This window comes from Elgaria multicarinata, chromosome 22 (genome assembly GCF_023053635.1).
Source record: "Elgaria multicarinata webbii isolate HBS135686 ecotype San Diego chromosome 22, rElgMul1.1.pri, whole genome shotgun sequence".
Classification (NCBI taxonomy): domain Eukaryota; kingdom Metazoa; phylum Chordata; class Lepidosauria; order Squamata; family Anguidae; genus Elgaria; species Elgaria multicarinata.
Window position 1 is genome coordinate 14,140,215 of NC_086192.1, and position 286,081 is coordinate 14,426,295.

At 48.2% G+C, this 286,081-nt stretch overlaps 1 protein-coding gene across 1 annotated transcript; it reads left to right on the forward strand.

The window, feature by feature from the left end:
- Positions 1–20,156: 20,156 nt before the first annotated feature.
- On the forward strand, positions 20,157–126,061 carry TMEM132E (transmembrane protein 132E). Its single transcript, XM_063146464.1, has 9 exons — positions 20,157–20,271; positions 94,641–95,547; positions 96,255–96,395; positions 109,672–109,864; positions 112,693–112,836; positions 118,398–118,603; positions 120,886–121,165; positions 123,316–123,507; positions 124,753–126,061. The coding sequence occupies exons 1-9, from the start codon at positions 20,196–20,198 to the stop codon at positions 125,785–125,787; spliced, it is 3,174 nt and encodes a 1,057-aa protein (XP_063002534.1). The 5' UTR covers positions 20,157–20,195; the 3' UTR covers positions 125,788–126,061.
- Positions 126,062–286,081: the final 160,020 nt, after the last annotated feature.

The following is a 286,081-nucleotide window of genomic DNA, read 5'->3' on the forward strand; positions in this document are numbered from 1 at the left end:
GTGGGTCTACCAAGAGACTTTGGACCAGGCTACCTGAAATGGAGCCTTCTCCTGCATGAGTCTACAGGAGTTTTAAGAATCGTAGAATCATAGAATTTTAGAATAGCAGAGTTGGAAGGGGCCTATAAGGCCATTGAGTCCAACCCCCTGCTCAATGCAGGACTCCACCCTAAGGCATACCTGACAGATGGAGCTTCTGCACTGAAAATCTGGGGGTCTGACGGACCTCTGAAATCACAGTGTGGTTAGGGGTGAGTTTAAAAAACCGCTGGTTTTTTAGGTGACGCGAGGGCTCGTTTCACGTTGATGGATGGCTAACTGAACACTTCCGTATTAGGAAAGATGCTGACAGCGAGGGAGGGGTAGTTTCAAGATTGACATCGGTGGCTAACCATTTGTGGCCTGCCTCTGGGTGAGGGGGGCAGGAGCTTTGCCCACACCACTGCTGCTGCCAGCCTGAGACTGACCACTAGCATACCTGGGATCCTCTGCCCCCAAAGAAAAAGGACCCCAGGTGTGAGACTTGCACTTCTTCTCTAGAACTTCAGAAGGACCAGCAGTGGTAGAGAAAAGTGTGTGCCTAATTTTGGGTGGGGGTGGGGAACTAGGCCTCATCTGGAGTATTGCGTCCAGTTCTGGGCTCCACAATTCAAGAAGGACGCAGACAAGCTGGAGCGGGTTCAGAGGAGGGCAACCAGGATGATCATGGGTCTGGAAGCAAAGCCCTATGAAGAGAGACTGAAAGAACTGGGCATGTTTAGCCTGGAGAAGAGAAGATTGAGGGGAGACATGAGAGCACTCTTCAAATACTTAAAAGGTTGTCACACAGAGGAGGGCCAGGATCTCTTATTGATCAGCCCAGAGTGCAGGACACGGAATAACAGGCTTAATTACAGGAAGCCAGATTCCGGCTGAACATCAGGAAAAACGTCCTGACTGTTAGAGCAGTACGACAATAGAACCAGTTACCTAGGGAGGTTGTGGGCTCTCCCACACGAGAGGCCTTGAAGAGGCAGCTGGACAACCCTCTGTCAGGGATGCTTTAGGGTGGATTCCTGCATTGAGCAGGGGGTTGGACTCGATGGCCTTTTAGGCCCCTTCCAAATCTGCTATTCTATGATTCTATAAGAAATGCCTCCCCCTTTCCCAACATGGCCAAAGCCAGCTTTCTTCGCTGGGTTTTCTTTTCTCTGTGTGTGTCTGCCTGCTTTTATTTGCTTCTTGTAGTACCATCCCAGGTTCCCCTTTGTGCATCTTTTTTATTTTACATGTTCTTTTTCTACGACTAAATTTGCATAAAATTCTGGAAAGTAAACAAACAAACAGGTCCACAAGTCCATGGAATCCACGGGATTCGTGTAAGGCCAGTCCGTGGGTCGGGTTTCTAGAAATCCAAGTTCACTGGATTCTGTTACGGATTTCTTCAACGTCATTACTTGTCTCCTCCCTGTTGTTTTGGACTGTACCTCCCATCAGCCACTGACCAGGGATGATGGATATTGTAGTTCAAAACATCCAGAGGGCACCGGGTGGCCAACCTCTGCTCCACGGTCTGGAGATACAGGTACGTTTGCTGGGTTTGAGATTCTGATCCTCCCAACGATAATAAACAAATACGGTCCTGTGCCTTGAGGCTGCATGCTGAGCAGGGCATCCGTCCATGACTGATGGAGTTGACACCCAGCACTGGCTCAGTGCTGCTTCCATTGCCCTGCGGGGATCCTCGCCTTGTGTGACTAATGCCTTTTCCTTGCCACGAGCTGCCTGGTGCCGGGGAGCCTGTTCTATTTGCAAGATGCCACTGGAACAGCAGGCACTTCCTCACCATGGCAGCTCGTGCGAGGGGGTCGTGGCACGTTATTTTATATCAAACGAAGTTGGGCTAAGCACCCTTCAGCCACAAGCAAGAAAAACAATATAGTCACCAAAAACTGCTTAAATAAATGTATATATCTTGTTCTCATTGGCAAATTCTTTACACTGCCCCAATTCTATTTCACAAATCTGTAAGTACGTATATATACATGTAAGTGTTCTATATATGTTCTATAGAGTGTTTCCGAGGAAGCAGTCCCTGGCGAAACAGGCTAATGTACCGGACTCCTGTTGCTATTGAATTTTTCATGCTGCAAAATTGTTTCGTTATTGAATAATTGCACACTGCAAAACGGTTGTTATCGAATTGTCTCATGTTACAAAACTGTTTTTGTTATTGAATGATTACCAAACGTTGTATAATTGGTTTCAACGTACTTTATTGTTAGCTCTGTTTACGCACATGCTACACGCCACTTATATGTATATATATGTACTTACAGATTTGTGAAATAGAATTGGGGCAATGTAACGTAACTTGCCAATGAGAACAAGATATATAGATTTATTTAAACAGTTTTTGTGACTCTTTGTTTTTCTTGCTTGTGGCTGGAGGGTGTTTATGACACATTTTGAAATGCTAAATTGAAAAGATACACCTTTACATGCTTTCTAAAGGCCGTGTGTGGGGCCCAATCTTAGTTCACGAGTGGGTGTGTTCCTTAGCTTGGGGGGTAACAGACGAGAAATCTCTTCTCTCCCATCTCACAATAGGATACTTACAGTTGCTTGCTTGCTCCGACCACTATACCACCCTGCCCGCACAGAATGGTCACCAAATGGGGAGGATAAGTATAGAATAGTTATGCAGATTGCCATTCAATTCTGCATGCTCATTCTTTGTTTCTAGACATTGGGGCAGTTACTGCCCCTCATCATAGGTTGAGGCACGTTGGTTGCTAGGCATGGAAATAGGTCTGAGATGAAAAATGGCTGCTGATATAGAAAGGAACAGATGGCTCCTCAAAGCAGGGGAAAGCTGTGATATTCTCTTGTGTAATTCATAGGGAGGGGAGTGCATTCTGGGTGACACTTTTCTATTAAAAGTTTGTAGGTTTGCGTCCTTTTCCTCTGAGGTTTTTAATGGGCTATGCTGGCAAAGTGATTTAATGGGCTATGCTGGCAAAGTGACTTTCAAACACTTGAGTGGGTGTTAGATCACTGTTTGGAACCATGAAAGGTCCTGGATGCTGCCACCGATATGTTCCGCTCGTAGCTACACTGCATCACAGGCTTTGTAGTCTTTAAGCTGAATAAACAGTGACCTATTTTCACACTTGGACGTTTTGCTTGGAAGAATAAAGCCAGCTTGGCATGGGAGGATTAACTTATACCGAGGAAGAGTTTAAACGTTGAAAGAATAAAGATAGTTCAATGGAGAACATTGGATACTTGAAAGCGTGGTGGTGAAGTTCTGCATGGCTTGAACCAGAATCCATTTTTCCTTTTAAAAAAGCACACACACACAGACATCAATGATGAGTCTGTTTTAAAGCTGCCCAGAATTTAGACTTGTTTGTCATGGTTGGCTTTTGATATCCCTTAAGTCTTGTTGACTCCCCAGTGGTCCCAGTTCAGCTGTGATCTTTTATTTACTGCCTTTTAGCTCCGTTCCAGGCTCTGCAGAGACTTTTGAGACGCATGGCGCTTTCAGAGTGTCATTCGTATCACAGACGCCTGTGAACATCTCTGCAGCCGTATTGCCAAATACCCCTGCATTTATCACATGGGCCTTGTGTTGCCAGCGTGTCCCACCACGGAGTCACAGCGGGGTACAGATGGTGCCATGCTTCTCAGCATGGCACGGTGGCAAATATTTTGCAACTTTTTACCTCTGCAGTTATCGCTCAGCAGGGAACTGTTGAATACAGATGTGAGGATTTGGGTTCTATATGCATTTCCTGGAGATAGATTGCTGTGTTGTGGTTAATTTCTGATGAGAGGTTAGGGTAACTGTGTGACCTGGAAACTCTCGCCCTTGGCCTCTGATGTGTGTGGCTAATCTGGGCCAAAGAAAGGTCTTTTGGACATGCTCAAAGGCACTGTCTTTGTCGTGACCTACAGCCCTTGAGCCTTGCAGTGTGCAGTGGAGAATTCTAATGAGGGTGAGGCACAGACTCTCTCTCTCTCTGTGTGTGTGTGTGTTAGTCACTGCCTTATTCAGGGCCGCCTTGGCCATTGGACACAGCTCTGCCATTGCCCTGGGGCTCAAAATCTCCATCTTCTCAGCCTCACAGACACCTCAGGTGAGGGTCCTTTAACAATCCACTCAGGGATAGAACTGATCACACTCAATTGGCTTTGGCTCCATGCTGAGACAACATCCTCCTATCGTCTTAGTAGAAGAGAGTTCCAGACAGCAAGATGTATTGGAGCTGTTCAGTGTCCTGCTTCTTCCTGCCTTGATCTTGCTACCAGCTTCCCCAGTGAGCTTCAAGGAACTACAGAGGTGGGGGGAAGTCACCTTTGCTATTTCTTTTCTTCTTAGAGGGATGTGTCCTGGATTTTGAAACAGGTTTATGGGAGGTAATGTCTAGTGAGACTGCATCCCATGTGCGAGGTATGACATTTCCATGGTGCACGAACACTATAGGAACGTGCTGTGGGAAAACTACATTTCCCCCACTCCTGGATGCCAGGGAGGGCACTGTTTTCAGTGCTGCCCTGTTACAGAAGAATTTTCTTGTGCCCCTCCCCCCCCCGAAAAAGTATGCTATAATGAAAGCTACCTCCCCCACCCCACATCTTAGGTGTGGTGTGAGAGATGGCTTCCTTAACGGAGAGGATCTAAGTTAGCTCTGATGGCTGTTCAAAGCTAGGAAATGTTACTGACCAGGTTCACTGCAGTGTCTGCCTGCTTTCTGTTGCCAGAGAGGGTTTTTTCTTAATCTTGAGTGCTGCTGTTTTGGGGATTACTGGGGCTCAGGGACTGAACACAGGTGAATGACAGGGCAGGAGGTCACGGGTCTGGAGTGCGTCCGTGAGCTTTGTGGATAAACTCCAGGACATTTTGTCTTTGAGGCTGAAGTACATCGCTTTGCATTGGGGTGTGTGTGTGTGTGTGTGTGTGTGAGAGAGAGAGAGAGAGAGAGAGAGAAATGGTGTTTGCTTGGTGGGTGTCTGATGCTGTTTCCTGCAGAGAGAGATTACTGCTCATCTTTCTCTTTCACCTTCCCCTGAAATCCATTCGTTGGAGCTCACTTTGAAAGATCTGTGATACGAATCGGCAACGAGGGGAGGGGAAGTCTTTGAGTTATGAGCAGGACTGAATTTGTAAATGCAGAGCGAAGGACTGGTTTTATTCCGTGAACTAATGCTGCGGCTTTCTCCTGGTTCAGGCTGCTGGGCCACCTATCCCCGTATTATCTGCTCTGGCTTGCGTCTCCAAGGGCTTTCTCAGCTAATCTAGCCAAGATCTTCAAACTGAAGATATCAAGGATTGAGCAGGCCTGTTCCATTGCCTCTGCTGAGACAACAGCTGCCTATGGCTCTCCCACAATTGGTAGCCATTCCACCAGGCTGCTTGAACTCTTTTCATCCTAGCTGGTCATTTATAAGGACTGTACTTATAAAAACCTCTGCCTGAGCGTACCTTCCCACCCCCTGATCCCCTTTTTTCCCCTTGTATGTCGTGTCTTTTAGATTGCTACGCCTGTCTGGAAGCCATTTGGGCTTAAGAGCAAAATCCAAATGCTTTAAATAAATGATTTTAAAATTATTTAAAGCATGTGCTTCTACCCCTGAGCCATGGGCCCATGAGGCAGAGGGATGCAGATTTGGGGCGCTGTGTGTGTATTGGTAAGGAAAAGGTACTCTGCACGTGTTCAGACATTTTTGCCTTTTGAATAGTTCTCACCATGGTACCGACACTGCATATGGCATGTTTGACCACAGAATGCAGGTAGGGGCTCAGCTGATGGAGTGCTCCTCCCCAGAGATACAATTCCATGCACACAGAAAGCCAGCAGGTCAGGGAGGAGGCTAGGCTTGCATACTTTCCCCTGAGATGCTTTCTTTCTTTCTTCCTTTCCTTTATGGAGGACAATTCTGACGTGGCACAGCCCAGACGTAGGTTGTCAACTTCAGTGAGAAATGAGGCTTTCATTCCTTGTACCTTTCAGGTTCCAAGACTATGTACTGATCCAGGGAAATAGGTTGTGGGGCTCAGAGTCCCTTCTCAGGCTATGTGATGACCCAAGTCTCTCCCACTGGCATTTGAACTATTAATTGCATTAAAACTGGAGGTGGGGATTTGGAGAAGAAATTGTGGATCAGAGTGCCTCTGACCATACTCAGAGTGGTTTTCCCCTAAGGTTAGAGCGAAGTGGCAGTTTTCAGGCCATGGGACATGAATCCCAATATGCTGATGTTTTAGCACCTCCTATTTTTAGACATTTAAGAATCCTCCCACACACCCCGGTGCCGTATACGCATAGCACTCACACCTAGGACATGCAGGAAAGGAGAAAAAAAGCGCAACGCCTTCAGGTTTTCCTATCAAAGGAGACGTCAACGCGGAAAACCATCGATAGCTCCCGGTGACAATTCTCTCTTTCCAAGCAACAAGGGATAAACGCCTCGGCAAATCAAAGGGAGGATTTGCGAACACTTAGAATGTGCAGAGGAATGAATCCCTACGATGCATCTGATTTCCATGGAACAAGAGGCGGTTTTGATCATGACTCTTGCAGCCCTCGGTTACCTCCTAATGCCAGTCTCTCCGTTTCCTGACCTTTAGCCCAGGACATATTATGGGCTCCAAATCTGCTAGACCAGAACCCTAAAACTGCGTTTTCTGGATGCCTTTGCAAAGAGGAAGTCAGACAACCAGTGCTAAACCCGGATCGGAGATGGCCACCCATTTGGATGGCTTTATAAGAAGGTTGGATAAATTCCTGGAGGAGAAGGCTATCCATGGCTACTAGCCCTGATGACTCTGTGCTACCTCTAGTATCAGAGGCAGAAAGCCTATATGCCCCAGTTGCTGGGGAACATGGGCAGGAGGGTGCTATTGCACCATGTCCTGCTGGTGGGTTCCTGGTGGACAGCTGGTTGGCCACTGTATGAACAGATCTGAATTGCTTTGAGTCTGGAATTGCTTTGAGTCTCCGGTCTCCACAAAGCATCTGATCAGTGAGCCACCTGGGAGATCCAATCGGGTGTGGAAGCAGCCTGTGTTTTGAAGCCTTTAAGTCACTTCTCATGTTCCCACTGGTAGAGGCTTTATCGAGTGCGAATCTCACGTTGGCACGTCCTGAATAGCTGAGAAGTGTCAGCCGGGCTCCCCGAAGGCGACAGAAGAGGACATGCCAAGGGCTTCATTTTTGGAGGGAAGGCGGGTAATTAGCACGATCATGGGACTGCCTCTATCAGGGGTGAAATAACCTGGACTACCTCTCCCATCATCCCCAGCATGACCAATGTTCAGGGATGATGGGAGTTGGAGTCTGGTGCCAGGTTGCTTTCCTGTGAAGACACACCTGGTGGAAAATGGAACAGTCTCATAGAATCTTAGAATAGCAGAGTTGGTTCCATTGTCGTACTGCTCTAACAGTCAGGGTGTTTTTCCTGATGTCCAGCCAGAATCTGGCTTCCTCTAACTTGAACCCATTAGTCCATGTCCTGCACTCTGGGAGGATTGAGAAGGGATCCTGGCCTATTTACCTTCCGCAGGAATGTACCTCTGTCCACCTTCTTCTTCAGGAGTTTAATGCCAGCTCTGAAAAAAGGGGCTTCTCTTTCTCTATATATCAAAGCTATAAGCCTTTTCCTCTCCTCTGGGAAGGATCACGACGATATCAAAATAAGAGACGGTGGCAGCGGCGGCTTTACCTGTGAGGAATGTAGTGAAAAGGGTGTTTTGCCACCTGTCCTACCTCGCAGGGTTTGTGCGTGGATGTACTGGTTTTTTCACACAGCGAAAGCGTTTTGAAAACAGAACCACTGGCCCGGATGGCAGGGGGAACTTACATGCATGTTCTAGCTCTGGATTTCTTCCGCCCACTTGGGTGTTGGACTTTGATGGCTTACACTTCATTTCATTTTCATGTCATTTATTATGTTTCTATACCACCCCGTAGCTGAAGCTCTCTGGGTGGTTTGCCAAAAAGGGTCCCCTTCGACTGTAGGATTTGAGATTTATATAAAATGCAATTCAGAAGGGAGCCTGGAATATCCACAAGAAAAGGTTGATATACCTTGATATAAGCTTAGGCTGATATACCAACTACGCCCTTATCGGGATGGAGATAGCCTAGCTACAGTGATCCATGCTCTGATAACCTCTTGTTTGGATTATTGCAATGCATTATAAGTGGGGCTGCCTTTGAGAACGGTTCGGAAACTTCAACTGGTACAAAACAGGGCAGCCCGCCTACTAACAGGGACTGGCCGATGAGACCACATCACGCCATTCCTTTTCCAGCTTCGTTGGCTGCCAATCCAGGTCCGGGCCCGATTCAAAGTGCTGGTATTAACATTTAAAGCCCTAAACGGCTTGGGGCCAGGCTATCTGAAGGAACGCCTCCTCCCATATGTACCTGCCCGGACCTTAAGATCATCCACAGGGGTCCTTCTTCGTGAGCCCCTGCCAAAGGAAGTGAGGCAGGTGGCTACCAGGAGCAGGGCCATCTCTGCTGTGGCACCCCGGCTGTGGAATGAGCTCCCCAGAGAGGTCCGCCTAGTGCCTACACTGTACTCCTTTCATCGCCAGCTGAAGACCTTTTTATTCTCTCAGTATTTTAACACTTAATTTTAACTTAAATTTTATTCTAATTCTGTATTTTAATCTTATATCAATTTCTGCTGCGTGGCTTTATCCTGATTGTGCTTTTTATACGGTATTTTGTATTTGTGTTTTTAGACTGTTGGTTGTTTTATCATGGTTTTAATTTTTGTGAACCGCCCACAGAGCTTCGGCTATTAGGTGGTATAAAAACATCATAAATAAAATAAATTAAATTAAAGGCCTTTTGGAACAGTCTAAAGGTGCATCTAGTTGAGTATCATCCTTCTCATGGTAGCCAAGCAGACGCCGGCAGGAAGCCCATGAGTTGGTCAAGAAGCCACCAACATTCTCATGGCGTTAAGCCCTGGCCTCTGGTAGTCAAAAGTCTCTGGCCGATCACCTTTTGATAGACATCTTAGATCCCCTTTGAAGACCATTTAAGCCAGGACTGTAGTACCTCTTTCAGCCTGAAGGTTGAATTCTGTGTCGGAAAAGTAGTGGGTGGAACCAGAGGTAAAAGGGCGGAGTCCAAATGATCCCCAATAGTGTGATATTTCAGCTTCAAGCTATTATGGCCAGTAAGTCAGCCTTCAGGGAATGGGAGGAGAACTGCACACTAGCTGGGAGATTGCTAAGGTTGTTCACCACTTTGGTTCCGTATCCAAATCCCGAAGTTGGCCATGGCGATTCGGACCCGGTTCGGAGAGGTCCGAAGTGGGTTGCATCAATGCGAAGAGCTTTGGATCACTTCAAACCGATCCAGGTGATGGTGAGCTGCTGCCCCCCCCCACCCCCCAAGCTGCACGAGTGGCCAGGACTTACCTTTACTATGAGACTATAGACCCACCATCTTCTGTAAAATGGCAGATTGCACGGAGGAAGCCAGATGCTCACGTGGCTCAGCGGCTTGCTGTGTTTGGGGTGTGTGTGAGTGGGGTAGGGGGAGTCCAATCGGCTCCCGGTTGGCTTCACATACAGAATAACAGTTTGGATGTCTGAGGTGCGATTAGGATCCTGATCTGAAGCAGGTTAGATTGGGCCGACTTTAGATCAGTGACTGATGTCGACCTAACCTACCTCACAGGGTTGTTGTGAGGTTAAAACGGAGAGATGGAGGAGGGCTGAGTAACCCACCTTGGGTTCCTTGAACGAGGAAAAAAGCCGGGATGCATATGTAATACTCAAATCAAATAAAAAATAATGCCTTGAATCAGCCTCCGAAGCGGGTTTGAGACTCGGTGCACAGCCCTAGAATTACCAACTGGCCAGTGATCGGGGAAAGGGGTGTGAGCCACGGGGATTGGGTGTAGCCATCTGCTGAACCCATGCAGGCCAAATTGGACAGCCGGAGTCCCTGAACCTCTGATCTTAGCCCGTGGCCATCACCACATCTTCGATGGTGGGCGCTCTCCAGCTGGAATTTCGGGAGCTGTGCCAGATCTCGGCCCAAACTGCCTTCCAAAAGTGCTGTGTGTGTGTGTGTGTAAAAACTATTCCCCCCTTTTTCTGGCAAGCAGATGATGTGATGAATCCAGGCCAAGCTTGGCTGGAGGGGGGGGGGCATCTAACCAGCAGGTGGAAGCAGGTGGGGGGACATTTCTGCAAGGCAAACACACGACAACCAGCCATCTGCTCCTTAAGGGCTCTTCTGCCGAAACATCCTCCTGGAGAGGGAAACGGCTTTGCGGGGAGTCCGCCGTCTTTTTGCTTTTGCAATGGGAAGGCACAGCGCATTTTATTAGGGTGCGCATCCGGGGATTTTGTTCGTTTGTTAAAGGGGATGCTCCTCCATAAAGGACATTATGCTTATTCATTTATTTATTTATTAAACAGTGTAGACACTGATGCTTTACTTCGCTTTTGGCTTGCTTGACCACGGGAGGGCCGTTGCAGGTGAAGGGGGTGTGAAGAAGACCCTTCTCAAGCCAGAGAAGGGCCTTAAGAAGTGATATCAGCTTCCTCTTGGCCTTTTTGAAGTGTGGCTCCCGGCAGGGAGGCTCCCAGGGAGAGCGATTCCTTTTTGCTTCCGCTACCGGGAGCAACAGCATACTGTTGGGGGCAGTGGAACAGCCATAGGGCAGCTGCATCTGGACCCCCCTCTGGATCTCTGCTCAGTGCCCCCTCCTCCAATTTGGCACCTATTGCTTGAGGAATTAGGGGGTGTCTGGGCACATCCGGCATACCCCTTGTGCACACCTATGTGGAAAGGTGCTGGATCTAGTTATGGCAGGGCGCCCTAGGACGTCTTGCAGTGCTTGAAGATATTTTAAGTGCCAGTGTGGTGTAGCGGTTAGAGTGTCGGTCCAGGACACAGGAGACCTGGGTTCGAATCCTCACTCAGCCAGGAAGCTCTGACTCTGTCATGAGGATAAAAGGAAGAGGAGGAGGAGGAGGAGGAGGAGGAGGAGGAGGAGGAGGAGGAGGAGGAGGAACAAATAAGCCCTCTTGGATTCCTTGACAGAGGGGGAAAAAACCCGTGGTACATATGTAATAAATATGTCATAAATATCTCTTCTCCGTCATCCCAGAGTGCAGGAAATGGACTAATGGGCTCAAGCTACAGGAAGCCAGATTCCAGCTGGACATCAGGAAAACCGTCCTGACTGTTAGAGCAGTACAACAACAGAACCCATGACGTAGGGAGGTCGTGGGCTCTCCCACACTAGAGGCCTTCAAGAGGCAGATGGACAGCCATCTGTCAGGGATGCTTCAAGGTGGATTCCTATGCTTGAGCAGGGGGTTGGACCCGATGGCCTTATAGGCCCCTTCCAGCTCTACTATTCTATGATTCTATGAGTGCCGCATGGCCTTGTGGAGAATCCCACCTTGCTAGAGTTCTGCATTTGTGGATTAGATGGACCCCAATCTCCGATCCACCATTATCAGGGTATTTCCAAGGATTTGACAAATTCATGGAGCATAAAGTCTACCAATGGCTCTTAGTTTCATAAACCGAATGGAGCCCCCATGTACTGAAGAAGTATATCTGATCTGTGGCACAAACCGCCTCTTTCTCGCTCTGTCTGTGAGCTTTCAACACGTCTCCGGATGACCCCTGCTGCGGCGGACAGAACATGTGAATTTCGGCAGTGAAGTTCTCCCCCCCATAATGCTTCTGTTGGCAGCCAGGGGGCGCTGTGCTCCTCCTCTATCTGGTTGGTACGGTGGTGAACTTGACCGAGGAGATACTTACTAACAGCTGTCTAGGGAGGAGTGTGCCCACACCAAAGCACACATTCTTAGTGGTGCATTAGCAGCTAGTGCCCAGGATGGCAGCTTTGGTGGAAGGACTTGCTTGTTAGAACTGCGATGACATTCCTATTTTTATTATTTTTACCAACAGCGTGCTAGTCTCCATGCAGCCTGTGCAAGGGGGCACGATTCTGCATGGGTCCTTAGACAGAACTGAAAGGTGCTGGGTTGGGGAAGGCTACTTTATTTGAACTACACCGTGGCTCCGATTTCAGTGGGGCTGTGAACCCATTCCGGGGTTTCATTGACAACGAGCCAGAACTACACCCACACCCACACCCACACCATGCTTCTTGGTCGCCTCTGTGCATTCATTCTTTGCTTCCAAGCTAGTTACACCTAGCTGTTTCCTGCCCCTTTCCTTAGGAGGAGATACGTTGGTTGCTAGACATGCAAATAGGGCTGAGATGCGGGCGGGGATTGGCACGACGGCCAACTCCATGACCTCCACGACCCCGTTCCATCTCTCTCTTTAGAGCTGGCTAGATCATCGCAAACACGACGCAGCGGGCATTCAAAGAAAGCATTGGAATTTGACCCTAGTTTTTGTTGTTTTTAAACGTTCCGTCATTTATCCCAGATGCAATTCCTGCTCTGGTCACAGCATCTGAAGCTGGCGTGAGAGTTCCCTGTAAATCCCCACTGACAGGCAGATCTCAGTCGGTGTCCAAGAAAGCTGTCGGGTGGGCCTCCCTTTTCTGTCTCTGGCCGGTTCCAGCAGCTGTCAAAACGGGAGCCATAAATAACATTCCGAAGTGAGGCTGGCCCTGCGCAGCGTGCGTGCGCATGAAATAGCCGTTTATCAGAGCTTTGGAAAAATAATCAAGCTACCCTCTAGGCAGTGCCAGGAAGCTGCCAAAGATAAACTTACAGGCAAGGAAAGGGGGGGATTGGATCCCGGCAGCAAAATTTAAAATCTCCAGTTGAACGAAATTCCAACCGCTGCCCAGTCTGGTAAATCAATCGCTGTGGCTTGAGCAGAAAAATCAATGCTGGGCACAGAGAGGCAGCGTGGTGTATTAGACTGAGAATTGGACTCGTGTCAAGCGTGGCCTGGGTTCAAATCACTGCTCAGCCACCAAGGTCACTGGGTGACCTTGGGAGACCTGTGCTGTCTAAATCTAACCAATTTCACATGACCCCTGAGTGTGTTTAGAGTGCCTTCCTTTCATTGTGAGCCCAGCCCTACAACCCTGACAATCTTCCATGTCTTTCACTAAAATACATACATTTATTGAATGATTTGATTAGGATCCTGCCAAGAAAACAGCGCTCGAGGCAGCGAAGGATCATAGGAACTAATTAAAAACAATTGGTTAAAACCATAAAACAAACTCGTTAAAAACACAACAATAACAGAATAAAAACCAACAGGCCAACAGACCAGCTTACATGTCAAAGGCCTGCTGGAACAGAGATTATTATTTATTTATTTATTTATTTATTTATTTATTACATTTATATACCACCCCATAGCCAAAGCTCTCTGGGCGGTTTACAAATAAAGATGTAAGCAAATATACAAATAAAGAGGAAAAATGGGTAATCAGCACAGCTGACCTTAGACCAGGATTTATTTATTTATTTATTGCATTTCTATACCGCCCAATAGCCAAAGCTCTCTGGGCAGTTCACAAAATTAAGACCATTCAAGTATAAAACAACAGTATAAAACCATAATATAAAATACAATATAAAAGCTCAACCAAGATAAAAACAGCAGCAATGCAAAAAATACAAATTTAAAACAGCAAGTTCAAATTAATTTATAGATTGTTAAAATATTGGGAGAATAAAAAGGTCTTCACCTGGCGTTTAAAAGAATATAATGTAGGTGCCAAGCGAACCTCCTTAGGGAGCTCATTCCACAGCCGGGGTGCCACAGCGGAGAAGGCCCTGCTCCTCCTGGTAGCCACCTGCCTCACTTTCTTTGGCCGGGGCTCGCGGAGAAGGACCCCTGAGGATGACTTTAGGGTCCAGGCAGGTCCACCAACTTGAAAAAGGACCCGTCTGGTTGTACAGATGACTTACGGAGGCCACAGAGATGTTAAACTAAAAGCCTTGTGTGTTTTACGCCCCTGCAAATTTTCCCCTACCTGAACTTATTACTCACCTGGCCAAACTCCAGTAGCTGGCAGGAGATGCAGGTCATAAAGTCGGTTAATGAGGTTTTATTCTATTTTATTCTATGGCTGTCATTTTAGACAGACATCCTCGGATTTGAATGTTCCGTCTTAGGATGTAGGCATGTGTTTGTGTGTGCGTGTAATGTAGCGTGTACATGTAGCGATTCCTAGGGAATGTTCCTCACCTGTTTTAGTTAACGCACGACATCCCACTCAGAAGTTATGATACCCCTCCCTTATTATTCATTTATTTACTCGTTTTCTGAATCGCCCTATAGCTGAAGCTCTCAAGGTGACATACGTAATGAAAGCAAAACACAAACTGAGCAGTAACTCAGCCAATTACACTTAAAGAAAAGAAACGGAACTTTGAAAGCAGGAATATCGAAGCACCTGAAAGGTCTGGAGCAGCTACAAACACGGAGAAAGGCCAGTCTGAAAATGCAGCTTTAGAGATATTGTTAAAAGTAAAACAAGCAACGGATAAAACATTCAACTGAAAGGCCTGAGAGAATAAAAACATCTTCGTCTGACACCGAAAAGTCAACAAAGTCTTTGGCGGAGATGCTACAGTTTGGGAGCCAGAATAAAAAAGTCCTGTTTATAAGTAGCCACCAATGTCACTATGTCTTGGAACAGGGCCAATGATGGTTTCAGGGCAAACACAAAGAGCCGTTCCCCCAGATACTTTTTTTTCAGGCTTTATAAGTTAACAGCAACACCTTGAATTAATCCTGGAAATAAACAGGGATGGTACAATACTGGCACAATATAGCCATAACATCCATTAGTCTCCATATTTTGTACCAACTGACATTTTTGGACTGTCTCCAAGGGCCGCCCCACATACAACACATTGCAGTAGTCTAGACATCACGAGTCCCTTTCCAGCTAGTGTTGTGGGAGGAGACATCCCCCCTCCTGCGTACCCTAGATATTGATCCATTCTGCCCCAAACATTTCCTGGGCTGCAATACCAGTGGGGTTGTTTTAGCTTATCCTTGCTTCATTTCCTTCCTGGGCTCTCTAGTGAAACTGACGAGGCTGGGGGAAATCACGGCCAGTTTCACTAGAGAGCAGAGAAAGGGGGGGGGGGCAGTGAAGGATCTTCCTTTCCAGTGAAGGAAAGAAAAAAAAAGGTGACGGGGCTTGAGCAGTCTGCTTCATTAGCACCCCTGAATATAATGATGCCCTGAGCTTCCATGCAATTGACACAGCTTTGCCTCTCACATGTCAATTCCACATGAGGAGTTTTAGGATGGACTCTGTAGGATGTCTAGAAAACACTTCTCTCCCTATAGTCTTTGAGAAGCCACACCTAGTCACTGCAGAGCCATACTGGGCTAGTTGGACCAGCATTCTGAATAAGGAGAATACAGCATTGCACACTCATATATTTCCAGACACGTGCTTGTTTGAGGTCTAATATATCACTGTGCTCAAGAGCCTAAGGATGAAATCTTATGCATGTTTAGACAGAAAAAAATCCTACAACTTGTAGGACTTTTTTCTGTCTAAACATGCATAAGATTGTAGGACTTTTTTCTGTCTAAACATGCATAAGATAGTAGGACTTTTTTCTTGTCTATGACTTTTTTTTTTGTTTAAACATGCACAGGATTGCACCTTAAGCTGTGAATTAGCTTCTGATCTCACCTCTGCAATGACTTCACTAGACAAATCACTTCTTTCACAACCATATCCCCCTTGTCTACAATACGGCGATAACAGTACTGGCCTTCCTTAAAGGGTTGTTGTTTTAAGGATCACCGAGCCAGTGCACGCAAACACTTTTAACCCACTTTAAAGGACGATTACATCCTCTTATGCCACCATATATTATTGGAGTAGTGTGGGAACTGGTGCACCACCAACCCCACTCCCTGCAAAGGCGACAAAGGAATTGGCTTCCAGCCAAGTGGTTTTTCCGTCAGGCTGCATAGAGACGAGCTGTCAGATTCCGCAAATACGTTTGACGTGTCAAATTCGGTGTGAAAATTTCCATCTTCTAATTCTGGAGCTGTCCAATTACCATAACAAGATTTGGGTTGAATGGGAAATGTCATTGCAAGCGTTTGACCTCCCTCTGTTAGCCTGGATTATTATTATTATTATTTTAGATTTATTATTTTTTTAACGTCACTGACATCAGGAAGACTTTCATGAGCGTTGGCTGCAATTAGGCATTCAAACAGCGGTTAATTTGGGGAAAGAAAGGAAAAGTTAGTGGATGGTTTTGGAACAGGCTGTTTCGTCAGCACCCCTAAATAGATTCACGTCCTGAGCAACTGCTTGGGTCGTTTGTATAGTTGGGCTGGCTCTGGAAGTAACGTGCACTTCAGAGCATATGCAGAGAGCCCCTTTTCAAAATCTCTGGGCAGATTTAGAACATAAGTGCCATGCTGGATCAGACCATGGTTCCATCTAGTCCACTACTTGGTTCACACAGTGGCCGACCGGCTATTGACCAGGGACCAACAAAGCAGGAAGAAAGATGCTTTTGAACTGTGGCGTTGGAGGAAAATTCTGAGAGTGCCTTGGACTGCAAGAAGATCAAACCAGGCCAGACTCCAGGAAATCTAGCCAGACTGCTCACTTGAGAGAATGATATTAAAGGCAAAACTGAAGAAGTTTGGCCACATAATGAGAAGACAGGACACCCTGGAGAAGATGCTGATGCTAGGGAAAGTGGAAGGCAAAAGGAAGAGGGGCCGACCAAGGGCAAGATGGATGGAGGATATTCTGGACTCGACCTTGGGGGAGCTAGAAGTGGCGACGGCCAACAGAAAGCTCTGGTGTGGGCTGGTGCATGAAGTCACGAAGATCCGGAAGGGACTGAACGAATAAACTACAACAAAGCAGGACATGGTGTGCAACAGCACCCTCCCACCCATGTTCCCCAGCAACTGGTGCACACAGGTTTACCATCTCAAATACTGGAGGTTGGCTACAACCGTCAGGGCTAGTAGTGAACACGCAGGCTCACTGCCCATAAGCTGTAAACGCAAGGGATGATTTGCACGTGAGAAAAGGCCAGTGCAAATAATTTGTCTTAGAAGGGGCTGCAGGATCGAACAATGCCTACGTACATTCTGAAAGAAGTTAGACATGCGGCTACAGGAGAGAAGACCTTCTCAGTGGTGGCATCTCAGCAAAGGAATAAACTTCCCAAAGAGGTTCACCTGGCACCATCATTGTTATCTTTTCAGTGTCAGACAGACACTTCCTTTTTCCTAACGGATTTTAGACAGCTAGTTCTAGGTTATTATGGTTGTTTTATCAATTCCTGTGCTGTTTATTGTCCCGCATTATATAGCAGTTGCATCTTATTCTTTTAAATATTTGTACAGTCTTTTATATTTTTAACTGTGCTTTAAAATGGCAATTTAGTTTTTAAGGGGTTGTAATCAGCCCAGAGAACATTAGTTGTGGGTTAGACATATACTAAACAGTCCAGGTCCGGGCCCGATTCAAAGTGCTGGTATTGACAATTAAAGCCCTAAACGGTTTGGGGCCAGGTTATTTGAAGGAACGCCTCCTCCCATATGTACCTGCCCGGACCTTAAGATCATCTACAGGGGCCCTTCTCCGTGAGCCCCTGCCAAAGGAAGTGAGGCAGATGGCTACTAGGAGGAGGGCCTTCTCCACTGTGGCACCCCGGTTGTGGAATGAGCTCCCCAGAGGCGCCTACACTGTACTCCTTTCGTCGCCAGCTGAAGACCTTTTTATTCTCTCAGTATTTTAACACTTAATTTTAACTTAAATTTACATTTTACTGTTCTAACTCTGTATTTTAATCTTACATCAATTTTGCTGCGTGGTTTTATCCTGGTTGTGCTTTTGATACTGTATTTTGTATTTGTGCTTTTAACCTGTTGGTTGTTTTATTATGGTTTTAATTTTTTTGTGAACCGTCCAGAGAGCTTCGGCTATTGGGCGGTATAAAAATGTAATTAATTAATTAATTAATTAATTAATGAACTCCTGGGGCTGGTTCGTGCACGCCTGTGGGGATTTGAACTCAGGTCTTCCCAACCCAACACTGTAACTATTAACATTTGATTGGCTCTGAGTATCTCTGCATTTCTTTATTGAACACATGATAGCTGGCAGCTGACTGTGTGAACAGCCCAAAGCAGTGATATGAAAACATGCTCTCTGTGACGTTAGAGTTTATGATAATGACTTGAGGAACCACCACTTTGACAATGATTTAGCACAGTGCATCGTTAAGCTATGGAGTTCGTTACTGGACGACAAAATTGGGTGACTTTAAATCGGGTGACTTCCTTTCTCTTGGTGCGAACCATCTTGTCCTCAGGCGGCACAATTCCTTGGGTGGCCCTACTAAGTCCTATCGGTCTGAGCGGAGCTCTCTCCTCCGACAAAGGCTGGCTCCGTTCTCCTGTCCTAAAACCTTTCTTCTCCGGACTGACCCCTGGCTGGCTGGAGGGGATGATGAGGCCTGTAGTCCAACACACCAGGTTTGGAGGGCTGAGGCTGTGTGTTTGCAAAGGCCAGGTTCCAATCTAGCCAACGTTTCAAGCCAGTAAGCTTTGAACCGCCGCCTTTTCCATCGCTGATCGATGATGATGATGCGTGTGCGTGCGTGTGAAAAATCTGTCTGTGAAAAACCTGTATTGGCTTTGGGGCAGTGGCGCTGGAGTCCAGCCACGGAGGCGGAGGGGCCGCCTGTGTTGACTCCCCCTTGGCCTGATCCTGGCCCTCCTCTCTTCCACGACACCCCAACCTAAGCGCTCACACATTGAGCTGAGGGGGCTGCTCCCCAACATCCCGCCCCCCCCCCCGTATTTTAAAAAAACAACACCACTTTTCAAATTTGTCTTCAAATGGCCTCCAAACCAGACGGTCTCCCCCACTCTCTCTGGACGCCCCCCTCCCCCAAAAAACTTTAGGCTGGCTACGGGCCCTCCCCCGCGCCCGGTTCCAACGCAGCGCAAACCCGGATCGCCTCCCGTTCGCACGGCCGCGTGTCGGGGAGGGGGGCGTGCGTGCACGGGAGTGGTGGGCGTGCACACGGCGGCTCAGAAACTCCCGGGGAAACACGTGATGAGAGGGAAAGGGGGAGGGGGCGGAGGCGGAGGCGGACGGGCGTCCTCCCGGCTGCTGCGGCCGGCTGGGAGAAGGCTCACAGCGGCGCATCCTCGCCGCGGAGACGGAGGGCGCCCGACGGGGGAGGCTCAGCCGAGGCGGCTCTTCCCCGGCGCCGAGAGGGGGCGTCCTCCGGGCACGGTGGGCGAGCGGCGGCGGCCTTCCGGAGCTCCGCCGCCTGCGTCCTCCCGGTGGCGCCGCTCCCTCGCCCCCCCCCCCGGCCAGGAACTTTCCTCCTCCTCCTCCCCCCCCCTCTCCTCCTCCTCCTCCTCCATCACCGGATCCGACTTGCCCCGCTCCACCTCGGACGCCCCAGCGAAGAAGCACCGCCCGCTCGCTCGCCGTAGGATTATAGCAACGACCCCCCTCCCTCCCTCTCTCCCTCCCTCTTTTTTTTCCGGGGGGGGGAGAATCTCCCCCTTAATTTATAGCTCCCCTCCTCCTCCTCCCACTTCCTATTCTTTATTCTTATTTTTTTCCTCCTCCCGGTGGAGGTGGGGAATCTCAGCGCTCCCCCCTATTTCTGCCCTCTCCTCCTCGCACTTGGTTTCCTTTGCTCCCCAATTTTTTTTAAAAAAAGGGGGGGCTTTGCATCAAGAGCTCCTGCGTTGCTTCCCCTTTCTCGCTTTTTGTATCTCCACCCGCTGGAATTGTGGATTTTGATTTTTGGTTTTTTTGCTTAGCGGTGCCCCCCCCCTTCGACCGCCCTCTCCCCGATTCCCCCCCCCCCCCTGCGCCCATCTGGATCGAATATATTAGCCCTGGATTGCTGCTTGCTTTGCCCAGCCCTCCGCTGAATCTTTGGAAACCGCCCCCCCCCCCCGCACCGGAGTGAACACGGAGTCCTAGCTTGGTGTTTTTTCGGCAGGCGAAGCGGGGGACCCCCGCTTGGGTGGAAATCTGGGGCGGCTCGAGGAAGCGGTCGGTGGGTCCCCCTCCTTTGCCCATCTGCGGCTGCCCCCTCTTGGGCTCCGGGGGGGCTACCTCCCGCCCCACACCTGCCTTCCGCATCCCCCCGGGAGGGCGCGCCGCTGGTTTGGCTTCCGCTCCGGATCGCACGTGCTGGGCTTCGCTTTGCTCCCCGCCTCGCCCCGGATTCCGCCATGGCCTTGGAGAGGAGGCGAACTCGCTCCGGACCCGCCGCCCTCCTCTGTTGCATCGGGGCGCTGATCAGCCACGGTGAGTGCGCGAGTGAGCCCCCGCCCAGGGCAGCTCTCGGGAATGACAAAAAGACCAGAGTGTCTCTGAGGATCTGCAGAAGGCAGATCTAGTAGCTCCCTAGAACTCCAGAATGTGGGAGAAGGGGGGTGAATCTCTCTTAAGCATGTGCAGAGTGCGTCTGCCAACAACAGAGGGTGCCCCTGAGTGTATATCGAAAGCGCCCCTCTCTTGAATTTGCTGCAGCCGGGCCAGGGTGGTGGTGGGGAGGGCGCGTAGCCAGCTAACTAGTTTGGCACCAGGGCATCAAAGCATGTGCAAAGTGTGTTTCCGTCCTACGGCTTCCAGGGAGAGGGGAGGCTTTTGAGCTCTCTGAATTTGAGCATTTGTCTCCCCAACCCCAGCTCACCACGCCCTTCCCTGGCTGGTAGGGGATAATAGGCATTGTAATCCAAAATATCTGGCGGGCGCCAGGTTAAGGGAGGCTGCCTTAATAACTCCCTAGGCTGATTTGGAGTCTGTGCCTCCGTTCTGCTGCAGAAGATGTGCTTGCAACACTGGGACTAAAGAAAAAAAGGAGAGCACAGAGCATGCGCAGAGTGCCTTTCCCTCATCGCAGACAGGCCCCCTTGTCCCACCAGCACTGTATGAAGAGCTGGGCAGGCCTGCGGCCCAACCCAGCCCCGGTCTTTGTTTTGAATGTTAGTCCTTGGCCTCGTTGCGCAAAGTGTCGCCTCTGAGCGTAAGCAGAGTGCAGCCGCTCGCCATCAAATAATGGCAGGCCGCTATCCGCCTGCGGACCCACTAAGGGCAGAGCGTGACTCTTGGGTTTCCTGACCTCGTACCTATCTCTGTTTTGATACGGACCGTTGGGTGTCCGTCTTCTGGCGCATAACCAAGCTGTGGAATTTGTGGCCACGAGAGGTAGCCATGGCCGCCGACGTAGAGGCCTTTAAGAGGGGTTTAGATGAATCTGTGGAGGAGCGGGAGGTGGTCAATGGCTACTAGTCCTCATGACTATATCGTACCTCCTCATGTGCCATTTATGGTCGTCTGCATGGGAACGGCATACTGGACTAGAGAGGCCTTTGTGCTGATCCAGCAAGGCACATCACATGTGCTTGATTCTTGCTGGATCAAAACAATGTAAGTCCATCCATTTATTTATTTTTTAAAATACTACATTTATATCCTACCTTCATTCATCTTGTAAGGAATGTATGCGCCTCCCCCCCATGTTATCCTCACAACAACCCTGTGAGGTAGGTTAGGCTGAGAGTCAGTGACTGGCCCAGAGTCACACAATGAGCTTCGTAGCCCAGTGGGGACTCGAACCCAGATCCCCTGAATCCCGGTCCGACACGCTGTTACACCACGCTACCTCGTCTTCCTGTTTCTCCCAGCGGAAGATGAAATGCCTCCCAGAAGCCCATCAGTGGCGCACGGTTGCAGCTGCCCTCGGTGTGTCGTGTCCGCCTGGCATTTGGAGGTACACTGCCTTGGGACATGGAGGCTCGATTTAGCGGTCAGGATGGAAAGCCAGTTCGAAGGAATAGCTGGCTTGAACCCAGGGCTCCAGTTATCCCAGGGTCATGTTTTCTGTCAACCATAATCTGCCTTACGTTGTGGCTCTCCTAATCCTGTTCTTCTCCTTTACTCTGACATAACTTCACGGCCACATCCTGCCTCTCCTCCCCTCCCCACAAGCCCCAAGTAAGAAGCTGGTCTTCCTTTAAAGCCCACACGGGTGCTGAGCAGGACGCTCAGCCCCGTTCCTCAATGCAGTCAGACGATAACCCCGGGGGTCGTAGCACCGTGTTCCGCCATGCGCCAAAGCCAGGGAAAACGCCCGTCAAGGGAACTTGGGCCCGACAGGGAACCCTGCACCAGTGTGGGAGGGTGGGGAGTTCGAATTAAATAGGTTCGGGGGCTCAGCCGTCTGGAAGCCCTGCCCAAGACGTGTGGGAGGCTGAGATAGACAGATTGCAGCCTGCAGTTGATTACTGAAGGCAGCGGGCTCCCCGAAGGCTCAGGCGCGTGAGACACCCCGGGGCTTTAAAACCTCGTGGCGAAATATGGACCGCCGGAGCGCGCACCCAAAGCGAGGGCTTAGAATTGCACCGCGCATGGCCCGGATTTGTCCGCACCGAGGTGGCTCCTTCATCTAGGCTTCATGTGCGCCCTGGGAGAGGGCTTGTGGCCTCTCTCTTTCTCGTTTTGGACCTTAGCCAGTGTTTTGTTCTCTCTGCAATGTTTTTTGGCCCGTATTTACCCTCCTCTTCCCCCCCACTCCATCCTGTCTCTTAATCATCTCTCCCCCCCCCCTTTTCACTCTAGGACTGTGCTTGCAAAACCTCACGTAGCTGCTAGAGATCCTGGTATCGTTATGGCCATCTTCGGCCTAGGCTGTGGGGTTCATAACAACGTTTGCTGCTCCGCCTTCCCCGACCCAGTGCCCTCCAGAGGTGTCGGACTACGATTCCCATCCGGGGCGGATGGGAATCGTAGTCCGACACCTCTGGAGGGCGCCGGGTCGGGGAAGCATTACCTAGACTGCCGATGGTGTTACAAAGGAGAGCAATGTGACATCTGGCTGTCTGTTTTCAGAGGGGCATGTGGCACCCTATTTCCCCCCCTTCTTTTTTTTAAAAAAGGTGTCACTGGGAGTCAACTGTGCCCCTGAACAACTGTGCACGGTTGCGGTAGCCATTCCAAGGCTGCTTGGAATTAACGCTCGCTCCACCCTGAATATTATATATAGCATTGTAGTATATAGCATATAGCATTGTAGCTCCGCGCCGTCTTGCATTGGGAAACTCCGGTCTTGTGTGAGTCAAGGGTGCTGTTTGACTCTGGTTTGGAAACTGCAGCTTGGGCGGCTTTCCTTGCCCGCCAGGCGAGTGGGGCTTGGGGGAATAGAAATCTGGAGGGGTGGGAGGGAGGCAGAGGAAAAAGCCTCCCCGGTGATGCCTCCCTGGTGATGTCATCGAAATTGAAGGGATTCATCTCTGCAATTCAAGGAACGCGGGATCTGACAGAGGTCTGGGAAAGTGGTTGAAACCCAGTGGTGTGTGAGTTTGTATTTGCATCCTTTTCTTTGCCCGAAAAGCCTGCCTTTGCTTTCCCCTTCTCTCCGCAGACCTGGAACAAAAAGCCTTTTTGGGGGGGGGGGAGGAGGAGGGGGACGCGATCCGAGCCGGACGTGCAAACTTTGCTTTCCCAACACATTGCCTTCTCAACCACCCCTCCCGTTCCAGTTTTTCTACTCTGCCTGCAGCCCTCCAGGACGACACAGACTGTGTGTTAGATTTTTCACAGCTGCCTTCTCTGATTCCACCATGGAAGCAAACAGGCGGGGGGGACGCATCAGGAAATCAGCTCCCCCCCTTCCTCCTCCTTCCCCCCCAACCCCAGGAATGGAATGGAGCCCGGAGCGACAGCAATCTAAGGAATCGCATTATAAAAACGATTAATAATATATCACGATGAAGCGTTAAAAGGCTCTGGGTCGGCACGCTGGGTTTTACCGCTGCGTCTCCTTCTACGCGCTTAAGTTTACAAGTAGCTGGGTGCCCGTTGGTTGTCCGCCAGCCCCCTCCCTCGGTGAGCAGATGGTGGATGAGGCTGGGATGACAAGGGACTGGGCTTGCTGAAAACTAGAGCGGCCTGCTGTGTGTGTGTGCTGGAGAGAGCTATATTTAATGTTTATGGCTCTGGTGGTTTTTTATTATTATTTTAGGACCAAAGGAGTTGGGAATCAGAGCATATTCCTAGCTTTTCCCACCCTTGCTAGTCCCTTTTCACTTTCAGATGAATCACCCGTATTTCCTCTGTGATCGCAGCCCTTGAAAACTGGGATAAAGAGGCAGTGGGTTCTAAGGCGGGCTCGGTCATCTCTTGTAGGTGCTGGATCCGTGCCTGGCGCGCCAGCCTTTGAAAACCGCGAGTGGGACTTTGCGCAAGGCGTTAATGGGTGGACAGGATTGAGGCCGCAAGCTGAGACGGCTCTAGAAAAGAAAAGCAAGCGAGGGAAAAAGGATTAGATGAATTCATGGAACGGCAGCGGTTTGCCCCGATGTGCGAATGGGACCCCCATCTTCAGAGGCAGTGTACTAGACGCTGGGGAGCAATGAGAGGCAGAGATCGTGGCTGTAGCTCTTGGCGGTACTGGCTGAGTGTCGTGTTCATGCCTGTTCCCTCTGGCATTCACACATGCTGGCAAGTTTACAAGAGACACTCACATCAGTGAGACTTCTTTTATTGAGGAAATCACACGGTAGACCAGCTTAATGGTTACAGAGTCTCCAAAACACACTTAAAGCTGAACAAGGGTTAGGAAGCTTTAGGCTCTTTTTTCTGAAACAATCCTTACGGCAAACACTCGGAGGGGTGTGTGTGAATGGGGTACGCCAATAACCGCTTTGAGCTTTTCCAGACGCCGCGTACGCTGGCTCCTCAGAGAGACACGGCTAATCTCCTACAAACAAAGTCCCAGGAAAGGTTGCTCTGAGCCACCAGAGCCGGGCAGAGAGATCCGTCACGCCCTTGTCAATCTCAGCCTACCACTACTGAGCTGACCTCATTACCATGACTTCAGGAAAGGTTAAGCCTCAGGCCCACAAGTCCCATCCTTCTGCTAAGGACTGGGAACTCCTTGCCACCTGAATCTGGGCACGAACACAGACTCCACAGACTCCTGTAAACCATGCCCATGTACCAAGAGGGCGGGATGTTATTACAACCCACTTCGAAGAGTGGCCCCCACCTTTTCCAAAACACTCTGAAGTTCCCCGAGAACCAGCCGCTTCAAGGCCGAAGCAAAGGAGTGAACCAGCTACTCCCATGGGAACTGCTTACGGAGAGAAGCTTGCAGGGAACATCTGACATTCTCGAAGCAATTCCTAATCAATCTAACCACTAGGTACAAGGCCTATACCTGACACTGAGTTCCTCCAGAAGAAGAGTCAGCTCACTTGAAATGTGTGGCTGTATTTTCTTTGGAGGCTTTCTGCTTCTTGATGGCCGCAGAAAAGTCCGGCGTTTACTTTGCTCCAGCAGGGCAGGAACAAAAATGGATGTTTAACTGCCAGGGTTTAACCAGGGATAAAAACAAACAATCAAGTGAGAGCTGCAAGAAAATATTGCAGTATAGCATCAGCTGCTAACAGAAGTGCTTCTGTTCAGTGTTCAGTGTTCTTCCTATGCAGCCAGGATATATAAGCCGTAAGAAGTCGAAGCAGAACATTACGTACCATTTCCGCCAATTTCCCCTTTCCCTATTGGCACTCAAGATTCTGTAGCTATTCTTCTGTCAGCACGCTCACCACCTGAGTCTGCAGTTAGAGGGAGCAGCAACCCAAGGAGCATTGGAGGGTTCAAAGCACCCAGTCATGCTCACACCCACCCCTGTAAAGTTCTCCGAGCTGTGATCGCTCAAATCCATTTTATATGCAATGCAGAATGACGTGGCAGAATTCTGGAGTGTATCATAGAATCGTAGAACAGCAGAGCTGGAAGGGGCCTACAAGGCCATCGAGTCCAACCCCCTGCTCAGACTGCAAATGTGTATGTGTGAGGTTCTTTGTTGAGTATTTTTGAAAGCTCCCTGTATGAAATCAGCTAGCATATCAGAACATCAGAAGAGCCCTGATGCAGGATCAGATCAAGGGTCCATCTAGTCCAGCGGTCTGTTCACACAGGGGCCGACCAGCTGTTGATCAGGAAGCCACAAGCAGGACACAGGTGCAACAGCACCCTCCTGTCCATGTTCCCCAACAACTGGTGTATATAAGCTTACTGTCTCTGAGACTGGCGGTAGCATATGAATCATAGAATCATAAAATAGTAGAGTTGGAAGGGGCCTACAAGGCCATCGAGTCCAACCCCCTGCTCAGTGCAGGAATCTATCTTAAAGCCATCAGGACTACTATCCATGGATAGCCGCCTCTTCCAGGGATTTATCCAACCCCCCTTTTAAAGCCATCCAAATGGGTGGCCATCACTACATCCTGTGGAATGTAGTGCCTCGAATGCTACTGCCTCGAATACTGGAGATAGCACACAACCATCAGGGCTAGTAGCCATGGATAGCCTTTGCCTCCAGGAATTTATCCAACCCCCTTTTGAAGCCATCTAGATTGGTGGCCATCACTACATCTTGTGGTAGCAAGTTCCATAGTTTAACTCTGCGCTGTGTGAAGAGGTCCTTCCTTTGATCTGTCCTGAATCTCCCATCCTTCGGCTTCATGGGATTGACCCCGTTGGGTCCTAGTATTATGAGAGAGGGAGAAAAATGTCTCCCTATCCACATTCTCCACAGCTTGGTCATGTAACTTGTCATGTGCTACTGTGACCTCCCTAGTAAGGAACAGGCATAGGTGAACCAGACCTTGGCAATCTCTCTCTCTCCCTCTCCGTGTGTGTGATGTGAGCTGCTTAGACATGGGAAGCTTGCCACACAGGGACATGATGAATCCTCACGAACCTCCATTGTGTGGTGAGATGACATGCCATTTGAGTTTTTTTGGGCCGGCAGTTTTTAGTCCAGCAAGAGGAGAAGGGTAGATTTCAGGCTTGCAGGATTAACTTTGTTTTGACCAGACGCCAGGGTGCACCAGGGTGAAAAATGGCGACTTGGATAGACAGACGACCATCTGAGCTGCTAAAAAATGCAGGGGGTCTCTGAGCACACCAGTGAGAAATTTGTGGCAAGTTACTACAATGAAGCTCATAAATCCTTCCGCACAAAAATCCGCTCCTGGCTTCCCCGCGGAGTGTTCTTTTCCAGCGACCGAATTTGGAAGCTTTTCAGCTCCTGCTTTCGTTAGAATATCGAGAGTCAGAATATTGCGCTCTATGCAGAACTACTGCAAGTCACCCAGAAATGTACCAGTAGATCCCAGCTCTGTTCTAGTGTCCATGTAAACGTCTTTGCCCTCTCTTTCAAACACTACCCCAAATGCATATCGCCAGCTTGACACGTTGGCCATTGAGTGATAGACGCGCAAGAGCGGGGAGAACAGAGGCTCCATTGTCGCGCAGGCGAGCCCCTGAAGGTGTTGAGCTGTCGGCTGCCGAGGCTACAAAGGAGAAATGAGACAGGGCCCGGTGAACCACAATACCGTTTTGTGCAGGAACGAAATGAGTTGCTGTTAGTTTCTGGCTTCCAGGAGGGGAGCAGCGTGTCGCAGCGAAAATGTCAGAGCCGCGTAGCGTCTTTGAAGACTCAACAGTGTTACTGTGCGTACGCTTTTGTGCTGTGCCAGGTGCGAGATGCTGACAGTCTTGAATGTGAGGAAATGGACCGTAATGAAATTATGGGCCAGTTTGCAGGATCAGATGGCCCGGTGTGGCTTATTTAAGCCAGGGTGGGTTAAATATGTGCGGGCAGCCGTATAGAATCTTCAAGCCGTGGTTGTAGCTGCGACGGTCGTGTGACTGTGCCCACAAGCTGCGATGGTGTTGTCCGGAAGGGGCGGATGGTGCGAGAGTGAATCAACCCTCACACCATCAGTGGCTTGTTTGTTTCAGGGTTATGTGAGGGCTGTTTAACCCTTGCACAACCCACTCCCTCCAGGTTTTGACTGTGCAAAAATGCACGGTTGCGGCTTGAATATTCAAAAGCCTCCTGGCACAGCGAAGCCACGGTGGGTTGTGGTGATCAGGCAAACCCGGTCGGTCAGTCTTCGAGGTGCTACAAGACTCTGTTGGGTTTGCTGTCATTTCAGGTAATAGCTCAGGTTCCAGTATTCTATCTATCTATGGGAGGCAGAGTAATTTGCATTTTCGGGAGACTTTCTGCTTCATCCTTCCTTCCGTGGGCTGTTCTCTTTTTCCACAGTAGGCTTTAGCGGTGGAACTGGTCCGGGAGGTGGGAGTGGCGAAGTTTGGTTTGCCTCATTCCTGCAAATCCATCTGTTTGTCTCTTACGCAGCTCCAAAGAATTTGCCTGGGGGGGTGTTTCAGCTGAATCAATGTAACATCCTGTTTACACACTCCATTATGCCGGCTTGACAACTTGTGGGCCTGCTCTGGTTTTTCCATGATCCAGGACAGGGCGGACGATGTGGGGCTGAGGGTTTGAAGGGAGATAAATCGGAAGTCAGAACGTGGGAAGGCAAGGAGCCGGATTAAGGCTGGGGGAAAGTGTGTGTGTAGACGCAGAACCAGTTGTGCTGCCCGTGTTCGTTTTCAGTACTGCTACACAACTCTTGTTTGTTTCCTTGAGACCTGGAGGCTGTGGAGGCTGGTGTCTCCGATGTCAGTGGGGCAGTAGATTCCAGGCTCCAGGTTCCAGTCCTTCTTGAAACCCAGAGCAGATTCACTGCCTCCCTGAGATGAGTGCAAAAAGAAGGAAAACTTCATAGGGGAGTAAAAAATAAGCCATGGGCAAGGGCGGAACCAAGGAATCTTCTGCAATAATATTATTAGTAAAAGGTTTATTAAAGTGCCAGGTGCCTACGTGTTTTCCAATGCCTCCAATTGTAAATATTATGATACAGAAGATTTCTTTGTTTTTTCCGATAAAGCCCTGAGGAAGAACGCAACCGCGTTCGAAATGCATAGGCACCTGGCACTTTAATAAACCGTTTACTAATAATATTATTGCAGAAGATTCCTTGGTTCTGCCCTTCCCTTGGCGTATTTTTTCCTTCCCTGACTTGAGAACCACCACGCTCCACTAAACGTTGGCCTGATCCAGCACGGCTTTTCTTAAGTTCTTAACTCATGTGGAACATGGCTGTGGCACAATCGCTTTGGACTGCCACGGGGAGGAAATGGCCTCTAAAGCCATCGAGTCCAACCCCCTGCTCAGTGCAGGAATCCACCCTAAAGCATCCCTGACGGAGGGTTGTCCAGCTGCCTCTTGAAGGCCTCCAGTGTGGGAGAGCCCACAACCTCCCTAGGTAACTGATTCCATTGTCGTACTGCTCTAACCGTCAGGACGTTTTTCCTGATGTTCAGCCGGAATCTGGCTTCCTGTAATTAAGCCTGTTATTCCATGTCTTGCACTCTGGGCTGATCAATAAGAGATCCTGGCCCTCCTCTGTGTGACAACCTTTCAAGTATCTGAAGAGTGCTCTCATGTCTCCCCTCAATCTTCTCTTCTCCGGGCTAAAAATTTCCAGTTCTTTCAGTCTCTCTTCATAAGGCTTTGTTTCCAGACCCCCGATCATCCTGGTCGCCCTCCTCTGAACACGCTCCAGCTTGTCTGCGTCCTTCTTGAAGTGTGGAGCCCAGAACTGGACGCAGTCCTTGAGATGAGGCCTAACCAGGGCCGAATAGAGAGGAACCAGGACCTCAAGCGATTTGGAAGCTATATCCTTCTATTAATGCAGCCCAAAATAGCATTTGCCCTTCTTGCAGCCATATCACACTGTTGGCTCCTATTCAGCTTGTGGATGATGATGATGATGATGATGATGATGATGATGATGATAATAATAATAATAATAATATAATACAACTCTAAAGGAGCGATCCAAGAGGCGGAAGCTATCCTAGGTGCGTATTCCCTGCCTCACTGACATCGCAGCCACCAGCTTCTGCTGCTTGGATGGGGGAATATCTTGGTGGATTGTTCATTAGGGAGAGGAATGGAAAGGGTGGTGTAGTGGAGTTGGAACCCACAGGGTCAAAGCACCAGGACTTTTTAATTATCAGGGATGCTGAGGCCATCTGTCACCTCCTTCAGTCTTCCTTTGTCCCCTCTCAGCTGAGATGCAATCCTCACAGGAGCTGGGGGGAAATGAATTTTCCCAGCAACTACATATGGCAGTGAGTTATCCATACTGTAATGCAAACGAAGAACATCAGAAGTGCCCTGATGCTGGATCAGACCAAGGGTCCATCTAGTCTACCACTCTGTTCGCACAGTGGCCAACCAGCCATCGGCCTGGGATGCACAAGCAGGACATGGTGCAACAGCACCCTCCCGCCCATGTTCCCCAGCAACTGGTGCACACAGGCTTATTGCCTCGAATACTGGAGATAGCACACAACCATCAGGGCTTGTAGCCATGGATAGCCTTTGCCTCCAGGAATTGATCCAACCCCCTTTTGAAGCCACCCAGATTGGTGGCCATCACTACATCTTGTGGTAGCGAGTTCCATAATTTAACTCTGCGCTGTGTGAAGAAGCCCTTCCTTTTATTCGTCCTGAATCTCCCACCAATCAGCTTCATGGGAGGACCCCTTTGGGTTCTAGTATTATGAGAGAGGGAGAAAAATGTTCTCTACGTTCAAAACTGCAGAACTCAATGCGACAGGCTCTTGCAATGGTTGTGAGCCAGAAAGTGTAAACAAAGAATGGACCGTCCCACCCCAAAGCTTTTAAAAAGGATTTGGTCGCTAGAGGAAGCTACTTGACTTTGTGTTCCAATGTCATTCCTCTGTCTAGTTTTCCTGCATCCGACAACGTTTTGAATTATCTGTCTGCTTGCTGTTGCAACAGCTTGACAGACGAGTTAGTTGGGCCTGGGTGAAATCCATCTTAAAGTGCTTTTGAGCTTTTTCCGGCTGTTGGTTTGCACATAGCAGAGGCAGCCGGGCAGTTTCAAATGTGCTTTTTAAAAAACAGATCAAGGGCCATATGCAAGAAGGTGGCTTTACAATTGCTTTTCAGCCTTCCTAGTTTTCTCTGTTATCGGGTGTTCTCCATCTGGAGTTCATACTTAGTCCTTTGTTGACTAAAGAAATGACCTCCTTTCAAATGGATTGAAAGCATACATTCTCGCTTATCAACCTGCCTGATCACTGAGGTCATCAGGGGATGTACTTCTGGAGGCCCGCATGGACCTGGGGCTCAGTTGGAGTCCACCCAGAGCAGAGCCTTCAATGTGGTGGACAGACACACAGACACCTACACACACACAGGGAGACACCCACACAAGTATGCTCACACACATATACAGACACGCATAGACATACATACAGACACAAGCACGCACACGCAAACACACACCGTCAAGCCCGCTCCCTCGCACGCCTGAGACCAAAGTGACTTCACCTTCCTACTTGGCTTGGCTTGTGCGGCTCTCTGGAGGCGTTTGGCTGGGCGCTGCTGGAAGGCAAATGCTGGCAGAATCAAGCCTAGCAGCTGGCAAACCCTCTCCCCTCCCCCTCTCCCCTCCCTCTCCCCCTCTCCCCTCCACCCCACTTGCGTCGGTGAGAACACGGCAAGGCTGGTAGAGAAATGGACCGACCTGTCAACTTTATCAAGCGGGCGCGCCGTGAAACACCCTCGCCTCCGCCGAGATCGCCGCGGCCGTATTTCACCGGCCCTCCGAGAGCCCCGTTAAAATATTACGTCGGCCCGTCTCCTTCGCAGAGGCTCCTTCCAGCCTGCACCTCCCTGTGGACTAGGTGGGGGGGAGCAAGGAGGGGGGAGCAAGGAGGGGGGAGCAAACGGGAACTGATTTAAGCAAAAGAGCATGAACGTAGGAACCATCTGTCTGAAAACACATTGCTCCTTCCCCCCACTCCCCTTTGCTAGTCCACAAGACGTGGCGGCGGCCACCAATTTGGATGGCTTTATTTCTTTATTTATTACATTTATATGCCGCCCCATAGCCGAAGCTCTCTGGGCGATGTGTGTGTGTGTGTCTGTGCTAGATGGAGGATGTTAGAAGCGGTTGTCCCACGCGGCTGGAGCGCACCAGCTTTGGAACACCTGACCTAGACCGTGTCTTGCTTCAGCCTGTTTTTCTAGAGGGAAAAATCCCCGGCCGCTCGTGCCTCCTCCCGCACAAAGGGTCACCCTTCCAGCGAAGCCGCGTTAACTGGCGCTGATGCCCACGCAGCACAGATGCCAGGCCAGATTGGGGCAGAATGGCTTCCTGGCGCGTGCCAGCGCTTTGGAGTCGGCGTTCCCGGAAGGGGCCGTGGGCCGGGGTTTCCTCACGGTGGCGGCGATGCCGTGCCACCCTTCTGTGCTTTCCCGGCGAGGGTGGCGGGGACGGTGGCGGTGGCGGTCCTCCGACGGGTAAGCACATCTCTGTCCCGGCTGCGGTCTGGGCACTTGGGGGACAAACGCCGTCCCCAGGAGCCGGCTGGCAGCTCCGCCACGCCGTTTTCCATTCCAGCAGGGATTGCCATGCCGGGCTCCGGTCCAGCTGGCGAGCGAAAGCGGAGATGCCCTTGGCTGGATAGAAGGTTGAGCTGCCTGATGGAACAGAAGGCTCTTCAAGGCAGGCAGAGCGATGGCTTGTGAAGGCCTCCAGGGCTTCCTCCTCCCTTCCGCCCCTGGGTCTCTGTTTCCCCTCTGACCCTGGGTGTCAAACGAAGGACTGGCAGCCTGGATGCTTCTGCCCGGGTGGGTGAGAGTCTCCGTGGCATCCCCGTGCCGCAGCACGTGGCGTTGGGAGGACCCAGTTCGGGTCTCCCCTCTGTGACTATTCCTAGCGCCGCCCCGTCTTTGAAGGACAAAAGTAACCACACTGGCCTCCCCTGCAGGGCTGTTGTCAAGGTGGCTGAGACGACGCACGAGGAGGGCTCTCTGTGCACAAGAGATGTGCGTGGTGTACTGATTCTAGTGAATCTCTGGATTTCTGACCAGGGGGCCGGTTCTTTGGTTCCCTCTGATTCTTTGCGCCCTGATACTGCTACCCATTCCATGCCTGCTAGCAGCACACTCCTTTCCTTAATATTTATTTATTATTTATTTATTACATTTATATACCACCCCACAGCCGAAGCTCTCTGGGCGGTTTACAACAGTTAAAAACGGTAAACATTAAAAAGTATACAAAATTAAAAAACACACACACACATCAGAAACATAAAAACAACTGTATATAAACAACAGTATCCATTTAAAAACAACAATTCTGAGGTCCATTAGAAACAAACTTAGCGTCGTTAAATGCTGTTAAAATGCTGTTAAATTTATTTATTTATTTTATTACATTTATATACCGCCCCACAGCCGAAGCTCTCTGGGCGGTTTACAACAATTAAAAATGGTAAACATTAAAAGTATACAAAATTTATAAACCATCAAAAACATAAAAAAAACAGTATTTTAAATCCAGTATTTAAAAAATGGATTGCTTGGGAGAAGAGAAAAGTCTTGACTTGGCACCGAAAAGATAACAGTGTTTGTGCCAGGCGAGCCTCATCGGGGAGATCATTCCATAATTGGGGGGCCACCACCGAAAAGGCCTTCTCCCTTGTTGCCATCCTCCGAGCTTCCCTCGGAGTAGGCACTTGGAGGAGGACCTTAGATCAGTGTTTCTTAACCTTTTTTTGAGTCATGGACCAGAAAACTTCCTGGCTGTTAGAGCAGTACGACAATAGAATCAGTTACCTAGGGAGGTGGTGGGCTCTCCCACACTTGAGGCCTTCAAGAGGCAGCTGGACAACCCTCTGTCAGGTACATTTTAGGGTGGATTCCTGCACTGAGCAGGGGGTTGGACTCGATGGCCTTGTAGGCCCCTTCCAACTCTACTAATCTAGGATTCTATGAACTCTAAAGGAGCTCTTCAAGGTGTTCAGGCCTGGCCTTTGCCCAGCAGCTGGAAGTCTGCCTTCTGCTGCCAAGACTTCCTTGAGCCTGGAGGAAGGCTCATTTTAGTCTCTGCCGGGTCAGCAGTTCATCAACCGACACCCCCCCCCTTGCCCCGAGGCAAGAGACATGAGGACATGACATCAAGGATGCTGACGGGCCGCCTTCCAAGATTGCGCCGAGAGCCGCAGTTTCCTTCCCTGGCGTTCCCCTCCCTCCTCTGTGCCAGCGGATTTAATTCAGGGCTGCAGAAGCCGTGGCCCACCGGGCGCCCGGAACTGGCCCGCGGAGCTGTTTGGTTTCCTCCAGGGGGAGGAGCTTGTTGATGACGTCAAAGGCCGTGGCTGTGCGTGTTGATGTTGTCTGGCCTGTGGAGGGCCTGGGGTGTGTGTGTGTGTGTGTGAGAGAGAGAGAGAGCCTATTTGTCCACCCACACCCAAAATGGTTCTGCATCCCCGATTTGATGGGTTGGGCAGCTCCAGGGAAGGCATAGCAGTGTGTCCGGAAGAATCTAGCCAAGGTGTATCTAATCCAGCATTAGCCAACCTTGCAGGGCGCAAAGAAAACTGCCCTTCCACTCACTAACTGCCCCAGTGGTTGGTTTTCGGGCTACCTGTGTAGCCATTGCGGCTAACAGCTGCTGTTAAGAAGTGTCTTCCTTTCTCCCCCAACCTGGTGGACTCCAGATATGTTGGCTGCTGGGATGGATGCAGAATAAATAGCGCCCTGGCTTCCAGCATCCTCTGATCAGTTCTTCTGTTATTATCGATAGTCTTCTGTGGCGTTTATTTATTGAGTTTATTTCGGGTGCAATCCTATGCATGTTTAGAAAGAAAAGGGGGAAAAAGGTCCTGCAATCCACTGCATGCTCCTGCCAGCAATTTCTTCTGTTATTATCTCTAGACCTTGGTAGTCTTTTTCTTGATTTAAGGTGCATGTTTAGACCGGAAAAAAGTTGAGAATAGTAGAGTTGGAAGGGCCATCGACTCCAACCCGTTGCTCAGTGCAGGAATCCACTCTAAAGCATCCCTGACAGATGTTTGTCCAGCTGCCTCTTGAAGGCTTCCAGTGTGGGAGAGCCCACTACCTCCCTAAGTCACTGGTTCCATTGTCATACTGCTCTAACAGTCTGGAAGTTTTTCCTGATGTCCAGCCGAAGTCTGTCTTCCTGTAACTTGAGCCCATTATTCCGTGTCCTGCACTCTGGGAGGATCGAGAAGAGATCCTGGCCCTCCTCTGTGTCACAACCTTTCCAGTATTTGAAGAGTGCTATCATGTCTCCCCTCAATCTTCTCTTTTGGAGTGTGTTCAGAGGAGGGCAACCAGGATGATCAGGTGTCTGGAAACAAAGCCCGATGAAGAGAGACTGAAAGAACTGGGCATGTTTAGCCTGGAGAAGAGAAGGCTGAGGGGAGATATGACAGCACTCTTCAAATACTTAAAAGGTTGTCACACAGAGTTGGGCAGGATCTCTTCTCGATCCTCCCAGAGTGCGGGACACGGAATAACGAGCTGAAGTTACAGGAAGCCAGATTCCGACTGGACATCAGGAAAAACATCCTGACTGTTAGAGCAGTACGACAATGGAATCAGTTGCCTGGTGAGGTTGTGGGCTCTCCCACACTAGAGGCCTTCAAGAGGCAGCTGGACAACCCTCTGTCAGGGATGCTTTAGGGTGGATTCCTGCATTGAGCAGGGGGTTGGACTGGATGGCCTTCTAGGCCCCTTCCAACTCTGCGATTCTTTGATTCTCCAGGCTAAACATGCCTGGTTCTTTCAGTCTCTCCTCTGAAAGAGGAGCATGGCTGCTTTTCTTCTGTAAAGGGTAGGTTCCCTTGCATGTCCCTGGAGGTCTGCGGATGTTTTGGCAATGCTGTTCTCGTTCTCTTTTGCGGAGAGAGAAGAGGAAGGGTGTCGTGCCCATGGTCCCTCAAAAAACTGGGCTCCACACCCTTGGTTTAAGTCAGATGTGTTGGACTGCACCTCCCAGAATGCCCCAGCCAGCCGAGCTGGCTGGGGCATTCTGGGAGTTGTAGTCCAACACATCTGGAGCGCCCCAGGTTGAGGAAGGCTGGTATAAGTGGAGGCAGAGCTCACAGGGACTCAGCACTGGTCTTTTTTTTTTTTTTTTTTTTTTTAAATCAAAATCATTATCAGTGACGCCAGTGTCACTTCCTCCCTCTGCCCAGACATCCCTGTTCCCTCTGAGCGTCTCTGCAAATCTCACCGTCGCCGAGCTGGGAAATGCATTTTCTCCGCCACAATATATTCTTCTCTGGCGTCATGCAAAGTCTTTTTGCAGTGGCTAGGTCTTGCGTGGGCCATTAGGGGCCATTAGCTGTCCGGAAACGAACTGCTCCCGGCGGTGATGGAAAATGCTAGAGCTGGCCTGTTGATATGGATCGACACAGCGGGGCCTGCAATTTGGGCCCCTCCCCTGGGGAGGGGGGGCTAGGAGGGCCGTCACGAGGAGCACCTGCACGGCAGAGTTTACCTGGGCACTGCTGGCCGGCGTGGATGCTTGAGAGGCAACCTTGTCATGCAAACTATTAAGAAGGACCACTTTGTCACAACGTCAGGGTAGCAGCACCGCCCGGGCGTTTACGTGCATGCACTGCAGAGGACAGATGTCGCCGCACTTCTCTGCTTGGAGATTTTAATTTCCAGAGAGTCTCTGGGGGAAGGAGCCGAACCCGGAAGAATGACAGCTGCATCAAACACGCACTGACAAAAATGTTAACCAGGCATCCCCAGAAAGCGAAAACCAGGGCCGTGGAGAAAAGACGTCAGAGAAATCTTCAGCGGAATCTAATGACTTCAGACTTCAATGGATCTGACCTGGAGATTCCGCCGCACAGATTCCAAGGATTTGAGGGCCCCCCTTTTTTTTTTACTTCTTTGAAATTTACGCAGATGTAGGCCAGATGCACACCTTGTGTCAAACCGTTACGAATGTGGAATAAAAAGCAGGACATTACACAGTGGAAGCAGGGTATGGAATGTGGATAAAGCAGGAGTGTAGGTCTAGAAAAATACGTAAAATGAAAATAAAACTCTAGCTGAAAAGGTGCGTTTCCTCGGTAGGCTAAAACATGAAAATGCACATTATGGGTGGTGGTTGTGCACAGGGCCGGTGCTACCATAGAGGCCACTCAGGCGGCTGCCTAGAGCGCCAAGCTAAGAGGGGCGCTGGGCACAGCACTCACGCACGCTGGCTGTGAGCCATGCTGGCTTGAGGATTCAGCTGGGCCTAGGCAGGCAAGACGGCGTCCCGTGCCCGCCCAGCCGAAGCGAAGCCGGGGACGCTGGGGTGGGGGTGGGGCGGCTCCGCGTTCGGACTTCCGGAACACGCCCGGAAGAGAGAGAGAGAGAGAGAGAGAGAGAATGTATGGGTGAATGGGGTGCATCATGGGGTCTTTGAGTGAATGCATGTGTTCATGTGTGTGTTTGTTTGGAGTGAGTGATGCTGAGTGTGTGTGCACGCACACGCGTGTGGGTTGGGGGGATGATTTGGAGGTGATATTCCTATTAAATAATGCATTGTAGACCCATAGTCGTTCCTTTCCAATTTGTTTGCTATAATTGGCATGACACATTTCTTGCACTTTAAAATAAATTTAGCAGTTTCAGGTTTTGTGCTTCTTATTTTTTCCAGGAAACATCTGTTCTTCAAAATCAAAGTTGGCATTTTTTGGGGTGCGTGTGTGTGAAAGTAGTTCACCTTGCCTAGGGCGCAAAATAGTTTGGCACCACCCCTGGTTGTGCATTTTTGGGCAGGATATGCACGTGGGGGAGGCATTTGTGCTTTCTCGCAAGTGAGAATCTGCACAATTTTGGACATCACTAAGCACGCGCTGATAATTTGAGGTTGGGGTGGGGTGGATCAGAGCAGGGGTGAGTGAGAGCAGTTGGAAAGTTAATGCTAGGTTAAAACTCTTCTCTGAACAGCTGCCTGCTACCGGAATTCATTCCCGCATCCTAGCAACAAGTGGGTTATTCCCAAAAGGGGAAGTGAACATCAAAAACCCCCAAACCCGGTTTATTTCCCTGTGAATTTTTAAAGATGCTTCTCGAATCCCTGCTGCAGGAATTTTCCCCAGTGTCCATCTCTCTCTCTCTCTCTCTCTCTCCAGGTGTGTTGTGTTCAGCAGGGCATCTTGGGAATTTTAGACTTAATGATCTTACAGGGGTTGTGGTGTGGCTGCCGTGTGTATCCCTTTTAATTGAGAAACACAAAACAGACGTTTCTCATTCCTCACCACCACCACGGCCGTTCTGTGCTTTGCCACTAACATGCCTGCTATGTGAGAATAATCCAGATTTTTTTTAAAAAAAACACACACACCCTGACCTTGTGCAGTTATGCGTTTTAAACTCTCGTAAACCACAGCACCAGCATGACTTCAGGAAGAAAATGGTGCTTGCCTCTGCTACCCTGATGTCCTCAGCAGGCCTGTTCAGACGACACGCTAAGCCATGGTTCGGCCGCTAACGTTTTTGCAGCAAATGGTTAGTGACCGTGTTTTAAACCGTGGTTACGTAGCCACCATGGTTTGGAACGATTCACATGTCATGCTGGGTCGTGGTTCACACATGTTTGGCTCAAAGTGCTTAACCACAGTGGCTTAACATGTCGTCGGAACAGGGTCAATGCCACCCGCTCGGGGACGGAATTGGATTTTCCCCAGTTTCCCGGGTCTGTATTTGCGTTGGACAGTGCTCAACGTGTGCAAATGTGCGCTTCCAAAACATGAGTGAATCCTCCCCTTAATCTGGGATTTCCAGAGACTCTCTGGAAATTCCCCCGGATTTTTCTGGGGGGAAAATCTGGTCTACAAATCTACAGAACCCGTGTAACTCGGAAAAAGCTGCTCTGATGCGCAATCCATGGGTCGGATGCCCAGAAGTCCAGTCTCACTTGAATCTGTTCATCTCAGACATTCCTTTGCCTTTGTGACATTCCTCAAAGGTCTTGCAAAATGCAGTATTTTCCCAACAGTGCTCTGAGAGCTGCAATCTCTCAAGCTGTTGTGTCTCAGCAAGGGGAAGCAGAACTGGGAGGCACATTCAAAGGAAATTGGTGTTTACAAGTCCTTTGACGGGGCTGTTCAAACAACACACTAGGCCACATTCAGTGGTTGAGTGTCTGTTGTTTCGAACAGTGGGTTGTTCATTGAACTGTGGGTTAACGTGTTGTCTGAGCACAGCCAGGGTGGCTTATTACCCATACGGTGTGGTTTATTTTTCTCAAACGAGACACCTCAAGAAGCCATGGTTTGTCGTTAGGTTGTTCAGGGGGGTTAGCAAGCCACACGGCGAGGTTAACACACCAGCCTGGCTGCGTTCAGACAACACGATAACCCACCCCGCCGAAAACATGCTGCGTTCAGACAACACGCTAGCCCCACAGTTCAACGAACAATCCACGGGTCAAAATAACCCGCTCTCAAATCCTAGTGTGGGTTAGTGTGATGTGCTTCGGGCCTCATCACTGCAGGCTTTTAGGGTGGCCCTGAAGACTTCCTTGCTTCCTCTGACCTTCCCCTGATGAAGTATCATTGGCCTGTTCCATTTTGTAGCTGTATCTGTGTTGTTGATTTCAGTACTGTCCAGGTCAGACGCTTTATTGCTGACGTTCGCTGTTCTTACACATTTTTGCTGCTTTATCATCGTACGGCTTTTTTAAAAAAAAATCATTATATCGGATTTGATTACTCGTCGCCTTGGGGAATACCTGTCCTGAATGGCAGCCTAGAAATGTTCTAAATAAAGGAATAAATAAAACCCTGGCCACTGGTCCCTGATCCTGGAGATAGCAAATAGCCCACAGGACTAGTAGCCACTGATAGCCTTCTCCAGGAATTTGTCTAACCCCGTTCTCGTGGTAGTGAATCCCATACTCTGTGCTGTGTGAAGAAGTTCTTCCTTTTATCCATCCTAAATCTCCCACCGTTCAGCTTCATGGGGTATGACCCCGTTGGGTTCTAGGATGATGAGAGAGGGAGAAAAATGTCTCCTTGTCCACGTTCTCCACACCATGGGTAAATTTGTACCTCTCTCTCATGTCCTCCTTTACTCAGAAGGCAACAAACGTCAGCAATAAGTTAAAAGAAGTTCAATACAGCATCTTTCTACTCCCTGCCCTCCCTCCCTCCCAATCTGCTCTTTAACAGGCTCCTGGACTCCAACCACCATCTGCCACAACAAATCCCCACCCCATCTCCAACACGGCAGAGCCCGTTCCCCCTTTTCGGATCCACCTGGCCTTTCTGAGATACGACGTTTGACGTCCGTCAGTCCTTCCTTTCTCCTTTGACGTGCCCACGTCCCCAGGACACCGTCCCGCGTCCCATAGGGAGAAAAATGGGTAGGTTTTCCTCCCTGTCTTGTCTACAACGGCTCGTTGCGTGCCCAATTTTGGCATGCAGGGACGGTATTCGTTTTTCTTTTTTTGGGGGGCAGGCAGTTGTGTTGTTTTCTTGTGGGGGGGTTGAAGGCCCGTGAAAGACCACCCTGCTCCATCTGCAGCTGGTTACGATAACCCTGTTAGCATTTCCCCGTTCTTGAGCGATCCGTTCCACCTCCCAGCGTGACGGTGCTGACATCCGAAATGGGATTAAACGGGCGGCGAACCGCGGCGGTGCCACCTCTTCCCCGTGTGTCTGCGGCGAAATAGGAAAAGATGAATGGTTGGTTGCTGTCGGGACGCCGACGCGGCGTAACTTGATTTCATCGCCTGTAATCGCATCACCAAAACAGCATGAAATTGCAAGGATGAGGAGCTATTACAGGCCCCACGCTCCCCACCCTGGGTTGCCACGCGCATCAATGTGCAGCCCTTTGTTCATATTGAGTCCCTGGCGCGCTGTGGAAATGCAGCTAAGTCTGGAGAGGAGCAGAACAGGGCTGGGTGTGTGTGTGGAAAGTCACTTTTGCAGAATGGATTTGCAAACTCCCACCCACCCGCCCAAATTACTTCTCCCTACTTTCCTAAACACAGGAGGAAGAGATTTTGCCTTCACCAAAACCTGGCTTGCTTCTTGGGGATCCTTCCCTCCCTTTAAAATAAAAAAAAAATGTACATGGATCTGCATTTATCCATAGCAATGAGGATATATGACATGCATACTGCTTTCTAGCAATTCTACCTAGGGCCCAGTCAGAAGACACCTTAAATCACGGCTTTAACCACGGTGAAGAAGGCTTTTTGCTTAACTCACCATAGTTAAAGCCATGGTTTAAGGTGTCTTCTGAACACAGCCTGGCTTTCTGGCTTAACTACCATGGCTTTAACCACAGTGGTTAAGATGGAAAGCCAATCCGTATTCAGAAGACACATTAAACCACAGCTTTAACCATGGTGAATAAAGCAAAAAAGCCTTCCTCGCTGAGGTTAAAGCCGTGGTTTAAGGTATCTTCTGAATACGGACTGGCTTTCTGGCTTAACCACCGTGGTTAAAGCCATGGTTTAAGGTGTCTTCTGAGCGGAGCCATGGGCTTAAAAAAAGGACCGAATATCCAAAGTATCCATTTGAAGGAGGCGCTTATGTACCACCCATTCAAATATTGAAGGCTCTGTAACGGCCTCAGTCCATTGCGTCATAGGAGGTGAGTGTCTGAGCCTTCTGATGTTGTAATATCAGTCTTTTAGCTATCAAAATGATGCAGAGAATCCATTCACGCTGACCGTTTGTTAATTTCCTTGGAGGAGGTAAATTTAAAAGAACGGGTGCATCAAAGACTATTCCAGTACAAAATTTAGCTGTGTAATCTCCTCCTACCCAAAAGAAGCATTGCCAAAGTGTAGGTTTTAAAACAGCTGCATTTCATGACCAGTAATTAGCTGAATTAGATCATCTAATTAGATTAGCTGAATTAGCATTGAGCAGGGGGTTGGACTCGATGGCCTTGTAGGCCCCTTCCAACTCTGCTATTCTATGATTCTATGATCCCTTATCAAAGAGACGTGCTGTCCACTAGACATCAAGATCTATAGAAGCGTTAGGTAGATGCCAAAGCAGCGATCCATGGATTAGACATTTTTTTTGGTGGTGCCCACCACAGTTCCTGGTTCAAATCCTGTCCCTGCCATGGCAAACTTCATTCTGTCTCATCTCAGTCCACCTTCCATAAGAGGGCGACAATAATCCTGCCCCACCTTATCGGGTTGTTGTGAAGTGTAACGAAACAATGTAATTGTAATTCTTTGAGCGCCTGAAAGCATTATATTATTCGGTGGGTGGGTGGGTGTAAGACGTGTCGACATGCAGGTTTTGTTGAAGTGCAGCTCCCATCAGCTTCAGCCATCATGGTCAAGAGTGAGGGATAATGGGATTTGTAGTCCAGCAGCATCTGGAGGGCCACACCTTTCCCAAACCAGATACAGCCGCTGCGTGCAATTTTATTTATTTATTTATTACATTTTTATACTGCCCCATAGCCGAAGCTCTCTGGGCGGTTCACAAAAATTAAAACCATAATAAAATCAACCACAAATAAACCACAAATACAAAATACAGTATAAAAAGCACAGCCGGGATAAAACCACGCCGCAGAAATTGATATAAGATTAAAATACAGAATTAGAACAGTAGAATTTAAATTTAAGTTAAAATTAAGTGTTAAAATACTGAGAGAATAAAAAGGTCTTCAGCTGGCGATGGAAGGAGTACAGTGTAGGTGCCAGGCGGACCTCTCTGGGGAGCTCGTTCCACAGCCGGGGTGCCACAGTGGAGAAGGCCCTGCTCCTATCACCCATGATATCGTGCCTTATGTTCATATAACTTCAAGCAAACGATTTTGGGAAGCAGCCTGTTCACACATTTAGTGAGTCAGCAAGTGTTGAGTAACCCTGCATAAGTGGATGGCGCTTCACTACAGAGTGTTACCAAAAATAGCAGGAGAGGAATCTCATTCTAGAGCCTCGTGCAATGTTGTCGTGTAGACTAGCCATCTGGCTGCTGTTTTAGAAATCATCAACAGATTCAACTCCATTGCCAGAGGCTTGAATTGGGCTAATGGCTTTTTGGTTTTATTTATCATACGACGTGCGTTAATTGGCTTACCTAGGATAGGGTGTTTTGTTATCAGCAATAGCCACGCTGTAAATGACCACCGTTAATAATGTGATTCTCTCTGTCTGTTCTTCCTGCGCTGAATTTCCTTCTGTTTACAACTGCTTATAGATGTATTGCTTATAAACCTGAAACTCTCCATAATATTCCATATGTCTGATGAAGTGGGTTAGATAGGCCACGAACGCTTATGCCGGAATAAATGTGTTAGCCTTTAAGGCCTACTTTCCTGTGCATGTTTAGGCAGAAAAAAGTCCTACAGCTCCTACCATTCCCAGCCAGCATAATTGTTTAAACATGCATAGGATTGTAGGACTCCTTTTCTGTCTAAACATGCATAGGATTGTAGGACTTCTTTCCTATCTAAACATGCATAGGACTGTAGCACTTTTTTCGGTCTAAACATGCATAGGACTGTAGGACTCCTTTTTAGTCTAAACATGCATAGGATTGTAGGATTTCTTTCCTATCTAAACATGCATAGGACTGTAGCACTTTTTTTTTGTCTAAACATGCATAGGATTGTAGGGCTTCTTTCCTGCCTAAACATGCACATGACTGTAGCACTTTTTTTGTCTAAACATCCACAGTTTTGCCCCCTTCAATGCATTCCTCTTGCAGCAGAAGTGATTTCCTTTCAGATTACGAACAAGGGTGAAATTGAGAGACCTGTCATTGATCCCCTGCTAGTTTTAAAAAGATTAACAACGGACACTGTGTGTGTGTGTGTGTGTGAGAGAGAGAGAGAGAGAGAGAGAGAAGGTGAGTGGGGGGAAAGAATTACTCTGACCAGGGCCGCATTCCTGGTGGAGGAGAATTTAATGCTCGGAGTTGTATTCCTCCCCCCTCTAAACATGCACAGAATTCAGCCTTAGGTGTCACAAGATGCTTTGTTTCTCCGTCTGGATGTGGAGCAGTGAGGGAAGCCCAAAGTCCCATCCGTGTTTTCGTTATGGTCTAATCCTGCCCTTCCTGCAGGGCGAGATGTCTGAGCCGGTAGCCTGCTCTCCTTCGGCCCGCCCTCCGTCCCCTGTGCCCAGTCTCTAATTACATTCTGCCACACAGCCGAGCCAAGAGGAGATGGCTCCCATTCACACCTCTCGTACCGCCTTGCTGGGTTGTTGGGAAGTGTTAATGGTCAATTTCACCACTGTGCTTACTCTTAGGGATGCCAAAGATTGCTGGCGTCTCCTTCCGTGTGGTTGATTGGCCCCTTTCCTGCCTGACCTCAGACCAACCCCTTTCCACGGACCCCAGGGATTTTTTTTAGAAAAGAGAGAGTAAATTTTATCAATGCTCTTATCTCTCCCTGGACTGCTTCTGCAAATAATAGCTTTGCATGTCTGCGGCAAACTCTTCCCAGCTTACTACGTCTGCCTTTGGATATCGTACAATTCAGGGGTGGTGAGAAAGTAGATTTAGAACTACTGGTTGATCTCTGAGTGATTTCCAGTAGATTGGGAAAGATTCCTGATTCGCAATGTTTGGAAGACAGCAGCAACACAATGGCTTCCCCCACCGTCCCACCCAAAATATACCGTTGAAATTAGTGGTGTTATAGGAATCTGGGGTGCGTGTGAGTGTGTGTGTGTGTGTGTGTGTGTGTGTGTGTGTGTGTGTAGCTACAAAGCTTTCATTAGCTCACACACCCCGGACTCCGTTCCATCTTCTGCCAGCCGAAATGTCCGTACTTTTATTATTACACTTTTGCGGAAAAAGAAATTGCGCAATCCATGGCTCTAATTTGCGCAGTTTATGCAAATTTGTGGTGGCGATTTGAGCAAATCTGTAGTTTGCGCCAACCGAAACCAGACTAAAGTGGCCCAATTGGGCTCAGGCTTTGGACTTTGTCTGAATCTGATGCACATCCCTAATGCAAACAAGAAGATGTATATTGTTATTCAAAACAGCAGCAACAACAGTGGAGTAAGGTTGGCCCAAATGTATGACTTCTAGGTTGGATGGAACACCACCATATTTTTTTATTTTTTTAAAAAAGAAGTTGAGTGTGGATTGAGGCGTTGGTTATTGCTTTCACTGGTTTGTTCCGTAGGCAATCCCTCTCTGCTCCCTTTCCTGGAGAGGTTTTCTGTTCTAAGTTTCCTCCTTTGGACTCTGAATGAAAAGATCCAGTTTGCTTAGTTGCAACTCCTGATCTCCCGTGGAGATGGAGTCTGTACCGCCTGGTTATTCTTCAAGTTCCCATCGCTCACGCAGGGCTGCCTCTTTCTCAGCGGGGTGTTTCAGCTTTTGCTTGTTAGCGGAGCAGCTTGGCTGGAGTTCCTCACCGGCTGCATGGCTTTCAGCGGCGGACGTGTTCTTAGAATCATAGAATCATAGAATAGTAGAGTTGGAAGGGGCCTAAAAGGCCATCGAGTCCAACCCCTGCTCAATGCAGGAACCCACCCTAAAGCATCCCTGACAGATGCTTGTCCAGCTGCCTCTTGAAGGCCTCTAGTGTGGGAGAGCCCATAACCTTCCTAGTTAACTGGTTCCATTGTCATACTGCTCTAACAGTCAGGACGTTTTTCCTGATGTCCAGCTGGAATCTGACTTCCTGTAACTTGAGCCCGTTATTCCGTGTCCTGCACTCTGGGAGGATCGAGAAGAGATCCTGGCCCTCCTCTGTGTGACAACCTTTCAAGTATTTGAAGAGTGCTCTCATGTCTCCCCTCAATCTTCTCTTCTCCAGGCTAAGCATGCCCAGTTCTTTCAGTCTCTCTTCATAGGGCTTTGTTTCCAGTAGATGTTCCCCCGGTAGATCTGAGGAAAAGGAGGAAGAGAAGGCGGGGTGTGTGTGTGTGTGTTCCTTAACTCAGGATGCAGGATTGTGTCAGAGTTGAAACCGGCTTAGAACTCTTTGGTGCCTTAGGCGGAAAACCCAACTGACTTCCCCTCTTGCTAATTAGAGTTAGGGCACCTCTGGTCTCTTTGGAACCAGCATGAGCTCTTCCTTTTTACAGAAATGAGGATGAGCTGAAATGCTTCTCCTCATTGACCCTGTTCAGATGACACATAAGCCATGGTGGTTAAGCACTCGGAGCTAAAGCGTGTCATGTGAACCATTCCTACGTTTTAAATACTGGGGCAGGAGCCCTGGATACTGACAGAACGCCTCCCCCGACATGAATATACCCTTTTGTAAACCACCCAGAGAGCTTCGGCTATGGGGCGGTATATAAATTTAATAAATAAATAAATAAATAAAACGAAACAAAACATGGAGCCTGGTTTTTCCTCCCCCAAAGAAAGCACAATTCTCATTCATTATTCTCTTCCTTTTATTTTGACAGTTACACCACTGTTTACCAGGCAATTATTTTAATAAGATGTCAGACGCCTTTTGTTTCTTTCCCCCCCAAAAAAACACAAAATAAAATAAAAAGGCATCTCTGTGCTGCCTTTTTAAAAAAATCCCTGCCCTCAGAATGATTTGTGTAAATTGCTCTAAGTAGGTAGCAAATAAAAGCTTTGCTGATGAACAGGAGAATATGTGCTGGAGTTTCGTTTTATTTTTTAATGCCTCACTCCTTCCTTGCAACTCTCCACCCCCTTTGGCGTTATTAGCAATTTGTAATAAAACAGCTCTCTGAGCACCAACAGGCCCGGGGAACAGGGAGCGCAACTGGGGGAATTGAAGCAAAGCGACGGTTGTACTTTTATATTTAAGGTCGTCCATCGGAGCTTGATTCGGGAGGGGACTCGGAGTCCTGGCTGCTGGATCCATGGCAGAAAAGCTGTGAATTGATGCCCACCAGGGTTATAAAATGTCAGAGATCGCTATTATATTGCAGGCGTGGTGGTGAAGCCTCTTCATGCTTGTTAGGGGCTGATGCGATGGCACGGAATAGTCACAGATATCTCAACTGCTGAAGAGGAACAAAGCTGACTGAATATTTGCAGTCCAGCCTCTGTGAGTGAAGGGAAAGCTGTCAGTTTGGCTGGTATTACAGCCAGGGCTGGTGCCAGACTATTTTGCGCCCTAGGCAGGTGACCTGCTTTCACCCACCCAGTCCCAGCGTCCCCACCCCACCCCAGTGTCCCCCACCCCTACCCCAGCGTACCTGGGCGCGGGGCATCATCTCGCCCGCCCAGACGAAGCGAAGCCAGGACACTGGGGGGGGGGGGCGGCCGGCTGGCCGGCTTCAAAAAGGTGTGCCGGCTGTACCTTTCCGAAGCCGCCCGCCCACTCCCCCACCCCAGTGTCCTGGCTTCAAAGTCAGCGCCCGGCCGGAAGCCGCTCCTGGCTTCGAAGGCAGGACACTGGGGTGGTGGGGCGGGTGGGCGGCTTCGGAACGACGCACCCGGAAGCCGCCCTCTCAGAGCTGCTGTGGGAGAGCAGCTTCCGGGCACGCCATTCGGTGCCCCCTTATCTTGGCACTCTAGGCCACCACCTGAGCTGCCTCTATGGCAGCGCCTGCCCTGATTACAGCCTGATGTGGGACGGCTTTTTAGGGTGAGGTTGGCAAAGTGGTTCTGGAGCAGCCTTAAGGGCAGCCCTGCAAAGAGCGCATTGCAGTAATCTTGCCTTGAGGCTACTAGCGCCTGTCCCACTGTGGCCAAGCTATCCCTGTCCAGGAGATTCCATTTGGGGTGGGTGGGAAATAGTCCCTGCCCCACATTTCAAACCGGCCACGTTTCATGGCCCACCTGTTCGGACGCTCAGCTGCTTGAGAAAGCCATGTTAGGAATTAGCCTTTGCCTTCTCCTGCCGTTGCGAAGGGCCTCATTGCTGGTCTCCTGGGACCGAGCGCGTGGAGTTCTCCAGCTCTGACTCATCTGGAATTCAGGATCACCAGTCCCCCCCCCCCCCCCGCTCATTGGTGGAAGGTAATTATTACATTTGTAACAATTATTCACTTAATTGAGTTCCAATTAAAGAGGAGGGTTTTTTTCCCGGCACTTCAAAGGGATCTCTTTGCCATGTTGTGCCTTGTATCACATTTCTAATTGGCTTGCTTCCTCTCGTTAAAGGGCATTTTAGAGGGCTCGGGAAAAGGTCTGGCATTGGATTCTTTTCAGCCCTTCCCGGAAGCAGCCTTGCTTTGAGGCCAGAAGGAGCTGGTGGAGTCCTGGAATGGCGGAGAAGACTGTACCACTTAAGACTCTGTGTGTGTGTGTGTGTGTGTGAAACCACTTTTATAAATGCTCCCTGACACAGGCGCGCGCGCATGCACACCCAAGTGCTTGCACGTAGGCTAGCACAACACTATTCAAATCCTTGCTCTGCTGGCTATTTCGATACTATTTGCAAGGAGGCTTTAAAAGAAATAAACGGGGAACGCTCAGAGCATCGTACCCTACTGCTGCTCTCCGTACTGCAGGGATGGGGAACTGAGGCTTCCTAGGACTCCCCTGTTGGCTCCTCCCCCTTCCTCGGACATCAATCATTTTTGTTTCTTAGGCATTTCCACCACCCCACCCCCTTGGCAAACATCTGCAGCAGAGGATCTTATATCGGAATAAGGTAGTGTAAGTCTTATTACTCGAGGTCTACCAGACCCATTTTGCTCAATTTTTGTATTAAACCAGAAGCTCGAGCTGTGCAGGGATGCAGAAAAATGTGCTAGTTTGAAGAATTTCATAGCTTGAGCTTTCGGCCATTTGGGAAGGGAGAAAGGAGAAGGAGACGGGAAGTTGCTGCATATGCCCCGTGCTGTGCATGTAACGTAACATGTGGCACACGTGTAATAATGCTTATTTCTGTGCGCTCTTAGAGCGCTGGGCCGATGGTAAGACAGGCACAGAAGTTTGGGAAAGGGACTGAAGGAATGTCAGTTGGTGCTACTTAGAGGAGGAGGAAGAGAAGCTGAGAAGAAAAGAGCGTAAAGGACACACAGGGAGAAATCTTACCTCACACGTTTTCGTGCGGTAAACGACCGTTTGAAAAAGAACATCTTTCTTCTTGTTTTGTTTTCAACTTCGCCAGTTTATTTGTAGTACATTTCTTTTAAAAGTGTAAAGTTATTCCAGTCGTAAGGGAAAAGGGGGAGAGCTATTTTTATCCAGGCATTCTCAGACGACATCCCCTCGTGGCGACGCAAGATTTGCACTAGTGCGTGAAGAGTGTAGGGGTCTGCGAATGCAGCTGCACCATTCCCAATGTAACATGGCTTGGTGTGTGTGTGTGTGACATCTCCGCTGTCACAATGATTAAGCCCTCCAGGGCTAGATGAACTCTAGGCTGACATAAACCCGCCCCTTATCTTCTTATACCTCCCTCACTGAGGCCTGGTGTCAGAGCACCCGGGGGTGTCCTGGCGGCCACGGAGGAGTTGCACGGCTCCTTCCACGCCGACTCTGGAGAACTGAGGACTGGGAAGCTCATTCCATCAGACTGGATCAGGTCATCTTTATCTGCAGCTCAACTGGCCATGAGCGGCCTGTCCCCTGAGGGTCACCGGGCAGAGACAGTGGCCTTATCACAGGGCAGGGAGGCTCTGAACTTGGCAGCTGAGCAAGGCAAAGCATTTATTTCACCCAGGCCCTCTGCTTTGAGGTGCTCTTCATTTGCAGGGCTGGTCCGTCGCCCGGGCTTCTTAAAATAATCCACGCTCTCCGCCGAGAAAACACTGATCCCGAGATCAAAGTGTGCAACTCTTCTACGAGCGGCGGATCCACGCAGCCCCTCCCCCGGCCACATCAAGCGGGATGCGAAAAAACCAATTAAAACATGCTCCTAAAATGTCTCGCTCTTGAAACATTTACCTAACTCATCGTCTGTTTCTGCTCCGGCTCCGTCGCCCATCAATCTTTATGCATCTTTTTAACTCCTTTACGTGACGGATGTTTTTAAGAGCGGGGAAGGGGGTGGAGGTGGTCGCATCTTTTGCACACTGGTGAGGCGTGAAGGGTGCTCATTTCGCACCCCAAGAAATAAAACCAGTCCGCAAGTCCACGGAACCCACGCAACTCAGAAAAAAGCTGGTCTGGGGTTTTATATTTAAAATTTTGGAAGAAATCAGTTTTGGAGATAGCTTCATAAAATGGGACAAATAGATTCATTCTTCACAAAAGGCACAAATAATTATTAACGGGGAGTTATCAAAACCATGCAAAGTACAGAGAGGAACAAGGCAAGGCTGCCCATGGTCACCTTCGTGATTTATTTTAGTTTTGGAAATATTGAACAGGGATCTAAGACAAGATGAAAGAATTGGAAGGATAAAGATTTTAAAAAGAGTCATATAAATTGATCGCGTTTGCAGATGATCTGGTACTTACTTTGGAAGACCCATGAAAAGGAATAGATGTCTTGATGTATAAACTAAAAGAATTTGGTGTAGTAGCAGGCTTTAAGGTTAATAAACAGAAGACAAAGATATTAATAAAAAAATATGAATTCCCCCCAAGACCAATCAAAACTAATAGAAAAATCAGGGTTTAAGATTGAAAAGGAAGTAAAATACTTAGGAATAACATTAACAAATATGAATTACATGCTGTTCTATACTAACTATGCCAAGGTGTGGAATGAAATAAAAAAACACCTAATTAAAAAGGGATAAAGTACAACTGTCAATGTTGCGTAGAATTTCCATTATCAAGACGATTGTGTTACCAGGAATCTGTTGGTTAGATTCATAGAAATCCAAATTCCTCCAACTTCCCTAAGTCAAACTCCCCACAGCGGCAGGTGAGAAAGGCAGCAAAAGCCCTTCCGTATGACGTATTCTTACAATTTCATTAGCTGTGTCAAAGAATCATAGAATAGCAGAGTTGGAAGGGGCCTACAAGGCCATCGAGTCCAACCCCCTGCTCAATGCAGGAATCCACCCTAAAGCATCCCTGACAGTTGCTTGTCCAGCTGCCTCTTGAAGGCCTCTAGTGTGGGAGAGCCCACCACCTCCCTAGGTCACTGGTTTCATTGTCGTACTGCTCTAACAGTCAGGAAGTTTTTCCTGATGTCCAGCTGGAATCTGGCTTCCTGTAACTTCAGCCTGTTATTCCGTGTCCTGCACTCTGGGAGGATCGAGAAGAGATCCTGGCCCTCCTCTGTGTGGCAACCTTTTAAGTATTTGAAGAGTGCTCTCATGTCTCCCCTCCATCTTCTCTTCTCCAGGCTAAACATGCCCAGTTCTTTCAGTCTCTCTTCATAGGGCTTTGTTTCCAGACCCCTGATCATCTTGGTTGCCCTCCTCTGACCCCTCTCCAGCTTGTCTGCGTCCTTCTTGAATTGTGGAGCCCAGAACTGGACGCAATACTCAAGATGAGGCCTAACCAGGGCCGAATAGAGAGGAACCAGTACCTCGTGCGATTTGGAAGCTATACTTCTATTAATGCAGCACAAGAGAGCATTTGCCTTTCTTGCAGCCATATCGCACTGTTGGCTCCTATTCAGCTTGCGATCTACAACAATTCCAAGATCCTTCTCGTTTGTAGTCTTGCTGAGCCAAGTATCCCCCATCTTGTAACTGTGCCTTTGGTTTCTATTTCCTAAATGTAGAACTTGGCATTTATCCCTATTCAATTTCATCCTGTTGTTTTCAGCCCAGCACTCCAGCCTATCAAGATCACTTTGAAGTTTGTTTCTGTCTTCCAGGGTATTAGCTATCCCACCCAATTTTGCGTCATCTGCAAATTTGATCTTGTGGTAGCTGCAAGGATGTGCATAGCTAAGTTATGGAAAGAGCAACTGATACCAGATAGAGTAACTCTTCTGAAGAAGTTTTAGTCTGCTGCTGTTAAAACACACACATGCCGTGTATTTTGGATAAGGAAAGAAAGACGATATAGGCACCTTCCCCCATTTTTGATGCCGTCCAGATGCATCGAGACTACAACTCACAGCATCCCTAGCTGGGGATGATGGGGGCTGTAGTCCTAACACAGCAGGAGGACGCTGGGGTGGGGAAGGCTGAGAGAGACGATGTTAGAAAGCCGGTGAGGTTTTGTTGAATTGTGGAAAGAGGATGCAAACAGCCACCTCCCACAGAAGCAGAAAAAGACACGGATTTGCTAACACAGACCTTAAAATAGAAAGGGTTTTCCCCCCTTAATGTGAATTAGGCTGATCTCGGTGGCTGAGAGCGCACCATTTCTTGAACTGATGATTATTTGTGATTCTTCCTTTCTTTTGGGAAGCTTTAGGGAAGATTATTTTAAAAAGAAAAGAAATTGGCAAAGGGAGCTGGTCAGTTTCAGGGGGGCGTTTGTGCCCAGTCATTGGGTGACTCCGCAAAAATAAAATAAAATGATCCAGGTCAACAATTCTCCTAACTGAAATGTGAGGCTGTTTGCCTCTCCGCCGCCAATCGCTTCCCAGTTCCTGACATTCGGGGCTGTGGCAGCTGCTTCTTTGAATGCCGGAGAAGGAGTCCTCACTCCAGGGAGAAATCCCATTGAAGGCTTTAAGCGGGACAATCCTTGACAACAGTTCAAAGGAATCCCCCAGATGCAGCCGTGAATAATCTGAGGTGTTTGTTCAAGGGAAATTCTCTCTCTCTCTCTCTCTCTCTCTCTCTCTCTCTCTCACACACACACACACACACACACACACACACACACACACACACACACTTCTCATGATCCATCTGTTGCTGACATGAAAGCAGAGCTCTGCGTAGTCATACTGCACTGGTGAGGCCGTTTGGATACAATCTGAGCTTCCGTCACAGAGGAAAACAGTGTTGATGAACCTCCCTAGGTCACTGGTTCCATTGTCGTACTGCTCTAACAGTCAGGAAGTTTTTCCTGATGTCCAGCCGGAATCTGGCTTCCTGTAACTTCAGCCTTTTATTCCGTGTCCTGCACTCTGGGAGGATTGAGAAGAGATCCTGGCCCTCCTCTGTGTGACAACCTTTTAAGTATTTGAAGAGTGCTCTCATGTCTCCCCTCAATCTTCTCTTCTCCAGGCTAAACCTGTCCAGTTCTTTCAGTCTCTCCTCATAGGGCTTTGTTTCCAGACCCCTGATCATCCTGGTTGCCCTCCTCTGAACACACTCCAGCTTGTCTGCATCCTTCTTGAAGTGTGGTGTTCACGTCTGGTGAAAACCTCAGAAATCAGGTCACAGAATGGAACTTACTTGGGGCAGAGGTTTAAGAGATGAGTGTGCCGTGTGCCCAAACACAGGCCTCAGGGCAGCTTTCCCTAACCCAGATGTTTTGAAGGACAAGTCTCACAGTCCTTGACAACTGGATTGGTGAGAAAAAGGCAAAAAAAGCCCAATTGCTGTGAACCTGAAACCACAACATTTTAAAACATTGCATCAACTACATTTTAACACCTTACAAAATCGAGAAGAGATATATGACTTAGGCCGTAGCTAGACCTAAGGTTTATCCCAGGATCATCCCGGGTTCGTCCCTGCCTGAGCACTGGATGCCCTGTGTAGCGCTTAGATGAACAGGTTTGATCCCAGGACAATCCTGGGATAAACCTTAGGTCTAGCTACAGCCCCAGAACGAGATAGATGCTGGAAATGTGGATCTTCTGTGCACATTTTTTGGGGGCCTTGTGCTAAAAATAAATCTTATTGGAATCCGGTTGTGTTCAATATTGAGCAGAAAGGGGGTTATAAACTTCCAGTGGATTCTCTTAGGATACGCCTTAATTATTTAAAGAGTGTGCTGAAAAGGTGAATGTGGGATTAGTAATTAATCTTTGGACAGCACAGCAGCAGAAAATCTCAATGGCTTATTCAATGCCATTATTCAATGGCTTTCAATAGGTTTGTTGCAAGGTAGCATGATAAATTTAGAGGCAGTGTTTAGCTTTATTTATTTATTTATTAGATTTTTATCCCACCTTTTTGCCCCTTGCAAGAAAGCCAAGCTGGCTCGCATCGTCCTCCTCTCCACTTCATCATCACAACAACCCTGTGAGGTAGCTTAGGCCAAGAGTCAGTAATTGGCCCAAAGTTACCTAATGAGTTTCATGGCGGAGTGGGGACTAGATCCCGGATCTAGTCTGATGCAAGAGCTCTTCTGGCAGCTGGTTGGGATTAGGGATCCAGAAAGTAAGAGGAGGAGGTTGTGGAGGCCACACGGAGGCTGCGTGAGCAGCCAGCTTCTTCAGGAGCTAGTGTCTCCAAGGGCAGCCCCACGTACAGCACATTGCAGTAGTCAGCAATGTGGATTGGCATCGCACGCTCCAACCAGTGTTCCCTGTCCTGCCCTTCTGCAGTCAATGCTGGAATCTTAGTATTGAGCTCTTCTGGCTGTTTACGAGCAGGGATTTATTTGTAATGCAGCCTCAGCTGAGAGTCCGTATTTATTTCTGGATGCAGTGCCAGTGCATGGAATGCAGTCAGTTTGCATCAGGGGGCAACGGAGTGCGCAGTGGTGGGCTTGGCAAATTACCTCTTTCAAAGCCCAACTTTGGATTGATGTTCAAATTTGCTCCGGCTTGAATGGAGTAGCAGACAAAGCAGAAAGGAAAAGGAGGGAGAGAGAGAGAGAGAGAGAGAGTGAATAAGACATTCCCTTCTGAAAGAACTAGGCATGTTTAGCCTGGAGAAGAGAAGATGGAGGGGAGACATGAGAGCACTCTTCAAAGACTTAAAAGGTTGTCACACAGAGGAGGGCCAGGATCTCTTCTCGATCCTCCCAGAGTGCAGGACACGGAATAAGGGGCTCAAGTTAAAGGAAGCCAGATTCCAGCTGGACATCAGGAAAAACTTCCTGACTGTTAGAGGAGTATGACAATGGAATCAGTGACCTAGGGAGGTTGTGGGCTCTCCCACCTTAGAGGCCTTCAAGAGGCAGCTGGACAGCCATCTGTCAGGGATGCTTTAGGGTGGATTCCTGCCTTGAGCAGGGGGTTGGACTCAATGTCAGGTTGTAATGGCACCCTGGCTAATAAAGATATGCTTGCGCTGCGCCCCAGAAAGGCGCATGGGACATGTGAAGTGACGCAGCAATGGCGCCAAGTGAGCAGGTGTGTGCATTTACCAACAAGCATCAGTGGAATGCTTTTTCCTTCCCCTTTGGTGAGCAAATCCCTCCGTCTGTTGGACGTCTGCCTCTTTCAAACCCCTTCCTTGAGAATATCCAGAAAAAACCGCCCCTCCTGTAACTCCGGCGAGCGGCATCGGGCTGCCGGGGGCGAGCCTCCTTGGCTGCGAGAGTCCATTTAGGCACTCCGATAAACAGGCCGTGTTCCAGATGTGCCGCGCGGCTGCGAAGCAAGTGAAACAAGCGAAGCGGACACCGAAGCGAACACGCCGCCTGATCAGGGGTCTCTGGAGCTTTGGGCGCCATTGCAAAACGCCGGGCCGCATGCATGAGGCGAGCGTGAGTGGCAGCTGAGTCAGCTGAAGTGCGCCTGCCCGCAGTTAATCGGCCGTTTGGAGCGCCATTCAAGCGCCTTGCGGAAAAAAGAAAGTGTGTGTGTGTGGGGGGGGGGGATAATAATGCAGGTAATAATAATGGTGGGACTGTAAAAAGGTTTAAGTTTTTTGGGACCAAGTCTTTCTGGAAATTTCAAAAATAATAGGAACAACTATAATGAAATCTCCAGAACTGGCACTTTTAAACTTATTCCATGGACAGCATGAAGACCTATTATATAAGACATTGGTGGGATATCTTCTAATAGCAGCGTGAGTGCTTATAGCCAGATATTGGAAGGATCTACAAGGAATCTCAATAACTAAATGGTGTAATAAGGAATGGGAAATAGAAAAATAGAAAAATTAACTCAAAACCTATGTATAGCAAAAGGACAAGAAGAATCAGATACATTTGCCACCGAATGGGGGACTTTTATTACATATATGAATAAAGACAGTAATACACATCCAGTTCTGAAAGCTTTTAGGAATATTTGGTCTACATAAAACATCTTCATTCCTTTTAATGTAATGTCTATGCTTACATTTGTATTTGTAATATACTTCAGAGTCTTTTTGTTGTTGTTTATTCGTTCAGTCGCTTCCGACTCTTTGTGACTTCCTGGACCAGCCCACGCCAGAGCTTTCTGTCGGCTGTCGCCACCCCCAGGGTCAAGTCTGTCCCCTCCAGAATATCATCCCTCCATCTTGCCCTTGGTCGGCCCCTCTTCCTTTTGCCTTCCACTTTCCCTAGCATCAGCCTCTTCTCCAGGGTATCCTGTCTTCTCATTCTGTGGCCAAAGTACTTCAGTTTTGCCTTTAATACCATTCCCTCAAGTGAGCAGTCTGGCTTTATTTCCTGGAGTATGGCCTGGTTTGACCTTCTTGCAGTCCACGGCACTCTCAGGATTTCCCTCCAACACCACAGTTCAAAAGCATCTATCTTCCTTCGCTCAGCTTTCCTTATGGTCCAGCTCTCGCAGCCATAGGTTACTACGGGGAATACCATTGCTTTAACTATGCGGACCTTTGTGGTCAGTGTGGTGTCTCTGCTCTTAACTATTTTATCAAGATTTGTCATTGCTCTCCTCCCAAGAAGAAAACGTCTTCTGATTTCCTGGCTGCAGTCAGCGTCTGCAGTAATCTTTGCGCCCAGAAATACAAAGTCTGTCACTGCCTCCACGTTTTCTCCCTCTATTTGCCAGTTATCAATCAAGCTGGTTGCCATAATCTTGGATTTTTTGAGGTTTAACTGCAACCCGGCTTTTGCACTTTCTTCTTTCACATAGATGACCATGTTCTATACTAAATCTCCATATGTTGTCTGAATTATAGTGGAATATTGTTTTCTTTTTTCCTTTCCCCGTTTTTTGGGTGTTTTTTCCTCTTTTTTCTTTCTCTTTTTGTTTCTCATGTTGTTGTTTTGTTGATTATTATCATTGTATCTCTTGTATATTTTCAATAATTTTTTTTTTAAAAAAAAAAATATTGCAGGGAAACCCCAACAGACTCCACACCAAACAGGATACTGCACTATGGAAGCGGAGGGGCGTGGAGTGGTGCCAGGTAAGGCCCCCCTCCCTCCTCTCCCTTACCTGCAGAGCCCGGTAAGGGACCTGCGTCCGTCCGCGGTCCCTCGGCTTCTTCAATTGAGCCCGCGGCTCAACCAGGAAGTCTGGGCCGCGGCCTAGACTTCCTGGTTGAGCCGCGGGCTCAATTGAAGAAGCCAAGGGACCGCGGACGGACGCAGGTAAGGGAGAGGAGGGAGGGGGGGTTACCGAGCCCTGCCACTGTCGCCACATGGGCGACAGCGACAGCGGCAGGGCCTGGTAAACTCCACTAACCTTTCTTGCGGGGCTCCGGATCGAGGCAAAGGATCCGCCTTCACCTCAATCCTCTTCTCAACGCTCCGCCGGCCCCCCAATCCTCTTCGCCTCCGCTTTAAGGGGAGGCGAAGCACCCCGCTCCGCTTCTAATTCGCCGGTCCGATTAGAAGCGGAGCACATCCCTAATATGTACCGCTTTCATACTGCTTTCATAGTGCTATGTCCTTGGGGTAGATCTGGCCTTAGTGCCAGGAGGCCTTAATTCTGGGGCCTCTATAAATAAGGTCAACCTGCAAAGCAAGGCCAATCGGGAAATTTCGTAATTCGTGCAAATCGGACCGGTTTGGCAATTTGTGAATATTTTGGGCGGGCGCTTGTTCGAGCGCATGTTCGCGTCTAGGGCTTCGAACAGGCCACGCTTGCACGTTTTGTGAGCGAAAATGAAATTCTTGGGTACCCCTTAGTGCCAGGTAACCATGACACTGCACTGGGCTTTCCGGTGTTGTGCCGTCCCTGCCAGATTTATACGCAGAGGTACACTGCTTCTAACCATGGAGGCTTTATTTTGCTATCATGGATGAGAACTCGCACAACTCTCCGCTAGGACAGTCAGGGTGCTGTCTAATTAATAGGAGCCACTGAGGGAATTGTGCAAGGAATTGTGCAATAGAAGCTCTGATTCCGCCTGCGGATCTGGGCCTTTGACACTTGTTTTGCTCCGGCGTGATGCTCGCCGAGGTGATTGATTTGTCTCCTGGATCAGCTGGCGGTCCCGGTCCGTCTCGCCCGTGAGAAATGCAAAGTTATTCCTTGATTATGAACTGAAAAGACGGGGAAATTGAAACCAAATTATCTCCCGATGAAAGATGTGGGCAGCCGACGAGATACGAAAGCATCGTTTCGTTGACAAGATGAAACGCTGCAATTTGGGGGAAGAGAGCGGCTTCCCCTTTCGGGCCCACGAGAGATTCTTCGCGTTTCGATGGAGCGATTCCTTGATTTCATAGGACGTTGCTTCACTCAAGGGGTAGGCGAGGGGCCGTTTCATAGCGGTTAGCGAGGCAACGCCATTCTTCAAATTCCACTTCAGTCGCTTCTTCCCCGTTCTGGCGGTATTGTGGGATGGAGCCTCTTTTGCCAGGACAAATTGGGCCAAGACTCAACTGGGTGTAAAAAGATGTTGGGGGGAATGTTTGCAAAACATGGGAGCTATTAGTAAAAAGCACCTTTCCCCAACGTAGCTCCCTCCAGAGGTTCCGGAGCACAACACCTATCATCCCGACCTTTGCCATGCTGGTTGGGGTTGATGGGAGTTGTAGTCTCTGGAACCTAGGATGCTGCCTTATACTGGATCAGACCAGTATGTTGACACTGACTGGCAGCTATGACTTTCCAGAGGTCCTGACGTTCTCCACCCCACCCCAGTCCTACCTTGGAAAAGCCAGGGATTGAATCTGGGAACTTCTATATGCAAGGGGAGGTGCCCTATCCCAGAGCTTTGCTTCTTCCCCTAAAACTAAAAAAAATTAAAAATTCTAGTCCTCATGGTTGTGAAAGATCTGATTGAAATAGGAATAGTTAAAACTTCTCTCTTCCTTTAGGCAGTTGGCAACATAAGATGAGTTTCTAATCAGGTCCTAGATTAGGGTTGATTGTTTAAAGATAATGTTTTGATACATGTTGTCCCTCTGGGTGTTATTCTGGGTGTATAGTTTTACGTAAATGATGTTGCACTTTGCATAATGTATTTTTTAAAAATGTTTTTAAATCTTTGTGAACTGCCCAGAGAGCTTTGACTATGGGGTGGTAGAGAGAGAGAGAGAGATACCAAATAATAATAATAATAATAATAATAATAATAATAATAATAATAATAATATTTCTTGCCCGTCTCTCCATTCTGATCGAGGCGGGGAACAACTATAAACGATAAAATACATAATACTCAATTAAAACATAATATACATTGTTAAAAACATCCTAAAAACATTTTAAAAACATCTTAAAATTCCACTGGGTAGGCCTGGCGGAAGAGATCAGTCTTTATAGCTTTCTTAAATGCTGAAAGACTGTTAAGTTGATGAGTCTTCTCCGGCAGGCCGTTCCACAGTCTGGGAGCAGCAGAAGAGAAGGTCCTCTGGGTAACGGTTGTTCATCTACGGTAGTTTTTGCTAGCTGGAGTAAATTCTTCCCAGAGGACCGGAGTGTGTGTGGCGGATTGTACGTGAGAAGGCCATCCCGCAGGTCACCTGGACCCAAACCATGTAGGGCTTTAAAGGTGATCACCAACACTTTATACTTCGCCCGGAAACTAATTGGCAGCCAGTGAAGAGATTTTACGACTGGTGTGATGTGGGCACTCCTAGATGTACCAGTGACCAACTTGGCTGCCATATTGTGAACTAGTTGAAGTTTCCGGACTAGGCCCAAAGGCAGCCCTATGTAGAGCGCATTGCAGAAGTCGAGCCTCGAAGTTACCAGCGCGTGCACGGCCGTCTTTAGGTCTTCCGACTCTAGGAAGGGGCGCAGCTGGCGTATGAGCCGAAGCTGATAGTAGGCACTCCTGGCCGTCGCATCTATCTGGGCTGTCATTTGGAGCGACGGATCCAGAAGCACCCCCAAGCTGTGGACACAGTCTTTCAGGGGGAGTGTAACCCTATGAAATGAAACACCACTGACTTAGCTTCGTAGAATACATGGCTTTATCCATTTGGTGACTCAAAGAAGCCATGTAGAGATGCATGCGAAATTCGCTTTTGTTTCCAAAGAGGCGCAGTTGACCCGTTTGGTGCTCCAAACGCCAACGCGAGTGCAAGCACGTGTCCGCCCAAATGATTCGTAAATTGTCAGTTGTGCTCACGTTTGTCTTGTTCCCAATTCGGTTCAATTTGCGCAAATTTCCCAATTTGCGCAAATTTTCCCCGGGGAGATGGAGTCAGCCCTGCTTTTGCCGATGGGCGAAATTTGCACAAACCATGAAAGCTGTGCAAATTTGGTGGAAATGTGCTCAAATCTCCCCTCTGACCAGGGCTTGGTTTATACACATTTTCCTTTCGTGCAGAGAGAGAGCAGCAATTGCGGACGCGAATCTGGCACGAGACTAGAATGCTGGCCTTCTCAAATGCTGTTTATTTACCACCCTGGTCTTGATGGTGGGGGATCCCACGGACCTCTCACCCTGGAGCCTTGTCACCTCCATCGGTTCCTGAAGGACAGTTGTGTCTTCCTTCCTGTCCCTGCCAACACCTGCTCCCTCTTGGAAGAAGTTGTAAAAGTTGTCTGCAAAGCAATTACTGGAGCTGACACCATGATGAAGAGCGCCCAATAAATTCATCAGGAAGGGGCCTCTGGGAGCGAAAACTACAGCAGGCATGGAGAGGGAGTTACTTTATTATCCATCACCCGTGAACAGCCAACTCCCGACAGATTTAGCGCCTGGGTCTTTTTCATTACACACGGCAGTCCAGAATGGGAAAATGCTCACCTGGGGTAGAGAGAGAGAACAAAAGGAAGATTCTCCAAACAGTTTTCAAATAGTTAAAAAAAGAGTCAAACGATATACAGGTGTTGAAGAGTGATTATTTATTTATTTATTTATTACATTTATATACCGCCCCACAGCCGAAGCTCTCTGGGGGGTTCACAAAAGTTAAAACAGTAAACATTAAAAAGTACACAAAATTTAAAAACCATCAGAAACATAAAACCAACAGTATAACAAGAGTATCCATTTAAAAAACAACAGTTCTGGGGTCCGTTAAAAAACAAACTTAGCGTTGTTAAATGCTGTTAAATGCCTGGGAGAAGAGAAAAGTCTTGACCTGGCGCCTAAAAGATAACAGTGTTGGCTCCAGGCGAGCCTCATCGGGGAGATCATTCCACAGCCGAGGGGCCACCACCGAAAAGGCCCTCTCCCTTGTTGCCATCCTCCGAGCTTCCCTCGGAGTAGGCACTCGGAGGAGGACCTTAGATGTTGAGCGCAGTGTACGGGCAGGTTCATGTCGGGGGAGGCGTTCCGTCAGGTATTGTGGTCCCAAGCCAAGTAGGGCTTTATAGGTTAAAACCAGCACCTTGAATTGGGCTCAGAAACGTATAGGCAGCCAACGCAACCAGGCCAGAATCGGTGTTATATGCTCAAACCTCCCTGTTCCAGCTATCAATCTGGCCGCCGCAGTCTGCACAAGCTGCAGCTTCCAAACCATCTTCAAAGGCTGCCCCACGTAGAGGGCATTGCAGTAGTCTAATTCGGAGGTTACCAGAGTATGGACAACTGAAGCTAGGTTATCCCTGTCTAGATAGGGGTGTAGCTGGGCCACCAACCTGAGTTGGTAGAAAGCACTCCGTGCCCCTGAGGCCACCTGAGCCTCAAGTGACAGAGATGGTTCTAGGAGAACCCCCAAGCTACGAACCTGCTCCTTCAGGGGGAGGGAAACCCCATCCAGAACCGGTTGAACACCCCCCATCCGGTTAGAAGAACCACCCGCCAGCAGCATCTCAGTCTTGTCTGGATTGACTTTCAGTTTATTAGACCGCTCTTTACGTTGTCATCTGGATTTGACATGGCTAAAACCCCACATCAAATAAAAACCCTTGATGGGGTGATAGGCGCCTTTGGATATGCCAGACTCCCTGGGAAATAGCATTGCCGTAATTCTAGGGAATGGACGGTGGGTAACACAGCGGCAAAATCCATATTCTCATCTGAGGGCTTGAAGCCAGGCCGGCAGTGAACAAAAGATGGTGTGTGTGTGTGTGTGCGCGCGCTGATACTCCAAAGTAGGAGGGGACGTAACTCATTGTTAGAGCCCAGGGGAGGCTGTTGGCTCCCAAATTATGGGGCGGTGAATCCGCTCTGGGTTTTATCAGAACCAGTCAAAACACTGAAGGAGCTTTTCCGAGGTGCTGAATCTAGTTTGGGAATAATCATAGAATCATAGAATAGCAGAGTTGGAAGGGGCCTACAAGGCCATCGAGTCCAACCCCCTGCTCAGTGCAGGAATCCACCCTAAAGGTACGTCTCTTCCTTGTTCCGTGCAGGGAGGCGTAACATTTTCCCTGCCGTGCACCCATAAAAGAAGCAGACAACCCTTCATTTCAGGAAATTTAAAAAACGAAATGCCCCCTCCCCTCACTCGCTGACTCACACTCTCTCACACACACCACGGGTACTCTTTTATGTGCATGGAAGCCAGAGGCCTTGTCAGCGTGTTGTTGAGGGACCCTTTGCATTCCTGTCAGTAAAAGTTGCGCACGAGGCTCCTGTCAACCAAGAATGGCCCGTTTCAATTTATCACCGGCAACAGGAGCGATGGACGACCGTCATGGATGCGTTTGGAGATGACATGTTAAAAGCCTGTTTGAACGGAGATGAAATCCGCTCCGGGGCATGCAGGGAAAAGAAATAATAAATAAGGAAAAAAGAGACCATTTTTATTCTTTTTTTTTTTTTGAGACGGCCCGGTTTTGTATTTGGGGGCTGCACGTGGGGTCGTCGTCGAGAGACGAGAAGGAAGCGAGAGCTGCGCAGCTGCGCAGCCACGCAGCCGCGCTCCTGACAGGCTGATAAAAGATTCACTGGAAGCTTGCCTGTGAGCGACCGGCACCGCACCGCAGAGAAAACAGTACTTATCATGGCGGTGTGCCTTGGCGGTCCCTTGGAGAGATCCATCAAGTGCATTTACTTTGGAGGAACGAACAAATTGGGAGCATCCATCAGGCCGGGTTGCCTTGCCGATGCCAGCGCGATTTCTCCTTCCCGGCCCTGGAAATTTATGGGCAGGAAAGTTTTTATCTCTGAAATCTCCGCAGACACTTAATGCGCTCAAGGCAAGGGGGAGTCTGGGAAATGGCGCGTCTCCCACCTAGTCGCCCGAAGACTGGTTAAGGTGCATTCAACGGGTTGACTTTGAGGCCCCTTTGAATGGCCTTTCCCCAATATGATGTCCTACAAAAACTCCCAGCATAAGAACTTAAGACCCACAAAGCAGGACATGGTGCAACAGCACCCTCCCACCCATGCTCCCCAGCAACTGTATATAAGCTTACTGCCTTGGATACTGGAGGTAGCACGGAGCCATCAGGACTAGTATGCATGGATGGCCTTCTCCTCCAGGAATTTACCTAATTCCTGTTTAAAGCCGTCCAAAGTGGTGGCCATCACTATGTCTTGTGGAAGCGAATTCCATTGTTTATGCGATGTGTGAAGAAGCCTTTCCTTTGATCTTTCCAGAATCTCCCAACAAACAGCTTCATGGGACGATCCCATTGTGTTCTAGTTACTATGGGAGAGGGAGAAAAATGCCTCCCTCTCTACATTCTCCACACCAGGCATCATTTCGTTCACCTCTATCATGTCTTCCCTTAGCCTCCTTTTTTCCAAGCTAAACAATCCCACTTGATGTAACCTTTCCTCATAGGGGAGATGCTCCAGCCCCTTCATCATTTGAGTTGCCCTTTTCTGCACTTCTTCTAGCTCTATAATCTCTCTCTCTTTTTTAGATCCCACAGCCTGTGGGCTTTTGGATCTTTCCACCACTGGAAAGCCAGCCCTGAAACGTTCTCTGAAATCAAACTTGGCTCTGGGGTGGAAAAAGTTCCCATGCTGCTGATATTCACCAATCTCCTTCCATCATATCATCTAATTCTCTTTTAAAGCCATCGAAGAGATCAGTCAACTAGTGAGCTGGTGGCATCGGAAAGCGTGTAAATAAGGTCTCCCTTTACAGTATTTGCAGTCCTGCACCAGTTTAGAGCCTCGTGTGGCGCAGAGCGGTAAAGCAGCAGTTTCTGCAGCCGAAACTCTCCCCACGGCCTGAGTTCGATCCCAGCAGAAGCTGGTTCTCAGGCAGCCGGCTCAGGTCGACTCAGCCTTCCATCCTCCCGAGGTCGGTAAAATGAGTACCCAGTTAGCTGGGGGAAAGGGAATCACGGCCGGGGAAGGCAACAGCGAACCACCCCGCTATAAGGGCTGCCAAGAAAACGTCAGCGAAACCTGGCGTCCCTCCAAGAGTCAGTAATGACTCAGTGCTTGCACGAGAGGTTCATTTCTTTTCCTTCCTACCCAGTTTATTTATGTATTTATGTATGTATTTATTTATTGCATTTCTGTACTGCCCAATAGCCAAAGCTCTCTGGGCGGTTCACAAAAATGAAGGCCATGAAATACAGTTTGAAATATAAAACTTCAACCACAATATAAAAGCACAATATAAAAGTATAACCGGAAATAAAACTGAGCAGCAGTGAAGAGATTTAAAATGCAGAGATTTAAAACAACGGCCTTTGCTAGACCAGGCTATATCCCGGGGGTGATACCTGGGATCGTCCCTATGCATCCAGATGACACACAGGGGATCCCGGGCTCAGACAGGGATCAACCCTCCTTGGCCCCGGGATATAGCCTACCCCTTTGGGCCCACTTTTTCCCTTGGCCCGTTTTCGCAGCTTTTCCCGGCTCCGCACAATTACTCATGTAGAGCCGGGAGCCGCGTCCATTGGGGGCAGGGTAAGTGGAGTGGGGAAACCCAATTTTTTTTAAAAAAAACTCCCCACTTACCTTTGCACATGATCGTTCGTGCGCATCGTCCCCTTTAAAATTAAAAAAAAGATGGTGGGTGCCATGGCTCTCTTCGTGAGGTCGCCTCGCCTTACGTGTAAATGAGGGCGACATCCCTCGATACTTGCATTGCGGGGTCTCCCCTCTTCCGTCGCGGATTTACCGGTAGGCCTAGCTAAGGCCACAGATTCAAAACAGCAAAGTTAAAAGACTAAGATAGTAAACTGTTAAAATACTGGGGAAAAAAAGTTCTTCACTTGGCGTAGGAAAAAGTCGGTTCCTGGCGAACCTCTCTAGGGAGCTCATTCCACAGCCGGGGAGCCACAGCAGAGAAGGCCCTGCTCCTGGTAGCCAAGTACAGTGTAGGCGCCAGGCGAACCTCTCTGGGGAGCTCGTTCCACAGCCGGGGTGCCACAGCAGAGAAGGCCCTGCTCACTTCCTTTGGCAGGGGCTCACGGAGAAGGTCCCCTGAGGATGTTCGTAGGGTCTGGGCATGTACATATGGGAGGAGGCGTTCCTTCAGGTAGCCTGGCTCCAAACCGATGAGGGTTTTGAATGTTAATACCAGCACTTTGAATTGGACCTATAGAATCATAGAATCATAGAATAGCAGAGTTGGAAGGGGCCTACAAGGCCATCGAGTCCAACCCCCTGCTCAATGCAGGAATCCACCCTAAAGCATCCCTGACAGAGGGTTGTCCAGCTGCCTCTTGAAGCTGGAGACCTGGTCCTGGAAGCTGCCTCTTGAAGCTGCAGACCTGATCCTGAACTAGCAGCCAGTGCAGCACCATTCATGATTTCATATACACCTCTATCCTGTGTGTGTCTCCAACACCCATATTTATTTTTCTAAGCTAACAACCCCCAAACATGTTGGCTTTTCTGCACATGAACATGTGTTTTAATTACTATTCAGGGTGTAATCCTCTGCATGTTTAGACAGAATGAAGTCCTACAACCCCCAGCCTCCACAGCTGCGTGGGGAATGCTGGGCGTTGTGGGTAGGGTAGTCCAGATTTTGTTAAATCCATTCCACTTCTGATCTGCAGAGTGTCAAGAGCTTTTCATTCCGCCGTCTCGCTCATTGACAGAATCTGCTGTTTTTAGGGCTCTTTGAGAATTTCGAAACACTTACGCCAGTGCGCCGTACTGTAAGCTCGTATTTGCAGCCCTGCAAAGCAGCACAGATGCGCATCTTCGCCTGAGCGCAAGCGTGAATCCCCCTCAAAAGTCAAAATAACAACAATAACCGGTCTGTGGCGGAACCCGCGCGTTGGCTTCATAAAAATCGGAACTCCTTTGAATTCATTGTAGGTTTCTCTGAAATCCCTCATTGCAGGACACTTTTCTGTCTGATGATGCACAGAACCTGGGCATTCATCTTTGAATTGTTCTGATTTGTGATAGTACTTCTTGGATCCATTTTCATCATCATCATCATTCTGACTGTGCAACTTCCTGAGCTGCTCAGAGAGAACTTGTGTTATGGGGCAACTTTTTATTTATTTGATTTTATTTATTACATTTTTACACCGCCCAATAGCCAAAGCTCTCTGGCGGTTCACAGAAATTAAAACCACGAGGAACATAATAAAAATAACCAACAATCTAAAAACCCAAATACAAAAACTCTATGTAATAAATAAATTGAAAGCCTTTTCCATTTGGGTGGCACAGCAAGGGATTCTGGGACGCAAAGCATCTTGTAAGGCAGCATGTAGATCGAACGAATTAATCTCTTGGACTGCGGGCTGCAGCCCGTCAGGGCCGTAAAATCTCTTGGTCCGCCTTCTCTTTCTCACCTGCCTCGTCCGGTCAAGGTTTGGGTGAGTGTATTTGCTGCCTCAATCCAAGCCGAGGGGCGTGCGTTCCTAACCGAAAGCATGCGCATATAAAGAAGCGCTTGTAGTAACCAGCATCATAAAGCGGTAGAAGGTTGGGTGTGAAGGAAAGGGGTCTGATTTAAGCCTCTTAATAAAACCGGGGAATTGTCCTTGGTTACTTGTGTGCGATTACAATGGTGCCAGCGCATAAAAAGGCAAATAAAACTTTTAAGAGGCACATAACTTATCCCTTCGTCGCAGCGCACACTTGGTACAGTATGAACCAAAGAACACAAGTAGAGACCCGCCGGATCAGATCAAGGGCCCATTTCTTCCAGAATTTTGCTCCCACAGTGGCCAACCAGCCGCCTATGGAAAATCCACAAGTAGGACACAAGTTGCAACAGCACACACACACCGCCCATGTTCCACAGCAACTGGTGTAACTAGGCATATTGCCTCTAATTCTGGAGGTAGCATATAGCCATTGATAGCCTCATCCTTCGTTAGTTCATCCGATCGCCTTTAAGGCCGTCCAAATTGGTGGCCCTCATAACTTGTGGGAGCAAATTCCATAGTTTATGCGCCGTGTGAAGATGTCTCGTGTCTCATTAGGACCCGAAATAACGGGTACAAGTTGGGGCTAACTTTCTTCACGCAGCACATAGTTAAACTATGGTGTCTTTTGTATATATGGGGAACCTGGTGAAATTCCCTCTTCATCACAATAGTTAAAGTTGCAGGAGCTATACCAGAGTGACCAGATTTAAAAGAGGGCAGGGCTCCTGCAGCTCTCACTGTTGTGATGAAGAGGAAATTTCACCAGGTTCCCCATATATACAAAGGACACCTGCTGAAATTCCCTTTTCCATGCAACTGTTAAAGATACAGGAGCCCGGTCCTCCTTTTCATAGGGTCACCCTATTCTATGAGAAGGGTGACATAACTATGAGAGGGCCATCCAGAGAATGAGACCTGTACCTTTAATAGTTGTATTGAAAAGGGAATTTCAGCAGTTGTCCTTTGTATATATGGAGAACCTGATGAAATTGCCTCTTTATCACACCAGTTAAAGCTGCAGGAGCCCTGCCCTCTTTTAAATCTGGTCACTCTAGTATAGCTCCTGCAGCTTTAACTTGTGATGAAGAGGAAATTTCACCAGGTTCCCCATATATACAAAGGACACCTGCTGAAATTCCCTTTTCCATGCAACTGTTAAAGATGCAGGAGCCCTGTCCTCCTTTTCATATGGTCATCCTATGTCAGCGAAAGCCTGCTAAAATCTATTCACTGTGTTAGGCTACACAGGTCTCATAACAGCATTTTGGAATGCTATGAAGTCCATAGTTCTGCTCACTAACAACCTCACAACATAGAATTGTAGAGTTGGAAGGGGCCTCTAAAGCCATCGAGTCCAACCCCGTGCTCAGTGCAGGAATCCACCCTAAAGCATCCCTGACATCTGGCCCTTGAATATCTCCCCCACTTAATTCTGTTCGCCTTGGTTCAGCATCGCGGGTGTTCACGACAGCTGCAGGGGTTGAGTGGACTGTCTGTGTCATTGTCCTCTTTCCGTTAGAGTTTGCTTTGCATTTGGGCTCCTCCACTTTTGCCTGCTTCCCTCCCAACTCCTTCTGGTGGATCTTGGAATTGTTGTAGATCGCAAGTTGAACATGAGCCAACAGTGCGATATGGCTGCAAGAAAGGCAAATGCTACTTTGGGCTGCATTAATAGAAGTATAGCTTCCAAATCACGTGAGGTCCTGGTTCCTCTCTATTCGGCCCTGGTTAGGCCTCATCTAGAGTATTGCGTCCAGTTCTGGGCTCCGCAATTCAAGAAGGATGCAGACAAGCAGGAGCGTGTTCAGAGGAGGGCAACCAGGATGATCAGGGGTCTGGAAACAAAGCCCTATGAAGAGAGACTGAAAGAACTGGGCATGTTTAGCTTGGAGAAGAGAAGATTGAGGGGAGACATGACAGCACTCTTCAAAGACTTAAAAGGTTGTCACACAGAGGAGGGCCAGGATCTCTTCTCAATCCTCCCAGAGTGCAGGACACGGAATAACGGGCTCAAGTTAAAGGAAGCCAGATTCCAGCTGGACATCAGGAAAAACTTCCTGACTGTTAGAGCAGTGCGACGGTGGAATCAGCTACCTAGGGAGGTTGTGGGCTCTCCCACACTCGAGGCCTTCAAGAGGCAGCTGGACAGCCCTCTGTCAGGGATGCTTTAGGGTGGATTCCTGCATTGAGCAGGGGGTTGGACTCAATGGCCTTGTAGGCCCCTTCCAACTCTGCTATTCTATGAATCTATGGTGCGGTCAGGTGTGGAGGCAATTAACGGATTGGCACTGGGGAGGGAGCACCAGCTGAGTGGCCGGCGGGCCAGACGAACGGCTCCTCAGCAGGTGTGCGGGAGACTCACATGGATCTGGCTCCAATTAGTGCCTTTTCGAGAAAAGATCTCAGCAGGCAGCAGGAGGCTGAGATTTTGCTGCCTTGATTAGAGGGTGGATTTTCTGCCTTCCTAGGCTGGAATGAACAGGGCACTTGGTAACGGCTCCTGGTTATGGAGGGCATTTGGGTAAGAAGCTCTCAATGGAGAGAGCCAATGTACTGTAGTGCTTAGAGAGTTGGGAGATCTGGGTTCGAGTCCCCACTGGATTCTGGTCACTGGGTGACTTTGGGCTAGTCACTGACTCTCAGCCTAACCTACCTCACAGGGTTGTTGTGAGAGAGTGCCATCTCCCTTACCAACCTGCCCGGTTGCTGAGGTCTTTATGGAACTCACTACCACAAGATGTAGTGATGGCCACCAATTTGGATGGCTTTAAAAGGGGGTTGGATCAATTCCTGGAGGCAAAGGCTATCGATGGCTGCTAGCCCTGATGGTTGTGTGCTGCCTTCAGTATTCGAGGCAGTAAGCCTGTGTGCACCAGTTACTGGGGAACATGGGTGGGAGGTTGCTATTGCACCATGTCCTGCTTTGCTCATCCCTGGCCAATGGCTGGTTGGCCACTGTGTGGACAGAGTGCTGGACTGGATGGACCCTCGGTCTGATCCAGCAGGGCACTTCTGATGTTCTTATGTCATCTGAGGGCAAGTTCTTGGTAGTTCCACATGGACCTATGGTCCGTTTGGAGTCCACCCGGAGAAGAGCCTTCAATGTGGTGGCCCCCTTCCTATGAACTTCCCTGCCGTTGGGGGTCAGGCAGGCAGCAACGTTGTATTGCTGATGGTGCCTCCTGAAAGCGTTGTTCCGCTAAGCTTTCCCTGAATGACCGGCCGCGGTTTTATCAGAACCTTGTTCTTCTAAAATGTAATTTTAATGGTGTTTTTATTCTGTTTTTATCCTATTTGTTCGCCGCTCTGAAATCTTTGGATATAAATATTGCAAATAAATAAATATAAAGTAATAGAGAGGAGGAGGGTCATGTGAGCCACCTTGGGTTCCTTGCAGGATTGCGTGTGCGTTCAGCCTCACGAGTAATATTCATATGGTTGTATTTGCAGCATTTTTTACCACCTATAAACACAGCAAGTTCTCTGGATAGTGGTGTGTGTGTGTCTGTGTGTGTGTGAGAGAGAGAGAGAGAGAGTGACAGAGAATTAGACCCAGGAAATATAAAAATACAAAAGGAACGTATAATTAAAATCATGTTTAATCAGATTCAAAATCAAAGCAGCAGCAGCAGTGCCCGAGGTCTGAAGAGCAAGAAAATGGGTTTCTAAAACTGAAACGCTTTGCAAAATATTTTTAAAAAAGAAGAAAAGGTCTTTGCCTGATTCGCAGTGCGTAGATAAGCAATGGAATTTAGTACCCGAAGATGTCATGATGGACATTAATTTGGATGGCTTTCAGAGGGGGCTGGATAAATTCCTGGAGGAGAAGGCTAGCCATGGCTACTAGCCCTGATGGCTCTGTGCTTCCTCAAGTATCAGAGGCTGTATGGCTATGTACACTAGTTGCTGCGGAACATGGGCGGGAGGGTGCTGTTGCACTCATGCCCTGATTGTGCCAGTTGTTTGGATACTGTGCGAACAGAACACTAGACTAGATGGACCCTTGAGGTATAGCAAAAATTAAGGTGTCAAGGTGAGGTTATTGTTGGAATGTTGGAATAAGAGACGCCTTCCAAACCCCATGACTCACTGGGTCAGATGGTTACGTGAAAGAACTGGGCATGTTTAGCCTAGAGAAGAGAAGATCGAAGGGAGACATGAGAGCACTCTTCAAGGACTTGAAAGGTTGTCCCACAGAGGAGGGCCAGGATCTCTTCTCCATCATCCCAGAGTGCAGGACGTGGAATAACGGGCTCAAGTGACAGGAAGCCGACGTCAGGAAAAACTTCCTGACTGTTAGAGCAGTACGACAATGGAACCCATGACCTAGGGAGGTGGTGGGCTCTCCCACATTAGAGGCAGCTGGACAACCCTCTGTCAGAGATGCGTTAGGGTGGATTCCTGCATTGAGCAGGGGGTTGGACTCGATTTCCTTGTAGGCCCCTTCCAACTCTGCTATTCTACGATTCTATGATTCTATGATCTTGTATCAGTCACAGCATCACAGGGCTTGCTGTGCACGTTGAATTGGACATGGGAGCCAGGGCAGCTTGAACAAAATGGCAGCCGCGTGCTCTGAAAACAGGGTGGCCCTCTGTCTCACTTTACAACAGACAGTCCTCTGTTTCGGACAGCGGAAAGAGGAGTGTCCTCTATTTGAAAAGCTACCCAGTCCAACTCTGGTTTGGAGATAAAGAACCGTTCGCAGGGAGAGCAGGCAGACGGGCCATGAAGTTGCCCATTGAGCACCTGGACAACGGATTGAGCAAGGTCTGCAGAGTTCACTGGCCATATTTCCCCACTGTGGTGAGATGTGTTTTATTCCTGTCTAAATGATAGTGATTATTCCTAGATTTGCACCTGTCCATAGCAATGAGCACCGGCAAATTATGAATTAGCATATGCAAATTGACCTCCTCCTTTGTCCCCCTTTTTTCGGGGATGCGTCGCCTCTGTTTGGCAATATCTGAGAAGCCACCCTATCTGGTTGGAGCCCTCTGCCCCCAGTGTCGTCCCCCGACATTTGAATGGTTCTGGCCAGGCCTGAACTGGGAGTGTATGGATGGGTATGGATTAATGCTTTGGACTGCGTTGACAAGGGGATTATCGTTCCAATCTGATTCCTGGGGATTGCCAGGGAATGATCCGGCGGTGTCCCCCCCCCCCCCCCAGGCCATAGTCTGGGAGCTGCATTAGGAGAGCAGATGTTATTTCCAGCTGTGGAGTGGGATATTAGGGCCAAGCGACTTTCCATTCCTCGAGTGCAGGAGGGAATCAGCCCTGGCTGGGGGACTTTTTACAGCTAGGACCGGAATTGCTTTGCCTACCAGGGATTGTTCGGCACGTCCAATTAAAATTTGCTCAGGAAAGTGATTACACAGACAGACAGACAGACAGACAGACACCGGGTTTCTCCAAAGGGGATGAGTTGACGCTAGTGCACAACTGCGCCGTTTCCTAGGCATGTCTGATCTGGCTATGATCCCACCTGCCTTAGTGACGTCCTGTGTGGGCGACTGCGATGTGCTTTATGTGGGGCTGCCTTTGAAGACACTTCAGAAGTTTGAGTTGGTCAAGGATGCTGCTGCCAAATGTTGGACTAGGGATGTCACCAGTCTCCGATTGTGTCTGAGAATCCAGTGGGCAGCTCGCCGACAGGGGCCCAGGCCCATCCACTGCCGCATGGTCCATGAGTGCCCCGCCGCAGCTGCCTACTTCTCCTTGCAACCTGGCATTTTCCATCAAAGCTGGGCTCCCGAAACTGCGCAGATCTGATCTTGCACACACGGTGTGCTGCAAATGGCCATTTCTGCAAGATTAGAAGTGTAAAAGAGTCGCAGCAGCATCAGTGAGGCCACGGGCTCCCATCGCTCCTGATCAGCTACATGGCTCCCTCGCTACAACAGATTCACTGCCTACCAATTCTTTCTAGCTTATGTTGGCAAAATGCTGGTTATAAAACCCTACCCGGCTCTTGAAAAACCCTGATTCTTCCATATGAATCTTTCTGGGTTTTTGTATCTTTTGGGAAGTCTTTCTCTTCTCTACACCATTGGAGGCACATTTGGTGGCGACCCAAGACAGGACCTTTTGGGGGGCCACGTCCAGGCTATGGAACTCCCTGCCAAGGGAAGCAAGATTGGCTCCCACTCTGTAGTTCTTCTGCCGGCAAAGGCTGCAGGCCTCTGGGATGTAAGCTGCTCCATTGGTCTGGATTAGAGTGACCCTATGAAAAGGAGGACAGGGCTCCTGCATCTTTAACAGTTCCATAGAAAAGGGAATTTCAGCAGGTGTCATTTGTATGCATACAGCACCTGGAGAAATTCCGTCTTCATCACAACAGTTAAGGCTGCAGGAACTCTGCCTTCTTTTGTAGGCTGACCATATGAAAAGGAGGACAGGGCTCCTGCATCTTTAACAGTTCCATAGAAAAGGGAATTTCAGCAGGTGTCACTTGTATGCATGCAGCACCTGGTGACATTCCTTCTTTAGTCACAACAGTTAAAGTTGCTGGATCCCTGCCCTTTTGACCAGATACAAAAGAGGTCAGGTCTCCTGCAGGTTTAACTGCTGCGATGAGGAGGAAGTTTCACCAGGTGCTGCATGCATACAAATGACACCTGCTGAAATTCCCTTTCCTATAAAGGTGTTACATACAGGAGCCCTGCCCTCCTTTTCATAGGGTCACCCTAGTCTGAGTACTGCTTTTGTTCTTCTGCTGTGTGTATGTGTGTGTTTTAATTGTGTTTTTTCATGTTTTGCTTTGCAATTACTTTCAACCAACTTTTTCTTTTCACTGGGGTTTCTCGCTATTGCTCGCCGCTATTGTTAGCTGCCTTTTTTTGGTGGAAAAAGGACGGTATAAATCAAGGCCGTAAGCCAAGAAATAAAGAAATGAACCAACAGCGTTTGTCCCCAATCGAGATTTTCAAGTGCGCTCTTACAAAACGCTAACGTCCAAATTGCCTCTTACCGTGGCGAGGAAGACGGCAATTTCTCTGTCTTCGTTTTTTTGGTTCTGCCTTAACCTGTTTCTGCCCCTTTTCCCACGCATGACTAGATCTTGCCTCCGTTTTCATCGGGCAGCCATGCGTGAGGTAGCCGAACGGCGGCCTGCGACTCTCTCTCTCTCCGGTTGCACCAGATGTGGTTTCTGCTCCGGGGTGTGTGTGTGTGTGTCGTGATCCTTTGGCACAGCGGAGCGGCTGGGAAATTTCTCGCGCTAGCCCTGCCGTGACCTCCAGAGCGTCCCTTAAGTGCTGGTGGAAATGAAGTCTGACGGCGCCGGGACGTGGCCGCTCAGGCGCAAGGGAAATACGCCTCGAACAGAGGAAGGGACTTCGTGGCGGCAGCTGCAAAACCCACTAGGCTGGGCGGCGGGGCGTTTCGGAGCACAGAGCAAAGGCCGCGAGAAACGGGAAGCAACAGACAGGCGCCGAAGGTCAACCGGAGAAGCCGTTCTCTTAGTCCCACCCAATTTGCGACGTCCCTCTGCGTGTGATGAGAACATGGATCATTTGTTACCTTTCTGTGCCGCCCGAAAGCTGACGCAGTCTGGGCGGTTCACTTCGCTTTTGTCGCCGTGACCGGCGTACTGTACTGTTCTAAAAAGTCAAGTTCCTAGTCCTTATTATGGCGTGGAAGATTTGCTAGCGACATGGAGGAATTGGGCCTCCAACCCCACCATTCTCAATCCGGTAATCCTCCACCGGTGCCGTCAGATCACCTTTCGTGTTTCTCTCTCTCTCGCTCTACATGCGCTGATGTTTTCCAGACCTCCCCTTATGTCTCTTTCCCCCTCCCAAGCCTGCAGGTCCCCCGCAAGGGTCTTGATTAAGGCTACGATGGACTCTGAGGATTTAAACCCCCTATTATAAGACCACCGTAATCAAGAGATGAAGTTTTATCCGTCACCCAGATGTTTTCCCCTACGGGGATTGCTTTCGCCACACTGGTTTGGAGGCGAGGGGAGTCAAAGGGAGGCCTCATTTCATCCCTTTGTCTTGTCTAGCCTTCCCCAACGTGGCGCCCACCAGATGTTTTGGACTATACCACCCATTGTCCTTGACATGCTGGCTACATTTGACCCTTGAATTTGGTTATACTATAACACTATTTCAGACCTCTAGAATCTCTTTCAGACCACTGTCATGGAATTTAAAAATTGGACAGGGACGCTAAGGATCTTCTTTAAATGATTCCTCCAAACATGCATGATCCTGAGAAGAGCTAAGTAACAGTGAGGGAATGTTTTGTTAAAAAAAGAAGTCTCCTCCAGTTCCCGCTGAAGTTCAGTGATATTTTTGAAAAAGTACAGACATGTCCATTCTGAGTGAGGGTTGGAGGCTTTCCCTCTGATTTGGCTTCATGATATTGCTACAAAACTCAGTCTGATTGGCTATGTGATGTCTTCCACCATCTTTCTGTGATGGGCACCAATTGGCTGGATCACATAACCAGAAAGGAGGACCCTCTTTTTTGAAAATAATAATCAATAATCAATAATCAATAAACATTATTGCTGCTTGATGGTTGGACTTGATGGCCTTGTAGGACCCTTCCAACTCTGCTATTCTATGATTCTATGATTCTATGACCTTTGGTTTGATCCCGCAGGGTTCTTCTTACGTTCTTATGTGTTCATTTGATGGTGGGGTGACTGGGTGGAAAGGATCTTCCAGAGAAAATTTTGGGGTTCCTGAAACTCCTTTTTTTTTTCACCCATGCAAATTCAGCACAGCCCTATAAAATACCCCCTCACAGCCCCGAAGCACATACCAAATCCCAGGATGGATAGTCCATCAGCTCTTAGCCCAAACCGCCCTGTGATACCATCAGTGGGATGCTTTATGATGGATATTTATGATGAATGACGGAGGGGCGGTTTCAAGCATTAATATCTGTAATCGGATAATCCAATGCGGATCATATGGCATATGAAGAGCTTGTTGATTGCGGGGCGCAAAGGCAGGCTAAGCCGATTTCCCGTGGGGTGTAATGGAGAGGACCGTCTGGTCAGTAGGTGTTCAGTGGGGCAGGGGGGACAGTTGGCTCGCCAAAGTGCCACTGGGAATCCGTTGAGATTACCACCTTTTAATCCCCTTCCTCAAGAGCATTGGCTTTGGGAAGCGGGAGGGTTGTTCCGTAGCGATTAAACATCTGGAATTGATTGGTGTCACCTGGCGACAGAATCTGCCCAGATACTGGTCTCCAAAGTCCTCAGGCGCCTATTCCATCTCTCCATGGGGGAAATAGAAGACTGCCCCCATAGGGCAAAAGAGGCACTTTCCTTCCAGCACACAGGAAGGACCCCCTATTGGATGAGTGACAACTGTAGGTTGCGCTGGATATTTGCAGGAGACGCCTCCTATCTCAACTGGCTCCCTTGCTATTCTGGACATCAGAACATCAGAAGAGCCCTGCTGGATGGGTCAGACCGAGGGTCCGTCTCCTCCGGTACCGCAGCCAAGCAGGGATAATTGAGCAGAAGAGCGTGGCGGAGGAGGAAGCCCTCAAAAACCCATATATTTATTTAACGGAGAAAATGCAGACAGTGGCAAAACCGCGCGCTCAAACGCGTGCGTTTGTGGGAAATTCAGATTGGGAGGATTTGACCAGCGCCCGCCAATCTTCCCACCGGCTTTCTTAGCGCAAGTGTGGACCCACAGCTCGGTGCATGTGCTCAGAAACCGGCTCGCAGCCACTGCCAAAACCACACATTTCCCCCCTATCCTCGCGACACTGGGGCCTTTAACGCCCCCATTGATGCCGGTGGGGGGGGGGAATGCGCAGTTTCCAGAGTCTCTTGAAATTACGCACTTCCTCGCCACTGTGTTAACAGCAGTTGCCATTAACGGGGGTGGGGGGAGGGAGGGAAGCCAAGGTGGGTGTTTGAGGGATGCTCTCTGGGGTGGTGGTCGCATCAGCCACAGGGCGAGCGCTTGCCCGTTTATTTCAGCAATCCCCACCTTCAACATTCAGACCTGCTTTGGAGCACCATCTTTGAAAAGGACTCGCCTTAGCAATGTGGACGCTCTCGGTGCTCAGCCTCAGCTACAAGCGCAAAGCAGGCAGGAAGGCGCGGCCGGCGAGGCTCCGTCGCTCGGTGCGGGGGCGGGGTGGTGGTGCTCGCCGGCCTGGGAGCGCTGCGACGGCATTAGCATTCAGACCGGGTCGCCGCTCAGACAGCCGAGCACTGCAAAGGACTGTTTGGAAGGCAGCTGGTACAGTGCGTCCATTACGGGGCAGGCAGGAGGGGAGGGAGCAGCTTGGTTCACAGGGAAAGAGCCGAGGCCACGCGGAGCTGGGGGAAGAAAAGGAAAAGGGAAAAGAAAAGTGGGGGGAAACCCCCCCCGAGCCTGCGGGTCAAGCTGTGAAAGGATCCCAAATCTGGGTTGGAGAAATCCCTCCAGCCTTTGTCAATGGCTCGTTCCTCCGTGCTCCTTAGAAGCTAGAGCCATGTCTACACACCTCCCGGTGTTCCGGGAGGGAAGGGGGAGAATCTCGTGGTATGCTGACAGTGAGATCTTCCCCCTGCGTTCACACGTCCAGGGAGGAAGGAGGACGTGGTGCCCGCCATTTTTTTTAAAAAAGACACGACCTGTAGCACATGTGCGCTCCCACGCAAAAGTAAGTTGTTGTTTTTTAAAAAAAGCCCCGAACCTGCTCTTCTCCCCACCCCTAATCAACACGGAGCACTTGAAGAGCTCCGTGCCTGGTTCCTGGCTCCTTGCATTTACTCGCGAGGAGCCGGGACAGAACCAGATTAGCCGCCACACTTCCTGCGGTTTCGGGACAATCCCAAGACCGGGGGGGGGGGGGAAGCCAAGGAAAAAGGGTAAGTCGATATCCCAGGGAAATAAAGGGACCATCCCTCCTTGCTCCTGAGATCCCTTGTGCATCATGTGGGTGTACAGGGACGGTCCCCGGGATATTGCCTGCCAATCAAGCAATTGGTGGCAATGAGGAGGAGGAAGAGGAGGAGGAAGAAGAACAGCTGGTGACTATGGCGGGGAGAAGAGAGTGCCTTGCCCAAAGTCTCTCCGAAACCCAAAGCCAGCACTGCTTCTCCGCCTTTCAATGTTTTTGTGCCTTACATTTCCCCTCTCTATGCAGGAACAGTTCAGAGAGGCACTACTGGGATGTCTGCCTGTTGTACACTACTCTTATCGCTGTCTCCACTACCCTGATTCCAAGGCAACAGCTATAGCTCAGTGATAAAAGAACATGCGTTGCATGCAAAAGGTCGCAGGTTCGATCTCCGGTATCTCAAGCTAGGACAGGGACCCCCAGAGGACTTAGCTGGTCTTCCCACCCTCCTCATGCCCAGTGTTATCTCCGACTGGAGATTGGAGATAACAAGCAGGCGTTCTTCCAAGAGGCGGGGCTTCAAGCATAAGCCTGGGGACGCTGGAGAAATCCACAACGGAAACGAATGAGGTTGAATTCCATGAATCTGGCCTGAGGGTTCTATACCGGACCAGCTTTTCCTGGGTCGCATGGATTCTACCAACTAGCGAACCACTTTTTTCTTAAAAAAAAAAAAACCACGTACCACTGGCGAAGTGCCCGTTGGCTGCGGAATTCGTGGGTTAATTTCATAGAAATCCAAACTCCTGTGATACCTTTGTAGGTTCTCTGACGTCTCTGGCACTCAGCGCCAGCCCAGTCTCTGCCTCTGATGTACGCATGTGAGAGTTGTGTTTTCGGCCTCTTATGCTGCCCGTGATGGATGCTCCTTGATAGGGCTGTGCACCAGCCCCCCGAACCGCTTCGGGGCCCAATCTGAAACTTTTGGATCGGGTTCGAACCGCTTTGGGTTGATCTGACTCTCCCCGACCTGCTCTGGAACCGGATCTGGAGTGAGATCCGAAGGGTTGGATCGAGATTCATTCCCATTTTGCCCCCTTCCCCACTTACTTACCTCCACGGCGGGCGGCGGAGGCAGGTAAGTGGGGAAGAGGGGACAAAATGGGGGCCGAATAAGCCCCCGTCCCCCCTTACCTGGCTCCCACCGCATGGACTGGCGCCGCCGCCAGGTAAGCCCCCTTCCCCCTCACTTACCTGCGTTCGGAGCTCTGGATCGAGGTGAAGCAATCCGCAGCGGAGCGATCCGCTTCACCTCGATCCGTAGCTCCACCGACCTGATTCAGATCTGACCTTAGCGGAGGTGGATCAGGCTGCTCCGCTCCCGATTCACCGATCCGAATCGGAGCGGAGCACAGCCCTACTCCTTGAGCCCAAATCCGCTCGGTGTCAGAAGATTTGACGGCCTCCTAGCTGGATTAACCGGAGGCCTTGTCTCCCCTTCCTCATTATTCCACCCCACCCCTCCTCCCTCTGGCCAGCTGCCCTCTTTCAGGGAGAGAGATTATGGGTGCATTTTAAATGCATTTTCTTCTTAAAGGGAAATCGAGTCCACTTGGTGCCGTGATCCAGATTCCCCTAAACTAATCTTTCTTGGATCTCTAATCTGGGGCCCTCCTGCTGCACTCCGGCTGCCCGGTCCGTCGGGGAATCGGGGGAACCGTCTGATGCAAATGATGAGAACAGGAATAGCAGAAGAGGGAGGGGATCACATTTATGGGGTGCCCAAATTCCACCCCCCCATCCCCTTTGATCTTCTTTAAGTCCCCGAGGTTACTCAAAGTGCAGGACTTAGTTCATGCCACTGCTTGCAAATTGGAGGAAACCTGTCTTCTAAACAGATGTTCAAGGGACATGGTAGTAAGTTAAGAGGGCTTAATTCTGAGTCAGGATTTACCAAGGCTCAGCCACCCCCGCCGTGCTTATTTTTTTAATGGCCCAGGCTTAGTCCCGAAAGCTGGGCTCTAATAAAGAGGGTGCCTCTGAGCATATGCAGAGAGTGCCTTTCCTTTAAATGCAGTGGATCCAAAGCAAGTGCTGTTAGCCAGATCTGAAGGGGAAGAAGAAGACGCTAGCATTACAGAGGATTCTGGGTGTCTTTCAGGGATAGAATCATAGAGTTGGAAGGGGCCTACAAGGCCATCGAATCCAACCCCCTGCTCAATGCAGGAATCTGCCCTAAAGCATCCATGACAGAGGGTTGTCCAGCTGCCTCTTGAAGGCCTCTAGTGTGGGAGAGCCCACCACCTCCCAAGGTCATGGGTTCCGTTGTCGTACTGCTCGAACGGTCAGGACGTTTTTCCTGATGTCCAGCCGGAATGTGGCTTCCTGTCACTTGAGCCCCTTAGTCCGTGGAAATATCTGAGATGTGGGTGATGCTGGAAACATCTTGGCTCTCGTGTCAGTGAACGTTCACATGAAGAGGGTGCACTGCCTGCTGGCGGAACTCAGGTTGTACTTTTCATCGCAGGTATGTTGGACAATTCTATTTCTCCAGTCTAGTTTTAAACAAAACCTCCTTGGTTTTTAAAAAGAGTTGGAGGAGGTGGGTGTGTTTAGCCTGGAAATAACAAGGATTTAGAGTAGGGCGGTGCAGGAGCCTTTCCGCCTCCCCAATCAACTTCAGAGGCCCCAAACCACTTCGGGCCGCTTTGGGCTCACTCTGACCCCTTTCAGATCCTAATCCAAAGCGAGATCTGCATATCTGAAGTAGGGCAGATGTTGTGGGTTCCCAGGCCCCCCTCCTCGCTCACCCCCACCCCACTGTCTGCTCGTCCTGCAAATCCAGCAAGCTGCTGCCCCCACCAGCCCATGGGACTTCCCTGACCTGTCCAGCAGCTGCCCATTCAGCAGCTGCCATTTTTAAGGAAGATGGCGGCTCTGTCATTTTCTAGCTCTAAGTTTCAAACTACGGACATCCCTAAAGAAGTTCGCTCCATGGTGGATCCATCACGGGGAGACATGACGGCACTCTTCAAATTACACGGGCCGTTCTACCCTTCTTAAAAAGAGCTTGGTGTGGCATGAGTAACCTCCCAACCCCGCTCCTTAATTCTTACCCGCAACAAGAAATTGCCCCCCACATAGCTTTGTAGCTGAGTGGGTTTCTGCAATCCCCTACCAACAGTAACCACTGCACCACGCTGCCTCCTTCTTGCCTTCAGGCCCTAGTTGTGCACTTCCTGGGGGGCCACGCCGACCAAGACCCAACTTCCCCCTTCAACTGAATGGGACGTGCATGTTTAGCCTGGAGAAGAGAAGATTGAGGGGAGACATGAGATCACTCTTCAAATACTTGAAAGTTGTCTTTGGGGGGGGTACAACTCCCATCCTCCCAGTCATTGGCCCTGCTGGCTGCAGCTGATGGGGATTGTAGTCCAAAGCACCTGGAAGGCAGCAGGTTGGGGGAAGGCTGCCCGAGACTAGAGACCTTTAAGAGGCAGCTGGACAACCCTCTGTCAGGGATGCTTTAGGGTGGATTCCTGCATTGAGCAGGGGGTTGGACTCGATGGCCTTTGTAGGCCCCTTCCAACACTGCTATTCAATGATTCTATGAGACGCCAGGTTGTCTTCTTGCAGCTGCATTTTGCCAGGTGGTGGGGAGTGGGGTGGGTAGGGAAGAGATTGGCTATGACAGACACGCCAATCACTTCCCAGTCCCCCCCCCGGGGGGACGCCCCCTGGAGACCGTTTGCAGCCCACTGGCTCGTAGGAAGCAACACAAGAGATGCTTCTAATTAATGCTCCTGATTGATAGCGTTTCCCCGGGCGGCCATTTTCCTCCCGCTCCTTTAAACGCTGACTTGACGGAAGCGCCGGCCAACCATGCTGATTCACAGGCTGCGTGACGGGCTGGATTGTAAATAGACGGCAAGCCTCCCCTTCTACGCTCCTGCATCGCCTGGGAGGGACCCACAGGAGAGAGTTGCGTGGCGCCTCAGCATTCATGCGCTCACACGGACGTCCCAGATGCACTCTGGATACAGACATCCATCTAGGGTCCATCTAGTCCAGCGCTCTGTTCACACAGCGGCCGACCAGCCGTCGACAAAAGGGCTCACAAGCAGGACACGGTGCACCCCCAGCTTCCTGCCCCTGATAACTGGAGATATAATGAAAAGAGAGCGGAGAACCAGTGGGCACAAGACATAAAATGCAGAACTCAGTAAGAGGCTGTTGTTGGACTACAACCCCCATCAACCCAATGGTGAGGGATCCTCTCGAGTTGCAACCCCCCCAACTTCTGGAGAGTCATATATTCCCCATTCTTGGGGGCTGTGGAGGCAGGCCGCCAGCTCCCACCCCCCAAAACGGCGCACCGTAAAAGTTGCCGACTTGCTGCGGCTTTTTCCTTGGCTGAGCGGTCGCCACCTTCTTTCCGCTGCCTGTCGGGGGTGACCTCGTTTCGGGTAGAAGCTGGGGGCATTCCTGGAGGCGGATTGAGGCTCAGGGTAGGTCGCGGCGTGTTTTTCAGATGGATAGCACAGGCTCCCTCCCGCTGAGATTTGCTGTGCTCAACCCGCAGCTGCGATGTTGCGGGGTTTTGAAAGAACGAGTAGCCAAAGTGACATCGTAAAGACACACACACACCGAATTAACGGAATCGGTGTTGCTCACAATGCATCGTGTTTCGGGGGGAAAGGGACAGGTGATGTAACAAGCGGGGACTGGATGCGCAGACCTCGGCTGTAGGCTTTTGAACTCCCCTGGAATCCCTCCTGAGCTGGGAGAGCACCCTTCAGGAGCGAGGCGGAGGATTCCAAAACCGTTCTGTGTCGAGCCCTTTTTAATTGGATTTGAGCTGCAATTTAACGAGATGCGTTATCTGCGCCTCTTAATCTTCTGTTACCCACCGTTTGCTTTCAAGTCAGGGCAGGCTGTAGCCTCAAATTAATGGATAAATGAATATGCAAATGAATGTCGCCCGCCCCCGTCCCGCCGCCGCCGATTTCCTCCCCTCCTGCTGCTGCTGCCTGTTTGTGAAACGTGGTCATGTTTAACGCTGATTGCCTACCTTGCTGCATGATCCCTGATTGGCTGTACTGCGTAGCCTGCAGTGAGTACCCTCTTTTAACAAACAGTGAGCCAACATGGCTGCCAAGGGGGTTGAGTTACAAAACGTGCTAAAATGCCTAGGGGGGAAAAAGAAGAAGAATCTGGCATGGAAGAAAACATCAGGGTAGGCTATACGTGAGCTTCCCAGAGGACGTGTTCATTGTCTATCCTGGAGCGTGTTCAGAGGAGGGCAACCAGGATGATCAGGGGTCTGGAAACAAAGCCCTATGAAGAGAAACTGAAAGAACTGGGCAGGTTTAGCCTGGAGAAGAGAAGATTGAGGGGAGACATGAGAGCACTCTTCAAATACTTGAAAGGTTGTCACACAGAGGAGGGCCAGGATCTCTTCTCGATCCTCCCAGAGTGCAGGACATGGAATAATGGGCTGAAGTTACAGGAAGCCAGATTCTAGCTGGACATCAGGAAAAACGTCCTGACTGTTAGAGCAGTACGACAATGGAATCAGTTACCTAGGGAGGTGGTGGGCTCTCCCACACTAGAGGCCTTCAAGAGGCAGCTGGACAACCATCTGTCAGGTGTGCTTTAAGGTGGATTCCTGCATTGAGCAGAGGGTTGGACTCGATGGCCTTGTAGGCCTCTTCTAACTCTGCTGTTCTATGATTGTATGATGTTCTAGATGTTTGGTGCCCGTGTGAACAGAGTGGTGGACTACACGGACCCTGGGTCTGACCCAGCGTTACGGCCCTTCTGATGTTCTTATGTTAGATACTGGTTGCCATAGGAGCTACTCCAAACCTGTATTTATTTATTACACGGGCCGTTCTACCCTTCTTAAAAAGAGCTTGGTGCGCCGACCAAGACCCACCTTCCCCCTTCAACTGAATGGGACGTGCATCCAGGCGGATCGCACCCTGCATTGGTTGTTCGTCTGTGCGTGTTTACATGTTGACGTGCAGGCGTGGTTTGGCTTTCCTGCCTCCGACACCCAAACATCTTGCGACACACACACACACACACACACACACCACTGGGGATCGGCAAAGCTGTCTGCCAGAAGTGCGAGATGTGGGGGTTTGGCAGGCAAGTGGACGCGAGGCCGCCTCCCGGCGATGGCGAGACCTCGCCGTCTGCCGGAGCGCAGCGTCTGATTTCTCTTCGCTTTGCCTGGGTCACGGCGGTTTCCCACACGTTGCCATTAGGCCCTGACCGTAATGGGCTTATCGCTCAACCTTAAACACTCCGTCGCTGAGGCTCCATCCATCCATGCAAATGCAAGGGTCTGGAGGGATGGTGGGGGGAGCTCTCCGCCGGTTACTTCTCCTCCCCCCAAATTGGCTTTTAGGCTCTGCTTGGCTGGTTCTCAGCCAGTACGGTGGAGGGTGGAGGAGACACGCGGCGGCTAAAGGCTGTGCATTATGTTCCAGTAACAGCTGCATGATCAGTGGCTCTCTCTCTCTCTCTCTCTCTCTCTCTGTCGTCTTCCACAACCCTGTGGCGGAAGTCCCTGCGTGTTACTTACGAACCATTGAGGGAATTCCATTGATTTGGCTAATCGAACGGTAGGCTGAGCAAAACTGGGAGCTTCTGTCTCTCTCTCTCTCTCTCTCTCTCTCTCTCTCTCTCTCTCTCTCTCTCTCTTTCTCTCTCTCTCTCTGTGCTGCAAGTAGATGGCAGATAGCAACGGGCTCTTTTTAATCTCCCGGCACAAGAGGAAGCGACGTCCCTGAGCCACGGCATGTAATGCAGATGAATAATTCACACCACTGATACGATGCACTGCCCCCAGCGAGTGGCCACGAGAAAACAGATCTGGTTAGATGAGCAGGCCAGTAATGGGACCAGAAATCGTGCCGTCCTCATAATTGTCAACACCACCACCACCGTCATCTTCTCACATTTATGCCCCCTTACCTGGCTTTGCCGCTGTCTCCGCACGGACGGCGCACGGACGGCGGCAGCGCGAGGTAAGGCCCCCTTACCTTTTTTCCGGAGCTCCAGATCAAGGCGAAGGATCCGCCTTCATCTTGATCCACTCCGTGACGCTCCACTGCCCCCCGATCCTCTTCACCTCTGCCTTAAGGGCAGGCGAAGCACCCCGATCCGCTACTGCTTCTCCGACCCGAAGAGAAGCGGAGCACAGCCCTACTGAAAACAAAAAACAAAGTGGAAAATCAGCTAGCTGGCTGGACTTGCTGCAAACCGAGTCTGGCCACATGGCGGACGTTGGGTCGGGGGAGCCGACAAAAACGTGTTGAGTTCCAACCCTCAACCGGATTCCTCCGACATTCCTACATGGGGCAGCCCTGGATCAGAGCACATGTCGTGCATGCTAAAGGTTCCAGGTGCAATCATTGATGGTACAGCTGGGGAATGTCTTTCTGGGCTAGGAAGACCACAGCTCTGGTTCATGAACAGGCTGGTCCATTTATTCCAGGGGTGCCCTCTGGATACTTTGGACTACATAATCAGCCTGGCCAATGGTCAGGGATTCTGGGAATTGTAGTTTGAAACATCTCCAGCAGAAAACTCTCTTTTCTTTTCTTTCTTTCTCCGTGTCGTGGCTGGGGCCATTTATCACGCTTATAAATTTCAAACGGTTTATTGAAAATTCTTGGCCCCTCACCGCGAAATACACAGGTAGCGTCTAGGGCGGCTTTCTTCTGAAGCTTTTAATTGAATTACTAGCTGGCTCCCGGGAATAGTGTAGCACTCTCTTGCTTCGGGATAGTTTAATAGGTTTGATTGAAGACCGGCGGCATTTCTTTCCCTCTGTCTGACGGATGTTGAACCCACTTGCAGCAAGGCGCGCGTGTTTGTGGGGACGGGAGTCGAACTCTGAGCCAGGATGGGTGCGAATCTTCGTCGGCTCACTGCCCAAGGCTGTGGTGGTGAGACAGACATCCACCCTCTTCCTGCAGAAGGACACAGTCGGGGCTGTGCATACTTTGAGCAGAAAAGTATGGTAATTTGCAGCGGGCGGTGGCCTTGAGCTTCGTCCAGGTTAGGACTGCATTGCTGCTGCTGTTCACCGTTTCGGCGATCGTTCTAGCATCGGTCTTTGTGAAGCTGAGATCCTCCTCGGAAGGAGACAGAATTGAGGAGGCGGCAGCAGCAAAGGAAGAAGGAGACCCCCGAGTCCAAGAGCACGGGCGCGTGCTGCTGCGGCAGATGGAGGAGAGGAAGTCCAGGATGCTGAAGGCGGAGCGGAACCAGGCAGAGAAGGGCTTCCGAAAGACCAAGTGGGGCCGGTCGAAGCCAAGGCAGAGGTGAGGTGTGAGGAAATCGGGGCTGTGGAGGAGGAGGAGGAGGAGGAAAAGGTAAAGAAGAGAGAAGACAAGGAAGAAGGGAAGCAAAGAGGAGCAGGAAGAAGAGGAGGAGGAGGAAGAAGAGGAGGAGGAGGAAGAAGAGGAAGAGGAAGAAGAGGAAGGGGAGGAGGAGGAAGGGGAGGAGGAGGAAGAGGAAGAGGAGGAGGAGGAGGAAGAAGAAGAAGAAGAGGAGGAGGAAGAAGAGGAAGAGGAGGAGAAGAGGAGGAGGAGGAGGCAGAAGAGGCGGAGGAGGAGGAGGAGGAGGAGGAAGAGGAGGAGGAGGAAGAAGAGGAAGAAGGAGAAGAGGAGGAGGAGGAAGGAGAAGAGGAAGAGGAGGAAGAGGAAGAGGAGGAGGAAGAAGAGGAAGGGGAGGAGGAGAAGAGGAGGAGGGAGAAGAAGAGGAGGAGGAGGAGGAGGAAGAAGAGGAAGAAGAAGAAGAGGAGGAAGAAGAGGAGGAGGAAGAAGAAGAGGAGGAGGAAGAAGAGGAAGAGGAGGCGAAGAGGAGGAGGAGGCAGAAGAGACGGAGGAGGAGGAGGAAGAGGAAGAGGAGGAGGAGGAGGAGGAAGAAGAGGAAGAAGGAGAAGAGGAGGAGGAGGAAGAAGAGGAGGAGAGAGAAGAAGAGGAGGAGGAGGAGGAGGGAGAAGAAGAGGAAGAAGAGGAAGAAGAAGAAGAAGAGGAGGAAGAAGGGGAGGAGAGAGAAGAAGAGGAGGAGGAGGAAGAAGAGGAGGAGGAGGAGGAGGGAGAAGAAGAGGAGGAGGAGGAGGAGGAGGAGGAGGGAGAGCAAGGTATTGACAGGCAACTTCAAGGCCCCTGCTGCTCTTCCTTCTGATGGATCTTCATCTTTAAAATGGGCTTGGACTGGGCAGCCCTTCAAAGAGAGGGCAGTCCTCTGTCAAGTAGGCCACATGGCCACCCTATTGGGAACTGCTGCCAAATGAAGGCTGGAAACCCAGTTTCTTGTGTAGCTGGTTGTGGACTGGCATCTTTAATAGAACTGAGAAACAGAACAGGGCGGGAGAGGAATTCCACGCTCCTGGTTTGATTTGCCCCAGTGTGGTGCAGAATTTGGGATCCTGGTTGTGCTTTTATATGGTATTTTATATCATGTTTTTATACTGTTGTTTTATACTTAGAATGGTTTTACTTTTTTGTGAGCCGCCCAGAGAGCTTTGGCTATTGGGCGGTATAGAAATGCAATAAATAAATAAATAAATAAATAAAAATAAATAAAAACGGCCGACATTCTGCACTAAGTTGATCCAAATTGCGAACACAAAAAAGTCCACGTATGATTTTATATTCTCCCAGTTTCGGTTCTACTAGTTACAGGTGAAAAGGCGCTGGAACCCTGTAGTCTCTCCCTCAAATGCTGGTGTGTGTGTGTGTGTGTGTGTGGGGAAGAATCTTAAGTCAGTAAAACCTCTCAGTTTTGAGAATTTGCCAAGCGCAACCTACAAGGCGCCAGAGCCATGAGGCTAGGGACATGTTTTATTCAATACCTAGAATGAAAGCACCTGCTACAGGGGAACTGTGGCCTCATCTCCCCCCACTCCAAATCTTTTTCACTTCAAATTGGTCCTGGGGATACTAATTTGATCTGAGTAGGGCCTTGGAGGGTGGGGTGTTTAAGGGAGGGGTCACCACTCAGAGCTCAGGTACAGTCACTGGCATCTCCAGTTAAGGACCTGAGATTGGGGGAGAGCTCCCTCTCTCTCCTTTAGACCTGCTGAAAGACGAATTCTTCTTCTTTCCTCTTCCCTCCCGATTCCTTTTTCCTTGCGTGTCGTGTCTTAGATTGCAAGCCTGCAGCCAGGGACTGCCTTCTTTTCCTGATTAATTGTAAGCTGCTCTGCGAACCTTTTTAGTGCGGAGACAGATTTAAAAAAGCAACGTTTAAAAAATGAGTCAGCAAATCATAATTTAAATAACAGCTCTGCTATCATGTCAGAAGTGGGATTTTGCAGCTGTTGCAACCTAGTTTCTGGTGCTTCCATAGAATGACAGGGCACAGCCCTGCCCTCAAGGGATGTTGTTGTCAATGCCACCCTGCGCATTGGAGCGCATCTTCGGCAGCCCTTTGTCACCATGGAATCGCACACTGTCCTTGTAACAGGTCTCTTGCTTTTCTACTCCGTGCACCCCAGCCACGCTTGCGTTCTCAGAGGCAAGAAAACATTTGCTGGAAAGCTGGAAGGCTTTCAGTCAACGGTGGTCACATTTCCTGGAATAACATCCAAAGAGTGGAGGCCAGAATGAGATCAAGTGGTAGAAGAAGAGACCGGCTTTGCTGACTCTCATGCAGTGGTTCGATTTGTACGGATTTAGTGAAACCAGTTCTGGCTGCATTTCACAGATTTCCAGGGGCCTTTCCCCGCCATCGTCTGCTCATTGGCACAATTGGATTTCCCCCCATTCCCTAAATTTGTACAAATTCGCATTTGGGTGAACTTGCAATTGCGCAGCTCAGTTGTTGCGAAAATGTGCAAATCCGCAGTTGTGAAAATGTGCAAATCCCGCCCCAAATGTGAAAATCCTCTGCAAAATGCACATTTTCATTCATTCAGCTATGGGGGAAACATGCATTTCTGGGTGGAGGTTTTTTATTATTTTATTTTACATATTTTCCACGTCTTTGGAATGCATATATCTTGTGAAAAGCCAGTCCACTGTGAAATTCATAGAAATCTGAACAACAGGGGTCTAGAAACAAAGCCCTATGAAGAGAGACTGAAAGAACTGGGCATGTTTAGCCTGGAGAAGAGAAGATTGAGGGGAGACATGATAGCACTCTTCAAATTCTTAAAAGGTTGTCACACAGAGGAGGGCCAGGATCTCTTCTCGATCCTCCCAGAGTGCAGGACACGGAATAACGGGCTGAAGTTACAGGAAGTCAGATTCCGGCTGGACATCAGGAAAAACTTCCTGACTGTTAGAGCAGTACGACAATTGAACCAGTTACCTAGGGAGGTTGTGGGCTCTCCCACCCTAGAGGCATTCAAGAGGCAGCTGGACAACCATCTGTCAGGGATGCTTTAGGGTGGATTCCTGCCTTGAGCAGGGGGTTGGACTCAATGGCCTTGTAGGCCCCTTCCAACTCTGCTATTCTATGATTCTATGATTGTCATGTTTTAAAATGATAAATTTAGAGATAATGTTTGTCCATATTTATTTCTTTATCTCTTGCATCGAGGTCCAAGACTCTCAACACAACAACACTGACTAATTTTAAGTCCCCTTGATTTGAATGGGTGTCAGGTTATACGTGCCGCTCTTTCTAAAACGATTGCATTCGGGCACCAGGGAGCGAGAAATGAATCCAGAAATGAATAAAATGTCCACATGGCACTTGCAAAAATTAAAAAAGACAGGCGGTTCGCCTTGAAGCATGGGTGGGCGCGAAAGAGTGATGTGGCTGAGCCTGTGATTGATTCGCGCACTTCACCATTAGTCATGTTGAGAGGGAAGGCAGAAGCGCTGTGATTCTGGAGTGTTTGTGTGCAAATTCTGCCTGAAGGAGAGACGGGTGGTGAGAAATAGGCATGGCCAAGAGAAGAGGGAGTGGCCATTGAGGGAACCCCGGCAAGACTGATCCCACCTCATAAGGACCAGATCCTCCCCAACCCTCCATACACACCACGATGTACTCACGTCTGCATTTCTACACGTTCGAAAAGGACACTTTTTTTTTCTCCATATGCACATTTCAAATGTACACATCCTGTCGAATGCATTTCTTGGGCTCCCAAGAATCACATTACAACTACAGAAACGTGTGGACCAAATTTCTTCCGAATCTGCGTTCACACCGGAAGGTGAGAACTGGTTATATCATGATCAAAACCAGACTGAAATGAATTTCTCGTACATTCCTACTTCGCTGAAGATGTGTATGGAGTTGCACTGAAAATGTATTCGTTCCTTAAATTAAATTTGCATGTGAGTGAAGCAACAGTTTCTTCAAATGCAAAAGCATCTTTTATTTTTAGTTGATGAATGGATACATAGTGGCAGGATATTGAGCAGGAAATGTGCACAATTCTATCCTCAAGAGTTGGTGAATGTGCAGAACGTCCAGTCTTTGTACACATTATGCTTTAAACTCTCTCCTTCTCCTCCTTGATAAAAGAAATTCCTCTTCTCTTTCTCCTTCTTGCTAGAAGTTCTTCTTCTTCTTCTTCTTCTTCTTCTTCTTCTTCTTCTTCTTCTTCTTCTTCTTCTTCTTCTTCTTCTTCTCCTTCTTCTCCTTCTTCTCCTTCTCCTCCTCCTCCTCCTCCTCCTCCTCCTCCTCCTTGATAAAAGAAATTCCCCTTCTCTTTCTCCTTCTTGCTAAAAGGTCTTCCTCCTCCTCTTCCTCCTCCTCCTCCTCCTCTTCTTCTCCTCCTCCTCCTCCTTGATAAAAGAAATTCCCCTTCTCTTTCTCCTTCTTGCTAAAAGGTCTTCCTCCTCCTCTTCCTCCTCCTCCTCCTCCTCTTCTTCTCCTCCTCCTCCTCCTTGATAAAAGAAATTCCCCTTCTCTTTCTCCTTCTTGCTAAAAGGTCTTCCTCCTCCTCCTCCTCCTCCATCTTCATCATATCGAACCTTTCCCCCCCTCTTGTGAGGAACCCAAGGTGGTCTACATAATCCCCCTCCTCTCCATTTTTACCCTGATAATACCAACCTGTGAGGTAGGTTGGGCTGAGAGTCTGTGACTGGCCCAGAGTTACCCAGTGTGCTTCCACGACCAAGTAGGGACTCAAACCTGGGTCTCATAAGTCCCAGTCCGACAGTCTAACCACTACACCACACTGGCTCTCAGGTTTAGTCCAAAACATCTGTATGGGATTAAGTTGGCTTCTCGTGGGCCACACTGCTTCTCTTACGGCTTTTGTGGACCATGGTAGCAGGCTAGGAATTGAACCTTCGCATGGACAGGAAGTACATCTCTGAGTATACTTCCTGTCTGGAGATACACAATGACCTACGACTCAAAAACGCCCCCTATTGCCCAACTACGCCTGTTGCACCACAACCCCAATATTCCTCTCCTTCTCTCCATCTTTTCTAGGAACCACCATCCGCTCTCTGCTGAGGGCTTGGATGCATGGAGTTGAAATGCCTGTATGATCTGTGAGCTGAGTGGTTCATGTGCAGAATAACTGGACATTCTGCAAATTCGCCAAGTCTTCTGAAAACCTGATCTGTCCGTATATAATGCCAATTAAACATGGCGTCCTCTCAAACAAATTAGGCTGAGAAAACAATTATCAACTCTGCCTCATGCATAAAACACGCTAATCTTTTCCTCCTTTGTGTAAAAGCTGGTTTCAGGAGATAGCACACACTGGCCATCTAGAAGTTAGGTGCACAGCTGGGAGGTCACGAAGTAATCCCGATTAAAAGGTCAGGGAGGTGGCAGATCAAAGATCAGCTTCTGTCGTGTTTCTCAGACAAATGACTTGGCCTGCTAGGTAATCCACAAAGCTTTTATTAAGCAGCAAACATCTCTTCTACCTGAAGAGAGTCTAATCTCTTGGAAACGTCCCCCTGGGCAAAACTATGCAAACTAAGCGAGACAATTGTCCGACCAAGGAGAACAGGAAGCCCCTTCCCAAACACCCGTAACTCCAGAGTGCCTGGTGTGGAGGCAGGTTCTGGTGCAATCCTAGTCGGACCGACTTTCTCACACCTTCCTTCCACTCCATGCATTTGAGCTTCCGGTGGACCCTAGCATCAGCTAGCTTGTTGGGCACTCTCCTCCGGAAGAAGGCTCACTTCCCACTGAGTGTGTAGGATTTGGCCTTGAGGAGATAGGCTCTGGAAAGGGCTGACTCCTAGCTGGGGAATCTCCCGTGATGGCTTCCTCCCCCACTGGTACAGGCTGGCTGGTGTCTGGCGCCTCCTCCTCTAGGTCTGAATCGGATTCTGATTGATTACCTGAAACACCTTCTCCCAAAACAGGGGCAGTAGGGTTAGAAATGACAGCTTCCTGCATGTGGGGTGTGAAAGAATGTGGTTGACAGCACCCGAGCCAGCAGTGAAGGCAGGGCTGGGTTGGGGTGAGGTTTCGGAAGCCAGTTAACTCAGCAGGCAGAAGTTGATGTGCCACGATGCATGGCAGATTCGCAAGGAGCAGGCCGCTATGCATCAGCTTCGGACCAGTGCTGCGAAGAGTGACGGTGGATAATTCACACCTTCAATTTTCACACTTCTAGCAGGGTGTCGGAAGGGGAAGCTCAGCACGGGATGAGAGGATGTGGTGCTAAAAAACATGGCGAGTTTTGACGGGAACGGTGGAATAAGGATCGGGTCATCTGGAGTCTCCTAGGAGGTTAGCCAGACTCCGTTTAGAAATGAGCGCTTGAATTTGCTCCCTGCAAAGGCAAGCAGAATATTGTGAATTTTTCTCTGGCTGACTTTTAATCCAAACCAAGGGAGGGTTTATTTTTTTCCTCCTAAACCCCCTTCCTCTCACCCTGACTGCCCCCTACCTTTCTGCTTATGTAGAACGTACCAAATCCACAATACCGGAACCCCTACAGAAAGCAAAATACAGATCACTGTCAATGTTCATCCTTTCTCGAGGTGTGCGATCGAAGTTCACACATCAAAACGTGTGTACAAAAAAGGTGTAGAGTACAGAAAAGTGTCTACAGACCGAGGGTCCATCTAGTCCAGCACTCTGTTCACACAGGGGCCAAGCAGGTGTTGACCAGGAACCCACAAGCAAGACACAACAGCATTGGTGTACATCATTATTATTATTATTATTATTATTATTATTATTATTATTATTATTATTACTATATTTATTTGTATCCCACCTTTTGCCCAATACTGGGCCTCAAGGCGGCCTTACAACATTTAAAACATATACATTGTAAAGCCTAGGAAAAGAAATGTACAAAAATTAAAATACAATATTAAAACATGAAAGGTTTAAAACACACGACAATTTCACAAGTCCTTAACATAGATGGAGGGCCAGGTTATTCTCCGAAGGCCTGCTGGAACAAACAAGTTTTTACCTGCTTCCTAAAGCCCATCAAGGAGGGAGCCAACCTAGCTTCCAGGCCCGGGAAGAGAGTTCCAAAGCACTGGAGCAGTCACCGAGAAGGCCCTGTCCCGTGTTCCCACCAAGCGTGCCTGTGAAGATGGTGGGACTGAAAGAAGGGCTTCTCCAGAAAATCTCAAAGCACGGGAGAATACGGTCTTTCAGATAACCTGGACCCGAGCCATAGACGCTTACTGCCACTGCTACTGGAGGTAGCACAGAGCCATCAGGGCTAGTAGCCATCGATCGCCTTCTCCTCCTGAAATTTATCCAACCCCTTTTTAACTCCCATCAACCTGACTGTGCAGTAGAGATCAGAGTTTGTGTCCAACAAATTCCGAACCCCCACATTAACAGAAAAAGCGTCGTGTCCTTCCTTTCGTTTCTTGTATTATTATTTTTATCAGCTTCCTCTGGTTTCTCTGCCTCTGCCCCCCCAAAATACTTGGGTGGGGGGGGGCGATACCTTCCGGTGGGCTCCCTTTTCAAACGCTGCAAAGTTGCAGTGCTCCAGGTCTCTTCAGCCACGAGTGACATTTGCCCTCCGTTCCCCTTCGACGTGACAGACGGGTGTTTGTGAGCTATAAATACGCGGCTGTTATAACCGAGAGCGTCTGATGAAGGGGTGCAATCTGCATGCAATTAAGGGGGTTAATGAAGGTGATTGCTTATTAATAACTCTAGCTCTTCCTCGGAGGTTGGGAGGGTGGCTGGGACAACCCGGGCCCACCCACGCACACCTGCTGCCGGGAGCCAAGCAGCATACATTTCGGTTTGTTGAGCGCTCTGTAGAAATTGTTCCGACCCCACGGGTAACCTGTCCCCATCCTCATTCAAACCCGGTCAGCTGCTGATCAGGATGTGGCAGACTGCAACAGATACGGTGCTGGGGGAAGGGGAAAGAGGACGGATGCCGGCAATGCTTCCGTTGTCAGGGTGGCGAATAGTCTTTGGAATCCAGTGTCCGTGTGCCCTACTTTGGCAGGGACGAATCCTCTCTTTCCAGGTTTGTGGATTCGACCACATTTTCCCTGAATACAGATATATATATATATATATATATATATATATATATATATATATATATATGTTTATTAGGCAACCTGGGTAGGTTTTAGCCACAATTACAGTGAAAGAAGAGAGGGGGGAGGGGAAAGACCATCCAATTATACAGTCAATACAGTATTTCCAATAAAAAGATGGCGCCCACTTGCCACACAAAGTATTATGCATAAGTTTAAAATTATAGTTAAACATTCAGAAGGGGGAGCAAAGATGTTTGGAGGCACAAGGTTATTAAGCAGAGCTGTTGGCCTCTAGATCTCTTCTGATCTGGGCTGCTTTTACTGCAAACCTAGCTATGCTTGTCATAACAGGCCTTAGAGTATTTGACAGCAGGTGTGTGATTTTATCGGCATCCTTTAGGTTTGCTACCACATTTTTACTAGAACCTTCAAATCCCCCCAGCTGGAACTAGGGATGTACAGCTTTTCTAAAATCCCTTCCATCCGCATTTCATGGTGTCTTTCGTCCCATTGTCCGCTCCTTGATGGAATCGTTCCCCACCCCCGCGAATTTCCCGAAAGCATGCATTTTGGGTGTGTGTGTGTGGATTTGCACATTTGCACAATTTGCATTATAGAAATTACAGAAAATCCCCGCTGAAACCCAGGCCACGCTCTTCTTGGGTGAAGAAACGGTCAAACGGGTTTGCTCACAAACGCTCTTGCATACAAATACAGGCACAGCGTTGAGTGGCGAAAAGGGTTTCGTTGAGTCGAAAACAAAAAGACACAGGCAGGAATGGGAGGCAACGCACCTGCTCCCAGCAAGAGAGGTGGGAAGGAAGGGGAGGAGCAAAGGGAAGAAACCACAGGAAACCACGCTGTAGGCTATAGAGATCCTGAGGCTAGCTGCGGTCAAAATTCCCATGAACTAGCTAACTGCAACACTGCCCCCTGCCAGTAATTTGCAGACGAGGTTGCAATATTCCCAGCATCTTCCAACTCGTGAGATTCTGTTATTCGAACTGCATCCCCCCCGCCATCTTGTTTTCCAGCTCAGTCCAAGCCTTCCCCGACGAGTTCAGAACCACCTGAGACCGCCCAACCAGCTGCAGCGGCCGTCCTTCCAGTGAGTTACCGCCTTTCCAACACCCGCCTGGCCTTCTTCCTGAGAGAGACGTGGCCGGCGCCAGGCGGGAATGGCAGCGCCGGCCTGACCCGCTCGGAGCCCTTCGTCGTCTTCCAGACCAAGGAGCTGCCGGTCCTCAACATCTCCCTGGGGCCTTTCGGCACCAGCCAGACCCTGGCCAAGGAACTCCTGCAGCCCTCCAGCACGCTGGAGATCCCCGAACGCCTGACGGTCAACTGGAAAGTCCGGGCCTTCATCGTCCGCACGCGGGTGCCGTCCAGCCAGCCCACGGCCCAGGTGTTCTTCTACGTAGCGGGTCGCGACTGGGACGACTTTGACGTCAGCGAGCGGCTGCCCTGCGTCCGGCTCCACGCCTTCCGGGAGGCCCGCGAGCTCCGGGCTTCCTGCCGCCTGCAAGGCAGCCTAGCCAGCTGCCTGGCACAAGCCGAGTTGCCTCAGGCCTGGTTTGGACCCTCTGCTGTCCCCCTGGGGCGCCGGAAAGCACTGGAGGGGATCGAGCCGCCCGGAGACTTCCAGCTGGTGGAACTCTATTACACGCTTCACGCCCCCGACGGGATGGGGGACTGCGGGAACGAGCAGGCGGGGCGGCGGGGGGGCGGCGGGGCACGGACCGAGGGCCCGACGCAGCACCCGCTCCTCCGGATCGGGAGCCTCCGGCTGGTCCAGCCACTGCCGACCCAGCCGTTGCAGGAGCAGCGTCTGGACGACAACGTCTTCATCCGTCTCCCGGAGAGGCCCCTGAAGCCGGGCGAAGTGCTCAGCGTCATCCTGTACCTGCTGAGCAACTCGACGGTGGAGCACTTCACCCTCAGGTAAAGCTCTGCCTCCGAGGCAGCCAGCCGGGAGAAGAACTCCATGGCGCTGTTCACACAACACACTAACCCACACTCCGTGGTTGAATGTGGGTTGTTGGTTGACCTGTGGGTTAGCCGCGGCTTCTCGGGGGGGGGGGCGTTTGGGAAACAGAAGCCACACTGCACAGTTAATAAACTGCCTTGCAGAAAATTGTACTGGCTTCAGACAATGCTTGAACCCGGACAAATAACCCACGGTTCAGCAACAACCCACATTCAACCCCTGAGTGCATTCTTAAACTGTGGAATTCACCACCACCAGATGGTTCCAGGAAAGGGGGTGGAGTCAGAGAAGGGGTGTAGCCCTCTGGGGAATCCCAGAGGCCTCGCTTGGGACCCAGGAGGGTTGGCAGTTGGTGGAGGCTGACGATTCAGTCCTCGCTCAAGTCTTAAGAAACCAAACCCTGATGCGTAGGGGCGCATTGGGGGGCCATGACAGAAAAGGCCCTGTCTGTCGTGTAGCCGCCCACTGTGAGAAGTCTCCAGTAGCAAAGCGAAAAAGACTTTGCCACTGCCGTTTCAGTATATTCAACGGAGCCGAGGAAGGTTACCTGAAATGCCCAAGGATGTTCGCGGAGCAGTTTTTCGGGTGGGTGAGGGGTGTTGAATTGCAGGGTCCTTGAGAAATGGGCGTTGCTCTCCTTCCTTCTCTTGCTGCTTGGCAGGGTAAAAGCCAAGAAAGGGGTGAACTTGCTCACGACGCGATCCAGGCATACCCAGTGGCTCGTGAATTCGGAATTTCAGACCGGCAGCAAACACTCCACATCAACCGTCGATGTGGCATGGATCGGCGGGGCACTGCCCAGGTAGGGTTCCCACCTGACTTTTGAGATTTTGGGCCCACATGCTTTTTGTCCCTGGGATAGTTTGTGTTCATTTGCTTGTTTTTGCACAATGAGGTCCAGGAACTTGTCTTTTTCTTTAAATTCGTGCGCTTCTGAATTCGGGGGGGGGGGGGAAGAGACGACTAAACGAGAAGCATGATAAATATTTTGAAATGCTTGCCTTATTATTATTATTATTATTATTATTATTATTATTATTAATTACATTTATATACCGCCCCATAGCCGAAGCTCTCTGGGCGGTTCACAAAACTTGAAAACAATGAACATTAAAAATAGATATACAAAATTTAAAAACAACCTAAAGGATAAAACAACCCAAAAAACATTTTTCCCCTTCCTAATTTGTATACCGCTTTCCACAAATGTATCAAAGTGGCAAACGTAAAACACAATGCCATTATAACAACCCTAAATACAACAACTAAAACGATGCAACGCAAATCAACCAGACCCTCTAGTGTATGCGACAAACCAAAGCTGTCTGGGCCACGTTTCAGGATAACCCTCTGTGAAGAGATCCATGCAGCTATTTACAATAGAAGACGAGAGCCTTTCACATAATGCTGAACGAATTTACGGAATTTGCTGCTACACATGATGTTAGCCATGATGGCGAGATGGACCCTCCAGTTTCAGAAGGTGTCTATATTTGAGTACCAGGTGCTCAAGACAAATCACAGGGGACTTGCCAGATGCAGCTGTGGAAAACAAGATGTTGGGAGTATTTATTTATTTATTTATTTATTACATTTCTATACCGCCCAATAGCTGGAGCTCTCTGGGCGGTTCACAAACATTAAAAACATTCGAAGTATAAAACAACAGTATAAAACCATAATATAAAATACAACATAAAAGCTCAACCAGATCAAAACAGCAGCAATGCAAAATTACACATTTAAAACACCAAGTTAAAATTTATTTATAGACTGTTAAAATGCTGGGAGAATAAAAAGGTCTTCACCTGGCGTCTAAAAGCATATAATGTAGGTGCCGAGCGAACCTCCTTAGGGTGTGCCACAGCAGAGAAGGCCCTGCTCCTGGTAGCCACCTGCCTCACTTCCTTTGGCAGGGGCTCGCGGAGAAGGAGTAGACCAAGAGTATTGACCTCCAGGTCCATGAGAAAGTCCAGCCGCCGCAAAGTCCCAATCCATTCTTCCGGGTTTTCCAGGTGGCCACACCCCCTCCTCTGGCCACCTGGAAAACGTAAGGCAAGAATAACTTTAAGCTAAAATATGCTGGTATTTTTTGGACCTCTCCCAGGTCAGGTTGTATAAAAATTCACAAAGCATCCCTTGGTTACTCTATTCTTATGGGAGATCATAGAATCATAGAATAGCAGAGTTGGAAGGGGCCTACAATGCCATCGAGTCCAACCCCCTGCTCAAGGCAGGAATCCACCCTAAAGCATCCCCAACAGATGCTTGTCCAGCTGCCTCTTGAAGGCCTCTAGGGTGGGAGAGCCCACCACCTCCCTAGGTCACTGGTTCCATTGTCGTACTGCTCTAACAGTCAGGAAGTTTTTCCTGATGTCTAGCCGGAATCTGGCTTCCTTTAACTTGAGCCCGTTATTCCATGTCCTGCACTCTGGGAGGATCGAGAAGAGATCCTGGCCCTCCTCTGTGTGACAACCTTTCAAGTCCTTAAAGAGTGCTCTCATGTCTCCCCCCTCAATCTTCTCTCCTCCAGGCTAAACATGCCCAGTTCTTTCAGTCTCTCTTCATAGGGCTTTGTTTCCAGACCCCTGATCCTCCTGGTTTCCCTCCTTTGAACACGCTCCAGCTTGTCTGCGTCCTTCTTGAATTGTGGAGCCCAGAATTGGATGCAATTCTGGGCAGGCAGATAAAGTCAAGATAGTTTTCATCACTGCATCTATTTATCACCTCCAATTAACTGACGAGCCTTTCCCACAAGGACAAAACAAGCGCAGAGTATTCAAAAGTTGTAAAACTGCTTTTTAAAACAACAACAACCACCCTGTGACCACACAGAGAAGACAACGTCAATCAATCGCCGTCATCTCTTATTGTATCGTGGTTGTGACGGTGAAGCCGTGCAATCCATTCCGCTGAGCGAGACTACCATGACACGGGATGTTCGCAGATATTCCAACAGCTGCAGGGTCAAAGCTGCCTGAATATTTGCCGTCCAGCTTCGGGGAAAGACGGAAAAGTGGTTTTAAAACCGCCTGCAAGTCTGAGGGGGAAGAAGAGCGCCCTGCAGGCTGCGGGACCTCTGTTCCCTGCACCTAGAGGAATCCTGACTGTTATCTCCGAATGGAGGTAGGAAATAACGGCAGGGATTCTTCTATTGGCTTGGGAAAAAGTGGCATCTCGTTTCAGTGCTGTCTGAATGACTTTCCGTGGCTCACAACACTCCCATGGAGATGACACGTGTAGCACAAAGGCCGGGACTCAGCCTGCATGGACTGGAGCCTATACTCTTTGCAGGACTGGCTGCACCAGGCTGAGGTCCAGGAAGCGGCCCCGGGAGTAAAGTGGGGTGGTGGCGTTGAGCCTACCAGACAGTTCTTTGGCTGCAGGCTTCTCATCGATTATTTAATATGCTCCTAAAATCACGAGGTGCTGTACAAAGTATATAGGGAAGGTTAAGAAGCCTGCCGGCAGGCTTACAGCCAGAGAAGGAACAGAAAGGGAAGGGAAGGGAACGTGCCAGACAGAATGTCCAGAGATCAAAGACTTTGCTAACTGGGAAGGCATTTACCAGCCTTGCATAATAGCAGAGCTGGGCAGAACCAAGTCTCCCTGGCATGGAGGGTCCAATAATAATAGCGACAGCCCTGTCCTTTGTTCCAGAAGAAGATTCCCTCTGGGGTGCTGGTTCACCTTTTCATTTCATTACATTACATTTCCGTACACCGGAGGCTGGTGGCTCTGTTGTCAGCGAAGCTTTGAATCCGCGACGGGTTTTGATCCGGACGAAACAGAACTCTAAGCTCCCATTGACATTGGAGCCACCAGCCTCCATGGTTTCTATACTGCCCAGTCGCCAAAGATCTATAGGGGGTTTACAAAGGTTTACTTGGCTTAGCAATACTACAAACGAGAAGGATCTTGGAATTGTTGTAGATCACAGGCTGAATAGGAGCCAACAGTGCGATATGGCTGCAAGAAAGGCAAATGCTATTTTGGGCTGCATTCATAGAAGTATAGCTTCCAAATCACGTGAGGTACTGGTTCCTCTCTATTCGGCCCTGGTTAGGCCTCATCTTGAGTATTGTGTCCAGTTCTGGGCTCCACAATTCAAGAAGGACGCAGACAAGCTGGAGCGTGTTCAGAGGAGGGCAACCAGGATGATCAGGGGTCTGGAAACAAAGCCCTATGAAGAGAGACTGAAAGAACTGGGCATGTTGAGCCTGGAGAAGGGAAGGCTGAAGGGAGACATGGTGACACTCTTCAAATACTTAAAAGGTTGTCGTACAGAGGAGGGCCAGGATCTCTTCTCGATCATCCCAGAGTGCAGGACACGGAATAACGGGCTCAAGTGACAGGAAGCCAGATTCCAGATGGACATCAGGAAAAACGTCCTGACTGTTAGAGCAGTACGACAATGGAACCAGTGACCTAGGGAGGTTGTGGGCTCTCCCACACTTGAGGCCTTCAAGAGGCAGCCGGACAGGCCCCTTCCAACTCTACTATTCTATGATTCTAGTTGGTATATCTGTCTAAGCTGATAAAGCTGCTCTGTGCCATTGAGTCCACTGGGCCTTGAGTGACAGTTCTGGATCCAAGAGCACCCCCAAATGACAAACCGGATCATTCCAGAACAGGTTGAACCTCCGTTACCCGGGCAACTGAACCACCCGCTTAGCAAGTACCTCCATCTTGTCTGGATTGAGTCTCCGTTTAGTGGCCCTCATCCTGTCCGTTCCTGATTTGGGACAGCCAGTGTCTCACCTGGATTTGATGAGAAGGAGAGGCAGAGCTGGGTGTCGCCCTCATGTTGATGACACCTCAGCCCACACCTCCAGATAACCTCCCCCAGCAGTTCCATGTAGGTGTTGACCAGCATGGGGGATAGAATACAGCCCCACGGAGCCCCATAGCTTAGCTGCCAAGGCACAGGGCAATAATCCCTGAGTGTCACCTTCTGGCATCGGCCATCCAAGTAGGAGCAGAACCACCGCAACGCAGTTCCTACTGACAAGCCAGAAGGATACCAGTAGATTGGGACTTCCTGCCCCCTCCCACTCTCTCTTCATTGTACACCACCACACACACACTTTGACTGGGAGGAAGGTTTTGGCCGTGGGTCCAGCCCCTGGGCTCAATTTGAGCTCATGCAAGGCGTGGTGCTTGCTCTGAGATTTGGAGAAGGGGAAAAAGAACCCGACCCGAGCAGCGCTTTAAAAAATAATAAAGCCGTCTGGAACAGCAACGTGAAACCAAAGGCACGGATCAAAGGCCCGGCTTCCCTGCCCGAGGAGGCTTCCTGGAGAGCGACTGATAAAGCCTTTGTAGTGGGCTTGTTTTAAACCGAGTTCCTCAAGGAGGGAAGAGCCCAGATGCTCAGCCGCGATTTCTCAGACTCCTGAGATAAATTGGAAAGAAAGACGGGGAAGCAGGCGGGGGAGGAAACGGACCGACGCTGGCGGCGTGAGCGTGCTCCGAAAACACCCGGCCCGGAATCGCAATCCAGTTCTTCAAACGCCGGGCTTGAGATGAAGGCGGTCCAGTTTGGGGGAGGAACGCAGGGGTCGGGGATGAGACAAAGATAATTGTGCTCTGCTGAGCTGGCCGCCTCTGCGTTTTATTTAATCCACTTTTCTAGAGTAAAGGAGAGGGTTTGTTTATTTGCTTTTAACTCAAAATGGACATTCTGGTCAAGAGACACCTTTTCAATTCAATCCCCAGAGCCATGTGGACTAGGAACTTGCCCTTTAATTAAATGCCACGGGGAAGCGACTCCCCGACCTCCCCATTGCTGCATGGAGTGAACATCTCTGCCTCTCAAGTACGTGCTTGGGTGGCAACGGGAGCCTCCAGGTCTCATTGGTTCTGCGTTCAAATCCTTAACAAGCTTCCAAATACATTTTCAGATTCTACTTGTAGGGAGCAGTGGCGACAGGGTTTCTCAGGGGGGCACTTTGAAGGGCTGGAAAGAGGGGAGCAGGCACCACGACCCACCTTCCCATCGTGCCCAGGGTGGTGAGGGGCAACCGACTCCAAACACCGACTCCAAAGAGAGACTGAAAGAACTGGGCATGTTTAGCCTGGAGAAGAGAAGATTGAAGGGAGACATGAGAGCACTCTTCAAATCCTTAAAAGGTTGTCACACAGAGGAGGGCCAGGATCTCTTCTCGATCCTCCCAGAGTGCAGGAGACGGAATAACGGGCTCAAGTTACAGGAAGCCAGATTCCGGCTGGACATCAGGAAAAACTTCCTGACTGTTAGAGCAGTACGACAATGGAACCAGTTACCTAGGGAGGTTGTGGGCCACACTAGAGGCCTTCAGGAGGCAGCTGGACAACCCTCTGTCAGGGATGCTTTAGGGTGGATTCCTGCATTGAGCAGGGGGTTGGACTCGATGGCCTTGTAGGCCCCTTCCAATTCTATGATTCTATGATACGATCTGCCCATCTCCGCAACGTTACTCGCCTGGGAGACTTGTGGTTTGGAGAAATGCCAGTCTGGCATAAATGCCTCCATTCATTATATATATACAGTAGCAGGATGAATGGAGCCAGCCACGAACCACGTTGCAGATTAAGTGCAGCCTTGAAAGGTTAGAGGCGGGCAATGAATTTCAAGTGATTGCAATCACCTTTTAAAAAACAACAACCAACCACCATCCCGTTCAAATATTACGGCCGGTGAAAAGAAGAATGGCTTTGGAAAGCTGCTACCTATCCCCCCCCCCAATGTGCACACCCCTTGGGGATTTGGACATCAAAGGGCTTTCATTTGTTTTGGCATTTCGACTCCGTGCACCCAGAGAGCGGATGATGGTTACTAGGAAGACTGGAGCAGAGTGGAGGAACGTGGGGGCTATGGTGCAACTGGAGCAATTGGGCAATAGGGGGCGCCATTGTGCATCTCCAGAGAGGTATTCTTCCTGTATTCAGAGGTATACTTCCTGTTTATGCGGAAGTTCAATTCCTAGCTCACTCGAAACCATAAGAGAAGAGGTAGTGTGGCACAAGGAAAGCCAACCTGATCCCATACCGATGTTTTGAATTAAATGTGAGAGACAGTGTGGTGTAGTGGTCAGAATGTTGGAAGGGGATTTGGGAGACCTGGGTTCGAGTCCCCACTCAGCCATGAAGCTCACGGGTGACTTTGGGCCAGCCATCGACTCTCAGTTTAGCCTACCTCACAGGGTTGTGGTGAAGATAGAATGGGGAGAAGGATGACCATGTAATCTGCTTTGGGTTCCTTGCAAAAGGAAAAAAAGGTGGGGTAAAAATGTAAATGCAAAAGATAAAAAATGTAATAATATATAAATAAATAGCCACCTAGGGTATTTTGTAGATAGGCAGGGTATAAATATTATTATTATTATTATTATTATTATTATTATTATTATTATTATTATTATTATTAGTTTGCTGCAAAAATAATTCACCAACAACTGACCATCGAATTCAGCCTCATCAAACAGCCCTACACATACTCACCTGAAACAATCATGTAAAATGCAGATCATAAAATATACTGGGACAGATTAATTCATACGGACAAGACAGTACCTTGCAACTGACCAGACATAACGGTTATAGACAAAAAAGGAAAACACACCTAACGTCATTGACATAGCAATACCTAGTAACAAAAATGTAGAAAAGGAAGAGGAAAAGAGAGAGAAAAAATATACACCACTGGCCATGGAAGTTAAAGAACTATGGCAACAGGAAAAGGTCGCAATTATTCCGTTAGTCACATCAGGCACCAGCATCACATCAAAAAACTATACAGAAAATCTTCAGAAACTGGGCCCACCAAAATACATCCACACCAGCATCCAGAAAGCAGTCACACTTAAAACATGTGTGGGGCTGCCTTTGAAAACGGTCCGGAAACTTCAACTGGTACAAAACAGAGCAGCCCGCCTACTAACAGGGACTGGCCAATGAGACCACATCACGGCAGTCCTTTTCCAGCTTCATTGGCTGCCAGTCCAGGTCTGGGCCCGATTCAAAGTGCTGGTATTATCATTTAAAGCCCTAAACGGCTTGGGGCCAGGCTATCTGAAGGAACGCCTCCTCCCATATGTACCTGCCCAGAACCTAAGGTCATCCTCAGGGCTCCTTCTCCATGAGCCCCTGCCAAAGGAAGTGAGGCAGGTGGCTACCAGGAGCAGGGCCTTCTCTGCTGTGGCACCCCAGCTGTGGAATGAGCTCCCTAGACAAGTTCACCTGGCACCTACATTATATTCTTTTAGATGCCAGGTGAAGACCTTTTTTTATTTTCTCAGTATTTTAACAGTCTATAAATTAATTTTAACTTGGTGTTTTAAATTCGTAATTTTGCATTGCTGCTGTTTTTATCCGGTTGAGCTTTTATATTGCATTTTGTATTATGGTTTGATACTGTTGTTTTATACTTGAATTGTCTTAATTTTGTAAACTGCCCAGAGAGCTTCGGCTATTGGGCGGTATAGAAATGCAGTAAATAAATAATTAAACAAACAAACAAACATGTTCAATAGTCAGGAAATTCCTGAATCAGCAAAAGACAGCATGACTTGGCAAACCTTGTCATGTCCGTCTAGAAAAACTGCCAATAATAATAATAATAATAATAATAATAATAATAATAATAATAATAATAATATCATCATTCCAAGCCAGGGCTTATAGGAGTTGTATTTATTTATTTATTTATTTATTTATTTATTTATTACATTTCTATACCGCCCAACAGCCGAAGCGCTCTGGGCAGTTCACAAACATTAAAATCATCGTAAGACAACCAACAGGTTAAAAGCACAAATACACAATACAATATAAAAAGCACAACCAGAATAAAAACCCGTCCAAATTATCCGTACAATTATGCAATGCTTACCCTCTAAGTTAGGGTTTCTGGCTACCAGTGAGGAGTCCCTTAAGTCACCGTCTTGAGGCCAAATTGGGGAGAGGATTGAAAGACGAACCAAGCTACACCATCGTTTTTCCTTACTTTTTCTTTTTAAAAAAGCAGCGTGCATTAGGGAAAATTGCATACAAAAAGTCATATATCAGGGGAAAGTGCTTCCAATCCCCCCTCCCCCCAATACATTAGTGAAGAACGGCATACAAAAATGCAAACGTTCGGGGAAATTGCGTACAAAAAGGCATCCGTGGGGTAAGTGCTTGGGGAAAGAGCATATATTAGAGGAAATTGCATACAAAAATGTGTTGGAATTGTCATGTGCCTGTAAAGGCACATGAATTATTGTGCAGACTTGTGGGGGAGGGGGGAATGAGACGGAACAATTTTATCCATGGGGAGGGGGGGGGAGAATGCAAGCTTTAGGGAAAGCAAAACACATTGATTTGCCTGTCTTTAATTGTGGGTGTTTCTGGTGCGTCTGGACGTTATGACTGAGGCTCTTTGCTGCATGCTCATGCGCTCACACCATGGATCTGTGGCCAAGGTGCACCTCATCCTTGCGTGCAGATGATGCATTATTATTGGTGGGCATAAAATGTAAGAGCCTTTTAAATATGATACCAACCCCATGCAGAGCAGGAACAGAGAAGTGGGGGTTTTTTTGTGGGAGGGAGGGGTGAACCGTTGTGCTTTAAAAATCATCATTATCATCATCATTATTATCATTATTATATTTCTATCCCGCCCTATATCACTAAGAACTCAGGGTGGCGTACAGATAAAAACATACAGTATAAAACAATAAATCTACACAGTTAAAAACAAATTAAACCACGCGATCCAAGTTAAATCAATATATAATTTTGAAACAATATTTATTTATTTATTTATTTATTACATTTTTATACCGCCCAATAGCCGAAGCTCTCTGGGCGGTTCACAAAAATTAAAACCATCATAAAACAACCATAGATGCAGTTAAAACAGTTAAAACAATGTGCCAGTGAGTTTAACCATCAAAGGCTTTGTTAAAAAGCCGTGTTTTTACTTGGCGTCGAAATGCAATCAATGTCGGCGCCAATCGGGCCTCCAAGGGGAGGGCATTCCACAGCCGGGGGGCCACCACAGAGAAAGCCCCCTCCCTTGTCCCATCATAACGTATATGTTGCATTGGTGGAATGCGGAGAAGGGCTCCTCCAACAGATCTAAAGTCTCGGGCAGGCCTATATAAGGAGAGGCACTCTCTCAAGTATCGAGGTCCCAAGCCTTTTAGAGCTTTAAACGTCATTACCAGCACCTTGAATTCCGACCGGAAGCATCTAGGCAGCCAGTGCAGTTCCTTTAAGACCGGTGTTACATGGTCTCTGTATGATGTACCCACCAGCAGTCCAGCTGCTGCATTTTGCACTAGCTGCAACTTCCGCGTCGTCTTCAAGGGCAGCCCCATGTAGAGTGCATTGCAGTAGTCTAATCGGGAAGTTACCAGTGCATGCACTACTGTGGCTAGGTTGTCCCTGCAACAACCCCCAATATACAACAACCCCCAATCAGTGAGGAATTCTCTACAAATGTCATCCCGCCCTGGCTTAGAATCCTAGAATAGTAGAGTTGGAAGGTGAGCAATAAAGCCAACGCAGGCAGGTGGAGCGACCTGTCACCACCACGAATTGGCCCACGCCTGATCCACTCTGCTTCACCGGGAATGCCTTGGGCCAATCCTGTACCGCCTCGTACCCGAATTGACTGGCCTCACCTCGGATTCAGGGATTCGGCCCGAAGTGGTGCACCGCCCTAGTTCTTAGGCCTCTTGCGGAAACGAGGGAGTTGTGCTTAGTCCCTTTCCCTGTGCCCTAGATGTTCCTTCCACTGAGTTGCCGACCCATGTTTACCCAGCTTCTTTCCTTACTCTGCTGGATTCGTGCTCCCTTGCCCTTGCGGTTTTAATATTTTAATGTGACTGAATTTTTAATTGCATTTTTGTGTCTGCCTACTATCGTTTCAATGCGAGCTGCCCCGCAGGGTGGCATGTGCATCTCCTAAATAAATTAGCGCATTGGAGCTGTAGAGTGCACGGCCTGTCGTTGAGCTACTGAGAGCAGCTTGTACGACAAGGGATATTCTTTCCCCAGCATTTCTTGAATCCAAACAAACACCATCTTCTGTTCAGTGCAGGCCAAGCAGTTAGAGTACTGCCTTCAGGAATGTGCATTAGCAGCGCATGGGGCTGAGGGTGGAGGCACTGATCATAGAATCATAGAATAGCAGAGTTGGAAGGGGCCTACAAGGCCATCGAGTCCAACCCCCTGCTCAAGGCAGGAATCCACCCTAAAGCATCCCTGACAGAGGGTTGTCCAGCTGCCTCTTGAATGACTCTAGAATGAGCCCGTTATTCTGTGTCCTGCACTCTGGGAGGATCGAGAAGAGATCCTGGCCCTCCTCTGTATGACAACCTTTCAAGTCTTTGAAGAGTGCCGTCATGTCTCCCCTCAATCTTCTCTTCTCCAGGCTAAACATGCCCAGTTCTTTCAGTCTCTCCTCATAGGGCTTTGTTTCCAGACCCCTGATCCTCCTGCTTGCCCTCCTCTGAACACGCTCCAGCTTGTCTGCATCCTTCTTGAATTGTGGAGCCCAGAACTGGACGCAATACTCTAGATGAGGCCTAACCAGGGCTGAATAGAGAGGAACCAGTACCTCACGTGATTTGGAAGCTATACTTCTATGAATGCAGCCCAAAATAGCATTGGCCTTTCTTGCAGCCCTATCGCACTGTTGGCTCCTATTCAGCTTGCGATCTACAACAATTCCAAGATCCTTCTCGTTTGTAGTATTGCTGAGCCAAGTATCCCCCATCTTGTAACTGTGCCTTTGGTTTCTATTTCCTAGATGTAGAACGTGGCATTTATCCCTATTAAATTTCATCCTGTTGTTTTCAGCCCAGCACTCCAGCCTATCAAGATCACTTTGAAGCTTGTTTCTGTCTTCCAGGGTATTAGCTATCCCTCCCAATTTTGTGTCATCTGCAAATTTGATCAGCGTTCCCTGCACCTCCTCGTCCAAATCATGAATAAAAATTAATGTAACTGTGCCTTTGGTTTCTATTTCCTAAATGTAGAACTTGGCATTTATCCTTATTAAATTTCATCCTGTTGTTTTGTTGTGATCATTGCTATGTAAATAGGGGGGGGGGGGTTTCCGAAAGGGTCACGCTTGCCGTTTACGACAGTTTTCGGCAAACTGGCACTTCAGTCAGAATGACTCACAACTCAAAAGTTGCTATCTAAGGTGGCTTTCATAGGGGGATGGAGGAAAAGGGTATCGTTGGCTAATAGTCCTGATGGCTCTGTGCTACCTGCTGTATCAGAGGCAGGAAGCCTATATGCACCAGTTGCTGGGGAACATGGGTAGGAGGGTGCCGTTGCACTTGTGTCCCACTTGTTAGTCCCTGGTCGATAGCTGGTGGGCCACTGTGTGAACAGAGAGCTGAACTAGGTGGACCCTCTGTCTGATCCAGCAGGGCTCTTCTGATGTGCTTATGAATGGTGATGAACCCGTTTTGGGGATGTGGTTCAGCACCTGGCTGAAACCCAGGGCAGAGTTGCCACCCCTCTGGCATAGGAGCGACCAGCCTCCGCTGGCATTGTAGTCCAACACATCTGGAGCTGCAGGCCGACACATCTGAAGCATGTGAGAACAGGGGGTATTCGGTCTCAAATCTGGACCTCCATGGTTCCTTACAGGGCTATTCCGCCTTCCACGCTCCTCGCTCGCTTCCCCCAACAGTTCAGCCGTTTTGCTGGCTTTTACGCAGTTTTTATCTCCTTCTGAAAACTTGAAATGCCTCTCAGGCTTCATTACTGGCAGGAAGAGGGGGGTTTTTTGGTCAGGGGGGGGAGTTTGTTTCATATTTTTGGCCTTGTCCTTTTGCCTTTACCTCTCCCCTCTTTGCCTCTGGAACTACCCACCACCGGAATGCCACTCCCAAGAACTTCCCTGGAACGGAATGCAGCCGTAGGGGCTGAAAACGTTGCCCACCCATTTTAGAGAAACTTATACAGATGTTGCAAGCACCGGACTGAGTCCAGGTGTCCGACAGACTCCCTCAAATGTGAGACCCCTTCAATTCGTCAACATGTACATTGATGGTGCTATATAAATAAATAAATAAATAATAATAATAATAATAATAATAATAATAACTCGACGGTCTTTTAGAATTTAAAAAAGCAATAAAGACAGATCTATTCCGGCAGGCCTGCCCAGCGAAATTTTAGAATGTTTTAAAGATGTTTTAAAAGATGTTTTAATCATGTATGGTATGTTGTTAATCAATTTTTAATGTGTATTTTACATCATGTTTTTATACTGTTTGTTTTATATTTTGAATGTTTTTAGTTTTTGTGAACCGCCCAGGGAGCTTTGGCTGTTGGGCAGTATAAAAATGCAATTAATAATAATAATAATAATAATAATAATAATAATAATAATAAGTGTTCAGCAGCCACCTGCCCTCATGGCTGAAATTATTATTATTATTATTATTATTATTATTATTATTATTATTATTTCTATATCTCTCCATAGCCAAAGCTCTCTGGGCAGTTTACAAAGATTAAAACACTCAACATTAAAAACCAATTTAAAACCATAATAAGCATAAAAGCAGATTGGACACAATATCCATTTAAAACAACTATTCTGGGGTCAATTAAAAACTCAATATATGCTGTTAAATGCCTGCGAGAAGAGAAAAGTCTTGACTTGGCGCCGAAAAGATAACAATGTCGGCGCCAGGCGGGCCTCGTCAGGGAGATGGTTCTACAATTGGGGGGCCACCACTGAAAAGGCCCTCTCCCTTGTTGTCATCCTCCGAGCTTCCCTCGGAGTAGGCACTCGGAGGAGGACTTGGAGGAGGACCGTTTGCCTCTGGAACTACCCGCCACCGTTGGTGCACATTTTCCAAGGCGAGCCTCAAAAGAGTCTCACGGGGCCCAGCGAGCATTGACCGATGGTGTGGGCAACTGAACGAGCAGCAGCTGAGCCAGGCGCAGGTGAATTCACCCACCTCTGTTTGCCAGGCTTAGAATCGTACGTGCGAAGGAAGCCCCTTCACGTCTGTGTGGAACAGGTGCGTTACCTGTTGCCTCGTCCTCTGACACGCCCCCTTCTCTACCTTTGGCAGGGATGACGACTCGCCCTACGAGATCATGCAGCTGGACTTCGAAATGGAGAACTTCACCAGCCAGTCGGTGACCCGGCGCATCATGTGGCATATAGATTACCGAGGCCGCAACCCACCACCTGACCTGGAGAAGGCCGTGACGGAGCTGGCAGTGATTCAGAGGGACATCCGTGCTATTCTTCCCTTGGCCATGGTGAGTGTGTCCCAGGACCGGGACTACAATCATAGAATCGTAGAATAGTAGAGTTGGAAGGGGCCTCTAAGGCCGTCGAGTCCAATGCAGGAATCCACCTTAAAGCATCCCTGACAAATGGTTGTCCAGCTGCCTCTTGAAGGCCTCTAGCGTGGGAGAGCCCACAACCGCCCTAGGTCATGGGTTCCACTGTCGTACTGCTCTAATAGTCAGGACGTTTTTCCTGATATCCAGCCGGAATCTGGCTTCCTGTAACATGAGCCCATGATTTCATGTCCTGTACTCCGGGATGATCGAGAAGAGATCCTGGCCCTCTTCTGTGTGACAACCTTTCAAGTATTTGAAGAGTGCTATCATGTCTCCTCTTCGACTTCTCTTCTCCAGGCCAAACATGCCCAGTTCTTTCAGTCTCTCTTCATAGGGCTTTGTTTCCAGACCCCTGATCATCCTGGTTGCCGTCCTCTGAACATGCTCCAGCTTGAAGGAAGGAGTATGGAAGCACACACTTCTTTTCATAGAATCCTAGAACAGTAGAGTTGGAAGGGGCCTACAAGGCCATCGTGTCCAACCCCCTGCTCAATGCAGGAATCCACCTTCAAGCATCCCTGACAGAGGGCTGTCCAGCTACCTCTTGAAGGCCTCTCATGTGGGAGACCCCACAACCTCCCATTGTCGTACTGCTCTAACAGTTTTTCCTGATGTCCAGCCGGAATCTGGCTTCCTGTAACTTGAGCCCATAACTCAACACACTTTCTCATCCTAGAACTGTGACACAAATGCCATTGCTTGGTCTAATTCACTTTTCCCCAATCAGATATGTTTGACTACAAATCACACCAGGCAGCTATGCTTTGTTAGGTAGGGGATGATGGGACTTGGGGGGATAGAGATGCGTGGGAATTCCATTTTGGGATGAAAATTTTCTGGTTCAGGATTTTGTTCTCTTCTCCCCTTTCCCCAATGACACAGACTTTATCTGTAGCAAGTCGATCCAATACGTGGAGTCCATTCTTTTTTTAAAAAATGATTTTACAGCTGCGAATAGGAGAAATTCGCATAAAAATTCATACCGTACGAACTTATTTATTTATTTATTTAAAACATTTATATCCCTCCCTATATCAATAAGATCTCAGGGCGGCGTACAGATATAAAAGCATACAGTATAAAAACAGCAAATATACACAGCTAAAAATAAAATTAAACCATAAACCAAGTTAAAACAATATATAATTTAAAAGCAGTAAATTGTCACCCATCCATAGGTGCGACCAACAGTTACACCTCCACCTGAAAAACAGCGCCCCCTAGAGCACAGTTGGGGGAATTTCTGATGACCACCGCTGCTTGGAAATGCAAACTAGCTCTGAGCTGAAATTCCTTAGGGAAAAAAGAAATCCTTACCAAATTTCAAAATGTCCCTTGTGCATTTCGCACCGTGCAATGCATTCTTTTTGCACATTCCTTTTAATGCACACATTTTCCCCAAGTATTCCCCCTCCCAATGCTGGAATGTGGTTTTCTCTATACTCTTTCCAAATATATGCATTTTGTGTGCGCTCTCTCTCTCTTTATTTCTCTGTCTCTCTCTCTCACTGGTATAATGGTAACAGCGTTCGATTGGAACTCAGGAGTTCCAGGTTGCCATCTCCACTTGGCCATGAAGTTCACTGGGTGACTCTGCGCCAGTCACTGACCCTCAGGCCTTAGCTAGACCTATTTATTTATTTATTTATTTCACTTATATACCGCTCCCATAGCCAGGGCTCTCTGGGCAGTTTACAGAAATTCTAAAATTGAGATAAAAACAAGTATACAAAATTTAAAATTCTAAAACACGGAACATACACACATAAAGCATTAAAAACCGTTAAAAAACTAAACAGGTGGGTGATTAAGATGCACCGCCATATGCCTGGGCAAAGAGGCAAGTCTTAACCTGGCACCAGAAAGATAGCAGCGTTGGCGCCAGGCGAGCCTCGTCAGGGAGATCGTTCCATAGTCTGGGGGCCACCACTGAAAAGGCCCTGTCCCTCGTTGCCACACTCTGAGCCTCTCTCGGAGTAGGCACCCGGAGGAGGACCTCAGATGTTGAACGTAGTGACTGGGTATATTCACGTCGGGAGAGACGTTCCGTCAGGTATTGTGGTCCCAAGCCATGTAAGGCTTTATAGGTCCTACCTACCTGAAAGTCCAGGGGAGAGGAGGGGAGACCTCGCATTGGGATTAACACGAGATCTCGCCCCCGTTTACACGTAAGGCACGACGACCTCAGGAAGAGAGGTGTCGTGCCTGCCGTTTTTATTTTTTAAAGAGGACGCAGCGCATGAACGCTCGTGCGCTAAAAGTAAGTCTTTTTTTAAATTTAATTTGGTTTCCCCATTCCCCCATCCTAACCCTGATGGGCGCAGTGCTCCCGGCTCCGTTTGAATAATCGTGCGGAGTGGGTTCAAGCTGCGGAAACGGGCCAGACGTCGAGACCGCGGAAAAACCAGGCCCAAAGGGGAGGGCTATATCCCAGGGCGAGGGAGGGATGATCCCTCCCTGATCCTGGGATCCCCTGTGCGTCATGTGGACGCACAGGGATGATCCCGAGGTTCGCCCCGGGATATAGCCTGGTCTAGCTAAGACCTCAGCCTAAACTGTCTCACAGGTTTGTTGTAGGACAAAATGAAGAGGATGAAGACCATGCACTCCAACTTGGGTTCATTGCAGAGAGGACAAGGCGGGCTATACATTTAACGATGAATGAAATAAATAAAAAAAGCCAGCGTCAAGTCAATACCGAGTCCAGGCACTCTAACGTGGGCCTCTTCTATCACCCACAGGACACAGAGATCATCAACACGGCCATCCTCACAGGACGGACGGTAGCCATCCCCGTGAAGGTCATGGCCATCGAGATGACGGGCGTTATCTCGGACATTACGAATACGGCTGCATGCAAGTCCAGCAACGAGGATATCATCAAGGTGGGTGAGGTAGCCGGGGGACGGACAGAAACTGGGGAGGGCAAGGAAGATGGCGGACCGAATGCAGAAAGGGGCAACCTCTCCTATGAGGGCAGGTTATAACAGCTGGGATGGTTCATCTTGGAAAAAAGGAGGCTGAGGGGAGACATGGTAGAGGTGTACAAAATGATGCCTGGTTCAGAGAATGTGAATAGGGAGACATTTTTCTCCCTCTCCCGTAATACTAGAACCCAATGGGGTCATCCCATGAGGTTGATTAGTGAGAGATCCAAGACAGAGAAAAGGAAGGACTTCTTCACAGCACAGTCAAACTATCACAGTCAAACACAGAACTATGGAACTCACTACCACTAGATGCAGTGATGGCCACCAATTGGGATGGCTTTAAACGGGAGTTAGATAAATCCCTGCAGGAGAAGCCTATCAATGGCTATTATGTGCTACCTCTAGTATCAAAGACAGTACGCCTATATACACCAGTTGCTGGGGAGCATGGGCGGGAGGGTGCTGTTGCACCGTGGCCTGCTTGTGGGTCCCTGATCGGCAGCTGGTGGGCCACTGTCTGAACAGAGTGCTGGACTAGATGGACCCTCGGTCTGATCCAGCAAGGCACTTCTGATGTTCTTAAATAAGAGCACGCCAAGGGTCACACCACGCATTTTCCCGAAGAATAATAATAAATGCACATTTTGATGCATTAATCAATGGTGGGAAAGTACACACTTTTGAAAAGTAGGCACCAAAAGGCGTGTTTCTCCTGCTCAAAGCGTGCAGTTCCCTCTTTTGAATGAGGTGGAAAAGATATAAAAATGGATTGGGAGTGAGCTCACATTTTCAGAGAATTTAGGGGAACTTGAGAATCGCTGGCCTTCCCATCGGTATGCTCAGGAGTGCACCCATCTGGGTCTGGGGTGGGCAGACATGGGGAGGAGGGTCCTTTGGACTCCGGGACCCAATTTGGAACGTTCGTGACATCCCTCCTCGACAACGTACGGACTTCAGATGCAGCTTGTGTTCGGCCTGGAAGGCGAGAACCGGGTAAATCCTGGCGAACCGGATTTCTCATACACCCTTACTTTCGGTTTTCTCGTACACCCTTACTTTCGGTGCACGGATTGCTTCGAAAGGCTGCACGAGGCTGGCGCCTCCTCGCTGAGCCGTGGGATTCCTTCCAGCAGGTGACTCAAATTGCTGGAGGCTTGTTTCTCGCCGGCCTGGAGCCTGGAGATCGATAGACCTACTTCTGTTGTTTATGCCCCTGTCTGCTGTACGCACCCCGGGAGAGGGGAGCGTGCCGCACTGCTGACGATGCCACCGCTCGCCTTAATGCTGAATTATTTACAGTAACAGATAGCAGGTGGCTTTGATGGATGGCGCGGGTTTATCGTCCTGACAGTTCAATTGCCCACCCTTCTAAGTCTCTCCAGGTAAGCGAGAGATCCTGCCAAAGGCACCTCTCCACGGTGTAGTTCGAGTAAGTCCGTGCGGGGCAGCGGGAGAGTCAAGGAACTTAATGGAAAACAGAAGGTGAAGGGGCCGGGCGACTGGAGAAATGATTCATCTCATCTGGCAGGCTTCGTCCGGCTTGCGCCCACCCTTCCCCGGATCCGGAGGTGGCAACCGGCGAGATTTACAGGCAGGGAAGTAACCTGCTAGCCCATCAAAGTGTCTCAAATCTCGCCTGGGAAGTACATGACGGCTACAGGCCTTGTTCGGGTTTCGGCAGAAGTGTGAAAAACTGCACCGATAAATCAAGCCGATTATTTTATCCAGATTGGGGGAGATGGGAGTTGTTCAACGGGGAAGAAATCCCGACCTCTGCAGCCTCCTGTGCGCATACAGATGGGGGCTGGTGATTCTCGGGCTCACCGAAGTTCGCTGAACATTGCTCCGAAGCTCATTTGAGCTCGCGCCCAATTCGTTTTTATACGTTTTCCGGCTCATTCAAATAAGGAAATTGCACGCTTTGAGCAGGGGAAACACGTCTTTTGGACTTGGGAGATGCCTGTCAGCTGCTTAGAATGGGGGAAAGAGTCCACGAAAGCGAGAAGTCCATCAAAGGGTTTGGCACCCAGATAGGGTAGATTTGTCACTGGGCCCTCAAGACTAGACGCTCCCAATGTCTTCATAGAATCATAGAATGGTAGAGTTGGAAGGGGCCTCTAAGGCCACTGAGTTCAACCCCCTGCTCAATGCAGGAATCCACCCTAAAGCATCCCTGACAGAGGGTTGTCCAACTGCCTCTTGAAGGCCTCTAGGGTGGGAGAGCCCACCACCTCCCTAGGGAACTGGTTCCATTGTCGTACTGCTCTAACAGTCAGGAAGTTTTTCCTGATGTCCATCTGGAATCTGGCTTCCTGTAATTAGAGCCCGTTATTCCGTGTCCTGCACTCTGCGAGGATCGAGAAGAGATCCTGGCCCTCCTCTGTGTGACAACCTTTTAAGTCTTTGAAGAGTGCTATCACGTCTCCCTTCCATCTTCTCTTCTCCAGACTAAACATGCCCAGTTCTTTCAGTCTCTCTTCATAGGGCTTTGTAACCAGACCCCTGATCATCCGGGTTGCCCTCCTCTGAACACACCTATATACCATCTTTCTTCGATTCTAAGACACACTCCCCCCCCCCATATAAACATCTCCAAAAATGGGGTGCGTCTTAGAAACGCGGGGGCGTTTATTCTTTCTTAGAATCAAAGCTTTTTTTCTGTTGGTGGTGCTGAAATTAGTGTGCATCTTACAATCGATGGCATCTTAGAATCGAAGAAATACGGTATATAAATATATAATAAATGAACACACATTTTCTTGCTTTAGTCAATGTATGCTTTTTAAAAACATGCAGACCTAAGCCGACACTTTCTCCGTTCGAACCAAAAGGGAAGAGAAAGGAACAGTAATGAGGTAGAACTGGACCAAGCTGGAGTCTCCCTGTTGCTCCCATCCCTACTCTCGAGTAGTGTTAGAATGCAGGTGTTATTATGACTCAGCTGTTGAAGGCTGGGAAAGACTGTACCAGCCCGGGTTGGTGGGCGTCTTTGTTAGTGCAGAGGACTTGAGTTACGGCGTGGCGTCTTTATTTTGATGAACAGCACAAAATCCAGGGATGGCGTTTCAGAGCTCATTTTTATTCTGATGCCGAGCTGAGATTGTCGCTGCAGACATGCTGAGCGTGTGTCTCTTGGATGTCGAAACCAAGCATAAGTAGCCCTGTGGGAATAAGCAAAACAATAAGCCTTCAACAACGCACACACACACACACACACACACACCCATCGCAAACTGGAGTGGCTGGAAAGGTCCAGTTAATTTCTTTTTTTAAAGGGGTACACCTTGTTTTGTTGATGGAGGGCTCCAGCATCTTCCAACCCTTTTTGTCCTCTGGTTGAAATCGCCAATGGTAAAGCATCTATTTTAAATGCAAGATATACCAGATGACTCTCCAGTTTAAGGCAGCAAGACTGAGAAAACTAGCTGAACCTGGTTGTCTGCTTGGTTGCCATTTTTTCTCCCTCTTTTTTTTTTAAAAAAATATCCTTAACTTCCTGCCGTGCGAACAACCGCAATGCTTTTCGCAGGAACCACTTGAAACGAATCAGATTCGTTATGCACGCGAATTTCGATCGTCTTCACAATATTATGGGAACATGTCCCGTTCGCAACCTCGAACATGCAGCAATGTAACGCTCGGGAATTATTATTTTTTTGCAATTTCCTGAGCTTGTGTTAGCATGTGAAAGTGGAAACATCTGGAAAAGTGCACACACTCACACCCACGCACACACACAACTCACATTTTCACACTTCGGCCTCTGGGGAATGAAATCTTTATTGCTAAAAGCGATAAGCCATCACAACTGAACACAGTTAGAAAAATAAAATACAAGTTAAAAGTGGAATAAAAATAGATAATTTAAAATAAAATAAAAAGATAAACAAAAATATAAGAATATAAAAACGCACCATTGCATTTACATAAATTAAGAGCTCCACAGTGGAGGAGGGAGTTTGCATTTGGGGTGTGCTTGGAGAAGTCTGCACACGGTTTCATTCGAAATAAAATAAAAGATGCTTGCGTTTTGGATCAAGAATGAGATGAGGTGGAGCATCAGGGTGGAAAACAGAAATGCACAGGTCAAATGTCACTCCTTTCCCCAAATAGCCAATATCTGATATAATGGAGGTAGCTTCTCAAGCCAATTTTGGGGGACTGCCTTGTTTCTGATTTGACAAATGCAAAAGCCCAGAAATCACACGCTGAAAAAGTGACCCCCAAAAGGAGAAGCCGCATCTCAAGATACTGAAATATCTCTATCTACCTAACTATCTATCTATCTTCTTCTTTTAATTGTTAAGCCCAATGCATTTAAATGCAATTGTCAATCTTGAGTTTTGGAAACACCTATCAGAGATCTCTGCAAGCATATTTAGGCACATTCCCTGGCAGCCTGAAACGTTGGACTAAAACTAAGCAATATGCTTTTCAGCACCTTGAGACAGGCTCACTTCTTTTGGGTTGTCTTTGATTTCATCATCAGAGGGATTCAAGAAATAGCCCAGGAAATCTGAGGGGGGGCATTGTTGCTGTTGCTACTGTCATTCTTTCATTATTTATATATCCCTTCTTATTTACTGGTGTACATACTAAAGGTATTCAAAAACAATAATAGAATCATAGAATAGCAGAGTTGGAAGGGGCCTACAAGGCCATCGAGTCCAACCCCCTGCTCAGTGCAGGAATCTAACTTAAAGCATCCCTGACAGAGGGCTGTCCAGCAGCCTCTTGAAGGCCTTTATAGTGTGGAAGAGCCCACCACCTCCCTAGATAACTGGTTCCATTGTCATACGGCTCTGACAGTCAGGAAGTTTTTCCTGTTGTCCAGCCGGAATCTGGCTTCCTGTCAGTTGAGACCCTTATTCCGTGTCCTGCACTCTGGGAGGATCGAGAAGAGATCCTGGCCCTCCTCTGTGTGACAACCTTTTAAGTATCTGAAGAGTGCTCTCATGTCTCCCCTTAATCTTCTCTTCTCCAGGCTAAACATGCCCAGTTCTTTCAGTCTCTCTTCATAGGGCTTTGTTTCCAAACCCCTGATCATCCTGGTTGCCCTCCTCTGAACACGCTCCAGCTTGTCTGCGTCCTTCTTGAGGAGCCCAGAACTGGACGCAATACTCTAGATGAGGCCTAACAAGGGCTGAATAGAGAGGAACCAGTACCTCACGCGATTTGGAAGCTATACTTCTATTAATGCAGCCCCAAATAGCATTTGCCTTTCTTGCAGCCCTATCGCACTGTTGGCTCCTATTCAGCTTGCGATCTACAACAATTCCAAGGTCCTTCTCACTTGTAGTCTTGCTAAGCTAAGTATCCCCCATCTTGTAACTGTGCCTTTGGTTTCTATTTCCTCGATGTAGAACTTGGCATTTATCCCTATTAAATTTCATTCTGTTGTTTCCGAATTGCCAAAGGACAATTTGGAAACCAACAGAAATGGCTCAACACGCTTTGCAGGACAGCGTCCTCCACCCTCGCTACATATATGGTTTCTTCTTCCTCTTTTCCTGCAGGTGTCCAGTAGCTGTGACTACGTCTTCGTGAGTGGCAAGGAGTCGAGGGGGTCCATGAACGCCGGCGTGTCCTTCAGCTATGATCACCTCACCGCCCTCCTGGAGATGACCGTCTGGGTCCCCAAACTCCCGCTGCGCATTGAGCTGGCTGACCCACGGCTCAGCCAAGTGAAGGGTTGGCGTGTGCCTATCTTACCTGATCGGAGGTAGGCTAGTTAGTGGGGGAAGCGGTGGGATACGTGAAGTCAGCCCAAGTAGGTTCAAGGGTTAAGGTGGAAGAGCCTCAATGCATGCACAATGAGGACGAGCAGCCTTCCCCGGACCCATTTCACAGGAGGTCCAGCTGATCGCGTAGGGATTCATGAGAATTTTGTTTCTGCTCACAAAACCCGCAAGCAGGCCCTGGTCGTGAGCACACGTCGCTGAAAACATCCGCAAATTGTCAAACGCCTGCTTGCCTTTGTCTCATTCCCGATTCCTGGCTCCCATTTGCACAGATTTGGGGAGATGCGCGCAAATCTCCCGTTTGATCGCCGCGCGATTTGCGCAAGTGTTCCGTTTGCGCAAAGCCGGCAGCGATCGCAAATGCAGACTGGGAGCCGGCACGAGACGAGCGGCAAAGACGAGGCTCAGAGCATCCTGGTGAACGTGAACATTGCTTGTTCATCCGTTCGTAGCATCACTGCTTTCCCACTGTCGATGTTTGTGTCCAGCTGATCTAGAATATAAGTCGCAACCCCTGGCTTGTTATTTGACGGACTTCACTTTAAAGTCACGACACGGGTGAAAAGCTTCACTTGGGGAACGTTTTGTACTTCTGGGAGATGCAAAATCTCTGTCGTGTTTCCAAGCCTTCCCACTGCTGTGCGCGACAATGAAGAGGTTTGTCAAATAAACAAACATCTCTTTGCACCTGAAGAGAGCTTAAACACTAGAAGCCTTTCCTCTAGGCGAAAACTTGGCTAACTAATTGTCCTTTCAACAAAAGGGAAGGTCTTTTCCCTGAGTCTCTTTAACTTCAGGGAGGATTCCTCTGAAGAAGGCTTTGGTGAGAAGCTAGCTGAGCCTCCTTTGAACTCTGCTCGTTTGAACTCTGGGATCAGCCAACTCTGAAGCCTCTCCCCCTTCTGAGGATCGCTGAGTTCCCAGAGACTCTGAGTTGTTAATGTTTTCATTGATAAGGTCAGGTGAAGATTCTTCCCTGGTGGGTGAAGAACCTGGGAGAATCACCTCCTCTGTTTCCTGTGTGAGCTTGTATCTTTCTACTCCTGTTTCTTCGGCTTCAGAATCTGATTCTGGTTGACATCCTGAAACTCCTTCCTGCACACTAAGGGGAACAGGCTTGATCATGACACGCTCCTCAGTTGCTACTGCACTCATCCCAAAACTCAGATGAACTTTTGGGGTAGTCCCAATGCAGCACAAAAAACTAGAGATGGTGGAAGAAATGGTCTTGGGGGTGGGGTCAGGACCACCGACTTTTTGGCATCTCTCCCCACCCCCCGCACTGGTCAAGTTGGACGAGCTTGTAGACTTCTACCACCATCATCCTTGCCAGTTGGGATGTATGCAAGTCCTTCCTTTTTCTCCCTGGGGCCTGGGAGGGAGAAGGAGAGAAGTGTGGCAGCGACCCACCATGGCTGGAAGTCTGTGAGTTCTCGCAGGGAGAACGGAATAACAGGCTCAAGTTAAAGGAAGCCAGATTCCAGCTGGACATCAGGAAAAACTTCCTGACTGTTAGAGCAGTACGACAATGGAATCAGTTACTTAGGGAGGTTGTGGGCTCTCCCACACTAGAGGCCTTCAAGAGGCAGCTGGACAGCCATTTGTCAGGGATGCTTTAGGGTGGATTCCTGCATTGAGCAGGGGGTTGGACTTGATGGCCTTGTAGGCCCCTTCCAACTCTGCTATTCTATGATTCTATGAACGTGGCTCGGTTCATAAATGCAAGCCAAGATGGAACTCCGGGGATATCGGTCAAGACCCAAGAGACTTCCCCATCCTGGACGTCCCTACAAGAAACTGCAGAGAACTATTTCTTTTAATTAACAAAAATAACCGAGAGCTTCGGCTATTGGGCGATATAGAAATGAGATGAAATGAAATAAAAAGAAATCCTGTCTATTCCTATCAGGGCTGAGCTGACGATAGAGGGAGGAGGGTGGTGTGACATTTTGCTAAAATCAGCCTCGCCACCATCCGCTACGGAAAGAGCCAACTTGTCTGGGGGATAGTGTAGGTTAGGGGTGCAACATGGAGTGAACGCATTCCCCCATTCCGTGTCAGGTCAGGACGCGTTGCCTTCACTCTGAATTGGCTTTGTGAAGTCATCCAATACCGAAACCCATTGGCTACCTGATGCATCATATACTAGCTCCATGATTAATATACTGAATCCCCCTTTTAACGTAGAAAATTCAAAAGCAATTGCAAACCAAGCGATTACTTTATTTTGCTTCACTGATGCCCCCCTCCAAACTTCCCACAGGTCAATCCGGGAAAGCGAGGATGACGAAGAGGAGGATGAGCGTAAGCAGAGCCGGGGTTGTACCCTCCAGTATCAGCACTCCACCTTGCAGGTTTTCACCCAGTTCCACACCACCTCCTCAGAGGGCACCGACCAGGTGGTCACCATGCTAGGCCCCGAGTGGATGGTCGAGGTCACGGACCTCGTCAGCGACTTCATGAAGGTCGACGACCCCCGGGTGGCACACATGGTCAACAGCAACACACTAGCTGGTCGGGAGCCTGGCACCACCCTCTTCAAGGTAAGAACAAAACAAAGGCTGATGTCATTGGGATTACGGCTATGTGTTTACACGGGAAGTTGCCCCTGAAGACAGTCTGAAAATGTCCGCCGCTCCAAAACAGGGCAACAGGAGTCTGGTTCTGGGCACCACACTTCAAGAAGGATGCAGACAAGCTGGAGCATGTTCAGAGGAGGGCAACCAGGATGATCAGGGGTCTGGAAACAAAGCCCTATGAAGAGAGACTGAAAGAACTGGGCATGTTTAGCCTGGAGAAGAGAAGATTGAGGGGAGACATGATAGCCCTCTTCAAGGACTTGAAAGGTTGTCACACAGAGGAGGGCCAGGATCTTTTCTCAATCGTCCCAGAGTGCAGGACGTAGAATAATGGGCTCAAGTGACAGGAAGCCAGATTCTGGCTGGACATCAGGAAAAACTGTTAGAGCAGTACGACAATGGAACCCATGACCTAGCGAGGTGGTGGGCTCTTCCATGGTAGAGGCCTTCAAGAGGCAGCTGGACAGCCATCTGTCAGGGATGCTTTAAGGAGGATTCCTGCATTTTCCCCCCCATGCACACTTTTCAAATGCATGCATGCTTTCAAACATTTATTTGGGTTGATGGAATGCACTCCACATTCCAAAATTTATGGACTTTGATGGCATCTGAGTCCACGTTTGGTCCGGAAGCTGCAAACTGGGTAAATCCTGACCAAAGATGAACTGGGGTGAATTTCTCAATACATCCCTACTCAGGAGAAGAACACTTCTCAGGATGTTAGAAAAAACGGTTTTGCTTCTCAGAAAGCCAATGCAGTTCATTCAAGACCTTCCTGTGCTTGAGGGATAGCCTAAGACAAAAAGCCAAGAAAATCCGGACTACTTGATGGAACTAGGGATGTCATGAGTGCCCAACAGGGTCCGAGAGTCTGGTGCACCCCTACGTACACCCCCAGACCCAGCTGGCCACTCCTGGCAGGAGCTTAGACCTTGCCCGAGGTCCTACGAGGCCTCTAGACTGATTGGCATTCACCTGCCCCCTTGCTGAAATTGCACACACACTCACACACACCTTGCAGTGGGTGAAACGTAGCCCAGTTCTCACTGAGAAGTGGGGGCGATATCTGTCAGGACTGTACCATGACTGTGCAAGGGAGGACTGGTGTGACTGAATGCTCTTCCGCCTTCAAAACAGTTCCCTGCAAACAGAAATCTAGCACCCCAAGGGAAAGCTAGATTTCCAGCTAGATTAAAGCCAATTTAATATGTGCAGAGGCTAATGCAGCCTCTTCCTCCTCCACCACCACTTTGCATTTGCAAACACCTGCTCCTTCCTTCCTCTCTCTCTCTCTCTCACACACACACATTTCTTCCCTGAAACATTTCCCCGCTCAAGCTGGGCTTGAGCCTGTGCCAGGCATCTCCGTAACGGCAATTAGTTCCAGGCCTCGCAGACGGATTGCCTTCCTAAGCAAAATACCCCAGGCTCCCAGATGCTGCTTTCAAAGATTGGAGCGCCTCAAGGTCAGCGTGTCTTCCCCTGGCAAGAAGTACTTCGGAAAGAAACGTGGGTGTGGGTGTGTGTCTGTGGCACGCATGTAAGGCTATGAATGGGAGATGCTGCATGGATTGGTTTATTAGCATTTGAGGCCTGGGCCCCAGGGAGAGAAATGGAGCACAGGGCCAGAGATCTTCGTAGGCAATTCTGGAATGAGGAATCCCACGGCTAGAGAAGACACACGCTTACTTAAGGTGGCCCTATGGAAAGGAGGACAGGGCTTCTGTATCTCTAACAGTGGAATTTCAGAATTTCGTCCTTTGCATGCCTCCAGCACCTGGTGAAATTCCCTCTTCATCCCAACAGTTAAAGCTGCAGGAGCCCTGCCCTCTTTTGTACCTGGTCATGCTAGTTGGGGCTCCTGTAGCTTTAACTGTTATGACGAAGAGGGAATTTCACCAGGTGCTGCGTGCATACAAATGACCCCTGCTGAAATTCCCTTTTCAATACAACTGTTAAAGCTACAGGAGCCCTGTCCTCCTTTCCATAGGGTCACCCTACGCACGCTGACCTTTTGTTTTGGCGTCCCTAATGCCTGCCTAGGAAATCTGATCGTGCACACCCCTGTTTCATCGTTCTTCACCAATGACGTTACACATTTTCCTCTTACACAGGTAGCATCCCCCCTCATGGAGGCAGTGCTGGGGGAGACCCTGGTGACGGTGGCTGACGAGAAGGTCAGCATCGCAGAACTGAAGGCCCAGATCATCTCGAACCTCTCCCTGACACTTCACCCTAGTCCTGGAAGTAGCCATACCATCATGGCCAAGACCACCGCCCAGCAGACCCTCAACTTCTCCAAGCAGGTAATCCCAGCTGGCACTCCCTGGCGGACCATCTACTGAAGCTGTGTTTTCCAGAAGGGGATGCAGTGGTAAAGCACATCTCTTAATTTGCACACATTTCCTCCACAGACTAAAGCAGTGGTTCCCAAAGTGGGCGGTGCCGCCCCCTTGGGGTGGGTGGGCTTGCATAGGGGGGGCGTTAAGAGGCAAGGGGGTGGCAGGGGAGCGCTCGAGGTGGTCTTTTCCGAGAAGTGCCTCTCCAGAAGGTCTTAAAACCCAGGGACATTTTTATGGGAGAAAGTAGTGTGGTCCCAAGCCATATAGGGGAAGAATCCACACATGTATTAATACCATTTAAGAAGAGCCCTTTTAACGGTGAATTGAAATGTTTCAAAAGCACCAGAACGCGAATGAAGAGACATACCCTGCTTTGTGTGCCCCGCCACGTCGGTTGCAAAACAGAGGCATTTGCTCTCTTTTCCCTCGGCAAGCCTGCGGCGGGTGCTTTCCATTTAAAGGGGCCACGTGCAGTATGCCTCCTTTTTCATTCTCAGCTCCTCAGCTCCTCCACCCGCCCGGCCGCCACCGCCGCTGCTCAGCCTGGGCGCCCAGACCAGCAGGATCCAGAGGAGCACGGCCCCTTTAAATGGGAAGCACCCGCTGCAGGCTTACCGAGGGAGGGAGGGAAAAGAGAGCGAATGCCTCTGTTTTGCAGCCAGCGTGGCAGGGCACACCAAGCAGGGTATGTCTCTTCATTAGCGTTTTGGTGCTTTTGAAACATTTCAATTCACCATTAAAAGGACTCTTCTTAATGGTATTACTACATGTGTGGATTGAGGAGGGTCTTGTTGGCAGCATGGCTCCAGACAACTCGGGCTGATGGAATGCCTCTCCCGGCATGACCCTACCCAAATATACTACACTCATCATCTAAGGGCCTCCTCTGAGTGCCTCCTCCTAGCAGAGGTTTGTAAAAAATGGGAGGTTTTTTTCCAAAAAAATTAAGTTAGCATACTGCTGTGATTGACCTGCTTTTTAAGCAGATGCATTCCTCTTGCAGCAGCATTGAGGCCCCTCCTTGGCACGGGGCTTGCTGTTGCTGTTAACCCCTTCCCCTCCTTCCCTCCCCGAACCCATTGGAATCCCAGGGGGCACTGGGCATGAGTTTGTGGAACCAAGGGGGAGATTACCTGAACAAGTTCAAACCCAAATGAATGGCGGTATCGACGGTACGGGAGTTTGACACTCTCTTGCCTCTCTTTCTAGGAGGCGTTGCTGAGTCTTTGGCTGTCGTACAGCGATGGCACCACGGCCCCCCTCTCCTTGTACGACCCAAAGGACTACACACTGGTGGTGACGAGCCAGGATACAGCAGTGGTGTCGGTGATACCAGATCGGGCCTTCCCGTTGGTGAAGGCCGAAGGAGAAGGGTCCGGGGAGTTGGTCAAGGTGGAGTTGATGATCTGCGAGCCCTGCCAGAAAACCAAGCGCAAGAGTGTCCTGGCCACTGCTCTGGCTGGTGTCCGCGTGCACCTCAGCTCTGAGGAGGAACCCACCTATGATTACGAACCTGTCCAAACCCCGAGCCGACCCGGACGGGAGAAGGATACGCCCGGCACCACGCCCCGAGTAGAAGTGGAGTGGGATCTGGTGCCCAGCCAGGAGAGCCGGGTACCAAGCGCCATCCTCCCGACCGAAGATTTCCCCACCATCCCCACCGGCTACGTGCAGGTCACCCGGGGACTGACAGACCTGGAGATCGGCATGTATGCCCTCCTGGGCGTCTTCTGCTTAGCCATCCTGGTTTTCCTCATCAACTGCATCGTCTTTGTCCTCAAATACCGGCACAAACGCATCCCGCCTGAAGGTCAGACCAACATGGACCACTCTCACCACTGGGTCTTCTTGGGCAACGGGCAGCCCTTGCGAACCCAGCACGACCTCTCCCCGCAGCCCGAGAGCCCGGGCAACCCGCTGGAGAACGTGCAGACCTGCTGTCACGGCGACCACCACAGCAGTGGCTCCTCGCAGACCAGCGTGCAGAGCCAAGTGCACGGCCGGGGGGACGGCTCCTCGGGGGGGTCCACCCGGGACCAGAGCGAGGACCCTCTGAACTCTCCCACGTCCAAGCGCAAGCGGGTCAAGTTCACCACCTTCGCCACCATGCCGTCGGAGGAGCTGGCCTATAACTCGGTCCCTGTGGCGGACGAGGAGGACTTAGAGTGGGTCTGTCAAGACGTGGGACTCCAGGATCCCGAAGAGCTGCACAACTACATCCACAGGATCAAGGAGATCGCATAACAGGGTGGACCCGAGACGTCACGGGCCGAGGAGAGGGCGTAGCCGGGCGGGGCGCCCCCTTGGGGATTGGCTTGGCTAGCTTGCACCTCTCGCTGGATTGCTGGGCTCCCTCGTCCGGCCCTGGTCTCCACGGGCAAGCCTGGCGACAGCAGGCCCGGCGACGTACAAAGGGAAACATGACATCCCATGGGACGGGATGGATCCTTCTGTGCGGAGGGAGAGCTATCTTTGGGAGGCAGCGTGCCGAGAAGCTGCAGGCCGCTCTGTAGAAGTGCACGGGGGGACACGGCCCCATCCGGCCAGCCGGCGCCCGGCACCTGTAGCCAAGGGTTCGAAAGGGATGGGGCTGGCGCTGCAAGGTGGGCGCTGTATGGAATTAGCCAAAACGTGGAATCGGTTCTTGCAGCTGATTGGTTGCTTGGGGGGGGGACGGCCCCTCTCGCCTTCCCCGACGCCCACTGCTGCCTTCGCCATCCGCCTCTGAAAGGCAAACCCTTGGATCCCACGGCGGTGTCTCCTTTTCTTTCTTTCTTTCCTTTCCTTTCCCCTTCTTTTTCGTTTCTTCCTTGCACAATAAATGTCGACTCTTTAAAATAAATAACGTTCAGGGATTCCACCCAGCCCAGTGGGACCCACCTGGAAGGGTGCCGTCGGGGCACGGGAAGGGAAGGGACCCCATTCACAAACGCACGCCCTGCGCCGGGTCGCCGCCGGCTGAGCACGGAGCCTGCAAAATAGTTTAAACTCGTTGGTGCTTCATGGGGAGGGGGAGGCAGTACCGCCCCCTCGCCATTCCAAAAAGCCGCTCTCCTTTTTCGTGCCTTGGCCATAGCGCTGCTCGCTCGTTTACCTGATATGCAACTTTTCCAGAGTGGAGGGGGGCAAAAGACAGAAGTCAGAGACCTCCAGAGCTGTGCCCTGAATGCTGGTGGAACCGTTGGCCCTGGGAAGAGACGGTTCCATTTTATTTATTTATTTATTTGGAAGAGGAACAGGGTTCCAATCCCTCCAGGTCTGATTTTCATGTGTGGCTCATTTGGGTTTGAAGGTTTCCCATCCATCAACGGCCGTGCTAGCCGCTGGGTTCCGCTGCCTTCTGTTCATCAATGTTGCTAGTCCTTACTGAGGCAACACCCTTTTTATACAGACACACATACACACAAATACACACACACACACACACACACACACACACACACACACACACACACAGAGGTAGAAAGAGAGCAGCTGGCTGGCCCTCCCTTCTCTGTGAGCAATCCCCCATTCTCTGTGCCATTGGTCGAGCTTCTGTGATGTCATGGAAGATAGGGAACAGGACTCTTGTGTACTGCAAGGAGGCAGGACTTGCATTAGGGAGGCTGATCTGGGGCCTGTGACGAAGATGAGGGCAGAAGGATTTGAGTGGAGATGTGATGGGAATGGGCAAATGTATGAAAAGGGATAGATTTCACATTTTGATTAAAAACAAACAAAAAAGAAAAACTATTCAGCCCAATCTTGGCTAGCTGCAGGATTCTACACACACACACACACACACACACACACACACACACACACACGTCATAGAATCAAGGAATAGTAGAGTTGGAAAGGGCCTAAAGGCCATCGAGTCCAACCCCCTGCTCAATGCAGGAATCCACCCTAAAGCATCCCTGACAGAGGGTTGTCCAGCTACCTCTTGAAGGCCTCCAGTGTGGGAGAGCCCACCACCTCCCTAGGTCACTGGTTCCATTGTTGTACTGCTCTAATAGTCAGGACGTTTTTCCTGATGTCCTGCCGGAATCTGGCTTCCTGTAACTTCAGCCCGTTATTCCGCGTCCTGCACTCTGGGAGGATTGAGAAGAGATCCTGGCCCTCCTCTGTGTGACAACCTTTCAAGTATTTGAAGAGCGCTCTCATGTCTCCCCCCTCCGTCTCCTCTTCTCCAGGCTAAACAGGCCCAGTTCTTTCAGTCTCTCTTCATGGGGCTTTGTTTCCAGACCCCTGATCCTCCTGGTTGCCCTCCTCTGAACCCGCTCCAGCTTGTCTGCGTCCTTCTTGAATTGTGAAGCCCAGAACTGGACGCAATACTCTAGATGAGGCCTAACCAGGGCCGAATAGAGAGGAACCAGTACCTCACGTGATTTGGAAGCTATACTTCTATTAATGCAGCCCAAAATAGCATTTGCCTTTCTTGCAGCCTGAAATAAAATTTCGCCCACCTGCACCAGCCCAATTCAACAGGTCTGGCTATTGCCAGCGTGAAAAGGACTTTATTGCTCCAGACTACCGTTTCACTGTCAAAAACAAGGAGCCTGTCAGAAAAAAAGAGTTGGCAACCTGAATTCTGCCTTCCTTGGTTTGTAAATCTTTATAGGGGAAAGATTAGGGATGGGTGAATTTTGCAATTTTGCTTTCTTCTTCATTCAGGTTTTTTGAAATCGCAAGTTCTTTCTCTCCTGAATCGAGTGAATTTTAGTAAATATTCATTCATTCATTTATTTATTACATTTTTATACCGCCCATCAGCCGAAACTATTAGTGATCCCAAACAATCTGAAACAAAATTGATGTTCCTCTGTACCAGGCAAATTATTCCAAGCATAAAATACTATGCCTTGATTCCAGAACTGTGATAAACTTGCCTGCCATAGAGCTGTGAAAGCTGAAGACATTGTCGAAAAGAAAGAAAAGGAAGAGGTGGAATCCCTAATTAAACACTAGCATGGTTGAATGCACCAAGATTTAAAAGCTAAGCTCTGAAAGGCCCGTTTAATGAATCTTTCCATTCTGGTTTCTCCCACATTCATTTTGCTTGTTATTATTATTATTTTTTTTTTAAAAAAAGAACTCCCAAGTTTTGTCCTAAATTCTCTCTTGGGAATACGGAGAACTTTGTACATCTTCATACGTTATGATCAAAACCAAAGTGAAACAAAATTCTCACCAGTCTGGGTCTCCATGGCGGCCTTTTCCTGAAAATAAAAGAGTGCACCTTCCTGTCTTTAAAAGAGAAAGAAACAAACAGCTGTTCATTCTAATCTCTAATGGCAAACCCTACGCTCATTTACAAACAAATATAATGTGTCTCCAATTTGAGATAGGAGATAACAGCAGGGATTCCCTCCAGGGTGGATTCCAAGCGCCCTCGGGGAATCCCGGGGGTGGTCCCGGAGTCTGAATGCTTTCTTTACACGCGCCGGGAAGGTGCGTTTCCAAACAAAACCATTGGCTTTCTGCAAAATGCACGGCACTGTTAAGTAGGGTGACCCTATGGAAAGGAGGACCGGGCTCCTGTATCTTTAACAGTTGTATTGAAAAGGAGATTTCAGCAGGTGTCCTTTGTATATATGGAGAACCTGGTGAAATTCCCTCTTCATCGCAACAGTTAAAGCTGCCCTCTTTTAAATCTGGCCACTCTAGTATAGCTCCTGCAGCTTCAACTGTTGTGATGAAGAGGGAATTTCACCAGGTTCTTCATATCTACAAAGGACACCTGCTGAAATTCCCTTTTCTGTGCAACTGTTAAAGATACAGGAGCCCGGTCCTCCTTTTCATAGGGTCACCCTACCGTTAAGTGAAATGAAACATAACTGGGCAAGAGAAACGTGTCCTTTGATCCTGATGTGGAAGAAACGCCCTAATGCCCCCGCTGCCCACCTTCCAAATCCCGCCGTGCCCCCAGGCTTCCTTTTCCTCTGGCGTTGTTTATTTGTCATCCCCGCCACCGTGCAAGGAAACGCATCCAATCTCATTTTAAAAAGAGCCGAGGAAAATAATTAAAAAGTGCCCCCCCTCCGTTCTGTCGTGGGGCCCGCCTGCCTCTCTTGTGGCGAGAAGGCTCCCGCCTGTTTCGCGTTTTACTATCTGCTTCCAGCAGGCAGAGGGAAATTTGCATTTTAATGCAGTCTCCGAAAGCCACACAAAATACCTGCCTCATTGCTCTGCCTCGCTTATCTCCACGGCCCACTTTCAAAGGTGATGCCTCTTTCCCTCTGCCGTCCCCCCGCCCCACATGAACCTAATACTGACACTCATAAAACATTCAGGGCCTTCATCTAATAAAGAGCGAAAACAATATTTGCTGGCCAAATACATTTGTCTCCTCGCTCGCGCTGTGCGACGGAGTCAGAGACGGGGATCTAACATGTCGCTACCGGGGAGAAATAGCAACGTTCCTCCGGGCGAGCGAGCGTATTTCGTCTGAAATCCTCGGGAGAGGCCAACTTACAGCCAGAAGTCTGTTTGGTCTTATCTGTCACTTGTATCCAAATCAAATACTTCGTCATCTCTCTGCAGGGAGAGGTGGTGTGTTACCTACTCATCCGTCTTCAGAACAGAACCGGGAGATGCCTCCCTGCCGTTGGGTGAGAAAGGACATCATTTAAGGCCCAAACTGGACCTTGCTCGTGAAGGACGTTTGCCATTCAGAGCGGCAGCTAGGTGATTCACGTCATAATGGCCCTGCTCATATGACACACTAAACCATGGTTTGGCCGCTAGCCCTTTTGCAGCAAGGGGTTAGTGAGTGGGTTTAAGCCGTGGGGATGTAGCCACCATGGTTCGGAATGGCTCACACGACACGACACGCCAAGTCATGGCTCACACAACCGTAATGTTTAGCTCAAAATGCATAATCGCTGTGGCTTAGCATGTCATCTGAACAGGGTCATCATCTAGAATCATAGAATAGTAGAGTTGGAAGGGGCCTCAAAGGCCATCGAGTCCAACCCCCTGCTCAATGCAGGAATCCACCCTAAAGCGTCCCTGACAGAGGGTTGTCCAGCTGCCTCTTGAAGGCCTCTAGGGTGGGAGAGCCCACCACCTCCCTAGGTCACTGTTTCCATTGTCATACTGCTCTAACAGGAAGTTTTTCCTGATGTCCAGCCGGAATCTGACTTCCTGTAACTTCAGCCCGTTATTCCGTGTCCTGCACTCTGGGATGACTGAGAAGACCCCTCCTGAGGGAATCTTCTTATCACTATCCTTGACGCCAGCCCTGATCATCACAACAACCCTGTGAAGTCGTTGAGGCTGAGAGTCAGTGACTGGCCCAAACCAAAGTCACCCAATGAGACTGATGGCAAAATGGTGACTCGAAACCCAGGTCTCCTCGCTCTAACCACTGCACTTGGACCCAGGTTCAACACTCCAATCATTGCAACACACTGATCAGGGGTCTGGAAACTAAGCCCTATGAAGAGAGACTGAAAGAACTGGGCCTGTTTAGCCTGGAGAAGAGAAGGTTGAGGGGAGACATGATAGCACTCTTCAAATACTTAAAAGGTTGTCACACAGAGGAGGGCCAGGATCTCTTCTCGATCCTCCCAGAGTGCAGGACACGGAATAACGGGCTCAAATTAAAGGAAGCCAGATTCCAGCTGGACATCAGGAAAAACGTCCTGACTGTAAGAGCAGTACGACAGAACGCCAGGAAAAACTTCCCAACTGTTAGAGCAGTATGACAATGGAACCCATGACCTAGGGAGGTGGTGGGATCTCACACACTGGAGGCCTTCAAGAGGCAGCTGGACAGCCCTCTGTCAGGGATGCTTTAAGGTGGATTCCTGCATTGAGCAGGGGGCTGGACTCCATGGCCTTAGAGACCCCTTCCAACTCTACTATTCTATGATGCTATGAGTTGTCATCTGAAACATCATACAGCAGGATGGGATGCTGAACAACGGAAGGAAAAAGAAAAAAGAGTGAGAGAAATATGCTTTCAAAATGCCCATGGTGGGAGGGGATAAAAGGCACTCGATAAATTGCAGCTCATTCAACAACATTTCCTAAATGCATAATTAAATGCCTCTAACACGAGGGCTTCCCGCCGGGCACCCCAGTCTGACCCACTACCCTCGGTTCAGCTCCCGGGGTCCTGTGAGTCTCGTTCGCTGTCATGCTCTAGGAAACGGCAGCCCCGGGATGAGACGGTGCCGTCTCTTCATCCATCACTCTGTGGTGTCACAGCTATTTTCTCGGCTGTGCTTTCCTCTTGCCTTAGGTATCGAGGCACTGTGAGTTATCTTCCAGCTCTGTTCCCCGCACCCCACCCGCCTTGAAAGTTACTTTACGGTGACTAAGAAAGATGGACACACTGCTGAGGATGGCTGATTACCCCTAGATAGCCTAGAGAGTTGGTCAATAATACATTCAAACAGAATGGAAGGAAGAATAACCTGTGATACAGAAGACATTTTTCTGCAGAGCCATCTGTGGTCCTGGTTAGGGTATGAATTCATCAAAGTTGAAAGTCTCTCTCTCTGTGTGTGTGTGTGTGTGTGTGTACTAGGACTGTGCCCTACGCACCGAAAATCCAAGGGTCCGATGGAGCTCCAAAATTGTGGTGTAGTTTTTAAAACCATTGGATACCCACAGTGTGGAGCGAAGGTCATTCTGAGCTCCATCCTGTTTTCGGATAACCTCTTCATTATAGGCTATGGCAATTAACCAAATATGCTTACAGCTCTTACCATTTTTAAAGATAAAGAGATGAAACTTGGTGCCGTGATAAGTAGGGATTTAGGCATGCCAAGCTTGAAGCAGATCTCTTCATCCCTTGATTGTTTAGGATTTTTTAAAATTCCCCCTCCTCTCAAACTCACACACCTGATTCTGCATTAATTCACTCCTGCGCATTTATGGAGGGAATTTTATCTTTTACTTCACTGATGCACAGTGTACACGTGTGTGTACACATAATTCTTCATTCCTACCACACCGGGGGCCAAATTACCTGTCCAGAAATCATACAGGGCCATCAATGCCCATGGTAGGTGGAGCCAAAATAATGTGGGTGGAGCTAAAGTGGGTTGTTGTTTTTCACTTCAAGCCCCCCTTCCCAGTATACACCAGTCTTGGGCAGGTTTCAGGCTTCTGGGCTCTACTTTGTATATTATCAGTACGCCTGAGATTCAATAATTGGAACCTGGTTCAAAAGACATTCGTTGCAGCAAACTAATTTCGGTGGACACATGCTTCTGCTCATGTTCAGGGGCTGAAATGGGACATGCTTTCAGGTTTTGTGAGCAAAAACAAAATCTTCATTCATCCCTTGTCCTCTGTGTGTAGGACCAAGGGACCCTGGGTTGGGCATTAGTCCCATTTAGAGTAGACCCGTTGAAATGAATGGGACAAGTTGATCATGACTAATTAAAGTCCGCTTCATTTCAACAGGTCTACTCTAAATAAGACTGATGTTGGGTACTACCCAACAATTTTTTGTGAACCGCCCAGAGAGCTTCGGCTATTGGGCGGTACGAAAATGCAATAAATCAATCAATACCCAGTATTTCCTTGGGAAAATCCTTTCCTGGTCCACAGTTCCTTTGGCTCTGTCTTCACCGCCCACACTGAAGCATTGATTGCAGCTTTATTTTTGAACTAGGTAGTAGCAGAAAAGGCTGGGGGAGGGAAACGCGGAAGGGAGCAGGAAGCGTCTTCTACGGGAGATGTTCTTTCCCACTGAACACATCCAAAGACTTCCCCATGGAGTTCTTGTCGGCTCAATCATTAACCATTGATTAGTGCTTTTGTAAACCTGTTTGTCAGTGTGACACTGGGCCTGGGAGCCGGTTTGCCCAGACGTGCTGCTTTAAATTGCACTCCCCTAATAAGCCCAGAGCCGGAGAGAAACGCATGCCTGACGGAAGACCGTTAATCGGATGCGATGGACTCACGGGCGGTGGGAGGCGGAAAACGCCGCAGTGGTTTTCTTTAACTCGCTTTCACACTGCGCCCAGCAGGGCCGACGGGGAAGTGGGAATGCCACATCAAAGGCTGTGCAAAAAACGAGAGCGTGTCGTCCAAGGAGGGAGGGGGAATAGCTTAGACCCCCTCCAGAAATAAGCTACCCCACCTGGTTCCGAGCAAACCCATGCGCTCCCCACGGAAGCGCCTCATGTCAGCCGCTTGCTTTCAATGCTGTGCCGTGGACCCTTTGGGCGTTCCAGTTCTTTCCTTTCTTGCTAATGCTTGTGCATTTTGTAAACCCAGCAGGGTCCTGATGAGCTGAAGGCAAGCAGATATAGCCAGCCAGAGTGGTCCGAGGAACAGGGACTTGCTTTTATCAGGGATCAATAGCAGAAGGCTACACGGCTGAGCTGCTAAAACCCGTCCACGCACATCGGGGGGGGGGGGGAGTCTCGTTCACTCAGTTCAGATATTATATTCCTGTGCTGCCCGATAGCTGAAGCTCTCTGGGCGGGTCACAAAAATTAAAAGCCGCAGCGCAAAGTACAAAGAAGCATTTCTGTAAAACGGATACACAGATAAGGTATAGAGGGACAACGTGTATCGGGAAACGGTCCAAGACTGTCAAATGCAGCCAAATGCCTGGGGGTATAGGGCAGTTTTTACCTGGCGCCCAAAAGATGAGTGTTGGTGCCAGGTGGGCCTCAGTGGAGATCGTTCCATAATTGGGGAGGGGGCACCACCGAGAAGGCCCTGTCTCTTGTTGCTGCATTCTGAGCCTTCCTTGGAGGAGACATCCAGAGGAGGTCCTTGGATGCTGAACATAGTGCACAGGTCGGTTCATGCCGGGAGAGTCACCCCATCAGGTATTGTCACTGAATTTTGTAGTTTCCGGCCTGGAATAGGGATGTGGGGAAAAGGGATACTCAAATTCACTGAGATTCTCTGAATTCTATTTCGAAGGCTTGGTTCGCCTTCGTTTTCATTTGCAACCTGTTATTCTGTCTCAAATGGGGATAGAACACATTAAGGTGTGCATTGATCCCACATTCACTAAAGCATGAACATCTTCGGGCTGTGCACTGTTTTGGGTCCGAATCTGGATCCGAAGCCGAAGTGGGCCGTTTTGACTTGCCTTGGTCCGAATCTGCATTGGCCCCAGTTTGAGCCAAAGCAGTCTGGTTTGGATTGCACCCGGCCTGAAGTGCTTCACCCCACTTCAACCTGATCCAGGAGGGTGGTGAGCTGCTGCCCTCACCCGCCTGAGGGATTGTGCCAAGCAAGACGAATTTTGGACACGTTTTCAAAGGCCGGGGTTAGAAATGCATGGGTTCTGTAAAATCCATTCCATCTTTGCATCTTCGTTTTGGGGCTTGTCAGATTCCTTTCATTCCATTGTTCATGCAGTGACTCAATTAGATCCCTCCCTTCAATTTTCCAAATTTGCACAAATACGCCTTTACAAAAATGCACAAATCCTACTCTCCCAAATGTGCAAATCCTTCCAAAATGTGCATTTTTATGATTTTGCCTGTGGGGGGGGGATGTGCATTTTTGACCAGTGGTTTTTTTTTAAGCTTTAATTTTGCATATGTTTATATGACTAAATTTGCATAAAATTCCAGAAAGAAAGAAAGAAAGAAAGAAAAACTTTGGAATCTGCGTGACTCCAGAAAAAACCAATTTGCTGCAGAATCCACAGGTCGTATTAATAGAAATCAGAACTTCATTTGGTGTCGTAGCAGATTTCTTCAGCATCCTTAGTGGTCCTCATGAATATTGGCTATGAAATGTTTGCCCAAGTGAAACAATCTTCTTTCTAAACAGGCAGTAAGGCTATATACATCAGTTGCTGGGGAACATGGGCGGGAGAGTGCTGTTGCACCGTGTCCTGCTTGTTGATCCCTGGCTGACGGCTGCCTGGCCACTGTGTGAACAGAGGGCTGCACTAGATGGACCCTTGGTCTGATCCAGCAGGGCTCTTCATATGATCTCATGACAGAACCTTTTGCCATTCCTCTGAAAGACAAGAGCCATAAACCCTCATGTCAACTCAACCGAAGACACTTCTCTGTGTGCAGGGTTTCAAATCCACTCAGGCTAGGGCTCAGGAGAACCTCCAGGGAAGAGAAACTCCTAAAAAAAGAACGCCTTTCCTTCTTCTTCTTCTGCTTTGCATCTTGGGCGTTTGAAGTTGGACCGCAAATGGTGTTGTTGTGTTAAGCAGATGTCGGGGAATCAGAAGACCGCGGTCTCCATCCTTTCTTTGAATTAACCCCCCACTGTGTCTGGATGTCCCCGGCGCTGAAGCACCAACATTAAACAGCGACTGCAGCAAATCGATCGATTCCTAATTAGTGTCTGGAAGTAGCTCTTCGCAGCAGGAGTCTCGAGCGAAACGGGGGGGCTGTGAAGGTCTCCATTTAGGCATGAGAAATCGCCCACTTCCCAAGGAACGACTCAAAGGAGCTCTCCGAAGGGAGATCGCAAGGGCCTTCAGGACAGCTCGGTGGTCGAGCACCTGAAGAAGGTCCCAGGTCGATTGCCGACATCTCCTGGTCGGGCTGGAAAATCTCTAGCTTGAATCACTGGAGAGCCGTTGCTGCCAGTCAGTGTCTGTAATACTGGTCTGGATGGATGGATTTGATTTGATTTATTATTACATTTATATACCGCCCCATAGCCGAAGCTCTCTGGGCGGTTTACAAAAGTTAAAAACAGTGAACATTAAAAAGTATACAAAATTTAAAACCGTCAAAAACGTAAACAGTATAAAAACAACGGTATCCATTTTAAAAACAACAGTTCTGGGGGTCCGTTAACAAACAAACAAACTTAGCGTTGTTAAGTGCTGTTAAACGCCTGGGAGAAGAGAAAAGTCTTGACCTGGCGCCGGAAAGATAACAGTGTTGGTGCCAGGCGAGCCTCATCGGGGAGATCATTCCATAATTGGGGGGCCACCACTGAGAAGGCCCTCTCCCTTGTGGCCATCCTCTGAGCTTCCCTTGGAGTAGGCACTCGGAGGAGGACCTTAGATGTTGAGCGCAGTGAGCGGGTAGTTCATGTCAGGAGAGGCGTTCCATCAGATATTGCGGTTCCAAGCCGTGTAGGGCTTTATAGGTTAAAACCAGCACCTTGAATTGGGCTCGGAAACATATAGGCAGCCAATGCAAGCGGGCCAGAATCGGTGTTATATGTTCGAACCTTCTGGTTCCAGTTATCAATCTGGCCGCTGCCTTTTGCACAAGCTGCAGCTTCCGAACTATCTTCAGAGGCTGCCCCACATAGAGCGCATTGCAGTAATCTAATTTGGAGGTTACCAATGGGCCATTGCATCAGATGGGAACGTGTTAAATGCTTACATCGGTCCAAGGGTAGAAAGCAACATCTGGTGCCAGGAAGATGGGGGAGCCGTTAGATGCCACCGAGGGAAGATCTGGCCTCCTGCCTCTCTCCATGACAGCTTGGCTGGGCAAACAGACCGGAGAAGCTTTACATCAGCCAACGCCACCGGATTGGCTTGTTAGGGTCATCTGATGCCCCAAGCCAGGAGAATGATGGGATCTCGTATGTATATTCCAGCTGGGATTCTCCTTCCCAGAGGACCAGGCAGAAGCTGGAAGGAGCTGGAAGGTGACCCTCAGGCATCCCTGGTGCAAGGTCTGCAGGACTTCAGATCATGGAAACAAACCTTAAGGAAGTATCAGCGAAATCAATCAATCCCCTGGCCTCCATGAGCTCTGCTTCCTCATTGACTGATTGATTACATTTCTATACCGCCCAATAGCCGGAGCTCTCTGGGCAGTTCACAAAAATTAAAAACATTCAAAGTGTAAAACAACAGTATAAAACCATACTATAAAATACAATCCTCAGTTGCCACTACTGATAAATGGTAGGTTTGCTTGGTCAGGGGGTGGTCTTCTTGTATTTTGTAAAATGCCATGCATGGTGCTGTAGCAAAATATCATCATCACTATCATCATCCATCATCATCATCATCAAAAATAATATTTAAAAGTTGCCTTTCTCATAAAACAAACTGACTCGAAGTGACATAAAATAAAACGGTTAAAACATTCAAAATGGCTAAAAATCAATTTCCATTCAAAAATACCAAAGCATCATAATATATTTATATGATATTTTAAATTCCCATTAAAAAAAACCCAAAAAACCACCCTTCATAATAATATGTTCATTTGTTTATTTGTTATGTTTCTATACCATCCAATAAGTTCTCTGGGCGGTGCACAACAATTAAAACATATAATACAACATTTATTTATTTATGTATTTGCAATATGTGTATACCGTTCCACATCCAAAGATTTCAGAGTGGTGAACGGCAGAATAAAAACATCATATTGAAGGAGAAGGAGGGGGGGGGAGAATTATTATGATTATGATTATGATTGTGGCCGGTCACGCATAGAATCATAGAATCATAGAATCTTAGAATAGCAGAGTTGGAAGGGGCCTACAAGGCCATCGAGTCCAACCCCCTGCTCAATGCAGGAATCCACCCTAAAGCATCCCTGACAGATGCTTGTCCAGCTGCCTCTTGAAGGCCTCTAGGGTGGGAGAGCCCACCACCTCCCTAGGTCACTGGTTCCGTTGTCGTACTGCTCTAACAGTCAGGAAGGTTTTCCTGATGTCTGGCCCATTATTCCGTGTCCTGCACTCTGGGAGGATCAAGAAGAGATCCTGGCCCTCTTCTGTGCGACAATCTTTCAAGTCCTTGAAGAGTGCTGTTATGTCTCCTCCCAGTCTTCTCCAAGCTAAACATGCCCAGTTCTTTCAGTCTCTCCTCATAGGGCTTTATTTATTTATTTATTTATTTATTTATTTATTTATTTATTTATATAGCACCATCAATGTACATGGTGCTGTACAGAGTAAAACAATAAAATAGCAAAACCCTGCCACGTAGGCTTACATTCTAATAATGTAATTGTTTCCAGACCCCTGCGCTGATCAAACGCAGCAGGAAGTTTCAGCAGGCAGGCATCTCAGGGAACAGGTGCCGTCTGTCACAGCCATTTACAGCTAATACCTACAGGCACCATGCTCTGTTGCAGGAGGTGGCATCATTCATCAGCATCAAGGCGCTTGCAAAAAAGAAGAAGAGTGTGCTCTGTGTGTGTGTGTTGGTGGTGGTGGGGCGGAAAGGTTTAATTAGCCAGCAACAACTCACTGGGGATTATCAGTAATTGTCTTCTCAGCTTCAGCTGTCCAGGTGCATCACGGTGAGCAGACGGGTGTGAGGTTCCCCCCGCCCTCCCGCGATTCTGCGTCACATCAGAACACAACTTCTGACATGCTGGAAGAAAAGCACGGGGCAGCCATAGAGCTTGGCTTCAAATGGCAGGAGTTTCTGGCCCAAACAGGGATGGATGATAGGACTAAGGCAGATGCATCAATCATGGCAGAGGCATCCTCTAGGGCAGAGGTGGGAGATGAGCCCCCCCTTATTAGCTCTGGGAGGTGGTGGACTCTCCCACACTAGAGGCCTTCAAGAGGCAGCTGGACAACCCTCTGTCAGGGATGCTTTAGGGTGGATTCCTGCATTGAGCATTTGTGAACGTTTTTTCAGGAGTTTGCCTTTTCCTATGTACGTTTCCCCAAGCTACTGAATGCATTTTCTTTTCATTTTTCATTGTTTTGGTCCGTGCATCACATCGCAAGCTTGGAAAAGTTCAAACTTCGCCTATAGATTGTGTCCGAATCTGCGTCCAGTCTGGGCTCAGTCCTGGGCCCAGTGCTCTTCAACATTTTTATTAATGATTTGGACGAGGAGGTGCAGGGAACGCTGATCAGATTTGCAGACGACACCAAATTGGGTGGGATAGCTAATACCCTGGAAGACAGAAACAAACTTCAAGGTGATCTTGATAGACTGGAGTGCTGGGCTGAAAACAACAGGATGAAATTTAATAGGGATAAATGCCAAGTTCTACCTTTTGAAATAGAAACCAAAGGCACAGTTACAAGATGGGGGATACTTGGCTCAGCAATACTACAAACGAGAAGGATCGTGGAATTGTTGTAGATCACAAGCTGAATAGGAGCCAACAGTGCGATATGGCTGCAAGAAAGGCCAATGCTATTTATTTATTTATTTATTTATTTATTTATTTATTTATTTATTTATTAAACGTATATACCGCTCCCATAGCCAGGGCTCTCTGGGCGGTTTACAGAAATTCTAAAATTGAGGTAAAAACAAGAGATTTGGGGCTGCATTAATAGTATAGCTTCCAAATCATGCGAGGTACTGGTTCCTCTCTATTCGGCCCTGGTTAGGCCTTATCTAGAGTATTGCGTCCAGTTCTGGGCTCCTCAAGAAGGACGCAGACAAGCTGGAGCGTGTTCAGAGGAGGGCAACCAGGATGATCAGGGGTCTGGGAACAAAGCCCTATGAAGAGAGACTGAAAGAACTGGGCATGTTTAGCCTGGAGAAGAGAAGATTGAGGGGAGACATGAGAGCACTCTTCAAAGACTTGAAAGGTTGTCACACAGAGGAGGGCCAGGATCTCTTCTCGATCCTCCCAGAGTGCAGGACATGGAATAACGGGCTCAAGTTAAAGGAAGCCAGATTCCGGCTGGACATCAGGAAAAACTTCCTGACTGTTAGAGCAGTACGACAATGGAACCAATGACCTAGGGAGGTTGTGGGCTCTCCCACCCTAGAGGCCTTCCAGAGGCAGCTGGACAACCACCTGTCAGGGATGCTTTATGGTGGATTCCTGCATTGAGCTGGGGGTTGGACTCGATGGCCTTGTAGGCCCCTTCCAACTCTGCTATTCTATGATTCTATGATTCTGTGGATTTACAAGGTGGGAACTGGGAAACTCCTGATCAGAAATGAACTGAGACGGATTTCTCATACCTCCCTATTCCAAAGTAAATGCAGCTAGCGCCCCCTCATCTGGCAGCTGGAGCCTGGGGTCCTAGGAAATTGGATGCAATTTCCCATGGAGCCTCCTCCACTCCAAGAAATTAACTACCATCTAGGTCTGTGACATCTCCTATCATATTTACAAAGCCCTGCCCTGTGGCCTTTTTGAAACAACCGTCACAAGCTCAGAAGAAGAACCAGCAATCCAATTAGCATGGGGTCAAGCTCTGGGCCACTGAAAGAGGGCGGTTTGAGACTGCAAACCAGTGAGCTCTGATGTCCGATCGATCCGAGGTAAATGATATTAGCTCGTATGGATCCCCGAGCTTTTCTGTTTCAAAGGAGGCATCCATCTTGCCTGGCAGGTCCCTGGGAGACAAGCCAAGTGGTCTGCTTCTCTCTTGGCTCCCTCCCCCCCTGCGCCCCTCCGCCGAAATGGTTAAGTGAGCCTGAGCGCAATTGTCGCTCATGGTGCGTTTTCAGCCCATCTCGAAAATGACCCGGGATTACTTAGCAAATGAAGAATATTAGCGCTATAGGATCTGTCACCGATGAAAAAGCAACGTCGTGAGCACGGGAGTAATCCAATCATTGGTTTATGGACCCGGCGTCCTCCGGGGAACGCCAGACGTTTATCTGATGTCCCGGAACATCGCGTCATGCTGATCTTGCATTGAAGTCAGAGACGGGCAAAACAATATGGGTGTTTCGGTATTGACGGCATGTGGGAGAAAGCCAAGATGGTTGAGGGAAAAAGTGAAAGGGTCATTTACAGTGGAGAGTTGGCGAAGATTGGATACATACCTGGGATACTCATAGAATCCTAGAATAGTAGAGTTGGAAGGGGCTTATAAGGCCATCTAGTCCAACCCCCTGCTCAATGCAGGAATCCACCTCAGAGCATCCCAGAAGGATGGCATTAGCCCTCCTCCAGTCATCTGGCACTTCACCCGTCTTCTATGATTTCACAAAGATAATAGACAGTGGTTCTGAGAGTGCGTCTGTCAGCTCCTTTATTACTCTAGGATGCAGTTCTTCGAGCTCTGGAGAGCTGAACTCGTTCAAGGAAATTACGTGAAACTACCAATCTCAAACTGCAATCCTGCCCCTTCAATTTGTACTTTGCTTTTGTCAGGGGGGTGGGGGTCACAGACCCGCTTTTGGGAGAAGACTGAGCCAAAGTAGGAATTGAGCACTTTGGCCTTTTCTTTGTCCTCTGTTCTCAATTTGCCCTCCTCATTAAGCAGTTGAACCACCATTTCTTTCCTCTGTCTTTTACTATTCACGTATCTGAAGAAAGCCTTTTTATTGCTTTTAGCATCCCTTGCTAATCTCAGCTCATTCTCAGCTTTAGCCTTCCTGATGCCATTTCGGTACTTCTGTGCCACTTGTCTGTACTCTTCTTTTGTGGCCTGGGCGTCCTTCACTTCCTATATGTATCCTTTTGTGTTTTCAGATCATCTCTAAACTTTTCATGGAGCCACATTGGCTTCTTCTGTTGTCTTCTATCTTTTCTCCTTGTTGGAGCTTTGAGGTGAACTCCAATAAGCTCAAGTTTTGCTTTAAGGACCATGCAGACATGTTTGCCAAAAGGAAAAACTTGTGGAGCTACAGACCGAGAACTCTTAGTCCAAATGCCTTTAAATCTGGAGGACAAATCGCAAACCTTATACCAGTTGTACGCCTGTTTTTCTGCTATGGAATTTTTATCTCTGACCTGCTAACTCCTGGTATGCATTTAACAGCACTGATTACAGATGAGGGCAAAAGCCAAAATGTATGTGATTGTTTCTTGTTTTTTTAAAAAGCTTTTTAATGTATTTTTATTCTGTTTTTATTTGTTTTTATTCTATTTCTTCATCGCTCTGAAATTCCTGAATGGGGAGCGGTATACATAATGAATTAATGGATAAATAGAAATAATTCAAGAAGGACGCAGACAAGCTGGAGCGTGTTCAGAGGAGGGCAACCAGGACGATCAGGGGTTTGGAAACAAAGCCCTATGAAGAGAGACTGAAAGAACTGGGCATGTTTAGCCTGGAGAAGAGAAGATGGAGGGGAGACATGAGAGCAGTCTTCAAATACTTGAAAGGTTGTCACACAGAGGAGGGCCAGGATCTCTTCTCAATCCTCCCAGAGTGCAGGACACGGAATAATGGGCTCAAGTTAAAGGAAGCCAGATTCCAGCTGGACATCAGGAAAACTTCCTGACTGTTAGAGCAGTACGACAATGGAACCAGTTACCTAGGGAGGTGGTGGGCTCTCCCACCCTAGAGGCCTTCAAGAGGCAGCTGGACAGCCATCTGTCAGGGATGCTTTAGGGTGGATTCCTGTAATGAGCAGGGGGTTGGACTCAATGGCCTTATAGGCCCCTTCCACTCTACTATTCTTTGATTCTATGATTCTATAATATTCTGTTGTTATTCTTCCTATCTTTCTTATATATTTTACCTTAAAACTGACTGCATTCATAGTGGGTCCAAAACCTCTTTGTTGCTTTGCTGTTGTATTGTTTCATTTATTTTATTTTGGCATTTATATCCTGCCTGTCTTCTTCCAAGGAACCCAAGGCGGTGTACATAATCCTTCTCTTCTCCACTTCATCCTCACAACAACAACCCTGTGAGGTGGGCTGGGCTGAGAGTCTGTGACTGGCCCAAAGTCACTCAGTGGGTTTCCATGGCCGAGTGGGGACTAGAACCCGGATCTCCCAACTCCCAGTCTGACACTTTAGCCATTACACCTCCCTCCCTCCCTCTCTCTCTCTCTCTCTCTCTCTCTCTCTGTGGAAGGCTTGCAACAGAGTATTTAAAAAAACACCTTGAGCTGTATGGTTAGGTGTCTGCCCTCGTCTGTAGCTGTGCTGTTGTATATATTTGCATTGCTGAAAAATCCCCCACTGCTCGTAAAATGTACTTAGAAAAGTGCTAGAGGAAACTAATGCAGCTGGGTCTATCGTAGGAATGTTGGAGAAGCCTGCCCTTGTGCTAACGGAATGAAATCCTTGAACATCTCTCAAAATAATCTAGTTCTTTCAACAAGCGGGAGATGGAACGCAAGACGTCGGCCAGTGCACGAAACACAAGGGGGACCAGTTTGGCCAAATCTGTACTGCCTTAGCCTATTGCTGGCTAGTGGCTACATTGATGGCTCCTGTGCCACTACATGGTGGATGGAGTGCACCTTAAAACCCGCCCCTCATGGTCCTTCTAGAGGCGTCGGAATGCTATTAGTATGATTATTGACAACTTTTACATACCACTCCATATCAAAAACAGTTTCCGGAGCGGTGCACATGGGAACGAGACAGAAAAAAGAGAGAAGATTAAAAAACAAATTAAAATGGTTCAAATTTATTTATTTATTAAAAAGGACCTATATAAACAGTGGCTGGTCAGTTGAGGAAGGCTTCCTGGAAAAGAGTTGTTTTCAGGAAGTGCCGGAAGGAGCCTAGTCATAGAATCATAGAATCATAGAATAGCAGAGTTGGAAGGGGCCTATAAGGCCATCGGGTCCAACCCCCTGCTCAATGCAGGAATCCACCCTAAAGCCTCCCTGACAGATGGTTGTCCAGCTGCCTCTAGGGTGGGAGAGTCCACCACCTCCCTAGGTCATGGGTTCCATTGTTGGACTGCTCTAACAATCAGGAAGTTTTTCCTGATGTCCAGCTGGAATCTGGCTTCCTTTAACTTGAGCCCATTATTCCGTGTCCTGCACTCTGGGAGGATCGAGAAGAGATCCTGGCCCTCCTCTGTGTGACAACCTTTTAAGTCTTTGAAGAGTGCTATCATGTCTCCCCTCAATCTTCTCTTCTCCAGGCTAAACCTGCCCAGTTCTTTCAGTCTCTCCTCAGAGGGCTTTGTTTCCAGACCCCTGATCATCCTGGTTGCCCTCCTCTGAACCCCCTCCAGCTTGTCTGCGTCCTTCTTGAATTGTGGAGCCCAGAACTGGACGCAAAACCCTAGATGAGGCCTATCCAAGTCCGAATAAAGAGGAACCAGTACCTCACGTGATTTGGAAGCTATACTTCTATTAATGCAGCCCAAAATAGCATTTGCCTTTCTTGCAGCCATATCGCACTGTTGGCTCCTATTCCGCTTGCGATCTACAACAATTCCAAGATCCTTCTCGTTTGTCGTATTGCTGAGCCAAGTATCCCCCATCTTGTAACTGTGCCTTTGGTTTCTATTTCCTAAATGTAGAACTTGGCATTTATCCCAATATTGGGGCCTGCCTGACCTCCAGGGGCAGGGAGTTCCACAGAGAAGGGGCCACCACACTAAAGGCTCTTCTCGTGGTGGACTTCAATCTGGCCATAGGTCCATGTGGAACCACCAGGAGCAGGCCCTCCAACGACCTCAGTAACTGGGCAGGTTAGTAAGGGAGAAGGCGTTCACCCAGGTATCCCAGTACAAATTCTTTTGTACACTTCGTATGCTCCCAGAAGCCATTGCTGTATGAAGCTTTTCCCGAAACACATGTGTAACCCCCATTCCAGGGGACAACAAGGCCATCAAGAACCTCTTTAGCTCCTTCCCTCCCAGAGGCCGTGAAGTGATGCCATGGCTGTCTGGTAAACAAACCTGCATTTTCTTAATCCACTCACCGCAGTGGTGTCTATTGCTACCTCTTCCACAAACAACGTTGCCATTGATCGCGGGCCGCCCAGCAGCATCGATCCCCCCTTGTCAATCAAGCGCAGGGGTCTCCGTGCAGTGAAAGCGGCTTCTTGTCCTGGGATTTGCTCCAGGAAGGCGTTGTCTGGAGGGGGACGGAAATCACGGGGGGGGGGGGCGGAGGGCATGAGAGTGAAGACATTTCAATGGCCTGTGCCTCAACAGAACAGCCAAATGAAGCCAAAAGTGGGAAACCCTTCTAAAAATGTATTTATTCATTCGTTACTATTTCATGTTCCAGTTTGTTCATGAGAACATTTATTTTTATTTTTATTGCACTTATATCCCCGCCTTTTTTCCTCCAAGGGAACCCAAGGCGGCGTACATAATCCTCCTCTTCTCCACTTTATCCTCACAACAACAACCCTGTGAGGTGGGCTGGGCTGAGAGTCTGTGACTGGCCCAAAGTCACCCGTTGGGTTTCCATGGCCGAGTGGGGACTAGAACCCAGTTCTCCTGACTCGTAGTCCGACACTCTAGCCACTACACCACACTGGCCTTCTTAGGAATCCCTCAAGTAGGATATGAATGCAATTACACCATCCCACCCATGTTCCCCAGCAATTTGCGTATATAGACTTATTACCTTTGCTACTGGAGGTAGCACACAACCATCAGGGCTAGCAGCCATTGAAAGCACCCTGCCACCCATATCCTCCCTGGATGCTCCTGGAGTAGCAGAAGATGCCCTGGAAGCCCACTGGGTGACTTTGGGCCAGTCACAGACTCTCAGCCCAACCTACCTCACAGGGTTGTTGTTGTGAGGATAACAGGGAGAGGAGGTGGAGGAATACGTACACCGCCTTGGGTCCCTTGGAGGAAAAAAGGCAGGATATCAACGCCACAATAAATAAAATAATAATAAAAAGAAAGAGAAAGCACATCACGCGTAGGAGATGGCCTCCCTGATCCGAAGGCTGGCTTTAAGAGGTTTCCTCACAAACACCCCCTCCACTGACCCGCTCTTTCTTTCCATGCGCATCCCGATAAATGCAGCATCTGTAAAATCGTACGCCGGCGCGTCCCTGCTCAGACTGGGAGCGCCGCGGTTAATTGGGTAAGTAGGCTTCACAGTAATGTCAAGCTGATGGGGAATTTTGCCTCGGGACGAGCGACGGGGGAGATGCAGCGGTTGCAGAGTGCAGTTGTAGATTTTAACGGCGTTGGATTTTAACTAGCTTTTGGGAAGCCTCCGGATATTTCCTGGTTTCTTCTTCTGATGGTGCTCCTAAGACGCAGAATTCTGAGGAAGGCGGCAGCGGAGGGAGGGAAAGGCAGAGGGGCAGGTGCTCTCCACCTCGGGGCTCTCAATTTGGGTTGGAATACAGCTCCCATCATCCACAGCTGGGGAGTTTCTGGATTTAGGGGGTTCTGAACGTCAAACTGTGGGTGATGTTGTGCATGCTTTTTTTTAACAAGAAGGGTTTAGAAACTGACAATGTTTTTTGAAAGACAAAGGGGTCCATTCCATACTGGGCATCACACGTCAAGAAGGACACAGATAAGCTGGAGCGGGTTCAGAGGACGGCAACCAAGATGATCAGGGGTCTGGAAACAAAGCCCTATGAAGGGAGACTGAAAGAACTGGGCATGTTTAGCCTGGAGAAGAGAAGATTGAGGGGGGAGACATGGTAGCACTCTTCAAATACTTAAAAGGTTGTCACACAGAGGAGGGCCAGGATCTCTTCTCGATCCTCCCAGAGTGCAGGACGCGGAATAACGGGCTCAAGTGACAGGAAGCCAGATTCCGGCTGGACATCAGGAAAAACGTCCTGACTGTTAGAGCAGTACGACAATGGAACCAGTTACCTAGGAAGGTTGTGGGCTCTCCCACACTCGAGGCCTTCAAGAGGCAGCTGGACAACCATCTGTCAGGGATGCTTTAGGGTGGATTTCTGCATTGAGCAAGGGGTTGGACTCAATGGCCTTAGAGGCCCCTTCCAACTCTACTATTGTATAATTCTATTTAAAACAGAATTAAACCTACTGTAATATTAAAAATATTTGTTTAGTTAAAGAAGCAACTAACAATAATAAAAACCCCAATACATTAAAACAGTTCCAGAGTGTTGTCAAAGGCCTACAGCCTGCCTCTGAAAACATAGCAAGGAGGGAGCCAGTTTAGCCTCCCTGGGAAAAGGGTTCCACAGCTCATTTATTTATTTATTTTATTTTATTTATTGCATTTTTATACCACCCGATAGCCGAAGCTCTCTGGGCGGTTCACAAAAATTAAAACCATGAAAAGCACAACGAAACAACCAACAGTCTAAAAACACAAATACAAAATACAACATGAAAAGCACAACCAGGATAAAACCACACAGCAGAAATTGGTATAGATTAAAATATGGAATTAAAACAGCAAAGTTCAAATTTAAGTTAAATTAGCTGTTAAAATACTGAGAAAATAGCAAGGTCTTCAGCTGGCGACAAAAGGAGTACAGTGTAGGCGCCGGGTGAACCTCCCTGGGGAGTTCGTTCCACAGCCGGGGTGCCACAGCAGAGAAGGCCCTGCTCCTGTTAGCCACCTGCCTCACTTCATTTGGCAGGGGCTCATGGAGAAGGACCCCTGTGGATGATCTTAAGGTCCGGGCAGGTACATATGTGTGGAGGTGTTCCTTCAAATAACCTGGCCCTAAGCCGTTTAGGGCTTTGAATTTTAGACTCCTAGGTGTTTGTAACTAAAACCCGGAACGGAATTTCTGCCCTGCTGAAAATGGAGCCACCCGTCTCCCCTGACTCTTTCCTGGAGGAAGGAAAAACAGGACATTGGAGGACAGATTTTGGCACAGCCTGCGCTTCACCTCTTCCCTGACACAACGCTGCCTGCTTCTAAGGTGCGTTGCGGTTAGTGCAAACTGGGGCACAGTCTACCAACCAACTGGTGATGCTGCCGCCTTGCAGCACCAACACCCCATCCACCCCAGAATCCCTTGCAAAAAAAGAGAAAATATGCTGACCGAAATCGGCTACGGATGGTGTCCCCTCCCCTACCTGTGGGAAAGGCTTGGGAATTTCTCCTCCCCTGGAGAAATTCAGTGAAACCGCCACCCTGGTTTTTCTGCCCATAAAACTCTTGAGAAATGTCGAGATGCCGTTTGTGCAAAACCCTAATTAAAATAGGGCCTCATCAGAAACAATCAGGTCAACGTCCAACATTTGTCTTGCAAACTGAACCTGAATCCATTCTTCTATTTATATTCCAGTAACTATGGTAAAGTTCTTCAGGTGGCATTAAAGCATTCTGTTCATTGCCACCTTTTCTTCTTTTGATATTTGCAACATGCTGTTAGAACACTTGCCTCAGCTGTCGTCAGCTAACCATATTGTATTTTCATTTCAAACATTTTTTATTTATTTATTACCCCCAATGGATATTTGTGAGATCCTTGTGTAATGTTTACCTAACGAAATTAAAGGCATTTATTGTGAAATGTGTCTTATTAAAACCTGCATTATTCAGCGTGGATCATTCCTTCCAGCCATTGGATATAACAAAACATAAAAGAAAGAATCGCTTTTCACAATAGATTCGGAAATGCAATTTCTATAAACTCCCAGCCTGGTAAAGTTTGAGGGTGAATTTCCCCCTTTGACCTACAACAATACTCAAGATGAGGCCTAACCAGGGCCGAATACAGAGGAACAAGAACCTCACATGATTTGGAAGCTATACTTCTATTAATGCAGCCCAAAATAGCATTGGCCTTTCTTGCAGCCACATCACACTGTTGGCTCCTATTCAGCTTGTGATCTACAACAACTCCAAGATCCTTCTCGTTTGTAGTATTGCTGAGCCAAGTATCCCCCATCTTGTAACTGCGTTTGGTTTCTATTTCCTAGCTGTAGAACTTGGCATTTATCCCTATTCAATTTTGAATGATTTCTGTAGCAGGCTGGCATTTTTGGGGTTCTGAGGACTTGTAGACTTTAAAAGATCATGTCAAGCCTGTCCTTTTACAACTTCATTGGCTGCCAGTCCAGGTCCGGGCCCGATTCAAAGTGCTGGTACTAACATACAAAGCCCTAAACGGCTTGGGGCCAGGTTATTTGAAGGAACGCCTCCTCCCATATGTACCTGCCCGGACATTAAGATCATCCACAGGGGTCCTTCATCGTGAGCCCCTGCCAAAGGAAGTGCGTCAGGTGGCTACCAGGAGCAGGGCCTTCTCTGCTGTGGCACCCCGGCTGTGGAACGAGCTCCCCAGAGAGGTCCACCTGGCGCCTACACTGTATTCTTTTCGTCGCTAGCTGAAGACCTTTTTATTTTCTCAGTATTTTAACACCTAAATTTAAACTTTGCTGTTTTAATTCTGTATTTTAATCCTATATCCATTTCTGCTGTGTGGTTTTATATTGTATTTATTGTATTGTATATTGCTGGTTGTGCTTTTTATATTGTATTTTGTATTTGGGTTTGGATGTTTTATTATGTCCTTAATGGTTTTAATTTTTGTGAACCGCCCAGAGAGCTTCGGCCATTGGGCGGTATAAAAATGTAATAAATAAATAAATAAATTAATTAAAATAAAGAAAAAGAAAAAAAAACTTTGGGGAGAATTTGCTGTTGTGCACATTTGCAAATGAACTGAAATTCCAGTACAAAAAAATCCGGTTTCGTCAATGAACGGACAAAAGAATAAAAGATGTCTGATAATTTGCAAAACATAAATAGAACAGGTTTTACAATAACTGTACGCCCCTATGCCCCCTACAATATTTGAAATTAACAGGTGGAGTTCCTCCCTCCCACTTTCTTGCATGAAGATAACGCAATAGAGAAAGTGTTGGAATTCCTTTCAATGCATTTTCTAGGTTTTAATTAATGACTATAGCATTGTGACCATGGATTTTATGTCTGTCTACTGTACTTACATTTATTGGGAATGGGAAGCTGCTGTTTTGAGCTTTATTATGAAGCTCAATAATAAATTATTTATTATTGTGAACCGCCCAGAGAGCTTCGGCTATTGGGCGGTATAAAAATGTAATAAATAAATAAATAAATATTATCTCCCCACTTTTATTATTGCATTATTTAATTTATTTGTGGTTCTTTCAGCTCAGTGTTATCTTCCTTTGAATGCTGTAAACAGAAGCGATTCATGAATGTAAGCATCAACATGAACGCTGGTCCGGGAAGTGCTAAATTTCTCTACGGCACTTTTGCAGAAGTGTTGTTACCCCGAAATGAAATACTTTTGGGGACGTAAAGGCGGATGTGCCCCTGCCAGCTGGTGGTTCCAATGTCAGTGGGGCGGTGAATCCACTCTGGGGTTGCTGTGCATCTTGAATACCTCCTTTAGAGATCTGATTGGTTCTGACCAAAACCCAGAGTGGGTTCACTCCCCTGCTGATATCAGAGTCACCATCCTCCACCCGTCCCTGCCCCTGAGAAGCACAGCCTGACGTGAGGTTGGTGATTTTCCGCCGGAGGGTTTACATTCAGTTCACATCGTTCCAGCTATTCCTCCCTGCTCCTCGTCCTGCTGTGATCCAGCGCACGATAACAGCCTAAATCGCTCTAAATTGCTTATTGAGGAGTCCGCGGTAAATCAATGATTTTAAATGGGATCGCCGGGTAGCAATTCCAAGCCGAGGGAGGGCCGAAGGAAAACCTGAGCAGGCTGGCGATATTCCTCAGCGGAGCACAAGGCATGCAACAGAGGACCCAAGGGGGGACTCGGATCCCAAGCGCTCCCTTGCAGAGATATGGTGGGCTACCACCTCGCCGGTGCACAACTAGGGTGCAACCTGCCCTGATTTACTGGAAATGCCACACAGACCATAAAGACACGTCTTCTTCCATTCTCTCTCCCCGCCCTCCATCTCTCTTTAAAGTCATCTAGGCTTGCGATGGTCTAAGCCAGCGTGGTCCTATCCTCACATCTTATGGCAGTGAATTCCACAGATTAATTATCATAGAATTTATTTATTTATTTATTTATCATACTTATACCCCGCTCCTCAGCCAAAAAAGGCTCTCGGAGCGGCTTACACTTAGCAAAAAAGAAGGGGCCTATTTTATTTATTTATTCATTTATTTATTACATTTATACACCACCCCATAGCTGAAGCTCTCTAGGTCATGGGTTCCATTGTCGTACTGCTCTAACAGTCAGGACGTTTTTCCTGATGTCCAGATGGAATCTGGCTTCCTTTAACTTGAGCCCATTATTCCGTGTCCTGCACTCTGGGAGGATCAAGAAGTGATCCTAGCCCTCCTCTGTGTGACAACCTTTTAAGTATTTGATGATGATGATGATGATGATGATGATGATGATAATGAAGAAGAACCAGAGGACTGGAAGATGGCCAACGTAACAGCAATTTTTCAAAAGCGATCCAAGAAATTACAGGCCACTTTGCTTAATGTCTGTTTTGGATAAATTGAAAGTGTTATTAAAAGATGAATTGAAGGACAAGCCCTGCTGGAAAAGGATCAACACGGCTTCTGCAAAAATAAGTCCTGTCAAACTGACTTTTTAGAGTTCTTTGAGAGGGTCCATAAACATGTAGATAGACATGATACAGCCTCTGATACTGGAGGTAACATATAACCAACAGAACTACTAGCCAATGATAGTCTTCTCCTACAGAAATGTGACCAATCCCCTTTTAAAGCCATCCAAATTGGTGGCCATCACTTTGTCTTGTCTGATGTCCGGCTGGACATCAGGAAAAACGTCCTGACTGTTAGAGCAGTACGACAATGGAATCAGTGACCTAGGGAGGTTGTGGGCTCTCCCACACTAGAGGCCTTCAAGAGGCAGCTGGACAACCGTCTGTCAGGGATGCTTTCGGGTGGATTCCTGCATTGAGCAGGGAGTTGGACTCGATGGCCTTGTAGGCCCCTTCCAACTCTGCTATTCATTTCGGGGTAACAACACTTCTGCAAAAGTGTCGTAGAGAAATTTAGCACTTCCCGGACTTGAGCCCGTTATTCCGTGTCCTGTAGGGACACAGAATTTATTTATTTATTACCCGCCTCTCCCTTTGGATCGAGGCAGGGAACAACATTAGTAAAGGAATCAACACATCTTAAAAATTCTTGATTTTACATTGATCTGGGTAGGCCTGCCAGAAAAGGCTAGTCTTCAAAGCTGCCTTAAAATCACACAGAGAGTTAATTTTACGAATCTCCTCCGGCAGGCCGTTCCACAATCCGGGGGCGACAGAAGAAAAGGTCCTCTGGGAAACTGATGTCAGACTAGTTTTAGCTGACTGAAGTAAGATCTCCCCAGAGGACCTGAGTGTGCGGGGCGGACTGTACGGGAGAAGGCGATCCCGCAGGTAACCTGGACCCAAACCATGTAGGGCTTTAAAGGCAATGACCAACACTTTGTACTTTGCCCGGAAACTAATTGGCAGCCAATGGATTGATTTTAATGTTGGGGTAATATGCTCACCCCTAGATGTACCGGAATCCTGATCAAAAATGAACTGAAACAAATTCAGCTGTTATCCCTTCACCAGACTGCCTCTAAGTCTCTGTTAGGACCTGCTCCAGACTTGACTCCTCCATAAATAGAATCATAGAATAGTAGAGTTGGAAGGGTCCTAAAAGGCCATCCAGTCCAACCCCCTGCTCAATGCAGGAATCTACCCTAAAGCATCCCTGACAGAGGGTTGTCCAGCTGCCTCTTGAAGGCCTCTAGTGTGGGAGAGCCCACCACCTCCCTAGGTCACTGGTTCCATTGTCGTACTGCTCTAACAGTACGACAATGGAACTAGTGTTCAGACATGCATGCAAAGCGGTGATGTGGCTGCTGATGGTTGCACCAGTCCAGTTTTACTCAGCCGAACGCGACTCACAAGCTCACATCCATGGCTGCTTCTATCCACCCCCACCTCTGCAAACGAACCCAATTCTGGTAATTAGCCCATTAGCCCCCGAAAACCAGCCAGGCCAGGAATTTCAGGTTGGCTGGCAACTTGTGCCTAGATGACTTTGGAGGGTCTCCTCTCCTCCGTTTTGGCAGCGGATCAACGCGCCGCTGTCTCATCGATTCTGCAGGCTGCCTGAGCCAGAGGTATGAACTCGCTTCCGTTCCCTTTAATTTGTTCATTGTGCTGAAAGATTATGATTGCTGATTAGCTCATCTCGAATCAGGCTCAGTGCCCGGCTGTGACCACGGAAATGCTAGCGCCATTAAGCGAGCGCGTCCGTCACATGGCCGCTCCCTCCCGTCTTGACCTCGCCCGGCTCCCAAGACCCTAAAAGCGATGTCGTTATTAGCAAGCAACGTCTTGGCTGGATCCTGCATTTCTAACCTAGCAGTCTCCTTGGAGCCAGGGGTTAGGAAAATGAGAAACCGCTCTGGCTGCAATTTCCAGCCTTGTGAGAGGTTTCAGACATCGCTTGCCAAAGGGAAGCAACGATATCAGCCGGAGCAACTGAGATTTGGCTTGCAGGCCAACTCAGCCAGGGCCTGTTCCAGGTTTCGGAGGGCTTTGGGGAAAGGTACCTCCAATGGGTCCCCTCAATGGGGTCCCCCCATCTCACAGCCATTGTCACCAGCTGCTCTTGCTGTGCACCCCCTTTCTGGGCATGAAAGAACTGGGTGTGTTTAGCCTGGAGAAGAGAAGACGGAGGGGAGACATGAGAGCACTCTTCAAATCCTTGAAAGGTTGTCACACAGAGGAGGGCCAGGATCTCTTCTCCATCATCCTGGAGTGCGGGACACGGAATAATGGGCTCAAGTTACAGGAAGCCAGGTTCTGGCTGGACATCAGGAAAAACGACCTGACTGTTAGAGCAGTACGACAAAACACCAGGAAAAAGTGTATTGTGTACAGCTGCACAATTCAAGAAGGATGCAGACAAGCTGGAGCGTGTTGTTCAGAGGAGGGCAACCAGGATGATCAGGGGTCTGGAAACAAAGCCCTATGAAGAGAGGCTGAAAGAACCGGGCATGTTTAGCCTGGAGAAGAGAAGACAGAGGGGAGACATGAGAGCACTCTTCAAATACTTGAAAGGTTGTCACACAGAGGAGGGCCAGGATCTCTTCTCGATCTTCCCAGAGTGCAGGACACAGAATAACGGGCTCAAGTTACAGGAAGCCAGATTTCGGCTGGACATCAGGAAAAACGTCCTGACTGTTAGAGCAGTACGACAATGGAACCAGTGACCTAGGGAGGTGGTGGGCTCTCCCACACTGGAGGCCTTCAAGAGGCAGCTGGACAACCCTCTGTCAGGGATGCTTTAGGGTGGATTCCTGCACTGAGCAGGGGGTTGGACTTGATGGCCTTGTAGGCCCCTTCCAACTCTGCTATTCTATGATTCTAAGGAGCTGAGTGGAAGGAACAATGGCTGAATTCCACAGAGGGCCACATTTTATGCCACGGAAGGCAGGAACGGCCAGCCACTGGTTTCTTGGGGAAAGCATTGTTCCCCAGACACTTGCTCTAGCATGGAAATTACTGACAGCAACTGTGCTGTCTGCCTGTAATTTGCTGCTATGTGGGTGTTAGAGCTGACTTGGCATTCAGAAGGGATCTGAAAAACTACACCCCGTCGGGGGCACTGGTAATGGCTGTGTAGTTGCAATTAGATAGCGCTGGAGAAAGGAGAGCCATCATCTCTCTGCCACTGAGTTAAGTTGGTCCATTATCTCGCTGTGAACTTTGCTTACCGCAAGAAGGGTTTTGGATGGCAGATAAGGAATATCAGAAAGGCTGGAACAGACCAAAGGTTCATCTGTTTCCAAAAGCAACCAGCCAGATGCCTCCGGGATTATGCACAACCTGGGTAGAGGCACACACACCCCTCCCTGTTTCTTCTTAGAAATTGGTATCTGGCTTCCTGACTTGTCCTCTATGAAAATCTCTAATTCCCCTTTGGAGCATGGTGTTATGTTCTCTGGCACCTGATCCCCCACTCTGACTCAGCGTAGAACTTAGAGATGGAGGGGTATCATCCAGGGATCCACCAACTGCTACTCCAGGACTATCCGGGTAGGATATGGCTTTACCAGACTCCTCAGACTCAGAGAGTCCCTGTCTGATGCAGTCTTCACTGCCCCCACACTGGAGGAGTCAGGGGCTGCAGAATCAATCATTGGTCGTTTAAGAGACAGTCAACTCTGCATAGAGAGTGAGGTTAACAGGTGGTCCAGATCAGCCACCATCCATAAAGCTTCAGAAGGCCTCTGGATATTGCTGAAACAACATCTCTCCTTGGAAGAGTTCCAGCCTGTTCAGTTCTATGCAAGTTCTTAACAGCTTGCCTGGCCTAATCTGTTCTGATCCTGCCTCCACTGGACATGTAATTGCCCTCTAGTGCCCTTCCAGTACTTGAATTTGCCTAGTCCACTTTTAAAGCCACCCACATTGGTGGCCATGGCTCCATCTTCAGGCAGCAAGTCACACGGTTTAACTATGTGTGAAGAACTCTTTCCTTTTCACTGTCCTAAATCTCCAACCATTCATCTTCATGGGATGGGGCTGTTGTATTCTAATATTATGGGAGAAAAAAATCTCCTTCCATGCAGAATTTGGTACACCTCTATTACAAAACCCCTAATTTGAATGACTAGCCTAAAGCAGTGTTGATACAGTCCATGAAGGAAATTTGCGCAAATTAGAAAATTCACACAGATTGAACTGGGGAGTGGGAGCAGAGTGAAAATAGTCACAAGTTGTGAAAAATATGCCTGCATTCATTCCATTCCTGATCCCAATCCGATTTGCTCAAATTTCCTAATTTGCGTGAATCTCCTCCAACCGTTCTTGCATTCGGAGCTTTGAATGGAGCATTCTTGCTTATTTTCTGAGAAAACACCTCATTCTCAGACTTCCCTAGTTCCGATGTCCTTGCTAAAACATATCAGTTCAGGCACATGTAGCTGTAATGGCACTGAATTCTCCTTCCTGGATACGTCCACCCATCTAATAATAATAATAATAATAATAATAATAATAATAATAATAATAATAATAATAATAATTTATTTCTTACCCTCTTCTCCCTTTGGATCGAGGCAGGGAACAACATTAGTACAGGAATCAACACATCTTAAAAATTCTTGATTTTACATTGATCTGGGTAGGCCTGCCAGAAAAGTCTAGTCTTCAAAGCTGCCTTAAAATCACACAGAGAGTTAATTTTACGAATCTCCTCTGGCAGGCTGTTCCACAATCTGGGGGCGACAGAAGAAAAGGTCCTTTGGGTAATACCTGTCAGCCTAGTCTTGGCTGACTGAAGTAAGTTCTCCCCAGAGGACCTGAGTGTGCGGGGCGGATTGTACGGGAGAAGGCGATCCCGCAGGTAACCTGGACCCAAACCATGTAGGGCTTTAAAGGTAATGAGCAACACTTTGTACTTTGCCCGGAAACTAATCGGCAGCCAGTGGAGTGATTTTAATGTTGGGGTAATATGCTCACCCCTAGATGTACCGGTGACCAACCTGGCTGCCATATTTTGAACTAGTTGAAGTTTCCGAACTAGGTACAATGGTAGCCCTACGTAGAGCGCATTGCAGAAGTCGAGCCTTGAGGTTACCACGACTGTCTTCAGGTCTTCCAACTCTAGGAAGGGGCGCAGCTGGCGTATCAGCCGAAGCTAATAGTAGACACTCCGGGCCGTCGCGTTTATCTGGGCTGTCATTTGGAGCGACGGATCCAGGAGCACTCCCAAGCTGTAGACACAGTCTTTCAGGGGGAGTGTAGCCCCATCCAGAACCGGTTGACCCACCTCCAAACCCAGGTTGTGGCCTTTGATGGCAAGCACTTCCGTCTTGTCTGGATTCAGCTTCAGTTTATTTTTCCTCATCCAGCCCAGTACCACCTCCAAGGAGACACACGACCCTTAGCTGATGCTGTTATTGAAGGCAGAGAGAAAAACATTTGTTTTGGTGTTCCCTCTGGAGACCATTGCTTTGGCCGTTGTGTTGAAGAAGGGATGTTCACAGAGGCCTCTGGCCACATAGTTGTTTTGCAGGGGTGTCAGAGGCTGTGCACACCCAATGTTCTTTCTTCCAGACCTCCCTATAAAGTATAAGGGACCTCTGTCATGTTAGTTCACCTGAGCAATCCTTTAAAGATGATGCTCTGTTCTTTGCTGATGTTGCTGGCTTGGCTTGGCTTGCTGCCTTCTGCCACTCTCCCACTGATGGTGGCAAATCCCCTCTGAGCCAAGATGGCCTTTTCGATTCTCAGTGGCACTATGACTTTGAAGAGACATCGCTAAATCCTGGGGCTGCAGTCAATCCAACCATCTCCTGACCAACAATGGTGCCTGAACGTCTCTCCCCAGCCACTGGGGAATTTTGTTGCCTTTTCATCCCTTCGGCTCCGCTGAAACGTCTTTTCTTCGAAGGTCAGAGGCCTGATCCTCGCGTTACAGCTTCCATTTCCAGCCATTTCCAAAAGGCAATAGTCGGTGGCCAGGTTAAGATGCCACCAAAGCAATTTTGACATGACTTCAGGATTCAAGAGCATGGGTTTTTTTTAATGGAGTTGAGTCAAAAAGTACACATTCTTCCTGTGAACACTTTTGGGGGCTTTGGGAAGGTGGGGTGTGTGTGGGAGAGACCTCTCCCATTAGGTGCTCTCTTTTCTTTCTGGTTATAATAGCTTCCAAAAGCATCCAGCTATTTGGGATGCGTTGCCCTCACTTCAAACCAACGTTCTTTGCCCTTCACTAATGTCAGCATGCAGCCAATTCTAATGGGCTAGTAGCCTTGTGATCCTAGGATCCCTGATTGGCTGAGATCGCCTACGTGACTGATCACAGGGGAGTTCTCAGTTGGTTTCCTTGTTCTTGGTGATGGAGGGGTTAGATTATACGGCTTAGGCTGGAGGAACTGAGGTCACAACTTTGGACTTTGTGAACCGCCCAGAGAGCTCCGGCTATTGGGCGGTATAGAAATGTAATAAATAAATAAATAAATAAATAAACAAACTTCGCTTGTGCTAGTCCCCCAAACACACCTATTCTAGAAGATTAAATGTCTCTCCTCTGGTTTGTCTACTGGCAGTTGGATTTTTAAGTTATAAGAAGCTGGCATTTATTTATTTATTTATTTGTTAGTTTATTTTTGTATTTTGGGTCTGAATGAGGCCATGGAAAGCTTCTCCGAGATTAGGGTGACCATAAGGTAAGGAGGACAGGTCTCCTGAATCTTTAAAGAAAAGGGCGGTTCAACAGGTGTCATTTGCATGCATGCAGCAGCTGGTGAAATTCCCCCTTCATCACAACAGTTAAAGCTGCAGGAGCCCTGCTTAGTGTGACAAAAGAGGGCAGGGCTCCTGCAGCTTTAACTGTTGTGATGAAGAGGAAGTTTCACCAGCTGCTGCATGCATGCAAATGACACCTGCTGAAATTCCCTTTTCTATGCAACTGTTAAAGGTACAGGAGCCCTGTCCTCCTTTTCATAGGGTCACCCTATCCAAGACGATATTATGGCCTTGTCCAGATTCCAAAACCCCTATTCTGACAATACTTCTAGCAGGACCAAGCAAAAGCGTGAACAAACAATTGGGTTCCACAGAGCTCTTCGTCAGCTTAACGTTAAGCAAAAGGCAAGGGTTGCGAAGGAAAGTCTGCAGTTAAGTGCAGGTTTTGGACAGTGTGCAGGAGGGAGAGTGCCGATTCGTTCTGCACAAGCTCAGAGGTACTTGTTTCTTTATCGTTTTGATTAGGATTAGTGGAGGCTGGTGGCCCCGCTTAAAGCAAGGATTTCCTGAACTCCCCTCCCCCCTGCTCACATCACATTCATTTCATGACCCGAGACCCGCGGTAGCCCATCGCTCTGTCACACCGCTTTCCTCGGCGGTGGCTCTGAAAATTATGAGGCCTTTAATTGAATTAGGGAGTCCTGCTCTTTGCATCTAAGTGTCTCTGAATCCCAAAGAGCACGGCCGAGAGACGTCTCCGCTCCCCGAAATGAAATGAGTTCTGATGCACAAGCTGGGACCAATATGATGGATGCTGTGACCATGCCACATGCCGCTAGAACATAATCCCTAATGGAGTTTTGGCAGAAAGCCGCCACATCCCCCCTCCCTCTCTCTTTCTCTCTTTCTCTCTCTCTCTCTGGAGCTGCTGCATCTCCGAGAAACCTGTCCCTGCCAGCCCAGCCCTCCGCCAGATGCAAACAGAGAGGAGTGTTACACAGCACTTTTTTTATTTTATGGTGCTCCGTTGCGTCCGTTTGAGCAACTTGAAGGTCAGCGAAGGATCTTCAGGCAGGGCCAACTTTTTGCATGCGCGGCCGTGGCCAGAGATCGCATTAAAACCAGGGCGGTGCGTAAACAACCCCGTGACATTCTCCACCCGATTTCAGGGCAGGAAAACGGAGGAGGAATTTCACTGCCTTTAGATGACACCACTTTGATGGCTGAAAGCGAGGAGGAGCTGAGGAGCCTTATGACAAAGGTGAAAGAAGAGAGTGCAAAAGCTGGGTTGCAGTTAAACCTCAAAAAAAACCAAGATTATGGCAACCAGCTTGATTGATAACTGGCAAATAGAGGGAGAAAACGTGGAGGCAGTGACAGACTTTGTATTTCTGGGCGCAAAGATTACTGCAGACGCTGACTGCAGCCAGGAAATCAGAAGACGTTGACTTCTTGGGAGGAGAGCAATGACAAATCTCGATAAAATAGTTAAGAGCAGAGACACCACACTGACAACAAAGGTCCGCATAGTTAAAGCAATGGTATTCCCCGTAGTAACCTATGGCTGCGAGAGCTGGACCATAAGGAAGGCTGAGCGAAGGAAGATAGATGCTTTTGAACTGGGGTGTTGGAGGAAAATGCTGAGAGTGCCGTGGACCACAAGAAGATCAAACCAGGCCATACTCCAGGAAATCAAGCCAGACTGCTCACTTGAGGGAATGGTATTAAAGGCAAAACTGAAGTACTTTGGCCACCTAATGAGAAGACAGGACACCCTGGAGAAGAGGCTGATGCTAGGGAAAGTGGAAGGCAAAAGGAAGAGGGGCCGACCAAGGGCAAGATGGAGGGATGATATTCTGGAGGGGACAGACTTGACCTTGGGGGAGCTAGGGGATGGCGACGGCCGACAGAAAGCTCTGGCGTGGGCTGGTCCAGGAAGTCACGAAGAGCCGGAAGCGACTGAACAAATAAACAACAACAAAGGGGAAATTCTCCAGCAGTTGAAGAATTCCTTCCTTGCTTTCTTGCAAAGAATTTTGGGATGTTTATGCTGATGCTGCAAGTAGCAATAGCATCACCTGTGTTAGTAGCCTGACCCCCACACCCATCCCGATTTTGCATCCTCCACAATACCCCATACCTAGCATTGTTTGGGGGGCATTGGGGCTGGTCAGGGGTTAGAGAGAGAGAAGGAAGGCACACATCACAGCCCTCGTTGTCCTTCTTCAGGGTCCAGCACCTTCCCTGCAGTCTTCGAAATGTTACATTCCTGAGGGGTGGTTGTGGGTACATCGTGTTTCTAATGCAGATTGCTGTACTATCGCACAGCAAACCCAGAATGGATTCACCGCCCCACTAACATTCGATTCACCAGCCTCCACTGCATCTAGCTAGGGATGGTGGAGAAATCCACATTTTAAACTGCTCCGGGTTTCAGTCAGAACTCTAAAAGAGCGATCCTGGCTTTGCTGTCCATGGGGCGGTGAATCCGCTCTGGGTTTCAGTCTGAACCGGTCAGAACTCGCCTTGGAGAGCTCTTTTAGAGACCGGTTCAGACTGAAACCTGGAGTGGATTCAACACCCCATGGACATAGAATCATAGAATCATAGAATAGTAGAGTTGGAAGAGGCTTCTAAGGCCATCGAGTCCAACCCCCTGCTCAGTGCAGGAATCCACCCTACAGCATCCCTGACAGAGGGTTGTCCAGCTGCCTCTTGAAGGCCTCTAGTGTGGGAGAGACCACCACCTCCCTAAGTAACTGGTTCCATTGTCGTACTGCTCTAACAGTCAGGAAGTTTTTCCTGATGTCCACCCGGAATCTGGCTTCCTTTAACTTGAGCCCGTTATTCCTTGTCCTGCACTCTGGGAGGATCGAGAAGAGATCCTGGCCCTCCTCTGGGTGACAACCTTTTAAGTATTTGAAGAGTGCTCTCATGTCTCCCCTCAATCTTCTCTTCTCCAGGCTAAACATGCCCAGTTCTTTCAGTCTATACACACACACACACACACACACACACACACACACACACACACACACACAAATATATCATATGCAAATTCCAAGTTACCAATACAACGTCTTCCCTATATGTACATACATTTTATAAAAGCTAAATCAGGTTATTGAAAAACTAGATTGAATATTTAGATATATTACATCTGCAAAAAATTAATAAAACATGTCCAGTTTTCTGGAAATGAGTCCTCTCTTTGCTTTTTCACCCCCTGTTGTTCTAATATAATGTGTTAATTTTGCCATAACTGCAAAATCTTATCCAAGCATTCATCCTTCAAAGGCATTATTTGCACTCTGCGTTTGTTTTTCTCTTTGGTTTTTTTTGCATGCAATATTCTTCCTGAAGCCTGTATATTAGATGCTAAGTCCTTATGTTCTTGTCCTTGACCAGTGGAGTTATAAAATGCCTGCTGGACAACGTGCGCAGAGGAAAAACAATTGTTGTGCAAGCACACTGTGCACTCTATTTATTTCAGGAAATAAATGAGGTTTTCAGTTGCTCTCGTGCAGGATTTTCCTTCTCCCATAATACTAGAACCCAATGGGCGTCATTCCATGAAGCTGATTGGTGGGAGATTCAGGACAAATCAAAAGAAGGACTTCTTCACACAGCACAGAGTTAAACTATGGAACTCACTGCCACAAGATGTAGTGAGGGCCACCAATTTGAACGGCTTTAAAAGAGGGTTGGATAAATTCCTGGAGACGAAGGCTATCAGTGGCTACTAGTCCTGATGGCTAAGTGCTACCTCCAGTATCAGAGGCAATAAGCCTGTATACACCAGTTGCTGGGGAACATGGATGGGAGGGTGCTGTTGGACCATGTCCTGCTTGTGGGTTCCTAGTCAACAGCTGGTTGGCCACTTTGTGAACAGAATGCTTGACTAGAGGGACCCTTGGTCTGATCCAGCAGGGCTTTTCTTTGGTTCTGAAATCTGATAGCTGATCTGAGCAATCATCAACCTTTAATGCTGGATTCGAAACATGGGGATACAGCGCAGTAGAGCCTTCCTCTGCAACATCCCCTCATGATTTATAATCTGAGAAAAGTTGGCATTTGGGAGACGGGGGTGGAAGGAGAAATCCTGGCAGCCCAAGAAGCTCATCTAATCAGCATTCTTCGTCAACTTTTTAATGATGACAGCTTCCCCCTGAGCAGTTGGAGTGTTGGTGAACATCACATAGCATCACATCAGATCAGCAAAGTGTTGCAGACTTCCCGGCACATCTCGCTTTTCCCTGCCTCTTGATGCCTCCTACTTTTTCTGCCTAGTTTGTCCAACATTTCCCGGCGTTTCTTCCTTCCCTTAAATCTTTCTCGTGCCATGCTTTGTGTTATTCTCTCCACGTCTCTTTCTTTTCGAAAGAGTCATAAATAAGACATGAGAGGAGCTGAAAGACAAAGAGAGAAAGCAAGCATCCAATCTTTTATTCTGTTTTGTTGCAAATCCGAGACGGATCTGTCTGTGGCCGGCTTTTGCCCTGCGGCTCTTGCTAGGTTGGCCATTCTGGCTTCTTTGTCATGTGGCTTGTTTTGCAAAGTGGGAAGCAATTTCATTACTGACTGCGAAAACTTACGTCCCATCATTTCACGCAATGAAAGGAAGCTCAAGTTAGTTTGGAGACGGAAGCCCTGTTGGCTTGCAAGTAGGGATGGGCAAACTCCCTCACAACCAATCTGCCAGACACTCAGCACACCACTGCCATCCGCCCCCGCTCGGCCAGCAGTGCAAGTCTCTTTTGAGGCATAGGGAGTCCCAACGAGCACTCAACATAAATTGCGCATTTCCCCCATTTCATAAATGCACAAGTTCACTCTAGAAATTGCACGTTTCCCCCGTTTCGTAAATTGTGCGTTTCCCCATTTCGTAAATGCGCAATTTCACTCCAGAAATTGCGCGTTTCCCCGTTTCATAAATGTTCGATTTCACTCCAGAAACTGGGCATTTCCCCATTTCGTAAATGCACAATTTCACTTCAGAATTTGTGTGTTTTCCCCTTTTCGTAAATGCACAATTTCACTCTAGAAATTGTGCGTTTCCCCGTTTTGTAAATGTGCAATTTCACTACAGAAATTGCACATTTCCCCATTTCATAAATTCGCAAGTTCACTCCAGAATTTGCGCATTTTCCCCATTTTGTAAATGTGCAAGTTAATAGCAGAAATTGCGCATTTCCCCATTTTTTAAATGTGCAATTTCACTCTGGAAATTGTGCATTTCCCTGTTTTGTAAATGGCAGCCATAAAGGCCCCATTTATGGCCACCATTTACACAATGGGAAATGCGGACATGGGGGAGTCCGTCGGACTCCCGGACTCAGTTGGGCACCTGTGACCTCCCTACTTAGAAGGCATTTAGCAGGTTGGTAGCAACTCTCAGTTTCACCGCCTCTCAGGGCTAGGGGTGTTTGACAAATTCATTTCAGTCCAGTTTTTCAAATCTGGATTTGCCCAGTTCACACTTTCCAGATCAAACATGGACTTGAACACCATCTACGGTCACGGTCTGTATATTTGCGAACTTGCATTTTGATTTGGGGAGATCTGGCGTCTCACTCAGGGTTTCTCTTCCAGTGGTGGTAATAACCTCTTTCTCTTTCTCCATTCCTCATGACCCCGTGGGGAAACATTATAATGTTTCTTTAAGTGCACTTCTACATTTCTGTCATACGATAATAGACTAGTTGTGTATCGGTTGGCAGCGTGGAGGCCCTTTTAGCTGACAATTCCACTTAGATCTCTACCTACCTCCTCTCCTTCCGCTAGCCAGGGAAATATACTTTTATCGTGTGTTCTGCCTTGGAATATCATTTATTAAGCCTCCAGCCATGCAGAATCTTTTGTCTAAGAGCAAATACTTAGCTCTAAAACCACGATGCAAATACTGATTGGAGAACCTTTCGAAGCTTGCAAACAGGGGGATATTTTCTCTCTCTCCTGAAACTTTAATCTCCCTGGTGGCCTTTTTCTGTTTAAAGCAATTTGTCTAATGCAGAAAGTGCTCCTCTCTGTCCCCAAGCCTCTTTGTCATGTTAAGTTAGCATTTGCAGTTCGTGTTCCACAACACAGCAACTGGAACCGGAGGTGGTAAAGGAGTTGAAGGTAGGATGTGTGGGTGTGGTCAGTCCTGCCATGAGCCACGGGAGTATTGGTGCAGATCAGGAGGTGCGCCACGTTTCATGTTCACACATACCACCTGGAGGACCACTGTGTGAACGGAATGCTGGACTAGATGGACCCTCAGTCGGACCCACCATGGCTCGCCTTAGGGTCCCAGTTTTAATGCTTTTAAGCTACAGATTTATGGTTCCTGTGAGGGCATCTTAAGGCCCAGAACATCTCCACCTCCGAGGACAGAGAAAAAGTTCCACACTTAGAATCATAGAATAGTAGAGTTGGAAGGGACCTATAAGGCCATTGAGTCCAACCCCCTGCTCAATGCACCCTAAAGCATCCCTGACAGATGGTTGTCCAGCTGCCTCTTGAAGGCCTCTCGTGTGGGAGAGCCCACCACCTCCCTAGGTAACTGGTTCCATTGTCGTACTGCTCTAACAGCCAGGAAGTTTTTCCTGATGTCCAGCCGGAATCTGACTTCCTTTAACTTGAGCCCGTTATTCCGTGTCCTGCACTCTGGGAGGATTGAGAACAGATCCTGGCCCTCCTCTGTGTGACAACCTTTCAAGTCCTTGAAGAGTGCTATCACGTCTCCCCTCCATCTTCTCTTCTCCAGGCTAAACATGCCCAGTTCTTTCAGTCTCTCTTCCTAGGGCTTTGTTTCCAGACCCCTGATCATCCTGGTTGCCATCCTCTGAACATACTCCATCATGTCTGCATCCTTCTTGAAGTGTGGAGCCCAGAACTGGACGCAATACTTGGAGGAGATCTAACCCTGGATATCTCTTCCAGCCTCTCTGGAAGCACCCACAGTCCTTACCAATTTGACATTTGTGCTCTGAAGTCAGGAGACGGGAAAAGGGGGAAATCTGGAAGCATAACACGGGTAGATGGGAGGGATTTATGCCAGCCCTGTAGCAAGCAATGGCATGGATGTATCTATCTATCTATCTATCTATCTATCTATCTATCTATCTATCTTAAAAGAAACCCAAATGAAGAAAATAAATAAATAAGCACCTCTCTTCTGCCTTGTTGAGCTCATGCCAGCAGGTCTTAACTCCAGCATCCGAGCTGTCCACAACAACAGATAGAATTATCCTACACAGTATTTTTAAAATTTGTATTTACAGTCGTCGTTTTCATGCACGCATCGCCCTAGGAGTTTTCGTGCTGAAGGGCGGCTGTCGAATACGGCTAGCACACTCACCCGTGAATAAAATACATAAATACACTTCACAAATCCATACATAAATGAAATTCAAGTCTGCATTAGGAAAACACTGCAAAAGAGCACGGTGGATACGATTTTACTTGTTTTATCGATGCACGTGAACATTGCAGAAAGATGCAGAAAAGAAAAAGCGGGGGAGCAAAATATTTCATGGCTTGGAGCAACTGCCCTGGAAGGAAATTTTACAATGTTTGGGAGTGTTCAGCTTAGGGAGTAAGAAGAGACATGATAGAGGGGTTTACAATTGTGCAAAATGTGGACCTGTGGTGAACAAATTAAGCTGAGATTCAGGACTGATAAAAAAGAAGGACTTCTTCACACAGAGGGGAGTGGGATATATTTTATTTATTATCTATTACATTTATATACCACCCCATAGCTGAAGCTTTCTAGGCAGTGTACAAAAATTAAAAAGACTAGATTAAAAAGATTAAACATTAAAAATCAACATACCAAATTTAAAAACATAAAACCAGCTAACATTTAAAATGATTAAAAAAATAAAAACATAAAACCAGCTAACATATATATATTTTAAAACACACACACACACTCAGCCAGGCCAAAGCTAGTTTTGGAGTCAGTTAAAACTCCACAGATGCTGTCGAATGCCTGGGTTATGGAAATTGCTACAAGACGTAGCAATAGCCACCAACTTAGATGGCTTTGAAGGGGAACTAGACAGATCCCTGGAGGATAAGGCTATCGATGGCTATTATTTATTTCATTTATTATTTATTTAAAACCAGTAGAAAATTTAAAAGCCATGAAAATGACGGGGATGATTTGCTTTAGGCAAATTTAGCTCTCAAAGGCTTTGATAAAAAGCAATTTGGCCCTGAACCGAAGCCAGGGTCAGTGCGAGTCCAAGGGGAGGGAATTCCACAACCATGGTGCCAGAACAGAGAAGGCCCTGTCTCATGTCTCACTATAATGTATGTCTTGCATTGGTGTTTCACAGAGGAGGCCTCCTCTGACAGATCTCAAATCTTGAGCAGTCATATAGAAGGAGAGGCGCTTTCTCAAGTATCAAGGTCCCAATTTGTTTAGGACTTCAAATGTCATTGCCAACACCTCGAATTCCGTCCGGATGAAATATAGGCAGCCGGCGCAATTCCTTTAAGACCGGCGTTCTGTGGTCTCTTTGTGATGTTTTGATCAGCAGTCTAGCTGCTGTGTTTCGTACTAGCATCACAACTTAGGCTGGAGAGCCAAAAAAAAGGAAGTCAGAATTCTTCCCCCAATGGATTCGGGGTGATTGAATCTCAAATCACGCCGTGCGATTTTTCTCTTTCCCTCCCGTCTTGCACGATTATGAATGATGTGTTGACAAATTGCTTTTTCATTTGTCTCATTGTAATAAAGGAACTCCAGGAAAAAGGTCCCCGAGCTAAAAGAGCTCCTTCTGTCTCCGTCGGTTTTTATAAAGTGAGCTGCGTTGCCACTGAGACAGGAGGAAGGGAGGGGGTGGGCGGCCACGGCGGAAGACAGACTGGAATTAAATAAAGCATAGTTGTCATTCAAGGTGGCTCAAATTTATCCGAACTCTCCTGGAAGGCACCCTTCACCTCTTCCCTTTTGAAATACATGGAGAGATTCATATGTTGGGAATCTATTTTAATGCGTTTTCATTCTGGTTTTATTCTTATTTTATCTTGTACTCCGCTCCGAAATTTCGAATGGGGAGTGGTAAATAAATGTTGTGTGCAAAGACAACCATTCAGATGGTGTTTATGGATGCTGGGATATACCGAATAAGGAAAAAATGTGGTATTGGCCGTTGATTGATGGTTGTTTATTCCGGTTCCCTCACTGAGGTATGAATTGGTTCCGGCTCATTTTGTAAGTGGGATTGTAGCGTACTCTTGTTTGCGACTTAAGCTGGCGTTTTAATACTGAAAGGTTTCACATTTTAAAATCTACCTATATGTGTGAATATAAAAAATGTGAAATCTGTAAAAATTTAAAATGTAGACTTTTTAAAAAAATCTGTAAAGATTTATAAACTGGATGCGCTGCTCACGGTCACTCATTTCATTTGTGGAATGCTGATATCTCGATCTCCCCGAAGTGCAGGACATGGAATAATGGCTTCAAGTGACAGGAAGCCAGATTCTGGCTGGACATCAGGAAAAACTTCCTGACTGTTAGAGCAGTACGACAATGGAACCCATTACCTAGCGACATGAAAGGTAGTCACACAGAGGAGGGCCAGGATCTCTTCTCAGTCCTCCCAGAGTGCAGGACATGGAATAATGGGCTCAAGTGACAGGAAGCCAGATTCTGGCTGGACATCAGGAAAAGCTTCCTGGCTGTTAGAGCGGTATGACAATGGAACCCATTATCTAGGAACTTGAAAGGTTGTCACACAGAGGAGGGCCAGGATCTCTTCTCAATCCTCCCAGAGTGCAGGACACGGAATAACGGGCTCAAGTGACAGGAAGCCAGATTCCGGCTGGATATCAGGAAAAACTTCCTGACTGTTAGAGCAGTACGACAATGGAACCAGTTACCTAGGGAGGTTGTGGGCTCTCCAGCACTAGAGGCCTTCAAGAGGTGTCCTGCATTTGAGGTGGATTCCTGCATTGAGCAGGGGGTTGGACTTGATGGCCTTAGAGGCCCCTTCCAACTCTACTATTCTATGGTTCTATGCACATCACATTACCTGCATAACAATTTCTTTATTTCTTTATTGCATTTCTACACCACCCCATAGCTGAGTAGGAGGTCATCATTGAGCTGGGCGTCTGAAGTAAGATGGAGCAGAAACTTCTCCACGGAGAACTTTCAACTGGGCATTGAACACAGACTCTGATGCAACCTGTGGTCAAAGACCGTACTTTTCCGAGTGTGCAATGTGATTTCTGACCCGAAGAAATGCATTCGACGTCATGCATACACTTGAAAAATGCACTTTTTTTTTTAAAAAAAAAAGGCATACTTGATACGGACTCGAGTCAGAACAAGCTTTGGTGAGCTCAAATTTCGCTGATTCGTACATCTCTGCTATGTATACAATTACATTCTGCTTTCCTGCTAGAAGCTACGTTCAGGGTAGTTTCCAATCAAGGGCCATCGCAAAACAACAACTAAATTTGACAGTCTCAAAGCAAGCCCAATTAACAGCAGTACGCAAATAATGAAGCAAAGAAATCAAATAAAGCTAGCAGGAGGGGGGAGGGGAACTGTTTTCACTAAATACCTTAAAATAGTGATGAGGAATGCTTCACGTAGGAGCGAGCGCTTTCATGTTGGCAACAACATTTGGAAACAATCTGTTCTCAGTTGAGGATGATTCCCCTGCTGCTAAAGGCAGCCAGGTCCTGGAGCAGAAATTTCTCAGGGGGGAATTTCGGGGAGGGGACGTGACCCGGAGGAGATGCTCTTTACGGTAAATCAAAAATCAGGCTGTTTAGAACTTTAAAGACCCGAAGTAGTGATGTTTAAGGAATCTGTCAGTTTCACGATTCCTCATGTTATAGGTCTCATTTTTTTATCCCCCTTCGCTGCAAAATGGGGGTGAAAAATTTGTGGTTTGGGGGAGAGGCAGCTAAGGTGGTTTTTAAAAGAGGGTGCAGGGCTTACCCAAAGCTCTTCAAGATCTTGATAGGCTGGAGTGCTGGGCTGAAAACAACAGGATGAAATTTAATAGGGATAAATGCCAAGTTCTACATCTAGGAAATAGAAACCAAAGGCACAGTTACAAGATGGGGGATACTTGGCTCAGCAATACTACAAACGAGAAGGATCTTGGAATTGTTGTAGATCGCAAGCTGAATAGGAGCCAACAGTGCGATATGGCTGCAAGAAAGGCAAATGCTATTTTGGGCTGCATTAATAGAAGTATAGCTCCCAAATCGCGTGAGGTACTGGTTCCTCTCTATTTGGCCCTGGTTAGGCCTCATCTAGAGTATTGCGTCCAGTTCTGGGCTCCGCAATTCAAGAAGGACGCAGACAAGCTGGAGCGTGTTCAGAGGAGGGCAACCAGGATGATCAGGGGTCTGGAAACAAAGCCCTATGAGGAGAGACTGAAAGAACTGGGCCTGTTTAGCCTGGAGAAGAGAAGATGGAGGGGAGACATGAGAGCACTCTTCAAAGACTTGAAAGGTTGTCCCACAGAGGAGGGCCAGGATCTCTTCTCAATCCTCCCAGAGTGCAGGACAAGGAATAACGGGTTCAAGTTAAAGGAAGCCAGATTCCAGCTAGACATCAGGAAAAACTTCCTGACTGTTAGAGCAGTACGACAATGGAATCAGTTGCCTGGTGAGGTTGTGGGCTCTCCCACACTAGAGGCCTTCAAGAGGCAGCTGGACAACCATCTGTCAGGGATGCTTTAGGGTGGATTCCTGCATTGAGCAGGGGGTTGGACTCGATGGCCTTGTAGGCTCCTTCCAACTCTGCTATTCTATGATTCTATGTCCTATTTCTGGTCGTCTCTGTGTTATACTTCCCAGAATTCCTTTTTTTTTTAGTGTCCTTTGGGACAAGAAATGGCGGCTGCTGTATTGCGCATGTGGCAAACGCTATTCCAGTCCGTGCCTCTTGAAACACAGTCTTCTGGGATGCCTGATGGAGTTTTGAAGAGCGTTGGAAATCCCTTCCCAAAGTCTGGAAATGCAAAAGCGGAGGCGAACTTCGAAACTCTTGGTAGGACAATACAACCTCCCTAATTCGATTTGGGTACCGCTGCCTCCAGTACTGCCCCACTTTCCACCCTCCCGAGATCAACCACATTCCCCCCCCCTTTCTTTTCATTTCACATCTGATTTTAGCTGGGCGCCATTAAGTGCTGATGGTAGAATGAAAAATGGATGGCTCTTGGAGAAGTTAAATGCTCGTATAAAAAGGACAGGTTCCTGCGGAAAGGAAATTAGAATTGCAAAAAAAGAAAAGGGGGGAAATGCATTAAAGTTAATTGAGAGAGAGCGAACGAGTGAGAGAAGGCCCCTGACAGCCTGCCTCACATCACCATTCATCACATGGCATGTGGAAGAAAGAGTCTTCCCAGAATCCCTAGCGTTTTCAGTCCCTGATTGGCTGTAGACCTAACCCTGCTGGCGGATTGCTCCCTTGAAATATGGAGAGTCCCACGAGGCCTTTTGCAGTAGTTGATGCCTCCCAATTAATGGCAGGAACCTGGGAGGGCACCTGCGATGTCCTTGTCAAGGTGAGCCGTTCCTTAATGGAAAGGCTTTAAGACCTCCTTGTTTATGGGCAATTGGATCGCGCAAGTGGCAATAACGTGGGAGTGAGTTATGGCCCGCTGCCAGGAGAAGGAGAAGGAATTACCAGCTCACCTGCCGACATTTAGGAGTCATCAGAGGCCTTGCATTGAGCCAAACAGTTAGGCCCCGCCATCAATATCCCATTTGAACAGGTGCCGGTAGCAACCAAATGCCGTTAATCTGCCGTCATCAATACCCACAAGAAGCCGGAGGCAAAATCAAATCTTCTGTGTCCCTTCCAGCCCCTTCCCAGGGTCAGAGAAAGGTGCGGGAGAGGCCCCAATGAGGGTCCTAACCTTCAGAAAGGGATTGGTCATTTGGAGTGCTGGACTAGATGGACCCTTGGTCTGATCCAGCATCAGGGCACTTCTGATGTTCTTATGTCCAACACACACACACACACCCCGGATCTATGCAGGATTCAACCAGAGGACTCCTGACCAATGGGCCTTCCACCTTTGCTAGTAAAAGAGAGCACACACCCCTCCTGAGACAGTCTGTCCCACTGTCAAACAAACCTTACCAATCCGATTTTTCTCCTAATGTTTGCCCAAAATCTGTTCCCCCCCCTCCCATTCCATCGCTACCCACTTTTGCTTCTCGCTTGTCCCCCACCCACCCAATTATCAGGTATCATCCATTGAGACGGGGGCAATTTTGAGTCAGGGCTCTCCAATAACTGACACCTCCCCCCCCCAAAAAAAACCCACCACCCACCCAGGATTCAACCAATTTGAACTCGGAACTCTAAGAAAACATGAGAGCCCTCCTCAGTTTAGACGACGTCTCTGGGAGGTCGCCACTTCACACATTCGGAGGATCCGCTAACAACTGCAAGTGCGTTGTGATCAGCGATAATTTGTGCATTCACCCTCAGCTGTCCCTCGGCGCGGAAGTCCTCCGTATGTTAGACGAAAACCCACATTCTCGTAAGCATAAATAGCTCATTAGCGGTTATTGCCATGGAAACCATCGTATCCCCCCACCCCTCCGGGGTCCCCGTTTTTTCTTCTCTCTTTTCGGCCCCTGAAATAGCCGCCCTGTATCCTTGCGCAAAATTTGGATGGTAGAAATATCAACGGACAACTGGACAGGTCTCTTTGGAGGTTTTGAAGAAGGAGCAGGACAGGGGTGTGGAGACGTGTGTCAGGACTGGGGTAGGGGGGAAGGAGAGGAAGAAAAACCCAAGGAAATCCGAGGAAGCAAAAGCATTTGCAACATCACCATATGGCGAATCAATTCCTGGAGGCAGGGAACACATTACCCATTCATCTCTATAAATAATTTTAGCCAGAAAGCCTCTTATGCAGAGGTTTGTCAAAGCTGTTTTTTTAAAACAACAACAACGTTTGCTTTTGTTTGGAAAGGAGGGGAAAAAAAGAAGGGAGAAATAAAAATCAAACACTCACACACCGAGCCGGTACACAACGAAGAGAAAAAGGCAGAGCAATTAAATGGGATGGCTAATTAAAACGGAGCGACCAGTAATCCCTTGCGGAGAGGTACCAGTTATTCCTTATTATCTTGCCCGGTCCTGGATTCCCGACTCCATACCAGCTGAAGTTCCGGTTCAAGTGCTTTCATTTCTCCACCCCAGCCGAGCGATTTATTTTTAATCCGGGCCCATGTCCTGTCTGAGTAAGGGCCCAATTCTAGAGCAGCCTCTTGAATTTCTCCCCTTCTGCATCCTACGCAATATCCTAGATCTACTAATGGGTGTGGGTGCACCTGAGTGTATATGGCATAGCATCATTTGCAATGTGGCTAGGGGAATGAGAAACAGAAAAATCCCTGTCATTTTCTCAGGAGAAAGAAGTTTCCGGCGAAATTTTGGCTGAACTCTGCGTAGTTTAAACCCTGATCCCCTTCTGTTTCCCGGTGTTATGCAGCCTCTGTAAGAATTCATACATTCTTAAAGAATTCAAAAATGGCTTTAAAAGGGGGTTGGATAAATTCCTGGAGGAGAAGGCCATCAATGGCTACTAGCCCTGAGGGTTGTGTGCTATCTCCAGTATTCAAGGCAATAAGACTGTGTGCCCCAGTTGCTGGGGAACATGGGCAGGAGGGTGCTGTTGCACCGTGTCCTGCTTGTTCGTCCCTGGCCGATGGCTGGTTGGCCACTGTGTGAACAAAGTGCTGGACTTCTTTGTGATCCAGCGTGGCTCTTTTTACGCCCATACATTTAAAGTAGGCCGCAGGAATGGCAGTGTAATGAAAAACGCTCCCCAATCTCTGCTCCTAACCATATTTCAGCAAGGCACCTTCTACTTAGACTATGACACTAGCCAATGACATTACCAGCAGGTTGTGAAAACATGATATTAAGAGGCTCTGACAGCAATTAACTCATGGGAGTCGGAGACCATGTTACTACGCCAGTAACGCCATGTAGGACGCAAAGTAACGGGAGATAGTGAATAAGGGAACAAGGTGTTTTAGAAGGTACAGTGAGAACATCTAATTAGAAACACGTCTCCTTTTATTTGATCATTGCAGAGAGGACCTGTCAGTACTAGCACTCCAGGATATACTGTTTGTACCCAGGTAGGCCGAGAAAAGACTAGTTGGTTTAGCATCAACACACCTGCCCACGCTCATGAACTTCACCCCACGCTATCTTGGTGCAGAAAGCGTCTGGATGGAGTCTGGATGGATTAACAAACGACCAGTTAAAGGCTGGTCCTGAATCCGGCCGGAGGGGCAGGTAAACAGGAGCTCGCATTGGGCACCGAGCGAAAGGGGCACCAAGCTGAGCTTAGCTTGGTGTCTTGGTCTGTGTTGAGCGTAGGGTAGGGACCTCACGACTGCCTGGCTCAGCAGCCGCTCGCCCTCACTCCGAAAATACGCACTCCCGCACTGCTGTGTTGATGGTGGCCGCCATTGACTCAATGGGAGGATTTGTGCCATTTCTGCAGCGTCCTCTGGAAATGGCGCAGTCCTCCGCATCATGTCAATGGTGGCTGCCAAGGCCCCGTTTACTCAAAGGTAAAGGCACAAATGGAATGGCCACTCTTGTGCCTGCTTACCCTACCCTGTGCCTGTTTGCATTCTCTTCCCCTCCTTATTGTTTTACTATGATTCTATTAGATTCTAAGCCTATGCGGCAGGGTCTTGCTATTTACTGTTTTACTCTGTACAGCACCATGTACATTGATGGTGCTATATAAATTAATAATAATAATAATAATAATAATAATAATAATAATAATAATAATAATAATAATTCAAGGGTAGGGAACTGCACAATTTTGGCGCCGAGCCAAGCTGAGCCTCAGAAGAGGCTCACGTGGCCAATAAGTGTCAGCAAACGGCAGCAGGAATGGGGCAAGCCCCCACTTAGATGGGTGCAGGTAAATTTGCCCACCCCTAGCATCAGGATGTACAGATTTGTTGAGAGGAGGGCAACCAGGATGATCAGGGGTCTGGAAACAAAGCCCTATGAAGGGAGACTGAAACAATTGGGCATGTTTAGCCTGGAGAAGAGAAGATTGAGGGGGGAGACATGAGAGCACTCTTTAAGGACTTAAAAGGTTGTCACACAGAGGAGGGCCAGGATCTCTTCTCGATCCTCCCAGAGTGCAGGACATGGAATAACGGGCTCAAGTTAAAGGAAGCCAGATTCCAGCTGGACATCAGGAAAAACTTCCTGACTGTTAGAGCAGTACGACAATGGAACCAGTTACCTAGGGAGGTTGTGGGCTCTCCCACACTAGAGGCCTTCAAGAGGCAGCTGGACAGCCCTCTGTCAGGGAAGCTTTAGGGTGGATTCCTGCATTGAGCAGGGGGTTGGACTCGATGGCCTTGTAGGCCCCTTCCAACTCTACTATTCTAGGATTCTATGATTCTATGATTTTATCTGTAATCTACAAATGCGGCAAAGCGTGAATGATAAAGGGCAGAAAATGTATATTTCCCTGCTCGATATTTTAATACAAAACAATGATCTATTGTAGATCTGCCACGTTGGAAGCCTGCTTGTTCTTCTGCCAAAAGATTTTCTCCAGTCACCCGTGATTCCAACTTATCTAAAAGGTGCCTTGCATATAATTTCCTTGGAGACATCCAAAAGGCTTATAAGGCGGTAATTTTAAGGATCCGCCCTGCTCCCCTTCGGCACCACGGTTGCCACTGTGAGTCTTTAGGGTTTTATCTGTATGCCGCCCTGAGGCCTTTGTGATATAGGGTGGGATATAAACGGTTTAATAAATAATAAATTTAAATGTGTGGTGGATTTCTCTGGCTGATGAGCCTCAGAGACACTTAGCAGGGGAGTGCTAAGTGCCTCTGACCTCCCCCCCCCCCCCACAAGGTTCTGTCCGTTGCTTGGGTACTAATGATGAAAACAAACTTCCATCAATTGTGCTTTTAGGAACGCTGCTCCTTTCTCCACTTTCTAGTTTGAAGTCATTTGTTCTAGATAAAAACCAGTGGATCACAGCTTTCCTTTGAGATCACATTAGCAGATAACCTCTACAAATAGTTTACATCCTATAAATAATAAGAAAGGAACACTGTAAGCCCACTTGGAAGAGGGTATGTGTCGAAAGTCACCCTCAGCTAAGACAAGATCCCCTCCCCAAGAAAACAGTACTCGATTTTACAGATTTGGGGTTCTCTCCTAGGGTACAGCGTCGTTTCAAATAGACACTGCCCAAAGCAGCCATGAGGGGACATGTAGTCACCAATGGAAGTCTCTTGTAGTGGTAGTCCAAGATAGCTCCAGGGAAAGTCCCCAACTCTGAGAAATGCTTCATAGAATCATAGAATCATAGAATATTAGAGTTAGAAGGGGCCTATAAGGCCATTGAGTCCAACCCCCTGCTCAATGCAGGAATGCACCCTAAAGCATCCCTGACAGATGGTTGTCCAGCTGCCTCTTGAAGGCCTCTAGGGTGGGAGAGCCCACAACCTCCCTAGGGTGCCAGGGTTGGTCCCTGCTCTGAGTAGAGCTGCCCGAACTCACCCGTGCGCGCGCAACAGATCTTTGCCCACCGGCCCCCCCTGTTGGATGTGTGTTGCAAGCTGCCAAGTGCTCCTCCGCTGAGCTGCCATTTTGTGAAAAATGGCGGCTCGTCCATTTACGGAACGGGTCTGTTTATGCCAATGGTGGCCCTAACCAGGCCCATTTTTGCAACATGACAGATGGAAATGGTCTATTTGGACTGAGTCGGGCAAGTAGCAGGGGTCCCCGCTTCACTGCCTAGGGGGCTGAGCCCGCGAGAAATCATTGAGCCCCACCCAGATGTCCCCAAGAAGCTCAGGTCTGGGATTGTTTAGCTTGATAAAAAAGAGGAGTCATGGTAGAGGCGTACAAAATGATGCCTGGTGTGGAGAATATGGACAGAGAGACGTTTTTCCTCCCTCTCCCATAATACTAGAACCCCAAGGTGGTGGTCCCATGAAGGTGATTGGTGGGAGATTCAGGACAGATCAAAGGAAGGACTTCTTCACACAGCACAGAGTTAAACTATGGAATTCGCTACCACAGGATGGAGTGATGGCCACCCATTTGGATAGCTTAAAAAGGGGGTTGAATAAATTCCTGGAGGAGAAGGCTATCAAGGGCTGCTAGCCCTGATGGTTGTGTGCTATCTCCAGTATTCGAGGCAGTAAGCCTGTGTGCACCAGAGGCTGGGGAACATGGGCAGGAGGGTGCTGTCACACCCGCGTCCTGCTTTGTTGGTCCCTCGTCAACAGCTGGTGGGCCACTGTGTGAACAGAGTGCTGGACTAGATGGACCCTTGGGCTGATCCAGCAGGGCCCTTGCTATGTGCTTATGGACGTTGCAATTGTCTAGATGCCCTAGAGAGACAGTGTGGTGTAGTGGTGAGAGTGCTGGACTGGGACTCGGGAAATTCGGGTTCTAGTCCCCTCTTGGCCATGAAGCTGACTTGGGTGACTTTGGGCCCGTCATTGACTCTCCGCCTCACCTCCCTCACAAGGGTGTTGTGAGGAGAATATGGAGAGGAAGAGGAGAACTCTGTAAGCTGTTTGGGGATCCTTGCAGGAAAGGCAGAATATAAATGTAAAAAAGTAAAAAAAAACAGTCCGTCCGTCCCAAGAGATGATCGCATGGGACACCCACACTCCTCGACCACCTGTGCTCGGAGGTGACACCTGTCACTCCTCCATCACACCGCCACCATCGTCCGGCCAGAGCGAGAGGCAGGTGGGGAAGTACCTTGCAACGGGGAAGAGGAGGAAGAACTCCAGGGGGCGCTCTTGTCAGTGGGCCCTTGACAGGGGCCCTATCATGCCTACCTGTTAGCGGGCTTTGAAGGTGAGAAAAAGCAGCTTGTGTTGGACCTGCAACTGGGTAAGGAAGGACTCCCACCTCCCACCCCGCTCCATCTGGATTTCAAGAATCCAGCTCTTCCGCAATCCTCTTGCCTGGCGACAAACATCAAAGTTTTCCACCCTAAGCCCAATCAAGGCTGCTTAGCGGCGAATTACGACTTAAAGCTCTTTCGGGGGAGATTGAGGGAGATTGGGATCTTTTTTTAAACTGCAGAAGAGCAGCAGCACAGAATTCCGAGCAGGCGGCCGGGCAGACAAGAGAGGAATTGTCCAGTGTGCGTGTGTGCGCGTGTGTGTGGGCGTTATCCTGGCAATGCTAGCTTAGCTGGGGAGGCCCTGGGCTTCTGGGGGGGGGGAGCCCTCGGCATGGGGCTGCCCTTGAAGACTGTCTGGAAATGGCCGCTTCTCCAAACTGTGCCCGCCCTGTCTCAGCGGTCGCTGTCGGCAGAGTCAAAAGGATGAGAAGCAACAGCAGGTGGTAACCGTGGGGGTTTGAAAACAGACTCCTTAGGGGTGAGGGGACTGACCCACGGCTGCTCCAGCGGACACTTGTCCCATCACTACCGCCTGCTCTACTTGCTGGGCCATGTGAGTTTTCCCCCCAGCTTTGGCACCTATTCAGCACCCGTCCGCCCCTGCTGCCGAAATGACACCCTTCCTTCTGCTGTGTCAATGGAAGCCTTTACAGCGGCCTTTAATGCTGGTCGGCCCAGGGGTGTGAACAGAGTATCGGACTAGAGGGACCTTTGGTCTGATCCAGCATCAGGGCTCTTCTGATGTTCTTACGTTCTTACATAAGCAATTAATAAGGGCCCATCTACACCAAGCAGGATATTCCACTATGGAAGTGGTATGAAAGCAGTATATAAAAGTCAGGAGCCACACCACTGCTTTATCATGGGATCCTAGAATAGTAGAGTTGGAAGGGGCCTACAAGGCCATCGAGTCCAACCCCCTGCTCAATGCAGGAATCCACCCTAAAGCATCCCTGACAGATGGTTGTCCAGCTGCCTCTTGAAGGCCTCTAGTGTGGGAGAGCCCACCACCTCCCTAGGTCACTGGTTCCATTGTCGTACTGCTCTAACAGTCAGGACGTTTTTCCTGATGTCCAGCTGGAATTATTATTATTATTATTATTATTATTATTATTATTATTATTATTATTATTTGTATCCCGCCTTTTGCCAAATGCTGGGCCTCAAGGCGGCCTTACAAAGTTTAAAATATACATGGGGGGGGGAGGGAAACAAAACCATAAACAATTAAAAATACACAACAAAATTATAAGACATTAACATAGATGGAGGGCTGGTTGTGGGCTCTCCCACCCTAGAGGCCTTCAAGAGGCAGCTGGACAACCACCTGTCAGGGATGCTTTAGGGTGGATTCCTGCATTGAGCAGGGGGTTGGACTCGATGGCCTTGTAGTCCCCTTCCAACTCTGCTATTCTATGATTCTATGAAGCCAGAGTGGATTACTGACATCGCAGCCACCGGCCTCCAGCGGTTCCAGCTGCATCTGTTACGAAAAACAACAACAAGCCCTCCCAAAACCGGCAGCACAACCTGCAGGAACTAATTAATGGGATTTCCCCCCCCCCCCGAACCTTGTAATTAGCAATTTCTCCTTAATTGCTTGAAGACCATCAAGTTTATTCTGAGCCCAACTTCTTTCCCTCAAGACGGGACGCTGGGGCTTCCTGCCTCTTGTTTCCCGTCTTTTCGGCTTGTTCCCGTGTCCTCCCTATTATGTGCCGTATGTTAGACTCATTATCATGCTAAATATAAACTCATAAATAAAAATAGCAGCTGCGGGGAAGGCGCATGAGGCAGGGCAGCGTAATTACTCCGGTTGGATTCGGGCCAAGGCCTGGGAGCACTCAATGACACGGGATCTTAATTACCACAAGCGGCCTGGTTTGAGTGGGAAGCGGCCTCAGAAAGACAGCGCTTCCAGAAACCGGACCGGTGCCACTTGGCGTGCGACTCTGGAACGGTTCTTCCTGGAGCCGGAAAGTGAACATCGCCACCTGCTGGCATCCATCTGCTCTGTTCTCCCAAGAGTCTCTTCCAAGGTACTTTGCGAGAGAAGAGCCCTTGCAGAGAAGCGTCTTCTCTTCAATGATCTGAAAGGAGTCTCCACCAGGTCTCAGGCAGAGTGCTCAAGGAGATGACATCATCAAACCACGTGCCTCCTGTTGGGGCACGCGTGACAAGGCCAAGCAGGGTTCAAGGGCGCGTTCAGAGGAGGGCAACGAGGACGATCAGGGGTCGGGAAACAAAGCCCGATGAGACGAGACTGAAAGAACTGGGCATGTTGAGCCTGGAGAAGAGGAGACGGAGGGGCTGCAGATATGGGCGTTGCTGGTGGCTCTTCTGATAGACAAGAGTTCTATGTTTACGCATAGCCACTGGCTCATGGTTTTGTAGTCTTTTGCTGCTAAATGTCAAAGTGAGCTACAATGAGAAGAAAAGATTGACGGGAAACACGATAGCACTCTTCAAAGACTTAAAAGGTAGTCACACAAAGGAGGGCCAGGATCTCTTCTCGATCCTCCCAGAGTGCAGGACACGGAATAATGGGCTCAAGTAACAGGAAGCCAGATTCCAGCTGGACATCAGGAAAAACTTCCTGACTGTTAGAGCAGTACGACAATGGAACCAGTTACCTAGGGAGGTGGTGGGCTCTCCCACACTAGAGGCCTTCAAGAGGGAGCTGGACAGCCATCTGACAGGGATGCTTTAAGGCAGATTCCTGCCTTGAGCAGGGGGTTGGACTCGATGGCCTTAGAGGCCCCTTCCAACTCTACTGTTCTGTGATTCTATGATTCATTTGGAGTCATCAACGGTTCCTTTTTTAAAATTTCTGAATTTTGCGCAGAGCACTGAGCATGCTTGGTTTGCTGCAGCTTTTGAGCCCTTTCATTAATTTGTGGCTCACCTCCATCACATCTTTACCTGCGTGCATTGATGTAACAACACAACAAAAGCAATATTTCTTAAACCGTAAGCATGATTGCACCAGAATATTCTCTCTCTCTCTGTGTGTGTGTGTGTGTGCGTTGTCTTCTCTTGCTTGTGTGTGGCTGTGTATTCATCAGCTGGGAAAAACAGAATATCACATACACAAACTCATCTAGGTTGTATTTTCCACGTTACATCAGACTGCATGTTATAGCCAGAATGCAATTACATGTCAGGGCTGAGCAATAAGGAAACTGAAAGGCCGCCTCTCCTGATAAATTCCTGCCCATAACCTGAGATTAAAAATAATAATAAACAAATCTGTCTGAGGCCCTGTTCCATGGGCCACCTCATACTTAGATTCAGTAGGTGGCTACTCATGAGTAGACTTTTTATTTTATTTTATTTTAGTAATGGCTCCCAATTGATAGAAGGTCCTCCAGGCACAACTTCCTTGTCCTTCTGGCACCTGGGGAATATTTATTTTAGTCTCTTGTGTCTTTTTCAATCAGCTTGCTATCTGTTTGACTATCATGTTGCATAAATGGGCCTCTTTACGCCTGCCATTTGCATCCAGCAGGGATCTTCTTTTTTTCCTAAATAAATAAATAACAGCAACCCAGAAGCCCTGGAATAAGCCAGGATTGAAGAGCAAGTCAGAACCAGAGCACAAACTCAGAAGTCAGATCAAGGAGCAAGCCAGAGGTCAAAGTCAACCAATATTTAAGGCTACAAGAACCCACTGGTGCTATGCACCAATGCTCTGGAATTCCATGGTGCACCAGCAGGGCACACCTGGAACAGGAAACCCTGTTATCGTCCTTCCTGTCTAGAAGGATGCAATGACCAGCAGTTCGGTGGTTCACCACAAGGGGGCAGTAGACCACAGATACAAGCCACTCCTACCAAATAGAGCTTTTCTACTGGAGACATTTATTGCAGTATCATTCTTTACTCAAGGTTGTTTATGGGATCTTTAGGCAACATGTGACCTTCCAGTTTTGCTTTTGTTTTTAAAGAGTGCTTTTAGCAAGGTTTTTTTTTTTGGCGGGTGGATGTGGGGTAGAGCAGGGAAAATGCAGTGTTATTTATGAAAGTGAAAGAAAACACCTTTTCCACTTATGTACTTGTCTGATTCCACTATACAGCCATGCCATCTAGCGATTATGTTGCTGAAAAGCAGGAAAGCAAACGCTCTTCCTGTAGTGTCCAGATCTCAATTTTGTGATGAAACCGAAAGTAGTTAAGCCTCATGTAGAAAAGCCCATACTTCAGATTCAACTGTTCAACTAGGTCATGGGTTCCATTGTCATACTGCTCTAACAGTCAGGAAGTTTTTCCTGATGTCCAGCCGGAATCTGACTTCTTGCAACTTGAGCCTGTTATTCCGTGTCCTGCACTCTGGGAGGCTCAAGAAGAGATCCTGGCCCTCCTCTGTGTGACAACCTTTCAAGTATTTGAAGAGTGCTCTCATGTCTCCCCTCCATCTTCTCTTCTCCAGGCTCAACATGCCCAGTTCTTTCAGTCTCTCCTCATAGGGCTTTGTTTCCAGACCCCTGATCATCCTGGTTGCCCTCCTCTGAACATGCTCCAGCTTGTCTGCGTCCTTCTTGAATTGTGGAGCTCAGAACTGGACGCAGTACTCTAGATGAGGCCTAACCAGGGCAGAATAGAGAGGAACCAGGACCTCACGTGATTTGGAAGCTATACTTCTATGAATGCAGCCCAAAATAGCATTTGCATTTCTTGCAGCCATATCGCACCGTTGGCTCATATTCAGCTTGCAATCTACAACAATTCCAAGATCCTTCTCGTTTGTAGTCTTGCTGAGCCAAGTATCCCCCATCTTGTAACTGTGCCTTTGTTTTCTTTTTCCTAGATGTAGAACTTGGCATTTATCCCTATTAAATTTCATTCCATTGTCTTCAGCCCAGCACTCAAGCCTATCAAGATGACTTCGAAGTTTGCTTCTGTCTTCCAGGGTATTAGCTATCCCACCCAATTTTTTGTCATCTTTCTCACTCTTCTTCACTAGGGGGCAGCATTCTTGCCGACCCACTTGAAGGTGTGAGTAAAGTAACACAACAGATAGAGTCTTTCAGATAAAAGGGGCAATTTTATTGTTCGTCCCTTCTTTTAATTAAAAATGAAATGTCTCCACTAAAAAAGTCATTAATTACTAATGACACAATTAGAAGCAGCTAACGAGAGGAAGGAAACCCTCTGGCAGTGTCAGCTATTGCAGCGGTTGAAGAAAAATTAGAAGGGAGAAATAATTTCTTGTATTGTATTTTAGGGTTTTTAATTGTGAACTGCCCCGAGAGCCTCGGCTATTGGGCAGTATAAAAATGTAATAAATAAATAAATTTAAGTTTTCTTTCCATCTCCAGTACATTGACAGTTTGGGGTGAGACCAGTGGAGGGGAATTGAGCATTGAAGGGTCAAAAATATTTTTGATGGTGCCACCCAATCTCAGGGTAGTAGAGTTGTAAGGGGCCTCTAAGGCCATAGAGTCCAACCCCCTGCTCAAGGCAGGAATCCGCCTTAAAGCATCCCTGTCAGATGGCTGTCCAGCTCCCTCTTGAAGGCCTCTAGTGTGGGAGAGCCCACCACCTCCCTAGGTCATGGGCTCCATTTCTCTAACTGTCAGGAAGCTTTTCCTGACGTCCAGCCGGAATCTGGCTTCCTGCAACTTGAGCCCGTTATTCCGTGTCCTGCACTCTGGGAGGATCGAGAAGAGACCCTGGCCCTCCTCTGTGTGACAACCTTTCAAGTACATGAGGAGAGCTATCATGTCTCCCCTCCGTCTTCTCTTCTCCAGGCTAAACAGGCCCTGTCCAGCTAACACTACACACAGCAGGCACAGGGGGATCACTCATCCCTACAGGAGGGTGCAATGCACTCACAACCTGCTTGTGGGCTTCTCATAGAGCAGCTAGTTGAATACTAGCTGAATGCTGGACTAGATCGGCCTTTGGTCTGATCTAGAACAAACATTGCTCTTGATACCGTCATGCCCAACCAGGGAATCCATCATCTGTCCTGGGCAACAACTCAGGCAAGGAAGCTCAGCATGGCCAAGATGATTTCAGCACCTTGGTCAGCAACCCTGGTCCTAAAGAACTAACAAGTGACTCCAATGGAGGCTGGAAGCAACTGGCAGGCCAGGTGAGTCTCTCTGGAAACTCCACCCCCTTTCAGGTGTTCCGTCTGGGTGTTAAAGAACCATCTGCCTTTTATTTATTTATTTATTGCATTTTTATACCGCCCAATAGCCGAAGCTCCCTGGGTGGTTCACATTTCTTACAAGCTTTGGCTTCTCCTGTGGAATGGAGGATAGAGAAGAGAACCGTTTGAGGACTGCTACCCCTGGGTCTCCCTGTTCACTAGAGGAATCAGAGGTTCACTCCTCAGAGTCAGGGGGTAATGGCACCTCCTGGGAGTTGCGTGAACAAGTCATGAGGTAGTGGGGCCCATTTCAGAAGGACCAGGAACTGATCACTGGAGGTTCTGGTCTCTGAGGATTCTGGCAATCCTCGACCATGACAAATATCTGCAACTTGAGAGATGTCACATAATCAGTCTGGTGAGGAAGCTGGCTGAGTGGTCCATTTTATCGCAGTCGGTGTTCTCTACCTGGCTGTGATGAACCTTGCGCGTTGAGGGACAGACGCCTAGCAAGCAAAACGTGTCGATGAAGCTGAGTTATTGACCATGGCTTTGTAAAAGCAGCAGCAGCAGCAAAAGAAAAGGGGGAAAATACACCAAAGAAACTTGCAGACACGGAACCTTCAAAGGCGCCAGGCGCAATTTTGATGCAAGATAATGCTGGCATAATTGAATATGTGTCGCTCGGATGGGTTCAGAATTAGCTGCTAGCTGTCGGAGAAAGTCCCTGCCCCTACTGGGGATGGCCTGATAGATTCGCCAGCTTGGTCAGCCGAGTTAAAATAAAACATCAGGAAGATATTTTGTCATCGGTCGACTGCAATGCAACAAATTTTACACGGCCATTATCTGAAATGAGTGGTTCGTTCTGCCTTGGGAATTGTGCTCTTTTCTGGCTGCCTTGCCTGCGGGGACAGCAAGATGTAGGGGACGGGAGAAGGAAAGGGGTAGGGTTACCAGAAAGAGAGACTTCATGGCTGTCAAAAGCGTTGGGGGCACAAAATGCCCCATTTCTCTGGATTTACTAGTGCTAGAATTGGATTGGTGTGAGTTTTGAGGATTGAGGGGTCAGGTATTCTGGAAGTTATGTTCCAAGGGACAGGGAATGCAATAATAATAATAATAATAATAATAATAATAATAATAATAGATGATGATGATGATGATGATGATGATGATGATGATGATGATGATGGAGGGCAACCAGGATGATCAGGGGTCTGGAAACAAAGCCCTATGAAGAGAGACTGAAAGAACTGGGCATGTTAGAAGAGAAGATGGAGGGGAGATATGAGAGCACTCTTCAAATACTTAAAAGGTTGTCACACAGAGGAGGGCCAGGATCTCTTCTCGATCCTCCCAGAGTGCAGGACACGGAATAACTGGCTCAAATTAAAGGAAGCCAGATTCCAGCTGGACATCAGGAAAAACGTCCTGACTGTTAGAGCAGTACGACAATGGAACCAGTTACCTAGGGAGGTTGTGGGCTCTCCCACCCTAGAGGCCTTCAAGAGGCGGCTGGACAACCCTCTGTCAGGGATGCTTTAGGGTGGATTCCTGCATTGAGCAGGGGGTTGGACGCGATGGCCTTGTAGGCCCCTTCCAACTGTGCTATTCTATGATTCTATGAGTCTATGATTTATTTGCTACCCGCCTCTCCCTCTGGATCGAGGCGGGGTACAACACAAATAAAAACACCATAAAATGCATACAACTAATTCAAACGTTTAAAACCAGTGCATCATTAAAAGCAGCACACCATTAAAAAAGGCATCTTAAAATTCAACTGGGTAGGCCGGCCGGAAGAGATTAGTCTTTATGGCTTTCTTAAATTCTGGACGACTGTTCAGTTGATGAATCTCTTCCCGGCAAGCCATTCCTCAAACTGGGAACGGCAGAAGAAAAGGTCCTAAGAACATAAGAACATCAGTAGAGCCCTGATGCTGGGTCACACCAAGGGTCCATCTAGTCCAGCACTCTGTTCACACGGGGGCCGACCAGCAGTTGGCCAGGGAACAACAAAGCAGGACATGTTGCAACAGCACCCTCCCACCCATGTTCCCCAGCAAATGGTGCACACAGTCTTACTGCCTCAAATACTGAAGGTAGCACACCACCATCAGGGCTAGAAGCCATAGCCTTCTCCTCCTCCAGGAATTTATCCAACCCCCTTTTAAAGCCATCCAAATTGGTAGCCATCACTATGTCCTGTGGTAAGAAATTCCATAGTTTAATTCTGCGCTATGTGAAGAAGTCCTTCCTTTTATTTGTCCTGAATCTCCCACCCATCAGCTTCATGGGATGACCCCGTTGGGTTCTAGTATGTTGAGATTGTATCGCTGTAGTATTTTGAATTGTATCTCTCTAGAGCAGGGCAACCTGGTTCCCTTCAGACTACAAATCCCATCAGGCCCAATGGTCAGAGAGAGAATGCCCCCCCCCAATATATATTGAGGGAACCTAAATTCTGGAGAGCACCAAATTCGAGAGGGCACCAGGCTGCCAATCCATGCTGTAGGCCTGTGACAAGGATGTCATGAGTGCCCTCCTCCCGAACCCACTCAGGCACTCGTGGTGTGAGCGTGGATCCCGCTGGAGCACTCGTGAGGCCCCTAGAGCGCTCCGCAGCCATCCGCCCTCATGCCAAGATTGGGCACTCCCTTGCCCCCTGCATCAAAGGTGACTGCCATTGATGCAACAGAGGGAACTGAGCAATTTCCAGAGCAAAAGATACTTGTCTTCTTTTCTCTAATCATCGCAGAGAGGACCTGTCACCACTAGCACTCCAGGATACACTGTTTGTGCCCAGGTAGGCCGAAAAAAGACTAGTTGGTTTAGCATCAACACTCCTGCCCACGCTCATGAACTTCGCCCCATGCTATCTTGGTGCAGAGAGCGTCTGGATGGAGTCTGGATGGATTAACAAATGACCAGCTGAAGGCTGGCCCTGAATCCAGACAGAGGGGCAGGAAAACAGGAGCTCACCTTGGGGCACCAAGCTGAGCTGAGCTTGGTGTCTTGGTCTGTGTTGAGCGTACGGTAGGGACCTCACGACTGCCTGGCTCAGCAACCGCTCGCCCTCACTCCGAAAATACGCACTCCCGCGCTGCTGTGTTGATGGTGGCCGCCATTGACTCAACGGGGGGATTTGTGCCATTTCCTGAGCCTCAGGAAATGGCACATTCCTCCCACTGTGTCAATGGTGGCCGTAAAAGCCCATTTATTCAACAGTTAAGGCAAGAACGGCAGCCATTGACTTGGGAGGGAAGTGCGCAATTTCGGTATGAATGCAGGTGGCTGCAGAGGGTTTGCCAGGCCAAGCTGAGCCTCACAGGTTGTGAGAAACAGGAGCAGACAGGATTATGCCTCTTTCTATATGGAGTTGGCCTGGCTCCTGGTTTAGAGCATCTTTTAAACTCCTGAACAACACAGTTCAACACAGTTCAACACAGTTCACAGTTCAACACAGCGCCTGGGTTGGCCAAATTCCAAGCTATGGAACGAGAATCAAATCAACTCCCGTTTCCAATCCAAAAAATTTAATCAAAGACCCAGGCTGGGGGGAAAAAAAGTAGAGAAATAATCAGCGGCTTTTGAAATTAAACATGCCAAAGCAAAGTGGGGCGATGCTGCAACCAATCGCATTAAAAGAAATAGCCAAGTCGGTGTTTCTCCGTTTCGTTCTCACGCGCAACTTGGCTTCCTGTTCAGGTGGTCGTGATGCACTGCAAAGCACAATTCCCGAGATGCCCTTTGTTTATTCCACGTATACAAGTTTTTGCACATGCTCAACATCAATCGTATTAAAGGACAACTCTCATCTGAGCTAACGTGGGAGAATTCGTTATTTTCCAATATGGAATTCACCCGGGGAAAGTTCACCCATCTCTATTTTAACTATTTTTCTTAATGTGGTATGCTTGACTTATCCCTATAGTTTGTTTAATTGGGTATACCAGTGGCCCTCCAAATGTTGTTGCACTATAACACCCATCATCCATGATGTGATGGGAATTGGAGTTCAGTGTTTCTGCCCCCTGACATACACTAACAATGGCCGAAGCTTGCAGCTGTGGGTTTCAGCATTTTGGGGGGATCTCAAGTTAATTATCTCCTATTTCCACATCAGTTTGTCATTGGTGGCACGTGTGTGTGTGTGTGTTAAATTATCTGAATGAAATTTCATACATCTTTTGTGCACATTTCACCCACTTTGGGCCTGATTGTGTGCACGGGGAACTGCATCACAACATTAAAAAAAAGTGTTTAAAGTAGAGGACAATTCCATTCAGGTTCACATATTAGTTCAAGAAATGCAAATTAGGTCTGCTGGTATGAAAATGCAAACAAGAATTAACTTCTCCCTCATATCTCCCATACAGCTTGCGTTTGACTATTCCATCTAGTGCTTTCATGTTGTTTTGATGTTTTGCGAATTGCCTCAGATACCGGTAACGGCAGAAGGAAGGCAGCACATGACCTTTTATTAAACAAATTAATAAACAATATCAATGTTTCACACATAGCAGCTGCTGACATATCTCTGAAAATGCTAACACATGATGTTAACAACCATGTTCTCACCTGTCTATCTCCTTGAACAAAAATAGCGGTGTGCAGATGTTATGAACGGGCTGGTGCCTTTCATTCTGTTGGCTGATCATTGAAGGAATCAAGTTTTTCCAATTTCCCAAATTGGCACACATCCAAATTTGCATTTGGGCAAATTCCCACTTGCCAAAATGCACAAGAAAGAAAAGGAAAGGAACCTCTCATGCAAGCACTGAGTCATTACTGACTCTTGGAGGGTCGCCAGCTTTCGCTGACGTTTTCTTGGCAGGCCTTATAGTGGGGTGGTTTGCCGTTGCCTTCCCCGGCCGTGATTACCTTTCCCCCAGCTAGCTGGGTACTCATTTTACCGACCTTGGGAGGATGGAAGGCTGAGTCGACCCGAGCCGGCTGCCTGAAACCAGCTTCCGCTGGGATCGAACTCAGGCCGTGGGGAGAGTTTCAGCTGCAGAAACTGCTGCTTTACCGCTCTGCGCCACACGAGGCTCATAAATGCACAAATCCCCCCAAAAAAACATGCACTTCCATGTTTTAGCCTAGGGGAAAATGCACATAAGCGAAAGTCCATGCCTCAAATTGTGGCGGACTGAAAGTGGGGATGGAGAAGAATTTTGTTTCTTCTGGCAAAACATGCAGGCATGTCCTCTCCTCAACCACAAATGGAAGCACAAGCAGGAGAATACATCTGCCCAAAAAATGGGGGAGAGGCAGGTGACCTTTTCGGCAGAGCACTAAAACAGACATCCTGTCTTCACATAATTGGGGAACTGAGGTGCAGCGTGCTTTACCCTACTGGGAAGCAGCCGTTGGAGTGCTTCAAAGGAAGCCCATGGCCAGAGGGAGACCAACCTGATCCCGTCCACCGGCCAGAACAGAATCAAGTGGAGGAAACTTATTTCACTTTCTCTTCCAGAAAGAACACCTAGTTCAGGGGTGGTCTCTCTGAAATCTTCCCTATGTTTGGGACACCAACTCCCTTAATCCCCAAGCAGCATGCCTAATGGTCAGAGATCATGAGAGTTGTAGCGATAGGACGACCGGAGATTCTTGAACTCACTGAGATTCTCTGAACTTTACTAAGCCTGGCGCCTACACTGTACTCTTTTCATCGCCAGCTGAAGACCTTTTTATGCTCTCAGCATTTTAACACTTAATTTAAGTGTTGAAATCTTGGTACCCTCCAACCCCTGGACGGATTCCTGCAAAATCCCTCTCATCATCATACAAACGAGAAGGATCTTGGAATTGTTGTAGATCGCAAGCTGAATAGGAGCCAACAGTGCGATAGGGCTGCAAGAAAGGCAAATGCTATTTTGGGCTGCATTAATAGAAGTATAGCTTCCAAATCACGTGAGGTACTGGTTCCTCTCTATTCGGCCTCATCTAGAGTATTGCGTCCAGTTCTGGGCACGACACTTCAAGAAGGACACAGATATACTGGAGCGTGTTCAGAGGAGGGCAACCAGGATGATCAGGGGTCTGGAAACAAAGCCCCATGAAGAGAGACTGAAAGAACTGGGCATGTTTAGCCTGGAGAAGAGAAGGTTGAGGGGAGACGTGATAGCACTCTTCAAAGACTTGAAAGGTTGTCACACAGAGGAGGGCCAGGATCTCTTCTCGATCTTCCCAGAGTGCAGGACACGGAATAACGGGCTCAAGTTAAAGGAAGCCAGAGTCCAGCTGGACATCAGGAAAAACTCCCTGACTGTTAGAGCAGTACAACAATGGAATCAGTTCCCTAGGGAGGTTGTGGGCTCTCCCACACTAGAGGCCTTCAAGAGGCAGTTGGACAACCCTCTGTCAGGGATGCTTTAGGGTGGATTCCTGCATTGAGCAGGGGGTTGGACTCGATGACCTTGTAGGCCCCTTCCAACTCTGCGATTCTATGATTCTATGATCTGAAAACATAACAAGTAAACAAAGCACAGCACCAATTGCATTATGAGCTGTTGCTGGTGTTTGTTTTCGCCGGTGTGCATCAGTAAAAGAGCTCAAAAGGACGGCTGATACAATCATTCCTATGACACATCAATGATGGGTTACTGTTGTTCTCCTTCGTCTTTTCATGGGTCTTGTTTTTGGTTTTGCATCGGTAACATAGAACGGAGGCGGGGAATGCGAATCAGAAGAAGGCACTCAAAATTGCCGCGAAGTGCACCCGCTCGAAATCCAGGAATTATTTTTTAGGGATTTCCCTACTTAAGGCAGAATTTTGGGACGTGGGGAGAGGGGTGCGCGGAGCAAGCCAAACAAACTCACGGAACAGTAAAAGGAACAGAACAAGAGAAAAGAAAAAAGGGAGGAATCAAAGGAAACTGAGAGCATCTTTGATGAAAGTTTGGCAGGCTTCTCTCGGAACAACTTCAGGCAAGATATAAATATAACGAGCCCGTGTTTTATTTTTGCAATGTTGATACACTTGTCACAAATGGTGTTGTCACTCGAAATAATAATAACAGAACGCTAAAGTGTTCCAAGAAATGCACATTCTTCCAAAAATATATATATACACATTTCAAGCTTTGGTCCGTGAGAGCAAAGGACATGTTTGGGTGTGGACTGCCCTCCCACTCACCCCAAATGCAGGATTTCCATTTAAACGAAAAGAAAACCAGATGACAATCGAAAACAGGAGCGCGGCGGTTTGAAGAAGCAAGCGAAGTTTGACCCTTCGGCATAAATGGAACGCGACCATGTAGCCAAATATTTTCGGCGGACTTGTGCTCGTGGTGGCATTCGGGGCTTTTAATGGGCTTTCTCGGGGCTTTCTCACTGGTCTCTGCTAGGGCTGTGCACGGACACACACACCCGGAACCGCTTCGTGGCCCGATTCAAACTGCTTTGGGTCGATTCGCCTGTCCCCCACTCCGCTCCACAGAGCGAGATCTGGAGGGGCAGATCGAGATTTTGCCCCCCCTTCTCCAGTTACTTGCCTCCATGGTGGATGGCAGAGGCAGGTAAGTGGGGAAGGGGGGCAAAATGGGGGCTGAATAAGCCCCCGTCCCCCCTGCCCCCTTACCTGTGTCCGTTGTGGTCCATCGCGGGCTTCCATTGAGACTCTGGCTTGAAGCCAGGGCCTCAATGGAAGCTTGCAATGGACCATGATGGACACAGGTAAGCCCTCCTCCCCCCTGCCCCCTTACCTGGCTCTGCCACCATCACCGTATGGACAGCAGTGGCGGGGCCAGGTAAGCCAAACTCCCCCCCCACCCCCTTACCTGTGTCCGTTGCGGGCTTCAATTGAGGCCCCGGATTCAAGCCGGAAGAGAAAGCCGCGACCCCTTCCGGCTTCAAGCTAGGGCCTCAATTGAAGCCCACGACGGACACAGGTTAGCCCCCTCCCCCTCCCCCTCCCCCTGGCTCCATCGCCGTCGCAGCACGGACTGCGGTGCCGGTGCCAGGTGAATCCCCTTCCCCCCCCCCACTTACCTGCATCTGGGGCTCCAGATCAAGGCAAACTGCTTCGTCTCGATCTGCAGCCCCCCCCACCCGGTCCGTCTCTGCCTTTGTCGGAGGCGAATCAGGCCGCTCCACTATCGCTTCTACAAACCGAAGCGAAGCGGAGCACAGCCCTCGTCTCTACCACCTGCCTCTTCATGTGAACTAGGAAGCATTTCTGAGAAATGTATTTTGGGATTCCTACATCCCCACTAGCAACCTCAACTTTGTTTTCATGACATCATGACTAACTCTCCCCTGTGTCATTGGTGCTGACGTGTGCCACACCAGATTCCTGATGTGAAATCGCCATCATTTTGGAGTGACATGTGGTCCCTCGAGTGCTTTCATAGTCAATTGATTTCTTCTCGAAATGAGGAAACCCCCCGAGACCTCTCCTTGGGACCCCCTCTTCTCTCTGCCCCTTCCCCCACCCCCTGCCTCGTTCCCCCATATTATTCTCCAATTCTCTCTGGGACGTTGGCACACACTGTACTTTGGAGGAGGCAATCAAGCCATTTTGAAGAAGAGAACTAATTTAATGCATGGCTGGTTTTAGCTCAAAAGAAGAAATAAGGACAATCAGGAATCCTAAGGGAAGAGAATAATGGGGTAATTTGCACAGGCTGATGGGGGAGGGAGGGAGAAACTGGTACGTCTTTTGCATAATCTTTATCATACTTTTTAGGGCTGTGCTCTGCTCCGTTTTGGGTTGTAGAAGCGGGAGCGGAGCAGCCCGATTCACCTCCGAATCGGGTCAGGGGAGCTGCGGATCGAGGCAAAGCAGTTTGCCTCCATTCGGAGTTCCGAATGCAGGTAAGTGGCGGGGAGGGGGGCTCACCTGGTGCCGGCAGCGCCATAGTCCATGCGGCGACAGCAGTGGAGCCAGGTAAGGGGGCAGGGGGTAGGGGGGCTTACCTGTGTCCATTGTGGTCCGGCGCAGGCTTCAACTGAGGCCCAGGCCTCAAAGTGGAAGCAGGACCGCGACAGAGGCAGGTAAGGGGGCAGGGGGGAGGGGGCTTATTTGGCCCCCATTTTGTCACCCCCCACTTACCTGCCTCCACCATCTACCGTGGAGGCAAGTAAATAGGGAAAGGGGGCAAAATCTCGATCCGGAAGTTTCGGATCAGGCCACAAAGCAGTTTGGGGGGTCCATGCACAGCCCCAATACGTGTGTGTGTGTGTGTGTGTGTGTGTGTGTGTGTGTGTGTGTGTGGGTGTGGTCTCTTTCATTGCCGTTGGGATCTGTGCAATTTCTAGGCGGCCTAGAAATTGTGAATTTTGGCTAAAGCCTGTTTTGGTGTCCTCAATAAACTTTGTCTTTCCCTACTAAATGGGCAGGCAGGAGCTTTCTTGGAGAAGGACAGGGAGGAACGTGGTGATCACCACCTTTTGCACAGTTTCCAAAAAGTGTTGAGCCCTGCATGTATGCTCCTCAAAGCCGTCTCCACAAGGCTCTTCTACGATTTTATACATCTGGGTACGGGCAGATGGAGAGCATCACCCAGGCATCCCTTCTCCCATCAGACACTCACTTCTAAAGCTTCTTTCTGCCACGGACGTTCCTCTCAGCAAATGGGGGAAATGGGACGTGCAAGCCCTCCAACGGGCGGGCGTTTCCCCCCTTTTCCAAAAGAGAAACTCATTTCGCCTTGGTGTAAGTACCTGTCACTGTAAATTAATGTCTGCGCTAGCGAAAATGACGAAGAAGCTGGGTCATTAGGCAACTTTTAATTAGAGGCTCAGATGTCCTTTGCTAATAAGATGCTACATATATTTCATTTTCATTCGCACTGCTTTCCCCATAGACGGAGCCTGGATGGTGGACGTCTTGCCGTTCTTCTGGGATTTGAATGGCACTGGGATGATATGAAACTTATAGAATCATAGAATAGCAGAGTTGGAAGGGGCCTACAAGGCCATCAAGTCCAACCCCCTGCTCAATGCAGGAATCCACCCTAAAGCATCCCTGACAGAGGGCTGTCCAGCTGCCTCTTGAAGGCCTCTAGGGTGGGAGAGCCCACCACCTCCCTAGGCAACTGATGCCATTGTCGTACTGCTCTAACAGTCAGGAAGTTTTTCCTGATGTCCAGCTGGAATCTGGCTTCCTTTAACTTGAGCCCGTTATTCCGTGTCCTGCACTCTGGGAGGATCGATTGATGAATTACGGTCAAGTTGGAGTGAGCCGAAATGGCCCCAACATTTTTGGCAGTATACAAAAATGATTTTTGAATGCTATCACAAAATGTTCTCTCTCTCTCTCTCTCTCTCTCTCCCTCCCTCCCTCCGTCCCTTCCTTCCTTCCTTCCTTCCTTCCCTTTCTTTCTTCCCATTTCTTTCCCTTTCTTTTCCTTCCTTCCTTCCTTCCTTCCTTCCTTCCTTCCCTTTCTTTCTTCCCATTTCTTTCCCTTTCTTTTCCTTCCTTCCTTCCTTCCTTCCTTCCTTCCTTCCTTCCTTCCCTTTCTTTCTTCCCATTTCCCTTCCTTCCTTCTTTCTTTCTTTCCCTTTCTTTCCCTTCCTTCCTTCCTTCCTTCCTTCCTTCCTTCCTTCCTTCCTTCCTTCCTTCCATAGATTTATACTCTGTTGGTCACATTTTTTTCTCCGTCCACAAATGCCATTGCCTGCACCGAAATGTAAGGACCGGAGCTGCAGGTTCCGCCCCAGCCCATGTTCCATCCAGAAAGTGCGAACCGGGCGATCCTAATTTTAATTCTGCTTAAACAAGACAAAACAAACCGAAGTGAATTTCTCATCCATCGCCAGTTACCGAAGATTTCAAAGACTCGGTCTCTCCTCGCCATCTGAGCCCTGTCTCTTCTGCAGCCTTGTGACCCTTTGAAATGTTAGATGGATACAATTTGCTGCCCGGTGCGGTATTCCGAGCCTGCCTGAGGGAGAAACCCGTAATAGCACTTGCACCTTGGGGCAGGGGAGGGCTACCGCAGTCTGTGCCCAGGGAGAGAGTGACCGAAAAAGGTTCCGTTAGCCTTCAGTCTCCATGGTTTCCATGTTGATGTCACTGCATTTCTCAAGTGTGTGCGTGTGTGCGTGCAGAGTGTTCTTCCTTGAAGGGGCCTCATCGTGCTCTTCCATGTTGCTGCTGCTGTTTTCAGCGTCGCATTCCTGTCCGCCACCCCGACTCCTCCTCCCACGCGTCTGATAATTTTAGACACCGCACCTAATGGTCTTCGCGGGAAGCAGGAGTGTGTCCTTCAAATGGTTCTATGCGCCACTTGTTTCAAAACAGGGTAAAACAGCCCTGCTTCGTTATGATGGGGGTGGGGGCCCACCTGTTCGTTCCACTGAATGAGATCCCAGAGACCTGCCTTACGCTAGTACCACAATCCTATTACCTGAATAACATGTCTGTTATGATGGACTCGCCCATGTCCGGCTCTCTTGGATGCTCGCCAAGGCACCACCTGCCTCTACTTGCAGGACCACGTGAGCTTCTCTGCTGTGTGGCTAGCACCCAACGAAGCCGCAAGTCCATCCGCCCTCATCCGGAGCCTCCATTGTTGTGCATAATGAAGCCAGCATGGATTTTTCAAGAACGAATCCTACCAGACTAGCCTGATCTCATTTTGTGATCGGGGTAACCTCCCCTGTGGACTGTGGGAACGCTCTGGGCGTATCTTGACTTCAGCAAAGCTCCAGACAAAGCGCACCATGACATTCTGATTAACAGACGTGCTAAAAGTGGGCTAGATGGAACAACTATGAGGTGTAGCCACAGTTGGCTACAGAAGCCAGGACTGAGCCCTGTGGTACCCTGGTCATTACCTCCCACCCACCCGCAATTTGAGAAGGTACCATTGACAAGCACTCTTTGGGTCCGTTGCATAAATGACAGCCGTAAAGGCCCCATTTGCGCATGGTTAAAGGTGTGAATGTTCTGTGGGAAATACGCAATTTCTAGAGTCTCCACAATGTGGAGGGTGGACATCTGCCAGGTGCTTGTCAGGCTGTGAGCTGGGTCTGGGGGATGCGGCCGTGGGGGAATCCATCAGATTCCCACATGCTGTCATGCAGCTGAAACACCCCTACTGAACAGCTCTAATTTCACAGCCTTTTGGGGCTGGAGTGAACCTAAGTGCAGCCTCCCACCCACATTCCCCAGCAACTGGTGTATGTAAGCCTTCTGCCTCTGATTATCCTCCGAGAGTTGCTTTTCTGAGCATGTGCAAAGTGCCTCTCCTTCACCAATGAGTAATTGCATCCAGCCCCAAAAACTTCTGGAACAAAGGACCATACGCCCACACCTTTGCAGGCGTCTGCCCCTGTCCGTCTCACGTTAGAAATTAGGCCGTGCTAGCAAGGAAAGTGTTATTATTATTTTGCAAGGAGAAAATTAAATTGAGCTTCAAATTTACAGGACCTTCATGCTGTTCAAACGGTAATGAATTAAGCTCTCGCTGGCAGTTATATTGCTGAAGAAATAAGTACCGGTTAAAAGTACTTTTGGAAACGCATCCCTCACGCTGGAAAGTGCTTCCAATTTGCATGTATTTAATCCTTCCATTTACTAATTTCCTTATGCTGCTCAGGTACTAAAGTGAAGTCCTCTTTTCCTTGGCTGCCAGAGAACAGAACTTCTGGCCCACTTGGAAATTCCCAGAGCAGCAGAAGAAAAGAATATGGGTGGGGGGTGATATTCCAGGGAGGGGTTGCTCAGAGCAGCCTGAGAGGGCACTAGACATTAGCATGGCTATTTTAACATTGACCCCACAAAAGGGGAATGCATCACACACACACACACACACCACCACACACCAGGACACAGATGTTGTGACAATCATGTCCTGGTTCTGGGTCACAGAATCATAGAATAGTAGAGTTGGAAGGGGCCTCTAAGGCCATCGAGTCCAACCCTCTGCTCAATGCAGGAATCCACCCTAAAGCATCCTTGACAGGTGGTTGTCCAGCTGCCGCTTGAAGGCCTCTAGGGTGGGAGAGCCCACCACCTCCCTAGGTTATGGGTTCCATTGTCGTACTGCTCTAACAGTCAGGATGTTTTTCCTGATGTCCAGCTGGCTTCCTGTCACTTGAGCCCATTATTCTGTGTCCTGCACTCTGGGAGGATCGAGAAGAGATCCTGGCCCTCCTCTGTGTGACAACCTTTCAAGGACTTGAAGAGTGCTCTCATGTCTCCCCTCAAACTTCTCTTCTCCAGGCTAAACATGCCCAGTTCTTTCAGTCTCTCTTCATAGGGCTTTGTTTCCAGACCTCTGATCATCCTGGTTGCCCTCCTCTGAACACCCTCCAGCTTGTCTGCGTCCTTCTTGAATTGTGGAGCCCAGAACTGGACGCTGTACTCAAGATGAGGTCTAACCAGTGCTGAATAGAGGGAAACCAATGTCTCATGTGATTTGGAAGCTATACTTCTATTAATGCAGCCCAAAATAGGGTCAACAACTGGTTGGCCACTGGTTGAAGAGAATGCTGGACTAGATGGGCCCTTAGTCTGATCCAGTGGGGCTCTTGGATGTGCATAAAAACTGCACATCCTAATTTGTACATATTCAGAGGATATCATCAGATAGAGGACTCCCCTGTATAAAGTAGGACCCATGGCCACCCTGGGGCAGCCTAAAGGAAGGGGGAAGCTGCCATTTTGCCATGCCCCTTTATATTTTCCCACCATGGAGGGGATACTTCAGGACATATTCTCCTCTGTTTACACCGCTGCTCCTTCTGTTCCGCTGAGCTATGGTACCTTTTAGATAGGCGTGGACTGACTCGCCTCCATCCACTTTCGCAAGGTAAGCTATGTCTGATGTTTCCTCGTGGAGCTCTTGTCCATTTGGAGTCCGCTCAGAGCACAGCCTTTCGTGTATTAACTCCCTGTCTAAGGAACACCCTGCACCTTGATTTCAGGCAGGCCCCAACTTTACATTTTTGGTCCCTGAAGAAGACATTTGCTCTTTCGACTAGGGATGCATCAGCAATTCAGTTCGCCTTTGATCAGGATTTCACCCAGTTCGCACCTTCCAGACCAAACACGGAGCCAGAGGCATTCTGCATTTGGAGTTCCTTGCTTTCTCGGCTTGCAGTGTGATCCATGCACGTTTTGCCAGGGCAGACCCAGGCTTGAGAATTTCCAAACACGTTTGGAGAAGATCACCTCCTGTTCGCGCTGTAAAATGGGCCCTTTCCAAGCGATTCGTAAACTGAAATTCTATCCTCGCACGCCCCTAGTCTCTGCCTGCCATGGCCCCTTCGCCTCCTCGATGCTTTCGCTCCAGTAGCCAGGTAGCCAAATGGGAAAGCAGCTGCCGGAGTGCCTCTCTCCTCCCCCTAAGGCCGGCAAATAGAAAATCGATGCGGCCTCCCATTGTCTCTCCAGCTGACATTGATTTATGGCTCTGCTAAAAGGCCCCGATTGCCCACAATTACCTGGTCTTTGGCTTCCATTTCCCCTCGGCCTTTTCTCCCTCTGTTGGCTGTGGCTCTTTGGACGGGCTCCAGCTGGTTGCCCTGAACTCACTGTGTCAGCGAAGGCCGGGTGAGATTCAGGCCAACCTAATCTTCTGGGCGGTGCCTTTTTGCTGAAAGCAGAAGTTGTAGAGCTGCTGTTGGAAGCGTTGACCTCCAAAAGGTCTCCCGCTCTCCGCTCCCCGCGACATCTGGGCAGAGACGGGACAGCTAGACAAAGGTAAGGAGGCTGCAATCTCCTTCCCCAGATGTGAGCTGACAAGGTGGTGTGCTGGGATCTCAGCACCTGACTGAAGCCCAGAGCTGATATCATCCAGAGGTTCGTGGCTTGCTAGAGATGTAGGAGAAGCACCTTCTTGACTGTGAATCACCGTGCAAACTCCAAAATGGATGGGCTTTGATCCAAGCCATATATGTCCTATAGCGCTTACACACATGTGCATGGGGGGCAGGGATCCACTGACTTTTGACAAAATGCACATACCGCTTTCATAGTGCTATAGAAAGAAAGGGGAGTGGACGGAAAAGGTTGGAGGAATTCCTGGAGGAGAAGACAATGGCTAGTAGTCCTGATGGCTATGTGCCACCTCAGGTATTCACTGGCAGTAAGCCTGTGTGCACCAGTTGCTGGGGAACATGGGTGGGCGGTTGCTCTTGCAATGTGTCCTGCTTGTGGGTTGACCCCTATGTGAACAGAGTGCTGGACTAGATGGACCCTTGACTCTTCTTCTGTTCTTATGAAGAGAAGGTGGAGAGAGATCTGTCTTTTAAGGCCAGAAGAAAGTGATGAGCTCTAAGGTCCTCCTCTGGGTGCCTACTCCAAGGGAAGCTCGGAGGATGGCAACAAGGAGAGGGCCTTCTCAGTGGTGGCCCCCCAATTATGGAATGATCTCCCTGACGAGGCTCGCCTGGCGCTGACATTGTTATCTTTTCAGCGCCAGGTCAAGACTTTTCCCTCAGGCAGTTCACAACATATGCTGAATTTTTAATTGACCCCAGAATAGTGGTTTGAAATCGATATTGATTTTTAAATCAATACTGGTTTTATGCTTTTACATTTTTGTATATCTGCTTTTAATGTTCATTGTTTTTAACTTTTGTAAACCGCCCAGAGAGCTTCGGCTATGAGGCGGTCTATAAATGTAAGAAAATCAATCAATGAATAAATAAGTGGGCCTCTAAATGCAATTCAGGCCAGGACCGTCACTTGCTTGAGTGAGGCTCTTGTTCCTTAGCCCAATGGGTCGAGGCCAGATCATTCCAGAGCCAGCTGGGGCCAGGTATTCTTCATTTCCAGTGTGAAGCCAGGGAGAATGATGAGAGAAGTGACCAGGTAGAGCGGAGCAGAGGAAAAGAGAGGAGCACCGAGGAAGCTCCGAAAAAGCCTATTCTTCCAAGGCAAGCACAGGTGAGAATGGGGTGGCCCTTCAGTGATCCTGGAAGGGATCTACACTAGTATATGAAACATTGTTTTTACAGTCATTGAACGTTTTGATTTTGAACGATTTAAAACGTAGCACTTTTTAAAACGTTTACTTACTTTTCTCTTTCCGTGGGAATGCATTCCTTTTGGCCACACTAAGAAAATAAATCCGTTTGTTCTCCCCCCCCCCCGTCTGCTAATTCCCCCACACACACTTCCTCTTCTCTCCGAGACAATCATCCACCTACAAACGATCCAGCCAGCAGCCTCCCAAAAGTGAAACTAAAACTGTCTGCACAAAAGAGGCTTGGGAAAAAAAATCCGTCTCCAACTTTGGGCGCGGAAATTACATAAACATGCCCTCCAGGAATGCGGTTGGCTAATTAAGTCCATACTCCAGGAAATCAAGCCAGACTGCTCACTAGAGGGAATGGTATTAAAGGCAAAACTGAAGTACTTTGGCCACATAATGAGAAGACAGGACACCCTGGAGAAGAGGCTGATGCTAGGGAAAGTGGAAGGCAAAAGGAAGAGGGGCCGACCAAGGGCAAGATGGAGGGATGATATTCTGGAGGTGACGGACTTGACCTTGGGGGAGCTAAGCCGACAGAAAGCTCTGGCGTGGGCCTGTCCATGAAGTCACAAAGAGCCGGAAGCGACTGAACGAATAAACAACAACAATTAAGAACTACAGGAAACCCATTTAACACAATGAAATCGGCCACACCATACCAAATAGAATGACTTATTTCAGAGAAGTTCAAAATAAAAAACGGAGAACAGACAACAATGAAACGTCACAAACTGAATGTCATGTGGCGGAATACTACCAAACGCACATTTAAAAATGGCAAGACACATCCTAACTTGACTAGAATCATAGAATCATAGAATAGCAGAGTTGGAAGGGGCCTACAAGGCCATTGAGTCTAACCCCCTGCTCAATGCAGGAATCCACCCTAAAGCATCCCCGACAGATGCTTGTCCAGCTGCCTCTTGAAGGCCTCTAGTGTGGGAGAGCCCACAACCTTCCTAGGCGCTCCCTGGCTTTTTAAATCCATCCTGGTTGGTTTGTCGGCCATTTGTAGTCAGACCGTATTGCGTTTTGGAGGGTTAGAATAACGGCTGTATCGTCAGGCCCCCCCCCCCCGGTGGGTTATTTTGTGATAGGTGGGGTATAAATATTTTACATCGTTTGATAGATGGCATGTAATATGTGCGGGTGTGTTTATTGATTAGCACATTTACAAAGCACCCTTTCTAATTCAATACTGAGCGTTCGAGGCAATAATGAGTAATGTGAAATACTAACCTGGGTTGGGGAGAGAGAGAGAGAGAGAGAGAGAGAGAGAGAGGCTGCATTTGTTCAGAGCTCCTTCACATGGAGTCCCAGCTTCAAACTGTTCAGTTTAGGTTCAATATGATGGACATTCTAGCTCCGGCCCTATACAGCATGGATGGGGAACTCTTTGCTCTGTCCAGGGCTGAGTTTCCTCTGTTGAGGGCGGCTGAAGGCAAGTGGTGAGGGCCCCCCCAAAGCCATCAGCCACCCCATTTTCTTCCTCTCCCTTTCTGCCACCCCTTTTATCCCAATGTCCCTCTCTCCCCTCCCTCCCTTGTTCTCAATCTGCCACCCCTTCTCTCTGTCTGTCTGTCTGTCTGTCTGTCTGTCTGTCTCTCTCTCTGTCTCTCTCTGTCTCTCTGTCTCTCTCTCTCTCTCATCTTTCTTTGGCATACCCCCTTCTCTTCCTCCCCCCTCTCTTTCTGCCACCCTCTCTTTCCCTTTCCCTCCTTCCCTCCATCTATCTTTCTCACCCTGTCACCCCTTTCTTTCACCCCTCTCTCTGACTCTCTCTCTCTCTCTTCCTGCTGTCTTCACGCTAGCCCTTCTCTTTCTCTGTCTTTATGACACCCTTCTCTCTCCCCCCTCTCTTTCTTTTGGACAGCCCCCTTTTCTCAATTCCTCCTTCCCTCCATCTCTCTTACACTTACAGCGCCCCCTCTCTCCGTCTCTCTGTCTGCCACCCCTTTCTCTCTCTCATTTCTCACTCACTTTTTCTCAACACCTCTCTCTCTATCCCCGTTTCTCTCACACACACATTCCCTTTCCCCCTCTCTTTCCCCCTTCCCTCCCTCCTTCCCTCTCTCTTTCTGCCACCCCACATCTTGGTGTCGGGAGGCTGCTGCAGATAATAACTCACTCCACAACATCCATCGTCCTAACTGACGATCTAACCATTTGCATCTAGGCCGAGGGCAGCCAACCTGGCGCCCTTCAGATGTTTGGCTGTATAATTCCCACAAGCCCTGCCCAATATAGCCAATGGCCAGGGATTAGAATAGCAGAGTTGGAAGGGGCCTACAAGGCCATCAAGTCCAACCCCCTGCTGAATGCAGGAATCCACCCTAAAGCATCCCTGACAGAGGGTTGTCCAGCTGCCTCTTGAAGGCCTCTAGTGTGAGAGAGCCCACCACCTCCCTAAGTAACTGATTCCATTGTCGTACTGCTCTAACAGTCAGGAAGTTTTTCCTGATGTCCAGCTGGAATCTGGCTTCCTTTAACTTGAGCCCGTTATTCCATGTCCTGCATTTTTGGAGGATCAAGAAGAGATCCTGGCCCTCCTCTGTGTGACAACCTTTTAAGTCTTTGAAGAGTGCTATCATGTCTCCCCTCCATCTTCTCTTCTCCAGGCTAAACATGCCCAGTTCTTTCAGTCTCTCCTCATAGGGCTTTGTTTCCAGACCCCTGATCATCCTGGTCGCCCTCCTCTGAACACGCTCCAGCTTGTCTGCGTCCTTCTTGAACTGTGGAGCCCAGAACTGGACACAATACTCTAGATGAGGCCTAACCAGAGCCGAATAGAGAGGAACCAGTACCTCACGCAATTTGGAAGCTATACTTCTATTAATGCAGCCCAAAATAGCATTGGCCTTTCTTGCAGCCATATCACACTGTTGGCTCCTATTCAGCTTGTGATCTACAACAATTCCAAGATCCTTCTCGTTTGTAGTATTGCTGAGCCAAGTATCCCCCATCTTGTAACTGTGCCTTTGTTTTCTTTTTCCTAGATGTAGAACTTGGCATTTATCCCTATTAAATTTCATCCTGTTGTTTTCAGCCCAGCACTCCAGCCTATCAAGATCACTTTGAAGTTTGTTTCTGTCTTCTAGGGTATTAGCTATCCCACCCAATTTTGTGTCATTATGGGAGTTGCACTCCCAAACGTCTGGAGGGCACCAGGGTGTGCCAACCCTTCATATCGGCCTTAAACCTATCAAGGAACAAGGCCTCTGATGTGCAAAGCAGCTTACTCGCACGTTGCACCTGACCGCAGCCTCGCATACTTCGCTTTGTTTCAGCGGCGTGCAAATCTTTCCCCGCGACGTATTTATTTTTATAAGATGTGTGGGCAGTTTCAGCAGCGAAATGCATTAGTGGAGCACCTCTCTTGCCCTTTGACGCACATGTGGTAATGAACACAAGTTCGCCTGCAGAATACTAATTGGATGTCTCGGTGTAATAATTCCAGCTTTTCTTATTAACAGCCCTGATTATAGCAACAGACCTGGCTTCTCTGCCACCCGCACGGTTCCCCACTAATGGCAGAGAGCCCATTATCGACTCCACAGTGGTCCAAAGCCCCCTGATCACATGGCCATCTGGAGCCGTGACCGCTAACTCTCAGAACCGGACACGGTTGGATCCGGCAGGCGATTTGCATGCACTTCGGTTTTTAGCGACTATTCCTGACATCAGCCAAGATTTTTAAGAAGGCAGAAAAGGCATTAGATGATAAATTTGGACTCTTCCATAGAAAAAGATGGGAGGAGTGCATGTGAAATTGAATCGGGATAAATGCCAAGTTCTACATCTAGGAAATAGAAACCAAAGGCACAGTTACAAGATGGGGGATACTTGGCTCAGCAATACTACAAACGAGAAGGATCTTGGAATTGTTGTAGATCACAAGCTGAATAGGAGCCAACAGTGCGATATGGCTGCAAGAAAGGCCAATGCTATTTTGGGCTGCATTCATAGAAGTATAGCTTCCAAATCGCATGAGGTACTGGTTCCTCTCTATTCAGCCCTGGTTAGGCTTCATTTGGAGTCCTGCGTCCAGTTCTGGGCTCCACACTTCAAGAAGGACGCAGACAAGCTGGAGCGTGTTCAGAGGAGGGCAACCAGGATGATCAGGGGTCTGGAAACAAAGCCCTATGAGGAGAGACTGAAAGAACTGGGCAAGTTTAGCCTGGAGAAGAGAAGACAAAGGGGAGACATGATAGCACTCTTCAAATACTTGAAAGGTTGTCATGCAGAGGAGGGCCAGGATCGCTTCTCGATCCTCCCAGAGTGCAGGACACGGAATAACGAGCTCAAGTTACAGGAAGCCAGATTCCGGCTGGACATCAGGAAAAACTTCCTAACTGTTAGAGCAGTATTATTATTATTATTATTATTATTATTATTATTATTATTATTTATATAGCACCATCAATGTACATGGTGCTGTACAGAGTAAAACAGTAAATAGCAAGACCCTGCCGCATAGGCTTACAATCTAATACGACAATGGAACCAGTGACCTAGGGAGGTTGTGGGCTCTCCCACCCTAGAGGCCTTCAAGAGGCAGCTGGACAACCCTCTGTCAGGGATGCTTTAGGGTGGATTCCTGCATTGAGCAGGGGGTTGGACTCGATGGCCTTATGGGCCCCTTCCAACTCTGCTATTCTATGATTCTCTGAAAAGGACAGTCTCAGAATCCCCGCCACCCACCACCCAGCCCCAAATGTTTATCATGAGGGTGAATGGGCTTGTTTTGTTCTTGGTGTGTGGGGTTTTTTTGGGGTTTTTTTTGCACATTCAAAAATGCAATCAATTAAAATGTTGTGGGTAGGAAAGAGGGCGAGATAAATTCAATGCATATTTATGTTTAATATAAAAAAACAGGGGGGAGTGGCGTGTGTTGGTGTTATTTTTTTTAAAAGCTGATCTTTTAAATTGCAGGGAGCAGTTCAGAGTACAAACTTCCCCACGTCGGTACCCGTGAGAGCCTGCCTGGGGAATGGAGTCGGACCGCCTCCTGAACCTCGTGCGCTAAGCTGCAATGTGCTCGCAGCTGCCTGCCCTCTCAGTGAGCTGAGGCTCAGTGGTGTCCGGGAAGGTCATGTTCTGTGAACGGCAGCCTCAAAGGGACCATTCATCATTCATTCATTCATTCATTTATTTATTTATTACATTTCTATACCGCCCAATAGCTGAAGCTCTCTGGGCGGTTCACAAAAATCATGCAACATTACAGGCATGATTTACACACAGTTGCTTCTACCACAACATGAAATTCCTGGAAGCCCTCTATTCCTCCCTAACCCTGAGAACTTGAGCTCTGTATTGGATTTATGTCTATCTGCCTAGGTCCTCTTATATCCATGCATTTCAGACTTGGGTTCCAGTACTGAACATCTGGGGCGCTCCCCCCTGCCCTCCATTAAATTTCATGGGCCTCAAACGAATCACGGTAGGATCGTCTACACCTAGAACCGTTTTGTGAGTGGGAAGGGATGATTGTGGGGTTCCCAGCTTCCGCGATCGTCTCTCATGGGGCACACGTGAGGGAAGTTTCCCGGGAGTAAAGGAGAGCCGTTTTGGGAGGACGGCATTTCCGAAGGTGTATTGGGAGAAGTTGTCAGGACTAGACGGATGGGTAAAGGGCACTGATTTTTTTTAATACCTCCTCTGAGATGCGTACTAGCGTAAATACACAGAAATGCAGGGAGGAACCGGTTCTGTATCGAAGGTGCGCTCCTGCGCATCAATATGTGGGCTCTCCCACCCTAGAGGCCTTCAAGAGGCAGCTGGACAACCCTCTGTCAGGGATGCTTTAAGGTGGATTCCTGCATTGAGCAGGGGGTTGGACTCGATGGCCTTGTAGGCCCCTTCCAACGCTAATATTCTAGGATTCTATGTTTGTGTTCCCCCCAAAAATACACACGGTCGGGGCCAAAACATGCCGATAACCAATCGACGCAAGTGCCGAAAATGGTGGCCGCCCACTCCCACACACGTCTGAAACCGCTGGGCACCGCCCTGACAGCAGATTGGCTGTTTGATGAGCCGGGGGCTTGCCCCGAACATTAACAGCTTTGGGAAGGGGAGGCCACACCGGCAGCGGATTTTGGGATCGTAGCGAGAGGGACGGAAAAAAAACGTGGCAAAAGCAGTCTGCGATATGCCTGAATAACTCCTGGGTCCTGGCTAGATTGCTGCCGGAGTAACTGAACATCATGTGGCGCGGTAGCGACGACCTTGATATTATTCCAGAAGAAACAGCTGGTGTAGATTAGGCCAGTGTCTGCATGAGTTTTCAACCTTCTGCTGGACTCCAAGCCTCCACCCCCACCTTGCAAGACACATACGGTTGCTCTGAATGAATCAGAGGGTTCCTTGCTTCACGCCCCCATCACCTGGGCTCCAGAATGCTAAACAAAATCCACCCTCTTAAACTTCCCCTCCATGTACACAACCGGCGTTCAAGGTCGCAGGAGGGCAATAAAGTGATGCTACCTAGCTGCCCTTTCCCTCCCAACGTCTTTCGCGCATTTTAATTGCAGGACGCTAACGATGACAGAGAATGTATGCAGAGAAGAGCCTCTATCTTGTAATGCCTTGCTCTACACCGTTTCTGGGTAAAGGTATTCGTGCAGAGTTCTCCGGCAGGAAGCAAACGCGGCTTCCTACAAGCTACCTCCATTTCTTTTGTGCCTAGTTTTGGTGCTCCTAATCTCCCAAAGTCCTACTTAACACACACACACACACACACACACACACACACACACACACACACACGCACAATTATATTACAGCTTGGAAGGATGAACTCCGGCCGTGGGGAGAGTTTCGGCTGCAGTAACTGCTGCTTTACCACTCTGCGCCACACGAGGCTCTTACATGAATACTTAAGTGGTTATGGCCTGAGTGAAGGGGAGGAAGCCTTCATTGTGATGCGTCCATGAGAAGGCAAGGGCAGTACCTTATGAAGGGCTTCGAAGCCAGTACTGTATCGAGGTAGAATCTAACCTTTAAAACATGTCAACCTTGAGCTCATTAACGTTCATGGAACGCATGGAAGCAGGAGGAGAGCTCCTTCCCTAATGATTCGTGCACACATTCCAATTGGGAGAGAAGACATCTGCATTGAATGGTGGCCACCCTGGCTAGTCTCCCACCTACCCCTCCCTGAAGGCCCCCTGGACTCATGCCATATTTGGGGCGTTCCTGGGAACGTGGATGTTGACAACTAGAAGTTCACGGGAAAGGCAAGAGGCCTGCAGCGGTCCCAGCCAATGGCGCGGGGCCGTTTTCTCTCCGCTCTCCTCATAAGCTTTTCCCCACGAGAAATTTTGAGAAATGAGATCAAGGTGTGTATCTGTATGTTAATGACCCTTTTGGAGCAATTGAACTGTAAGACTCAAACCCTACCTTGGAGAGAGAGAGAGACAGAGAGAGAGAGAGAGAGACTTGAAAGCAACTTGAGTCTGGTTAAAGCTGGTTTTCTGTCCCGATTTGCATAATGATTATGCAAATGGTGCTTTGCATAATGCCACTATGATCTATTGTCGCATTAGGGTTTTTTTTTAATTGCACGGAGAGCAGCCAGCAAGAGTGAACCAAACAGCTGCCCGTCCTCCCAGGAACAACTTCGTCTCACTCCGGGCCCCAGAGGCTCTTGGGAGAATATCCTGCCAAAGTACTCTTTGCAAATAGCTCTGGGATTGCTTTACTTCCTGGAGTTAACAGCTGGTCTGGTTCGGGGTAAACAACATGGTACCGGTGGACATCAATCCAGACACCTTCCTTGATCCCCAGCAAGACACACTAATCCTCCGAACATTTATTTTCAAATATTTCTATAGAATCATATCATGAAATCCTAGAATAGTAGAGTTGGAAGGGGCCTATAAGGCCATCGAGTCCAACCCCCCGCTCAGTGCAGGAAATCCACGTTAAAGCATAACTGAAAGATGGCTGTCCAGCTTCTTCTTGAAGGCCTCTAGTGTGGGAGAGCCCACCACCTCCCTAGGTCATGGGTGCCATTGTCGGACCACTCTAACAGTCAGGACGTTTTTCCTGATGTCCAGCCGGAATCTGTCTTCCTGTCACTTGAGCCCATGATTCCGTGTCCTGCACTCTGGAAGGATCGAGAAGAGATCCTGGCCCTCCTCTGTGTGACAACCTTTTAAGTCTTTGAAGAGTGCTCTCATGTCTCCCCTCTGTCTTCTCTTCTCCAGGCTAAACATGCCCAGTTCTTTCAGTCTCTCCTCATAGGGCTTTGTTTCCAGACCCCTGATCATCCTGGTTGCCCTCCTCTGAACACGCTCCAGCTTGTCTGCATCCTTCTTGATGTGTGGAGCCCAGAACTGGACTCAGGACTTCAGATGAGGCCTAACCAGTACCAAAGAGAGGGGAACCAGGACCTCACGCAATTTAATAAAAGCTGTACTTTTATTAATGCAGTATATTTTCTCACTGGCAGTTAGGGTTGCTTCAAAGCAAAGTGGGAGCCCCTGGCTGCTGCCATCTTGATTTCCCACGAATGCCTTTGGGCTGGTGACTTGACCTTTGTGACTAGCCATGCTCACCAAGAGCAGATGTTTTCTGCCCGTGACGGTTCCTCATATTTCCAGCTGTGCCTTCAGGCCCAAAACGTTGCATCCTTATGCCGTGGTCTAGGCCAGGGGATGGAGACCTCCTGATTCTGGGGCATGCAGGGACCCAATCCTGCCCATGGAATGCCTTTCCAAAGGGAATGACTGGCCCTGAGGAAGGGCTTCCTCAGAGCTAGGCATTCGAGTCTGGAGGACTCTCTAGCTGGCTTTGAGAGGATTCTTAGAACGACCCAGAAGGTGGACAAGACCCTCTTGGGAGAACCTCCTTGGAGCAAAACACAGGGGAGACAGCTGGTCCTGTGAACCCTACCAGCTGTTCTCCTGCTGAAGGATTTGCCACAGTGGACAAGCAGGGCTGGCACCTTGGTGGGAAGGACAGGGGTGCAAACCTGTACCTTTAACTTTGCTGTTGCTATGGGGTTGTAAGATCTACCCTTAGGTATGGTCTATGGTCTATTGTCCAAACTGGCTGGGCCAGGCTTTGGTGGCTGCCAGCCAAGGTCATCCCTGCCTCAAGCCAATCCAACTCCCACCAGCACCTGGAGATGATCAGGGTGGTGGACAAATTAACAGGATTCAGCTGTGAGAAAAGGAGGCGGCTTGGCCCCCCCTGGGAGGGGGGTGGGCTATAGCCCAGGAAGGGCATGGGTTGGTCTACCTAAGTCATAAGAAGGTCCCAAAAAGAGATTAAAAGATCTATGAAAAAGATCCTCCATCTTCCTTGGAGGTGAGTGCGTACAGTATGTCTAGTGGGAAGGTCAGGTCCATGGTGACCACGGAGGTTGCCCAGAGTTAGAAAGGTTTTTTTATGTTTTAAAGTGTGTGGGTATTCTGGAGAAGGCCAGCCAGAGTTCGGCTGGGTGTGGGGTTGCATGAATGCTTCTTGGAGTAATGGCTAAGGCCACAGCTAGACCTAAGGTTTATCCTGGGATCATCCAGGGTTCGCCCCTGCCTGAGCACTGGATCCCCTGTGTATCACCTAGGGGAACAGGTTTGACCCCTGGACGATCCAGGGATAAACCTTAGGTCTAGCTATGGCCTAAGTATTATTGGTACTGGTTCCTCTCTATTCGGCCCTGGTTAGGCCTCATCTAAGTATTGCGTCCAGTTCTGGGCTCCGCAATTCAAGAAGGACGCAGACAAGCTGGAGCGTGTTCAGAGGAGGGCAACCAGGATGATCAAGGGTCAGGAAACAAAGCCCTATGAAGAGAGACTGAAAGAACTGGGCATGTTTAGCCTGGAGAAGAGAAGATTGAGGGGAGACATGAGAGCACTCTTCAAATACTTAAAAGGTCGTCACACAGAGGAGGACCAGGATCTCTTCTCGATCCTGCCAGAGTGCAGGACACAGAATAACGGGCTCAAGTGACAGGAAGTCAGATTATGGATGGACATCAGGAAAAACGTCCTGACTGTTAGAGCAGTATGACAATGGAACCAGTGACCTAGGGAGGTGGTGGGCTCTCCCACCCTAGAGGCCTTCTGGACAGCCATCTGCCCGGAATGCTTTAAGGTGGATTCCTGCATTGAGCAGGGGGTTGGACTCGATGGCCTTGTAGGCCCCTTCCAACTCTGCTATTCTATGATTCTACAGACTTGAATCAGAACGAGCTTCGAGGCGGAATTCCGAGGACATTGGGGAGCTCACGTTTTGCCATTTGCACAATCCCTAGATCCATTCCCACAGTTTCCTTAGCCCATTCGAAGCCCATGATGGGATTCACACACAGGTATTTTGGGGCCAACAGAAAAGAGGTTCATGAATCGGGCTGAAATGCCTCCTGCTTGCCTGTGCCGGGATATACCACCAGCGTGGCTGCAGTCCGTCCTTCCCAAGGCCCGGAAGAAATTGTTTACCAGCAAGAGAGCATTTGGGAGTCGTTATGCAATGCATCAAACATGGCCGAGGGTGGCGGCAGTGATTTATCGAGGAGCTTAATTCATGCTAAAATGGTAGCCCAGCCCTTTCTGGATTAGCTACGCAGTGTATTAAATGCCTGTTATGGATGTTTAATTGCAATACCGGGTGAGTCATAAATAAAGACAAAAACCGAGAGAGAAGGAACGAATGTCCTAGCACTAATGGCTTCCTTGCATCGAGATTTGTCCAAGGTGGCCGGGTGTGTGTTCTTGCGGGCGGCAGAGGGAATTGACACGCTCCACTTGCCTCCCTACTTGCTGTTCCTCCCATTTCAAACATCCTCTCCATGTCGAAAGTCACAGCGGGGATTAGTGCTGAGCCAAAACGACCAACCATGGATGGGAATATTTCTGGCAGGGTTAAAATCCACCTCCCCTCTTCAGCTGGCTTTATGGTGCTTCTCATGAAGACGTTTAACGGTTCAGCTGCATAGCTTTCTCGTTCCCGCTCTCTTTCAGTCAAAGTCAAGGATCTCTTCTCGATCCTCCCAGAGTGCAGGACACGGAATAACGGGCTCAAGTTACAGGAAGTCAGATTCTTCCTGACTGTTAGAGCAGTACGACAATGGAATCAGTTACCTAGGGAGGTGGTGGGCTCTCCCACCCTAGAGGCCTTCTAGAGGTAGCTGGACAACCATCTGTCAGGGATGTTTTAGGGTGGATTCCTGCATTGAGCAGGGGGTTGGACTCGATGGCCTTGTAGGCCCCTTCCAACTCTGCTATTCTATGATCCTATAATTCTATGATTCTATGATCATAGAAAGGACAGAATCAAGGATCAGGAAACGGGGCAACCCAACAGAATAATGTTACAGGAAAAGGTAAGTAACATTAGTGAGCTCAGTTAAAAATAGAAATGTTAGAATTAATAATGGAACAATGGCTAACAATAATGTTTTAACCTATAATGTAGATTCCCCCCGGATCAGACCAAGGGTCCATCTAGTCCAGCACTCTGTTCCCACAGTGGCCAACCAGCTGTCGACCAGGGATGAACAAGCAGGACATGGTGCAACAGCACCCTCCCGCCCATGTCCCCCAGCAACTGGTGCACACAGGACCTGCATCATGGTCGGTCTGTGCCTCCTAGAAGAGCGCCTGGACTGTGAAAGGACCTTAACCTGATTTTGTAACTTGGGAGTCACGACAGAAACATTTTTTGACGTTCTCCTAGTTGACTCTGAAACCAGGAGGAGTGGACCATACAGGTCGGCATGTCGGAGGGATCCAGTTGGGTGTGGGTGTGGGTGGGTGTTGCTCAATGAGCTTTTGTCAGCTTGGCCTCCCAAATTCTGTTCTGACTTCCACCAGCTGGCCGGACTCGATCCATATTGAGTCAGGCCACCGGGAGGATTTTTCATCTTGCGGAAATCACGTAAATTGTGGCCAACATTTATGCAAATCACACAAATTGTGGCCACAATTTGTACAAATGGGCACTTATGCAATTAAAGAGGAGGAGGAGGAGGAGGAGGAGGAGGAGAAGGAGAAGGAGAAGGAGAAGAAGAAGAAGAAGAAGAAGAAGAAGAAGAAGAAGAAGAAGAAGAAGAAGAAGAAGAAGAAGAAGAAGAGGGAGGAGGAGGAGGAGGAGGAGGAGGAGAAGAAGAAGAAGAGGGAGGAGGAGGAGGAGGAGGAGAAGGAGAAGAAGAAGAAGAAGAAGAAGAAGAAGAAGAAGAAGAAGAAGAAGAGGGAGGAGGAGGAGGAGGAGGAGGAGGAGGAGGAGGAGAAGAAGAAGAAGAAGAAGAAGAAGAAGAAGAGGGAGGAGGAGGAGGAGGAGGAGGAGGAGAAGGAGAAGAAGAAGAAGAAGAAGAAGACGGAGGAGGAGGAGGAGGAGGAGGAGAAGGAGAAGGAGAAGAAGAAGAAGAAGAAGAAGAAGAAGAAGAAGAAGAAGAAGAAGAAGAAGAAGAAGAAGAAGAAGAAGAAGTTGTTTCCCCAAAACCTGAAGGTTTGCTCACAAATGCAAGCTGAGCGGAGACGTTGCAGAAAATCTAGCAAATCCCAAAAGGGCTGGATTTCCCAGTGACTGACAACCCACATCATAGGATAAGATAGAGCAAACCCATGGAAAGAAATAAGAAGTAGAACTGGGAGGAACAATCCCTCCCTAGTCCATGACCCTTCCGCACTTTAGGCAATCTCATCCAGATGTGTGCGAGGCTGTGTTTCATTTGGTTCCCTCTAAATCAGGGGTGCAGAGCTGCTTTGGGGGTGGGTCTGGGTTGCGTCTCATGTGGATGACATCAGAGGGTGTGGTTATTCCACCGAACATCACATGGGGGTATCCATTCCCCACGATGTTACCCCCCGCTCCGTCTTCCTTGGTTCTCGAAGGAGGCATGGAACGGCGCCCCCTCCCTGCTAGCGCCAATCGCCCCCTAGAGGAACCCTGAGGGGTTTCATGGTCCAGACTGGAGCGCTCCGCAGGCCGGATTAGGCACACGGGCCGGACGTTGTGCACCCGTGCTCCACATCACTCGGTTGCCTTATCATGGATCAGGAAAGTCCAAATTCTCCTTCGAATGGCAAAATCCACTGAAACGCTCCCGGGTGAAATGGATAGAGCTTGGCGCGCTCCTCCCTGAAACCTCGCGTGGGCCAACCGATCAAGCCACCCGCTTTTTTGACACTGATTGATACCCTCCAAAGCTGTCAGCACTGCCCGGCTCTCTCGGAGGAACCCGGGAGGAAGAAAGAAGGAGCAATTATTAGAGGAACAAAACCTTCTTTTCCAGATAAATGCCTGGGTAATTGGCTGTGATGGAGGAAAGACTGCGCACCCAACCGCTCACGGATGACAGAGCTCTGCACTTGGCCAGCTTCCACTGGGGAGAGGATGTCAAGCGCCGGTTATCGCGTTAGCCTGTTGCCTGTTGACAGCCAGCTGCTGGAGCCCAGGATATATCTTCCACTTGCAGGCAGATTTCTGACAAACAGCCGCTAATAGAGGAGTTTTCTGCACACAGAGGTTACGCCAATTTAACAGTGTCAATTTCAGGTGTGATTGAGAAGAGCCGGCTGAAATTTTCCAATCAAAAACTTCTGACACCGAAGAACCAACCAACCTTCCTTCCTTCCTTCCTTCCTTCCTTCCTTCCTTCCTTCCTTCCTTCCATTGTTTCATTCACCCCATATTTATGGCCTGCCACTTACAGGGATAGACGGACTCCACCATGTCCAAATTTGTCAGACGCTCACCCCGGCAGCGGCACGGTCCATGCCCAGCTCCATGCGGGCTTATAGAATCATAGAATCATAGGATCATAGAATGGTAGAGTTGGAAGGGGCCTACAAGGCCATCGAGTCCAACCCCCTGCTCAATGCAGGAATCCACCCTAAAGCATCCCTGACAGATGGTTGCCCAGCTGAAGGCCTCCAGTGTGGGAGAGCCCACAGCCTCCCTAGGACACTGGTTCCATTGTCATACTGCTCTAACAGTCAGGAAGTTTTTCCTGATGTCCAACCGGAATCTGGCTTCCTGTAACTTGAGTTTGTTGTTCCGTGTCCTGCTCTCTGGGAGGATCGAGAAGAGATCCTGGCCCTCCTCTGTGTGACAACCTTTTAAGTATTTGAAGAGTGCTATCATGTCTCCCCTCCATCTTCTCTTCTCCAGGCTAAACATGCCCAGTTCTTTCAGTCTCTCTTCATAGGACTTTGTTTCCAGACCCCTGATCATCCTGGTTGCCCTCCTGTGAACACGCTCCAGCTTGTCTGCGTCCTTCTAGAAGTGTGGAGCCTAACCAGGGCCGAATAGAGAGGAACCAGGACCTCCCGCGATTTGGAAGCTATACTTCTATTAATTCAGCCCAAAATAGCATTTGCCTTTCTTGCAGCCATATTGCACTGTTGGCTCAAATTCAGCTTGTGATCTACAACAATTTTGAGGCTCTGTGAGTGCAAGGTTGGAGGTTCCAGAAATTGCATATTTCTCCCCGTTGCATACCTGTCAGACGTAAAGGCCCCATTTATGCAAGTGCAATTTCCGGAGCCTCCATTTTGCACACAGTGGTGGATACAGGTGAGGGCGGATGGTTGCCAGGCATTCATGGGGCCATGTGGGTGTTTAAACTGTAGGGGGGACACGCGGGTGGGGGGAGTCCATCCCATTCCCAGACCCAATCAGGTGCCTGTGACATCCCTACCAATCCTATTCGTGTCGCAAACTTTAGTAAGTTTAATGGAAAACTTAATCAGCTACAGGTAAAACCACCTCGTCAAGCCCAGTGGGTTCCAGTGGGTTCATAGCATTCAAAACAACTGCAATTTCTCTCCCCCCCCCCCCTTAAAAATCCCAGCTCCCGGCCTGTCTTCTGTTTGGCTGCTAACGTTGCTCTGAATCGCCTTGATTAATTTTAATTATAGGTTGAATTCATGTTTATGTATGCTATGATTTTTCACAGGGTGAACTGGCTGCTGGATGGGAAGAGGCTGCTAATCACAGTAAGGCAGGAAAGGAGAGGGCAAATCTTTCAAAAAAGAACAAATACATTTTCTAACATTAGAACATAAAAAGAGCCCTGATGCGGGACCAGACCGAGGGTCTATCTAGCCAACCAGCTGTCGACCGGGAGCCATCAAAGCAGGACGTGGTGCAACAGCATCCTCTCACCCATGTTCCCCAGCAACAGGTGCACACAGGCTTACTGCCTCTGAGACTGGAGGTAGCACATAACCATCAGGGGTAGTAGCCATCGATAGCCTTCTCCTCCAGAAATGTATCCAACCCCAAAACTCTTCCCCAAATGCCCTGATTTGGCTTGGGGTGCCTCAGAACCACCTGGTCCATTTCAGATTCACATCCAAATCCAAAATGGACCAGCTGTTGTGGTTGTGGCTCTGCTGGAGGCTGGGCAGCCCACCAGCACAAACTGATGGGTCAGGTAAGTCCTGGGGGCAGTGGCTCACCACCAGCCAAAGTGGCCTGAAATACTTGGGCTGCTCTGGGCCAACGTGGCCCAATCTGGTCCCGACTCTGATTCGGGTCGAGGCAGACTGAATCAACCCGCTTCAACTCAGATTCGGGGTTCGGGACCAAGGCAATGCACACCCCTAAACCTCATACATCTCTAATTCTTAACCGGATGAGTATGAATTTTGGCAGCGATCAGACCATCCTGAGACGTCTCCAGATTAGATCCAATAAACAATAGGAAGACACCAGTCTTTTGATTTCCAGGCCGGATGCTCCAGTAGGCTTCTTCTCCTATTTGCTGCTAGACCTCAGTTCCCAAGTCCCCTCCATCACCTCCTCTGACACTAAAAAGTATCCCTCGCTTCAAAGCTTTGCCAACAGACCCGAAAAGAACTCCCTGGGCTTCAAGAGCAATTTCTGTCCCTTTGAGCCCTGAATCGCAAAGCCATTGAGAGCGCTTCTAAGAAAAGAACCTTGAGGCCAAGGTCTACCACAGAGATGGGGCCAGGGGAAGGAATAAAAAAAAAATGTGACGGAGAAAGTTCATATTTGCTTGGATTTTGGTGAGAGTGCTTCGTTTTGCCTTGTCTTGTGCCTCCTCCTGAGTGGCTTAGCGTCTCCATTCCAGGGAGTTAGCTAAAGTCACCAGAGGAGAACCACAGATGTCTGTCAAGAGCTTGGGCTCAGCGAGTGGAAAATTGAGGTTCACAAGGACATGTTTTATTCATCGGGCAGGCCATCGCTAGAGCTTAGGTTGACTCACTGGAAGCTGTTCAGAGCTGGGTGGCCTGCAGCATGGAAATAAATGCCATTGGCCGGGTGAAGAACCATCCCTTCAGGAGAAAAAAGATTGCTTCCAGATCCTCCACTGATGAACCATGGGGACTGTACAGTTTCGAGCTGGAGTCCTCTCCCCCTCGACACAAAACAAGCTGAATTCTCCTCTGCCCACTTCGAGGGTGGACATTCTCAAAATATATGTACGTAGGAAGCCATCTTCGATGGAGTCAAACCATCTGTTTGTCTAGCCGAGAATCGGTGCTCCCTGGGCCATATATGGCCTGCACAGCTTCTCAGACTGGCCCATCACTCTGCGGGTGGAATGACGGGGGAGCGTGGATGCAGCCTGAGGAGCGAAGATGGGAGACTGAGAGTGTGGGACTGTGGTTGAGAGCGGGACTGTGCACATCCCTCTCCTCTGACTCACCTCGGAGGCCATTTCGGAGCCTCCAAAACAGCTCCAATTTAACTGGAGTGCTTCGGAACTGGGCCACCTCACTTCGGAACCGAAGCTGAAGCAAGGTCCCCCCCCCCCGAAGTGGGTGAGCCTTTGTGAGTTCCTGGTGCAAGGCCAACCAGGAGTCCATTGAACTTTTAAGCCTGGATAGACAAACCTGCCAATTTTTGGTTTCTCCAACATTTGATTTAAAAACAAGAACAGCCTCAAGCTCATTTTATCCCGAATATGGAGAACTTTTAAAAATTGCATTAAAAAAGAAAAGAAAAAAGAAATATAATAAAAATGAGGAGGGGCAGAGATCCTGGCAGGCAATCCTGGGGACCACGTTGGAGACGCAGATTTACCTAATCCAAACAGGGGACTGATGGCGATTTCTAATATGCCTTCATGTTATAGATTTGCCCAAGTTCCTGTATGCAATTAGCACCTGCAATTCAACAACAGGGATCAATTTGCATTAACAACGTTGTTGGATTTTAAGACGGACATAGCAAACACAGGATGTATCCATTGATTTTTTAGGGATTTTTTTAAAATTGAGGTTTTAAAATTATTATTTTTAAAATCGTCATTTTTAAAGCTAAAGAGATGAAAGTTGGCACCATGATAGCTTTTAGGTAGAGCTTTAGCCATACCAAATTTGAAACAGATCTGTTCATCCATTGATTTTTAGGAATTTTTTTAAATGTGAGGATTTAATTTTTTTAAAAAATGTTATTTTTAAAGATAAAGAGATGAAACTTGGCACCATTATTGCTCTTAACAAGGACTTTAGCTATGCCAAGTTTGAAACATATCTGTCCATCCTTTGAGTTTTAGGATTTTTTAAAAAAAGTTTGAGGTTTTAAAATTATTTTTTTAAAATAATTTTAACATGGCGACCATGTTGTCCTCCTTTTTGGTTTCCAAAAAATGGTCACCCTAGGTCTGGGGGTCTGGAAAGGTCAAGTTCCCCTGCATGGTGGACTCCTCCAAGACCCTGGAGCGAGCAGGCGGTGAAAATGCAGCGGGGTTGAAGCACTGAAGTGTGTCTGACTGGGTCCGAAGTGGATTGGGGTGGATCAGGGCCAATTCGGAAGCTCGGAATCAGCCTTTGAGGTGGGGGGGGGGAGGGGGAGGAGGTCTGTGCACAACCCCAGTAAGTACTAAGATGCTGGATCACACCAAAGGTCCATCTGTCCAAGAATTCTGTTTGCAATGGAGATTATCCAGACGCACCTTAGAAAGGCAAAAGTTCGCATCATCCCTGTGTTACTTTTCCCGAGTGTCCAATGGTCTGGTGGAAGCAGGTCTCATAGGGACCCCGTACTGGTCCTATTTCATTAGCAAAGATGTTGCTATCACCTGCCACCCTCTCAGACTTTCTGTCTCCCTCTGAACCTAGCTGAAATCCTTACTGTAGCTGGGGTGGGGTGGGGAATTCATTTCCCCACAAACAATTTAATGTTCCCCGCTGCCCTGCAAAGTATTTTTTTATTCTTATTTTTGGGGCAGGGGATGGCTTGCTTTTGAATTGGCCGTTATGAGCCATCAGCTTTATGAAAGAGGGGCTCTTGATGAAGACGAAAACTGCCAGGATTGGTTTGTTGCGACGCCTACCTGAATTTTTGGACTCTCCTTGGGGGTGTTGTAGCTCTGGGGGCTGCCAAAATGGGCACCTCCACTTCAAAATTCACCCCTGCCTGCCTGCCAGCATCTCATACATTGATAGACCCTACCTGGCTATTGTGGCTAATACAGCCATCCTGGGTGAATTTATTTATGTATTTATTTATAACATTTCTTAGCAGGGCAGAAGCCCTCCCAAGACGGGTTTTGTTTTTATACAAAGATTAGAGAGGAATTATTACTTGACACCAGTTTAGAAATTAATGCACTTATTCAGTGCTTCGGGGCCACGGAGGACAGAGACACAAGCGAGGCTTTTGCGAAAGTCTTTTTTGAACGCTGCGAGAATAAGGTCTCTCCAGGATCAATTCTGCTGCACACTTTTCAAATCTGTATGTAATTTTGCCCTACTCCCTTGCATGTGTAAAGTCTGGTCGGTGACCGTAATAAAGTTCACGATGATGATGACGACGACATAAAACAGTAAAAGCAATGAAATCACAAACAGTAAAATATCAGTTAAAAACAATAAAAACTAACGGTAAAAACTAAGAAAAAGAATAAGGGGAGGTGCAGCAAAACAGTATTCATTTATGTGAAGGCCCTAGTAAAATAAAACGTATTTAAGGCCTTCTTAAAAGCCTGTAAGGGCCACCGGTGAGAGTTCGTTCCATAAGTGTGAGGCCACTGCTGAGAAGGTCCTGTCCTGTTCGGAGACCCACCGGATTTCTCTCACTGGTGGGCAGGTGAGAAGGGCCGCTCTTTCTGGTCTTAAAATGTGGGCAGGCTGAGAGCCAGCGTGGCGTAGTGGCTAAAGTGTTGGACTGGGAGTTGGGAGATCCGGGTTCTAGTCCCCACTCGGCCATGGAAACCCACTGGGTGACTCACAGACTCTCAGCCCAGCCTACCTCACAGGGTTGTTGTGAGGATAAAATGGAGAAGGAGGAGGATTATGTATGCTGTTTGGGATCCTTGGAGGAAAAAAGGCGGGATAGAAATGCAATGCAATAAAATAAAATAATACGGGTGAAGGCGGTCCTTCCAGGAGTTGGTCCCAAACAGTTCAGGGATTTAAAGATCAAAAACAGCACGTTGAATTGGGCTCAGAAACGCACCGGTAGCCCGTGCTGCTGACACTGTATGGGTGTTGCGTGGTCAGGTCCAATACTCGGGGGGCCTGCCTTCTTCTAATCCTTATTCAAAGCCATCTACGCCCGCGTCAGTCTTGTGCCAGCGAGCATCATGGGATACTCATGTTCCGCGTTGAGCAAAGAAGCACCTGGTTTTGCCCGTCCCAGAGTCGTTGCCAAGCAATTGAAAGAATGCATCGGCAACAGCACATGCGCCGATTGAGCAGATTTAGATTATCGTAACAGTTGGGTTTTTCATGGCGCGACGGATCGCTTTATTTGGTTCCCTGAGCCTCGAATGTGTTCAGTAGCCAACGCATCTGGAAGTCCTGCTTTAGAGCACGGCATGCCGGGTTCCCCACGTGAGTGACAAAATTATCCCCTTTGTGGGAAAGCGAAAGGCTCCCATTAATTATCGACCCAGTGGAAACCTTTTCGACAGGGCGGCCATTTCTAAGTGCTCTCCGAGGAGATTAAGTAGCGGTAATTAATCTTAGGAACTTGGATAACGGAGCGCTCAGGTGGCACAAACGGACTATTTGCCGGGGTTAGGAAGGCAGAGCCAGGGCGAAGTGTCAGCGTATGTGGATGAATATTTTTGGCTTAAAAGGGTTGAGAGGGTTGGGATGAACTGTGGTCCAAAGCCCTACTTAGCTCAATTTCGCAAGGTTTGCTGACCTCTCTGGCAGCGTCTTTTGACATATTTGTTTATTTACCTTCATTTTTCACTATCATTTTCTTCTCGCTGGTTGTACACGTTCCAGCCAATCAGGGATCCTACAATTAGCACAATCATAGAATCATCGGATCATAGAATAGTAATGTTGGAAGTGGCACATAAGGCCATCGAGTCCAACCCCCCACTCGGTGCAGGAATCCACCTTAAAGCATCCAGCGGCCTCTTGAAGGCCTCTAGTGTGGGAGAGACCATGACCTTGTTCCATTGTTCCATTGTTGTACTGCTCTAACAGTCAGGAAGTTTTTCCTGATGTCCAGCCGGAATCTGGCTTCCTGTAACTTGAGCCCGTTATTCCATGTCTTGCACTCAGGGATGAGCGAGAAGAGATCCTGGCCCTCCTCCGTGTGACAACCTTTCAAGTATTTGAAGAGTGTTATCATGTCTCCCCTCAGTCTTCTCTTCTCCAGGCTAAACATGCCCAGTTTTTTCATTCTCTCCTCATAGGGCTTTGTATCCAGACTCCTGATCATCCTCTTTGCTCTCCTCTGAACATGCCCTGAAGATGCTCCACTACACTAAATGCTGCAAGAGCCCTGCCCTCATGACCAGCTACAAAAGAAGCCAGGGTTCCTGCAGCTTTAACTGTTGTGATGGAGAGGGAATTCCACCAGGTGCTGCATGCCTACAAAGGACACCTGCTGAAATCCCCTTTTCTATGCAACCGTAAAAATACAGGAGCCCCGTCCTCCTTTTCACACGGACACCCTGTTTTATGATTTTTATTTATTTATATCATTTTTATACCACCCAATAAAAAAAAAGCTCTCTGGGCATTCCACAACAGTTAATGACCCTGGTTTTATTCCTTTTGGAAACATTGATTGGGGTGTTTGGGATGGGGTGGGGGTGGGGTTTATGCGTGTGCCTCCCATGGTGTATTTTTGGGTTTTCATTTTTGTGAACCACCCGGATAGCTTTGGCTATGGAACGGTACAGAAATGTAATTAATTAATTACATTTAATTAATAGAATTGCAGTAATAGAAGTATAGCTTCCAAATCACGTGAGGTACTGGTTCCTCTCTATTCGGCCCTGGTTAGGCCTCATCTAGAGTATTGCGTCCAGTTCTGGGCTCCACAATTCAAGAAGGACGTAGACAAGCTGGAGCGGGTTCAGAGGAGGGCAACCAGGATGATCAGGGGTCTGGAAACAAAGCCCTATAAAGAGAGACTGAAAGAACTGGGCATGTTGAGCCTGGAGAAGGGAAGATGGAGGGGAGACATGATAGCACTCTTCAAATACTTAAAAGGTTGTCACACAGAGGAGGGCCAGGATCTCTTCTCGATCCTCCCAGAGTGCAGGACACGGAATAATGAGCTCAAGTTACAGGAAGCCAGATTCCAGCTAGACATCAGAAAAAACTTCCTGACCATTAGAGCAGTACGACAATGGAACCAGTGACCTAGGGAGGTTGTGGGCTCTCCCACACTAGAGGCATTCAGGAGGCAGCTGGACAACCATCTGTCAAGTATGCTTTAGGGTGGATTCCTGCATTGAGCAGGGGGTTGGACTTGATGGCCTTGTATCATAGAATCATAGAATCATAGAACAGCAGAGTTGGAAGGGGCCTACAAGTTCAATGCAGGAATCCACCCTACAGCATCCCTGACAGAGGGCTGTCCGGCTGCCTCTTGAATGCCTCTAGTGTAGGTCCTTTCCAACTCTGCTATTCTATGATTCTGTGATTCTAATTAATTAATTAATGCTGAGTATCAGGCATGGCCCAGGAAAGGTGGAGATGGTGGGCCTGACCCCCTGGGCCAGTGAATTCCATCTCTGTTTTAAAAATTTAAGAACGGACCAAGAATTCTTCCCTCCACTTTCATCTCCCAGCTAAGCTTTGGGGTGATTGGGGGGGCGGCTTCCATTTCTCTAGAGCCTTCCTCTGCCTTTGTTAAAGGGTTTCGCCAAATAAAGCTTGCAAACTTCATCCTCTATTAATAGTCTCCTCCCCCCCCCCCCCCCCGATTCGTGACTCCTGTAATGGAACTAAGTGAATGCAACGGGATGTTTAAAGAGGGAGGCAGGCGAGAGTCGCTCTTTTCTTCTCATCCACTTACGCCATTATGACAATATCCTCCTTTCCAATCGCAGAGCTATGGATTAATATTTTAAGGCGCTCAAACAGTTCTTCTCTGTCATTAGAGCGCCTCTTTTCGTGCAGTCGGCAGGCAGGGATTCGGAAGAGCGAGCCCAATCTCTCTGCCCCGACGTTGATTCATGGGTGTGTTCGGCTGACAAACGTTGCACCCAATTACCTCTGCTTTGCTTCCCTTAATGGCTGTGATGTGATTCCAAAACAATAAGAATGTCTACATTCTTAATGAAATATTATTCTTGGGTGTGATGGGGTGGTGGTTATGCATTCCTTTGGTTCTTTTCGCTCCGTCTAGGAATGGAACACCGCTTCAGAAAACGAAGAGGAGGAATCACTTGGACGTGCCACCTCTCCGTATCTGAACAGAAGACACTTCATCTAAACTCTCACCGCTCTCAGATGTTCATCTTCATTGACACGTCCCTACAACCAGGGTTGTCCGTCAGTTGAAAACCCGATGGGTTTCCGCGGCGTACCTAGCTCCGCTTGCATTTGTGAGGTGAACCGTGGGTTCCCCCAAACTCTTGGGACAGTTCTGTAATTATTATTTTACAAGGGGGGGGGGTGTCGGACGCAATTTCCATAAATAATGGCTGAAATTTGCACACGTTTGTGTAATTTGCGCAAATCGCAAGGGCAATCGACATAGGTTGCCTGAAATGCAGCCAAATGTGCGCAATTTGCATGAAATTCAGCTGTGATTTGCGCAAAAAGCCCCCCACCAAGCATCGGCGGTACTAGAACTGATTTAGAGAGCTAGACCAAAAATACAGTTGGTAAAGGACTTTGATAAAATAGGGACACATTCTAGTTAGGGTAGTGCCATGAGTTCTTTGGCATGGCGTTTCAAAGAGTTCTTTGGCATGGTGTTGAAGCAGCCAGAGGGCCGTTCACACTGGGTCTTTTACCCCCTCTGGATCCCCACTCACTGGCCCCTTCAATTCGGCACTTATTGCTTGAGTCGTTAGGGTGTGCCTGGGCACACCCAGCACATCCCTTGTGCATGCCTATGTCTTACAGATGGCCTGGTAGCAAATAGGGCCAGCCTCTTCCTCTCTGTACTGGCTCCAACATTAAGAAAGGGCAGAGTGAGGGCCCGGACCATCCCCAGCCCAGCTCAGGTGCTCTGGTTTCTAAAATGCAGAATCTGCATACCTCTAAGCCAACCCTAAGCGACCACCATCCTTCAAACATCTGGGATGTAGGTGGCAGGGTGTGTGTGTGTGGGGGGGGGAACCCTTCCAAAATCTGAGATCAGAGACTCTAGCAGTTTGCAAAAGTATAAATTTAGCCCTGTTCCCAAGGATGTCTCTCTGGAGGAAAACATGATGTAGAAGCCGACCTGAAGTAGCTGGGAACATATGGCAAATCTTCTCTTCAATGGCTCAGCCCTTTTCGGCAATTAATGAATTAATGTGCCCTGTTCGTTCATTGCTCTTCTCTTCTCATTAAGTCCTGGTCCCAGGTTCCCTTTAGGATTGCTTTCCATTTCCGTGCTACACCTGGCCTCTGGTAACCCTGTCACCCGCAAAACAGCGTCACGTGACTCCAAGTGGCCAAGACAGAACGTTTGCCAGCCAATCGCAGTCCAGGCAATGCACCAGGCCGGCCTCCTCCGTTTACCCAGCCGCACTTGACTCCTTTCTGATTTCTCCATCTGCCTGACGAACAGGAGTCCCTTCTTGCTAGAAGTTTGATGGATGGGCCCAATTACATTTTGTCCCCAGTCCTGATTTAATGGAATGTTTTATTAATGACAACAATCAGAGGAAAGCAAACAGCTCATTCCAAGCACGCCGGTCCAATTGCAGTTGGCTTTCTTTCCCCCATTTAGATGCACTCCAAGTATTCAATGTCAAGGAATTAAGGGTGCTGTGGGGGAGCACAATGAAGGTACAATTCATTGAACAGGGAAATAGCCCATTAGAAGGCTTTTGACAGAATTAGCAGGATTGCAAGAACACCGTCACCCTGGATTGGCAAAGGGAAGGGCTTGCGAATGCCAAGTATGTATGGATTTTGTTCAATCCTTTCCCACCTGTGTTTTGCAGACTGGCACGTGTCTTTGGTTGCCTGCACATAGACGGGACAGGATTTTTTTTTAAGGGATGTCTGAGAGTGTCATTCCTGTTTGCAAACACGCAGTTGCGCAAATCCAGGGCCGGTGCTACCATAGAGGCCACTCAGGCGGCCGCCTAGAACGCCAAGCTAAGAAGGGCGCTGGGCGCAGTGCAGCACTCACGCGCGTTGGCTGTCAGCTGGGCCTGGGCGGGTGAGATGGCGCCCCGCGCCCGCCCAGCTGAAGCAAAGCCAGGGACCCTGGGGTGGTGGTGGGGTGGCTCCACGTTTGGACTTCCGGAACACACCTGGAAACTCGAACGTGGAGCCACTCCCCCCAACGTCCCTGGCTTCGCTTCGGCTGGGCGGGCGCGGGGCGCCATCTCGTCAGCAGGAGGGCGACGCGAGGCAGGGGGCGGGGCTCAGTTTGCTCGCTGTCGCAAGTGGCTGGGCCTCTTTTCTTGAAGAAGAGGGGGAAGAAGAAGACGCAAGTAGCACCTCCAGGAGGTGGAGAAGAAGAAAGAGAAGAAGCAAGTAAGGTAAGACTGAGGTGTGTGTGTGTGTGTGTGTGTGTGTGTGAGAGAGAGAGAATGTATGGGTGAATGGGGTTCATGGGGTCTTTGAATGCATGTGTTCATGTGTGTGTTTGTTTGGAGTGAGTGATGCTGAGTGTGTGTGTGTGCGCGCACGAGTGTGAGTTGGGGGGGATGATTTGGAGGTGATATTCCCATTAAATAATGCATTTTAGACCCATAGACCTTCCTTTCCAATTTGTTTGCTATAACTGGCATGACGTATTTCTTGCGCTTTAAAATAAATTTAGCAGTTTCAAGTTTTGTGCTTCTTATTTTTTCCAGGAGACATCTGTTCTTAAAAATCAAAGTTGGCATTTGTGTGTGTGTGTGTGTGTGTGTGTGTATGTGTGAAAGTAGCTCACCTTGCCTAGGGCGCAAAATAGTCTGGCATCGGCCCTGCGCAAATCCCTCCAAAGTAAAGTTGACTGGTGTGCAAGCGTGTGGGTTTTACAAGGCTCGGAATAAACGGATCCAGAAACGAATTGGCAGCCAGTGAAGAGATTTTAAGACTGGTGTAATGTGGCCACCCCTAGGTGTACCAGTGATCAGCCTGGCTGCCCTATTTTGGACTAATTGAAGTTTCCGGACTAGGCCTAAAGGCAGCCCTAGGTAGAGTGCATTGCAGAAGTCGAGCCTTGAAGTTATCAGCGCGTGCACGACCGTCTTTAGGTCTTCCGACTCTAGGAAGGGGCGCAGCTGGCGTATCAAGTAGGCACTCCTGGCCGTCGCATCGATCTGGGCTGTCATTTGGGGCGACGGATCCAGAAGCACCTCCAAGCTGTGGACACAGTCTTTCAGGGGGAGTGTAGCCCCATCCAGAACCGGTTGACACACCTCCAAGCCCAGGTTGGGGCCCACCTTCCAAAACAACCACCGGGAAACGGTTGATGAGTTGCTCAGAATGAGGAGCTCACGTTGAAGGTTGGGGCTTATAGAGCCTGACGCAATGGATTGGCGTTGGGGACTGTTGATCCAATGCCTACATGCTGCTACTGCAGTCTACATGGTACCATTGGAACCCAGGGCTCGTTCGGCCATGCTTGGAGGTAAGGAGACCTCTCTCACACAGTGGTCTTCCAAGCAGTTGTCTTAGGGCACGTTGCCCAAGGAGGCCCAGATAGAGACCAGGGTAGATGACTAGGGTAAGCCACCGACACCCCACAAAAAGCTATGCTTTAGGGTGGATCCCTGCATTGAGCAGGGGGTTGGACTTGATGGCCTTGTAGGCCCCTTCCAACTCTGCTATTCTATGATTCGGTGATTCGATTTCAGCCGTTCCTGTGTGGTAAACAAAACATGCAGCTCCAACTCTGCAAGGCAAGAGCCCTGTTACCACATTGATTCTGCTGAGGCAAGCAGATCTGCGCAGCTCATAAACTGCATGATTACATTTATAGCCATGTTCCTATTAAGTGAGAGGCACGGCGGAGATTAATCACGGGTATCCCTTCCAGCGAGGGAGGTGGGGAAAGCCAATGTCAGAGGCAAGATCCTAAATCTCTGGAAGCTAATAAAGTCTTAGACCTTCACAGAAGGGAAGGCGGGGTGGAAGAAGGTGGAAGAATTGCTCAATAAGCAAACGGGAGGCATTTGTGCTGCATGCAGGCGGCGTTGACGCTCAGGCTGAGATGAACCCGACACGGAGGGCAAAGAGTGGTGAAATTAAGGGCGGGGGAAGAAAATGGTTTCAGTTGAGTTTTGACCAGACTTCATCCAACTCATGCCACCCAGAACCAGACGCAGAAGGTTCCCAGAAAGGTCCGCCTGGCACCTACGCTGTACTCCTTCCATCACCAGCTGAAGACCTTTTTATTCTCTCAGTATTTTAACACTTAATTTTAACTTAAATTTAAATTTTACTGTTTTAACTGTGTATTTTAATTTTATATCAATTTTGCTTTATGGGTTCACAAAAATTTAAACCACAATAAAACAACCAACAGGTTAAAAGCACAAATACAAAATACAGTATCAAAAGCACAACCAGGATAAAACCACGCAGCAAAATTGATAGAAGATTAAAATACAGAGTTAGAACAGTCAAATTTCAATTTAAGTTAAAATTAAGTGTTAAAATATTGAGTGAATAAAAAGGTCTTCAGCTGGCGACGAAAGGAGTACAGTGTAGGTGCCAGGTGGACCTCTCTGGGGAGCTCATTCCACAACCGGGGTGCCACAGCAGAGAAGGCCCTGCTCCTAGTAGCCACCTGCCTCACTTCCTTTGGCAGGGGCTCACAGAGAAGGACACCTGTGGATGATCTTAAGGTCCGGGCAGGTACATATGGGAGGAGGCGTTCATTCAAATAACCTGGCCCCAAACTGTTTAGGGCTTTAAATGTCAATACCAGCACTTTGAATCGGGCCCGGACCTGGACTGGCAGCCAATGAAGTTGTAAAAGGACTGGCGTAATGTGATCTTGCCGGCCAGTGCCTGTTAGGGACTGTAGATGGTCTGTGTCGATGGTCCCTGTAGATGGTCTGTGGTATGCTTTGGAAGCCATCCTGTTTATTCATGGCAATTATCACAGCCTGACCGATGATTCTGGAGTTTCCTTCCAAGACAGTTATTAAAGCTTTTCGTCCTCCTCCCGAAACACATCAAAACGTCCCTCGTGACTTTCCATGGCTGGACAATCAAAGCCAACAGCAATGCACAGCAGAGGGAATAACCTCAAATGGATCAGTAAAACTTACTGTGGCTGCAAGCAGCAAGAAGCAACCTTCAGAGAAGCTTTGCTGAACTCTTTTGCATTTCTCCGGGGCTACACTTGAGTAAACAGTTCATTTACCCTGAGTTCAAGGCCCAGCGATTGTTCCAATTTCTCTAAGGACGTGGGTTTCGGCAGCCCACGTGGACTTAGAGCAGATTGGTCTGCAAGCCGATGACGCTTGCTGATGGCATCAAACATACGTGGCAGCCAATTTTGCTGTGTGAAGCGAGGAAGGATGTGATGCTGGAGGACAGAGAAGAGAAAGGGAAGGAAGAAAACAGATGAGAGGGAAGAGAGCAGCAAAGCAAGCAGAGGGCAAGCTGAGAAAGATGGTGTTAGGCAGCGAGGAGGAGAAAGTCAATTGGAGCGGAGTGAGATAGAGAAAGAGAAAAAAAAAAACCAAGAGTGTTGGAATAAGAGGCATGGAGAAAGTTAAAGTTAGGAGATCTGGCGCTTTTTCATAGGAGGCATCTATTGTGCACTCGTCATTCTCTTCTCATCATTGTTTACGGGTCCTTTAGATGGTGTCGTGATCCTCCAGTTCCATTTTGGAAACAGCACTTCTGGCGTTTTCTTTTAGAGCAGAGAAAAGGTGGCATTGTTTGTGAAAGCAAGAGAAAACACTCTTTCCACTTGTGCGTTTGGGCTGTTTCGCTCTACCGCAGCGCCACCTAGAGGTTATGCAGCAGTTTCAACCTTCCAAATCCCAGTCAGAGGCGCTGGGAATTGTACCCAAATTTAGTTTGCACAAAAATACAAAGAACAAAAAACTGCAAACCAAAGAATGTACATTTCCACTGGGAAGGCTAAAATGTGAAAATAAGTAGATTTTGGAAGGGGGGAGAGATTTTCACTCCCCCCACCCCATTTATCTTTTCACCTTCGCGGGGATTTGTGCAAAGATGCATTAACTAATGAGGATCGGTTCTAACGCACATCCACTTATGTGGGTTAGCGCATTTGCGCACATGCGAATTCGCGCAAGTAGGACAAAAATTCTCCTTCTGAACATCCAGTTCCGTCAAAGCGCAGATGACGGAACGGAAGACAGTTGGTAATCTCCAAAACACAGAAGGAACAAATTTAACAAAACCCACAAGCCTGCCTTAGACACCACTCTGAGATTATTAGTTGTAGCATTATCGTTAGGATTCGTATTTGTATAATTTTATAGACAATTGAGGCAAGGACAGAAAAGTTCATTACCACCCTGCTTCTGACGCATGCTGGATGCTTGCAGCTTCATTCTGAAGGGCTCATTAATCAAAAGGCAATTAATTCTCCATCACGGGGGCAAATAACATTCAGTAAAAGTTCTTCTTCTTTTTCTCCCCTTATGCAAGAACGTCCCTCTGATTCCTGCAGAAAGTGCATGATTAAACACTTCATTAACATCCGAAAAATGGGAGGGGGGGGTGACCTGGATTATTTATCTCTATGGTCACAGTGATGAACGGCACATAGTTGCCGGAATCAAGAGGGAAGCGAAGGGCAAATTCAGAAAGGAAGAAGGGAGGGAGACAGAGAAAGCAACGCAAGGCCAAAAGTATCATCTGTTGGAATACAACTTCTAGTCAAGGGGTTGCTTATCATGGCTGAATGAATTCCCCCCACTCCATCATTTGGGTTATTTTAAAATGTTATTTATATAAAAAAACACGTTTATGACATTTTCCGGCCCTAGCAAACACGCACACACACACATCAAAGCAGTTGGCATAAAAGAACCAGACCAAATGAAACAGCCCGTTAACGGAAAATCAAAACGAAAAGCTTTGACTTGGACATTTACCCACGGGCGTGCTCATCTCCTTCTCCCAAGGCACGGAGCAGAAGAGGACCACGCATTGCACGTACAAACACACGGAAAAATGCATACATCGGTAATGTAGCATGACCATATGAGAAGGAGGACAGGGCTCCTGTATCTTTAACTGTTGCATAGAAAAGGGAATTCCAGCAGGTGTCATTTGTATGCATGCAGCACCCGGTGAAATTCCCTCTTCATCACAACAGTTAAAGCTGCAGGAGTCCTGCCCTCTTTTGTATCTGATCAAGGGGGCAGGGCTCCTGCAGCGTTAATGGTTGTGCTGAAGAGGAATTTCACCAGGTGCTGCATGCATAGAAATGACACCTGCTGTAATTCCCTTTTCTATGCAACTGTTAAAGATACAGGAGCCCAGTCCTCCTTTTCATAGGGTCACCCTAGGTAATGCAGAAGGGGAAGGGCCCACAATTGCATATGGGCCATGGATGGGACATGGGCAGCAGTCTGAGATGAGCCAGGTGACCAGGGCCCGTGTGGACAATCCAGACTTAACACTGAGGATCAAGTCTGGAGTGAAGGACAACCCAAGAGGTAGTACCAAAGAGCTATTCAGACATCAGATTTAATAGTTTTGTATAAACTATCATGCCAGGTTTAAAAAAAGGTCTTGGTGTCCCGTCAACCTCTCAGCAACCACTCGTGTCCTGGGTGGCTTTCCGCGCAAGCTCCTCGCGAAAATTTACCATATCCACATTTCCTGAGCCAAGGTGAGAGCAAAGAAACAAAATGCATATTATTGAAAAATATTTAAGCATATTTGAGAAGGGGTGAACAGAACAGCAGCTCGGCAGCAAAAAGTACTCTGGAAAATGCACACAAAATTGTGTACGTGTGTAGAAATGATCGCCGTCCTGAAAGAGGTCGGAATTTCTATGAATGCTTTAATAATAATAATAATAATAATAATAATAATAATAATAATAATAATAATAATGGTGGGCAAGAAATTAATTTTAATAATAATAATAATAATAATAATAATAATAATAATAATAATACGCAAACCCATGACAAATGGGGCAGAACAAGCTTATTCTAGAAAATCTGACGATCTCTGTGAGAACAAAATGCTTTTGTGATAACAACGTGATGCTACATGGTGAAGGATTGTTTCCATGGGGATCTGGCACAGGACAGGAAAATGTGACTCAGACCTAAGAAGGGTTGCAGAGAAATGAGAACCTTTCTGGCCTCAAGAGTTGCCAAAAAGGCTCTTTAAAGAGAGAGAGAAAAGTTATAGAAGAAGAAGAAGAAGAAGAAGAAGAAGAAGAAGAAGAAGAAGAAGAAGAAGAAGAAGAAGAAGAAGAAATAAATTTGGTAAAGTCAACCAACTGCCCCTAAAAACAATGATTAGAAATCCATCTGGCACCAGAGCCCCCAACCCAAGACCGGATCCATTTCTCAGAGAGGGTTCTGCCTATTTCCAGGTTGTCGTTATGGATAGTTCTGGGCTCCACAATTCAAGAAGGACGCAGACAAACTGGAGCGTGTTCAGAAGAGGGCAACCAGGATGGTCAGGGGTCTGGAAACAAAGCCCTATGAAGAGAGACTGAAAGAACTGGGCATGTTTAGCCTGGAGAAGAGAAGATTGAGGGCAGACATGAGAGCCCTCTTCAAATACTTAAAAGGTTGTCACACAGAGGAGGGCCAGGATCTCTTCTCGATCCTCCCAGAGTGCAGGACACGGAATAACGGGCTCAAGTGACAGGAAGCCAGATTCCAGCTAGACATCACGAAAAACCTCCTGACTGTTAGAGCAGTACGACAATGGAATCAGTGACCTAGGGAGGTGGTGGGCTCTCCCACACTAGAGGCCTTCAAGAGGCAGCTGGACAACCATCTGTCAGGGATGCTTTAGGGTGGATTCCTGCATTGAGCAGGGGATTGGACTCGATGGCCTTGTAGGCCACTCTACTATTCTATGATACAGATTTCTCGAGCGCCTGATTGAGTCTGGGAGGTCAATGGACACCCCTGCGTCTGCCCCGATCCAGTTGGAGGCCAGGGCCTCACGAGCATTTGAGCGTGGCTGTGTGTTCGCACACTCAAACGCTCGTGAGGGCCTGGCCAGTGCTCAGTAGTCATCCGCCTCCACTGCCAAAAATTGTGCATTTTCCCTCACTGCATCGATGGGGTCTTCACGGCTGGCATTGACACAGCAGGGGAGGGAGTGTGCAATTTGGGAAGAAGCCCCCACGGTCTTGGTCCCCTTCAAATTCCCCAGGGGGTGAGTTAGTCCGATGCCAACGGAGGATTCACATGCTCTCTCTGCTAAGCCAGCTGTTCTGGCCTGCGGCTGATGCACGTCTAATGCTGCCCATGTACTGCAAAGATCACACACCGGGAAACTGGTTAGCCAGTCTATTTACACTTATCGATCGTGAAACTGTCCATAGCAGGGCGCACTGACCTGGAATGAGGGGAGTGAAGCTGGCGTGCAGCCCCAGGGAGCGTGCGCATGTGTCTGCAGGGAGGAGAGGGAGCGAGAGACCGGGGCGCTGCCTCGCTACTTTTTTTTTTTTACTCGCGAAAAGAATTCGAAGAGGCGGCAATTGATGAGGAAGGCATCGGAGTGGAAGAGTCGTACATAGGGAGAAAGCTGATGGAGTGAAAAGTGTCCGTGATGTCGTCTGGAAGATGGGTCAGAAGAGGTGTGGACAAGGAGGGCAGAGGAATTTGTAATGGAATCAAATGGGTTCAGACGTCTGGGAATTTTTTTTTTTTAACGTTACAGAAATTTATACAAATTTCATCATTGAAAAATACATCATCGTCATCATATCATCATCATCATCGTCGTCAAAACAGTGGTCAAAAATTAACGTTTCCCCCACAAGCTAAAGCATAAAAATGTGCATTTCGAGGAGAAATGTGTACACCTGTGTGCAAATCTTGGGGTGGATTTGCACATTTTGCACAGGTGCAAATGTCTGCAGATGCAGATTCGGGATTTTTTTAAAAAACACACACACACACCAATTCTACCAATGGAATTATAACCACCTGACATTCTGCAAAACAGGGACAGAGTGGATGTTTAAAAATCCAATTATTTATTTATTTATTTATTACACTTATATACCGCCCCCATAGCCAGAGCTCTCTGGATGGTTTACAGAAATTCTAAAATTGAGATAAAAACAAGTATACAAAATTTAAAATGTTTAAAACACAAGCATTAAAAACTGTTAAAAAACTAAACATGTGGGTGATTAAGATGTGCCGCCATATGCCTGGGCAAAGAGGAAAGTCTTAACCTGGCGCCGGAAAGATAGCAGCGTTGGTGCCAGGCAAGCCTCGTCAGGGAGATCGTTCCACAGTCTGGGGGCCACCACCGAAAAGGCCCTGTCCCTCGTTGCCACACTCCGAGCCTCTCTCGAAGTAGGCACCCGGAGGAGGACCTTAGATGTTGAACGTAGTGACCGGGTATATTCACGTCGGGAGAGGCGTTCCATCAGGTATTGTGGTCCCGAGCCGTGTAAGGCTTTATAGGTCAAAACCAGCACCTTGAATTGGGCTCGGAAACATACAGGCAGCCAGTGCAAGCGGACCAGAGCAGGTGATATAGTGTCAAACCTTCTGGTTCCTGAAATCAATCTGGCCGCTGCATTTTGCACAAGCTTTTTTTTACATGCCTACATGGCCATTGAGTCAATTCAACCAGATTCGGGACGAGGCAGACCAAATCGGCCAACTTCGACTCGGATTCAGGATTCAGGACTGTGGCGAAGCACATCCCTACCGATCATATTTTGGTATTTTAATGAATATTGGGGGGGGGGGGTTCCTTTATATTTTGTATGTTTTTAACAATTTCATGATAAAATGGCTTGGACCTTTTAAAAGAGAAAGGTATGTAATAGATGATGATGATCCTGATGATGATAACACGTGAGCATCCTACGTGTGAGTAAAATGTGTACTGGGCTGATGTCAAGTCTAAATCAAGGTGAGGCAAATTAGCCGTCATAGAGCTCCTACTTTCAGAAGGATGATTCTTTTTAAAATCCATTCAACCGTGTTCAGGAAATCTTGACAATATGTTTAAATGGTGGTGAAACTCTTTGATGGTCTCTTTTGGAGTTTGTGTGTTTGCTGGTCTTCATCATACTTGACGACAGCCATAGAGTGTGTGTGTGTGTGTGTTTAAAACTTGATTGTTTATTTATTTTCTATAAGCAGATACCATGATGATGATCTCACAGGAGCAAAAGAAATACAGATCAACCCAAATCAAGTTTGCTTACCTCTTCTACGTGAAAGATCAGGGCTGACTATACATCAAAATAATCCATCTGAAGAGCAAAATGAAAACGAAAGCAAATCATCTCTAACCTTTCACCCCACTAAATTGGTTTTAATCTGTTTGGCTGGTGGTCTTGTAATTACATATTGTACTGGATCATTTATTGATGGTGGTGCGTGTATGTATGTGTGTGAGTGTGTATGTGTGTGTTCCATGCCAGTAAACTGCAGTAAGAACTTTGACTGGGAAGGAGATTAAAATGTGGAGAAATGAACAAAGATCACCAGTGCAATCTTCAATGTGTCTACTCAGAAGTAAGCCCCATTGGGTTCAATGGGGGACTGTTCCCAGGTAAGGAAAAGGAAAGGAACCTCTTGTGCAAGCACTGTGTCATTGCTGACTCTTGGAGGGACGCCAGCTTTCGCTGACGTTTTCTTGGCAGGCCTTAGAGCGGGGTGGTTCGCCATTGCCTTCCCCAGCCATTATTACCTTTCCCCCAGATAACTGGGTACTCATGTTACCGACCTCGGGAGGATGGCAGTCTGAGTCGACCCGAGCCGGCTGCCTGAAACCAGCTTCCGCTGGGATCGAACTCAGGCCGTGGGGAGAGTTTCGGCTGCAGAAACGGCTGCTTTACTGCTCTGCGCCACACAGGTAAACTACAATCCTATACGCACTTACCTGGGAATGTTGGAGCTTACTTTTTCTTAGACATGTAGAGGATTATTGCTTCGAAAGGTTTCCGCTCTTAAAGGCAGCCTAAAAATAACTGCGAATAAATTGTTAAAAAATGAAAACAACTACATTGTACTGAAAAATGAATAATTTCCACACGTTGCTTCCTCCCCTACCCGCTGGTCAATTGCAATCCAATCACTTTACCTGACAATTGGCGCTGCGGAGAACCAAAATGGTGCCTTATCTGAACAGACCTGCCCCTCGGTTGAAACAGCACGGCCCTTTCATCTTCCAAAGTTCCACCTTGGTTTCGATTCCAGGGGCCTGGCCTACGGTTCAGCAGCAGTGGAGGTGGGGGTGGGTGGGGAGGTGGTGCAATCCAGAGGTGGTAGAATGGACTGTACCACTTCAGACTACAAGGGGGGAACCCCCCTTTTAAAAAAATGATCCCACCCTTCCATTAAAACAAAAACTCCTTGCAATTAAACAACAACAACAGCACAGCGTACAGGTTAGGCTAAAAATCTTTCTCTTGGGTGCCAATCTAGCTGGTTGTATGTTTTTTAGTGATGGGAGAAGTTACCCATGACCAATTCGTCAGATGCTCCTGTTCCCCCATTGCGGTGGCCGCCGCCTGCCCCACTCATTGTGTTGCAAGAGCTTCTTTTGAGGCCCAGCAAGGCCCGGCAAACCGTTGACAGCCATCCACCCTCACTTTGGAAAGCATGCACTTCCCCACGCTGCATAAATGGCTCCTCTTTATGCAATGCCAGACATGCATAATTTCTGGAGCCTCCACGGTGGCGCACAACGGAGGCCCACGGGCGCTCAGAGTGCAGGTCCGTGAATGCACCGTAGGCATCTGACTGGGTCCGGACACCCCTATGTCTGTCGGAACACTGGACGCGGTGAAGCCCCTGCGACAGCCCTAGTATTTGGTAATAACTGCTACCCAGAGGACCTTCTCTTCTGCCGCTCCCAGACTGTGGAATGGCCTGCCGGGAGACATTCGCCAACTTAACAGTCTTTCTGAGTTTAAGAAAGCCATAAAGACTGATCTCTTCCAGCAAAGCAACCCAGATGAATTTTAAGATGTCCGGTTGTTATTTTAATATTGTATCCATTTTATATGTTTTTAATCAGTCTTACGCATTTCATAGAATCATAGAATCATAGAGTTGGAAGGGGCCTGTGAGGCCATCGAGTCCAACCCCCTGCTCAATGCAGGAATCCACCTTAAAGCATCCTTGACAGATGCTTTGTCCAGCTGCCTCTTGAAGGCCTCTAGTGTGGGAGAGCCCACAACCTCCCTAGGTAACTGATTCCATTGTCGTACTGCTCTAACAGTCAGGACGTTTTTCCTGATGTCCAGCTGGAATCCAGCTTCCTGTAACCTATTTATTTATTTATTTATTTATTTGTTACATTTCTATATTGCCCAATAGCCGGAGCTCTGTGGGCGGTTCACTTGAGCCCATTATTCTGTGTCCTGCACTGTGGGAGGATCGAGAAGAGATCCTGGCTCTCCTCTGTGTGACAACCTTTCAAGTATTTGAAGAGTGCTCTCATGTCTCCCCTCCGTCTTCTCTTCTACAGGCTAAACATGCCCAGTTCTTTCAGTCTCTCCTCCTAGGGCTTTGTTTCCAGACCCCTGATCATCCTCGTGGCCCTCCTCTGAACACACTCCAGCTTATCTCCATCCTGAAATGACACATTCTACCCTGTGACCCCAGAATTGTATAACTTCACATTGTTGTGTGTGGAGACCAGGCCGGAGTCATCGTCACCACATCTTGCCCTTCACCCACATTTTAAAGATGTCAATCAAATCAGAAGAATGTCAGTGCAAAGAACCTGGGTGAGTTCAGCCGCCCAACAGTCAATTAGCGCGCAATCATTTGGGGAGCTGCCATTCAGCGGTAACTTATTAACTCGGCTCCCTAATAATTCAAGTCTCCGATTATAGAATAAATAAACATTATCCAAATCCTCTTCTTGCTTCATTAATCATTGGATAATATAAGTGAAAATAATGGCGGATTATTAAAGCAATTACTGCCTAATCATTGGCACTAGCAAAACTACATTAATCTTTATTCGGCCTTTATTTGAGTTTACATCCGTCAAGGCCAATTGGACTAATTTGGATTACCGGAGGCGGGGATAGAAGTTGCTCAGATGTGCACATGGATTTTTCTTTTTAAAAAAACCCACCAGCAGCAACAACTACAAAAACTACAACTTTTCAGCTGGTATAAATGGCAGAGGGGAAATGCAGGCATTAGATCCTTCATTGCAAAGTTCACATTTTATTATGAACTGATCCGATTCTCACATCCTGAACTAATATCAGAACGGGAACACAATTGTCCTTCAGTTTTCGCATTTCTGCAAACTCCACTGTGCAGTTCTCCAGTAATAATAATTAAAAAATGATAATTTTAAAAGGCGTGCAAACATATGGACCTCAGGGACACCTGAGAAAACACACACGCGCTTGCTTTGGCAAAAGCGCATACAATAAATGATGCATTTCTGCATGCATCCTCCACCCACCATGAATGCATTTGGAAATTGTGCAAGCCAGTGTGTGGAAACTGGATGAAATAAACGTTTCCTCCCAAAGGTTGAACGTTGAAGTGAAATCAACAGGTTTCTCCCCCCCTGAACTCTTAAATGGAAGGAAAGCAAGATAGCATTACAATAATTAGGGTTGTCAGCCTAATTAAACACATTCCAGTTGATAAATTAGGTGAGTTTTAGCCAATTAATGGATTAAGTGGTTGATTAAATTTACTGACATTTGCATATGGGGGAATAACATAATAATTCTGAAGAAAGTGTATTCTATTGTTTTTAGTTGGCGCATTCTCTCCTAAGAACATAAGAACATCAGAAGAGCCGTGAGGCTGGATCACACCAAGGGTCCATCTAGTCAACCAGTGGCCAACCAGCCATTGGCCAGGGATGAACAAGCAGGACATGGTGCAACAGCACCCTCCCGCCCATGCTCCCCAGCAACTGGGGCACACAGGCTTACTGCCTCGAATACTGGACGTAGCACACAGCCATCACGGCTAATAGTCACTGAGAACCTTCGTCTCCAGGAATTTATCCAACCCCCTTTTAAAGCCATCCCAATGGGTGGCCATCACGACATCTTGTGGTAGTGAGTTCCATAATTTAACTCAGCGCTGGGTGAAGAAGTCCTTCCTTTTATTTGTCCTGGATCTCCCACCCATCACCTTCATGGGATGACCCCAGGTTCTAGTGTTTTCAGAGAGGCAGAAAAATGCCTCCCTAACCACATTCTCTATTCCATGCATAAATTTGTACACCTCCATCACGTCCCCCCTCAGCCTCCTGACCTAACTCAGCTTAGGGTTTGCAAGTGAGACCAGGCTACAGTGTTGGTAGGCCAGGCCAGGCCAGGCTGATCATGACTCTGGACAGTTCACTGTCTGGTACTCACCCGCAAAGAACAGTTGTCTCAGCAACATGCAGAGGCCTCCCGAGGCCTTACGAAGACTGGCTGGTCTGGGGCTACATTTAACCCTGCCTGCTCTGAAGAGATGTCTGTGATTATTAAACGGTCACTGCCTAATTTTGCAGCTACTGGCTCTTACGGTATGGGAGAAATGAAGCTGGAATCAAGGCCAGACGACATGACACCAGCTGCCATCATTTTAAAAGAGGCCACACACCTTCTCTCACATGTAGGGAATGCCTCTTCTCTCTTCTGTAGGAGCGAGTGCCTGTTCTAAGAAGAGGCATCCCACCTTCTTCCTCGCATGGAGGCAATGCTGCTTGCAACCTGCAGCTTTTAGAAGGATTTTAAAAAATTAATTGGGTGCATCATTTTAGTCAATATCATGCTTTTTAATCCAACGAACAAATCGACTGAAGTTTACAGCGCTAATAAATCTCAGCTCATAGCTAATTATTATATTTTATACTGAGTACCACCGTTTATCTAAAATGCTCCCCACCACCCCGATTTCCCCCCTACCTGACTCTGTCAAGGTCTTTCTAAGTGACCTTCATCCATAACTCAATTGCATTCCCTTCCATCGTGCTGGGCTGGTTTTGGTGGATGCTGTTGGTGTACTCAGCAGTGGTGGACAGAATTAAATTCCGCTCACTGTAACCCCTGTGAATTACATGCCTCTCTATATATCACCGTCAGAGGCCTGCTGCGTTCTTTGGGGTGGTAAACCACTGCAAGTGATTAATAAAAAGGGATCTGTGCGGCCTCTCTCCCCATGTCCCATTCCCTCTCTCATCGGAACAACGTGTCCCGCAATGGCCAAGCTGAGTTATAGAGGAGTTGATAGCAATTTTTCAAGGGAGAGGCGTAAGACACCAAGAGGAATTTTTGCCACTGGCTGCATCGCGCCCCTAAACTATTTGGATGCCTGAAGAACTCCTTCTCAGCTCAAGATACCTGAACTACAGGAATGTGATTCTTTTCTCTTGGACCTTACCAATGTACCATGGTTGACACCCTACAATGGAGGGTGCCATCCATGCACTGGAAAAAGTGCAGAACAGGGCAACTAAAACGATGAAGGGGATGGAGCGTCTCCCCTTGAGGGAAGGTCACATCCAGTGGGATTGTTTAGCTTGGAGAAAAGGAGGCTGAGGGGAGACAGGATAGAGGTGGACGAAATGATGCATGACGTGGAGAATGTGGAGAGGGAGACATTTTTCTGCCTCTCTCAAAATACTAGAACCCGGAGTCATCCCATGAAACTGGGATCCAGGACAAATAAAAGGAAGTCCTTTTTCACACAGCGCATCGTTAAGTTATGAAACTCACTACCACAAGATGTCGTGATGGCCGCCAATCTGGATGGCTTGAAAAGGGGGTTGGATAAATTCCTGGAGGCAAAGGCTATCCATGGCTACTAGCCCTGATGGTTGTGTGCTATCTCCAGTATCCGAGGCAGTAAGCCTGTGTGCACCAGTTGCTGGGGAACATGGGTGGGAGGGTGCTGTTGCACCATGTCCTGCTTGTTCATCCCTGGCCGATGGCTGGTTGGCCACTGTGTGAACACAGTGCTGGACTAGATGGACCCTTGGTCTGATCCAGCATCAGGGCGCTTCTGATGTTCTGATGTTCTAATGCTCCCCTCTGGTGTATAATCTGCAATTCAGCCCAGTGGATTTAATTTCTTTGCAATGCGATGGGCTACCCTAATAAAGCTGAGTGTGGGTTACAGAGACAGCTCCTTGCAAGCACTTAGCGTGTATGACTCACAGACCTCCTGGAGGAAACAGTCTTCTATCTTTGATGAGCTACACGTCTAAGGCTTTCTTCCCGACACGTCTCACCGAAGCGATCTCATCATTTATTTCTCGGCCTTCCCGTGTCCAGGAGGCGCATGACAGGCACCTTTTTGAAGCCTCTCTCTAGGGGCCGTCACTCTGAGGGTAACGCTACAATTAGCCTGACGACGTTACTGAAAGGAGGCTGGTTCCTTCTTCTGTTTTGGGAGGGGGTGGGCAAGAAAGGAAAATCTGCCTTGATTGGTAGCTTTATATAGGGCAGCCAAGGAAGAGCAGACTCCCTTAAGAAATTGTGTTTGCCTTATCAAACACACTTTAAACATCCCTCAAACTTTCCTCAGCAGTATCAGGGCCCAATTCTCTGACCTCCCCTTTTATCGGAGAAGAAGGCTGACTTCACAAAGGGTAAGAACATTAGAACATCAGAAGAGCCCTGCTGGATCCGACCAAGGGTCCATCTAGTCCAGCACTCTGTTCACACAGTGGACAACCAGCCATCGGCCAGGGATGAACAAGCAGGACATGGTGCAACAGCACCCTCCCACCCATGTTCCCCAGCAACTGGGGCACACAGGCTTACTGCGTCCGATACTGGAGGTAGCACATAGTCATCAGGACATAAGAACATCAGAAAAGCCCTGCTGGATCAGACCAAGGGTCCATCTAGTTGATCCTCGCAGAGTGCAGGACACGGAATAACGGGCTCAAGTTAAAGGAAGCCAGATTCCAGCTGGATATCAGGAAAAACTTCCTGACTGTTAGAGCTGTGCGACAATGGAACCAGTGATCTAGGGAGGTGGTGGGCTCTCCCACACTAGAGGCCTTCAAGAGGCAGCTGGACAACCCTCTGTCAGGGATGCTTTAGGGTAGGGTGACCATATGAAAAGGAGGACCGGGCTCCTGTGTCTTTAACAGTTGTATCGAAAAAGGAATTTCAGCAGGTGTCATCTGTATATATGGGGAACCTGGGGAAATTCCCTCTTCATCACAACAGTTAAAGCTGCCCTCTTTTAAATCTGGTCACTCTAGTATAGCTCCTGCAGCTTTAACTGTGGTGATGAAGAGGGAATTTCACCAGGTTCTCCATATATACAAATGACACCTGCTGAAATTCCCTTTTCTACGCAACTGTTAAAGATACAGGAGCCCAGTCCTCCTTTTCATAGGGTCACCCAACTTTTGGGTGGATTCCTGCACTGAGCAGGGGGTTGGATTCTATGGCCTTATGGGCCCCTTCCAACTCTACTATTCTATGATTCTATGATTTTAATTGCTCAGAAGCACTTTGAGCCTGAACTGACCTGCTTTGGATCCAGACTGATTCGGTCCACTTCAGCTCAGAAATCAGATCCAGAGCTGAAGCGGTGCACAGTCCTAATAAACAAGTCTTAGTCTGCTGGTGGAAGGATAGCAATGAGGGAGCCAACCCGCTCCCTCTCTTAGCAGGGAGTTCTACTGCCTGGGTAGTTGATCACAGAGAACTCCGCCATACAATCAAATAAGTTCAGAATTCTATTAATCTGACCCTGTGTTCTGCATCAGACCAGTTTTTCCCAAGTCGCACGGCTTCTGCAGACTTGAGGAGTAGTTCTTTTACTTTCCGGAATTTTATGCAAAATACATGATTATTTTTTTTTTAAACCACTATCTGAAAATGCCCATTTCCTCATAGGCTGAAGCATGAGAATGCACAAGTCGGGGGATAGTTGCGCATTTCCTCAAGCAAAAATTTGCGCAAATGTGAATTTCAGCAACTTTGGGAAATCGGAGCAAATCCCTCCATGAGTAGATGACAGAGTGGAAGGCACGTAAACGTCGATGGAACTGGGTTTTTTTTAAAAATCCGCACATCCTTAAGCCTGGGGAAGAGAAGACCGTCTTTCGTGTGACTACTACGCCCGCCCCTGAAAGAAGGGCCTGTCATGGAAATGTTAAGAACTCCTCCACACCTCCTGATCTCGCCGTGAATGCAAGGTTGCCTTTGCCACGGAGGAGCAAGAAGACTCTGAATCGTTTTCTGATCGAGATGAGCAGAGTTTTTCAGGCTGGGTAGCCCCCCACCCCACCCCTTTCCAAGTTTGCCTGGGGGATATTTAAAGAAACAGACCCCATTCATCCTCATCACTGTAGCCTCTCCGACATTGGAATGTTGTCTTATAATCAATTGCAGTTCAAAAGAAAGAGAAAATAGGGCTTCTTCCAAGCAGACGACAGCGTGGCAGCAATGTGGTCTCCTTAATTTGATTTCCCAGGCAAAGAGCTGGGCTAATGTACCACCGCCTTTAGACGCCTCTAATGGGGGCCTTTCCCTTAGGCTGATACGATGAGCGCTCTCAAATGGAATCCGGTTTAATCAGAATACAACGCGGCCCCATCTCACAGTCCCTTCCTGCCAACCGGAGCAGGGCTCTTTCCAATATTCACAGCTGTCTAACGTCCTTTCCTGACTTCTGCTTGGGAGACGGACCTAGAAAAACCTGCAATCCCAGCCTCCCCTATGTCCAAACGGCTGACAAGGATGGATGCTGCCGGCTGGTGCTGCAGATTGGTGACAGGGTAGGTCGCCTTCCACTTTGAGGTCACGGGTTCGGATCTGGCACCGCCTTGGCGGCGATGGAAAATCGTTACTCGGTGACAGATGCCTGATGGCCCATCATGGGTCCCAAGCCAGTCCCTTGTGGACAGGTGTCCACGGCTCAGATGGATACCGCTGCACTTCGCTTTTTATTGATGTCCCTGGTTGGCCGTCTCTATAGAGAGACACGGGATGGAATGACAAGCGGCCATCTTTTCCTCAGCCAGGAGTTCAGCAAAGCAACCTGTCAGTGGCTCAGAACATTCATCGCGGGTTGAGATTTCCTCCAGTTCTGCTCAGAGATGGGGAGGGATTCCAAACACTTCGCTCAGCAGTGCTACAAGGATCTTGGAATCGTTGCAGATCACGAGCTGAATAGGAGCCAACAGTGGAGACGTGGCTGCAAAAAAGGCAAATGCTATTTTGGGATGCATCACTACCATCATCATCATGGTGGGGAATAGGCCAGGGTGGGGGGGAATCTGCAGATTGACCTCCCGTTTCTAAGGGGGTGAGAAAACGAAAAATCCCATCAAGTTTCTCAGAAAAACGTCTCCGGAGAAATGTTGGCTCTGCTCTAGCTGCAACGCTATTTAAACACAGATTCTCTTCCTCGGCCCTCATCCATCGCCAGGACAGCTCCCTTTTAAGATAAAAGTCTTCAGACCAAGGCCTGCTTGCGAGACCTCCAACAGCCACAGGCTTCTCTTTGCAGTCCAAGACGCATCGGTTCTTGCAGCTTCCTTCTGCCGTCTGCTGTGCTGAATGAACTAGAGGTTCAGCCGGGACATTAATATCACATAAAGGCTTGGAGGGGGAGACGCGGCGTCCTTGTGTTAGGATGCACGGAGCATGAGCGTGTAGAAGAGGAAGAGAGACAAGGCACTCATTACAAGGAGCCAGAAGAACATCGAAAGGAAACACCCAACAACCACGATTCTCTATTAAACCTCCTCCTCGCCCATCATTTCCGTTGCAAAACTGTATGGTGGGCTTCTCCAATCCCGTTCTTGGCATACATGTAGCACTGCAAGTCCCATCAGCCCCCGTGCTGTCTGGGGAGGGTGGGAGTCACGTTCCAACATATCCAAAGGGTGCCAAGTTGGGGAAAGGCTGCTCGAAGCCAGCAGATCCAACCCAGGTGGCAGGGAAGGCCGTGCCCCACTGCGGCACATCCAGGCCTTGACAGAGATGGCGTCATGAAGTGAGGTGGCCTCAAAGGGGAAGGCCTGTCCTGAGATCTACTGTTATGGGGGGGGGGGAAGCCCTCCTCCTTGGGTAGTATTTCGATAGTACAAGGATAGTATTTCTTGTAGGGCTGTGCAAAGTTCCCCGATTCAACTTGGGCATCTCGGAACCACCCCAGCCCACTTCGGATTTGGTTCCGAATCTGAAGCAGGTCAGTTCTTGCAATTTCGTAGGTGCCCATGGATGCCCAGGAAATCTGGACGCCAGGCTGACTCTCCTCAAACTCACCCCTCCATTCCCACTCACTCCCCGAATGTGGCGAGCTCCTGCCCCCCCCCACTTCTAGCTGCCATATTTTACAACAGTAGAACATCTACGGAAGGCCAGGGCAGGTCTCCTCGAGGACAAGGCAGCTTGCCGGTATGAGTGGAGGCTTCAGGTAAGCCCCACGATCAGTCAGTCAGTTGGGGGTTGGCGGCTGGCCATCGGGCCGAATTGGGCTAAAGCATTTTGGCTGCTTCGGGCCGAGATTCCCCAATCCGGTCCCAAACCATTGAAAAATGTGCACAAATGCACTTTAATCAATGGCAGAAGGATGTGTATGTTTTCAAAGGTGCATACAACTGATTTTTATATTTGGGGGGGGGGAATTCACAAAATATGGACAGATTTTCATGCAGAAAAACAACAACAAAGCTCAGAATATGATATACCGTCTTTCTTTGATTCTAAGATGCACTTTTTTCCCTAAATAAACAGCTCTAAAAATGGAGTGCGTCTTAGACTCGATGGCGTCTTAGAATCGAAGCAATATGTTGAGAGGAAAAGAGGAAGCTACTGCAGCAGCCTCGAGCCATGCGAGTGAGGAGGAGCTGGGAAGGTAAGCGCCTGGTTTTTTGTTAGTCAAATTTATTCGTAAGTCCCATCGATTTCCATGGGCCTTACTCGCGTGTCGTCGTCCCCTGGTGCACAGACAAGTAAAGAGCGGGACTGGAGAGTTAAGCATTTTAGCCCCTTAATTGCGTCTTCTCCTCTCTCTCCCCGCCCGAAAATATTGTTTACTCTTTGTTTCAACGCCCCCCCCACTTCTTCCCGCGCAAACGGCGGTTTCTTCTCGCACAGAGGGAAAAAAGAAAAGGACACAACCAGTAGAAGAAAGCGCGGAGGGGTGGGGAGGAGGTTGGCTGGGCGGTGAGGGAAGTATTTCTTTGATTCTAAGATGCCCTTTTTTCCCAAATAAACATCTCTAAAAATGGGGTGCGTCTTAGAATCGATGGCGTCTTAGAATCAAAGAAATACGGTAAACTCGAGTCGGAACAAGATTTGAGACAGGGATGGTGGACTTCCCGTGTCTTTTTCATGCCTTGCTCGCCAGAGTCTTGCCAGTTGCCCAACCCAAGCGGGCGTGTAGGGCAAGCCACAGATGGTCTGCAGGCCCCTGGTGAGAGCTCGTGTGTCTTGGTTTTTTTTTGTCCATGAACCACGATTCACACAAAATCGCGGCTGGGAATCTTTACCGAAATTGGGATTTGCACAAAATCGCAGTCGTAACTAGCCCAATTTGGATAAAACTGCAGGCGTAAAGGAGCATTTACACCTGCAATGTTGCGCAAATTGCGCTATCCCGATTTCTGTAAATATACTTAGTTGGGATCTTATATTACTTCCTGGCGTCTTTTCATTGCATTTGATTGAGTTTGCAGGGTCTATATTATAAGCCGCTTCGAGGTTTTCTCAGCCCAAAAGCGGGTTATAAAGGTTCCAGGTAAATAATACTTCCAAGAAATAAATCCATCCTTCACTTTGTTAAGGGGAATAGCCACCTTTGGGGACATGCCATTTTTGTTCATTTCATGCGGCTGATGAGAAATGCTCTCTTTTACAATTCTCCCCCTCAATTCGCTGTTCCCGCTTCACCCGAATCCATCTGTCTTGTTTATTTTTTGCTGCGTGCTGAGTCATTCATCCACAGGAGCAGGGTACCAATAATATACATCCTCTCCTAATGACATGATCACTGGGAGGGAGAGAGAGAGAGAGAGAAAGCCGGGGTGATAATTGTGCCAGGAGAGGAGCAGAGAAAAGTCTGGGGAGGGGAAATCAATGTCAAAGCAAAGGGAAAAGACATTATTATCTTTGCTTAATGCTTCTCCGAGCCAGGATGAGGTAAGAGATTAATCTCCCCACCTCCAGAGCTTGTCAGAGGCTGGTTTTGTGATTGCCACCTCTTACTGCCAACGTTACTCTAGTTTAAGTCCCATTCATTCAAATGGGTCTACCCTAAGTAGGCAACGTTGGTTACAACCAACAGGATTCCAATGTATTCACTCCACAGCACACTCATGCCTTTGTATTCCACAGTATGTGCACACATTTTTGAAAGTAATATGCTTACATTTATTTTATTCATTCATTCATTCATTCATTCATTCATTCTTTAAGAGCTTCACCTATTGGATAGTATAAAAATGTTGAATCTGGGGGGGGGACCCCAGATGAGCCAGTGTGGTGTAGTGGTTAGAGTATTGGACTGGGAGCCACTTGGCCATGGAAACCCACTGGGTGACTTTGGACCAGTCACAAGACTCTCAGCCCAACCCACCTCACAGGGTTGTTGTTGTGAGGATGAAGTGGGAAGGAGGAGGATTATATATGCTGCCTTGGGTTCCTTGCAGGAAAAAAAGGCGGGATATAAATGCAATAATAAATAGATAAATAAACCTCCCTTGTGCGGTTCCTTTACACACCTCCTGAAAACCACATCTTTTCACACAGGCTTTCCCTCGGTTACAACTGGATTTATTTTGGTTTTACAGGGTATTTTTAAACTTTTAAAGCTCTATATTATGTGTTGATTTTTATACTGCCTTGGCTACTGGGATCTTGGAAGGTACATATGATAGATGATCCTTTAAGTCCTTTTTAAAAATATATATTTTGTATACATTTTAATCCCGAAATATGAATCTTTGTATGCATTTTGTTAAGTTTGCACCAAGAACACCATCACTGAATTCTGAGAAATATAAAAGCTGAAGCACCCCAAATGCTCATTAGGAACTTTTTCCTTGTGCACAGCTGAACACAAGAATGAGCCCTGCTGGATCAGACCAAGGATCCATCTAGTCCAGCAGTGGCCAAACAGCCATCGGCCAAGGATGAACAAGCAGGACAGGGTGCAACAGCACCCTCCCACCCATGTTCCCCAGCAACTGATGTATATAGGCTTACTGCCTGTTTAGAAAGAAGATTGTTTCACTTGGGCAAACATTTCATAGCCAGTATTCATGAGGACCACCTGCACCCTGGCTAAGAATGCTGAAGAAATTTGCTACGGCACCAAATGAAGTTCTGATTTCTATTAACACGACCAGCAAATTGGTTTTTCTGGAGTCACACAGATTCCACAGGGGTTCTTTCTTTCTTTCTGGAATTTTATGCAAATTTAGTCATATAAACATATGCAAAATTAAAGTTAAAAAAACCCCACTGGTCAAAAATGCACATTCCCCCTCCCAACCAGCCATCGGCCTGGGATGAACAAGCATGACATGGTGCAACAGCACCCTCCCGCCCATGTTCCCCAGCAACTGGGGCACACAGGCTTACTGCCTCGAATACTGGAGATAGCACACAACGATCAGGGCTAGTAGCCATGGATAGCCTTCACCTCCAGGAATTTATCCAACCCCCTTTCAAAGCCATCCAGATTGGTGGCCATCCCTACATCTTGTGGTAGTGAGTTCCACAGTTTAACTCTGCGCTGTGTGAAGAAGTCCTTCCTTTTATTTGTCCTGGATCTCCCACCCATCAGCTTCATGGGATGACCCCCATTGGGTTCTAGTATTTTGGGAGAGGGAGAAAAATGTCTCCCTGTCCACATTCTCCACACCCTGCATAATTTTGTACCCCTCTATCATGTCTGCCCTTAGCCACCTTTCCCCCTCCCCCCAAGCTAAACAATCCCAGTTGATGTAACCTTCCCTCATAGGGGAGATATTGAAGTCTCCAAGGAATCCCCCAGGGTTGCAAAGAAGGCAGTTTGAAAAAAGTGGAGCAGGGAGAAAACACAGCCTGGACTACATAATGCATCACTGTGGAAGACGAAAAGACCGGGAGGGCTTCCTTTGTAGTCATTCTTGGAGGGAGAGGGTTGCCGTTGCGAAGAGCACGTGCGGAAAATTTTGCCCGGACGGCAGTCCAATCGCAAGGAACAGAACACAGCCACCCAGCCCTGGTTGAAAGGAACCCGGCAGTTATCTGCAAAGCTGCAGCTTGCTCCCACGCTGCCCTGTGCCAAAATTATTCCAAACACAGAGCAAGGCTTCAATGAAGGGTTTCAGAAGAAAGCACGGGAATCCGGCAAATGAATGCAAAACGGGGAAGAGTTCTATTTACAGCGTTGATTGGCTGGAGTTAAATAGAATCATAGAACAGTAGAGTTGGAAGGGGCCTCTGAGGCCATCCAGTCCAACCCCCCGCTCAGTGCAGGAATCCACCCTAAAGCATCCCTGACAGAGGGTTGTCCAGCTGCTTCTTGAAGGCCTCTAGTGTGGGAGAGCCCACCACCTCCCTAGGTCACTGGTTCCGTTGTCGGACTGCTCTAACAGTCAGGAAGCTTTTCCTGGTGTCCAGCCAGAATCTGACTTCCTGTAATTTGAGTCCTGCACTCTGGGATGATCAAGAATCGCTCCACCCTTGCTGCCTTTTATAGCTCTCCCAGAGGATGCATCTATTTCCCTCTTTCTCTCTACAGGAGGTTCCACAGCTCAATGAGATACAGCATCTGCTTTCAATGCAGATGATTCCAGGTTTGACCCCCTGGCTTCTCCAGGTAGGGTGAGGAAAGCGTCCTGCTTGATACCCTGGAGGTCACTGCAGAGTATGTTCAGATGCCATGCTATGCCATGGTGGTTACGTATTTTGAGCCAAACATTGGACCTGTTCAGAAGACACGCTAAATCAGTGGTTCCCAAAGTGGGCGGTACTGCCCCCTTGGGGGCGGTGGGATTGCACAGGGGGGCGCTAAGAGGCAAGGGGGCAGCAGGGGGGGCGCTCGAGGTGGTCTTTTCCGAGAAGCGCCTCTCCAACAGATCTTAAAACCCAGGGACATTTTTATGGGAGAAGGTAGTTTGGTCCCAAGCCATATAGGGGAAGAATCCACACATGTATTAATACCGTTTAAGAAGAGTCCTTTTAACGGTGAATTGAAATATTTCAAAAGCACCAAAACGCTAATGAAGAGACATAACCTGCTTGGTGTGCCCCGCCACGCCGGCTGCAAAACAGAGGCGTTCGCTGTCTTTTCCCTCCCTCCCTTGGCAAGCCTGTGGCAAGTGCTTCGGAGTTTGAATAAATATTCAATTAATTGTTACTGTTTTGAATTTTATTGTTATTATCTTCCTTAGTGGGTCGTTGAAAACCGCTATTCTGAATAATGATTTTTATAGGGTAGGGTAGGGGGCACTGGGCATGAGTTTGGGGAACCAAAGGGGTGGTTACCTGAAAACGTTTGGGAACCACTGCGCTAAATCATGCTTAGGCCAAGAACCCTTTTGGAGCAAATGGTTAGTGAGTGTGTTTGAACCTTGGTTCCATAGCCACCATTACGTAGCCGCCATGGTTCACATGACACACAGTAAGCCATGGTTCACACACTACGCTAAGTGATCATGTTTAGCTCAAAATGCTTAACCACTGTGGCTTAGGGTGTCCTCTGAACAGGGCCATTATGGCTTAGCTTGTCATGTGAACCATGGCTTAGCATGCCGTGTGAACCATTCCTAACCCTGGTGGCTACATAACCACGGTTTAAACATGCTCACGAACCATTTGCTGAAAAAGTGGCCGAACCATGGCTTAGCATGTCATACTGGGCTAGATGGACATCAATGGTCTAGCTCAGCGGCTTCTTCTGTCCTCATGTTCTTACTGTTTCCCCTCTTCAAATACCTCCTCAAAACCCAACTTTTCTACCAAGCCTTTGACCAAAAGCCTTCATCTTCCTCATCCACCGGCAATCTACTTGACTGTTCGATAATGCAAAACATTACACCTGTTCATTCCACTTTAGATTCCCACTCCAAAGAATGGGGAAATGTGTAGCCCAGTGTGAACGGTGAAAATTCTTTGTTGGTGATCCTTAATACCATCATCAAAATACTATGGTGGGCCACTTTATTATTATTTTTTTTAATCAGGATTCTGTTCCCTTTTAAAAACCGTTAACTAATTTAACATGGTGTTGGATTCGTTTATCCTGTCGTAGCATCTTTGGTACAGAGATTGTGTCTATTTTACCTTTTTGTTCACTGATCGAGAATCTGTCTAGAAACGGAGTGGTAAACAAATGTTGTAAACAAATAAATCATAGAATAGTAGAGTTGGAAGGGGCCTATAAGGCCATCGAGTCCACAAATATAACAGCTAACCACCATAAAGAAACCTATCCTCCAGAAATGTCTCTAATTTGCCTTTAAATCCAACTTCGTTGGTGAGTTCTAATCTACCAGCAAATTCCACCAGGTATTGAGATGTTGGGTGAAGAAGCATTTACTTTTAATAGAAGCATAGAATCATAGAACAGGAGAATTGGAAGAGGCCTATAAGGCCATCGAGTCCAACCCCTCGCTCAATGCAGGAATCCACCTTAAAGCATCCCTGACAGATGCCTCTTGAAGGCCTCCAATGTGGGAGAGCCCACCACCTCCCTAGGTCATGGGTTCCATTGTCGTACTGCTGTAACAGTCAAGACATTTTTCCTGATGTCCAGCCGGAATCTGGCTTCCTGTCACATGAGCCCATGATTCCATGTCCTGCACTCTGGGAAGCTCGAGAAGAGATCCTGGCCCTCCTCTGTTGGACAACCTTTCAAGTATCTCGTCTGCTCCTTTGATCAGTTTCCCACATGTTCTAAACACAGACACCCACATGTCGGCATGGCTTCTCCTCTTTCCTGCCCTGCTCTTCATCTTCTTGCCCTCCCTGTGATTGGTGGAGCTCAGCCTTGTAGCATCGACTTCACAATGGCAGCCTCCGGTAAGCCTGGCGAAAGACCCCCTGAGCCCAGAGGCAAAGGGCAGGGTTGCCTTCAACGAGGCAACCCCTGCGCTGGATTGAGCAAGAAGCAAGCTAAGATGTTGGTAAGGGATCGAGGCGGCTTCGTTTATCCCCTCGCGCATTTCCTTTCCCCACAATCTTCTCGGTTTGTGCCGTATCCTCAGCCTGCCCCCTTCCCAATAGGGATGGCGCAAGGGCCTGACTGAATCTGGGCACCTTCTGAGCCTCAAAAGAAGCTCACATGTCCTGATGAGTAGGGGGGCGGATGGTGGGGACAGTTGGGGAAGCATCCAATGAATTGGACACAGTTATTTGGTCCAGCCCTGGGTTCCCTGCTGAGAAAAAACGTTGGTGCTACACGCCTGCAAGTACTCATGTACAACACCCCTGGTCCTCCACGCGATCATAAACACTGAAGTGTGTTCAGCCAAATGCCCAAAATTCCCCTCTTCAGACCTCCCTCTCAAAATGGAAGAGCTGAGGCTACAGCCAGCAGCAAGAAGGACCGCCTCCAGGGTGGAGCTAGCACATGTGGACTGACTCTTCCCACGATACCCTCTCAGTAAACACCTGAACAGGTCAAGAGATGAGTGAGGGATTTGGGCCGTGTTTTTCTATGGACTGACCCGATTTGCACCTCCTGAACCTTCCAGTGAGCCAAGACAGTGTCTTGTACTGAAGTCTGACTTTTTTGTGATTGTACATTTTTTTAAACACCTATCCGCCTGTGTTACTTGCCTGAGCCCCCTGGCAGCCTCCTGTCCTTGACGAGAGATGCTGTTTTAAACATAGACGGGGGCTATGTCACTTCCTAGATCTAAGGTCTCAAACTATGGCTGCCATAAAGGGACGCTTTGGGTTCAATCCGGTCCTGATCCAGATTCGGACCGAGACAGCCCAAATTGTCCCGCCTCGGTTCAGATTCGGGGTTCGGGCCTGAAGCAGTGCACAGCCCTAATAATACTCCCCTGGCAGTAATGCAAAGGAATTTTGCCACGGGGGATGTGGGGCGAGCAACCCAAAAGGAAGCATGTAAGCAGGAGAAAAAACAAATGCATCCCTTACAGTTGGTCATGTTCCTCCTTACCCGTCTTGTTTCCCCCTAAAAAAAACCCCATCAACAACAAAGCCCAATGCTTTGGCCCAGGGTTGCACCAAGCTCTTGGGCCTCACATCCCAGTGGTGGGCGGAGCTCGATGGGGCGGGGCCAAGATACCAGCCTGTTTTAGTTTAAAGCTCTTTTAGCCCTTAACTAAAGCCTTAGAGGAGGCATCTCAACTTTTTAAAATGGGGGAAATGGCAGAAAAGCCGGGAAACTACCAGACTATTGATGGGTGGATGAAGGGAAACCCTGGGTCATTGGATTGGGACCCGAGGGCAGCTAGATTTGGTATCCAGGTCTGAAATTCTGCCTCCCTTCCTTAGCCATAAGGTCCATTAAACCCCCTGATCGCTTTAGCTGCCGTATTCCATACCCCTTCCTGCCATCCTGTTTGAGTCAGGCTGACCAGAACAGTGCAGCATTTTCCATCTGCGGCTGTGTCTTTGATTTATATAATGGCATGGAGGCTTGCAATTTTATTTTCAATCAGTTTCCTAATCATTCTCAGTTTTGAACATTTCCCTTTTTAATGCCATAACCTACCGAGCTCACATACCTGAGATGTCTTTCCTTGGCAGTTACAGGCAATTTAGACTTCATCATTGAATGTGAGAAGGCGGAAATTATTCGCATTTTGTCCGGCCGCACGGCGCTTTGCATTTCCTCCTGTTAAAACTTATTTACCATTTGCCCACCTTTCGAGAGATCCTAGAGAGCTAGAGATGTGTGTACACAAGACAAACCTGGCCTTCTCAAAATCCTCCAAATTCCATCTCAACCCCGGCTTCTACCTCACGTCCATACCAAATTGCCATCTCTGGCTTTAGGTAGACCTACCTTTTATTCCACGACGGAGGAGGGATGATCCCACGATGTGATTATCGCGAGATCCCTCCTCCGTTTACACATGAGATGCCACGGCCTCAGGAGGAGAGGCGTCGCGCCCACCATTTTTTTAAAGCAACAGGAGCGCACGAGCGCTCAAGCGCCGAAAGGTAAGTTTTTTTTAAAAAAAAAATTTAATTTCCCCACTCTCCCCACCCTACCCCCAATGGGCACGGCTCCTGGCTCAACGAGAGGAATTTTGCGGAGCTGGGTCAACCCATGGCAATGGGCCAGACGTTCCGTGGTCTCGGGCTCATCCCGAGACCGCGGAAAAACCGCAGAAAAACCCAAAGTGGAGGGTGAGATCACAGGGCAAGGATGGGATGGTCCCTCCCTGATCCCAGGATCCCCTGTGTGTCATGTGGACGCACAGGGATGATCCCAGGTATCGCCCCGGGATTTCGCCCTGTTTAGCTAAGGCTGTTTCTTTCTTTTCGAGTGAAAATTCGTGCGTATTTATTTGTGTGTGTGAGTGTGTGTTTGCAAATAGGGGCATCCATTGTGCACATCTCTGAAATATACACATTTGTCTCCTATCGATTCAAGTATCTTTGTGTCCTTCCCCCACCCACCCCAAAAGCTCACCTTTCTTCCCCCAAATGTACCCATGCTATCAAATGCTATTTGGGGAGGTCCGCACATCAGACTGGATGCTTGATGCAATGTCCCCTAACATTGGTTGGGGACAGATTATTCAGAAAGACAGAACCCCAGCTCATCGCAACGAGTTCTCACAGGTCGGGATGTATGAGAAATTTGTTTCAGTTTATTTTTGATCAGGATTTACCCAGTTTGCACCTTTTGGACTGGACACAGGCTCAGATGCAGTTCAGGATGAAATCATCCTTCATCTCCACCCCAACTCCCCTCGTTTCTAAACTACGTTCTCTCTGCAGGGGAAAACAGCAGCAATGCCCGTATCTCTCCCCCAGAGACAACGCCAGGATGTCTTCTACTGCCCGTCTGGGTATCAATCTGAGTACACTCTGTTCCACACCACCCGGGTAATCAAGTATGTCTTTTTGGATGGGAGTCAAAATATTGCTCCGTCGTCACATGCCTCTCCCTGCTTCGAGTCCCAAGCTGGCTGCCTGGACTCAAGCAAGGGCTGCTACTACCCTTTTGTCATGCCTGACCACCACAGCCTGGCCAGCTCCTACTGGGCGCCTGACCTGGAGCGGCTTCCCATCTTTATCACGCTCTCCAAGAGTCAGGAGAAGTCCAGTGGCGGCTGGGGGCGGGCCGCCTTCTCTCGGGACCGTTTGCCTGTTTTCCGTCAGCTGTGCGGAGAAGCGGCAACGGCAGCATCGCATAGCCGCGAGGACGTGGTGGGTCCCAAAACAGCAAAAGGGAAGACAGAGAAGCCTGGAAAGGCAGAGGCCCAAGGGCTAGGGAAACAGCTGGAGGGAAAGGAGGAAGAGGAGGAAGAGGAGGAGGAGGAGGAGGAGGAGGAGGAAGAGCCAGCCGAAAGCTGCGTGCCCCAGATGGCTACCAAGGAAAGACGAGCCAAGCTCTAACGGCCTTTTTCTGAATTCGCAATAAAATCTGTGTTGCCAAAGGTCCTCCCGGCCACTTCTATAGTTTATAAATGGGCAGAGAACTCTGGGCTGAGAAGGGGTCTCCTTTCTTTGTGCACCCCGGAGACACGGGGTTGCCCGAGCCTTTTGAAAATGAGGGCGCGTGACTTAATTTTGAGGCCGAAATCACCTCGGTTCAACTTCAGATTGATCGATTTATAATTCCAGGAAATGGCAGGAAAGCCTGTGAAATGGCAGCAGCACTGGAACGAGGTCCTCAAAATGGAATTTGGCCCTCAGGCTAAAAACCACGCAACGAGGGATGTCGCGGGCGCCCAACCGGGGTCAAGCAGTCTGGCAGATTCCCCCTGAGTCTGCCACCCTGAACCCAGCTCACCAGACCGTGGCGCATTCACGGACCTGGATTTTGAGCTCCCATGCGGCCAAAGAAGCACCCAACAGCCATGTACCCTGGCCTGGAGCCTCCCTTGCTATGCACCATGGAGGCTCCGGAAATTACGTATTTTCTACCGGGCGTAAATGGCGGCAATTTCCAGAGCCTCTGTCGTTGCGCACAATGGAGTCTCCAGCTGTGAAGGCGCCGTTTACCCAAGACTAAAGGCCTGAATGCCTTGATGGCCGCCATTTACACAGGGTGGAAGGTACACAATCTCTGGAACCTCCATGGTGCACAACAAGAGAGGCTCCGGACCAGGGCAGACAGTCTCAGATGCTCACTGAGCTGCAAGTGGGGGAAAGAAGGGTCAGTGTCTGCCCGAGCCGGACGCGGGTGAGGCCGTCCATCCCTAGGTTCAACACCCCTTTCCTAACCCAACTTGGATTTCCACATGCGTCTGTCTGGTGTCTCTCGCCCTGTCCTCTCTTGACTCGTCACTGCTGTTGCTTTCATCTCCGCTCTACCTTGTGGCATTAACCAGGTAGCTGTCAATCCCGTCCGAGATTTCATGCAAATATCTCATATCTCAGTAATAAAACATGTATTCGAATATTCATACCTTGTCACCAATTCCCCAGTTTGGAGAGCCTGGTTTGAGGTCTATTGCTTCGCTCACACACACACACACACACACACACACACACACACACACACACACACAATTGTGCATCGGAATTCCTGTCGCTGCATAAAAGACTTGGTGGACTGACACACGTCTTCCACCGGCACAAAAATTCACCAGCCTATTTGAGCTTGAAGCTCTTACCGACAGTATCTAAGCCTTCAGAGAGATATGTTAAGATTTCAAAATGTGGGTGGGTGGGTGGAGATGCAGAAACCAGGAAAACGCGATTGATCAGAGGGATGGGGCGGAGCCAGGGGAAAGGGGCGTGGCCAATTTCAAGCACGCCAACCTCCTCCGAACCCGTCACAAAGTCTGTTCCAATCCATGTCTGCGTTGGATCTCAAGCTCTCTGCAAATTTTCCAAATGCACACATGGATTGCGCACGTCTTTGAAAAGTATGCGTTCTCCTCCCACTGGATAAAGAGTATTTAATGCGATGAAAAGGACACATTTTCTCATGAAGGTTTCTTGAATGTATCCAAACACAGTTGTTGTTTTGGTGGGGGTGGGATGGGGTGGGGGGTTTGATCCACAGATCAAGCTCAAAGTTGTACAGACTACAGCCGTAGATGGCATTCAAGTCTGTGTTCGAATCCGTGTTTGGTCCGGAAGGCGCAAAATTGCAGGAATCCTGCTAAAAACACAAACTGAAATGAATTTCTCATACATTCCCTACTTGCTTGCGAGAAGCGGACTTACTTGAAATGAGGATGGAACCAGAACCAGAGGCACAAGAAATGAAGGCAATTAAGAGTGCAAATATGACCTATTCCAAAGCGTAGGAAAGGCTTCTCCAAATAGATTGACCTCCAATGCTTGACCAGATGGAGGATTTATGATGATGGAGTACTGTCAGCTTCGTTTGGACTTGAGCATTTATTAGTGGAAAACATTGAAAGGCAGAAACCTGAACTGTGTGTTCCCATGAATCCCTTGTTACGACGGCTTCACTGGTAAATACATTGTTGGTGCTATATAAATAAATAAATAAATAAATAAATAAATAAATAAATAAATAAAAACCGCTCAAAGTGCTGGCTATGACCTAAAAAGCCCGATATGACTTGGGACCAGGCTACTGAAAGGCCGCCTTCTCCAGTATAAACCTGCCTGGTTGATAAGACCTTCTAGAGAGGTCCTTCTTTCAAGACCTCCACCATCATCAGAGGGGCGTTCGATGGCGACGCGAGACAGGGCCTTTTTGGTTGCAGCCCCCAGGCTGCGCAACTCCCTCCCAAGAGCGGCTAGGTTCGCTGCCTCTCTGCTCTCCTTCTGAGAGCAAGCAAAGACGGCTCTATTCAAGAAGGCCTTTGGCCTGTAAGAGGGCCTCTAGGCCACGTGCTACTTTTATTCTGTGATTGTTGCGTTTTTCTGATATATTTTATTTCTTTATTTATTATTGCATTTATATCCCTGCCTTTTTTCCTCCAAGGAACCCATAATCCTCCTTCTCTCCCTGTTATCCTCACAACAACAACCCTGTGAGGTGGGTTGGGCTGAGAGGCTGCGACTGGCCCAAAGTCACCCAGTGGGTTTCCATGGCCGAGTGGGGACTAGAACCCGGATCTCCCGGCTCCCAGTCCAACACTTTCACCACTATACCACGCTGGCTCTCAATAGAGGAATGTGTTTTATTCTTTTCACCGCTTTTCAAATGTTTCTGTAAGCTCTCTGGAGCGCCATCATTTGGTAAAAGGGTGGGGGTACCTCCGAAGAGAAATTTGACAGAGGTTCGACACCTCTACTGTGAATAAAGGATCCGATTTCACCCCCACTTTCCCGCCTGCCTTGAATTTTTCCTGTTGCATTTTGGACTCGCAGCTTTTCCCCACGATTCACCTTGAGGGGAAGGCGGGACAGAGATTCTCACCAGCCACCAGTGAGTCGCTCACTTCATTAAGCGATAATGGGAGTTATCAAAGCTCTGAAAGATGTATGTGTGTGGGGTGTGTGTGTGTGATCTATGGAGCTACATTCTCTGCAAAGTAAGATTTTCATGTAAATTGTTGAAAGATTTAAACGGTTTCCATTAAGAAAGGTCGCCGGGTCCGTTTGGAGGGCGAAATCAGGCTCTTTTGCACCAAACCATAAGATCATCAGTCAAAGGAAATGTATAAAGAATGCTTGTAATTGCTTCTCATCTTTTTCGTCCCCTCCATTCTTCCTCGTTCTCTCATTTATCCTCCCCTTGGTCCCGGGATGTACCTTGGCTCACGCCCAACTGGCATCAAACAGTATCGGGTGTTTACACTTCTCCACCGCTGCCGTGCATTAGAATCGCAGACAGGATTCTCCACACGGGTCCAGAGGACACGGATCAATGTGGAGATGCAGCGAGCACCGTTAATGAGTTAATGAAGAACATGCAAGGCTTCCAGAGGCCTGTTTGCTTTCGAAGCAGCCGTGCGAAGGAGAGGAGGTTGCTCTTTTGATGCATGCCGTGAACGGACCGCCCTGCAGGCCAGTCGTTCGGGAATGGGCAGCAGAGGGCGCGGTTGCACTCATGTCCTGCTTAGCATGAGAAGAGCCCTGATGCTGGATCAGACCAAGGGTCCATCTAGTCCAGCACTCTGTTCACACAGTGGCCAACCAGCTGTTGACCAAGGACCAATGAAGCAGGACATGGTGCAACAGCACCCACCCACCCATGTTCCCCAGCAAGTGGTGCACACAGTCTTACTGCCTTGAATACTGGAGATAGCACACAACCATCAGGGCTAGTAGCCGTGGATAGCCTTCGCCTCCAGGAATTTATCCACCCCCCTTTTAAAGCCATCCAAATCGGTGGCCATCACGACATCTTGTGGTAGTGAGTTCTATAATTAAACTATGTGCCGTGTGAAGAAGTCCTTCCTTTTATTTGTCCTGGATTTCCCACCCATCAGCTTCATGGAATGACCCCCATTGGGTTCTAGGATTTTGAGAGAGGGAGAAAAAGGTCTCCTTGTCCACGTTCTCCACACCAGGCATCATTTTGTCCACCTCCATCATGTCTCCCCTCAGCCTCCTTTTTTCCAAGCTAAACAATCCCAGTTGTTGTAACCTTCCCTCATGGGGGAGATGTTCCAGCCCCTTCATCATTTCAGTTGACTGGTTGGCCACTGTGTGAAGACCATGCTTTGGTGGCATCCAACACTTCTTATGTTCTTAGATGAAGGGACCTCAAGACCAGTCCTGAATAACCTGACTTGCCAAACCAGAGCCTCCATCCCTGGAAGGTAGCAGTGGGGAACCTCAGTCCCTGGAGACAAATCTGGTCCTCTTGATCTCTCAAGTCTTGATCTCTCCAGAGTTCCCCAGAAGATCACACCCTTCTCCTGGCCCTCATCATGGGATTGATGGTTTCTCAGCTTCCATGCAGTTTCCCTCGCTCTAAAACGCGGAAACACTCCTCTCATTTCCTTGGAAAGTAACTAATTCATCCGAGTGAGCTCAGGTGAGAGTTCTCCTTTAATCCAAAGTCTCCCTCCAGGCATAGGGGTGTCCTGCCCTTGCTCAATAGGGCAGCCTGAAGTCCTATGTCGCCACGTGATGCGGCCCCTTTCTGATTGGTTGTTTTCATGTGGTATGTCTGCCCAATGATGCCACGGGATCATGATTGACGATTGCAGGCATGAAGACGGACCCCAAAGCTGACTTCCTCCTTTGAGCTACAGCTGTGGTGGCAATGGCATGAACTGTCAGGGCTCAACCTACGACCTGGACCCCTGAAGGATCTCTACCTCCTTAAGGGTTCCACTTTCCGTCTTTTGCCTTCACCCGCCCAGCTAACTTTCAGTTCTTGAGTTAAGTTTCATTTCTACAGGTTTCAAACGGTACTTTCAGTTTTGCGGGGAAGAGAGGGTAAAAGGAGAGAGACAGCCAGAGAGGACAGAGCAGGAAAAAGACGAAAGCATGAGAAAGAAGCAGCTGGAAAAGCTTAAACGCAGCTACGGACATGGTTCCACCTCTTCTCTCTAATTTATCCTCAGGGGTCTGTAGAAGACCTGAGGAGGATTCAACCTTTCCCGTTGTTTCCATTGTGAAGACTTCATGTGAACTCAAAAAGATACCTGCGGCAGCAGCACGTACAAACCCGGCACAGCTATTAGTATCGACTCCATTATCATTCATATAGCCAGAGACAGCTTATCAATTTCCGCTCAATACCACAAAGTAGGGTGTCAATTCTTCTGACCCGAGGGCCAGGGAATTCTCGTGCGCCTGTTCCCATGCTTTGAATTTTGATGTGCCAGAAGGGCTGCCCATTAAGCTATTCATGGGTCTGCTGCTTTTGCAAGAGTAGCGTGCTCTGCTCTTGCCACGGGCCTTCCCTGATTCACATCACGGCTGCCCCAAAGAGTTATGGTGAGGGAGAAATGCATGGCAGTGTACATTTTGGAGGAGTTTGAGCATTTGGGGCATGCTTTGCGCAAATGGGGGAGATTTGCGCTTTTTCGCAAATGTGGATTTGTGCAAATTTGCAACACTGGGGAAAAAAAATTGCCACTCTGGAATCATAAAGGCTAGGAGTTTGGAGGATTCGCTCTTTTTAATTACTGTTGGAGAAATCCAGATGCCACGCCAGATTTCAGAAGAAATGAATTCTGCGCATGCAAAACAGCAGAAGATAAACCACTTTGGTTTAAGGATCCAGGTTTTATCTGCCCTAGTCAAAAAAGAAAGAAAAAGGAACCCTTCCCACCTCTTCCATCCCACCAAAGAACAGCATCAGTTGTGCATTAAAGGAGGGGGGGATGTCTGAACCGATCTGATTAAGTTTTTCAACAGGAAAGCACTGAGCACAAATGTGAGAATTAGCATTTTGAATCACTGGCATAATGAGAGGCCCAGGGTTCCCTGATATAACAATCTCTCTAGCTGGGAGTCCCAATTGCAAAGCAGGGAAAATGGCAAAAAGCCTCTTCAGTCAAGAATAATGTTTTAGTCAAGAATTTGTAAACTTGTTGGGTATGTGTGCGGGATTAGGTTAATAGGTTTTTCAGAATGCCTTTCTTGCTCAATCCAAAGGTTTAGTGGAAAATATATCCGGTAAGATATGTTGGGTTGGGTTCTGGTTCTGCCGATCCAAATCATCAGTCAGTTTCTTTTGGTTATCAAGGTGAAAACCAGCCACCTGTGCAAAATGATGGCAGTTTATTGATGGAAAATGGACACAGAGTAAATACATGCAAAGGACGTTTGCACTTCCTTTCAGCTAATCAAACTTAAAATCAAGCTTAGGCTAGTCTGCACCTTTTAATTAATTTATTACTTCATACATTTATATACCACTCCACATCTAAACAGATTCTGGAGTGGTGAACAATAAAAGCTAAAAAGATTTTTTTTTTTTTAAAAAAAAAACATATTAAAATGTGTAAAGAATGAAGCCTCTTATCAAAAATAACAGAATCCCAACAAAAAAAGTGACTGGTCAATCAAAGATGGCTTCTTGAAATAAAGATGTCTTCAGAGGCAAGGAGTTGCATGGAACAGGGGAACCACCAGGAAACACTGGTTTGGGGCAAGACTAGAACTCGCCTCAAAGAGGTTTGTTTTGGTGGTGATGTGTATGTGATGGGTGGGTGGGTGTGTTTCTAGAGTTGGACATCAGGAAAAACTTCCTGACTGTTAGAGCAGTACGACAATGGAACCAGTGACCTAGGGAGGTGGTGGGCTCTCCCACACTGGAGGCCTTCAAGAGGCAGCTGGACAACCCTCTGTCAGGGATGCTTTAGGGCGGATTCCTGCATTGAGCAGGGGGTTGGACTCGATGGCCTTGTAGGCCCCTTCCAACTCTACTATTCTATGATTCTATGAAAATTCAATGGGTTGCAGCATTACATTTTGTCCGTCATCACCCCTATGATCCTATGGGTGTGAGAGATTTGAGAAACTACCATTTACATGATCCCTTGGGCCTGCCTCACTGCCTCAGGACCTACCAACCTTATTAATCTCACATGAAGATTATAGATTTTGCCTACATCTATGAGGTCTAGAAACTTGTTTCAGTGTTGTACGGTTGTTTAAGAAAGGAAGACGGAGATTCTCGGCAGCTAAAATCTGCTCTCCGGGCTGCATTCTCTGTTTTCTTTCAGCACACTCGGGGCGTAGACAGGATCACCCTCCGAATAAATCTCTCTCCACAGCTGCTTAGGAACAGCCATCCCTATCTCTGAAGCTGTTTGGAGATTATCCCACCGCTGCAACAAAGACCTTCATGGACTGCTAATGAATTTAAAGGCTGGAGATTTTCTTTCCAACGCTTCATTGCAAATGTGCCTAACATGAAAATGCTAATTAAGCGCAACGCACCCGTCAAATCTCAGTGTGTGGGCACTGAACGCAATGGATTGGGAGACCTTTGCCTATTAGGTTGGTTGGGGATATACTTGCCTGACTCTTATCAGGGTCTGATAAATGATATGCTGAAGGGAGTTAAATAGATTTATTCCCAGGGTGGCTGAAGACTCATCACAGCGGTTTCATGCTGGAATTTAATTACTGAGCTGACTTCCGGACACAAGTGAAATTGCTAAAGGATTCCTTTTAAAATTTGCTCTGGGACTCCTCGTTCTTCCAAACTATCACCAGTTTGCTTTGTATTCCTCTTGCAATCACTTCCTGGGGAGGGCTGCAGGGTTGATAAGGTAGATTGCCAGAATTTGGGGAGTGGTTTAGATTAGGGCTGTGCGCAGGGGGGGGGGACACCCCGAACCACTTCGTGGCCCGATCCGGAACTTTCGGATCGGGCCCCGAACCACTTAGGGTCGATCCGACCCTCCCCCGCTCCGCTCTGCGGAGTGAGATCCGGAGGGGCAGAGTATGAAGTGTTGTCCATTACCTTTAAAGCCCTACATGGTTTAAACTGTTTGGTTGTTTTATTATGGTTTTAATTTTTGTGAACCGCCCAGAGAGCTTTGGCTATTGGGGGGTATAAAAAAAGGAATAAATAAAATAAAATAAAATAAATAAACATGGTTACATATGATATGAGTCTGGGGTCTTTTAGGGGGCCTTCTTGTATTTATTTATTTATTGCATTTCTATACCGCCCAATAGCCGGAGGTCTCTGGGCGGTTCACAAAAATTAAAACCATTCAAAATAGAAAACAACGGTATAAAACCATAATATAAAATACAATATAAAAGCTCAACCAGATCAAAACAGCAGCAGTGCAAAATTACAAATTTAAAACATCGAGTTAAAATTTATTTATAGACTGTTAAAATGCTGGGAGAATAAAAAGGTCTTCAGCTGGCGTCTAAAAGCATATAATGTAGGTGCCAGGTGAACTTGTCTAGGGAGCTCATTCCACAGCCGGGGTGCCACAGCAGAGAAGGCCCTGCTCCTGGTAGCCACCTGCCTCACTTCCTTTGGCAGGGGCTCGCGGAGAAGGACCCCTGAGGATGACCTTAGGGTCCGGGCAGGTACATATGGGAGGAGGCGTTCCTTCAGATAACCTGGCCCCAAGCCGTTTAGGCCTTTAAATGTTAATACCAGCACTTTGAATCGGGCCCGGACCTGGACTGGCAGCCAATGAAGCTGGAAAAGGACTGGTGTGATGTAAATCTCCCCAAAACCCTCCCTCAAGCCACACCATTCCAGATCAAATCATCCATATTTCACTTGAAGTAGCCTTCTTCATGCAGCATAATTTAACCCTTTTAGCACCAGATTAACAGTTACCTGAGGGATCGCCTTCTCCCGTACAATCCGCCCTGCACACTCAGGTCCTCTGGGAAGAATTTACTCCAGCCAAAATTAGGCGAAATGGGAATTTTGCTGATTCACACACTCCTATGCAGTTTCAGCACCACGGCCAGCACTACAGGGACCAGCCCAGGGCTTGATTTCGGGAGGAGAGGCCTGCAGCTGTAGACTACTGGCAACTACTGGTTTAAAGCAACTGGCAGGGATTTATAGCCAGTCCAAGACACTGCCCTGGTTCGCATGACATGACAGTCCACCGTGGATTAATTTACCCATGGAAGCCCTCACACCATGTCTTGTTTTATTTTACGTATTTATAAAATGTGTATACCTCTCCATATCTGAAACAATTTTAGTGTTATTGAGTTATCCAACACAGACGGGATGGATTTTGCACAATCCCTAAGTGGGAGATGTATTATTATTATTATTATTATTATTATTAGTAGTAGTAGTAGTACATTACTCCCATATGTACCTGCCCAGACCTTAAGATCATCTACAGGGGCCCTTCTCCGTGAGCCCCTGCCAAAGGAAGTGAGGCAGGTGGCTACTAGGAGCAGGGCCTTCTCCGCTGTGGCACCCCGGTTGTGGAACGAGCTCCCCAGAGAGGTCCGCCTGGCGCCTACACTGTACTCCTTTCGTCGACAGCTGAAGACCTTTTTATTCTCTCAGTATTTTAACACTTAATTTTAACTTAAATTTAAATTTACTGCTTTAACTCTGTATTTTAATTTTATATCAATTTTGCTGCGTGGTTTTTATCCTGGTTGTGCTTTTTATACTGTATTTTGTATTTGTGCTTTTAACCTGTTGGTTGTTTTATTATGGTTTTAATTTTTGTGAACCGCCCAGAGAGCTTCGGCTATTGGGTGGTATAAAAATGTAATAAATAAGTAATTATTATTATTATTATTATTATTATTATTATTATTATTATTATTATGCCTTATGCTCCACCATCTCCTCCTGTTGTCCAGGTCAAGAGTAAAGAAGCCATGTTCTAGCAATGCCTGTTACCTAGGAGGTAAAGCATCTGTCTGGAAGGAAGCCCCCCTGTTCCCCCCCCATTTCTCTAAGAGGCTTGTCCAACTAAGTGCATTGTCTCAGGGAAAACCTTGACACCTGTCACTCCCCTCGCTTCCGTCTCCTCCTGCTAAAAGTCCTTAACGCTCCCCGGGTTCTCCGGTGCAACTAATAAATCTTTTAACTCCGGTTAGCAGAGGACCAGCTGCCAGAGGGAACCATGTGGAACAAGCTGACAGAGCAGATTCCTAGGCCTGGCAACGTGACAGGACTGACAGGAAATCTTCGCTTCTCCTCGGCTGGCACCCAGCCCCAGGGAGCAGAGGATCCTCAAGGCAGAGGCTGGGTCAATTGCCAGATGCGGAAATCACCACCCAAAGAACAAGAATTCCTCAGGAGTAAACATGTGAGTTGGGCCCTGCTCGTGAGTAGACTGCTCCTCAGGTGGAGACATTTGCCTACTCAGCACCGAGTGCTGGAACAACGTCTGTGCACTAGCTCCCAGGCGCCTGCCTTTTCTTTCACCTACTTTTCTTTCATTTATCTCTTCTCTGGAACTCCCTTGGACTGCCTGCTGACCTTGCCTTCGGTGCTGACACTGACTAATTTCCTGGAGCTAGTCTGCATCCCAACTTGTCTGCATCCTTCTTGAAGCGTGGTGACCAGAACCAGACACAAAACTCACGATGAGGCCTAAAATAGAGGTGAACCAGTACCTCACGCGATTTAGAAGCTAAACTTCCATTAATGCTGTCCAAAAGAGCATCTGCTTTTTTTTTTTTTGCAGCCACATCACGCTGTTGGCTCATATTCAGCTTGTGATCTACAACAAGTCCAAGATCCTTCTCATTTTTAGTATCCCTGACCCAAGTAACTGTGATCCTGGCCCTCCTCTGTGTGACAACTTTGAAGAGTGCTCTCATGTCTCCCCTCAATCTTCTCTTCTCCAGGCTAAACCTGCCCAGTTCTTTCAGTCTCTCTTCACAGGGCTTTGTTTTATACCTCGGATCCTGGGACAACTCTCCTCCAATCTTTATCTGGGTCCATGGAAGGTTGTTCCTCAGATCTCTGTGTCAGATTCAGAGCTATCCATTCCTTTTCTCTCCCCCCACCCCTTCTTTTCCCTACAAGTTTGGATTAAACTGTCATATAGTTGGAAGTTTTTAGAATTGCATTTAGCTAGTTTGGACTCCTGGGAGTTAGTGGAGCTAAGTAGCAATTCAAACTGTTGCTAGTTTGGCTTACTATAATTTTTTTATGCCGTAAGTATTTTATTTGATGCGCTAATGCAGTTTTCAAGTGCCGTTTTCTTTTTTTCTTTCTCAAAAAGGTTTTATTGATGTTCTGAAACAAAATTAAACAAACCAACAGTAAGAAAAAATAAAATAGAAACACGTTTTGACTTTCAGACTTATTATTGACAAAGGGTGATACATTTAACATTTAACATACATTTAACTTCAAAGCCCTATGAAGAGAGATGGAAAGAACTGGGCATGTTTAGCCTGGAGAAGAGAAGATGGAGGGGAGACATGAGAGCACTCTTCAAAGACTTGAAAGGTTGTCCCACAGAGGAGGGCCAGGATCTCTTCTCGATCCTCCCAGAGTGCAGGACACGGAATAACGGGCTCAAGTTAAAGGAAGCCAGATTCCGGGTGGACATCAGGAAAAACTTCCTGACTGTTAGAGCAGTATGACAATGGAATCAGTTACCGAGGGAGGTTGTGGGCTCTCCCACACTAGAGGCCTTCAAGAGGCAGCTGGACAAGCATCTGTCAGGGAGGCTTTAGGGTGGATTCCTGCATTGAGCAGGGGGTTAGACTAGATGGCCTTAGAGGCCCCTTCTAACTCTATGATTCTACATGGAGGGAGACACAACAAAAAGCTGCTGACCTTTCAAGGGAAAGATAAGTCATTTGACAATGAGGGCTAGAACCCTGATACCAAAGGGACCAGTGGAGGACCTTAACTACAGGGACAATATTCTACAGGAATATATCGGGGAAGAGAGAGGAGTTTCACACCAGCACTCTGCAGAAATATTTTTTTACCCATGAAAAATAATCAGGTGGGGGGCACTTCTCCGGCCAAAACCTATCAAGAAGTTCCATGCTTATGCACTAAACATTCCATTATAGCAAAGTATCAGCTCGCTTAGCACCTCCAGTCCCTTTATTTTATTTTCTCTCTCTCCCTCGCTCGCTTTCGCTCTACTGCGGGCTTATTTATAACACCAGATAGTTATTCTGTAAGATAGCCCTCGGATAAGACTGATCCAATTTTCATTTGCTCTGTCTGTCCAATTTCTATTTTGCACTTAGATGAAAAGCACTCATTTTGATTGATAACAGCAAAACCAGATATTTCCCCAATACCCCCTCATAAAGTGTCCTGCAAACACATTAACACACCATTAAATCTGCAAAAGCAAATCATTTCATCTTTGCAAAGCCGGTTTACACTTTGAATGCATTTGTTGGCAGATTGCAAGAAACACTCCACCTGGTGATTACGTAACTTTCAGAGCTGGGGCACAAACAGCCTCCTCAAATTATCCATTCTACTGGAGGGCACAAAAACTGGGGTAACATTTCAACTGACATTCTCTGGGGAGAGGAGAGGGTTCCCCCCCCCTCCAACCACCTGTCAGGGACCAGCTCACAATTCCACCCCCACCCCCACAAGGATTTTATTTGGTTACTTTCAACTTTGTTGACAGACTGGGCCCCATTTTGTATCCAGAGATCACCTCCAGAACAAAGGTGAGGAATTACCCTGAGATGGAGTGATGGCCGCCATCTTGGATGGTTGGATAAATTCCTGGAGGAGAAGGCTATCCACGGCTACTAGCCCTAGATGGTTATGTGCTATCTCCAGTATTTGAGGCAGTAAGCCTGCGTGCACCAGTTGCTGGGGAACATGGGTAGGAGGGTGCTGTTGTACCCTTGACCTGCTCATGGGTTTCCCATGGGCAGCTGGTTGGCTACTCTCAAGCTCCATCAGCAAATTCATCATCTGTCCTGAGCCTTCACATGGTCAAGATGACTAGGTCACCTCCGCAACTTTAGTTAGGTGTCAGTAATTCCAGAGCTAACAAGTCACCGCCTGGAAGCAACTGGCAGGCTTTTAGAGTCAGGCCAGGAGAGTCTCTCTGGAAACTCCACCCCCTTTCAGGTGTTCCATTTGGCTGTTAAAGGGCCGGCAGCCTTTTCTTGCGGTGTCAACTTCTCTGAGGAAATGGAGGTTGGAGAAGGGGGGAGCTAGTTGAGGACTGCTCCCCGGGGTCTCCCTGTTCACTAGAGGACTCCAAAGTCCACTCCTCAGAGTCAAGACAGTAGTGCCAGAACCGGTGCAAGACTATTTTGCGCCCTAGGCAGGTGAGCTGCTTTCACCCACCCACACCCACCCCAGCGTACCTGGGTGCGGGATGCCATCTCACCTGCTCAGCTGAAGCAAAGCCAGGACGCTGGGGTGGGGTGGGGTGCTTTGGAACAGTGCACCCGTCCGGAAGCCGGTCTGGGAGAGCGACTTCCGGGTGCGCCGTTCCGAAGCCGCCCGCCTGAGCGTCCTGGCTTTAGCTTCGGCTGGGCGCCCACTTCACTTTGGCTGGGTGGGTACCCAGCCGAAGCGAAGCTAGGACTCTGGGGCGGGCGGGCAGCTTCGCAACGGCACGCCCGGAAGCCACCCTCTCAGAGCTGCTGTGGGAGAGCGGCTTCCGGGTGCAGCGTTCGGCGCCCCCCTTACCTTGGCCTCTATGGTAGCACCGGCCCTGAGTAGTGCCACCTCCTGGGAGTTGTGTGGACAAGACCTGGGGTCCGAAGCAGTTGACCCCATTTCAGAAGGACCAGGAACTGATTCTGATACCTCCTCCAGGACATTTCCCCTGGAGGCTTCAAGCCACTGAAAGGCTAAAGCAGCTCCCGCAACCCTGTGCCCTCCTGTCAGACTACAACTCCCATCAATCTCATTCAGCGTCTGAAAGGCACCAGGTTGCAGAAGGCTTGCCTACAGCATTTGTGTCTTCTGTAAATAAAAGTTGGCGAGGGAGTGACACACTAAATCAGGGAGTGTAGCTCCCCCTCGACCTTCTGCTGTACCCCCCAAATAGTAAAAATACAAAACAAAATCTCTGGAGTTGCCACTTTGAAGTGTTTTCGACTGGGTTGAGCTTTGAGTTGATTCGGTAAGTCCCCTTCTGACGTCCTTTGCATCTGACTACTTCAGGCCACGGAGTTATACTGATGTCTACACACACACACAGCCTCGGAATCTTAAAATAGTTTTCTCTGCTTTGATCATTTCCAGCTCTGTTGCTTCGTTCAGGTTGGAGAGCTCAGCCAAAATCACCCGCACACACAACCACGAAAAAAGGGGGGGAAATGAGGAAGGGAGTAAGACTAAGTGTGAGAGAGAAAATAAGAGAAATTGACTGGCCAAGAGGGGGGAAATGCACAAGAAGAAAGCGGCTGAGATTCTCCTGCATCTTTCCTGGCCATTTCTGCTTTCCTAAGCATCTTTCCCTTTAGGGGAAAAGAGAGAGAAATATTGTCTTTGTTATGCTAATATCCCCCCCGTCAGCGCAAACAGAATGGGCCTGTTCCCTCCCTCCCTCCTCCGCCCGCAACGCACACCGACTTGTGGAGGATCCCTGGGATAAAGAGATGGAAGTTGCGAGTCAGCAAGAAAATATTGGCAGCGGGCTTTTCTGGCTACTCAGCAAAGGTAAAACTACAATGATAGCAGCAACAACGCGTGGAGGAGAGAACTTCAAAAGACTTTGAAAGCTGCAGCATTCGTCATTGTCAGCTTGATGGATCCAGAAGGCAGTTATTGGCAGATGGTTCGAACACTCTTGAAAACTTCTTTCTGGGGACTTCTGACATCCAGTTCTCCCACTGCTGCCCAGTCTATCTATCCCTGGACAGCCCATGGATGGGGAATGTCCAGCCCATGGATGGCTCAAAGTAGGTTCATCCCATGCTGCACAACCCTAACCCAAGCCCCGTTTAGTGCTCAGCACTACAGAAGGATAGCCTTTCTCTAGCAGTGAGCAGGGAACGGGTGCCCCTTTTCTCTGTGCACAGAGAGGCATGGAGTGGAAATACAATAGAACCATAGAATCGTAGAGTTGGAAGGGGCCTTGAAGGCCATCGAGTCCAACCCCCTGCTCAATGCAGGAATCCACCTTAAAGCATCCCTGACAGAGGGCTGTCCAGCTGCATCTTGTGTGGGAGATGTTTAGCCTGAAGAAGAGAAGACGGAGAGGAGACATGAGAGCACTCTTCAAATACTTAAAAGGTTGTCACACAGAGGAGGGCCAGGATCTCTCCTCGATCCTCCCAGAGTGCAGGACACGGAATAACGGGCTCAAGTTAAAGGAAGCCAGGTTCCAGCTGGATATCAGGAAAAACTTCCTGACTGTTCGAGCAGTATGACAATGGTACCAGTTCCCTAGGGAGGTTGTGGGCTCTCCCACACTAGAGGCCTTCAAGAGGCAGCTGGACAGCCCTCTGTCAGGGATGCTTTAGGGTGGATTCCTGCATTGAGCAGGGGGTTGGACTCGATGGCCTTGTAGGCCCCTTCCAACTCTGCTATTCTATCGTTCTATGATATTCAACGAAGCTCCCCTGCCCCCAAGGAGTCCTGTTCTGTATTCCAGTCTCATCTCTCCTGTAAGAGATGATAGGAACACCTGAGAATACATGGAGACTGCTATCGCTGGGGCCATCAATCTCCAGAGCTGCATTAAAACAAAAGACATTCCCCAAAGAAAATTGACATTGTGTTTTATCGCCCACCGTTTTAAGCCCTGTAGATTAGATTTCGTGAAATACGAGTGCCAGTCTTCCAGCTGCCGTGGTCGGTGGGATCTGGGACCACCTGACTAATACCAATAACATCCCCCAGCCGAACTATTTATAATGAATCTCTCAAACTGTACTCCAGAGAGTTGGGGGTTTGGAATTAAATTTGAGGGGGGAAATGTTTCTTATCAGAAGTTAATTGGCCTTCCCCCCCCCCAAACCAATGAAACTTATTGATGGCAAAGCTGCAATTTCCCCTCTGCTACTACTAAGACTCAATATCTAGCCAGTTCCAATGGCTACAGTCAGGACTTGGCAGCACTCCTGAGCATCTACTGTCATGTCCCTGTTGAAGGAATCCTCCTCTGAGGAAGAGCTCCCAGAGACAGACAATGGAGCCATCCACGTCAGAAGATCTGGGGGAACTTGGGCTCTCAGAAGAGACCACTGCTAGTCCAGGTGATGTGGCTGCAAAAAGAGCAAATGCCATTTTGGGCTGCATTAATGGAAATATAGCTTCTAAATCACACGAGGTACTAGTTCAGCTCTGTTCGGCATTGGGTAGGCCTCCTCTTGAGTATTGTAACCAGGTCTGGTTGCCACACTTCAACTTTTGTTCCTTGCTTTCATGAATCTCCAGCTGGGCTTCACACTGAGCTATCCAAGGTGCTACCTGATGCTGAAACTTTGCCTTTTCTTGCTATTTTATTATGGTTAGTGACCCTGAGACCCTTTTTTAGCAGAAGGGTGGGAATTATTATTTTTAAAAAAGGAATGGGAAGTCAACTTTGCCTGGCTTTTCTTGCCTGGCTTTCTTTGCTGGAACACAAACTTTTACCTAGAACCCCTTGTGTAGGCTGGACCCTCATCTGACTGAGACTATGACCTGAGATAGAAGAACAAGTCAATTTCACTCTGTAATCCTAGTCTAAAACAGTCCCAGAACTGAGACCGGATATGTCATCTCTTGAACACTGCGCGGAATCTTGCAAAATCTCATTTTACAAAACAATCGGAAACCTTTTTGAGGAATGGTGCCCAATTCATAATACAGCCAAGCATTACAAATGAGGGCATTCATATTCTGTGATAGCAACAACACTGCCAGATGCCGGATGAAAAGCAACAACTCTCTGTGGCAACGTCTTAGAGCAGGCTGTTAAGACAGGCCAGCAGCCACCAAAAATGGCATCATGGTGTCAGTTCACCACCACCATGTGTGTATACACACACGCACACCTCTATATCTGTAATAAAATACACTTCATATCTTGATATAATCACGGGTCGGCTGCTTCTGGCAAGATTAGGGATAGAGTCAAGAAATGTGATGAGAAAGGACTTTTATTCGCTACTTTCATCATTACTCACACAGACTACAGCTGGAATCAGGCTATGGTACATAGTACGGTTGATAGCAGCCATGTGCTTTCCATAACAATGAGCCGTAGCCCACCTCATGAAGGTGAGAAGGATTTTCTCTCAATCCCTCAGAACAAGGGTATGCCTTCCACCTGTTTTGGACTACAAATTCCACAGAGCCGGGGAAAGTGCAGAAAAGGGCAACTCAAATGCTCCAGGGAGCATCTCCCCTATGAGGGAAGGTTACAACAGTTGGGATTGTTTAGCTTGGGGAAAAGGCGGGTAAGGGGAGAGAGGATGGAGGTGGACAAAAATCATGCCTGGTGTAGAGAAGGTGGAGAGGGAGACCTTTTTCTCCCTCTCTCAAAATACTAGAACCCAGTGGGCTCCTCGCACGAAGCTGATTGGTGGGAGATCCAGGACAGATCAAAGAAAGGACTTCTCCACACAGCACAGAGTCAAACTATGGAATTCATTCCCGCAAGGTGTGGTGATGGCCACCCATTTGGATGGCTTTAAAAGGGGGGTTGGATGAAATTCGTGGAGGAGAAGGCCATCAATAGCTACTAGCCCTCATGGTTGTGTGCTATCTCCAGTATCCAAGGCAGTAAGCCTGTGTGCACCAGTTGCTAAGGAACGCAAGAGAGTGGGTGGGTTTTTTGGCCATGAGTTTCTTGTCACTTTCTCATAAGCAGCTGGTTGGCCATGGTACAAACAGGATGTTGGATTAGATGGACCTTTGATCTCCACTAGCATGGTTCTTCTAATGTTCTTCTGACCAGCGTTCCTCAACCTGGGGCGCTCCAGATGTGTTGGACTGCAACTCCCAGAATGCCCCAGCCAGCTGGCTGGGGCATTCTGGGAGATGCAGTCCAACACATCTGGAGCGCCCCAGGTTTAGGAAGGCTGTGTTAATCCCTTCCTAAGAGGCTAACTATGTCTGAAAATATCATGTAATTATGACCAAGAGAATGGGTTTAAATAAACCACACTTATGTGGCAGGCTCCCTTGATTGTCTCCCAATAAGGCGGGAGTTTTTGGGAAACATGACAGTTACCTTGTTTTCGTCTTTCTCTCTTTCTCGCTCCTGCTGTGAACTTCCAAGCCCAAGGACAGATGTCAAGAACAAACTTTCAAGTGTTGCCAAAGTAGTTAGCAGAGTGGGATCTGCGAGACAGACCTGTTTACGCTCTTGCCACTTAAGGGTGTAAAACAATCCATTTTGCAGCAACGATTAGCCGGCTAATGATCTGCCATCGGTCCTCATACCAGTAAGGTGACAGATGGAACTGACAGCATAATTAAGCCACTAGGAATGTCGTAAATTACCTAAGAGCCATCAATAGCGGGAGGATGCCAAGGGAGCCTCGCTTACACGCCCATGCCCAAGGCGGTACCATTGCCAGGTAGGGATAGACGGAGCGGATGTGACAAAATCAGCCAGGCAGAGTCGGTCAAATTTTCAGGATTAACTTCCTCCCATCCCGTTTCCAGACTCGTTTCAAGTGGTTGTCTTTTAGTGTGCAGGGAATCACGTGGCTTTTGGTCCACATCTCCTGAAATATTCGCAATCATCGAATCATCGAATAGTAGAGTTGGAAGGGGCCTATAAGGCCATCGAGTCCAAATGCAGGAATCAACCCTAAAGCATCCCTGACAGAGGGTTGTCCAGCTGCCTCTTGAAGGCCTCTAGGGTGGGAGAGGCCACAACCTCCCTAACTGATTCCATTGTTCTACTGCTCTAATCTATGGCCATGTCGTCTTCGTCTCCTTCTCCTTCTCCTTCTCCTTCTCCTTCTTCTCTTCCTCCTCCTCCTCCTCCTCCTCCTCCTCCTCCTCCTCCTCCTCCTCCTCCTCCTCCCTCTTCTTCTTCTTCTTCTTCTTCTTCTTCTTCTTCTTCTTCTTCTTCTTCTTCTTCTTCTTCTTCTTCTTCTTCTTCTTCTTCTCCTCCTCCTCCTCCTCCTCCTCCTCCTCCTCCCTCTTCTTCTTCTTCTTCTTCTTCTTCTCCTCCTCCTCCTCCTCCTCCTCCTCCCTCTTCTTCTTCTTCTTCTTCTTCTTCTTCTTCTTCTTCTTCTTCTTCTCCTCCTCCTCCTCCTCCTCCTCCTCCTCCTCCTCCCTCTTCTTCTTCTTCTTCTTTTTCTCCTCCTCCTCCTCCTCCTCCTCCTCCTCCTCCTCCTCCTCCTCCTCCTCCTCCCTCTTCTTCTCCTCCTCCTCCTCCTCCTCCTCCTCCTCGTCTTCGTCTTCGTCTTCGTCTTCTTCTTCTTCTTCTTCTTCTTCTTCTTCTTCTTCTTCTTCTTCGTCTTCGTCTTCGTCTTCTATATTTTGGTTTCCTCTGGCTCTAAGTAATGACGTTACCACTACTACAGAACAGGATTCATTACAGTATATTTTATCCATCAGCTTCCCACCTGTCGTTTTGCAGAGTCACCTGTAGCAGCATTCTTGCTCCACTGTGACCTTAACGTGAGATGCCCCTGTTCTGTGCCTTCACACCTGGGGTCCATTTTGCTCCCCACCGTTACCTCTGCAGGTCTGCTAATGCAATACCTGAGGCCCCGAAGGGCCTTCCGGCCCACCCACCACTTTTCAGCGCTCGATCCTTGCTGCCTGCTTCCAATCAGTCTTGTGCTGTGTTCCATAATTGTCTTCTGGGGATGATGGATGATGCTGTGTTTGCGGCGTCAATACCAGCTGGGATATGATAGCGCAGCCCCAAGCAAGGAGAAATAATGAAAAGGGCTCCATGTTTATTTATTTGTTTCTTAAAAAATGAGAGATACAATTAATTTGCACTTCCTGTGAATGTCAAGGACGTTGGCTAAAATTCCAAGCATGATCACCACGACCCTGACAAAAACATTATCATCTTGCCCACATGCACACCCACACCCACACCAACATATACATATCCCAGCAACAAATCACAGTGAGATCTTTAGTTCCATGTTCACCAGACACCTCCAATTTACGGTGCAGGATGTGATAGCAAATGCTTTATGTGGCCTTAAGAGTGGTGTACCCAGTGTGGCGTAGTGGCTAAAGTGTTGGACTGGGAGTTGGGAGAACCGGGTTCTCGTCCCCACTCGGCCATGGGTGACTTTGGGCCAGTCACAGACTCTCAGCCCAACCCACCTCACAGGGTTGTTGTTGTGAGGATAAAACGGCAAGGAGGAGGATTATGTACGCCGCCTTGGGTTCCTTGGAGGAAAAAAGGCAGGATATAAATGCAATAATAATAAAAATAAAAATAGGTGACAGATAAGTTGCTAATAGCTACGATAACCAGTGCAGCCCACCCACCCCCGAAAAATGCTGCTCAGCCCAGGCCTAGACTAACTTGGATCTGTTTTAGTATGTATATTTGACTGATGTTTCAAGTTGTTGTCTTTTAAGTGTGCAGGGAAACACGTGGCTTTTGGTCCACATCTCTTGAAATATTCACCATCATCGAATCATAGAATCGTAGAGTTGGAAGGGGCCTACAAGGCCATCGGGTCCAACCCCCTGCTCAATGCAGGAATCCACCCTAAAGCATCCCTGGCAGAGGGTTGTCCAGCTGCCTCTTGAAGGCCTTTAGTGTGGGAGAGCCCACAACCTCCCTAGGTAACTGGTTCCATTGTCGTACTGCTCTTACAGTCAGGAAGTTTTTCCTGATGTCCAGCCGGAATCTGACTTCCTTTAACTTGAGCCCGTTATTCCGTGTCCTGCACTCTGGGAGGATCGAGAAGAGATCCCGGCCCTCCTCTGTGGGACAACCTTTCAAGTCTTCGAAGAGTGCTCTCATGTCTCCCTTCAGTCTTCTCTCCTCATTGCAGCTCAGATTGACATTCAGCAGCAAAAGACTACAAAACCATGAGCCAGTGGCTATGCGTAAACATAGAACTCCTGTCTATCAGAAGAGCCACCAGCAACGCCCATATCTGCAGCTGCGAACGAGGGACCCCATGCTCCGACGACGCACCGTTCTCCTGCCAGTGATTGACAATGATGCCGTCACGGTGCGCGCCATTTATTATGATTATTAAGTAGCAATCAGCGGCATTTGCATCCATCCGTGTCGCTCTTGTTTCCTGGTATTCCTTCCTGATTAACAGGCTTCCAAGGCTGTGTGTGCCAAGCAATTTGTCTGCCTCCAGAAGTGTTATCCCTCCTTCCCCGGCCAAGCTAAAATAAAGTCCGACGTGATAATAGCGCCTTGCATTCTAATAGAATGGCTTCCATGCGCCATATCCCCCAACCGCCTGTCCTAACCACTCTGCGATGCACTTTTTCATGCTCTTTCACATGGATCCGTCTTCTCCTCTAGCAGCGCCTGCATTTCCTGTGCTAAAGCCGCAAATTACTTTTGCATGGGGTGCGCGTTTCTCCCCCGTTCCCTCTTTTTTTTTTTAATGTACCATCTCTTCCTTATTTCGTTCAACCACCATCTCTCTTGCGTTTGCCCCTTGATAAAAGAACCAGCCCAACGCCTTCAAAAGACAAGTGGTTGCGTGACCTATTTCTTTTATTTATTCATTAATTAATTACATTTCTCTACTGCCCAATAGCCGGAGCTCTCTGGGCGGTTCACAAAAATTAAAAACATTCTAAGTATAAAACAACAGTATAAAACCATAATATAAAATACAATAGAAAAGCTCAACCAGATTACAAATTTAAAACACCGAGTTAGACTGTTAAAATGCTGGGAGAATAAAAAGGTCTTCACCTGGCGTCTAAAAGAATATAGTGTAGGTGCCAAGCGAACCTCCTTAGGGAGCTCATTCCACAGCTGGGGTGCCACAGCAGAGAAGGCCCTGCTCCTCCTGGTAGCCACCTGCCTCACTTCCTTTGGCAGGGGCTCACGGAGAAGGACCCCTGAGGATGACCTTAGGGTCTGGGCAGGTACATATGGGAGGAGGCGTTCCTTCAGATAGCCTGGCCCCAAGCCGTTTAGGGCTTTAAATGTTAATACCAGCACTTTGAATCGGGCCCGGACCTGGACTGGCAGCCAACGAAGCTGGAAAAGGACTGGCGTGATGTGGTCTCGTCAGCCAGAACTCTCTTCTTCTTCTTTTCCCACAACAAATATAATAATCCAGTTGTAGAGGGCCTAGCAGGCAATTCAAGGGTTAATGAAGCAATTCCCAAACTGTGCCACAATGAGTCACAAAGGTAATACCAGCATACCATGAAAAAGCATCAGTGCATATATCTGAACGGAAACCTCTGATAGAATTTTTGCAAGAAACATAGAGAAATGATGTACCGTATTTCTTCTATTCTAAGACACACTTTTTCCCCCCATATAAACATCTCTAAAAACGGGGTGCATCTTAGAATCGCTGGTGCGTTTGTTATTTCTTAGAATCAAAGCTTTTTTCTGTTGGTGGTACTGAAATTAGTGTGCGTCTTACAATCGATGGCGCCTTACAATCGAAGAAATACGGGTAGTTGTCCGTGGATTCAATGTTTGAGATGTAGTTAAGATAGATTTGATTTGATTTATTGCATTTATATACTGCCCCATAGCCGAAGCTCTCTGGGCGGTTTACAAAAGTTAAGAACAGTGAACATTAAAAAGTATGCAAAATTTAAAACCATCAAAAACATAAACAGTATAAAAACAACGGTATGCATTTTAAAAAAAACAGTTCTGGGGTCCGTTAAAAAACAAACTAACTTAGCGTTGTTAAATGCTGTTAAATGCCTGGGAAAAGAGAAAGGTTTTGATCTGGCGCCGAAAAGATAACAATGTTGGTGCCAGGCGAGCTTCATTGGGGAGAGGGGCCACCACTGAAAAGGCCCTCTCCCTTGTTGAAAGAAATTAATCTGATTATTGTGTTAAATGTAATTTTTAAATTTTTGGTAAGAAACAGAGAAAAACAACATATTTGGCTGTGGATTCAATGAATGAGATATAGTTAAGACAGAAAGAAGAAATGAATTTGATTCTGTGTTAAATGTAATTAAGGAATGAGAGAAGATAGTTCGCATTTCTGATATGAAGAAAGCCGAAAGTACACCTTAAACTTAGCTGTTTTTTTAATTGTATTTCTGTGCGTATTTTTGTCTTTGTATTTCTGTTTGCATTTTATGTAATGACTTTGTGGTATTTATATCTATGATGTTTGAAATAATAAAATCATTTAAAAAAGAAAGAAAGAACCAGTGGAGTCCCAACACAAATAGATTATGATGAGTATTCCGTAACAATGAAGTAGCATTCTGTAACAGGCTCAAGTTACAGGAAGCCTGATTCCGGCTGGACATCAGGAAAAACTTCTTGACTGTTAGAGCAGTACCACAATGGAACCAGTTAGCTACGGAGGTTGTGGGCTCTCCCACACTCGAGGCATTCAAGAGGCAGATGGACAGCCCTCTGTCAGGGATGCTTTAGGGTGGATTCCTGCATTGATCAGGGGGTTGGACTCGATGGCCTTATGGGCCCCGTCCAACTCTACTATTCTATGATTCTATGAAGGAGTTTCAGGCTATCAATCAGAATCAGATCCTGAAGCTGAAGAAACAGGACAAGAAACATCCCACCTTACACAGCACATGGGGGAGGTGATTCTCCCAGGCTCTTCACCCGCCAGGGATGAATCTTCACAGGACCTTATCGGTGAGAACATTAACAACACACAGTCTGTGGGAACTCAAGAATCCTCTGAAGCAGAGGCGACTTCAGAGCTGACCGATCCCAGAGTATGCCGTAGGTTCACCTGGGCATAGCTAAAGGTAGGCGACAGGCATTCAGCTCGGCTAGCCTCTCGCCAAAGACGTCTTCAAAGAAATTCGTATTTGACCAAACTAGACCACTGTCCCTGTGTAATTCTATGGTACTTTGTTTTTATCACCTTAATTGCTCCGATGTTCAATGCAAGGAGGGAGAACAGCTTTCCATCTGTGCTGTAACCAAGCTTGTTTCTGATGGCAACTTCACTTAAGGCCCAGCCTCTGGGGAAACTGAAATCTCGACTAAGCAGCTTACTTTGCTACATTTTGGGGGGGTCCAGCATGTACTCTATCCAGAAAAGCAAAGACAACACAGCGGAAGTTGGGCGGGGGGGGGGGGGGAGGGAGAGAGACATAATTATAGGCATTTCCCAGGAAGATTAAAAGGTCAGCTAAAGAATTTTAAGTCTCTTTTCTCCTTGGATTTTGATTTACTAGCAAAATAATCCAGCCTTTGGTACACAAAGGCAATGCCCTGTCCTTGGGGGATGGTGTTCCAGTTCAACTGAGGCCGGACGTACCAAGAGATCAAAACCATGAAGCTCATCTGGTATGGCAGCCTTCTTTGCACTTACTAGTAACGTGCCTTGAAGTCAGCTTTGACTTACGGTGACCCTATGAATCACCGTAAGTGTGGCTCTCCCACACTAGAGGCCTTCAAGAGGCAGCTGGACAACCATCTGTCGGGGATGCTTTAGGGTGGATTCCTGCATTGAGCAGGGGGTTGGACTCGATGGCCTTGTAGGCCCCTTCCAACTCTATTCTATGATTCTATGAATCAACAACCGCCAGTCACATCTGTCGTAAACTGTTCAGATCTTGAAACTTCATGTCCGTATCTTCCTTTATGGAGTTCATCCATCTCATTGGGTCTTCCTCTCTAATGTTTTTTCTAATGAGGCCTTCCTTCTCATTATATGTCCAAAATATGATAGCCTCGATTTTTTAACATTTTCGCTTCTTGTGAGAGTTCTGGCTTAATTCGTTCTAGAACGCACTTTTTTGGGTGTGTCTTTTTCACGGTATCCACAAAGCTCTCCTCCAACATCACATTTCAATGAGTTGATCTTCCTCCTATCGGCTTTTTTCATTGCTTAATTAATTAACGTAATTGCAATTTCTATCTCAAGTTGTTTTCCTCTCTTGCTCTCTCTTTGTCTCAGGTGTTTAAACTATGTTACGTTATTTTAAACATGCGGATGTTTTAATAATTTCTCTAACGATTTAATGATTGTGGTTTTTACTGTCTTAATGTTTGTCACTGTTTCTCATTGGGTCTGTGACCGTATATTAATATTATTATTATTATTTATTTATATTATTTATTATTATTAATATTATTATTATTTATTTATATATAATAAATGGTGATTTTTTTTCATTGTTCAACTTTCGCATCCATACATGGAGATTGGAAATACCATGGTTTGAATAACCTGACTTTGGTTTCCAATGTTATATCTTTTAAGGATTTCCCCCAAATCTTTCCTTCCCAATCCTAACTTTCTGCTAAGGAGTAAGTTCCATTAAATACAGTGAATGCATTTATAGGACCTGGCTGTCTTATATCGATTTTGCTGCATGGTTTTATCCTGGTTGTGCTTTTGATACTGTATTTTGTATTTGTGTTTTTAACCTGTTGGTGGTTTTATTATGGTTTTAATTTTTGTGAACCGCCCAGAGAGCTTCAGCTATTGGGCGGTATAAAAATGTAATTAATTAATAAATAAATATACAAATCAGTCACCAAAAAACCCCACAAACCCCAGTTCGTCAAAGTTCTCCCACTGCCACGTACATTTTTGTGCATAATTGTTTTCCAAATCAATTGTACACATATATGAAATATACACATTCTTCTCCCAATGATTAAAGCAGATCTGTGTGCATTTTTTAGGTGCATTTTTCAAATGTACACATGTTGTTGGACTTTTTTTTTGGGGGGGGGGGTGTCCACAAATCGCATTATAAGTTTGGAAATGTAGAGATTGCATCTAAATCCATGTTCAGCCCAGAAAATGCAAACTGGGTAAAACTTGATTTAAAAAAAAAAAATGAAGTGAAATTAATTTCTCAGATTTGTAGATTTTGGAGCCGAAATTGACTTCTGCATTCAGCATCACCCTGCATTCTCCATGATCCCATGCCATTTTTAAATGTGTCTGGAGGGGGAAATTTATTAAAGAGGCAGTGCATTAATATATGCAAATGAGTCCAGCAACTGTATTCTCCCCGCCCCCATGAGGGATAAGCCCAAAATGTCATCCTTTTTATGCACTGCAATATTTTATGGCTTCCTCTCTCTTTTTTTAATACTGTAACTAAGGAGCGTGTCAGATATTTAATCTGTTTAAAAATAATTGCAGCAATAACGGTTATTTTATTGGGTTAAAATATGTTCTGATGTGTGGGTGAGGGGAGGAGGAGGAAAACAGGGAAGAAACTGTCAAGGGGCAGAGAAGAAGGTAGCAACAGAGGAGTAGAAATGTGGATTATAATGATACTTAACATTAGGTCAAACCAGAACGGCACACAATTTCCCATGCAGGCTTCTAGCAGTACAAAGCAAACAAATCTTTTCTTTAAGAACATTCTTTGGCATTGATTATTATTATATGTTTGTGTTGTTGTGTATAAAAAATGCTTGTTATTCTGTTGTACTGCCCAAACTTTCTCCCACCTTCACCCTTTCCGTGCATTTGAAAATTTGTTTCCCACCCCCCCTAACTTGCTGTGCATTTGATCATTAGTTAGTTTCATAGAATCATAGAATAGGAGAGTTGGAAGGGGCCTAAAAGGCCATCGAGTCCAACCCCCTGCTCAATGCAGGAATCCACCCTACAGCATCCCTGACAGATGGTTGTCCAGCTGCCTCTTGAAGGCCTCCAGTGTGGAAGAGCCCACCACCTCCTTAGGTCATAGGTTGCATTGCTGTACTGCTCTAACAGTCAGGAAGTTTTTCCTGATGTCCAGCTGGAATCTGGCTTCCTGTCACTTGAGCCCATTTTTCCATGTCCTGCACTCTGGGAGGATTGAGAAGACATCCTGGCCCTCCTCTGTGGGACAACCTTTCAAGTATTTGAAGAGTGTTATCCTGTCTTCCCTCAATCTTCTCTTCTCCAGGCTAAACATGCCCAGTTCTTTCAGTCTCTCTTCATAGGGCTTTGTTTCCAGACCCCTGATCATCCTAGTAACCCTCCTCTGAACACGCTCCAGCTTGTCTGCGTCCTTCTTGAAGTGTGGTGCCCAGAACTTCAAGCAATACTCAAGAGGAGGCCTAAGCAGTTTGTTTCTTGACTTGGTGTGCATTCGTCCATTTGCTTGTTTTATATCGTACAGTTTTAGATGTCCGATCTGACCAGGGACACGCGTGCTGGGAAATCCATCCCTCTTGGGTTGCCATGGATTTCCCTGGAGCCTCTGGCTGGGCTTGTGTTCGCAGGCTAAGATGCAGCCCCCCCCCCACTGGAACTGGAAGTCTCTCTGCTCATTGTGCACAAGTATCTGTCATGACTCCAAGCCCCCCTGCCAGTATGAGACAATAAAGACGTCTGCTGTGTAATCTATAAAGCTTTATTTAACACACAAACATCTCTTCTCGCGTGAAGGATGTGTGAATGTTAGAAGCTATGCTCTAAGCGTAATTTGACTAACAAAGCACAACAGTTGCCTTTAACTCATGCAGGGCTGTTCCCAACCGACCAACCAACACTTTTCATCAGGGAGGGTCTTCCTTGAGAAGCCTCTCACGAGCCGTTTCCCAAAGAGACCACCTCCTCTTGACCCTGCGGTGGGCTCTGGGATTTGTCAACTCCAACATCCTTCCCTTCAGACAGAGGCTGAGTTCCCAGGAGTGGGAATGGCTTCTGGGCCATCTGCAATCTCACAGATAAGCTGCTGGGAAGATTCATCCTTGGCTCCTGAAGAGTTTTGGAGAATCTCCTCCTCCGCCTCCTGTGTTGGTTAATTTCTGGTCCTTCTTCTTCTTCTTCTTCTTCTTCTTCTTCTTCTTCTTCTTCTTCTTCTTCTTCTTCTTCAGACTCTGAGTCTGACCGGCCGGCCGCAGCCCCTTCCCCCACATCAAGTTAGAACAGGCTTGTATTGCTTTAAATCTGTTACTGCATTTTTAGATCTTTGTATTGCTGTTGGTTTTTCCTTTGGTTTTGCACCATGGTTTTAAACTTCTAAAAGTTTTCTATTGTGTTTTGTCATGTTGTCGTATTTTATGGCTTTGAGTGTTACGACTTATCCAGATAGCTTTGTCTCCTGGGCACCAGAGGAATGTAACAAATAAATGAAATAAATATCAGTATATTATTAGTATTAGTGTTACTAGTTTTATTAGTATGGTTTAATCAAGAGAGCGGCGGAATTAACACGTTTTTGAGGTCTTCTGAAAAGCATAAACCATTTCTCTGTGAAGATTTCCTCAGTCTGGAGTTACTGTTTTGAGCATCCAGTGCTTTGAACGTTGCAGTTTGCTCTATCCAATCTACAGAGCATTTCCGTCTATATATAGCTTCCACACTCTGTGTGAGGTAAGGAGCCACAGAGCTCGAGGCGACATTTGCCTTCATGCTTAGGCCATCGTTCCACAAACTTCCTCTTTGAAGCCGGCCTGTCAAACATCCCTCGGGCAGCTAGAAGTCACGGCCAAGCAAGCCCGGCCTGCCCTTAATTCCAGAGGAACTGCCATTTCAACTTCTTCCATGCAACCCTTTTTCATCTCAAATCCTTCCATAATACCAGCCTCCGGAGAACTTTGCGCTCTTTTTTCTTGGAGATGCACAAACACATTTGCAGTGAGCTATAACTCTCTCTCTCTCTCCATCTCTCTATCTGTCCCTCCCCCTCCCCCCTCCACTGTGGGGCAGGCTGGTGGGCAGGTAGCTGAGGGGGCGGAGCCTGGTCCAAGCCCCACCCATATCCCCATCTGGCTCAGGGAGTCCTGCCTTAGGCAGCAGAGGAAATGGTGGCAGGGCAAAGGTGATCGGTATTACCGTATTTCTTCAATTCTAAGACGCACTTTTTTCCCCATATAAACATCTCTAAAAACGGGGTGCGTCTTAGAATTGCGGGTGTGTCTTAGGGTTTTTTCCCCCTGTTGGTGGTACTGAAATTAGTGTGCGTCTTACAATGCATGGTGTCTTACAATCAAAGAAATACAGTAGTTCTACCTAAGAAGCACTTAAAATCAAAAGTTAGTTGCATTTCAACAATATGCTGGTCAAACTGACCAGGCCTGTGACCTGCAATGAGAAGAGAAGACTGAAGGGAGACATGAGAGCACTCTTCGAAGACTTGCAAGGTTGTCACACAGAGGAGGGCCAGGATCTCTTTTCGATCCTCCCGGAGTGCAGGACATGGAATAAGGAGCTCAAGTGACAGGAAGCCAGGTTCTGGCTGGACATCAGGAAAAATGTCCTGACTGTTAGAGCGGTAAGACAATGGAACCCATGACCTAAGAAGGTGGTGGGCTCTCCCACACTAGAGGCCTTCAAGAGGCAGCTGGACAACCATCTGTCAGGGATGCTTTAGGATGGATTCCTGCACTGAGCGGGGGGTTGGACTTGATGGCCTTAGAGGCCCCTTCCAACTCTACTATTCTATGATTCTATGGATCCAGCATGACGCTGGTTCCTCTGTTCTTATGTGGTTGCTTTCCATTAGATATGCCCCACTTTGTCTACAAATTTGGGTTGCCTAAGAGACATCTTTGCCCCCTCCATCTGCCCCCTAAGAAGCCACCCCACCCCTTGCAGGTGCTGCAAACAGGGGGATTTTAAATATATATATAGCATTTTTCAAACGCAAATGCACGCTCTAGAAATTGCCAGCCGTTTCAGAGAACACGCTCTCCTGCTCCGATCTGAGTTTGGGGTGGTGGCCAACGCAACTCGTTTGCCCGATTCGTGTCCCTAAATGAACTTCTCGTACATCCCTCGTGCACCTCTTTCAAGCGCACCGGCTTGCCGTCCTGCACATCACAACGCAAGCTCAGGAATGCCTGGGCTTCGGCTGTGGATCGCGGCGCTGTTCAATTCCGGGAGCTGCAAACTGGGTCAATTCTGGTCAAAACTGAACTGAAACCCATTTCATATATATATATTTCCCTCTATCCTCAGTAACCTGCCATCTGTTCTCAGCTCTAGTCTGGGAGCTCTGTATTTCAGCCAGGCCGCCCCCAAACTCCACCAACCTGCCAACGGAATATTTCGCTTTGCCCTTGCCTTCTCCCCTGGGAAGTTTTAAAAAAGCAAAAAAAAAGCACTCCGGAATCCCTCTTGCACCGCACAAATAAACTCCCCTGAACCCTTCCCTGTCTAAGAACTCCATCAACACCACTCATTTCACAAGAACAGAGAAGGTGGGTTGAAAGCTGTCAGGTGCAGGTGTTGAGTTCTGGGCAAAAACATCTTCACCAGTGCTGCCAGATGCAAGGCTCTGGAGGTGGGGGGGGGAAGGACACATACCCCCCCTCCTGATCTACACTCCATCTCTTAACTGCTTAGACGAGCCAGCTGCTTTTCAAATTCCCCCTCAAGATAAAACTGAGAGACGTAATGAGACATTGGAGAAATGAGTTTGTTGCCTGAAGACACGGCTAGCCCCCCCCCTCTCTCCTTTCAGTAAGGGGGGGGGAACCTATAGAATTTCTGGAGAGGTTCCTCCACCAACCTGGAGACTTTTGCTTAAACATCAGGCTGCAAATGCCGGAGGATTTCAATTCCTTTTTCCCCCAAGGCCGATGTAGCATTAAGTTCTTATATCCGAAAGCAGCCTTTCAAATTGCCAGCTCCTGTCTTGCTTGGTGTGTTACATAAATCCTCGCCCGGATCCTTGGAGACCAAAAGCAATTATGTTAGACGCTGAGGTTGCACGGCACGGAGGGGCTTTGGGGGGGGGGAATTTTCCACGATCCAAAAAAGCGCTTCCCACCCCCCCTCATGTGGAGCTTTGAAGTTTGGGGCAATCCCGGAGTCTTGATTTTTGAGCCTCCGACGCTGCTTGCTGTATTATTATTATTTATTATTTATTTATTTAGAATATTTATATCCAGAGAGCTTCGGCTATTGGGCGGTATAAAAACGTAATAAATAAATAAATAAATAATATTTATATACCGCTCCCCATTGAAAAATTACGGAGCGGTGTAGAAGATAAAATGAAAATAAAAGCAGAATAAAACAGTTAGAACAGAATTTAAAAGAAGCAAAAACAGAGATTCAAGGCTGCATATTGAGGAAAGGCTTCTTGGAATAAAGATGTTTTCAGGAGGCGCCGAAAGGAGTACAAGGTTGGAGCCTGCCTGACCTCCAGAGGCAGGGAGTTCCACAGGGAATTCCATTAATAACACCCCATGTTTCTACAAGGCTGACTCTGGAATCGGAGGCGCTAACCCTATATACACCAGTTGCTGGGGAACATGGGCAGGAAGGTGCCGTTGAAGCCATGTCCTGCTTGTGGGTCGACAGACGGGTCGCCCACCGTGTGAACAGAACGCTGGACTAGAGGGACCCTTGGTCTGATCCAGCGTCAGGGCTCTTGTGTATTCGGAATACAAAGGAAGTCCTATGCCCTGGAAGGTGCAAACTGAGGCCTTAACTAGAGCTAAGGTTTATCCCGGGATTGTCCCGGGGCCGTCCCTGCCTGCTCCCGGGATATCCTGTTTGTCATTTACATGAACAGGGATGACACCGGGATGATCTCGGGATAAACCTTAGGTCTAGCTAAGGCCTGGGTCAAATCCTAATCAAAAACGAACCGAAATAAATTTCTCCTAGATCCCTGCCTAGGAGAGGTCCATCTGTGGTCATTAACCATGGCAGTGAAACACAACCTCCAACTTTAGGGGCAATGATCAAAAGGAAGGGAGGGCCTCGTGGTGTCTGACGTTTTTGTTGACTTCCCATCAGCTATGGGAAACAGGGCGTTGGGTTTGGTGGACTGAGAAGCCGTGGCTCAGTGGTAGAGCTGCCCCTGCTTTGCATACAGGGGATCACAGGTTCGATATCCGGCATCACCAGGTCAAGGTGGGAAAATTCCTGCCTGAAGCCCTGGAGAGCCGTTGCTGCCAGTCAGTGTCGACAAAACTGGGCTGGATGGATCCAGTAGACTCAGTAGAAGGCATTTTGTTGTTTATTCGTTCAGTCGCTTCCAACTCTTCGTGACTTCATGGACCAGCCCACGCCAGAGCTTTCTGTCGGCCGAATAGTAGAGTTGGAAGGGGCCTACAAGGCCATCGAGTCCAACCCCCTGCTCAAGGCAGGAATCCACCCTAATGCATCCCTGACAGACGGCTGTCCAGCTGCCTCTTGAAGGCCTCTAGTGTGGGAGAGCCCACAACCTCCCTAGGGAACTGATTCCATTGTCGTACCACTCTAACAGTCAGGACGTTTTTCCTGATGTCCAGCCGGAATCTGGCTTTCTGTCACTTGAGCCCCTTATTCCGTGTCCTGCACTCTGGGATGACCGAGAAGAGATCCTGGCCCTCCTCTGTGTGACAACCTTGGAAGTATTTGAAGAGTGCTGTCTTTCAATGCTCCTGTCTGATCCAGCAGGGCTTTTCTTAACGTTCCTTTTGTAGGGTCAAAAAGATGTGTCAGTTTCAGTTCCTTAAATATAGTAATAATCATCATCATCCCAAATTCTTCCCATTCCATTTATGGAGAAATCTGAAAATTTAGGTGCATTCTTATCCATAATGAAGCAAGCCAATTTCTCACCCATTGAAACCCAAATGCAACCGATACAGCTTTGCTCAGGAAGGAGGGAGGCATCTTGTACCTGGCTGCCATGCAGCTGTTAAAGGTGAGGAACCTGTCAGAGAAAAGAGAGAGGAGAGAAGTGATAGATCTGAGTAACAGATTGGTTCTTCGCGCAGGGTCTTAGGACTGTCCTCTACCCCGCAGGGGTATAATGGCATGTGATGGGGCATTTATGTTAGCTGTCTCTACCCTGTCCAATACCTTACAGAAATTGCTGAAGAAATCAAAGGCACAAATATCGCCAAGGTTATGTTTTCAGTTGCATTTTGCCTGACCGAGATTCCTGGTGTAGTGAGATGCTGCTGGGTCAGCCCGAAGCACTCCGAAGCAATGTGGATTGTTCCAAAGTGCCTTGGGCTAATTCAGGTCATTGGTGGGCTACCACGCCACCCACCCACCCAGGAAAGCAAGCGCAAAGCTGACTATCTCTCACTCCCCGCTCACTTCCCAAACCCGGAACCACCGCTGCCCCCCCCAAAAAAATTCCCTTTGTCATTTGTCCTCCTCCTAATAGAACATCAGAGCCTACCTTGAGGTTTTTCTGCCTGATATAAGTG

Excerpts from the sequence above, each read along its gene's own strand:
- TMEM132E (XM_063146464.1), top strand. The coding sequence starts at position 20,196 with ATGGCCTTGGAGAGGAGGCGAACTCGCTCCGGACCCGCCGCCCTCCTC. Across the intron at positions 95,548-96,254 it reads GTGGAGCACTTCACCCTCAG|GGTAAAAGCCAAGAAAGGGG; the intron begins GTAAAGCTCTGC and ends GCTGCTTGGCAG. Across the intron at positions 109,865-112,692 it reads CTATTCTTCCCTTGGCCATG|GACACAGAGATCATCAACAC; the intron begins GTGAGTGTGTCC and ends TATCACCCACAG.